This window comes from Acanthochromis polyacanthus, chromosome 6, assembly GCF_021347895.1.
Source record: "Acanthochromis polyacanthus isolate Apoly-LR-REF ecotype Palm Island chromosome 6, KAUST_Apoly_ChrSc, whole genome shotgun sequence".
NCBI classification, from domain to species: domain Eukaryota; kingdom Metazoa; phylum Chordata; class Actinopteri; family Pomacentridae; genus Acanthochromis; species Acanthochromis polyacanthus.
The window spans coordinates 8,485,858-8,736,101 of NC_067118.1; the positions used below are offsets into that span (position 1 = coordinate 8,485,858).

Sequence of the window (250,244 nt, forward strand, 5' to 3'; positions counted from 1 at the left end):
TGTGTTCATTCTAGCAGCCAGCAGTAGAATATTTGGTGTGTTTTGTAGAAAGTAAATAAACCTGGTGGACTGAGAGGCAGCTGCTTATTGCTCACAAGTTGCACACAGAGCATTAAAAGTATTGTTAGAAAATGCAGTAAAACAAACAGTAAAAATGCAGCAAAAATGACCCTGTAATAAAAAGTGAAAAAATGGAAATATCAAGTATTTGTAAAAGAATGTTTTTTTTAAGTATAATTTTATGGTCAGACACTGTAAAAGAACAAATTGCTATTGATATGGATATTAGGAAGAATTTTGGCCTTTTTTCCCAGTTAGCATGCACATTAACTCGTTTTTGCTTTGATTTTACTAGTTATCATATATAATTTAACAAAACTGGAAAAAAATGCAAAATACCAATGCATTGTTCATAAAATTACATCAATAAAGCTCGTTTTTCAGTGCAGTGCTCCTCTTCAGCTGGTCATTAAAGCCGCTCCATATCTAAATATGGACTCAACTCCACTTAATGAGTAGCATTGTTTCCATATTTCCTTCACTTTGTCATATGGGAGTCTCTTTTATGTGCATGTGTGAGCTCCTTTGATTTGGGAGGCGTGGATGAGTGAGCGAGGAGTGCGAAACCAGACACATATTTGCTTAATTACCTGCAAGTGGGTTTTAATGTGCTGTTTATGGGTCTAATCTGAGAGCACGGGTCCCGTGTCAGCCATGACTTCATGTGTACAGTATCAGCATGCGTGTTTAAATTTAGCTCCGTCATGTGTGTGTTTGTGTGCGGAACAAAAGCGAGTGGACCATCTGAGACGGCCTCCTCCGTCATTTTCGGTTAAACAATTTACCACTTTGGCTCCTTAACTGGCTAACAGAGGGAAGCGTTGTTATGAGGCTGTCAGCTGGATTCTGACTCCCTGATTTTTAACTACTTTCTGTGAAACTTTCTTTGTGGGTTTCTCTGCTCTTGCATGTCCCTCTTTGTGCATCACACAAGGCTCATCCTCCACATTTCCACATTCGTGAGGCATCACTCTGTTGCACCCTCTTTATCAGGGTTATTATCGTTTTTTGCCTGTTTAGCTGTCAAAATGTAAAGGTCAAAATGATCCATCTCATACAAGGAGGAGAAAAAATAGCTCTTTAGCAATGCAGCTGGGAACAAGTTTTGGAGAGGCTTAGAGTGCTTGTTGTGTATGTTGAACTGGAACCAATTTTTTGTTGAGTTGTCATATTATTTATGGGAATAAAGAATTTCTCGCTCTTTCTCACAATCACACTTTCGGCTCTTGACCATCAGCTTTCAAACTCTGCTTTGTTTGAAGGAAATCAGATCGGCATTCGTGTTGTCTTGTCCTGAGATCTCGTTGTTACGTAACACATGCAGAACCAGATAATGGAGAAATGGCCCAAAAGCAGCCTGCATTATATATCAGAGAGGTTAACCAAATAATCACTTTCTTAGTCATTATTAAGATTATAAGATAAAGAAAAGACAAATTTGACCAGTATCTCCTTAGAAGCTACAATTTAAATTACAGCATGAAATAAATAGACATCACTCGGGAAATGCAATCACATGAAAATATGCAACAGATTTTAATGCAACAAAATGATTGAGACTGAACACTGGCTTAGGGAGGATGCAACAAAACAGGACAGTGGACTGATACAGTCAGTTATGATTAGACAAAAATGAACTAAATGAGTAAAGCTGCTGATTTGCAAGGCAGTCAGACTGATAACACAGATGCAGCTTTCAGTTGCCAACTTGCTGCAGCTAAAAATCTTCATTGGACTGGAATAAATCCTGTTCAAGCTGCCTTTTGATAAATAAGATAAGATTTCACACTGACACCAAGACTTTGGGAATCAAAACAAGCTGAAATGTAGCTCAAATGCACCACAAGTCCACATCTGATGCCATGTTTCTAACACTTTACCACAGGATTTATTCCAGTTTCATTAATATAAATATCCTATAAAAGTCATTCTACAGGCAGCTTTAAACATTTCATAATCCTCTCAGAGGCACCGAACACGTCTTCAGAATGACGTTCAGATGCATTTATGTCCTCTCTTCATGGATTCAAAACAACAAAACTATTTTTTAAAGACACGACTTGATGGAATGATTTAGGAAACAAATGTGCATGGATGGAAATTAGCACTTGTGCTAAATCTGGCTTATTTACTACAAACTTGTGTAAACTTATGAGATCGTACGTTCATTAATATGCACTGTCTCATCCAAATAAATAAACTAATTCATTAATTATTCCAGATTACTTTAAATCAGGTGCTTAATGGAACAAAACCAACTTCTACTCATGACTTCTGTCCATTTTCTGACACTCATCCATGGTGGTGGCAGGACAAACAGGACATTTTAGACGTACTTCTCCACAGCAATGTTTTCCAGTTCCTCATAAGGATCCTAATTTAGCCAGTTGTTTTTCTAGTGTTTAATACTGCAGGTTCTTAACCTTCACCTCCAAGTCAGTCAGGTTCATTTGTATTATATGTAAAATTCGAGAGTCTTAACCTTAATGTCTGATGTCAGGTTAGCTAATGTAATAATAATAATACTACTAATAGTAATAATAATAATAAGTATAGAAAACTGCACCCAGAATCTGAATGTAAGCGGGGCTGTGTCCTGGCTCCCACTTTGTTTGGCATCTATTTTGCATATGTCTTCAAGACCGCATTTGCAAATATCCCCAATCATGCTGGAGTGTCTCTGCGGACTAGATATGGCAACTTTTTCTCACTACCCAGATACAAAGCCAAAACTAAAGTTGGAGAAAATATTGTTCACAAATTTCTGCATGCAGACGATGCAGCTCTGTGTGCAACATCATTTTTTCAGCTGCAACAACTGCTTAGCAGTTTCTCATGTGCATGTCTGGTCTTACAATCAGCTTGAAGAAGACCGTTATCCTGTCCCTAAGCACTGCTTAAAACTTTTCAATAAATGAAATGCCCCTCCAAAATGTGAATGCTTTCACATATCTTGGTTCTCGGTCCCTATACGACCAAAGTGAGAGCTGTGTCCGCACTAAGTCAGACACGTTTCCAGTGGGTGTTGGACTCCGCCAAGGCTGCCCCTTGTCTCCAATCCTGTTTGTGGTCTTCATGGACAGGATTTCGAGGCGCAGTCATGGTGGGGAGGGTTTCCGGTTTGGGGGCCTCAGGATTGCATCTCTGCTTTTTGCAGATGATGTGGTTTTGTTGGCGTCCTCAGACCGTGACCTCCAGCACACACTGGAGCGGTTTGCAGCCGAGTGTGAAGTGGCAGGGATGCGGATCAGTACCTCCAAGTCTGAGGCCATGGTTCTCTGCCGGAAACTGGTGGAGTGCTCCCTAGGGGGAGTTTCTTCCCCAAGCGAAGGAGTTTAAGTATATTGGGATCTTGTTCACGAGTGATGGGAAAATGGAGCGAGAGATGGACAGGCAGATTGGTGCGGCATCAGCAGTAATGCGGGCATTGTACCGAACCGTCGTGGTGAAGAGGGAGCTGAGCCGTAAAGCGAAGCTCTCAATTTACCAGTCCATCTACGTTCCAACCCTCACCTATGGTCATGAGCTTTGGTTAGTGACCGAAAGAACAAGATCGCGGATACAAGCGGCCGAAATGAGCTTCCTCCGTAGGGTGGCTGGACTTAGCCTTAGAAGATAAGGGTGAGGAGCTCAGACATCCGGAGGGAGCTCGGAGTAGAGCCGCTGCTCCTTCGGATCGAAAGGAGCAGGTTGAGGTGGTTTGGCCATCTGATTCGGATGCCTCCAGGGAGACTTCTTTTGGAGGTTTTCCAAGCACGTCCATCTGGGAGGAGACCCCGGGGTAGACCCAGAACTCACTAGAGGGATTATATATCTCGTCTGGCCTGGGAACGCCTCGGGATCCCCCAGGAAGAGCTGGAAAGCGTTGCTGGGGGGAGGGATGCCTGGAAGAACCTGCTTCGCCTGCTGCCTCCGCGACCCGGCCAAGTAGTTTGGTGCTTCAAACTACATGAGGGAGTCAAAAATGATGAAGCAACAAACCTAGAGAAACTGAAGAGACGGCGGAGATGCCTTTCTACTACTATCTACAAAACTTAGCTGATCTTCTTCCACATAGTCGGTAATGACTGAAGCTGGCCTGAACTGGATAATAACAATAATAATAACAATAATAATAATAATAATAATAATAACACCAGATAAATTTTTTTTAAAATGCCACATCCAAGTAAGGTAAGGAACAAATAAAAAATATTAATTATAAGACTAACAGTAAATAAATAAAATAAACTTGTAAATAAGTTGGGTAAAACAGAATAAAATGAACAATAAAATAATAAAAGAAAATAATAAATTTAACAATAAAAATAGATTATAAAAACAGACAATAATAATCATCATCATCATCATAATAATTGTTTATTTAGCACATTTCAAAAACAGAGTTAACATGGTAAAAGATTATTAAAATGAATCAATAAAACAACACCAGACAAACAAAACAAAAAAAATCCAAGTAAGGTAAGGAGCAAACAGTAAAAAATATTGAGGACAAATCCATAAACAGAGAGCTCAAAGAAATTATATTTCAAGTAACAGTAAATACATAAAATCATAACAATGATAATAAATAATGGGGTAAAATAGAATATAATGAACAATAAAACAAATCAAATAAAAAGAATATATTTGGTGCTAATAACAGACAATAATAGTAATATTAATAATAATAATAATAATAATAATAATCAGAATCAGAATCAGAATCAATTATGTGACACTGTAGCGTTTTAACCCAAATGCATTTAAACTTGATAATCTTCTTTCTTTACTAGAAGCACTCTGGCTCTAAGGATGTTGCTTTAAATCTGCTGTAGAAACTTGATGTTTTTGCTTCACTCACAGCTCAGAGGTCAACTCTTGTCACTCTTTAAACCCTACAGATCGGAGTGTCGTCTGCATAACAAAGGCAGTGATTTTTGTCACAATGCTCATGTTTATGTGTTTTGCTTTGTTTGTCTTCCGCTCGGTTACCTAAAAACGTATTCTGCCATGTGTGTGTTTACGCCAGAAGATAAGCCTTTAGTGAGGTAACTTCAACAAGCTGCACACACATGATGTCACTGACCGACTGGACGGACTCACACATCTGGCTCTGATTAATGCGTGCTGGGTTCAAACACACTCTGAAACAGAATTTTGTGACTTTAAGTGACTTGCTGAGGGTAAATAAAATCCATCACCTTCTTTCTTCTCGCTCTAAAACCTTCTCTTTATCTTTTCTCCTTCCTCCTCTACTTCCCCTCCATTCTGCTGCCTCCTCTCTCACACAAAAACTATGCGAGCTGGTTGCTACATTTTTTAGGAGGCCCTATAAGTGTCATCATCACCCAGCTCAAACAAATAGGACCTCATTTTAAAATACACTTCTGGCACTTCTGAAAGTTGGCTGAGGTCACTTCCCTTTATGCATGTGCAGTAAATATGAAGCCAGCGCTGCTTAGCTTAGCTTAGCTTAGCATAAAGACTGCAACTGACAATTCCAGACACTTTAAAGGTCTCATATTGTCATTTCAGCAAATTAACCCGTTGCGCTTCAGTTGCGCTTCAGTGTCCCGCCCGCGGTACACTTTGAGATCTGCATAAGCAATTTGCTAAATGTCTGAAACTGCAAACGCGATTATACAAACACTATACGCCAATGGAAAGCTTAGATTCTCATGAATCCGCCGGTATAAACCACTTTCAGATGTGATTACCACAGCGGGTAATATAAACACATTTGTCCGACAAACAACGAATATCCATCCATCCGTTCTCTATACACGGCTTCAACGTACACAGCGCAACTCACATTTCCGGGTTTATTATTACACACAGATGAAAATATTCCACAAAAAACGGCCATAATCCAACCTTGGACATCCAGACGAAACAAGCCAGTAAAATATTTTGTCCAAAACATGTCTTGAAGTCGGTATATACTCCATGAATAGGTCGTTTTCAAGGAAATGCACCCACAATGCGCGTCCAATATTCCCTGTATTTCTCGTCATATTTTTATTTACAAATAGAATATTAGCGATTTTTTGTACTGAAAATGGCTGGAATTGACTGCAGCTTAAAGGGTTAATGACAGTTTTACATGTTCCCAGAATATATCTTTCAAGTTTTCATCTCAAAATACCACAAAGATGGTTGACTTCACCACCGTAACTTCTGGTTTTAGTCCTGTTCTGAACTGGCTGTTTCAGTGTCCTTGCCCCCTTCAGGAAGAAGACTCTCTCTGCATTGGTTACTACTACACTGCAAATACTCAAAATCTAACCAAGTCTATTTATCTTATTTTTAGTCAAAATGTCTCATCCCACTTGATTTAAGATAAATTCACTTAACAAGGGACATTTCAGCAAGATAGAGGGACTTGTTTGAGGACAATGCATCTTAAATATCTTGTTAAGTCAAACAATCTTGAAATTATCTTGTTTTAACCCTCGTGTTATCCTGAAAATGTGGACAAATATATATATTTTTTTTCACAATGAAACTTCTGATGTCACATTTTCAACATTTTTGAGAAATCTTTCAATTTTTTTTTTTTGGTGCTAAAAAGAAATATTAAAAAAAAAACATTTCTTTAAGAAGATTTTGAAAAAATCTACCAAAATCCAGCAAATTATCCTGGATTTTGGTTGATTTTTTTCTGAATGTTCTTAAAGAAAATATTAGAAGTTTTATTGATATATGAGGAATAACTTTAGATATTTTTAGGATTTTTTGGTAGATTTTTATAAATTTTTTCAAAATATTTACAATTGTAACATTTTTTTATTTTTTAAATTTATATTTCTTGCCAAATTTGGGGATTTTTTTTTAAAAAGTAAAATTTTTAAGAGAATTTTTAAAGAAATTTTCTTCCTGAAGATTTTGCTTTTTTTTTTTTTTAAATTTGGGAAATTTTTTGCTAAATTTTTTTTCAGACAAACAACATTTTTTGGTGCCATAAATGAGGACAACAGGAGGGTTAAGCCACCTAAGCTTGACAATCCTGGTAAAATATAACTTAAAATAGGTTTTCCAAGCTAATTTTAAGATCTCAAGATTCTAAACATCATATCTTATTTCAAGAAACCTTACCAAGCCATTTTTCACTTGTTCTATTGGCAGATTTTTTTTTTTTTTTTAACTTATGTCAAGTTATAAGTTTCTTGAAATAAGTTTTTTCCCCTTGTTCTGACAGAGGCATTTTTTTTCCAGTGTAAGATTAATCATGGAGTTCTTCAACATTCTGTCTTAGAACCGATACTGTTCACATTATACATGCTTCCCTTAGGCAATATTATTAGGAAGCACTGTATTCAGCGCAAAATCGCGCGAGAGCTTGAGCCAAAACCGATGTTTTGGCGCGAGCTATCGCGCGATTTCGGAACGAGATTTGCGTTCTAGCGTCCTGAGATTTGGATACAGACCACAACAAAGAGCGATCGCCAGGTAATGTGGAGGTTTTCGTTCACTTCTCATCTCTAGTATGTTGTGGGACACTCATTGAGACTATCTGACCCGGTCAGTGTGGGGCAAAAAGCACGTTAGGGCGGACTTTGACGCGGGGGGGGCCAGCTGCCCCATACTTTTCGCTAGCCGAGCTGCTAGCTGAGCTGCTAGCTGAGCTGCTAAGCTGTCTGCCTGGCTAAATACTGGAGCTATGTCGAAAATTCATTTCTCCATCACTCACATGTATGAAATTACATATAGAAACAGACCCCAGGTTGAAAAAAAACCGAAGTTCCCCTTTAAGTACTTAGGAGTGAATGTAACCAGCTCATTCAAAACACTCAGAGCAGCAAACTTCGACAATTTATTAGAACACATAAAAAAAGAATTAGAAAGTTGGTCACGCCTTCCAATCTCATTAGCTGGCCGTGTCAATGCCCTCAAGATGACAGTGTTACCAAGATTCCTGTATCTATTTGTGGCAATTCCTGTTTGTCTCCCAAAATGTTTTTTTTGTTAAATTAGATAAGTGTATTTCAACTTTCATATGGAACCATTCAATACCCCGAATGAAGAAAACCTATCTTGAAAGGCCCAAACCTGAAGGACTGGGTCTCCCAAATTTTCTCTACTGTTATTAGGCATCAAATATTTCCAAATTGGCATACTGGATATCAACATTTTCTGATAATGATGGGCCCACTTGGGCAACAATGGAAGTTTCATCACATGCATCGATATCACCAATCTCTTTTGTGACGGCCCCACCCAACAGTAAGATTTTTTCCAATCCTGTTGTTTCAAGTTCCATCAAAATTTGGATACAATTTTGCAAGCATTTTAACCTCAATCAGATGAGCGGCCTCTTTCCTGTGTTCCATAACCATCCTTTCGCTCCTTCACAAACTGACTCGAATTTTGCTGGCTGGCGTAGACATGGATTGGTCTTTTTTGATGATCTATTTGATGAAAATTCCTTTCTATCCTTTGAATTTCTTGTAAAAGAACACAATATCCCAAAAATCAAATTTTTTCAGATACTTCCAAGTCCACAGTTTCGCTTCCAAACTTTTTCACTCTTACCCCAAGCCCCCGGACAAAGATTTTTCACATGATTTGCTAAACTTAAATCCATGGAATAGGGGTCTAATTTCTAGGAGTTATAAAATAATCCAGAGCATTGACCCTCCATTGCAAACTAAAACCCGAGAAGCTTGGGAACGGGACCTAGGTATCGTAATTACAGATAATGTTTGGGCTCAATGCATTACTAACATACATCTTTCTTCCATATGTGTTAGACATGGGTTACTACAATTCAAGGTCCTTAACAGAATTCACTACTCTAACGATAGATTAGCCAAAATATATCCATCTATTCAGCCCATCTGTCCCAGATGTGCTAACTTAGTGTCGCTAGGTCATATGTTTTGGTCCTGCCCCCACCTCACAAATTTCTGGTGCTCTGTATTTGATGGTCTATCAACTTTATGTTATACATCTCTCAAACCTAATCCATTTACTGCTATCTTTGGAGTCATATCCATGGTAACACATACTACAAATTCTCAAAAGAGAGCAATAGCATTCAGTAGCCTCATAGCGCAGGCTGATCTTAATGAACTGGAAATCCAACAAATGTCCACCCTTTAGAAGATGGATCCAGGAGGTACTGTCTTTACTCCAACTAGAAAAAATCAGACATACATTAAATGGGTCGGATGACAAATTTGTGAGAGTATGGTCCCCATTTATTCAGTATGTGAAGAAGTTAAATTTGTAATAGATTATGTCATCCAAACGACAAGGCTAGCTGACCTGTCTGACTGGTCCACTGACATTATACTTCGACACTGACAGCTTTAACAATGATTCTATTCACCCTCTCTCTTAAATTATCTCATGCTTTGTCTATGCCTTACTGGTTATCACTATCATTGTTCCAAGATCACTATGGCCTTTACAAGTCTGAAATTTTGTCAAATATCGATGGGTCTTTTTTTCTCTCTCTCTCTCTCTCTCTCTCTCTTCTTTTCCTCTCTTTCTCTCTTCCTCTGGTGTACCTTTGGTCCCACAGGAGGGTATATGGGGAGGGTTATGGGGAGGTATACAGGATTATGTTTTCTGGCATTTTGTATGTCGGTTTATGTTCATTTGTTTATATAACTGAAAACCTGTTTAAATAAAGTTATATAAAAAAATCTGGGGTCTTATGATCTAAGCTAAGGGTAATGTCAGTAACAATAGTGGCTCAACATGCTAATGCTAAGGATTGTGACGTAATCAAAAACTGAAGTGATCCACTGCATTTATAGCTTCTCAGATGCGGAGTGCGTGAAGATTCTTGCTAACACTCCTATTGTTGTGGTAACATTACCATCACTAAACAATCTACTGTGTTACAATTCCTAAAGGCTCAGGCACAGGAAATGAACATGCAACCAGATGCAGTAAAGAAGATTTTATTTACAGGAAGTATTAAACAAAACTACAAATCAAGACTGGAAAACTACAACCGGAAATACTCCATGCAAAAAACGAAACTGAGGACTAGTTGAGTTCTTGATGACTACTAGAGGCTAGGAGAACTGATTACTCTGTTTCAAAATGCTGACTCATGGTGGGTAACACCCAGGCAAGAAAGACTCACAAAACTGTAAGCTTATCTAAATACCAGATTACAGGTCTCTTAACACAAAGCGAAGCCAACGGGAAGCTCGACTACAAATTGAACTAGTCAAAGACAACCAGACTTACCAGAAGTACATGATTTCAAACACAGACACTGGAGTAACATGCAGTGAACCGTTTACTGGCTATATCACAATCTGCTGCCACTTCTCCACTGACACACCTAAAAAGGAAGAAAGGGGCATAGGAAGAAGGAGAGGGCACTATCTAGGTCTGGCAGCTGTCAACCTGACAGGATGTTCAGTTCCCCAGATGCTGGGAGTGCATGAAGACTCTTGTGGTCACTCTTGCAGCCAAAAGCAGAACATTTAGTGATCTGATTATTCTTAATGGGCTGTATTTTAGTCTCTATTTCACAGTATCACAATCCACCCAGGCCTTGGTTTCAAATGTAAGTTCCCACTATCTCTTAATGTCCCTCAGCTTTAGAATTTTAGCAGAGCTTGGATCTCGTGTCATACGATCAAAGCTAACTGACAATGTGAGCAACATTAGTCGTTCTATGCACTAACATGATAGATTTTACTATTGTTGTGGTGATTTGGACATCAAAAATACAATTAATCCGCTGGATCTGTAGTTCTTCAGATGCTGGGAGTGCATGAAGACGGTTGTGTTCACTATTGCAGCCAACAGCAGAACATTTGGTGAAGTTTTAGCAGTGCTCATATGCAGATTGGAAATGACAGTGAAGTGACTGCTGATTATTCTTAATGAGCTATGTTTCATACTACCACAACCCACCTACACCTTGTTGACTGGTTTCAAATGTAAGTTTCCACCATCACATCTTAATGTCCCTCAGCTTTACAGTTTCAACAGAGCTCAGATCAGGGGTCATATGTTCTAAATCAATGATAGTGTTAGCACAATGCACTAACACGATAGATTTTACTATTATTGTGGTGATTTGATCATCTAAAATACAATTAATCCACTGGATCTGTAGTTCTTCAGATGCTGGGAGTGCATGAAGATTCTTGTGTTCACTCTTGCAGTCAACAGCAGAACATTTGCTGTGTTTACCTTGTGGCTGAGAGATTTTACAGTTTGCAAAAGCAGCTTTAGAAAGTAAATACACCTGGTGGACTGTGAGGCAGCTGTTTAAAATGGTTGAACTCAAAGCCCCCGGTTTGTTAGCTGGAACATAGCAGCTCAGTAAGATTCTCATTGGCTCGTAAAGCTGCGAGGCTCTAGTTGAGACTCCAGGGGACTTTTCACAGTTCGTTAGGAAACACTAATGTAGTTACAGAGATATGCGGCCTGTGATCTCTCCTTATTCTCCTCCACTCTCCCTTTAACCTCCCCATCACTCCCCCCCCTCATCTCCCGACTGATGAACTGTAAGTAGAGGGCACAGCAGAGGCCGAACATTCCTGTTTCCTGAGCCAATGCTCAGCTGGAGAGCACACACATGCGCGCGCTCGCTTGCTTGCACACACACACACACACACACACACACACACACACACACACACACACACACACACACACACACACACACACACACACACACACACACACACAGAGTCAGAGCAGGGTTTGACAATCTGTCTGAACAATAACAGATAACAGGAAAGACTCACACACAGAGAAAGGATAGATGATGTCCACACACACACGCGCGCACACACACACCTCGAGTTGAAATAAAGATGTTAGTGATGGGAGCTGGTGACATCATACCTTTAAAATCCTGAAGGCGCGGTCATGACGTCACCTATGTTAAAAAGAGAGAGAGAGAGGAGAAGAGAGAGAGAGAAAGAGGGCAACACCCCCAGAGCCTCCGCAGCTTTACCCGTTTACCAATTAAGGCTCTCACGGTGAGTCCACGGAGAGAGAGAGGGACCGAGGTAGAAAAGCACAAAAGAGCGGAGGGACTATCTCTTTACTTTTCCTTTTGCGCCACCAGCACAACCGGTACACCCGTTATTTCCCCCCACCGGGACTGCGCGTGGGGAGGGAGGACCTCGGTGCAGCAGCACGCACACACACACACACACACCAACACACAACCCGCTGTGACCGCAGAAGCTGTTGCGCGCACTGAGCGAACGGACCGGAGAGACACAGGACGCACACTTCAGGATCACAGACTGCCTCGCACAGGTGAGTCTCCCGTGGGCTCGTGGGTGGGAGTGGGAGTGATGCCGCTCCGCGTGTGGATTCTCCCGGATGGTTTGTTTGAGGTTGCGGCTGCGCTCCGATGTGAAGTTTAGATGGAACCGGAGGGTCGCAGTGCGTAAAACCGCCCCAACTTTTTCTCATGTCTGTGAAACCTGGTTTTACGCGCCCTTTCTCATGGATGTGGAGCTCCTACAGTTTGTTTATGGGTTGTCGCGCACGAGCACAGTCCTCCTCGTGCACGGCAGCAGCATCTCCCCGGTGTTACAATTAGGGGCTCCACACCAAATAAGGTAATACACGGACACTGACTGAAGTTTTTTTTTTTTTTTTTTTTTTCACCGGAGGGGACGAGCGGTGGCCGCTTGCGCCCTCAGCCGCCCAGAGCGAGCCTCACACCGCAGGAGCAGGCGGGTCCCTCGGTCCATGTTCAGAACAGTGGTCGAAGAAGGATCCACATCCTTCAGTGACCCTGTCTGGTTGTTATACTCAGTTACAAGTAAAGCTCCTGCACTGAATAATAACTAATATAGAGATATCAGGGAAATGTAAATCTGTCATTTTTATTCTGCAAATGCTAAGATTTATATGACATGGAATTAATAAGACAAACTTTAATTCACCTATATGTCCCCAGAGGGCAACTTGTCTTGTGCAGTGGTACAGATTTTACAGCTTTGTACATCTACAGATAATAAAACAAAAGAACTACTCTAGTAGAACTCGGAGAATTGAGGTTCTCCAAGTTCTAAGAGAGTAGTTCTTTTGTTTTATTACTTCTGGTGAACTTTTCTTACTTTTAGGATGCCAGGTGAAGCCTTGAACAGCTCAACTGAGGGAGCAGGTTGCTGGTTTTGTCACGCCAAAAGGGTTCCAGGAGGATTTTTTGTGTGTGTGGAGTAATGGGTGGGCCTGCTTGGCACTTTACACCTGCATTTAAAGTTTAATTGATTTTTAAGATGTATTTTTATTGTAATTGTTTGTATTGCAGTATTTTAGCATGTATGTAGTGGAATCAGTTTCGTTCATAAAATCTCTCCTAAAGGAGCAACATGGCTGATCCCAATATAATGCCTCGTATTAGTCCAATATGAAACAAATAGTGGGTTTTTCATCACTAACGGTTTAAAAAAAAAAGTTTTAAGTTATAATTTTGCTTTTTTTTTATAACAGTAACCACAGTAACCAAATGTAAATTTTATTGACTGGTTTTGTATATTTGGACAAATTGGATCATGACTTTCAAATGACAGAACGCATTTTTTCTGATTTTTGGGATAGAAAGCATACTGTAATGCTTATATCGAATGCTACAAAGTGAGTCCTTGAAGAACCTTTCTAAGTGGTTGCTTGAAGCACCATTTTGAATTCAGTAAACCTTCCTGGACAATGACGACGAACCCCAAAAGGTTCCTCAATATTCTACTAGTGCTGAGATTAAGAGTAAGAACTACATATGTAAAACTCTCTATGAAATGTAGAAAATGTACAAAAACCTCTTTACATTTCTCACCTTTAAGAGCACTTTGTGTAAAACCGATAAATACTGAAGGTATCAAGTGTGCAGTCAGACACATTGAGAGTTCAGATTGAGGTGGGACTTTCACTTCCAGTCCTGGGTGAAGCTACCAGTGAATGTTGACTTTAAACTAGTAGAGTTTACGTTTGCATTCGCATGGTGAAAGGAAAGGAACCGTTCTGCCACGTTTTTATTTACAATTCATGAGCAAGTGCCTTCACAACTACTTTATTCAGAGCAACTGCTAATCATGATGACATACTGCTATTGTTTGATAGAATATTTGCTAGTATCATTTAAATTCATCAGATTTAAACTTCCATGAAAGGAAAATATGATTATGGGCAAAGTTGCTCCCTATCGGGCTCATAAACATCCTTTCACACCTTGATAATCTGATAACGGAGCCCTTTGCTCTACCTGTGACTTCTGTGCAGGTCTCCTGAGGCATGCTAGTCTGCAGCTGCCTATCTGTAGCTCCAGAACTCCCCTTCGTGCACCTCTGGGTTTTACTTCCTATCTATATTTAATGTGTATGTATATAAAATCATTCCTTTATCATATTTTTCATATTTATGTGTTTAAATGTACTTATGTGTTTTTGTTAGTGTTAATATTAAAATAATTTCCTGAGTACCACGACAAGTAGACAAAAGTGGCTGATTAAAAATAAAGCTATTTTCTGAAAATGATCAATAATTATTAATATCTACTAACATTTTACAGCAATAAACTAACAGCTAGATCGCAGAGCCCTAGAATATTCACCATTATTTTAGGGTCAAATAACTAATCAGAAACAAACTGATCAGAAAAATGAACCCTTGAACAAACCACAACATACAGTAAGACATAGTACTTAATATGAAAGAAACCATATTTCAATGAAATGTATACGAGATATATTGCTATCGTTCAAAATTTTGGAGTCATTTAGAAATGGCTTCCTTTTTGAAAGAAAAGCAGTTTTTGTTTTTTTTTTCAATGAAGATAACGTTAAATGAATCAGAATTCCAGTCTATACATTGTTAATGTGGTAAATGACTATTTTATCTGGAAATAGCTGATTTTTAATGGAATATCTACAGCTTTTGAACGGTAGTGTACTTTGATTTTACTTAGTTTGGCTCATGTCCCATCTGCTGACATAAAGCAAAGTCTGTGACCTATACTGCAGCCAGCTAATGGGGGGCAACAAAGGGAGACATTTTGGCTTTTATTTACACCACGGTTGAAAAGTTTGGGGTCACCCAGACAATTTCATGTTTTTCCGTGAAAACTCACACTTTTATTCATGTGCTAACATAACTGCACAAGGGTTTTCTAATCATCAGTGAGCCTTTCAACACCATTAGCTAACACAATGTAGCATTAGAACACAGGAGTGATGGTTGCTGGAAATGTTCCTCTGTACCCCTATGGAGATATTCCATTAAAAACAGCCAAAGATCCTTGATGCTGTTTCTCCCTACAGAGGCTTGGTGATTGACTCCCGATGACGCCAGACATTTTCTAAATCACTCTGACTACTGTTTTATTCCTCTCCACTCCCTTCATCCTTTCTACACCCTTCCTCACCATCTCCCATCCCTCTCATTCGCTGGATATAGTCAATGTCTTCTGCTTACACTGATATCAGTGAGCTTGAGGGTAGTGACGGCAAAGGATAGGCAGCTTTGAGATGTAGTTCCATCGGATTCTTGGTCTTTATAGGATTCCTGGATTTTTTTATTTATCATAGTGTGGTGAAAGTGTACAAGTGTTGGGAAAGCAACCTACAACCACACAGATGTAGTGTGTGAGGGTTTGCACAGTTCACAGTGACCTGTGGAATGGGACTGTTGATGCAATAAACGTCCATGTGACTGGACCAATCTGTGCATCAGGTAAATCTAATAAACAGGCTTTCGTTACTGCCATGGCTGCAGCAGGGTTTTCCCTTGTAAAACTGCGGTGAAGTAGTGATGATAATTCTACGGTGATTAGATCAAAAGACTGGAATGTGCCTCTTTGTTCTCAGAGTGAATGTAACCAGTCGTTTCCAGCATTTTCTGGCAGGAGATTTCACACTGAGGTCATAACATTCTTGTTCAGCCTTCAACTTATACCCAGTTGAATTCTGTTTATTTTCAGATTGTAGGCTTTGGCTGTTTACTCTGTCTCAGTCAGAAAGTTTCTATAACATGCATGCGAGTTTTAAAACCGTTTGTTTGCTGATTTTTAAAGATTGTACCAGTTCTTACATAAATTCCAAAGAGATCTTCGGCTGTGCATAAAGGACAGACTTGGCTCCAGGATCTATTTTAGACCTGTATTCTTTCTAACAGCCACCAGGGGGCGACTCCTCTCATTACAAAAATATATGCAATTGTATTAAAGTCTATGAGAAATTAACCTTACTTCTCACTTCATTACCTCAGTAAATGTTTTCCTAATGAGTCTATGGTCACAATCTGTAGATTTCAGTCTTCTTCAATACAGGTCTATGTTCATTTCGTAAATTGTAATCTCATTTTGAGTGAAATAGTTGATAAATGTTTTAGGGCAGGGCTACCTTGGGATCAGCAGGTTGCTACTGTAACACTCTGAGTGGTGTCCTTAAGCTCAGTTTCAAGTCTAAAGGGTTTCTTCTTCAGTTCTCTTCCCCCCCCCCCCTTTTTTTTACAAAACAGTTATTTTAATAAATGAATCACGACTTAAATACATTAATACGTGGCATTTAAAGATAGCTTAATAAATTAAAAGTGCATGACACAGGTGAATTCGCTAAGCTAGGCTAGTTAGCTTTATAATGAATAATTTTGCTCGGAAAGATTTAACCTTCGTCTTATTTATCTTATGTGGTAAGTTCAGATATCATCAAGCAAATTTGGTGAAGCTAATCATACTTGTTGTAACTAGCTGGTGTGCTTAACTGCAGTTGGTTTTCTACCACTGTTGTCTAGTTCTTGTGAATTTTTATAGCTTTGTGAGGTTTTTGTTTCTTACAAAATGTTTATGATCTGATTCTGGTCTGATTTTTGGCCAAATGTGTCATCCAAAAACATTGTTGATGCCACTGAAGCAGACTGTTTTTGCTCTTTTGCACGAGAGAGTCAATTTAGTGAATTTATCCTTCATTAAGTACCTTAAAACTTTCATATGAAATCCATTCAAGTCAGTCAAGACCTGATTTTCATGTAATTTTATGGGACTTTTACCTGGCATTGTTCTAGCTGGTCTGTTAGCTTGCAGTCTCATTAGCTGTGACTGCAGTTTGAAAGGCATCTAATTAAAGATCTAAGCTCAAATCCACTAAGTTAGAGGTATAATTTAAGATTTTGCTTGGTCCTTTTTATGCGGTACAACAAATTCAGTTACTCAGATGTCAGTTCTAATATTTTAAAAGTATGGCAAGGCATGTAAAAGTCAGATTCTGGTCTGAATGGCTCAGAGACAGTTTGGAGACTTCGATAACTTTTGACATCTTTTTGGTTCGACAAACACCTTGATGGTAAAAGATGTGTAGAGAACCTTCAGACGAGAAAAGGAAGTGGTTGGCAGAGTCTGAGACGTAAACATGCACATGAAACCTGTCCTTGTTTGACCTGTCTCTGCCTACTTTCACCCAGCAAGTGCCAACAACAAGTGCCACCACTGTCTGCAGGAACTGGAGGGGAAAACCATAACAGTAATCTGTGCACCTGACTTTTTGTCTGCACGCCGCTGGTTGTCATGTGGTTGTTGCCTGCAGCATTAAACTTCCTGTGCCGAGTTCTGCTGTGCTCGACTTGCGACTGCTGGGGTGTGGTGAGTGATGATGAGAAACTGTGGGCATCTCGGGCTGCTGCTGCTGTAATAATAGACATGTGGCTGGGAGGAGGCCTCTAAGCCGACGCTCATCTCACCGATGAATGTGTCTAAGTAATATACTTCTAATAATAAACGCTGGAGGCTCTCTGTGCCCTTAATATTAACACTTAGCAGTTTATCTGTGTAACATGATGATGACATGCACCAAAAGCTCCCTCCTCCCTCTATTTGCCCGTTAAAATATTTTCCTTTATCTCTCAGGCTCATTACTTGATTCTTATCTGAACTATTGGAGGAATACTGTTACCCTTAACTTTACACTCCACCCTCTGAGGTTCTTGTGCTTCAGCTGATCCAGGAAATGAAGCTTATACTGTTGTTGCGATTGCTGTAATCTTTGGCCAAAGGCCTGACGCAAACTGTGAAATAACAGTGCAGGATTTAGGTCCATTACCCAGCTCACCTGTGGATTTGGCTCACTGCTTTCAATGCTGGCACAGCTCAGGGTTCAGGATGTGTTTTGCTTTGCTCTTTCTCCTTCTACATCAGTGTCTTTTAATCCCAAATGTATGCGGTTGTAACATGAATTCCTGGCATGTGACATCATGCCTTTGCAGTGAAGACCTTAACCCTCTGAACCCTGAACAAGTTTCTGGGGGGTTTTAAGCTTGTTTTTTTTTTTCTTACTCCTTGTGGTCCCATTCTAACTGCAGTATAAAGTCCTGCACCTCTATGGAAACAGCACAACCACGACTAGAGGCAGAGAGAACTCTCAAATGTTTTGACACTGTCATAATGGCTTAAATCATAAAAAAAAGTTTGATTCCTTTGATTATTGTATGGACACTAAAAGTCAAAAGTTTGGAGACAGTTTCTCATTTATTTCAATAAGAAAGTGTCTCCAAACTTTTGACTAGTAGTGTACAAAAACTGGAAATAACCTAGAATTAACTTGTACAATTTTTCAGCTGTCCAGTTATTACCACCACTGGGGGAAAAAAAAAAAAAAAAAAAGATTCCACACACTATAGAAGTGTATTTTTTTTTAGCATTTTAGTTTGTCTTGTCTCCTTACTGTTTTGTGTAAACATTGCCAGCAGTTTATCTGAAACGTCCTTGAATTTTCATCAAGTAACTGTCGATCACAGCAGACTCACTGATGGCTTCTTGGTTGTAGAATCTGATCAGAGCACACGGTGATTTTTTTTTAAATTTTTTTTTTTTGCAAGTGTTTAAATGAGACGTGAAGACGAAAATTATTTTGAACAAATTTTACGATTTTAGCTAAAATTACATTAAACTGCCTGACTGAATGGCATGTCAGAGATGGTTCAATTGACCAGCCTAAATTTGAAAATCTGATATTTGTTTTTGCAGTTTCTGGCTCTGATAAATAGTGCAATTTTGGTGATTTGAAAGAAAAGACGGCACACCTTTCAAACCCACAGGTGGGTTTTGGTGTCCAAGAGCTTAGAATAAGTATTAAAACCTTGAAACTATACTTTTAACGCATCATTACTTTGTGTTGTAATTTGCAGCCACTTTTCGGTTCTTTAGCAAAGTCCTGCACCTCTATGGAAACGGCACAACCACGACTAGAGGCAGAGAGAACTCACAAATGTTTTGACACTGTCATAATGGCTTAAATCATAAAAAAAGTTTGATTCCTTTGATTATTGTATGGACACTAAAAGTTCCTGATATGTTTTGCATGTAAAATCTGCACAGTAAGCACTAACTTTAGCTGTTAAAAGTAGTGGAATCAAAAGTTCAGAATGTCTGTGTTCTAAATCTGAAGAAGTGTAAGAAAAGGTACCACCAATTTGTAGTGAAATACATTTAATGAAACCAAATGAAATCAGACTGGGGACACTGAGGTTATGTGATTTTTCTTAGCAGTTTTCCCCATTATTTCGCTTCCTAACGAAGTGAAATAATCCTACCGGTCAACCGTAAATGTTAAGATGTCAAATAAATCAAGTAAAAGCTGCAGTGTTCACAAAATGACAAAAAATGGAAACAAATGCAAAGAAGTGTAAACCATTAGATAAGACAAGTGCCAAGAGGACCAGAGAAGAGCATGAGTAAAAAAGTAGAAAATGTAGTGTCACAAATAATCACTAGAGGGAGCCAAAAGGCCAGCCGAAGAGCTCAGTTCAGCCTTCACATCCTGAGACATTTCAGTGTGTCTTGCTCAGCCTTTTGCTGTCTCCGCCCCGTGTTTTGTCTCTTGTTTATTTGGCAAATTCCTTTGAAACAATAGGCCACTTCTTTTGCAGGGAATATTTTACCAGCTTCCTCAGCCCTCACTTTACTTCCATGCCGGATCTGAATGAAGATCAGCAGGAGTTGAACCCACAAAATGATCCCTCAAATTATTTTCTACTTCATGTCTTCACTCTTTGCAGTAAACCTCGCCGCTGTCGTCATGAGTTTTATATTTTAATTAAGCCTGTAAATTGCTTCGACAAGCTTCTGTGTAATGGAAGCGAATTATGCATCGGCAGGGACCTGAGCTACAGCCGCTTGGAGCTATTTAACTCTATTGTGCCATTGTTTTAAAGGGTAAAAGCTCGCTGGTGCCACATTGTGTGTGTTGCATTAATAGGGCTCTTTTATTGGGGTATTATTAAGGCTTCAGGGCTGCAGGGTTGTTATGGCGCTGAGGAGCATTCTTCAGATTCTCCCTTGACCAGACGCACACAAACATGCACAAAAAACATGCACACGCAATTGCACAGCAACACACAAAGGCTGAGGATTCTTGATGGCTGCTGTCCACACTGTGGCTCCTGGCATCGAGCTCCTTATTTAGGCAAAAAAGCTGCAGTCACATCTCTCCTTGCATTTTTAAAAAAAAATGTATTTCTACTGTTGTTTTAATCATAGAAAGAAGAAGAAACAAAACTGGTCACCATAAAGGGACACATTTTCAGGTTTTTGACATTTTTTTTTTTTACACCAAAGTGCAGGACCCTACAGTTCCCATAATGCAATTAGTAGCATCTGCCATGGAACAAACTCGTATTTCACAACCCTGAAAGCTGGAAATGTCATGGCCAACTCGACCCTTAAATCAATTCAGTATCCTATGTCTGGAACTGGCTGAAGGCTACTTTATGTTACTGCAACATACTTTCCCAGGGGCTTCCTGTTTATATGAAAACAGAACACAACAGACAGGAAAAAAAAGCACAAGTTTGAATTCAAAATGCATTTATCAATTTATACCAGAGCATTTTATGGACTATAGCTGTCTGCAAATCTAATATCATCCAACATGCAATCAGTCTGAAACACATTCCTGATAGCATGAGTTTAAATTATGCATGGAGGACATGAGTGGAGAATAAACTTCGTTTTTTTTTTTTCCAACCTGGGGTCTGTTTTCATATGTCATTTCATACATGTGAGAAATGGAGAAGTGAATTTTCGACATGGCTCCAGTATTTAGCCAGGGAGGCAGCTTCGCAGCTCAGCTAGCGAAAAGTATGGGGCAACTGGCCCCCGCGTCAAAGTCCGCCCTAACGTGCTTTTTTCCCCACACTGACCGGCTTGGATAGTCTCGAGTGTCCCACAACATACTGAGATGAGAAGTGAATGAAAACCTTCACATTACTTGGTGATCGCTATTTGTTGTGGTCTGTATCCAAATCTCGAGACGCTAGAAAGCAAATCTCGTTCCGAAATCGCGCGATAGCTCGCGCCAAAACACTGGTGGGGGAAACAGCTGTTTGCCTCAGGTGAAGACAGACGAGTGGAGCGATTTTGTGTCGGATTAACGAAGTTTTTACGTCGAAGTGCATCAACTGGAGTTTCAGGGTCCATTTGTAAAACGTTTAGCCACAACTTTAGCGTTTCCTTCTCCGAGTACGGTAGTCTGTGAAAGCTGCGCGAAGTGTAGCGCACCATTCTGTTGCCACAACCGGAAATGTGCACTGACGACCCATTAGTTTTACCAGTTTTAGAAAAAACTAACTGTTCTATAATCCAAGCACGTTAGGGCGGACTTTAACGCGGGGGCCAGTTGCCCCATAGTTTTCGCTAGCTGAGCTGCGAAGCTGCCTGCCTGGCTAAATACTGGAGCTATGTCAAAAATTCATTTCTCCATCACTCACATGTATGAAATGACAAATGAAAACAGACCCCAGGTTTAAAAAAAAAAAATGAAGTTCCCCTTTAATCAAACTGAGATGTTTGAGAACTTGTTTAATGCTAATCTGTGTCAGGCATCTTTGCATTTTGGAAATAATTTTGGAATCGAGGTTAAAGACATCTTGCATTTCCCTCCTTGTGCCACTTTTACTGGGGGCATTATAGTTAACAGTAGTAATAATTTCTGAGTTATCTATTGTTTATATATGTATACAGTACATAAGAGATTACAGTTATATTGAAAAGAGGGAAATGACAGTAGAAAATGTTGGGAAATGAAAAATTGATGTTCATTTATGCTATACATATGTATGTTTCCACAGTTAGTCATATAACTATGTTTAATTTGGGTGAGCTAAATCAATATTCTTATATACATACAGTTGTCAACATGATTTCCATCATCAGATCAAAGTAATATCTGCATTGCATTTTGCTGTCATTGTTTAACTTTTTGGCAGCTTACCATGAAAGCACCGCATGACTGCACCATCCCCTGCTCTACTACATGTACTGCAAACCTTGCTGAGAATATTAGAAGCAGTACAGCTCCTCTGATAGACAAACTGTGACAACACCTTTTTAAAGTCACTCCAAGCATCTTTATCTGTTATGTTCAGTAAAAGAACATTTTAATTTAGCTGTATATTGGACAACATATACTGATGATATTGTATATCATTCAGTCTAAAAAATACTATCAAAATGTGTCTCTAATATGGTAAATGACTTGAGGATGACAGAAACCCTTCACTACACTTGTTATATTTTTAGAACCGGCCATTATATAACACTCATACATGTCATTAGTTGATTATACTTGGCGTATGATCTCCTCTGGCTGTTTGGTCAGTACAGTGAGGACAGTCAGAGGCTGGTGTCTAGACTCTAGACCCACTCTGTAACCTCTTTAAGGACAAGGCAGAACACAACACAATGACGTCCCGCATGTACACAAATGAAGGCAGACATCTGGGCTCAGAAAACACTCGCACAAGCAGGCATGCTGCCCGTGCTTGCACAGAAAAGGAAAGCTTAACAAAGCGGAATGCCGTCCAACAGAACACAAACAAACATAACTGTGAGCTCATGTGGAGTCACTGATGCTCATATCCCTCTGGATATCTAAAATATTTATTTCGCCTGGGACCCATGAGCATCAGATGAGCTCATATCCTCAGGAGTCCTGGCCGAGGGCCCCTCATCTGTGTACATCTGCTGCTGTAGCCTGTCACTTTGTTTGTAATGCTCAGAAAACAGCCTCTTTCCTCTTGTAGCCACATTATTTCTGTGACTAAAGATGGGATAACGAAGGATAAACCAGGACAGCGACGCCCTACATATTGGCCAATACTGAATTAAAACCAGACTTTTTTTTTTTTTTATCCCTCATCTCTGAAAAAGGGAAAGTTTCTAAGAATTAGGAAACAGGCAAATGCCAAACTGCAGTGACAGCAAGTGCTAGCTACTGAGATATCCTTAAGTAAAAGTAATTTGCCTACTTTCCCATTTTGAAAAAGATAGTTGTTAGATCAAAATGGAGAGGCAAAGAATCTACCAGCTAAAGTCTAATTAGCCTAGCTAGCAGAGGGTTTTATATGTAGCAATTGGCTCTGGGGATTTATTTCATGTGGTTAAGTGGTCAGATGTTTGGTTAGCTTGTGAAATAGCCTGAAGTAAAAGTATTTGCCTACTTTACCATTTAATTTTTTTTTTCTCGAAAAAGGCAGTAGCTAAATCTTAAATCAAAATGGAGAGGCAAAGAAACTATTTTTTTTTTTTTTATTGAAAGGAGGCAAAGAAACTACAAGCTAAAGTCTAATTAGCCTAGCTACCGGAGGGCTGACTCTCAGGGAATGAGTTCTAAAATATTTGGCTAGCTTGTGAGATGCCCTTAATTCAAGGTAATTTGCTCACTTTTACACAAAATATTTTGAAAAAGACAGTGGTTAATTGTCGAGGCAAAGATGCTACTAGCTAAATTCTAAGTAGTCAAGCAAGCAGAGTGCTGTATATGTAACGTCTGTCTGATTGTGGGGCAATGATTCTTTGTAGTGAAGCTAAAATGTTTTGGTTAGCTAGGAATACCTTGTGAGATAGCCTTAGCTAAAGGTAAACTGCTCATTCTTCCACCAAATATTTTTAAAAGGCAGTAGCTAAATCTGAAATGGTAATGTAGAGGCAAGGGGGTTACATGCTAAATGTAAAATAACCTGGTTAGCAGAGTGATGTATATGTAGTGTGTGACTCTTGAGGACTTATTTCACACAGTTAGCTAAATTATCTGACTGCCATTGAGGTGGCCTTTGCTCATGTACCTTCAAAAATGCGAATTAAAAAGAGATAATAATGGAGAGGCATAGAAGTAAATGCTAGCCAGCCTAACTAGCCAGAGCACTGTATATGTAGCGTCTCACTCTTGGGGACTGAGTTTCATGTGGCTAAGCTAAATGTTCTGGCTAGCTAGGAATAGCAGTTTAAATGGTCCTAACTAAAGGTAATTTGTCCAATTTCCCTTAAAAACATATTTAGAAAAGTACAGTATTCAAATCTTTTAAAAAATAATGTAGAAGCAAATGTGCTACTAGCTAAATTATAAGTAATCCAGCTGGCACAGTGCTGTACATGTAGCGCCTGACTCTTGGGGAATAATTTCATGTAGTAAGCTTGAATACATGACGAGACAGGGAAACCTAGTAAGATAACCTTGACTTAAGGTAATTTGCCCACTTTTCTGCAAAAACTAATTACAAAATATAACGGCTTAATCTTACATCATAATGTAGAGACAAATGAGCTGGGTGCTAAATGCTAGCTAGCAGAGTCCTGTATATGTCTAGTCTGACTGTAGGTAAATGACCTCATGTGGTTTAGATATCTGTCGGGTACTACAGGTAATTTGTTCACTTTCCCACAAAAAGATTTTTTTTAAAGATAGTAGCTAAGTCTAAAATAACAGAGAGGCTTTGAAGCTATGAGCTAAATGCTAACTAACCAAGCTAGCAGAGGTGATTGTAGCTAGTAAAAAGATATTTTACTCTGATTTTAAACACCATAAAATAGTATTGTTGAGGGTCAAAAGTTGCAAAAGAGTTAGTACCATGGTAAAAAAATACTTATTTTTGACATGAATGTTATTGACGGATTGTTTTTTTAGGTTAACATGTAAATGAGGACTAGTTAGTATCTTTTTTCACCAAAAATAGGGAAAATCATTTTAAAGAATGAAATGGTTCATCAAAATGTTCATTATGCTCAGAATCTGTTTTGTTTATGTGGAATTTCTGTTTGAAATGGCTGCAAAGTTGGATTTATCTAATCCAATGGTCAATATCTGTGCAGTTTCACTGATATGTTACTTGAAATGTGTTTTGCTGATTGTACTTAACGACTTCCATCTTGTCGGTGTATCTTGGGTTAACGTGAGGCATTTTTTTTGCCTCACATTGTGTGTCATGAACATGAAAAAGTGTATTGTCGGAGCTGCAGTTCGATCCAAAACGACACCCTTTTCTTTCTTAACCGCCTACTTTCTTGTACGAAACCTCTATCTGCAGGCTATAAGTCAGCCTCTCTCTCATGCTCTCTCTTTTATTTCTTTTTCTTTTCTCCAGAAAGTGAGAAACAGAGACGCGGAGAAAGAGAGGGAGCGGCCACGCAAAGTTGAGCAGACTCCACCCAGAAAAAAAAAGCAGCGAACCGAGAGACAGGCGAGACCATAAAAATGAGTGGTTCCCACCCCCGGCTCCACCAGAGCGCCGCGCCCGCTCCCAACGCTCTCTCCACGGACAAGGACGCAGAAATGCCCGCCACGGAGAAGGACCTGGCCGAGGACGCGCCGTGGAAGAAGATCCAGCAGAACACCTTCACCCGCTGGTGTAACGAGCACCTGAAATGCGTCAACAAGCGGATCGGCAACTTGCAGACGGACCTGAGCGACGGGCTGCGGCTCATCGGGCTCCTGGAGGTCCTGTCCCAGAAGAAAATGTTCAGAAAGTACAACCAGAGGCCCACCTTCCGCCAGATGCAGCTGGAGAATGTGTCCGTGGCTCTGGAGTTCCTGGACAAGGAGAACATCAAGCTGGTGTCCATAGGTGAGTGTGATGAATGAGTGCTAGTAGCTTCTCTACCTTCATGCTGGGTGTTCCTCCGTTTCATTTAAAGAGAATATGAGAACCTGTGCAGAGAAAGCTCATTTATAATGCAGCTTTTTCAACCTCCTGTAGTTGAGTGTTAAATAAGTCCAGGCGTTTCCCCTCCACTGACTTTTGTCTCCAGTTTGAAGTGTGTTGTTTTGGGAGGGGGGGTCCGATGCGATTCCCAGTCACCTGAGCTTTTCTGGGCCGGTCTGGAGTCAAAACTTTGGGGGCCTGGATGTAACTCTGGCCTAGTAGGACAGGAGACACACTGGGCTATTGTCTGTGCTCATGTCGTGCTGCAGAGTTGGGGAGGGTCTCTCATAGAAATACACTGGACTTCGTTCATGATTTAGAAATGGGGCTCTTTTTTACATGCAGTTGCTCTCAAAGCTACTAATCTTGCAGTTGTTTTAGCTTGAGAGTGAGTTAAAAGTAGTTTTCTGCAGAGAGTAGAGTGTTCTCTTGCATTTCAACATAGATAACCTGTCTGGGGAAAAATAAAACTTTATCTAAAATTGCCCAGAAAGGAAGAAGTCTGTGGTATATGAATCAGACATGAGTGTCATCCCTCGGGGAATGTCTGGCTCACTTAGCGGTTTCGTGCCTCCCGTTGCAGCCGCCAGGTGAGGTCACGGCACAGTTTGTTTGTGCAAATTCGAGTACCGCTGCTCTCCCCTTCATTTTTCCCAATCATGATGGCAGTTGATTGTGTGTTTAATTAAGCGGTGCACTGCTGGTATTCAGGCCACAGCACCAGCCTCCGCTCTGTTTGTTCCTCCAGCTGACTCACCCTCATCCCCAGCTGCCCTCTTTTGAGTCACTTAATCTGAAGATGAGAGAGGAGCTCGCTCTCCTCCTTATACTTCCTCCTTTCATTGCAGTAAATGGACACACCCAGGCTGCAACACTCACCACAAATTACCAAACTGCCATCTCTGCTCAGCATGGTCCCTCTTTCTTTGCACTCAAACTCTCTCTCGACTTTACTCACAGAACATGTCCAACCTTTTAAGTCTTTTCACCTAATTTATTTTTTCCTATTGTTGTATTCTATGCATCTGTCACTTATCTGTTTGCTAAAAAATAGGCACATATTGATATGCAACGGTGCTCATGTGTAACGCTGTCATCGAGAGTTACTCAAGACCAGCGAGTGATTTGCTCCATCCAAAAAGCGACCACAGCAGGAGAGCGTGGAGCTGGACAATGGCTGCAAAGTACACTTATTTGTCTATAATGGATTAGTCATTTATGCTGTAAAATATTCCGTAGCCCGTGGTGAAATACGTGTCCAAAAGCTCCTAAATTACAGTCAGTTTACAGTGATATAACAGACAAAAGCAAGAGAAAAAAGTCCTCTGATTTGAGTTGCTGAAGGGAGCAAATGTTTTTATAAACAACATAAGCAAAAATTAATGGAAAAGTTAGTGGAGAAATGCTCCTTTAACCCTCTGAACCCCAAACAGAAGGTTAAAGAGAAAACCCAAAAATGTCTTCTGTGCAGTTTGACAAAGTTTCAATGCCATAAATCATTTTAGAGAAAAAAATAAAGTTGATTTTCTATGATTATTTATTTCACAAGCATTGAAAAAGCTGGAGTTAACATGCAAAAAATTTAAAATACAAACATCTGGTATCAGTACAAGGAAAAAGTGGTAACTCTGCATATTATAGATATTTTACTACTTTTTAATTTGTGTCTATACATATCTCCTATCTGCTCTGTGTAAACACAGCCTGCAGTTCAGCTGAAAATCCTAGAATTTTTGAGTTACTATTGGCTTTACAGTTGCACTGAGGAGAACAAAACTTTGATTGTTTCGTTTACAAAATCTGGATCGTGGAAACCGTTTACTTTCACACTTTTTTTTTTTTTGTGAAGTCATTTTGATTAAATGTTGTGAAATTTTCCATCTGAACAGCACATCACAGATGAAAAGTTCAAGATCCACTGGAGAATTTATATCTCTGATAAATAGATTTTCTTTGAAAGTTCACATGAATCAAAATTAAATTAAAATGTGACGCTGTTTTCACATGTGTGCGATATGTATCTAGTGCCAGAGACTGGTTAGCTTAGCCTAGCATAAAAATGAAAGAAACGGGGATACTGTCAGCTAAGTCCAAAGATTAAAAAAAAAAAAAAGTCCACCCATCCATACCTCTGAAGTGTTCTAGTTACCACATTTGTTTAGTTCATACAAAAAAACAACTGCAGAATCACAGCACTCACTGATTTCCTGGAAGTTCTTACAAGCGCCACAACTTGTGGTTTTTACACTTCAGTTTCTGTACTATAAATAGCAAACCCAAGGGGTGCTGGTCGGTAGGTTTGTTTTTTTAGTTTTACCTTTGGGGAGAGCCTGGCTAGCTAATTCCCCCATTCTTTATGCTAAGCTAAGCTATCCAGTGTAGCTTATCATAAAGACTGCACAGATGTGAAAGTGGCATCAGTCTTCTCATGGTTTAAAGGTTAATTACTCCACCAGGGAAAACAACTGAGTTATGTGAAGATCAGCGTATGTTTGTCCGTCTGTCTGTCTGTTGGCAACATTACTCAAAATTGGACTAACAAATTTAGACTGCTGTTGGTAGAAAAGCTCTGTGAATCCAGCCACAGTGACGCTCTTCTCTCATTCCCACAGTCCCCACAGACTTCACTGTAATGAGGTTTCAGCCCAACAGGTAATCTCTCTTTCTGCAGTTTTGGCAAAAAAAACACCCACATGATCTGGCAGCAGCAGCAGACACATGACTACTGAATAATTCCAGAGGAGAACTCGAACGTGTTGGGAAGTTAAAGAGCATCAAGGCTGCCACCTAGCAGGCAGTGAGGTGACGCTGCTGTGTTTGAATGTTCTCTTTAAATCTGAGGACGCTCCTGTTTGTGCGTGTGCGGCTTTATTCCGCTGTCCTCATCACACCCATGTTTGCACAAGCCGGCTCATTTCACTTTGGATCATCCTGTTCGATGAAGCACCAACAGGCACATCAGCCGCTCAGCAGATTAAGACTTGTGTTAATTAAACATCGTGCTGTTTGCGCAGAGATCCGCTCTTCGTCATCATCTTCTCTTTGTCAGCAGCATCGTTGCCTCAGCCCAGCCCAGCTTTTAAAGCCCTACTTGACTGAGCCTGTGCACAGTTTGGCAAAACAGTACAACAGCAGAGAATGTGCCAAACTCTTCCAGTCATCTAAGAGGGCAGGATGTGAAATAAACATGCCGGTGTTGTAACTTCGTACCTGGCGGCTTCGCTGTCTCTGCAGGTTGAGACAGACGCCTGTGTGGCAGCAAGCAGCTATCTCCTCCTGGTACATCGTTGCATAACAACGAAATGTGCTCTCTATTACTGTTGACAGACAGGGATTGTAGATTATTGCAGAAGTTGTACAACGAGTATTTAGCAGGCTCATCTGAGTGGATCTAAAATGTATGTCACTTTTTGAAGAGGCAAATTTTATAATCTTTGCTTACAGTTGGAAAAAGTGGATTCCAAGGAACTAAACATGCAAACACTACAAAGGCGGATGGAAGTAAACGGTGTAGATGAAAGTCTAAGCTACGTGAATGAAAAGCAGGCTGTATAGTTTTGAAAATCAGTTTGTAGCATAGGATAAAGTGATTTTGATGAAATATTACAATTCTAAGCTTACATTTGATTCAGTTTTCTGACTTAACGGCACATTATGGATGAGCAGTTCAAGAGCCATAACTGAAAATCAGAGTTTTCACAGGTCACAAGCTAACTGATGATCAAATGGGTTGTTGGTGCATTTTGGCTTTGTAGGGCTGTAAAATGACTGTCGGTGCTGAGTCAGTTTAATAACATTGTCACCGCTCTACTCCTATGCTGCTGCTAAGACTGTGTTTAGCGTGTAACCGATTAACGTGCGCGTGCAATGAAACAAAAAGGAAACTCATCACGTTCACTAAAATGTTCATGTGTAGCGTGCGAAAAATGTTGTGCAACAGCAGCACAAGCAAAGAAGGCAAATAAAGTTCGTCAGCAGTACTAATACTAGGACTAATTCAAGTTGCTTTATTGGCATGAAAGTTAGTGAGTAATATTGCAAAAATATCAATGAAAATAGGACAATTACAAATACAGACTGTAAACAAAGAAAAAAAATGTCATTGGCACAGAGGAATCTGCTTGAAGTTTTTCAGTATTTTCACCAACGTTGGCTAGAGGTCCAGCTAAGGCTATAATATCTAAACCCTGGAACAAGAGCGCGTTTTATTAAAATGAAATTTTTAAGAGGAAAAAATAATCTCACATTGTAGCTTTAAGTAATGATTAATGGTCTTGTCAGGTGTGCTGCGACACTGACAATAAAACACTGAGTCACCTAAGCAAGAAATTGGTGGCTCATCTGTGAAGAATTGGACGACTGAGCGGTTCTTTGAATATAGTATAACCGGATGTGTTGCGACAGAGTGGGCGGGGCCAGATGAGCAGGTGGCAAGTGTCTGGGCAGGTGGGAGAGTCTCTGATTCACTGTGGCTGTCTCTACCTACACAGTCTCACCTTCGTACGGTAGATTATCACAGTGAGAGTCTGACTTAAAGAGACATTCTAATGTAAATCTGTCTACAGTCGGGTATATAAAGGCAACACTGTTTACCTAAAATATCTTAAAGAAATGAGTTTTTTATTTATCAGCCAGCATGTACATGGATACAGACAGATTTGCAATAAACCACTATATGATCATTAACTCTGGGATTCAGCATTAATTTACCATTTATTGATCAAATTTCCAGCTTAATCATATTATGATGATTTATTTATACTGTAGTTCAAGTGAATTTCTTGTGGAAATGAATGATTCCTTATCTGGGTGACAATGCATTTAACTATAAAAGCATAGATCTACCTACTATAGATACTTTGTGTGACATTTTTAATTTGTTTGCATACTCGCCTCCAGTCTGCTCTGTGTATTCACAGCCTGCAGTTCATCCCAGTGCAGCAGCTGCTACAATCAATATTCTGGATGAGCAATTGCAGATCTTTGTGTCAATATCTCCAATGCCTGAGTTGTTCCAAATCAACCAGAGTGCTTTCAGTTTCTTAAAATGAAAAAAGAAATGAAAACAAAATGAAATTTGTCTCATTATTCTTTTATATTGACTTTTACCATTGATGCAAGAGACAGAAATCGCCCTAGTTTTAAAGAGTTAACATAAACATGTCTTTGAAGCATATGAAGAAATGGTTCTAGTTACTATAAACATTACTATTGTTGTATTTCTATACACTGTGGAGACTGAATCAAGTGACTGAATGTAATGTGAAGAGGTTTCCCACTTAAATGCATGAAGAATCTGCTTGAACTCTGCAGCTCCCCTCACCTTGAAGTTCCTTTAACCCTTTAAGCTTCAGTGTACCGCCGGCGGTACACCTACTAATTTGCATAGGAATTTCAAGAATGTCCGACGGCCGCAAACGCGCTTATACAAACACTATACACCGATGGAAAGCTTAGATTCTCATGAATCTGCCGGTATAAACCACTTTCAGATGCGATTACCACAGCGGGTGAGAAAAACACATTTGTCCGACAAAAACAAATATTCATCCATCCGTTCTCTATACACGGCTTCAACGCACACAGCGCGACTCACATTTCCGGGTTCATTATTATACACAAAAAAAAAGATTCCACAAAAAACGGCCATAATCCAACCTTTTACATCCAGATGACACAAGCCAGGAAACTATTTTGTCCAAAACATGTCCTGAAGTCGGTATAAAATCCCTGAATCGGTCCTTTTCAAGGAAAAGCACCTCGCGATGCCCGTCCAATATTCCCCGTATTTTTCGTAATTTTTTTATTTAAAAATAGAATATTAGCGATTTTTTTTTTTTTTTTTTTTTTTTTTTTTTTTGTACTGAAAACGGCTGGAATTGACTGAAACTTAAAGGGTTAACTCAGCTTAAAGGGAAACTTCGGTTTTTTTCAACCTGGGGTCTGTTTTCATTTGTCATTTCATACATGTGAGTGATGGAGAAATGAATTTTCGACATAGCTCCGGTATTTAGCCAGGCAGGCAGCTCAGCTAGCAGCTCAGCTAGCGAAAAGTATGGGGCAACTTGTCCCCCCGCGTCAAAGTCTGCCCTAATGTGCTTTTTTTTCCCCCCACACTGACTGGCTCAGATAGTCTCAACGAGTGTCCCACAACATGCGAAAGATGAGAAGTGAGAAGGGGCACGTTAGGGCGGACTTTGACGCGGGGGGGCAAGTTGCCCCATACTTTACGCTAGCTGAGCTGCTTGCTAAGCTGCCTGCCTGGCTAAATACTGGAGCTATGTCGAAAATTTAATTTCTCCATCACTCACATGTATGAAATGACAAAGGAAAACAGACCCCAGGTTGGGAAAAAAAAAAAAAAAACGAAGTTCCCCTTTAAGAGTAGTTGTTTAGTTAGTGTAGCGATAGCCTAAACAGCGTTATCCTTTATGAATGTTTTATGTGGAGCGTTGCTGCAGCTGTCAAAATTCAAAACAATAATGGCGACACTAAAGTGAACATTGGGAGGGCATGTTGTCAATAGAAAGTGAATAATTAATACTCTCTCAGCTTGGATTCCAAGTAGAGAGACAGATGTCTGTCTTTCAGCTGCTTAGGTCAGATTGAAGTGCTTCTTCCTTTAAATACTCTATGGAAATGTGTCCTGACCTTCCGACTTACACACAAAAAAGCAAACTTGTCGAACTTGCTGCTGCCATTTTTGCATGTTGTTTTTCTCCGTCATCTCCAGTGTCCTCAGTGAAAACCAAGTGCCATCATGTTTTAACAACACTGGCATCAACTTAGTACCACTTTATTGGTTGTTTGAAATTCCCACTAAGTTCACCTTATCAACTTTGAAGTGATAAGAAGTCATTGTTGTCTTTAAAGCCCATTTCCTCGACTCCTAGGCAGCCAAAACATCGGTTAAAGTCAGTCTCATAATGTGCCCCATAGTGTGTCAGCAAATTAAGTGGACATCTCACATCTTTGAAATGTGTCTTTAATTTCCAAAAATCATTGGTTTGAGTCCTGTTCTGACAAGTCGGAAATACATCCTGAGTTATTGCTGTCTGTAGCTTCAGGAAATAGACACTGTCTGTGATTGATAGTGAAGCAAAAATAGCACAGCAGCTTATACAGACGTGAATTAATGTGTGAGACCGGTGCTTCCTCCTCCTAACTTTCTTTTTGAGTGACCAGTTTACATGGAAATACAGCAGTTATTTTTATCTTGTGTTTGGTGAGTTTGTCAGACTGTGTGGCGGTTTTTACAGTAGAAGTGATGTCTACGGTTAACGCGTAGTCTTAATGGGCTGCACAATTTCATATTTGTTCTGTTGTTTGACAAAAGAAACAGACAAAATATATGAATGAGATCAACTTTATTGGTAATTCAGATACAGTCTATGTGAGCACAGGGAGCAGGAGAGAAGCTGGCAGATGTACACTACTGTTCGGTCACTTAGAAATGTCCTTATTTTTGAAAGAAAAGCGGTTTTATTCAATGGAGATAACATTAAATCAGAAATACAGTCCAGACATTGTTAATGTGGTAACAATATAAATAATCTAATGCTACATTGTATTTGCTAATGGTGTTGAAAGGCTCACTGATGATTAGAAAACCCCTGTGCAGTTATGTTAGTACAGGAATAAAAGTGAGTTTTCCTGGAAAACATGAAATTGTCTGAGTGACTCCAAACTTTTGAATGGTAGTATAAATACTGTCTGAGTTTAGGTTACCCACTTTTGCTTTACTTTCAAGCTTATAACAAACCCAAAACACACAAAAAGTTGATTTTCACCATGTGGAACCAATAATGCGGGTTTAAGCAAAAAAGTCCATGATTGAGCAACTCCCAGACTTCTACAGCTGCAGTCGTCCTGTAATGAAAGAGCTCAGCAGAGGATCACTGGGTAATCCAACTAGCCTGTTTAGCTTCTAGCCTCCTTATGTTAGGGACGTCCTTGTGGCATCAAATTTAATCTTTAATGTTCAGAAACGAGATAAAAAATGAGAGAGTGACTGTGACGGACAGGAATGCCAGCCACAGGGTGAGATAACGGAGAGTTTAGCCACTCGGTTGGGTCAAAATGGTTCACTTCCTGCCAGCTCATTATCATTAGCGTAGCTTCCTGTCTGCACAGGCAAAAGGAAACTGGTCAAGTGGATACTGGGGATTAGCTCAGCCCCATTCAGTACAGTGGTATTCCAGCTATTGCATTACATCAGAGTTGGAAAAATGCCCCTTGCCTCTTGTTCAGACCGAACAAGCAGACATAAAGCGACATATTTTTGGGGTTATTTAACTAAATTGCATGTAAACAGCAATGACACCACATCCTGCATCTCGTAGCATTCTTTTTTCTATAAAATGTTCAAGAAAGCTGCAGTGGTTGTTGTTCAGTTACAAGATTTTACCTACAAACAGTCGGCAGGAACCATGTCTGGAGGGCTTTTCCAGACTTGAATCATATTTGCTAGGCCAAGAACTATCAATTACTTGGAAACCAGGATTGTGCTCTTATGCCTGATTGTAGCCCTTACATGTTTCCAGGAAGCTAAGAGTTGATTAAAGCAGCATGGTATGTATTAAACGTCCTCATTCATCATTTTGCCCCGTGCCCTCCTCTCACCTCCGGCATCTAAAGCCTTTTCCTTCTGCACCTATCCCCCTTCAAACCTCTCCTCAGTCAAATGCACATATCTCAGCCCATCCTCAGCGGGTGATGTTGTCAGTGTGGGCTTTAAAAATGTCCCACGCAGCACTTTTTTCACCCCTTTTTTTTTTTTTTTTTCTCTTTTCTTTCTTGGCCCTCCAAACCCCCCTTTTGCCTCCTTTCTCTTCCCCAGTCCTGTCCTCCCTCCTCCTTCCCTGTCTGTAACCAGAGCCCAGAGAATGGGAGGGCTTCCAAGATCCAGTTTGCTTCTGCCCTTTTAAGGCTAAAAAACCAGGAGGAACTTTTTTCTTTTTTTCCAACTGGAGGAAGGGAGGGAGGAAGGGAGGATGACTGGAAGGAGTAGAAAGGAAGAGGAGGAAGTGTAGTAGCTCCAGTGTGGCTTGTTGGAGGAGGGAGGGAAACAAGAGAGGGAGCTGCAGGTCAAAGATTTTCAGCTTTTGGATGCATTTGATTCCATGTCCTTTTGTTGATCTTTACTCTGTATTATATAACATAACACAAAGGCAGACTACCATATTGAAATGTGTGTTTTGTGTCCGATAAGGCCAATGTGGAATGTGTGACATTTCCTCTGTGTGCTTGAAGTTTTTTCACTGCAAAAATCTATCTTTTTAGACATGTTATTTGTGCGTGTGGACACCCTTTAACTATCACTACATCTGAGCAGTCTGCCAACCATAAATTTGTTCAGTGTGTGAGTCACATGCACCGAGGACAGAACTGGAGGAAAGCTCTGGTAGGCTATACTAAAGTAAATCCCTCACAATGGTTGCAATAAGTACAAAAATTACAGTTTAATCTAAGAATTATTTTATTGGAATTTCTTGAAAATGCCGAGATAGAAATGTGCAAACTTCAGCATATACCCTCTGAGCTCCAAAAACAGCTAACGGGTTTGAAAATTAGACCGTTTATCAAAGCCAGAGACTTTAAAAACAGACAGAATTGCCAGATTTCAACTTTCTGATGGTCCTCAACCATAACCCTAACCTGTTCTGTTGAGAAAATTAACCAAATCTAAGATTAAAATTATGATGCTTCATCAAACACACTTTGTTCTTCATGTCTTGTTTAACTCTTTGCCAAAAAAACTAGGGATGTGCGCGACTCGTCGTTTAATCGTTTAACCGGCTACTCATTTATCAAACGTTTAGTATTTTACTAGTCGGTTAAACGCTGCATTAAGCATCTTGCACCTTGTTCTTTGCGCCTCTGCATCGGCTTCTTTGTAAACAGGCTGAGCAGCCAGGGAGAGAATTGCTCCTCCTCCCCTCACCTCACACACGTAGCAGGGGGCGGTCGACCTCCGGATGACACGTTCATTTCTCCGAACCCACACCGCCTGGCCGTTCACCCCGCCCGACCGGGCGCCGCCATGCAGCTCTACACTCGGGCGTGCACCGCACGGTCGTCCCGTCTGGGCTACCTGGTTGATCCTGCCAGTAGCATATGCTTGTCTCAAAGATTAAGCCATGCAAGTCTAAGTACACACGGCCAGTACAGTGAAACAGCGAATGGCTCATTAAATCAGTTATGGTTCCTTTGATCGCTCTGTCAACGATACCCAACAGGCTTATCAAAATGTCTGATCCACTTGTGAAACTCTTCCTCATCTGTCAAGCAAACCCAGCCATCATCATCGTCATTTACAACGGGGCCGTGAACGCCACTGCAGCCTCCATCATTATTATCAGTGCATTTTCTCCCACGTCTGCTGCTATTTCCGTGTTTTTTTTTCCAACCCCCGCTATCCCCCTCATCATTAGTGGTGTTTTGATCCTGTTAAAGACCATTGTGACTGGTTTAAAGAACTACAAGCATGCCAGAGCTAATTTCGACTCCCTTCAGCAGATTAATAATGAGGTGAAGTCAGACCATTCTACACTGGGCTGCATCAGGGCTAGAGAGTGGTCTGACTATGCAAGAATAAATGTAAACTAGAGTGAAAATATCGCTCTAATTAGAGATAATCTGTCTCCTGGTGGTCCTGTAACTATTTCTATACTGTCATGTTATACAGAGGGGTCTGAACTTAGGTTGGAATTCTGTTCCTACGGCGCGAAATGACACAATTTTTGCTGTAAGTCAGAACTCGCATATGTACATAATTACCTATGTCACTCACCTATGCTAGCCCAGTGGTCTTCTGAAGCACTGCCATCAGAAGAGTCTACCTTACGCTTGGGAGCCACAATGAAGGGCAAGCAGTTTCCAAAAAAGCTGTACAAATGAAAGAAAGCGAATGTAGCACAATTCAATATGGCGTACAACTGGCGAATGTAAACAAAGCAGTCTTCCACGTATAGCGCCACGGAACGACGTATATGTCCGCTCTGCTCGCCAACTAGTTACTGCATAAAATTTGTTTTAGCGTCGCAAACGCCATACATCGGAGTGATGAAACAAAACTTTAATTAATTTATGTGAGATGGTGACATAACCACGAAACGCTGTAGGTTGAGGACGTCATAAACCAAGGACCTACTGTGTACATTACTGTTCAAAAGTTTGGGGTCACTTAGAAATATCCTTAATATTGAAAGACAAGCATTTTTTTCCATTGATGATAATAATAAATGAATCAGAAATCCAGTCCCTAGACATTGTGTTAAATGACTATTCTAGCTGGAAACACCTGATTTTTAATGGAACATCTCCATAGGGGTACAGAGGAACATTTCCAGCAACCATCACTCCTGTGTTCTAATGCTACATTGTGTTAGCTAATGGTGATGAAAGGCTCAGTGATGATTAGAAAACCCTTGTGCAGTTATGTTAGCACATGAATAAAAGTGAGTTTTCATGGAGAACATGGAATTGTCTTGGTGACCCCAAACTTTTGAACAGTAGTGTACATGACTGAATACTGTCGTCAGGGCAGAGGTAGATCTGATCCAGTCCGGCTCTGCTGCTCGTCTTTTAGCCTCATAAGATCTCAGGACTAATCGACTCCAGATGTTGCAGTACAACCTGAATATTGCACAGAGCCTTTCGCCTCTCTCCCTGCTCTCCCCCTTCCCTCCCCCCGTCGGGATGCTGGGATCGGGTCAGACTGTGGGTCAGGGGTTGCGATGATGTCATAGCGATGTCATGGGAGGGTTCGGCGGCGGGGGGTCAAGCCAAACGGATGAGTCATGGGAGTTTTGGGGGCAAAAACAGAAAAGAACATCCACCACAGACGTGCACTCGCCCCATACGGTAGCCTCCACACAAACACACACACAAACTCGCACCGCCGAGGGGGGTGAGGGGAGGGCTGTGAGTCAGCGGAGGGGAGGGGGGAGTCGGCGGCGGTCTGTGTCCGTATATGGGCTCCGTTAGGCTCGGATCGGTGTGGTCTTTCCGGGAATGTTGGCAGATTCCTTGCATGTTTAGTGGCTTTTGTGTGTGTGTCAGAGAGGCCTGAATCAAAGACTGTACACACTCACACATACACTAGTTTAGGGTCACACAGAAATGTCCTTATTTTGAAAGACAAGTAGTTTTTTCAAATTAACATTAAATGATTCTATTGTAGCTGGAAACAGCTGATTTTTAATGGAATATCTCCATAGGGGTATAGAGGAACATTTCCAGCAACCATCACTCCTGTGTTCTAATGCTACATTGTGTTAGCTAATGGTGTTGAAAGGCTCACTGATGATTAGAAAACCCTTATGCAGTTATGTTAGCACATGCATAAAAGTGTGAGTTTTCATGGAGAACATGGAATTGCCTGTGTGACCCCAAACTTTTGAACGGTAGCGTAGGTCAACTTGAACTCATTTAGAGCAACTTTGACTGATAGGGAGCAACTTTAACTCTTTTTTTTTTTTTTTTTTTTTTTTTTTTGAGCAACTTCAAATAATGTATAGTAACTTTAAGTCATTAAGAGCAACTTTAACTAATATCAACTTTAATTCATGTTCAAGAAAATTACAACTTGGGATGGCAGTTTTTCACTTTTTTGACTTTTTGTAGACAAGAGATCCCTTAAGTTTACTGAAAAACATTAAAAACGAGTGTTACATCTTCTGGTTTTGTTACCATTATGGTCTGTTTGAGTGTATTTGTGCTGTGTTGGCTGACAGGCCGCTATGTGACACACCCCGGCTGTAGCTGATCTGCATTCCTGCTGCAAGTACCGACCTGTGTGCCCCATTTAAAACCTTCCTATCGGTATGACGATTTATAACTGTTAGTTTTATCTCTGTCCTTGGGCAACATTTCTCTGTTCTCTCTCCTCTGCTGTCTCTTGGTACAAAACTACATCTTTCTTCTTCTTGTTTTCAACAATTCCTGCATGAACTGAGTTGCCACTTGGTTTCTATGACGACGACCCCAGCTTGAGTTATCGCCCTGTTTTTGTTGGAATTCAGACGGGACATATATCCAACACGTAGCTCTGCATGTAGGCCAATAACGCCTCTAATTTAAAGCCATCTGATATGTTTTTGCGTGCACTGGATTTGCTTTTTTTCTAACAGTATTTGTTTCCACTCTGGTTTGCTGCTCGGCTCCTCATCTTAATCCTCCTCCCCTTTTTTCTGGTTTGGACCCCCATTCATCTCGGCCCTGTCCTCGTACTCTTGGCCAAACAGCTCTCAGACCCTCCTCCAATAGGCCTTAAATATTCTTTTCAGTAGCCCCAGTCCCCCAACTGCAGCCCCAGCACTCTTATGTAAAAACATCTACTGGGGGAAAAAATAGGATAATTCCAAGCCTTATTGTTGCTGAGGTTGAGCTGCTGTTGCTGGAAATAATTCCAGTCTAGACAAAAGTAGCCAAAAAACTAAGTTGATGACGACGTAGAATCAAAATAAACCAAAGCTTTCCTGTCTGAATGATATATTATGTTATTTCTCTGCCTTCTGAAGCTCCGATTAGACTGTTGAAAAGTCTGACATGCATATCTGCCATAAAATGTCGCTTTCTAGACTCACTCAACCCACAGAGGCCTCATGATACACCCTTGATAGCCATCAGCACAGAGCCTCACATCCTGACGTGGACCAGACCTTCATCCCCATTTTGCCTTCTTAACTATGTTCTGATCACATCACTGGGAGGCACCGCTCCACCCTTTCCACAAGACTGGACGTGAGCAATCATCTTCCCGATCGACTGCCTCTTGTGCAACGTTTGTGCGCACGCCGTCATATTTAGGAGGGGTGGTGTGCTTCCTCATGCTCGGACTAGCTGCTGGTTGCATCACTTTCTCTTCTGCTTGCAGCGGTGCTCGTGGTTCAGACTTGAAAGCCTCAAATGTAGTTTAGAAGAAGCAAAACATGGGACAGCTTGTGCATTCTGTCACAGTGTGATTGGTGTGTCAGTGAGTGAGTTGAACTCTCTGAACCTTCAGAACCGGCAGATGGGTTTGAACGGCATATTGAAATTAGACCATTTACCAGATCCAGAAAGTGTAAAACCAAAGAAAATTGTGAGATCTTTAACTTTGTGACGACTCTTTTGGTACAATATTTTTATTAACTTTTTAGTTTTCAACAAAGAAACACACAAACATTACATTACAACATACAACCAAAAAACGAGTGAACTTTGGCCACAACAAAAATATCTTCACCTAGATACCTCATACATGTCACACCATTGCATTCTGTTTTCCAAAATATAATCTTGAATGTCACTAGCAATGTTATACATCTTAAATATGTACATGTACTGGTTACACTCAGTTCAATACCTCAGTAGCTGCCTGCAACAAGATCATACCAAGGGGACGTCTACTTGGAGCAAAAATGAGAACCTAAGGATTCATAAACAATCCAAAACGAATAAATAAAAACTAGATTGGTTAAATAAAAAATAAATAAATAAACCAACTAAAATAAATTTGAAATAAATAATAAAAATAAAAGTCAATTAGAGAAATTAAAAACAGGAAAAAAGTGGGAACTTCCAACTCCTCAGAGAATCATAACCCAGGACGGACATTTTGCCCCTCTTGGGGGTTGCAATCAATAGTTCCCTTTTAAGATGACCTTTGTAAGTCTTTTATTTTATTATTAAATTGTGACGACTTTTTAATTACTCGTCCATGATGTGGTGTTTGGTCAGGGAACCTAACCATTTGTACACTTTAAAATAGTAATATTTCCCCAAAAACTGACGAAAATATTCACCAAAAATCAACTGTTTGCTCTGACCAGATTCTGTGGAAAAAAAAAAAAGAATAAATAAAAATTGCTCCTCACAGTAACCAGAAAGCCTTTATTGATTCAGCTATAACCAACTGTCCTGTCACAAAAATTCATGGACTTTTTCAGCTGAACTGCAGGCAGCATAAAACATGTATAGTATGTAGATATACTCTTTCTTTGTACTATTGATATCAAAACAAACATTGAAAATAAAACTAGAATCAACATGGTTAATATTCTACCAAGTCCCCACAGGTGTTACCAATACTGAGAAAAATATTTTAGTACTTCCATTTTTAATTAATTGCCATGCTTATCTCCTTAACTCTGTTTTAACACTGCCTGCAGTTCAGCTGGAAAGTCTCTGAACTTTAGTCATGTGACATTTTTTTCTTTGCATAATCCAATTAGAGCAAAAAATATATTTTTAAACAAATTTTAGAATAATTTTAATGAAATGTCACAATTTTAAGCTAAGATTTGGCTATTTTTTCCAACAAAACCATGTGTTACAGATGAGTAGTTTAGGGAAGGTCCGAAATAGAAAAAACCCCAACATTTTTCGGTTTAAAGTTTCTTTAAGTGAGTTTGGGGTTAAGAGGATGAACAAAGCCAAATAAAGTCAATTGAATAAAACACAATAAAATTAGAGGAAATGTAGTAAGATCCAGATAGAGGAAAAGTAGTAACTAATGAAATAAAAGCTCAGGAAAATGTAAATCAAGTTTTAATTTTGATTTGAAAATGGCTATAATCTCTCAGGGCACTCCCAGATTTTGCCTTTTGTAAGAAATTAAAATTAGTTTACACAGGGAGAGTGTTTTATAAATAAGGGTTTCACAGATTTTTTTTTTTTTTAATTCTCATGTTGTGAATGGTTTGACCTTGAGGAGAAACGTACAGGTTGAAATGAAACCCAGGACCACTGAAGCCGTTTAACACGTCTGTCTGTGCTGTAATGTGGTCTAAAGCCAGATGTAAATCTGAGCAAAATGCCAAAAAAACTACCACAAAGTCAACAAACTGAGTTGTCTCTCCTCAGACCAGATCGTAGTGGATGATTTCTCAGTATGTGTCCCACTCCTTCTTTAAACAATAAACTGAGCCATACATTAGATCGCAGAGGCGCTCCTGAGGGAAATGTGGAATTTGTAGCACAGATCATTAAACATCTTCAGTTCTAACCAAAGATCAAACAAAAGCTGCAGAGCTTCCTCCACTCAACTCTTCTGCTCGCTTTAAATAAAGTAAATTAAAGGAGGGCTGTGTCTTAAAATCATCTCTGGAAATTGTTAAAATATATGTCAGATAAATCAGCCCCTAATGTTTTCACTAGTGGTGGGATGCGATTAAAAAAAAAATCTAATTAATTAGAGACTTTTTAATGAATTAATCGCAATTAATCACATTTTTGTCAAATAGCAATATTTGACACAGTAAGCAAAGTTTTTTTTTAAATTTCTAAATAAATTCAGGTTGCCGACTGAATGGATGAATATGTGAACTCGCACAACAAAAATGTTTGTTTCATTTATATTTATCTGCATTTTTCGTCTTTCTACTACATTCACAGATTACTGCAAACTCAAAGTGCAATTATAGCAGTTATGTTTAAGATTTTTTTCTAAACTCAAGCACTGTCAATATCTTGAAAAGTGGTCTGTGATGGGATGGCTACACTGTTTACCAGGACTGTCGTAGCTAACGTTAGCGCAGGTGCTAACAGCAAGCTGTGTTGCATTGAAGTGATCAGAAAATTGTTTGTTGCACAATTTACACACAACCACGCTTTTATCCAGGCTGCCATCGGGAAGATTTTTTTTTTTTTTTTTACAGAAAACTTTCCGCCAAACAAGCGCAATGTGGTCTCATCTTCCATCACTAGTCAACAAACTTTCTTGTGTGCTGACATCGGTCCTGTGTATCTTCTTCACGGCTGGAAAACAGACTTTAGGTTCGTTACTGCCACCTACTGGGCTGGAGTGTTGATCAATGTTATTGGTGTGCCAGAAAAGAAAGGTGCAAGTAAATGCGTTATTTTTGAAAGCATTATTTTTTCTGTGACTAATTAATCGAAATTAATGTTTTAAAGTCCCAGCCCTAGTTTCCACAGAACTAAAATAATGAGATTTTCTTCTGTTTGTCTTTTTAAGGTGGTGACCTTTTGATTTCCTACAAATTTTAACCTGAGTCTAAACCTGTCCCCCTGCAGACTCTAAAGCCATTGTGGATGGGAACCTGAAGCTGATTCTGGGTCTGATCTGGACCCTGATCCTGCACTACTCCATCTCCATGCCCATGTGGGACGAGGAGGAGGAGACGGACGACGGCAAGCAGAAGACGCCCAAGCAGAGGCTGCTGGGATGGATCCAGAACAAACTGCCCGAGCTTCCCATCACGAACTTCCACCGGGACTGGCAGAGCGGCCGGGCCCTGGGTGCCCTGGTCGACAGCTGTGCTCCAGGTGAGGGGAAGTTTCTGGGAGCGTCTTTATGGTCCTGGGTGGGGAACGTGTTTGGTGTCTTTCAGAAGGACTAGAATATGTGCTTGTGTGTGATGTGTGTTTTTCCCAGAGCCAGAGATTCAAATTAACACCAGGCAAGTACAAACACTTGGCTCTGCAGGATAAAGACTGCTTTTTGATCTCTCACCAGTAATTCTTGATTTAAGCTGTTGTTCCAAACGGCCACACTAGAAGTTCAAGCTAAACACTGCTCCTCTTAGAGAGAGGGAAAAAGTTACAGTGCCATTCAAAAGTTTCTGGTCGCCCAGACAATTCCATGTTCTCCATGAAAACTCACGCTTTTATCCATGTGCTAACATAACTGTACACGGGTTTTCTAATCATCAAGTAGCCTTTCAACACCATTAGCTAACACAATGTAGCATTAGAACACAGGAGTGATGGTTGCTGGAAATGTTCCTCTGTACCCCTATGGAGATATTCCATTAAAATCAGCCGTTTCCAGCTAGAATAGTCATTTACCACATTAACAATGTCTAGACTGGATTTCTGATTCATTTAATGTTATCTTCATTGGAAAAAAACTGTTTTTCTTTCAAAAATAAGGACATTTTTGTATGACTCCAAACTTCTGAACAGTAGTGTATACAGTTTAAAAATGGGGTTTCAGAAAATTCCTCCTAGGTAGACTTTGATGCTGTTTTCTTTTTTGCGCACATAAAAAAATTATTTATTGAGAACTCGAGAGCAGCTGAGTCTACATTTATCCATCAGAAAAGTGTGCAGGTTTTAAGTTCTGACAAACACAACACTAAACAGTAGCAAGACTAACTTGGTAAGGCTGCAACCTCATGTTAGTATTTGTTTTGTCTGTGAAGAGATGCAGCAGAACCACAATGGGAACATTTCAGACTGTGAGCATTACAACGGCAAAGTGTTAATACAAAATTAGCAACTGAAACTCTGTGCAAAGATCAGGAGGTCTGTGTTTGATCTACTCAGATAAATTTGAGGTTCTATTTCAGTGTAGAACGACGAGGATCAACACGCCAACTGATATTACTATCAATAAAACCCTGTTTTTGACTTTGCTAGCGCGTGTTGTAGCATTAAAGCTGTCTGCACACACCTACAACTGCCAGTAATGACTATTTTTCTATTGATTGTTCTATCAACTATTTCCAGTTTATTCGTTGATGAATTTGAACAATTAATTCTCCTCCAAAAAAACAAAATGGTCATTTTAAGTGAACTGTCAACAGTATGAGACGTAAACAAATGTTTATATTTAAGTTCTAATATGCAGTACTGCTGGATTAAACTGAATGAAAATAGGCCTATTTGTGTCAGTAGTGAAACTCCAAAAGAAGTTCAAGTTTCTTTTAAACCCCTTACCAAAACAACAAACTTAGGTCTTTACCTTAAACAAAATGTAACATGGACACGGTGGCTATTTTACGAGCACAGAGCAGCTAAATCGTCTTCAATAATAGGTGATAAACTATCAAAGGCTTGATTGGCTCAGCTTACACATCAATGGTACCATTTTTATTCCATGTTTTATGTGTTGTTTGCTAACCCTACTCTAATCACAGTAACAGGGTTGCTAATCCATGCTAATGCTAGCTTTTTCTCAGCAGTAGAAGCTAGATGTTTAGCTAGCTGTTACTGCTGACCAAGAGGACAAACTGACTGATGGAAAACGGGAAAAAGAATTAGTCTGATCCTGATAATATGAGGTAGAATGAGACATTCAATCAAGGCTGACAATGTTATGAAAAATAGTAGAGAGGACATAGCTTTGCTCTGCCCATTCAATAGGAAAACTCTTTGATGATGCTAATTCCAGCATTTCATGTAATTCACTGTTTTCTTCTTCTAGCAGCTAAAAAGGTTTTGCTAACAGGGTTGTTGTGGGACATATTCCATGCATAATAATTATTATTTAAAATATTATGTTGATTAAAAAAATGTTCCCACAATTACAAGAGAGATTAAGGAAAAATAATACCAAAAAAAGGCAGATTTGAATTTCATTATAACTGTTTTATTTGAGATTCTATTTGCTCATCAGGAGGATGGGACAAGAGAACATTTTTAGGGGGAACTCCAGATTTATTAGGTATTTTAAAAAATATTTTCAAACATTCTTTTCTCTTATTTTTTTAGATTTGGTCTCAGGACAAGTAAAATTACACAACAATTGCATGTTTTAATGTTTTGTTCATAGATTATTTGAAATTTGATGTAAAATGTCCTCCAGTTCTAGAATGACTGATACTGAAGAAAAATGTTTTGTTGTAATAAATTGCAATAAATAATTAACATGCACGGTTAAAAATGTCAATCCTGATGCATTTTAATTTGATATGCTGAAACTAATCATGACAGCTCTGTACACGGCAGATCTGGGGTCAGTTGAGTGTATAATTCTCACCCGAGTGAGTAAAAACTGATTCCAGGGGTGAGGAAAGGGACTACTGAGCCTTCCAATTATGGTCCGGTCAAATCAGGAAAGTTTGCAGATGGGAGGAGCCGGGTGGGAGACGAGGAGTCAACAGGGAGGAGGAGGAGGAGGGATGTAGGTGAAGGAATTGAGGAGGTTTCTGTTTACATGCTCAGGATGTTTGGCATACCTGTGGATCACCAGCAGCCTCGAGCTGCAGATAACAAAAGCTCTGCGTTTCCCTCCAGCCAACACATTTCCAACACTGTCCAAAAATAACACTTTATAAACAAGAAAATAAACGCTGACACAGACAAACTGCCAGGATACGCTTCGTACCGATTTCGCTCATCTTTCAGATAATTTCAAGGGCAGACATCCTGAGGAGCCACATGGACGACCCTATGCCTAATTATTGCTGCAGATTCACCTTGGAATAAAGATTAGACGTGTTTTTCATTCTCTCTTTATCTTCCAGGTGCCGTCAAGGCTGGAACACGTTGGTCATAATTAAGAAAACACAAGAAGCTCTCAGTTTCTTTGCAGAACGAGGTTCACGTCGACTTAAATGTCCATAAATCTAAAAAATACCATTTTACTGTATCAGGCTGAAAGCACTTTAAAAAGGAGAATCTCCTTTCTTCTGCTGCACAGTAATCCCTAAACGTTTTCAGGACGATCAACGCTTTGAACCCCAAGCAGCTTCTGTGCATCTTGTTTGCAACTGTGGGCTCCTTTTTCACTGCAATATAAAGTCCTGCACCTCTATGGAAAAAGCACAGCCATGATGAAATAGAGAGAACTCAGAAACGTCTTCTCTGCAGTTGACACACGCATAATACCATAAATCATAAAGGACTAAAATAAAAACAAGTAGATTTTTATCGATTATTCATTTGCCAGAAAAGGAAAACACCGGGTGCCCACAGGTTTTATTAATACTGGAAAACAATCCCACATACTACAGCAATTTTCCTCCAAACATTTTAAAGGTATTTCTGTACTTGTCTTATGTCTACTCTGTATTGACACAAAATGCAGTTGAGCTGGAAAGTCCCTGAATATTTGTCATTTCGCTGTTTGTCACAACTGAGTCACTAATGGCTTCTCAGTTTCACAGAGGAGAGCAGAATAAATTTAGTTTTTGCATATTTTTATTGGAGCAAATTGTTTGTTTTTAGCATTTTTTTTTAAAAAGAGGCTTATAGAAAAAAATAATTTTGATTAAATATTATGGTTATAAGTTTAAGTTTTTCCAGATGTGACCCAAAACCACTCATGATTAGTTCAAGGACTGTTGAAAATCCAATAATTTAATCCTGTTTTTAGTTTTTTATATCTAATAAATGATTTAATTTGGCAATTCTTATTTAAAAACCTTTCAAACCTCTTAGGATTATTTCTCTGTATATGTCTCTAATAACAAAAACACCTTTTATTACATTTTAAATTCACAGAATAAAGCTGTCTGCATAGTAATTACATTAAAATCTTGTTATTTTGTCATGATATAATGATGATGGTGAGTTACTGCCCTACTAATTCCTGCCATAAACCCAGCTAACCTCTTCTCTTTGGTGCAGGTTTGTGTCCTGACTGGGATCAGTGGGATCAGACCAAACCAGTGGACAACGCCCGCGAGGCCATGCAGCAAGCCGACGACTGGCTGGGTATCCCACAGGTAAAACAAATGTTACACTTGCATCACACCAGTAAGGAAAAAAGTACAAATCATACATTCTTTCTCAAATTAATTTGAATTTATAAGAAGAACTTCATCTTGTACTACATATAGCCTCCAGAACTGACAACTGAACCAGAACCTGCAATTTTTCTAACAACCAGCAGGGGGCGACTCCTCTAATTGCAGAAAGGAGTCAAAATGTATAGAAGTCTGATAAAATGACCCTACTTCTTAGTTGATTTTTTTTTTTTTTTTTACGTCGGTAAATGTTTTCCTAATGAGTTTATGGTCTTTATTGCTTGCCCCATTTATAGTTAAATAGACGTTAAAGTAGAGCATGACTGTCAAACATACACAAGTTCCTGCTTCTGATAAATAGATTTTCTTTGAAAGTTCACAACATTAATCAAAATTAAATTAAAATGTGATGCTGTTTTCACATGTGTGCAATAACATGTTGGATGCTGGTTAGCTTAGCCTAGCATAAAAACAAGAGAAATGGGGAAAAGTGCTAGCTAAGTCCAAAGCTTTAAATAAAATCCACCCATCCATACCTCAGGCAAGGGGTGGCTAAAGCAGGGGTGTCAAACATACGGCCTGTGGGTCAAAAACAGGCGACTAGGGGGTCCAATCCAGCCCATGGGACAACTTTTGCAAAAGTAGCTGCTTTATATTAATTTTGTCCACTGTACTGCAACAAAGTTTGTCTTTTTTTCCCATATATAAATTTAGTATATTTACAAGGCAGGGGGACAAGTGAACCTTCTTTTTTTGTAGTTCCCATTGTATGGTGTGGTGGTCACAGTTGCTACGCAGATGTGTAAATTAATGCAAATTTAGATTCATTTCTAGATCTTCGCAAGTTGTTTTTTGATCATAAAATAAAATATATCATTCAGTTTCAGGTACACGAGACTAAATGTTTTGTGTCTTTGCAGACACTCTAATCTGTGAGTTGTAATGTGTAAATGATAAACTGAGGCATAATACTGTTAAAACTGCACTTATTTTTCTTAAAAAATATCAAGTTGTTCATTAAATGTAACATTTTCATGTTGTACTTTTTGTACTGAAACAAAGGGAACCATTTAGAGTTGTTGTTATTTATGGCTTATTATGCTCTGATTTTACTGGTCTCTTGAGATCAAATTTGGCTGAATGTGGCCCCTGAACTAAAACGGGTCTGACACCAATGAAGTGGAGTACACCTCCACATAAGCCCACTCGGCCACTACTGCTTAATCTTTTCCCCCTCTGCAAATAATTCCTGCAGGTGGACATCCTTAGCTTTCGAAAAATATTATTCCAACATGTGGAAATAGTCTGCCTATTGATTACTACATATTTGATGCTCGAGGCAGGGTTTTCATTTGTATTCATGGAATTTGTTAGAAATGTAGAGAAATAAAGAAAACTTTTCCATTAACACCAGCTTTGACACTCGAGGCGGTTGTTTTCATTAATAATCCATCAGTCATTTGCTTCGAAAATGGTTGTTCAACTCAAAGCACCCCAAAATAGAACATTTGCAGTGTAAAATAAGCCCAGAAGATGTTTTATTTTTACATTTTTAAATGTATTTATTGATCATATAAGGAGAAATAGTCTTTTTTTTTTTTTTTTTTTTTGCATGTTGACATGTTGAAGCCTGGAGCACAACGGGTTAAAGGTTGAAGGACCCAACACTGGCAGCTGGCCGACCTTCTGATCAGTAGCCCAGAGCCTTAACCACTGCATTTTTTAGTTAAATAATGACCTGAATATCAAAATTGCTAGTTATATTGTGGGGCTGAGTCCTTGAGAGAATCCTAACTCCCACATTTTCTGCTCTTTAATGTTTATTCAGAATGAAAAGTTCAGCCTCTAATGGGGAAATTTTGATCTGAAATCACCAGATACAGTTTTGCTTTTACTGTGTGTTGTGTTGTGTGGCTCTGCTGCCTGTCTGACAGTGTTGTGTTGGCACGGTTGGTACAACATAGCGTGCTGGCAGTTGTTCTCTGTGGTCGCTGCTGTTTCCGCCTTTAGGGCTGCTTCTGCTAAGAAACAGCCTTTGTCCGTCCCCCTGCTGTCTCTGTGGGTTTGTAAAATCAAACTGCGGGCATGTCTGTATGAGTGGCTGCCAGACGGTTTGCACAACAGTCTGTCTCAGGTACTTTCTAAACTGAGGTGGAGGTTGGTGTGTGGTTTGGATCTCCAAATCACAACATGACTCAGTTGATTATTGTAGGTAATGGTCTCCACGGCAACTAATCAAGCCCTGCTCCAGGCTGCACAGCTGTAGTCTCTCTTCTCTGTTAGTGGCAAATATGCTAAATAGGGAAATAAAACTGTTTCAGAAAACATTTTTCTGCTTGTCTCCCAGGTGATAACCCCCGAAGAGATCGTTGACCCCAACGTGGACGAGCATTCAGTCATGACCTACCTGTCCCAGTTCCCCAAGGCCAAACTGAAGCCCGGCGCTCCTCTCCGACCCAAACTCAACCCCAAGAAGGCCCGAGCCTACGGACCAGGTACAAACACACCTCTGCAGCTACGCTTCAACATGTTTCCAGACCCAGAAACTGTAATTCATTTTCGTGCCCTGTTCTGACTCTGCTCCCTGAAGGTGTTGAGCCTGTCGGTAATGTTGTGATGAAGAAGGCTGTGTTCACTGTGGAGACCATCAGTGCAGGAATGGGAGAGGTTCTGGTTTACGTGGAGGATCCTGCTGGACACAGGGAGGAGGTTTGCCGACTTTTGAACTGTTTAGTTTTTCTGAGTTACTGTGTTGTAACGTTCATTGTTTTGTTAACTTTTTCCAAATTTCTTCCAGGCTAAAGTGACGGCCAACAACGACAAGAACCGCACCTACTCTGTCTTCTACGTCCCTAAAGTTACAGGCATGCACAAGGTAAGCTAAGGACCCGGTGAGTGCAAAAGATATGAAGGGGCCATGCAGAATTATGCTTCAAGTTTGTGATAAACACTTACATCTATCTGAATACAATTTTAAGATATTTGAGAATTCCCATTTTGGTAACTGGAGGTAGAAGTTACTTTGCAGATTATTTTCTAAAATATAAACCACTTGATACACTCTATAGCCAAAAAGAACTGATTTTCTAAAGTTGTATTTTCCTCGACTTTTCTTCTGAAAACATCTTTTTAAGTGTTTTAACGGTATTTCAACCTGTTTTCTGCTTAAATGTTTAGTTATTTAACCCCCTGAACGAAGGTAGCATTTTTGTTGAGCTTAATTCAAATTTAGTAGTTTCAGCTGATTATTTTTTAAAACATATTCAAATGTCACTGACTCATTGGTTCAAGGCTGTTTTCCTAATTGCATAAGTAAAAATGACATTTTTTAAAGCTCCCTAGCCTCATGACGAGGACAAGAAGACTTTTAAAATCCTTCTGATCCATAGAGCCCAAAGCGACCCAGTTTGGTTTGCAGCTGTGGAGCTACTAGTTTAATTTTAGGATGTTTTTTCAGGTGGAAATTCACTAAACCTGCTAAAGAGCTAAAAGAATCTGAATACTTGTTCCATCCCATCTGGATGTCATGGAGATCCAGAGTCAGGGAGTAAAAGGGGGAAAAAATGAATCTAAAAAAATATATTGCATTTTGTGAATGTCTTAAGAAATAGATTTATTCTTTGGTGTGATGTCATCTGTGATCCTTTAATTCCCAAATATTTTGGTTTTTAATTTCTAACTTTTAGCCCTCCATCTGATTCTTTATTTTTTTTTAAGCTGCCTAGTTTGATTTGTGTGCTAATCTAGCTAGTTATTAATTTAACATATTATCGTTTTTACCATTTATTTTAATTGACTGCTCGGCCTCGTCTCCTTATGTCTTGCTTCGTTGTCTGTGTTGCACATTTTAACGGTCAAAGCACTTTGTGATCGCTGTTCTTAAGGGTATTATATAATTTAAGTTATTTTTATTAATAGTAATGCTACAATACAAATCCAGTCTCTCAATTATATCTTACACTTAAATATTCTTTCACTGTGTTGTTCTTTCCATTATTTCCTGGTGTTTGACTATAGAAGGAGGAACATTTGTCATCTTAGACCTAATTTCAAGTTCAACTTAAAGCAGCTTAAAGTCTTTCTCTAGTTGTTGATTTAACTTCTAAAAATTCTTCTCTGCACATCAAAATTACACATTTAGGTGCTGTTTCCTAAAAAAGTAATCGCTTGTAATGTAACTCCACACCATTGCTTCTTTAATAATGTGCAGATTTATAAATTACCTGCTGCTCTCTCCACCTATATTGCCACCATTTACTGCAGCTCCAGCACACCAGCTCACCTACATCTCTGCTCAAACCCTGTAGAGCTACTCTGTGTTACACAATGGAGAGTTACAATATTAGGGAAATTTGGTCACGGATGTTCAAACTGATTCCAAAGAAGAGTAAAGTTACAGAAAGTCCCACCCTGCAAGATGACAGCATCAGTTCCTCAGAAGTGTTGCGTCTGAAACCCGAGAAGGCGAAATCTGTGTTTTTGAGGCGGTGATCTTTACATAGCTGCTCAAACGTGATTACTTGAATGACATGATGTGTCTTCGGACGTATAAAAACACTCTCCATGGACGTATTAATAAGGTGACAAAGTTGCTTTTCACCAAAAAAGGGCAAACATTAACTGACATCATGATGAAGTAGGAAAGGTCTTATTTTGAGAAGGTGTTTGTGGATAAATAATGAGATAGTAGAGTTATTTTTAATAAATGACTGCAGGGGGATGTCAAATACTTCTTAAGATCTTTTTACCACGAGGATGGAAACGTCTACTGCAGCACAAACCACTGCCTTAAAGGTCTTGCTTTTAGCTCAAGACATTATGTTTTGTAAACTAACACAATGCCTGCAACGAGAGAAGATATTTGCTAATTTGTGACTGTGAATGTAATACTGTTTAAGAACTTTCAAGAAGCTAAATTTGATGCATTTTGAAGATGTGCAGATGCCTTTTAGGGGTAACCAGAGGGCTCCAGCCGCCGTTTTTCACTCTGTCCTTTCTGTTTTCTAGGTGACGGTGCTGTTTGCAGGCCAGCACATCTCTAAGAGCCCCTTCGAGGTGGAGATTGGCATGGCTCAGGGAGACTCCAGCAAGGCTACGGCCCAGGGACCAGGCCTGGAGCCGTCTGGAAACATCGCCAACAAATCCACCTACTTCGACGTCTACACGGCAGGTAATGTGTCGTCGACGTGGGCGAGCTTTGATGTGTTTTGTCGGCCGGTTTTAATGATTTGTTTGTCTCAGGTGCCGGCGTTGGCGAGGTGGAGGTGGTGATCATGGACCCAAGCGGCAAGAAGAACACAGTGCCGTGCACCATCGAGGATAAAGGCAACAGCAGCCACCGGTGCACCTACAAACCCACGCAGGAGGGTCAGCACATCGTCTACGTCACCTTCGCTGGTGGTCAGATCAGCAAGAGTCCCTTCACGGTCAACGTGGGAGAAGGTAGGAGCTACAGAGTCAATCACCTACTACACCCTCACTGGAAAATTAAATTCATGAAAGTCCAAAATGGCCACATTGACAACAGCATATATAAATATTCGCTAAATCTGCCGTTTTATTTCCTCACTTGTGTCTAATTGTGAGCTGTCTTTTCCTGCTGCTGCTCTCCTCCCTTTCTTCTCTTCGATAGAGGCCTGGTGGTATCTGTCCTCTCTCTGAAGTTGCCTCTTCCTTCTGCTGTCATTTCCTGTTTCCTGGGATCTCTCTTGGGTACTCGCTTTGTGTTTGTGTTAACAACTGCATGTGTGAGTGGTTGAGGGTTGTGCAGACCTGAATCTGTAAATCAGAAGCTCCTAGAACGGAGGCTAATTGCTCTTTCAGTAGGTCAGGAGAGAGAAAAGTCAAATAACGCCGCCAACAGTCCACATCGCAACACTAAGCCAAACAAACAAAGCATGTCGAAAACAACTGACTCTTTATCATTGGTTTTCCCTTCACTTCTCTGTCATTTAGTTGCTTCCCTTTCATTTATGGATTAATACGAATAAGGAGGAAATGGAGTTAATACCAAAAGTTCTATTTAAAACCGCAAAAAGCAAAGAAACTGAACTGAGTGAATCCAGAAGAAACAAACAACAAACTTTGGTGAGAGACCACACAACATTAACTCCCTGAACTCCAAGCAGCACTTTCTGGGTGTTTTTCTTGCCCCTGTCACGTTATTACTGCTTAATTTAGGCTCTTTTTCACTGCATTATAAAGTCCTGCATATATACAAGAACAACACAAACATGACTAGAAGTAAAGAGAATTGATAAGGGTCTTTTGTAAAGTATGGCACGGTTTTAATGCTATAAATCATGAAAAAGAAAAGTGAACGTTGAATTCTTCGGTTAATTATTTTACAAATAAATAAATCAACATGTACAACATTTTTCCAAATGACCACAGCTGTTACCAATATTTAGAAAAATGAATCGGAGACTCCACAGCTATAGATAATTTATTAACTAATATTTTTAATGTTACGCCTTGAAGCAGGACGTCTTGTGTAAATCCCCTGTACATGCTGCAATCTACCTCAAACTTTACATGTTTGATCAGAGTCCAGTCCTGATGAGTTTCATAGACCACTATACGGTCACGGAGATAGCGCCACCTGGTGGATGGACAGAAAGTGCTGCATAAATAGCCTGTACATGCTCCAATCTGCCTGAAACTTGGCCTGAGTGCTCAGAATCCAGCCCTCATTAAAACCATGGGCCTAAATACACTTTGTCGCAGCATTGCCTGGTGGACATGCTTGGGGTCGCCGACCAGCAAGGACGCGAGGACCCGTTCAACGCTGCTTGCAGCTTTAATTTTAGTTTGTTTCTATACTTGTCTCCTATCTGCTCTGTGAATCACAGCCTGCAGTTCAACCGAGAAGTTCCTGAATTTTTGTCATGTGACTGTTGGTCGTAGCTGAGTCACTAATAGGTTTCCAGTAGCCCCGAATAAGCGCAGGATTAAATATTTTTACTCAATGGGGTTATTGCAAATAGCTTTTTGATTAGTAAATTTTGAAACAAGGCATATAGAATAAAGAGATTTTGATGATTTGAGCTTAGATTTGAGTAATTTTGCCAATGAATCAGCATAAATCTTTTTACAGATGAAAAATTAGGCCAGTGTTTCTGTTTTAAAAGTTTCTGGCTCTGATTAATGGTGTCATTTTGACAGATTATTAAATAAAACATGCCTTTTTAACATGTCAGCAGGTTAGGGTGTAAAGGGTTAATTATTAAACATAATTTGTTTACAGATTTTGATGAAAATTAAGGACATAAGCCTTAGCCACAGCATAGATTGAGCCCTGGCCTTGTGGCCATGCGCTGTACATATCAGACTGCTTTACTTTCCATGTGTGTTTTTGTGGAATTGCACGTCTTCACTAGTGACTAATTTCCCGTCTGCAGATGCACTTTGTTTGTGTGTGTTGTGTGTTTTTATGTGTGTGAGCTGCCTGTAAAGATCTAAACTCAAAATGACTCAAACATCCGCGGTTCTTAGTCTCCTTTTTAGGAGTTTTCAACACGTTCATGAGGAAATTCTCCGCTAAGAAAGTCACAAACGCACATTATCCTCCCATTTAGGTGGAAGAGTCCACCATTAGGCTTTGTTATCTGTTTGAACAGGAAACTGGACTCATTTCTTCTGGCTCACTGGTGGTCATAAGTTTTGACAAGAACTCTGTTTACTAGGAGCTGATCTTCATGTCATACTTTAGCTATAGCTGGTTGAATAATGATTAATGTATTTTAGAGATTACAATAACAGATTTGGAAGGATTGCAATCAGATTTGACCTCAGAGATATCATGGCATGCCATTTATTTATTAGGTATTGATGATCAGAAATCACGATAACATAGAATACGTCCATTTAATATAAATGTACAAATAAAACAAAGTGACCTTGTGCTGAGTGCAGGCGTGTGTTATTCATGTGTACGTTATGTACGGATTCCGAATCACATGACCTAAATATGTAGCAGGCGACGTTTTAGTGTTTTGCTCAGTCTCAAAACAAAGATAACTTGTAAATTATTAAATATCCTCTTTCTGATAGATTAATGTCATTAATAGAAAGGTTTCTTTATTTTTAATGCTTTTGTGGTTGTAGGAGTTCAGCAAAGACTTAGACTCAAATTTTAATTATCATTCTATCCACATGACATTCGAACAATGCAGTTTTAACAGGTCTCTGTTGATAGCGTGAGATTTAAAATATATATATATATATATATATATATATATATATATATATGTATGTGTGTGTGTGTGTATACTCTACCATTCAAAACTTTGGTGTCACTTAGAAATGTCCTTATTTTTGAAAGAAAAGCATTTTTTTCAGTGAAGATAAGATTAAATGAATTATAAATACATTCTAGACATTGATAATGTGGTAAATGACTATTCTAGCTGGAAACAGCTGATTTTTAATGGAATATCTCCATAGGGGTACAGAGGAACATTTGCAGCAACCATCACTCCTGTGTTCTAATGCTACATTGTGTTAGCTAGTGGTGTTGAAAGGCTAATTGATGATTAGAAAACCCTTGTGCAGTTATGTTAGCACATGAATAAAAGTGTGAGTTTTCACGGAAAAACATGAGATTGTCTGGGTGACCCCAGACTTTTGAACAGTAGTGTGTATATGTAAGGAAATAAAACTAATTTAGAATGAAGTTAAGCAGGAAACTAAGGTAGACATAAAGCTAGGTGCTAAGCTAAGGAGCAGCTGGGCCAAATATCAAAATAGATTTTAACATAACAAAATATAAAACCACTAGTTTCTGTTCCTGCAGGACGTTCAACTCTGAATGAGGAGATATGACGGATACTGATAGGGGTAATGGCTTCCTGTCTTTGCTATAAATTCACTCTGCTGGATCAGATATGCAGATGTGAGGCTCTGTAGGGGTACATGAGCAACGAGGAAGGAGAAAGTCGACGGTTAAATAAAAAAAAATTCCAGAAAGCTTCCCAGCGGCCCCCCGAGCGATCTGGATGTAATATTTGGATGGAAATTGTTTCGGTGTCACATCATTCACCCCGCACCTCATTCCTCTTCTCCCCACTGAAACCACCGCTCGGCTTGCATGTGGTCATAGCGTTGGAATCACAACGTTCGGTTTGCTGCTTCTCCCTCTCTGACTCTGTCGTTGTTTCTCCGTCCACAGCGTGCAACCCCAGCCTCTGCAGAGCGAAGGGTCGCGGTCTGCAGCCGAAGGGCCTGAGGGTGAAGGAGACCGCAGACTTCAAGGTTTACACCAAAGGAGCCGGCACCGGAGAGCTCAAAGTCTCCATCAAGGGCCCCAGTGAGTTCCTCTATGAACAACTGTTTGGATTTTAACGCCACTCGAGGCGAAGACTATGAACCCATTTAATGAATATGTTAGTCAAAGTCAAATTTATTTATAAGAGTTGAACCACAGCACTGTACAACTAGAATAGCAGGCCATAAAACACAATAAACCGCAGCGACCGGAGGACAAATCTAAACATAAGGCAGTAAAATAATAAGATTGAAAACATACAACACAATGAGAGATGGAGTCAGGATGTCGAGCTGCTTGAATCGAATGCCAGTGAGAGGTTTCAGTCTTCAGCAGCGACTCTAAACAGTTCATGAAAAAGTCAAGTTTTCAGAGACTAAGCAGCTACTGCGAAAGATCGATCCTCTGTTATTTTTATGTCAGGATCTCAGAACATCCAGCAGCATCTTCAGTAGGAGTTCTGTTGAATAAAGCGGCTCCAACCCATTTAAAACCTGAAAAACAAAAGCAGCATTTTAAATCATTACATTTTTAGACAATTTCTGTTCGACTGTCTTTGATTTTCCTGACATTTTACAGCATAAATTAGGGATATTTATGAAAATGTTTGTGAAGTTTTATTTTTTTAATTGCCCGTCAGGCTGCTTTCAGCACCTTTTTAGCGCATTGAACTTTAAAGCTGTTCAAACAGCAATATTTCAGACACTATTAAAGATAAAAGCTGAAAATGTTTAGTTATTTCTCATTATGTCACTGATTAAGAATCTGTAATGGTCAAATAATCTGTTTATGGGTGAGCTGAAATATAACAAAACATTTAAACACCATGGAAAGTCACAACTGTGAGGACATGTGAACAAAAAACTCATAATTCAGATATTTTTGGAACCATATGTAGCTGCTTGTCACAATAGTGCAAAACATATAGAATACTTCATGATATGTAATATTTTGTCACAAAAATGGGGGGAAAAAAGCTATTTTATTTGCACTTTCATAACTGATTTAACAGCTGTGACAAGTTGCAGCACAACAAAATATATTGCTAAATAGTCATTCCCAGTAGATTACAGTTTGGTTCTCCAAATATAACTTTTAAAAAATTTATATGGGCATACTTTTTATCTTTTGGACCCCACTTTGTATGCGTAGACATTGTTTTTGTGCTTTTTTGTTGTTGTTTTTTTTTAGGGGATTTAACATGTAAGTTTGTGTAATTTCTTTGTGAATTATTTTGGTGATGGCACAGTAGTGTATAGTCATGGTCAGGCTTTTCTTGTTAAACAATATCTCTGAAAGTTCAAATATCTGTAGCTTAAGTTTTTAAGTAAATAAAGTTTCAAGCAACTCAGAGATGGTCAGGCAGACATAAAAGTAATTACACCAGACAGATGTTCATCCAGACATATTCCAGCTGTTTCTGTCTGAAATCAGGACACCTCTCCATTTTTTTTTCTCATCCACACATGAAGCACTCATAAGAATTCTTAGATTTGTCACATAAATGCCTTTTTTATGTTCATTTGGCTTAAGGGTGTGCACTTGTTTTATGGCAGATACAATTCTGCTTCACAAAAAGGATATTGTTGTTTAGAGGTCGCTGCTGCAAGTAAAAAAAAAAAAAAAAAAAAAAAAGTAAAATCTGTCAATGTAGGTTTCAAAACAAGTAATCCTGATGTGTTTGCCTGCTTACAGAGGGTCTGGAGGAGCCATGCAAAAGGAAAGACCTTGGAGATGGTGTGTATGGATTCGAGTATTACCCCACCACACCTGGGACATACAGCATCACCATCACCTGGGGAGGACAGCACATCCCCCGCAGGTAACCACACGGACACACAGAAACAAATACGATCACTGAACTGCACCGATTCGTCATCGTCGCTGATCACCTTTTGTTCCGTTTAGTCCCATTGAGGTCAAGATCGGCGCTGAGGCCGGCCAGCAGAAGGTGAGGGCCTGGGGTCCGGGCCTGGAGGGAGGCGTCGTCGGCAAATCTGCTGACTTTGTGGTGGAGGCTGTTGGAGACAACGTCGGTACACTGGGTAAGAACACCAGAGTGACGCGAAAAAGTAAAAGAATCCTGAAAGTCTGTTGTTGGACGGTTTGTCCTCTGAATTCCAAGCAGTTCCTGGGCTTTTTATGGCAATTTAAAGAAACAGCACAACCATGAGTAGAAGTAGAGGGAGCGCACTAATGTATTTTGTGCTGTGGAACAAAACTATAAAAGTTAGAATGCCAAAAAAAAGTCAGAAATAAAAGCAATATATATTTTACAAAAATTAAGAAAACCTGGAATCGATATGTACAAAGTTTTTCCAAACGCCCACACATGTTGTTCAGTGGTAACAATAAAAATGGTGACTCTACATGCTATAGATATTTTACTTCCTCCATTCTTTGTTTTTGTACTTGGTCTGTGGAATCACAGCCTGCAGTTCAGCAGAGAAGTCCCAGAGTTTTTGTCATGTGGCTGTTCAATGCAGCTGAATCACTAATGTCTTCAGATGCACAAATGTGATCCGATTTTTCTTTTTTTTTAACATATAGAATCTAGTTACTGCAAATAATTTATTTTTGGCAAATTTTTAAATGAGACAGAACCACCAAAAATTGTGCAAGCGCAAAAATAATCTCTCAACTCATTACCAGCCATCAGAATAATACTTCACGTTATCTGATGCTGCCACACGTAAGGCAACAGACTTTGTAGTCGTCTTGTATTAGTAGTTAAAGCACTGTTGCTGCACTTAAATCACTTTCAGTAAAAAGGGAACCAGCCGGAGGGCAGAAATCTAGGACGGGCGTGAACATTTGCAGCTCCTTTTCTTGGCTGCCTGTAGAACCAGTCAGGTCTTTCTTTCTCTTGATTCCCAAAGGAACAAAACCAGCCATCCATTCAGAATTCCAGTTAGGAAAATCGGGATATCATGCTAAGAAAATAGGGATGCTGTTCCGAACACTGTGGGGTTGGAATGAATCAGCTTACACTGTGGAAAAGGACGCAAAGGGGATATATCTGTTTATTTTTTAATTTTTTTTATTTTAGTTGCTCGTACATGATGAGTTCAGGAACCATCTGAAAGTTGACGGATTTCTTTCTGTTTTGGAGTTTGTTGTTGTGGTAAATGGTGTAAGAAACATGTCTTTCAAACCTGCTCATGGAGTCACCTTCACTTACTCGCTGACAGCTCTTCTGAGATTGCCATGTGTGTTTTCCTTGTTCAGGTTTCTCTGTGGAAGGTCCATCGCAGGCCAAGATCGAATGTGACGACAAGGGCGATGGATCCTGTGACGTGCGCTACTGGCCCACCGAGTCCGGAGAGTATGCTGTCCATGTGCTCTGCAACAACGAGGACATCCAGCACTCACCCTTCATGGCTGAGATTGTCAACCCTCCAGGGAAAGACTTCTACCCCGACAAGGTCAGCACACACCCAGGGACACAAAAGTTTACAGCCACCTGTAAAGACCATGTATACCACGGCAGTGTCTAGAGACTCCAAGTCTTAATTTTCTATGAGGTGACGTGTCTGTCACAAAAAATCAATAATGCATTTAGATTCCCTTTACAGATTTGTCATTAGTCTGTCAGAAATACACAAGGCAATGCTAATATTTAGTTCTGTATGGCCTTTTTGTTTTCCATCCACAAGTTTCTGGTTATGCCTTTGACCACTTCTCTTGATAGAATTGGTGTAAGTTTGTTGTTTTTCTGACTCAGACTTGTTTCATCATCAGTCCACGTATTCTTGATGGGTTGAAGCCAGGACTGGGGAGACCAGTCTAAAACCTTCATTCTTGCCTAAATTAGTAATTTCTTTACCACGTCTGATGTGTGTTTGGGGTCTGTGTCTTGTCGAAACATCCAACTCCGACATAGTTCCACATAGCATAATACTGCCACCGCCGTGCCTGATTGTAGGTTTGGTGTTCTTGGAGGTAAATTGGACTTAAATGGCTCAATTTTTGTTTTGTCTGACCACAGAACTTTCCTCCAGAGGGCCTTTTCTTTGTACATATGAACAGCAAACTGTCTGTCTGAGTCTGAGTGGATCAAATGGGCCCTATTTAAATTGGCTCAGAAGAATCAGCAGCTATAGTCAATCATAATCACTCACAAAAAGTTAAGAGGGCACACCACAAAGAGAATTTAATTAACATAGTTTTCTGAACTGATAATTCAAGTATGTATATTTAGAACCCAGCAGATTTCGTCATGTTACCAGATGACCTATAAATGACCTATAAAAAATCAGTGCCACAAACAAAATGTACAACTTTTTTTTTTTGTTTGTTTGTTTTTCTGGGGGGGGGGTGAGTGACATAGATGCATGTGTGTTTTAGTGATTGTGTCATACATAAATTAAGAGTTACAGGAGTCCCTGTAAATTCCACACTGATATGATATACATGGTTATTAAACATGTATGAAAACTCCTGTTTATGATTTTGTGTGTGAAGCTGCAAAAAGTATTTGTTTCAATGTCCTTGAACGTGTTTCTTCCAGGTCAAGGCTTATGGTCCTGGCCTTCAGAGCAGTGGATTGGCTGTTGGAAAACCCACAGAGTTCACAGTTGATGCCAAGCAAGGAGGAAAAGCTCCTCTGAAGATTGTAGCTCAGGTACTGCAGGACTGACCAGAAATCTACTGCATGTGTGCATGGTGGATTTGTTCTGACTTTGATGTATTGTTCTTTCCTGTGCAGGATGGTGAAGGCACTCCTTTGGATGTCCAGGTTAAGGACAATGGCAACGGCACATACACCTGTACTTACACCCCACGTAAACCTGTGAAACACACCGTCATGGTCTCCTGGGGAGGAGTCAACATCCCCGACAGTCCTTTCAGGGTGATTACACACAAACACACACTCATGTAGGCGGCGTTTGCTTCTTCTCATCAGAGAAAAGTCTCTTCAATCGCTGTGTTTTTGACCACAGATGAATATCGGGGCAGGTTGTCACCCAAACAAGGTGAAGGTGTCTGGACCTGGAGTGGCAAAGACCGGCCTCAAGGCCTTTGAGCCGACGTACTTCACTGTCGACTGTGCAGAGGCTGGTCAAGGTACATAACGCATAATAAACCACACAATACAACACTTGGCAGCTTTAACAAGAGATCTGTAAAGTATTTTTAGCCTTTTAATTCAAAACCCACCGTCAGGTTTAAAAAAAAAACATGTATTTTTTTTTTAAAAATCGCCAAAATGTATCTTCAGTATCAAAGTAATCTAGTGACAGTCGTCTGTACATCTGTGCATTAGTAATATTTTGTATATTTCAAACCTCTGTTCGTTTTCAATTTTTGTATATTTGCAAGAATCTGTGCAACTTCAGCATTTTTTATTATGAACAAATATGTGCAATATTACTATATTACTATCAGTGTTTCTACTCAGAATAGTGTGTGATATTATTTCCATGTTCAGAGGAATTTGAACAATCTGAACTAGAACTTTTTATATATTTTTTGTTCATTTTTATATTTTTGCTGATATTGTTTAAATATTTTCACCATTCCTTTTGCTGCTGTAGCAGTTTATACGTCCCCACTGTTGAATTGATACAAACTTATTGCATCATATCCGTTGGTTTATGGCAAACAAGAAATTGAAATTGCTTGACTTAAAATACAGACTGGACTGAAATTCCAGGAGCACCAGGTTCACTAAAAAAGCACCACCTCCTGTGTGAACTGGGTTTGCAAAATGAGCAACTTTTGTAGCTGAATTGTAATTGTGCTATAATGGCCACTGTGTTCTGTCCTCAGGGGACATCAGCATTGGAATCAAGTGTGCCCCCGGGGTGGTTGGACCCGCAGAGGCCGACATCGACTTTGACATTATCAGGAACGACAACGACACCTTCACCGTCAAGTACACTCCTCCTGGAGCCGGCAGCTACACCATCATGGTGCTGTTTGCTGACCAGGTGAGTCCGAGTTGTTTACTGTTCGTATCATGAGCGAGGGCCAAATGTGACTGAGGCTGAGGTTTATTCAGTTTGTTAATGTGTGTTTCTGTGTTTGCTGTTTAGGCCATTCCAATGACACCCATCAGGATTAAAGTGGATCCTTCTCATGACGCCAGCAAAGTCAAGGCAGAGGGACCAGGACTGAGCCGCAGTGGTAAGATTCTTCTTCTTCTGTTTATTTTTCTTCTTCTTCTTTACCTTCTTTTTCTTCTTCTCTTTACCTTCTTTTTCTTCTTCTCTTTCTCTTGTTCTTCTTCTTCTCCAACTCCTCCTTCTCCTTTTCTTCGTTTTCTTCTCCTTTTTCATCTTCTCCTTCGTTGTCTTCATCTTCTTATTCTCCTTCTTTTCTCCTGCTTCTTCTCCTTGTTCTTCTCCTTCTGCTCCTTCTTGTCATTTCTTTTGCATCTCCTTTTTCATCTTCTCCTTCTTCTCCTTCTTCCTCTGCTCCTGCTTCATCTTCTTTCTTTTCTTCTCCTTTTTCATCTTCATCTTCTCCTCCTTCTTCGTCTTCTCCTCCTCCTCCTTTCTTCTTTTTCTCCGTCTTCTCCTCCTCCTTCTCCTTTTTCTTCATTTTGTTCTCCCTTTTCTTCTTCTTTCAGCAAATTTTTGGATAAAATGCTGGAAGTTGAGAAATAGAAATTAATGAAAATGTTAACTATCGTCTTCTCCTCCTCCTTTTTCTTCATCTTCTCCTACTTCTCCTTTTCTTCTTCTCCTTCTTTTTCTTTTTTCTTCTCCTTTATCTTCTTCTTTCAACAAAAGCTTTTATAAAATGCTGGAATTTGATAAATAGAAATTAATGAAAATCTTAACTTTTCATCCAGACAGACTCAAATGAACCCTTTTTAATCCTCTTTCTCTCTCAGGAGTAGAATTAAACAAACCCACTCACTTCACCGTGAGCACTAAAGGAGCCGGAAAGGCAAACCTGGACTGCAACTTCAGCGGCCCGACCAAAGCAGAGGCTGTCAAGGACTTTGAAATCATCAACAACCACGACAACACACACACTGTAAAATACACACCTGTGCAGCAGGTAATCAAACATCTGGACTCACATTTTCATATGAACCCTCTGAGTGTTACAGCGGCATCCCTATGTCTGTCTACTCTCATATTTAAGGACTAGTTGGACATTTTAAGAAAAGCGCTAATAGCAGTCTCTTTCTTTGTGTTGCTTATGTACGTGCAACCACTAATTCAGATGTAAAATCCCTGAATTTTTGTCACGTGAATGTTGGTCGCAGCTGCGTCATTAAGACCTGCACAGTTGCATTGAGGAACACAGAATTTTTTGGTTTTCACAGAATCTATGTATCGCAAATTCTTTGTTTTTGGCACCTTTTTACATGACTTAATTCATCTTCATTTATACAGTGGCAATTTGCAGATTGTCATCTCATAGCACTTTATATAGTAAAATAAAGGCTTTGTAAATTTTCAACCCAATAAATACAACGTTTTGTTAAAAATTAGACAAGTAGAAATTGGTGATATTTGTGTTTGTGTAAGGATTTTAAGCTCAAGTTTGTTTAAGTTTTCTAATGATATGGCACATCACTGATGAGTAGTTTAAGGACCATCGGGTAGTTTAAATATCTGATGTTTTTTAGAAGTATTTGCTGTAATACATTATGTATTTTTTGTGTTTTATTTTTTTTTTAAAAATTAATTAAATGCTTCTCTAACTTGGATGAACTTGCTTCAGTTGGACATACTTTTTGGTAGCCATGAATAAAAAAGTGATCTAGTTTATGACGTATGCAAACTGCATAATCTTTTGGAAAAGATTTTATTCACTTAGAAACAGGCCAGATTTACCATCTGACCTAAGCTGATTCTGATACAAGTCAAACAAGCTTTGCTGTGTCCATCCTGTCCTACATAATGATTTGTCTGCTGTCCTTCTGCACCAGGGTCCTCTTGGAGTTGCTGTAACCTACGGTGGTGATCAGATACCCAAGAGCCCCTTCAACATCGCTGTGGCACCCACACTGGACCTCAGCAAGGTCAACGTCACCGGCCTGGGAGACAGTAAGTAGCCACCAGTTTTGTTCCACAGCACTTTGTCTACCATCGTGCTGCATGAAGCGTCATGAAGTGAATGAGATTCAGAGTGTGAATATTAGCTGCTATAATAGTATTTTTGAAATACCGAGTCAAAACTAGGAGTTAGTGAGTCGTCATTTTATCATCATGTCTCATAATTCAAATGTCAGATTTTTGATTTAATAATTAAAAGAATAACACTATAGTACTGTTCAAAAGGTTAGGGTCACTTAGAAATGTCTATTTTTTTCAGTGAAAGTAACATTAAATGAATCAGAAACAGTCTTGACATTGTTAATGTGGTAAATGACTACTCTAGCTGATTTTTAATGGAATATCTCCACAGCCATCATAAACCACATGGCAGCCTTATAGTGGAATATGTGGACATTTTAAAACCAGATCGGGAGTGTCTGTGTGTTTTCAGATCGACATCAATGTGTTTACTCTGTGTCCACGTAGAAATGACTGTAGGCAAAGACCAGGAGGTGACCATCAAGTCGAAGGGTGCTGGAGGTCAAGGCAAGGTCGCCGCCAAGGTGACCGGACCATCAGGGAAGCCTGTGGCCAGCAAGGTATGATATGTACCTTCATAAGGAAAAAATGTTTAGATGCTTCATGTTAAAGCCACATTTATCTCTGAATTGTAATAAGTTTCTTTATTTATTCCTGCCACATTGTTCTTCATTGTGGACTCATTTTTCACTGCAGTATAAAGTCCTACACCTCTATGAAAACAACAAAACCATGACTAGAAGTCAAGCGAACTGAGAAATGTATTTTTTGCAGCATAGCAGAGTTATAATGCCCCGAATCATTAAAAAAAACAAATGAAATTAACTTTCTTTACATATTTATTCTGCAAAAACATAAAAACACAGCTGTTACCAACACTGGAGAAATGACGTCTCTACATACTGTAGATATTTTCCTACTTGCATTTTTATCTAGTTTTTATTCCTGTTCTTTATCTTCTCTGTGTAAACACTACCAGCGGTCCAGCTGAAAAGCTCCTGAACTTTTGAATCATCTAAGTTACTACAGTAACAGCTTCAGAGTTGCTTCAGGGAGTGCAGATTTTTTCTTTTGACTGAATGTAGTTAGTCTTCAATATTTAAAATGTGACATGTAGAACTTAACTAGAAAAGCATTCAAAGTGTAATACTCTGCCGAAGCTGCTCAGTCAAATGTATCATTTCCGACAGCTGAAATCTCTAACAAATCTGTGGATCCAGACTAAAAGCTCCATCACTGCCAAAATCTAATCAGTTGGTTTTTGTCATTTCTGACCTTCTCTGAAACGTTCCTCCAAATCTGTTCATCTGTTGTTGAACAGTGTTGCTAACAGACAAACGAACAGACAAACAACTGCAATCATCACATAACTCCGTCGAGGCTTCACATCCTTGACCGAGTAAAAAGCGAAATATCGTGATTTTAAGCTCGCATTTGGTTACATTTCCCTGTCCAATCGGCACATCACAGATGAGTAGTTCAAGGACTGTCAGAAAGTTGGAATTCTGATGTTTTTTTCAGGTTTTTGCAGTTTTATATTAAGCCATTTTGATATATATTTTTAGAGATAAAATATCTTTCAAACCTGCTGGTGGGTTTGAGGTTCATGAGGTTAAGTTGTAAATTTTGAGCAAAATCTCGCATCTCTTGACATATTCTGCTGGTAGTAAATGAGGTGTTTTTTAATTGGTAAAATCCTGTTCTGTTCCAGGTTGAACCAGGTCTAAGTCCAGAAACCAGCCAGGTGAAGTTCATTCCCCGGGAGGCCGGACCGTACCAGGTAGAGCTGACCTACGATGGAGTGCCGATCCCTGGATCTCCTTATACCCCCACTGCTTACCCTGCCACAGACCCCTCCAAGGTTGGCTGCAGTCACCGACGGTATTCTCACACATCTAAGGAAATAGAGATCACTTTGTTTGAACCATTATCTCGCCTGTCCTCTCAGGTGCGCTGCTCAGGCCCAGGTTTGGAGCGTGCCAAGGTCGGGGAGACGGGAGAGTTCATCGTGGACTGCAGCAACGCCGGCCCGGCCGAGCTCACCATCGAGATCATCTCCGACAGCGGCACCGAGGCCGAGGTTCACATCCAGGACAACGGGGACGGGACCTACACCATCACCTACATCCCCCTGTACCCCGGCTCCTACACCCTCACCATCCGTTACGGTGGCCAGGATGTGCCAAACTTCCCCGCTCGGCTCAATGTGGAGCCTGCAGTCGACGCCAGCGGAGTCCTTGTGTTTGGACCCGGAGTGGAGGGCACAGGTAAAATCACCTGCTACAGGACAGCGAGAGAGTTTAAATGTGTTTTTTAGGTCATGTATTTATTGTATAGTTCTATCATGTATATATTTAATTATTAGATTATATTTGTTTTTTCACTGTTCTGAGGCAAAAAAAAATGCATTTAATTTAGTATATCCTGCATAAATGCTCTAAATTCATTTAGGTTGTGGATTAAACTTGTTTGTATTCCATGTGATATTTTCAGAAATGTTTCACTTATTCCTTCAGTTGGCATGAATCAGCAATTATGGTCATTATAGCCTTGCATATTGTGATTACGAGTCCACTGGTTTCATTTGCTGCATTATATGCCAGATCAGAAGCGATACAGACTTTATAAATCAGACCAGATGTGACTGATCCACACACAGTTTTAATTGAGATAGAAGTGTTTGTAACAACCTACAACGTAATTATGTTTAGCTAGCAGTGTAGTAAGTTATTACATCATTGGCTTAATTACATTTAAAATGGCCAAAATTATTACATTATTGGCTGTTGCTATGTTAGTGGTTGCTGCAGCGTGTCTGATATCACTGAGGCATGTTGTGTCTCAGAAAAGCACAAATGGCTGTCTGTGTAGCTATCGTTGTTGCCTCAGTTTTTTTTTATTTATTTATTTTAGTGTATCAAATTTAGATTGGCAGCAAAAACACAACAATATTCACATGGCAAAACAATTTGTACAAAGTCTGGCTTTCATTACTTTCATTCAAATTTAATGAATTGGGCATAGATTTAAGAAGTTGACATTTTGAATTAAGAGCAAGAAAATTAGGTGAAATCTGGCAAGAAAACGGGCAAGAGTGTGCCAAGGAGAAGCTTCTGGAAACTGGCCAAATGGATAATGGGTTTAAACAGAGGCTTTAAGGGGACAAGAGCTAAAACAGACTGTCTAGAAACCTAAAAATTATAAATGTGTGCATGTACACTACTGTTCAGAAGTTTGGGGTCACATAGAAATATCCTTATTTTTGAAAGAAAAGCTTTTTTTCTCAATGAAGATAACATATAATTAATCAGAAATCCAATCCAGACTTTGTTTATGTGTAAATGACTATTCTAGCTGGAAATGGCAGATTTTTAATGGAATATCTCCATAGGGGTACAGAGGAACATTTCCGGCAACCATCACTCCTGTGTTCTAATGCTACATTGTGTTAGCTAATGGTGTTGAAAGGCTCGTTGATGATTAGAAAACCCTTGTACAATAATGTTAGCACATGAATAAAAGTGTGTTTTCATGGAAAACATGACATTGTCTTGGTGACCCCAAACTTTTGAAGGGAAGTGTGTGTGATACCACCCTACATAGTTTAGTTAATGAGAAGAAACAAATACAAAAGTAAAAAAAAAATCTGACAAGTCTGAATCACTGTTCAAGCTTGTAAGTTTATACCAACCTTTTTTTTTTTTTTCTCGTCCCGTTACTGTGTTTTTTAGGCGTTTTCCGCGAGGCAACCACCGACTTCACCGTGGACGCTCGTGCACTCACTCAGTCCGGAGGCGACCACATCAAAACACTCATCAGCAACCCGTCCGGCAGCCGCACGGATGCCCTGATCACCGACCTCGGAGATGGAACCTACAGCGTCGAGTACACTCCCTACGAGGAGGGTGAGTTCAAACATCGTGGTGTGCACAGTAGACTTGTTGTTTGTTTCTCCAGCTTGAGTTTGAAGTTACCGGCATCCATTCCAGGTCCACACAACGTGGAGGTTTGCTATGACGGCTCTCCAGTGCCAAAGAGTCCTTTCCGTGTTGGCGTCACCGAAGGTTGCGATCCAGCTCGCGTCCGTGTGCACGGTCCTGGTCTGAAAGGCGGCATCACCAACAAGCCCAACAAGTTCACAGTGGAGACCAGGTACATGAGACAAAACAGGAAGGTGGAAAATGCAAATTTCAAAGAAGCGTTTCTGGTTGTATTTTTAATGTCCATCTTCTTTCCTGTGCAGAGGAGCTGGTACTGGTGGTCTTGGTCTAGCAATGGAAGGTCCATCAGAGGCCAAGATGTCCTGCACTGACAACAAGGATGGCAGCTGCAGTGTGGAGTACATCCCATATGAGCCCGGCACATACAACCTCAACATCACCTACGGACGACAGCCCATCGCAGGTACACCTCAGAAAATGACGTTTCATTTCTTTTCCTGAGCAGACATCAATAATGTGTTACCTGAGAGGAGAAATTAAGTTTTCCATTAGATACGTTTAAAAGTCTTCCCTGTCTCACATTGCTGCACTGCTCGAGCACTTTAGAATATATCTTTAACTTACGTCGTGTTTTGTGCGAGCAGGCAGTCCATTCCAAGTGCCAGTGAGCGACACGGTGGACAGCACCAAGGTGAAGTGTCAGGGTCCAGGCCTGAGCAACAACGTCAGAGCCAACATTCCTCAGGCATTCACAGTGGACGCCTCCAAAGCCGGAGTGGCCCCACTGCAGGTCCGCGTACAGGGGCCCAAAGGTAATGTTTCAGCATTTCTATCAATTATTGATTAACATTTGCACAAAACAATCTTTGGGAATAGTTGAAGTAATCATTGTCTTTCTGTTTCTATGTGTCTAGGTGTGGTGGAGCCTGTAGAGGTGGTGGATAACGGTGACCAGACCCATACTGTCAACTATGTTCCCACCAGAGAGGGACCATATTCCATTAACGTGTTGTATGCTGATGAGGAGATCCCACGAAGGTAAAAAGCACAGACTTGAGTACAGTCAACATTTTTCAACATCTGTATATAAATTTGCTAAATATGTGGCTACAAATGCAAAATATCATAAGTACACATTTAGTCAAAATTAAGTTAGAACTACTTTTTGACATATGTTTCACTAAACCGAACGGATATATGTGCTTTGTCTGTGGAGCTACTCCATTGTACACTACACAGCTAAAGTTATAAACAGACTGCTAATTACACAGTTAAACCTATAGAAACGCAGCTAACTATATAGCTTATGTTATGAGAAGACCAGCTAAACTTGGAGAAAGACTGCTAACTACACGGCTAAAGCCACAGAAACACAGCTAACTACACTGTTAAACTAAATAAACACAGCTAATGATACAGCTAAAGTGATAAATGGAAAACAAACTACACAACTTTAGTTATTAAAAAAATAGCTAATGGCATAGCTAGAGTTTTACAAACATGGCTAACTACACAGCTAAAGTCATAGAAACACAGCTAACTACATTACTAAACTCAACACAGCTGACACCACAGCTTAAGTTATACACAGGCTGCTTACTGCACTGCCAAACTTAAAGAGATGCACCTAACTACATAGCTTATATATGAAAAGACGGCAAAACTGAGAGAAAGAGAAGTAACTACACAGCAAAAGTTACAGAAACACAGCTAACACTAAAATGATAAAAATATACCTAACTACGCAGGTTTAGTTAATAAAAACAGTTAAATACATAGCTAACATTTTACAAAGAAGACTGTCTACACAGCTAAAGTCATAGAAACACCATTAACTACACAGCTAACGTTTTTAAAACATTGCTAACTAAACAGCTAAACTTATACAAATGCAGCTAGTACAACTCATGTGAAGCGCTATATCATGGGAGTGCTAGCTGTGGCTATCATTAGCTAAAGCTAATTTCAGTTATTGATTAATTATTGTTATATGGAAATGAAAAATATCCATTTTACTCTTTTAAATTTTATGCGATTTCATTTATATGTGAATTAATTTATAGTGTTTTTAGTGTCAAAATAGAAAGGTAGTGAAGCTAGAAAATTGTCAAAACATGGAAACTCTTGTTTCTTATGGGTCATGCACTGCAGCATAGTTTGGTCATTAATAGTGCAGATGTTTATGCAATAGAAAAGTGAACTAATGCGTTATTTAGCGATTTTTAGCTGATCATCTGTTATTCTCTTTGTGGTCTGATCTGAACACCTCAAACCCTTTTTTTCTCATCAATGCTTCCCTGCTTCTGTAATTATTAAACTCTGCCTTTGTAGAGCAATATCACACTTTAGTTCTATGCGTATGTTCAACCGATCTTTTCCCTCTGTCAGCCCATACAAGGTGAAGGTCCTCCCCACCCACGATGCCAGCAAAGTGCGTGCAAGTGGACCCGGCCTCAACACCACCGGAGTGCCCGCCTCGCTGCCCGTCGAGTTCACCATTGATGCCAAAGACGCCGGCGAGGGACTGCTGGCAGTGCAGATCACTGTGAGTGCTCCAAATATAGTGCACATAATAATAATATAGATGATTTAATTGTATTCAGGCATTTGTAACGCCATTCATCTTCTTTGATAGGACCCAGATGGGAAGCCTAAGAAGGCCAACATCCGTGACAACCATGACGGAACCTACCTGGTCTCTTATGTGCCGGACATGACCGGCCGTTACACCATCCTCATTAAGTACGGCGGGGATGAGATTCCCTACTCACCCTACCGTATCAGGGCCCTGCCCACCGGAGATGCCAGCAAATGCACAGTCACAGGTATGTACAGGCCGGTTAGACACTGGACACACATTTGTTTTAATTGAAATAAATGTACACACAAGATGTCGTAATGCATTTAGTTTTTTACCTTGAAGAAGTAGCAGTACCGTGATCTTTATTATCTTTATTAATTAGTTTGACTCAAAATCTGTTGAGCTGTTAGTCAGTTTCTCTTCTCTCTGTATATTCTAGTAATAATTATTAATAGACAGGAAATGCTACTGTTATACAATGCATTGAGAGAAAAGTCAGATTTTTAGCAACATTTTATCTCCCCACACTTCAGAATGTTGTTGGTTCCTGCTGTGATTGCAAGCAAGGTTCAGTGGTTCAAACTTTTAATGGAAAACACAAATGAGGATCTTGTTACTCCACAAATTAACTATAATTACAAGTTTTATCCCATTTTCAACCATTTATACAGTTTTAAAGGAGTAGTTTGACATATTAGGAAAAGCACCTCCTGCGGCTTAGAGATGGTTAACTTGGCTTTAGCATGGAGACTGGTAGCAACTCATTAAATTTTCCTGGAGAAAAATCTTAATTAGCTTTTTTTTCTAAGGCTGAACAATTTTGGGTTTTAGGATTTTCTGGTGGAAAATCTGTGGCTCTACATACTATAGATATATAAGTGATTCTGATGAAATGATAATATTTATTAGATGTAGTCATTTTTATGTCGTAGCGGGAAATCTCACATGCTTAGTTCATAGACAATGAAAAGTTGGAAATGCCACAGTTTAGTTTTATTTACACTACCGTTCAAAAGTTTGGGGTCACCCAGACAATTTCTTGTTCCATGAAAACTCACACTTTTATCCATGTGCTAACATAACTGCACAAGGGTTTTCTAATCATCAATGAGCCTTTCAACACCATTAGCTAACACAATGTAGCATTAGAACACAGGAGTGATGGTTGCTGGAAATGTTCCTCTGTACCCCTATGGAGATATTCAATTAAAAATCAGCCGTTTCCAGCTAGAATAGTCATTTACCACATTAACAATGTCTAGACTGCATTTCTGATTTATTTACTGTTATCTACATTGGAGGGAAAAAAAGCTTTTCTTTCAAAAATAAAACATTTTTAAGTGACCCTAAACTTTTGAATGGTGGTGTAGATTCTGGCTTTGGTAAGTGCTGTATCTTCTGTATTTACAAAACAAAAACAAATGTCTTTCTGGTACCAGTGAGCAGATTTAGACGCCTTTAGGAAGAGCCAAAATAGCTGTTACCCTGTTTCCACTTGCATTCTTCATGCTAAACTAAGACACAAGTGTAGCATCCATCTTTTTACCCAACACTCAACTGCAACGTTCTTATCTTCTGAAGTGTCAAACTATTCCTTTAACACAAACAGATTTATTCCCTTGAATCGGTTCTGAAAAGTATCAGTTTAGCCACTCAGGATTAGATTTCTCAGGACACCTGCTGCTCATATCTCATTATTTTTCCATGCATTGGTATGTTGTGTTCCTCACGCTGTGCTCCTCAGTTACACTTCCCCCTCCCTGCTGCACACACACAACACACACACCACCCTCCTCCCTGCTTCACGATCCACCATCACCGTTTGTTTTTCATCCAAATGTTTGGAGTTATTGCCACCCACCACCCCCACCCCCACCTGACTGTCTTTTATTTGTCACTTTTTTTTGTTCCTCGCTCTCCATCCCCTCCTCCGCTTCTCACCGTTCCTATTATCAGTCTCAATCGGCGGTCACGGTTTAGGTAAGACTTCCTGAACAAGTTCGTAATGTAGAGGAACTGCTCTTCTTTCTTTCCTGTCCGCATGGAGGATAGTGGCACCAGCTTTTCAACAGGATGTCCCGTTCTTTCCCTCTCTTTTTCTTCCTCTGTATTCCCCTCTCTTCTACACCCCCCCCCCCCCCCCCCCCCCCCCAAAAAAAAATAAAAAATCTCTTTTTCCGTTTCCTCTCTTTAGTAACTCTTTCTCCCTCTCACGATTTTTTTACCGGACAGACTAATGGACTAACAGAATAGGTAGGATGGCATGGTGGAATGGCACTTTGGCTAATCTAGCTTTCAGTTGTACGTGGAAACTGTATGATAATAATGTGTAACTCATGGGTAACGATGTACAGTAGATGGAAATAACATTACTAGATCTCATTTAACGTTAACCTGGTCTCATTGGTTGTGGAATGTGCATGCTGAATGCTGTGTGTTTGCATCTCTGTAGGAAACAATCATAACGTGTCTATATCGTGTCTTTTCTTCAGGCGCCGGTGTCGGTCCGACTATCCAGATCGGCGAACAGACGGTCATCACAGTGGACGCCAAGGCTGCAGGAAAAGGCAAGGTGACCTGCAGCGTGTGCACACCTGAGGGGGCGGAGCTCGACGTGGACGTGGTGGAAAACGAAGACGGCACATTCGACATCTTCTACACGGCGCCCCAGCCTGGCGAGTATGTGATCTGCGTCCGTTTTGGAGGGGAGCACATCCCCAACAGTCCCTTCCAGGTCACGGTGAGTGGATTTTTATACACACAGGATCAAGGATATTTATTGTCATTGTATTTCTACAGCAAAATTTTGTTCACACTTCTCTGCCTGTTTGTCATAGCAGTGACTGAGGCTGCAACTTCTCAGTTTTTCTCTTTTATTCATTCATCTTGTCTTACTACATTATCAGCAAGCAGTAAAAAAAAAAGCTTGTGTACTCAGCGAACCCACCCTGCATGACGTCCTAATGATGCAAAAGTTGCAATAATGCCCCCAAAGATATGCAAAAATTACACAAAAAAGTGCAAAAATGGCACTGAAAGATGCAAAAATAAGTTGAAAAAGATAATGCTTAGATAAAAAAAATGACCCAAAAGTTGCAATATTGACACTAACATGAAAAAAATGACACTAAAAGATGCAAAAATGCAAAATTCCCCCTAAATTGCAAAAATGACACTAAGAGAAGTGTGATTATTTTAAGCTTAAATTTGATAAGCTTATCGACAAAGCCAAAAGTCGCACAAGATTAAGGGTTATTGGAAAGCTGAAAAGTGGACAGTCCTTCCTCAATGATGGAATTTGTTAATTTTTTAAAACTGTTAAAAATATATAATCCGAATATTCAGATCTCAAAATGCATTTTTAGTTTTCCATATCAAGTCAAACTTGGAGTGCTCTGGAAAGTATCTAAGGCCTTTAATAAACATTTTACTTTTGAAGCACTTTTTCAAAATTTCTCAACAGTAATATCATCTTTCATGGATAGAGTAACAGCAGATAGATCCCTATTATTTGCTCTTGATGTTGACTCAGAATGAGTTCACTACTGGATATTGACCAGCAATTCTGTCACGAACCAAAGATCTTTGATGCTGTTTCTCCCTACAGAGGCCTGGTGATTGGCTCCTGATGATGCCAGACATTTTCTAAATCACTCTGACTACTGTTTTATTCCTCTCCGATCCCTCCATCCTTTCTACCCCCTTCCTCACCACCTCCCATCCCTCTCAGGCGCTGGAAGGAGCTCCGTCCGATCAGCTCATGCAGCAGAGCCAAATGCCCCAGTACTACGCTCAACAGCCCTGGGTACCTAAAACCTCAGTCTGCAGCCTCTCTCATCCTCCTCCTCCTTCTCATTCTCCTTATTCCTCTTCTCTAAATCATCATACATGACCTCCCTCCATCAGCCTACGTCAGTGTCTGCTGTCTCTCGTTACAGGTGTTTCATGTTTTAGGGTTCTTGTCTCTTATTTCACTCCGTCCCATGTCAAAAAAGAAGATTCCTTAAACACATGGACGGTGCAACAGAGCTGCACAATGTCAAAAAGTACAAGTCATTCTGACAGTTTATTTACCCAGCAACACATTAAATATTTAGTATTTTCTATAAATCATTGTGCAGGTTTCTGTTCACTGTTCCATGTCAAACTTGCTTAAGAGACAAAAGCAGCCATTTTGAGAATCGCCAATGTGGGCATGCCAGCAGCTCCACATTTTTCAAAATGGTCTACCATACCTGCTTCCCCATCCTCCCTGTGGTGTCATCATCATCATCATCTTGTTCTCTCTCGCAGTTTGTCGGTGCCATCATCCTGACAATGATCACCATTGTCACCTCCATTGTCATTTCATCTCGTGGTTGTCTCACACTGTCGGTGTTTGGAAGCTTTTTACCTCTCTTGTCCTGCACTGTGTTGTTTGTGTCTTTGACGCGACGATGCTGAAACCACAACAGTCCGTCGTATAACCTCTGACCTCTGTCTCCCAGGCAACGGACAGACCAATAGGAATGAATGGTCTGGATGTGGCAGGACTGAGACCGTTCGACCTTGTCATCCGTTCACCATCCAGAAGGGAGAGATCACAGGTAACATTAACAAGTCTGCTTGATTTTAAAAAAAAAAAAAAAAAAAAAAAGAGCCCGATACTGATTTTAGAAGGAAGATATGTAATAAAAGCAGGATATTTACAGTTTAACAACAGTCTTTATTGTCTAAAGCAACAGTCAACTTCACTGGTAATGTAATACTTACATTTGCATAACAAAATGCCATTGTAATATCGTTTTTAATGTATGTAATAGTTGCAAACAGTAACTCATGGAACACTGAGTGACAACATATATAGTAGCTTTGCTGTAAAATTTCAAGCAAAATATTCTATGTATTTGGTGGAAAAACAAACTTTGAAATGTTAGGTTTTGTAAATGTAGTGGCTGGAATTGTTCGGTTTCGCAGACATATCAAACTACAAACAGTTCTTAGAGTTTGGAAGCAGAGTGGTCAAACCCAATTTCTGTAGTTTTTGAGAAAAATGGGTTCAAATTGTGTTTTCGAGAATGGTCTAACACCAACACTGGTTGAGTTGTGGGTTAGACCACTTTGCCACTAAAATATAGACCACAAAATATTACAGAAATTAATAAAACTTAGTTTGGATTTTTGTGGGTTAGACCACTCTGCTGCTAATTACCTTATATATCTAACTTTAGCATAGTTTAGACTCTTATTAATGTTGGTTTTGACGCGAACACATGAGCTGCCACTCAACTGAAAAGCTATGAAAGGAGCTACGTGGTTTTGCTAGCTAGCTAAAGTAGTGGCATGGCAGTTGCCAGAAAAAATGTGTAAAGGGGATGTTTTTTTTTTTTTTAACTTTATAGTTTTGAATGTCACAAACTAGGGGCCAACATAGACACACAACATATCTGCACAATTAATGGAAGAGATGCTCTGATACTGACCTGTCAATCTGCTACATTGCTGACTTTGCTGTCAAAATATAACATGCTAGCTACCTCGCTAACATAGCAAACGGATGCATAAGTGTCATGACTTTTGCCACAAAATCAATAAAATATGAGGGTTGTTTATCGCTCTCCAGTTCTGAATTTCACAAACTAGGTGATGAACGTAACCTGAAATAAAGAGTCAAACCAGAATAAATGGAAGAGCTGTTCTGATGCTAACCTTTCAGTCTGTTACATTACTGACTTCACTGACAGACTGTGGCATGCTAGCTGCCTCGCTAACAAAGCAAACTGATGTCATTTAAGCATATCTGACATACCAGTTATCAAAGGCAGTGTTATGTCCAAAGTATATTAACAAGGGAAAATTATGATGTTGCTGAATATTACATGTAGTGGAGTAGTAGCACACTCTACTAGACATACTGATAACACCACTTTTTACTTAACTTGCGGCTGTCGTTCTGCTTTACCTTCTTTTAAAATAAGCTAGCATATTGAACATCATTTATAATAAGATCAACATATCTGAGATAGGCCTAAATCTGTCAGGCTCTGTCATAAACCTCAACGCTTTGAACCCCACAATGGTTTTTGCAGTGCATGTATGTGATGGTGTTCTTTCTGTTCTCCGCTAAAGGTGAGGTCCGAATGCCGTCGGGCAAGGTGGCCAAGCCTGACATCACCGACAACAAGGACGGCACTGTTACTGTCAAGTATGCCCCCACCGAGGCCGGTCTGCATGAGATGGACATCAAATATGACGGCATCCACATCCCTGGTACAGCTTTGCTCTCAAGTGTCTGCTGACATACAGTACAGGCTCCAAACTCGCCTTTCCACTGGAAGCACTGGTGCTACCAACTCTTTTGGCTGGTCGCACCAGCAATGGATTTTATCGCCAAACCCCACCACCTCATTCTGTTTCAGGACTGCCACAGCTATTAATCCACCATGCATGCCGATGAACAGCTGTTTTTGCACAACCTAGTTATGTTGCATTGACTTTCAGTGATACAGAACTTCATATTTGTAGATATAGGGAGGGAGTAAAGATTTAAATCTGAAAATACTTTTATTTTGTCACTAGTCCTCTTGGGAGTCCTCTTGCTAAACACTAAACATCTGCTTATCTGTAAATACAACATTTTATTGATGTTCCCTACACGCCTCACATGCTGGCTACAGGTGGCTGCAGTGTAACACCTCTGACAGGTGTGCAACAAAAATTTGTTGGAAAATGATGAAAAGAGCATTCTACACAGATTTACTCAGTTAAAGCAGAGTGATTTTTTTTTTTATTTTTTATCAGCGGTGCTGTTTCCTTTGAGCAGTCCGCATGTTAAATGATTCAGTTGTCAAACAAAATTTATTTGAATTGGAAAACTTTACTTTTTGTGTCAAATATTGCTATTTGACAGAATGCGATTAATTATGATTAATTCTTTACACAGCCGCTAATTAATTAGATTAATATTCTTAATTGCATCCTACCACTAATTTTAACATAATCAGCTGTAGATCGTTTCATCATTGGATCACAGTTACAGTGAACTTGACTGTTTACACATCAGGCATGAAGAATCACTGTGGAAGAAATATTACTTCTTTCCAACCACGATAACTTGCAGTAGCTATCTGTGCAGATGGAAGGAAAAAGATCAGCCTAACAATCATCAGTCACCTGAAATTTCAACTCGCACGCTCTCAACAAAAGGCCACATTTGCATCCATTTTGGTCGTAGTTTTGAGCCCTGCAGGAGACGTTTATGGCTTTGTTGAAGGGCATCTTAAGTCACTCTTCCTTCATCCTCTTTTTCCACTGTTGTCCATTAACAGGAAGTCCCCTACAGTTCTACGTGGACTACATGAACAGCGGTAACGTCAGCGCCCACGGCCCTGGCCTCATCCACGGCACCGTCAACAAGCCCGCTGTCTTCACTGTCAACACCAAAGATGCTGGGGAGGGTATGTAGCAGTCATAACACACACAACTTCAAGGCCATTACCTGCTTTATCTCTTCATCGTGACTCACCTGCCACTGCTGTCCAAAGAGAAGTAAAGCAGGATAGGGTGTTAAAATTGTCCCCGTCCTTGTAGGTGGTTTGTCTCTGGCCATTGAGGGTCCATCCAAGGCCGACATCAGCTGTGTGGACAACCAGGACGGGACCTGCACTGTGTCCTACCTGCCAGTCCTGCCGGGAGACTACAGCATCCTGGTCAAATACAACGACAAGCACATCCCAGGCAGCCCCTTCTCAGCCAGGATCACAGGTTATTATCTGTCAAACACTCAGTCAATAAGTGGGAATTTGAAACTTTTACACTGGCCTGGATCTTTCTGGAGCTTGGTGTCCGTCCAGGTTTCTTCTTATGCAAAGTAAAGTTTGGCATCATAACTAAAATGTGGCATCCAAATCAAAACCTGAACTGGAAAAGGAAGCATTGGATGTGTAATATTTGTATTTGAAGAAGTTGTGTTAACGATTGGGGGGGGGGGAGAGTATTTAGCATTAATAACACTGCACTAAAAATGGGTTAAATAGTAATTTTAATGACAATCTTCTGATTTTCTTTTGTTTCTTAATGTCTCACTTTTTACAGTGAATTTTTTACTGTCGATCTGGTTTTAGTTTCAACTTTGTCACTGGAGCAAGGAGCCCATGATTTAAATCGCTAGCAGCGTTATGCACCACTGTTATGACCCTTGAAATGGTATTTTAACCACAAATTAAGGATTTTCTGTCTTCTGCCTCTTGTAAGGGAGTCAGGTTGCAGTGGAATCATGCTATTTCTGCTCCATAGCAACCATCTCTTCCTGTGGGATCCCCAGGTGTTCAAGAGCCTGATGAGATTTCTAATCTCTCTTCTGGGTGTGTCCCGGGGTTAAAAGTTGAACATGCATGGAAAAATATCCTGATCGGATGCTCAGCATTCTTTAACTGGCTTCTTTTAAAGGGAAGCAGCAGCAACTTTATTAAATTTTCTTTCTGATGCTCCGTCAAGACACAAAGGAAGCCAATTCTAGTAGCTTGTATTTGCGATTTGGGTCTCAGTTGGCCAAATATAGTCACAAGCAGTCAGTTTACATGCAAGGGAATGTTAAAGAAAGTTTCAGACTCGCAGTCGTCTCCCATCTCGTCTTCTCTGAGAGTGTTTATGTAGTAATGTGAACTAACTGGCCTGTCGCTGCCGTTTCCAGGTGACGACTCCATGAGGATGTCCCATCTGAAGGTGGGCTCAGCTGCTGATATCCCCCTGGACATCGGAGAGCTCGACCTCAGCCAGCTGACCGCCTCCCTCACCACGCCGTCAGGCCGCGAGGAGCCCTGCCTGCTGAAGATGCTGCGTAACGGACATGTCGGTGAGTTGTGTGAATGACACAGCAGAAAACGATGAGTCTTGTGGGCGCCCCTGCAGCTCAACAGGTTGACCCATAAACAAGTTATAGTCCCAATGAAGCGGTCATGAGTTTGAATCTGACCCATGGCCGTTGACTGCATGTCGTTCCCCCACTCTTCTCCCCACGTTTCCTGTCTCTCTCTCCACTGTACACTGTAATAAAGGCAACAAAGGCCAAAAAAGTAAATTTAAAAAAAAGGCATGAGTCTCGTGATAACCCTCTTGTTTTTGTGTCTGTCACAGGTATCTCATTTGTTCCTAAGGAGATTGGAGAGCATCTTGTGAACATCAAGAAGAACGGCCGCCACATTCCCAGCAGCCCCATCGCTGTTATGATCAAACAATCGGATGTCGGCGATGCCAGCCGTGTGTGTGTGAGCGGGCAAGGCCTGAGCGAGGCCAGAACCTTTGAACCCGCCGAGTTCTTCATCAACACTCGTGATGCAGGTGATGAAAGACTCCATATATACACTACTGTTCAGGAGTTTGGGCTCACTTAGAAATGTACTTATAATTGAAAGAAAAGCAATTTTCTCTAATGAAGATAACATTAAATGAATCAGAAATCCAGTCTAGACATTGTTAATGTGGTAAATGACTATTCTAGCTGGAAAAAGTTGATTTTTAATGGAATATCTCCATAGGGGTACAGAGGAACATTTCCAGCAACCATCACTCCTGTGTTCTAATGCTACATTGTGTTAGCTAATGGTGTTGAAAGGCTCATTGATAACACACTGTAGATATTTTACTCCTTATACTTTTAATTTCTTTAAATATTCGTCTCCTATCTGCTCTGTGTAAACACAGCCTACAATTTAGCTAAACAGTCCCAGAATTTTTTTTCACATGATTGTTTGTTGCAAACAAGTCAAAAGTAGCTCTTAAGTTGTACTGAGGAGCACAATTTTTTTTTTTTTTTTGGCTTTTCATAGTATTTGGTTAGTGGAGACAATTCACTTTGGGTGTTTCTTTTGTTTTTTTCTTTTACTTGAGACAGCTTGGTGAACTCTCACAATTTTCAGTCTTAGATTTAGTTCATTATCCAGACAAATTTGGGGAGAATAATCACAAAGTCGAGCTGAAAATCCAACTTTTTTTTTTTTTTTTTTTTTTTTACAATTTCTGGCTCTGACAAATTATGTAATTTTGTCCATTTGCAAAATAATACAGACAGCCTGCCTTTCAAACCTGCTAGACGGTTTTGTGGTTCAGAGGGTTAATCCTTGACACGTTAATATTTTCATATCTTTATTAATTACTCCCTCGTGTTTCCTCCATACAGGCTACGGCGGCCTGAGCCTGTCCATTGAGGGACCCAGTAAAGTCGACATCAACACTGAAGACCAGGAGGACGGAACCTGCAAAGTCACCTACTGCCCCACCGAACCAGGAAACTACATCATCAACATCAAGTTTGCTGACCAGCACGTGCCAGGTGCTTATCAAACCAGTCAGGGATTTGCAAAGTGAGGTGTTTTTTTAAAAGGTTGAACTGAATCGATTGTTGTTTGTGCACACAGGGAGTGCGTTCACGGTGAAGGTAACAGGAGAGGGCAGGATGAAGGAGAGCATCACCAGGAAGAGGAGAGCGGCGTCGGTCGCCAACGTCGGCAGCCAGTGTGACCTCAGCCTCAAGATCCCAGGTGAGCCAATCAGGAAATAATGACAATATAACCTGTCTTTGTGGGGTCACGGTAGAAGTCAAGCCCCACATTGTACCAGAGTCTCCACACATTAAGTCCTCAGTCCTCTTTGTACCATTGCTTAGTTCGTTGACCGATATCCTTTCTGCTTGTGTTGCCGGAACTTCAGATATTAGCATTTTACTGAGTCCCATTTAACATTCTTCAGTGCTAATATTTGTTACCTTTTGACGAACTGCCTGCTGATTCTTTTACTGTACAGTTGGCAAAAAAATGAAGCATATTTCCTAAAAATCTGTGTTTGTAAAAGCACTTCACTGTGTATAATCTTCTAAACCAGGGGTGTCAACTCATTTTAGTTTAGGTCCACAATTGGCCCAATTTGATCTCAAGTGGGCCAGACCAGTGAAATTACAGCTTATCAACCTGTAAATAACCACGACTCTACAGATTTCCTTTTGTTTTAATGCAAAGACAGTACGTTCTGAAAATGTTCACATTTAAGGAATTGTTTTTTTAACAAAATATTATTACCAAACTGAAATCTTTTCAGTTTCAGAGACAAAATGGCAAAGAAACAGACAAATGATGCAAGAGATAAAAAGGAAACACAAAATGACAAAAATGAGAAGCAAAATGACAAACATGAAACAAACAACAAAATCAGACACAAAAAGCAACAAAAACAAGACAAAATATTTTAAAAATTACATACAAAACGACAAGAACAATGAGCAATATAGTATTTTACTTTATGATCAAAATGACAAAAGACAAAACATTACAAAAATGAGACCCAAAACAACAAAAGAATAATGAGCAATGTAGTATTTTACTTTATGATCCAAAAAAGTTGTCTAGAAATTATTTTAAATCTGGGGTTTTGCAGTTAATGTCTTCTCTGTAATTTTTACACTTTACAAAGTCGGGCCGGATTGGAGCCTCTGGTGGCCGGTTTTGACCACAGGCTGCATGTTTGACACCCCTGCTCTAAAATGAAGAGAGTGTTGATGTGCATCTATATGCTCGTGTCTCCCCTCAGAGATCAGCATAGCCGACATGACGGCCCAGGTGACCAGCCCGTCCGGTCAGATCCACAAGGCGGAGATCATGGAGGGAGAGAACAACACCTACTGCATTCGCTTCGTCCCCACTGAGACGGGCGTGCACACAGTTTGCGTCAAATACAACGGCATGCACGTCCCCGGCAGCCCGTTCCAGTTCACCGTCGGCCCGCTGGGAGAAGGTGGAGCGCATAAGGTCCGTGCTGGAGGACCGGGTCTGGAGAGAGCAGAGGCTGGAGTACCAGGTAGGTGTGGTGGTGGGGTGTAACTGCGGTGCTGAAATGTGTTGTTTTTTTGTTTTTTTTAATTTACTCTGTGAGTCTGACTTGGTTTCGTCCTCTGTGTAGCCGAGTTCAGTATTTGGACGAGGGAGGCCGGAGCCGGAGGTCTCAGTATCGCCGTCGAGGGGCCGAGCAAGGCTGAAATCACCTTTGAGGACCGCAAGGACGGCTCCAGTGGAGTTTCCTACATCGTACAGGAGCCTGGTGAGATTTGATCTGTTGCCCTCAGAAAGGCCGGTCGAACAAAACACACACCATCACATTTAGGAACACTTTCTACCCCCAAGTCATCACTATCCTGAATGACACACTGAAAACACAACATGCACCCTAATGTGCAAAAATGAAATGGCTGCAGTGTAAGAACAGTGTCTGCGTGAGAGCATGTGTGCTGTTTATTACTTCTGTTAATACATTTGTGTATTGTATTTTCCACTTTTTTTTTTATACTTATATACTTTCGATATACATTACTGTTCTAAAGTTTGGAGTCACTCAGACAATTCCACGTTCTCCATGAAAACTCACACTTTTATTCATGTGCTAACATAACTGCACAAGCGTTTTCTGATCATCAATGAGCCTTTCAACACCGTTAGCTAACACAATGTAGCATTAGAACACAGGAGTGATGGTTGCTGGAAATGTTCCTCTGTACCTCTATGGAGATATTCCATTAAAAATCAGCTGTTTCCAGACAGAACAGTCATTTACCACATTAACTATGTCTGGACTGGATTTGTCATTCATTTATTGTTATCTTCATTGAAAAAAAAAGATTTTCTTTCAAAAATGAAGACATTTTTGAGTGAATCCAAACTTTTGAACGGTAGTGTTTGTGTTTATTTATTGCCTGTCAAATGTGTCGGAGGGTTATTGCTGGGTTTTGTTTTGCTTCTCTTGCTGTTGTATTTTGAGGAAAGGTAGTCTTCATGTGTGCTGCAGACTCCTGTCAGAGTTTTATCTTCTGGTGACTGTTTCAGTGACTTTCTGACTTGAGATCCGTCCGTCTGTAGGTGACTACGAGGTCTCGATCCGATTCAACGATGAGCACATCCCCGACAGCCCATTCATCGTCCCCGTGGCCTCGCCATCAGATGACGCCCGACGCCTCACTGTTGCCAGTCTTCAGGTGAGGCTCTGAGACACACACACATCCGTGTGCACACACACATCCGTGTGCGCACACACCAGGCCACAGTACACTGCCCTCGATGCAGCAGCAGCACCTTGTAGCTTAACTTTATGTGCTTTATCACATTAAAGGAGTCCAGGTGTCTCCTGTCATACCAGAAACCTCACTGAGAATGTCCAAGTTGAGCTTTTTCAATGTAGTAGACAAATATCATCAGCTTACGAGGACTTTCAGTGTTCACCTGTCGTCTTTAACAGTTTGAATACTTTATACTTTAAATTATAGTTTCTGTTACATAAAATAAAAAGCAGAGTGAGTTGTCATTTTAAAAGTTGAGTCTAGAGGTTCAGGCGTAGAACTGGCAGCTGCTGCTACACTGTTGGGCGGTGCAAAGGCTTCTGGGATACTAAAGGACTGTGTGTGTTTCTCGTGCCTCATTCTAAAGGCTGCCAACAGCCTCCCACCTCTCAAAGCATTACGGGGCGCTAAAGGGTTAAAGAGGTCTGACATGGGCTGTTTTTCCTCCTCCTGTCTCACTTCACTCTCAATCCAGCACATACAGAAGCCCATTTCTATCAGGAAGACAAGGATGAAATGTAAAGTCAGACTGTTCTCCTGGAAATGGGCTGACTTTTAATATGCATCTTCACCTGCATGCAGAACCAATCTCCCAATCACAGATAAATAAATCCACTTCCACATAAACTGCAGAACTTACACACTGTCCCATTCTCTCACAACTTGGTCACTTTTTCTTCCTGTCTGTTTAACTCCCACAAATACCAGCTTCTTCTTTCTGCCTTTCCACCGCACAGCCCTCCTCTTTAGCCTTGTTAGCGACCTCCAGGTAAGCTAATAAATATGGAACTGTGGTGATGCTGTTGGGTAGAGAGAAGTGCAGATTGTAGGGCTGCAGTGTTTGAGTGTGTGAGTATGTGTTGTCGAGCAGGAGTCCGGTTTGAAGGTGAATCAGCCGGCGTCGTTCGCCGTCAGCCTTAACGGGGCGAAGGGTGTGATTGATGCCAAGGTCCACAGTCCGTCTGGAGCGCTGGAAGAGTGCTGTGTCACCGAGATCGACCAAGGTAGGCCGAGAGGCAACGCCTTCAGACCTCTCACACTCACCTGAGGCCACATTTCTGAGGTTTCCAACGTTCCTCTCTGCTCTGTTTGTCCAGATAAGTACGCAGTCCGGTTTATCCCCAGAGAGAACGGACTCTATCTGATCGACGTGAAGTTCAACGGAAGCCACATCCCTGGCAGTCCTTTTAAGATCAGAGTTGGAGAGACGGGTCAGGCTGGCGACCCTGGGATGGTGTCCGCCTACGGACCAGGACTGGAGGGCGGAACCACAGGTAGCACGCTCCCCTCCACACAACAGAAACGAGTCGCTTTCCCTGTTCGTCGACACTTCAATTCGATCTGTTCTTCCCCTCCAGGAACTTCATGTGAATTTGTGGTGAACACGAGCAACGCCGGCCCCGGAGCTTTAGCCGTGACCATCGACGGGCCCTCCAAGGTGAAGATGGACTGCGTTGAGTGTCCTGAAGGCTACAGGGTCACGTACACCCCGATGGCCCCCGGAAACTATCTCATCTCCATCAAATACGGCGGTCCTTACCACATCGTTGGCAGCCCCTTCAAAGCCAAGATCACTGGTGAGGAAGAATCCCAGATTTTTACTCGCTGTGGGCTCATTTTTCACTGCAGTATGAAGTCCTTTATCTCTATGGAAACAGAACAACCACGGCTAAATGTAGAGAGAAGTGAAAAAAATCTCTTCTGTGCAGCTTAACACAGATATAACGCAACAAATTTAATACGGAATAAAAGAAAAACCAAAAGTTTTTTTTTTTTTTTTTTTACAAAAGCTCAATAAAAAATGTGAAAGAAAGATGTACGACAACACAGTAAAAACAAAAAAAAGCACCTGGATATTTTACTAAATACATTTTTAATTTGTTTTCATGCATGTCTCCTTTCTGCTCTCTGTAAACACGACCTGTGATTTAGCTGACAAATCTGTTAATCTGTTTTTATTTGACAGTTAATCACAGCTGAGTCACTGATAGTTTTATGGCTGCTATGAGGAGAAATTTTAGGGCTTTTTTGCAGAATCTTGTCAGTGCAAACACTTTATTTTGGGCAATTTGTTGAATGAGGCATGTAGAATAAAGTAATTTTGAAATATCATGAATTTTTTTTCTAGATGGAATCATGCAGGTGAGTAGAACGTAAAGATGTAGTAATAATAATAATAATAATACATTTTATTTGAAAGCACCTTTCTCAGCACTCAAGGACTCTGTACAAACAAACCTTTCCATACAGAGGAGCCATCAATGTTGACAGAAAAGCTGTTGGTTTTGGATAAAATGGATTTGGTGCTGATGAGGAGAACTTCAGTTTTATCACTGTTTAATATCTGACTATTCTTTCTGTTTTTATAGTCTAGCTTTGATAAACGGTGTCATTGTGCTGTTTATTCTTAAAGACAATGAGCCTTTCAAGCCCACTGAAAGGGTTTTGGGGATCAGAGGGTTAAAAGCTGAATAGAAAAGCCTCCTCTCTAACTCACACTCTGACCTCCATCTTCCAGGTTCCAAACTCGTGTCCAGCCACAGTATGCATGAAACCTCCACCGTCATGGTCGACCCAGTGACCCGAGCCATCAGCTGTTCCCAGCAGGGGGCTCCAGCCCAATCAGACGCCAGTAAGGTGGTGGCGAAGGGCCAGGGCCTGACCAAAGGATACATCGGCCAGAAGAACAGCTTCAGCGTCGACTGCAGCAAAGCAGGTGTGTAGAGTCTGCATCATAACTGTACATTCTTTGTCGGTTTTTTACCAAACAAACAAAGGTTAGGTGCTGTATATGGTCGTCCACATCTGGAATGAAGATGGGGCTGTAAATGCTCACATGGTCTAAGAACCTGACTAATTCCTGGGTAGGTTTTCTGTGGGTCAGACGAGGAAGAATCTGGGTGGCCAATAAAATCTCAAAGTGAGGGATAAACTCCGTAAACAGTGTTCATTTTTGACAGTTTGGTAAATATTTGTGCCATACTTCTGTCACTGAAATGAAAAATGCTCTTTAATGATGCATTTTTTACCTCACATTTTTTGCACGGTGTTGCTTTTATAATTATAAATAAGAAGAAACTTCTCTTTTTATTATCATTGATAATGAAGTGTGACAGACATTATCAGTTGGTCGCTCCCACTGGGTTACAGGTGAAACACTTTACTAGCTGAACATTTGCTCATTGACAGACACTACATTTACCGATGTTCCCTAAACGCCTCACAGTGCAGACTGCGGTAGGTGCTGCTCAGACAGGTGTGTGAGCTAAAATGACTTGAGTGAGATAAAGTGTTCTCATTTCAGATTAGTCCAAAATTAAAGTGACTGATGACAGTGCACATAATGGAGTCATGTCTTTTAAGAGTGGAGCATATTTTTACATTTTAAAGGCTACAGTCAGTCATTTTCATATCGTGGTTAGAAGTTAAAAATCCTGATTGTGATTAATGAATATTTAGTTTTGTAGCTGTGCTATGGTGCTAGTCTTTGTAACTGGCGTACAGGAGAGAAACTAAAACTAAAGTATCGATCTTATTACACTGCTATCGTTCAGTATCGATACCAATGCTGGTATCAGTATTATCCATATTTGGATTGATCCACCCACCTCTAATATTTCTGTTTTTCCGTCTTCCTCCGCAGGTCGTAACATGCTCATGGTGGGCGTCGACGGTCCCAAGGTTCCCTGTGAGGAGATCCTGGTGAAACATCTGGGCAACCGACTGTACAACGTCAGCTACCAGCTCAAAGAGAAGGGAGAGTACATCCTGGTGGTGAAGTGGGGAGACGACCACATCCCCGGCAGCCCCTACCACATCACTGTCTAAACTCACGGCTCCACAAACCTATACCACTGTTTGAAAACAACAGAAACCCCGTCTCGAATCTAACCTACCGATCGTTGTTTACAGCTCCGAGTCCCTCCCACGTTTCAAATCGTTTCATTGCTATTTAATCAGTTACAAAACAGACTCAATCGACTCAAAAGCAACAAGTTCACTGTAATTTTCTCGTTTCATTCTACTGCATATCACATCATTCAATAAACCTAGGGAGGAGAAAGATGCACCTTTTTTTTGTTACTGTAAGCTAGCAGTGCCTTTAGGCTATTTGACATTTTCAGCCATAAGTGGACATTTGTCAGAACTAGTGTAGGACGACTTAATGTAGCGTAGCAACGGTAGATTTAGTTTTTTTCAGCCCCCTGCTTTGTATGGAAGGTTACTGTTTACACTGGAGGAGCTACTCTTACACACATACAGTAAATAATGGATTTATATGAGCTTCTAGGAACAACTGCAGGGCTTGGAGCAAAGAGTGTATTTTTTTGTCGGTTTGTTGACACACTTTGGTGTAAGACCCTGAATTGTTGGCATAAAAAGTCAGTTTGTCTGTTACTTAAACGGGGGGTAGCATTTGTAGAAAACGCTCAGCAGCGCTCACCAGCTCTCCAGCATGTGGTGTTCAAGACGCTCCATAACTAACCCGGTTGTTTTTACTCGCTGCTAGTGTGATCCAGTTTTAGGCACTGCTGTTGTTAGTAGAGAAATCAAAAACCAGATCAGGTGGGAACACATGTGAACAGAGCATGTCACGGTAGCTTAATGGCGGTTTGTGCTCCTATTCTTCTTGTCGACACCGCTGCTGGGAAAACACCGCTTTCTGTGTGTTTTTTTTTCTTGTTGTTAATTTTAAAAAATAACGCGTGACACCAGCATGTGCTCTGCATTTCCATTCGGTCTTCACTCCAGATACAGCGAGGCTCTGATTCAGAGCGTGGGACTTTTTTCTATTAAATTAAAGGGTCTAAAAAGGGAAGTCTCTAAAGTTGTCCCGGACAGAAAAGGGGGCTGATGAGGATGTTCTTGTTGTGGTTTGTCCATTTAAACGAGATGACCAAAAAGAAAAACTAAAGTTGTTGCTTTGTTTTCTGCTCAGTGTTTCACCCCCCCGCCTCCCCTCCAGCTCGCTCTGTGCCTAATCTAGATTACAGAACAAAACAAATCTTGTCCGAAATAATAAAAAAGGCTTTAAAAGTGATTGTAAGACAGTATTTTGATACACAATAAAGTTGTCTAAGTATTTTTCTGTCAATTCAATGACTGTGTGTTATTTTTTTGTGTTTTCTCTAAAAGCAGTGAAACAAATAGCTCTAAAACTATTAAATCCAGCCGGTCAGTGACGGTGTTTCTGCTTCAGTGTTTAAGGTTTTTCTCCTCTGTAGCTTTTAAGAGTTCGCTGGTAGTAAAGTTGTGCATCAGAGGATTCCAGCGAGTGGAAAATGTGTACATTACTGGAGTCCAGAGCCAACGCCCTTCCTGGAGAAAAGCAGCTCCTTATTAGGTCTGATTCACGTTGTGCCTCCAGAGGCCGCTGCAGGAGAGGAAACCTGATGGAAAAAGTGACAACTGCTCAAATAATGAGGCCATTTGTTTAAGTTATGCCATTAATAGCAGCGTGATGCAGCCACAAGCCTCAGAATTAGAAGTGAACTACATGAAGCGTCAAATCAATTATTCATTTATAATAGCAGTCATGATCATTTCAGATTTCAGTGGGGGGAAAAAAAGGTTTGGTTTCTACACATTTATGCAAAATATTTGTAAGAAATTGGATAAATATATAAATCAAAACCATATGTATTTAAAATGCAGCTCTCTAACTTCGCAGAGGATAAAACAATTTTATTGAAAAATCTTACATATTTCCACTTAATACTTTCCTCTTGTTAGCACCAGCTGTTAGTATTTATCACACATCCTGTGTTAAAATGAACATCACATGACTTGCTGTGTTACAGTCCTATTTTCAATTAGCAGGAACATCACAACGTTTATCCTTCTGCAAAGAACTAAAATGTACAAAAAGTGCATTGCGGCAACTGTGCAACTATTTTGTTTGCAGAGACAGGTGTATATGAGGTTTTAAAAAAGACGTAATGGTATAAAATAAATCATTTGCAGGGAGAAAGCCACTTTAATTATGGTAAGAAATAACATTTGATTCACATGGAGACACTATTTAGTCATCTATTTACATTAATAGAAACCTATTTTATTTTTATATAAATGCAAAAAATATATGTAGGGTAAACTGAGGGAACACAGCACCTCAAGAGCAACATTTATATTTTACATATCAGTACAGTATGTACACAAGAGCATGCTTAAATGAGCAAATTTGCTGGTAAATATTATTAGAAATCTAAATTTAAAATCAAAAAAAGGTCCCTGAGTAAATCTTACATTGAGTCATTTTGATCCACACTTATTTATATGTATATATATATAAATAACTTCATGTTCACATCTATGTTGCTCTTATTTTAACAGCATCATACAGGTCAGATAATGCAAACAGAAATGTTTATTATTATTGTGATTTATTCCTATCTTACTCCCAGATAGTCAGCTTCTTGACACGATCATTTTTAAAAAAAATTTTTTACTGCTAGTCAGCCATTATGTTAGTGTATTACATGATGGTGAACATAATTTATCAGAAATCTCTGCTGGAGTATTAAAAATCAATAATATCCAGAGGCTCTTCCCTTAAAAGTACCTTGACACATTCACATATTACGAATAAAAAAAGATAACTTATTTATTGTTCAAATTAATAATTAACTCTCCATTGACTGTCAGGTAAACAAATTGTTCATAAATATATTTATTTATCTGAATAATACAATTATAAGAGAGGGTATGTGGATGTGAAAATATCTATTAAATGTAAATATATTATTTTGACAAAATTTTTAAATGTAATATTTTTTTTTACTTCAGAATAGGTTTTCTTTTTTTTTGTCTTTTCTTTCTTTCCTTTTTTTCTACATTTTGCTGAACCCATGACACAGAAAGAAAAAGGAAAAAGTCTCTTTCAAAGACGCTGCCTGTGTGAATACTGACAGCTGATTGCAACTGACTCAAGCAGTGCAGCGATAAGTGTTAAAAATTTGAAATCTGAGGCAAGACAAGATATTATATGTGAAATTGGTCAAGTTAGTTATAGGCTATGGAGACAAGGCAAGCAAGTTATTATTTTGTGGGTTCCGGCACACATAGGAGTGGATGGAAATGAGTTAGCAGACAAGTATGCAAAAAGAGGGGCTGCTAAAGATGTAGTTGACTTTCCCGTGAAGTATAGTAGATCTGAAGTTAAAACAATAGTTAAAGAACGAATGAAGAAGAAATGGCAGAGACAATGGGATACTTGCTCGAAAGGTCGCTTTTATTACTCAATTCAAAAAAGTGTAGAGGGAAATTTAGGAGAACACAGCTGTTTAGGCCGGAAAGAGGAGGATGTCTTGTCACGATTAAGACTCGGGCACACAGGGCTGAATAGCACTCTGAGACTTATTGGAAAAAATAATACAGGGGAATGTGAATGCTGTAGAGTGAAGGAGAATGTTGAGCATGTATTGATCTATTGCCCCAAGTTTCAGCAGCAGAGAAGAGTATTCAAGAGGAAAATCTGTGATAGTAAAATCAAATTCGAGGTCAGGGAAATACTGAGTAATTTATCTTTGAAACATGTTGCTAGAGCATTGCTTTTATTTATGGAAAGAACAGGTTTAAGAGGGAGGGTTTAAGGACTGCTGGGGGCCTTCCTGCCCCACACTCCATTCCAGAAGGTGGCGGTAATGCACCTAAAAGTTGCGTGCCAACTGCCATTAAACTAAAAGAAGAAGAAGAAGAATACTGACAGCTGAGCAAAGCTGGCTAGGCTAGGCTGGGCTAGGCTAGGCTAGGCTAGGCTAGGCTAGGCTGGGCTGGGCTACTCCTGTCCCAGCTAAGCTATTCCCGGCTAGGCTAGGCTAGGCTAGCTGGATGATCCGTAGGTGTGCCGAGTTACGTGGGTCGGACATCGGCAGGAGTTCCGCCCCCTCTGCTGCTCTCTCTGCTCAGCTCCCCGCTGCTTCTCAGCCCGCAGCTCCTGAAGTCTTCTAAGGTAAGAGAAACCTTCTCAGTTCAACGTTAGCTTTGAAAAAAGCAAAACAAGCTAATCTGCCATTTGTTGTCGTAAACCGTTAGTGTTTGCTGCATTCTGCTTGAGAAAAAAAAGCCGCGAAGTCCGTTTGAGTCATACTTTGGGCGACTGTTAAAAAATGCGTTAAGAATAAACGGTACGACTGTGTAACTTCGAATAATAGTCTTTAATGAAGAATTTTTTTCTTTAGATTTTGCCTTTACTATCAACCAGTGTTTTTAATGTTAAGTTTTCCTGCTGGACTGCAGGCTTGACAGGCAGAAAAATGTATGAGTCTCCTTCCTGTCCTCCCTCTCCATGCTGCTCCTATCTATCTATCTATCGATCGATCGATCGATCTATCTATCTAATCTGCAGATGTCTCTGAGTGAGAAAAGTGATGAGGAGATCAGCAGTTTGTTGACTGAATATGGAATCAAACATGGACCCATTGTTGGTATGAAAACTACACACTGACACAAAAACAGAACTTTTGCTTGAAACCTTTCTTTTTCTGCACATTTACATTCATTCATACACAACAGAAGTGAGTACACCCCCGTGCAATAACACTTAAATGTCAAATAATTCAAACTTGTACATCTCAGTACCTGTAAGGTGAGCAGTAGGATATTAACTGCTAGATAAAATGAAAAACTACTAGTTTAGATAATGGATGTATTTTTTAAAGCATGTCCCACGGTAGAACCTCAAAAAAGTTGGATTTATTTTTTCAGTAACCTTCATTTCTGATGACAGCTTCAATCCGCCTCAGTATGGAGGATACCTGGTTTCTCATTGTCATTCTTAAAAAACTATATTTTTCAGCTTCTTTTTGCCAGAGGAGTTGTGTTGCCCAACCTTTTTTCTCTTTAAAATGCCACATACCTGTTCTATCACATACTTGACACAGACTTGCCCAGGTCATGATTTTCTCTTCTCTTTTCTGTAGAAACTGTTGTGTGATTTTGTGCATTGGACGGTTATTTTACCAGAACATTCCTCCTCTGCAAAGCTTCCACAGACTTAAGTTTCAATCACCTTGTCAGCCAGTATTTGGATAAATCCACAGGCATTCATCTGTAACCATCATCACCTCCAACACCTTTTTCACTCATCACACCATCACCTCCATTCTCCACTGTCAGGACTGTGCATTCATTGTAGCAGTGCTGGCCAGATTCACAGCAAACATCTGAACCAAACTAATCTATCTCGGTCTCATCTGATCAGATAATGTGTTCCCAACATTCATGAGACTTCATTCATGTTTTCTTTTTTTATCTTAGTTTATTCAGAAGAGCAAGTGAGGGGTTTTTTTCTTGAATGCCATCCTAGAGGTTGATGTCATGAAATGTCCCTCACGCTGTCTGAGCTGTCACAGAAACTCTGATTGCTATTTATAATCTCCTACCTCCTCATTGCTGCTACAACTGTGCTTCCCCTGAGAATTTGTTCGATCTTTCTATATCATTTTGCGTTTTTGTGAAGCACCACAATGAGATATTTTCAGTACCTCTGACAACTCTCGTTCATCTGAAGCCATGATGCAAAGATCGTTCCAAAACTGAGAAAGTTCTGCTGTTTTATAGCAGTTACACTAATTATAAATCACAGGTTTAGTTAGAGTTTCTACCTTGAGGCATGAGTTCAGTATAATATTTCTACAAAAAAAACAAACAAACAATAGTTGTTGTTTGTTAGTAAGAGAAAATGCTGTACTTGTTAAAACCCTCACTTGCTCTTCAAAATAAAACTGTGAGATTAAAAAAAAAAAAAAGAATCAAAGTCTCATGAATGTTGGGAACACATTAATCTGATCAGATGAGACCGAGATAGATTAGTTTGGTTCAGATGTTTGCTGTGAATCTGGCCAGCACTGCTACAATGAATGCACAGTCCTGACAGTGGAGAACAGAGGTGATGGTGTGATGAGTGAAAAAGGTGTTGGAGGTGATGATGGTTACAGATGAATGCCTGTGGATTTATCCAAATACTGGCTGACATGGTGACTGAAAGTCAGTTATAGATGGCACAGTGCTCTCTGCTTGAGCCATGATGCAGACATAGGTCCAAAATGGAGAAAGTTCTGCTGTTCCTGCAGTTAGACTAATTGGAAATCACAGGTTTCAGCTTTCAGGAATAACGGGTTGAGTTTCTACCTTGGGGGCATGTGTTCAACATAGTCTTTCTGAAAAAAAAAATAGTCATTGATTGCTAGTTAGAGAAAATACTCTACTTGTTAATGTAGAAATAATAAAATTACTGCGAAGTGATGTATAGAAAAACAACAGAAGTTAGTCAATTCTTTCACACAGTCACTAAATGTAGAATTATTCAGAATAGAAACTTTAATGTCTCTTTTGTAACAAGCTGTAAATATTCTCATATTTAACCCTACATTTTAACACCTTAATGAGAAGAAAACTCAACCTTCGATTTGTCAGCTTGAGCATTTCACACGTCAAAACTCTTCCTACATTTTTGTGTTTTTGTAAACTCAGGCTCCACTCGGAAGCTGTACGAGAAGAAGCTTGAGAAGGCGATGAAGGAGGCCCCAGCAAAGCCATCTTCTGATAAGACGTACTACAGAGAGGAAGGTACGATGTTCACAGTCTGCTTCACCTGTATTTACAATTAATCTGTTAGTTTCTCACTTAGAATCAAAGGTGATGTGTTCAAATATCCAGTTTTGTCCAATAAACAATTCTCCAATTTCATTTAGCAGACGCTTTTGTCCAAAGCGACGTACAACACAAGCAAGAATTCAGACATAAGGAAAAACCTGTAGTAAGACGCAAAAAGTGTGACTGGTCAAAGGTGTTGCCATCAAGTTGCAGAAGAAGTGCCACCCCCCCCCCCCCCCCCTTTTTTCCCCAACTTTGTCAGCGCTAAATAAGTGCTGGGTTTTGGACCACCTGACTTATTCTACCCCTAAGGTGGAGTCAGATTAAGTGCCTCGGTGTTCTCTGAACAATTGAGTCTTCAGTTGTCTCTTAAGAGTAGAAAGGGACTCAGCAGAACGCACAGAGTTTGGTAGTTTATTCCACCATTTGGGAACAACAGAGGAGAAGAGTCTGACTAGAGATTTGGAGCCGTGCTGGGCTGGAAGCACCAGGCGTCTCTCACATGCAGAGTGAAGTGGGCGTGAAGGGGAGTAGACCTGATAAGGGAATCCAGGTAGGCTGGGGCCATTCTTGTAAATGTTTTGTAAGCCAGGAGGAGAGTTTTGAATTTGATTCTGGCTGCAACTGGAAGCCAGTGAAGGGAGATGAACAGGGGAGTGACATGAGCTCTTTTGGGCTGGTTGAAGACCAGACGTGCTGCTGCATTCTGGATCATCTGTAGAGGTTTGACTGTACATGCAGGGAGACCTGCCAGAAGAGAACAATCCAAAAACATAATGAATACAGTAGTTTTGTTCAACAGTTATATGTATGGATTAAAATAATGCTAACAAAATAGAGAATATTTGGCTTTGTAGCTTGAATTTTGACTTTACTAAAATCAAGAGCTGTAACTGTATGTTAGCACTGTTCTGTACGGGATGAGACTTCCTCGGTTTGGTACACAACTAGATCTAATCACTGACATCATGAGAGTGTTTTCTATTTATTTCCGGTCCCAAAACAGAACATCCAGAGTATGATCTCCACCCAGAATGTTTGGCAGCGCACCAGTTGTTGTCTGTCAGCCTTTAAAGCTGCAGACACTCTGAGTTTCATGATGTTGTGTTAACTCACGCTACACGTCGTGATCCGAGGCTTCTCTGTTTCCACCATTCAGTTCACTCGACCAGCCACCCCTATAGAGCTGAAACTGAACGTAAACACCCAGTTAGCCACCGTTAGCTTTGTCCACTGACAGTTCAATAAAGTTTATTCAAACGAGAGAGCTCAGTGTTAAAAGACAGAGAGGCAGCCTTACTTTATGCAGATCTGAAGCTGAAACTGTAGCGCTGACTTTAATGCTTCATCTCTGTTCATTATGAAGGTGGTGCACTTGTTTTAATGGATTTGTTTTTATTACTTCGCCAAGGAGCATGGTGGAGTTAAGCGACGATCGGCGTTGGTTTGTCCGTCTGTCTGTCTGCCTGTTAGCAACATTACTCAAAAACAGACTATCGGATTTGGATGACATTTTCAGGGAAGGTCAGAAATGACACAAGGACCAAGTGATTAGATTCTGGCAGTGATGCAGCTTATAGTCTGGATCCATGGATTTATTTAAGATTTCTGTGTCATTGTGAGATAGCGGCACGGCATAACTGTAATAACTATGGCAACAAGTGAACACTACCTGCTGACGATCACATGATTGTGATTTTACTAAAAATCCACCGCTGTGGACTTATCAGGACTTATCTGTTGGAAATGATACCAGGAATAATTGATTAAATTGTGGAGGTGTTTCTGTGTCCCATCAATTCCTGTCACCCGCTACATATTTAGGCCACGTGATTCAGTATCCGTGCATAACGTACACATGCACAACACACGCCTGGGCTCAGTGTAAGGTCATTTAGTTTGTGGGTGCATCTATATTAAATGGGACACATTCTGCGTTGCCATGATTTGTAATTATCAGTAACTAATAAATAAATGCTGCATTTCTGATCATGCCATATGGGGGAATGAACAACCTTGGAGGAGCACTGCACTCTCTGAGTGCTTTTCTAGTTGGTTTTAATTTATACATGACAGTAAACAAGTCGGACTGTTTTCTAGATGGCATTATGCAGCGTTAGTGTCTAAATTGAAGGGAAATATGGACACTTAGACTCATTGGAATGTATAACGTATTGATTGATGCATCGCTTCTTCTTCTTCCTTTTTTGTTTTTGTTTTGCTGTATTGATAACCTGCCCAACTGGGACTCTTAAGACCAAGTTTCAAAGCAACCAAAATAGTTCAGGCCAACTGCAAACACTTGATTCTTCCTTAAAAGAGCAAAAGAGTTTCTCAGTCACAAACAAAAGACAATTTAGAATGTCATAATATGATAGAATAGTTGATTAAGCAAAGCATCACATGTAAAAAAAAAAAAAAAAAAAGATGCGCTGCGTCAGAGATCAGTAAACTAAGGCAGCAACAAATGATTGTTTTCATGTTCAACTATTGTGATCTAATCTAAATCAGTTATTTTTCTCAATTTAATTAGTTGTTTGGTTCTTAAAATATTACAAAACTTTGAAGGGAGTGTTTCCAAAAGACAAAGATGGCGTCTTCAAAACTCTTGTTCTGTCCACGAGTCAAAGATATTTAGTTTATTGTCTGAGAGGAGAAAAAGAAATTTTAAATCTGAGAATTTAAATTAGATTACTGATACAGCACGTCTAAAACAACCCGAGTTGATAAAAATGTCAACAACACAGGATTAAACGAGGAACACAAGAGAATTTTTTCTCATTAAAAATTACTCAGCCTGGTTAATGGGTTATTAAAATAATCTGTAATTAGTTTAATTAGTGGTCTGTAACTGAGGTGGTGCCGCCTGTTGAAATGAGTGAGGAGCAGTATCAAATGCAGCCATCTGCCTCTTTGTTGTAGCACCATCCAGGTTAAAATGTAGAAACAAACAGAGAAGCTGATCTTAACATTGTGTAAATCTGTTAGAATCAGAATCAGCTTTAAGGGCCGAGGATGTTCACAACATGCAAGGAATTTGGTTTTGACTGTTGGTGTCACTCTAGGAATAAGGAAAAGAGAATAATAAAATAAAAATAAATGTATACAGATCTTTACACATCTGGAGGAGAATATTTCTGTATACACACACAGTAGTGCAAAATGACAGACTTTCTAATGACTGTGGAACACCAACCTTCAACACTGGGAGTTTTCCTGCCGTCTCGGTGTCACTTTCACCGCCTGTTATCAAAAGCCTTATCTCAACCCAGCCCAGGTTGAAAACTACAGGCCAGTCTCACTTCTACCATTCCTGTTGAAAATGCTGGAGCGCTCAGTATTTAACCAGGTCTCTGAACATCTGCGGAACAACAACACACTTGACCCTTTTCAGTCAGGCTTCAGGTGCGATCACTCCACTGAGACTGCACTCCTATCAGTCACAGAATCTCTGCGGCTGGCAAGAGCTGCTGGTCAGTCCTCTGTCCTACTGCTGCTGGACTTGTCTGCTGCCTTTGACACCGTGAACCATCAAATCCTCCTCTCCACACTCTCTGAGCTCGGCATCTCAGGTTCTGTCCTGTTGTGGTTCAAGTCCTACCTCACAGGCAGATCCTTCAGAGTATCATGGCGAGGGGAGGTGTCAAGGTCACACGACCTATCAACAGGGGTCCCTCAAGGGTCAGTACTTGGTCCCTTACTCTTTTCTCTGTACACCACCTCACTTGGTGCAGTGATCCGCTCCCATGGCTTCTCCTACCACTGTTATGCTGACGACACTCAGCTTTTCCTCTCTTTTCCACCTGACAACAACAGTTTCAGCTCGGATATCAGCATGTCTGGCTGATATCTCCACATGGATGAAGGAACAGCACCTTCAGCTGAATCTGTCTAAGACTGAACTCATGGTCTTTCCAGCTTGTCCATCTGTTCAGCCTAAGATCAGTGTCCAACTTCACTCGAGCCTACTTGTGCCCACAAACTCAGCCAGAAACCTGGGTGTCATGATTGATGACCAGCTGGCCTTTAAGGTTCACGTGGCCTCAGTTTCTCGATCTTGTCGTTATGCCCTTTACAACATCAGGAAGATCAGACCCTTCCTGACCCAACAGGCCACACAACTTCTGGTTCAGGCTCTTGTGATGTCACGCATTGACTACTGCAACTCTCTTCTGGCAGGTCTCCCTGCATGTACAGTCAAACCTCTACAGATGATCCAGAATGCAGCAGCACGTCTGGTCTTCAACCAGCCCAAAAGAGCTCATGTCACTCCCCTGTTTATCTCCCTTCACTGGCTTCCAGTTGCAGCCAGAATCAAATTCAAAACTCTCCTCCTGGCTTACAAAACATTTACAAGAATGGCCCCAGCCTACCTGGATTCCCTTATCAGGTCTACTCCCCTTCACGCCCACTTCGCATGTGAGAGACGCCTGGTGCTTCCAGCCCAGCACGGCTCGATATCTCTAGCCAGACTCTTTTCCTCTGTTGTTCCCAAATGGTGGAACAAACTACCAAACTCTGTGCGTTCTGCTGAGTCCCTTTCTACTCTTAAGAGACAATTGAAGATTCAATTGTTCAGAGAACACCTAGGCACTTAATCTGACTCCACCTTAGGGGTAGAATAAGTCAGGTGGTCCAAAACCCAGCACTTATTTAGCGCTGACAAAGTTTAAAAGAAAGTGGGGGGTGGCAATTCTTCTGCAACTTGATGGCAACACCTTTGACCAATCGCACTTTTTGCACTTACTACAGGTTTTTCCTTATGTCTGAATTCTTGCTTGTGTTGTACGTCGCTTTGGACAAAAGCGTCTGCTAAATGAAATTGTAGAATTGTATATTCTTAAACATGAATCTGCATCAGAGTTTACAGATGGATTTTGAACAACAGGGAGGTTTAAAGCCTCCTAATGTGTGTGTTTGTTGTTTTTCACAGAGGAGGAAATTACCTACGTCACATACCACAGTCCGGTGAGTCCTGATTGTCTGCTTATCCCTCTGTCTGTTCCAGTCAAACTCCTCCCGTCTTTTAATGAATCTCACCGACACACCTTCTTTTATCGTGACAGGCTCAAGAGGAGGTTTACACCAACGTGTGAGTAGAGTTTCAACACATAAAGAAACAGCAGAAGGCATTTCAGAGACACTGATGATTGACAATTATAATTACCTGAAGATAAACCTGTTAAATACCAAAACCACAGCCTACAAATACTGCAGCTGCATTCCAAATCTGACTCAAATAAAAGTACTGAAGTAAATGGAGCGTTAATAAATGAACACATCTGCCGTTTTTCAGTTTAAATTGACTCAATTTGTTGTAAAAATTGCTTCTAGTAGTTTTAAACAAGACAGAAGTGAAGACAGGAGATTTAAATCAAGCCTAAAGTTGAGCCAGTTGTAGGTATTTTGGTGAAAAATCTGCATTACACTATCAACCTGCTGGTTTATGGTTGTTTTATCATCAAGAGAAAACTAAATAAATAAGAATTAAACCTAAAGCATCAGTTGTAAAGCCTTTGAACTGCGTTTACAAGAACTACAGGGTGACGATGTGAAGCTTTTAGGCCAGTCATAATTATAAATAATCAGATAAGTCGCTAACCAATACTTAGAGCTGATACAAATTTACTGTACAATTCAAAATCTTGTCAAATTTCAACACAACTTTTTAAATATGCTTTTGTTTATGTTTTATAAATGTTTAATTAAAAGATAACTTTCCTGTATTTGTTCCATCAGTATTGATAGACCAGAAATTTTATACATAATCAGTCCAATTTGTTTATTTTTAAATTAATGTTGTCAAGAATCAGTTAGAAAAATATCAATGCCACAAGTCAGAACAGTGTGGATTATTGAGCCTGATGCAATTGAACTTGGTGATTATTATCTGGTGACTCCAAACTTTTGAACGGTACTATATATTTTTATTTCACTTTCTGTAAAATAACTTTTAATTACACATAAATGTTGTTCATTAAATAGTAAAAATGCAGCACAGTACAACTTTCAGTCTGAAAATTGAAAATTTTAGCATTAAATCATTAAAATACTAAAGTAAAGTATAAATAACCACATATAACAAAGTGAGCGTGGACAGCGGTATTGGTTAATCTAAATGACAGCAATTTAAATGTTAAATATTCTTTTACTCAGCCTGAAACGACGAGGCAACGCTCTGCCAGGTGAAGAAGATGAAGATGAAGATGAAGAAGAAGACGAGGAATCCGACCAAGATACTGAGTGAGTATTTCCATATGATTTAGTGGCATATTTGAGTTAATAATTTCATTCCCTGACCTACACTACCGTCCAAAAGTTTCTGGTCACCCAGACAATTCCATGTTTTCCATGAAAACTCACACATTTATCCATGTGCTAACATAACTGCACAAAGGTTTTCTAATCATCAATGAGCCTTTCAACACCATTAGCTAACACAATGTAGCATTAGAACACAGGAGTGATGGTTGCTGGAAATGTTCCTCTGTACCCCTACGGAGATATTCCATTAAAAATCAAACGTTTCCAGCTGGAATAGTCATTTACCGCATTAATAATATCTGGACTTTGTTTTCTGGATTATATTAATTGAAAAAAAACTGCTGTTCTTTCAAAAATATGGACATTCCAAAGTGACCCCATACTTTTTCATGGTCGTGTAAATCTCCTCCTTCCTGCTGTGTTTCAGGCCTCCTGTTCAGGTGACCTACAGAGCAGCCAATCGCAGCGCAATACGATCCGGCGGTCGGCCCGAAGCAGCGGCCAGAAAGACGTCAGGAGGAGGTCTGTGGAAGGTGATTCGGATGCTGCTGCTGCTAGCGGTGTTAGCAGCCGTTTGCTACTACGCCTACTGCCACCTGATGAACAATGAAGGAAACCCTTTTAAGCTTCAATGATCTGATTCTGTATCCGTTCAGGACAGACCTCCGCTATCGTTGTTTACAGTTTTCTTCATATCAACGACCAACTGTTCATCCAAACGACTTCAGACTGCGTTTGGTCATGAAAACGCTAAAATTCAAACTCAAATCATTCCATTTAGCGAACACCGCTGAGAGACAGTCTTCCCTCTGCAGCTGTTTATCTCACGGTTGTTTGTTAGTCGATTCAACTGACAACAAATTCATGAATTTTTCTCAAGATTATTTTTTTATTACACATACAAATTACCCAAAATGAATATCAAAAACTCACCTAAGTAGTCATTGAGTATTTTAACCTCATTACCGCGTCGCTGCTGTTGTTAATATCATTAACAGACTCAATCAGAAAAACACTGGACCTCGAATATTAAAGGACACACGGATTAATTTAATCAATGAATCAGTATTTTGACTTAAAGTGGTTTTGACCTGGATTCACTTCACCGCTGCAAAATTTGGGTATCAAAATGGACATTTAAAAAAACTAGCTACTTCCTGCCAAAGTCAGTGTTAAAAAATCAAATAAAAATAATCTTACAGGAGTATTTCCATTTCAGTGACGGTTTAAACTACAGCTACTCTACTCAGATGGGATGCAAAAGTATTGCACAAATATCGAACAAACCATCAAATATAAATCCTGATTAAAGAGTCTTCCCCCACGTGATTTTTTTTGGCAACCAGGATTCTTCCTCGCCTGTTTTTGCATCAGTGTCGGGTAAACTAAATACCTGAAACAGTAGCTCTAGTCACTAAAGTAGACAGAAAATATAAAACAGCAGGTAGATGGTGTAACTTTGCATTACCATAAGAGCAGCAGTGAAGAATTTACTGTACATGGAGACACATTTAAAGTGATAACACTAAAACAACACATTCTCCATGTTTATAAACCAAACAGCCTGTTTCTAAAGGTAAACAGGATGGTGCTGTCTGTCTCATAAAGCTCTGGGATGCTTTCTGCAGCAGGCATATTCCAGTTTACTTTGCTTACAGAGCGCCACATTGCTGACCTCTGTGTGAAATACTTCTAAAAGTTTCTTGTCGTTTTGCTTTTATTGCGTGTTGCAAAGTTTGAAGAAGGTCGGATGAACAGTTATTGAACAAACCGAACACACAAGCAGAGATTCCTTCGTGTGTTAATGAGATGTCATGGTTTTTTTCTTTTCCATTCCACTACTTCTCCGTTAATGTCTTAGTGGGGTTTTTCCTCATTCCAGTACGGAGTTCCACTACTGTGGAGCCTAGAAACACTCTGGTAGAACAGTAATATGACAATAAAGTTTTAAATGCTGCCAATATTCTATGTTTCTTATACAGCGTCACCAAATCCTATCAAATGACCAAAACGAGAGAAGTTGTAGTCTGCCTTTCCACGCCTTATACATATTATTATTATTGTTATGTGCCAAAGAAAAGATAAAAACAAAAACAGTGAGCTCCAGGGCTGCACTGGATAAACACACCGGTTTATTTGGGACCATGCCGCCATATACTGTATAAAAGATGGACGTAGCCACAGTAACGTCTCTTTTTCTTGTGTAGATTTTTTTTTTAAAGCCTTGAGTCAACATTTAAGGGCTCGAGAACACTATGCAAGGCGCTACAGTAGCGGTTTGTGCTAAGTGGAATAGTGTGCACGTTTTGATGCGTATCGTATGTATTTCGATACATGAGAGAAACCGCAGTTTCCGCCACAACAGTACAATAGCTGAGGTATCAGAACACAGTTAGTCTTAAAAGTTAAAGATGCACTTTGCTTCACATTCAAAAAGGTTTCCCCCTGACCTTCAAAGCTGCTGTTGCCCTCAACACGTTCTCAAGGAAGCCTTGCCCTAAAACATGACCTGCTTTATCACCTATTTTTATCATAATTTACAAAATTAGATCATTTTGTGTATAAAAAGTCTCAAAACTAGCAACTGGCACCATAAATTTGTCAGGAAAATTTTTTACTGTGGCAGTAAATCAAGTGAGAATTTGGGTAATTTTCTGATATAATTCGGTTTCATTTTGCTACCTGAGGAGTCGCCCCCTGGTGGCTGGTTGAAAGTGTGCAGGTTTAAAGTACTAGTGAGTTGTTCTCACTTTTCAGACCTCAAAGCTACGTCTGTTTCTTATTATACGGTCTACAGCTGCTGCCCCAAATACCTGTGCTTTAGTATAAATGCACTGCTTCCTCTAATTATTGCTAAAAAACAAAAAAAAATACAGTGGCCAGTTGTTTTAGGAAATTGCTGAGCAGTTTTTTTTAGAAAGTTTGAACATATTTAGAGTTAAAAAGTAGTCGGAGTTTGGGTTCTTTCATGGGATTTGTTGATAGAGATCAAGAACTTTCTTCAGGAATAATAAAATGTTGTTTAATCTTTGAGCGGTGCTGCTTTCTACTTTAATTTCTTTGCTTTCTTCTTTAAAATGTTGCACTATGTTTTCATGCCAAGCATTTTTATTGTGTATTTGATTTTTTTATACAGCTGTACTCTTCACAGATTTGTTCTTGTTTGTGAGATGTTTACATGATAATGTCATGTAGTACAAAGGACGCCCGACTGCTGTTTATGTTTTCTAATAATATAATCAGGAGTTTGCAATAAAATTACAACAAAACATGACACTGGACATGAGAGAATTAATTGTAGAAATGTTCTTAACAGCAGAATAAGAGACAAACATACAACACACATCAACAATACATTTATTTTAACCAGAAACCAGCTCAATTCCACCAATATAACATGAACTGGAAGTATTAAAAGTATTATATTTACAAAAAGTACATTTAAATTGATGGAAAAAAATGTGCAAATTGTGTGCTTGATTCGTTACTGCAAAGATGACGAGTCAGTTCACTGCAGTAGAGTTGGATTGCATCTGTTTAAGGAAAGATAAGGCAGTTGTGAAGTGTTTACAAGGAGGTTTTTGGTTGTTAGTCGTTGGCAGAGTTGTAGTCGATAGTTGCTGATGCTGAGGTTTTGCTTGGAAGTCCTTTTCTTGGTTCACAAAGGCCTCGGTGTGATCCACTAGATCGATTCAGGGTTAAAACGTTTTGGTCCAGATGTTGAATCTTTGGCCGAACACGATATAGATATAGACACGATATGGACAAAGAGCTCATGTGAAGTCACAAAATGGTTGCTGTCACACCACAACCTTCCAGTTTTCAAAGTTTCAATCCAGAGATTGGTCTAATTGCCACCAGTCACGTTGAGGTTGTCCGGCAGAGGCAATATCACAGGCTCTGATATCGACATCACCGTTGACGGTGACTGCCTGTGAAGAAAAACGACAACAGGAGTTTAGAACAGTGAGAAAAGAGGGTTAGTATTGTATTTGTTCTGTGGAGGAATACCTGAGATGTTGGCCTTCGAATCCGAGTGCCGTGATGAAGATGTTGATGAGGACTGTGAAGAAAACGAAGACGGTCGCGACGTTGTTCATCCAGTTCAGCTTCGCGTGTTTCCTCACGTCGTTTAGATCGTACTTTACTGCAGGCACAGAATTATGAAATGACAAAAACTCAATTAGACACATTAGAAACACTGATGCACAGGAGAACCAGAAAGACTTAGAGAGTAGCAACTTTAAAGACACAGAGACTTTGAGAGAAACATCTTGTGTCCACAAATGAACCAAAACGTGTGAAAAAATGATATGTTGGGGCCACGAATTAATAAAAAAGTTGTGCTCAAGCACAGTTGAAGGATGCAAAAGGTTCCATACATTCGTGGTTGGTAGTACACAAGCTACTTATTATCCTTACAGCATCCTTGAGGGCTATACACCCTCCAGAACCTCTATATTTCCTCGTAAACAGTCACTTGCCAATGAAGACGAGCAGCAGCCCCACGATGACCTGAAGTGTGATGGACACAGACAGCAGGACGAGGAGAGGGATGTAGAACCGATACTGAGGCCCAACGTAGATGACAGTCTTCAGCTGGGACGAGTTGGCCATCAGTAGGGCGACGTCCAGCATGCTCTGAGCTGCACTCTTCTTGGTGGCATAGTGGTTGATGTTGATGGAACGATAGGTTTTACCTGTCTGGGTCTGCAAGGGCATAAAAGTAGAGGTAAGCACTGGTAAGGTAAGATAAGACAAGATAGAGAGAGATAAAGACAAGGTTAAATAAGATAAAGATATAAGATAGGGATAAGAGAGATGAGGTAAAGTAAGATAGAGATAATGTAGATAGGGAAAAGCTAAGATAGAGGTACGGTAAGACAACATCGAGATAAGAGATGCAATAGAGGTAAGACAAGATGGAGATAGAGAGAAGGTATAATAAGAGATATAGACATGGTAAGGTAAGATGGAAATAAGATATGATAGAGATAAGGTAAGGTGAGACAAGATAGAGATAAATCCAGAATAGAATTTAAAATCCTTCTTCTGACATATAAAGCTCTTAATAACCAATCTCCATCATATCTTAAAGATCTGATAGTACCTTATTATCCTAGTAGAACTCTTCGCTCTCAAACTGCAGGCTTACTTGTTGTTCCTAGAATTTCTAAAAGTAGAATGGGAGGCAGAGCCTTCAGTTATCAGGCGCCTCTCCTGTGGAACCTGCTCCCAGTTTGGGTTCGGGAGGCAGACACCCTCTCTATTTTTAAGACCAGGCTTAAAGCGTTCCTTTTTGACAAATCTTATAGTTGGGGCTGACTGGGTGACCCACAGAGGTTCGGCTTGTGTCTTCATTGTACAGCTGACTCCTTCTTGGACGTCCCTTCGTTCTGCCTCTAGTCATGCTGCTATAGGCCTATAGGCTGCTGGGGGACTTTTCTTGACGCACTGAGCCCTTCTCTATCTACCTTTACATTTAATATGTATACCGTTATTGCAGTACATTCACTCTGTTTCCCCCTGTGCTATTTCTCCGAGTGTCCCTGGTCCCAGAGCTGGATGCTTCAGATCTGCGGTCGATGTTCCACCAGCTGGTCCAGTCTCCACCATGTCCACTGTGGATGCTGCTACTGACCTTCCACCAGCCCTCTGCTTCCAATTCCCTTTTTCCACGAGTCAACTCTGCATCGCCTTCAATATACTGTTATGCTAACTTACATACTGTTTGAATTTTACTGCTAGCTATATAAGGAGTATGTTTAATGTCAGAGCCGTACATCATAAGAGTAAACTATGAGTCAGTTTTCAATGTTAGCTTATACTTTGTCTGTGTCACATATCCTGTCATGCATGTATTCAAATGTGTGTTGTGTTTTCCTTGCTTTCTCACCCCTCCCTCTTCTCCCATCCCTCCCCCTTGCCCTCTTCTGTCCTTCTCAACCCGCCCGGCCAGCAGGCAGATGGGTCCCCCCTATATAGAGCCGGGTTCTGCTCGAGGTTTCTTCCCTGTTAAAAGGGTGTTTTTCCTTGCCACTGTCGCCTTTGGGCTTGCTCTGGGGGTCAGGCATATGGGTTCTGTAAAGCGTCTTGAGACGATTTGACTGTAATTGACGCTATATAAATAAAATTGAATTGAATTGAATTGAATAGATGAGGTTAGATACGACATGGTAAGGTAAGATAGAGATAAGGCAAGGTAAGACAAAATAGAGTTAAGGTAAGATAGAGATGAGATAAGATAGAGTTAAGATATGATAAGGTAGAGACAGAGATAAGGCAAGATGAGATAGAGATAAGATGATATAGAATTATAGATGAGATGGAGAGAAGGTAAGATACAGATAAGAGAGAGATAGAGATAAGATAAGACAAGATTGAGTTAAGACAATGTAGAGATGGAGATAAGGTAGGACAAGATAGAAATATGGTAAGACAATAGAGATAAGGTAAGGTAAGACAACACAGAGATAAGATGAGATAGATCCAGAGATGTGTTACGGCAAAATAGAGGTAAGGTTTGATAAGATAGAGCTAAGACAAGGTAGAGATAGGGATAAGATGAGATAGAGATAAGATAAGCATTGATTAATCCCAAAGGAAGCTCTTGTTCCAGATATTGCTTAGATGAAACAAATGACAATATAAAAAGTCTAAAAGTAGACAGCAATAAGACATAATAACTGAAACAAGCTAAAATAAGGCTAGAATAGACAAGTAAACAGTAACGCTGGCAATTATGCTGAAGTTGCAATTAATATTAAACTTGATCATGAAATATTGTCTATAGTGTCTATGTATTTGTGTGGATATATTTGTGCTCTTTTCTTTTTAGGCCTTTTTTGTTGAGGACTGAAAGTTTTATCCTCTCAACTTTTTCCACGTTTTATCTTTAAGTATGTGTGTGTTTGTAAGTGTTGTTTGATTCTATTTAATTATTTTTTTTGTGTATACTGCCACATGTTCTGTCAGGGATTGGTTTGTTTTATGGTTTGATATCCTGGAAAACACAACAAACGTAATTTGTTAAAGTAACAACCAATAACCGTGTTTACAAAAAAAAGTACACAAACTACTGAGAAGACATAATGTTCATGTTATTGTTTAGATATGAGTGTTAGAAAGGAAGAATTTAAACATGTAAAAAGTGCTGCTGGCAGTAAAAATAAATTGGGACTGTTGTTTAACACTCTTTTGTTCCCTGTCACATGTCTCTGCACATGAGTCCATGCGTTGTTATGGTGTTCTCCAAACACAGATATGAGTTTCATAATTTTTCTTCAGGTGTGGCTCTGAGAGCAAAGACGGGAGTGTCAGAGCGATGATTCACCAGAGAGGCAACAAGACACAACACGCTGCAGGAATGTTTCTTTTTCCACATGAATTAATGCATTCATGTGTAGAAAAAGAGGCTGAAACTGGTTGTGTGTTTGAAGTAAAACCTGAGGATGTACGAACTGTTCCTGTTGGTAGAACAATCAACCTCAGACTGAGAGAAAATTACTCTGAACACAAAAACTCACCGGCATGTTTAAAATGCATTTTATCTTTGTAAAAATTTTTAAAAAACAGCCAAAATGACACCATTAATGACAGTCACAAACAGAAAGAATTGTTTGTGTGATGGGCAGTTGTGTTAAAAATTTACCACGTCTGAGCTTAAAATCTTGATATTTTATCAAAATCTCACCCATTTAAAAATTCCCCCAAAACAAATCATTTGGTCTAACCAGATTCTGTAAAAAACCAAATATTTTGTGCTCCTCTGCACAACTAAAAAGCTGTGAGTTTCTCTGATGCGGTCAACAGTCACATGACAAAAATTCATGGAATATTGCAGCCTATGTTTTTTGAAAAGTATGAGAACAACTTGAAAATGTAAGAATTACAACATTTTTAGCATGTGGAGCTGCAGTTTCATTTTTTTCTGTTGGTAGCTCTTGTGGGAACATGGAAAATTTTATATATATTGATTTCAGACTTTTTTAAACTAGTGTAAAATAAATAATCAAAGAAATCCAACTTTATTTTTTTATCTTTTTTTTAAATAATTGATGGTGGTGTGACTTTGTTTTGCTGCACAGATTTATTTCAGAGTTCTCTTATTTCTAGTCATGGTTGTTCTGTTTTCATAGAGTTGCAGAACTTTATATTTAGTGAAATATGAGTCCACAGTGAGTAAAAATGTGACAAAACGCTTGGAGTTCAGAAGGTTGAAAGACATCAGTGGTATTTTGTCAGGCTTCTCTCCGTTCTGTCGCTGAGGTAGATGAGACATCACACCTGGGTGTACACACGTGGACAAAATTGTTGGTACCCGTCAGTTAAAGAAGGAAAAACCCACAATTCTCACTGAAATCACTTGAAACTCACAAAAGTAACAATAAATAAAAATTTATTGAAAATTAAATAATCAAAATCAGCCATCACTTTTGAATTGTTGATTAACATAATTATTTAAAAAAAACAAACTAATGAAATAGGCCTGGACAAAAATGATGGTACCCATAACTTAATATTTTGTTGCACAACCTTTTGAGGCAATCACTGCAATTAAACGATTTCTGTATTTGTCAATGAGCGTTCTGCAGCTGTCAACAGGTATTTTGGCCCACTCCTCATGAGCAAACAGCTCCAGTTGTCTCAGGTTTGATGGGTGTCTTCTCCAAATGGCATGTTTCAGCTCCTTCCACATATGTTCAATGGGATTCAGATCTGGGCTCATAGAAGGCCACTTTAGAATAGTCCAACGCTTTTCTCTCAGCCATTCTTGGGTGTTTTTGGCTGTGTGTTTTGGATCGTTGTCCTGTTGGAAGACCCGTGACCTGCGACTGAGACCAAGCTTTCTGACACTAGGCAGCACATTTCTCTCCAGAATGCCTTGATAGTCTTCAGATTTCATCGTACCTTGCACACTTTCAAGACACCCTGTGCCAGATGCAGCAAAGCAGCCCCAAAACATTACTGAGCCTCCTCCATGTTTCACCGTAGGGACAGTGTTCTTTTCTTCGTATGCTTGGTTTTTGAGTCTATGAACATAGAGTTGATGTGCCTTACCAAAAAGCTCCAGTTTGGTCTCATCTGTCCAAAGGACATTCTCCCAGAAGCTTTGTGGCTTGTCAACATGCATTTTTGCAAATTCCAGTCTGGCTTTTTTATGAGTTTTTTTCAGCAGTGGTGTCCTCCTTGGTCGTCTCCCATGAAGTCCACTTTGGCTCAAACAACGACGAATGGTGCGATCTGACACTGATGTACCTTGGCCTTGGAGTTCACCTTTAATTTCTTTGGAGGTTGCTCTGGGCTCTTTGGATACAATTCCAACGATCCGTCTCTTCAATTTGTCATCAATTTTCCTCTTGCGGCCACGTCCAGGGAGGTTGGCTACTGTCCCGTGGGTCTTGAACTTCTGAATAATATGAGCCACTGTTGTCACAGGAACTTCAAGCTGTTTAGAGATGGTCTTATAGCCTTTACCTTTAAGATGTTTGTCTATAATTTTTTTTCGGATGTCCTGGGACAATTCTCTCCTTCGCTTTCTGTTGTCCATGTTCAGTGTGGTACACACCTTTTCACCAAACAGCAGGGTGACTACTTGTCTCCCTTTAAATAGGCAGACTGACTGATTATGAGTTTGGAAACACCTGTGATGTCAATTAAATGACACACCTGAGTTAATCATGTCACTCTGGTCAAATAGTTTTCAATCTTTTATAGAGGTACCATCATTTTTGTCCAGGCCTGTTTCATTAGTTTGTTTTTTTAAATAATTATGTTAATCAACAATTCAAAAGTGATGGCTGTTTTTGATTATTTAATTTTCAATAAATTTTTATTTATTGTTACTTTTGTGAGTTTCAAGTGATTTCAGTGAGAATTGTGGGTTTTTCCTTCTTTAACTGAGGGGTACCAACAATTTTGTCCACGTGTGTAACTCTGAGTCACAAAGCTTTCATTCATGTTGAAAGAAACGCAAACCTCACACTGGGTTGTGTCGCCACTGATACTCCAGTAAAGAGACTGGGAGCAGTGGTGTCCAAACACAAAAGGTTTCTTCTTTTCGTCTCACACTTAACTTTCAAGGAGCTTTTTCACAAGAGAGACTTTTTGACTTAAAAACCACATGAAGGACAAACCCATCATAATGATCATTTTGATTTGATTTGTTTTATTCATTTGTAAAATAAAAAAAAAAAGTTTTACGTAAATACAAACATTCTCCAAACTAGAATGAAAGGGAGCAGAAAGAAGACAGGTCTTATTATGTCTGCCCCTTTATCCCCAGAAAGTGATCAGTCACAAAATCAATCACAGAAAGTGAACTTCAAAACAGCAACAATAATCAGTGAGATCCTGGAGGACTTTGTTAATGATATCAGTGTTTAGTTTATTTTGATTTATTTATTTATTTATTTATTTATTTTACAGACAAAAGAAGAGTAAAAAAAAAAAACTACTTGCACTGCCATTCAAAAGTTTGGGGTCACTTACAAATGTCTTTATTTTTGAAAGAAAAGCATTTTTTTCAATGAAGATAGGGTTAGGAATAGGAATAAGAATCAGAAAGTCTACATATTGTCAGTATGGCAAAAGACTAATGTTTTCTTTTTTAAAATTCTCCTTTTATTTAAATTGAAAAGGCAAATTATTACAATTCCAAATATGTCTTATTTACAGCACCAAGGACTGTGTTGTCTTTCCAATATTTTCATTTTTTACATCACTCTTTTTTTTAATGCAGAACAATAGAACGGAGGAGTCAGCCATTTGTAATTATCTTAGCAACAGTTAAGAGATAAAATTTAAAAAGTAGACAAAGAGAGCTGGTTGTATGTAGTTACGGTCAGATTTAAGAGAAATCACGCCGTATGGGTTTTACGTCCTCAGTCCATTTAGTCCTGATCTTATAGAACTTCTCTTTTTGCAGCTTTTCTATAATATAAACCTCCTGTACAATATCAATCCATTCATCACTGGTGGGTGGTCACACTTTTAAACATTTTTTTTAATGTTTTTTTTAAACTTTTGCCAATAATATACCAAATACTTTCATGTCAATAACATTACAGTTGTCAAACAATATGTCGCCCAAATACATGACTTTACCTTATTCATTTCAATGAAAGTTGTTTGGAGCCAATAAAAAACTTTATTTCATGAGGTACCTGGATGATCCGCACACCTTTCTGACTTTGGGATGTTGGAGTTCAATCATTAAACTCCTCTGTCGAGCCAGTGAAGCTTTTGTGACCGTTGTTCTTTAGCTAACACTCAAACAGCTTCTTTAGATTCTCTGAATGTTATTGGACTTATTGGATCAAGCTGTGGTTTAGAAGAGTCTTCAGCGTTATGTAACACTCAGACAAAAACCTTTTCACCGTTCTACAGCTGCTACGGGATCCGCACTACTTGGTCAACCCTCGAACTCCAAGCAGTGTCTGAGGTCACGTTTCTACTCACTGTGGGCTCATTTTTTACTGCAATATTAAGTCCTGTATGTCTATGGAAACAGAATAGCTATGACTAGAAGTAGAGAGAGCTTAGAAATGTTTTTTATGTAGTATGACGGAGTTACAATACTAAAAATGATAGAAACACAACAGTTGAGTTTGTTTATTTTACAAAAAAAAAATGCAGTCAACAAGTGACCACAGTTTGTTTTTTTTTGTTTGTTTTTTTTTCTTTACCAATACTGGGGGTAAAACGGCTACTACAGATACTACACTGTGTATATACTATAGATATTTTGCTACCTTTATTTCAAAATTGATTTAATTCTTGTCTCCTCTCTGCTGTCTTTAAACACTACCTGCAGGTCAGCCAAGAAGTCTCAGAATTTTTCTCAAAATGAATTTTTTTTTGTTTGTTTGTTTTACAGAATCTATTCAGTCCAAGTGGTTTATTTCTGACAATTTTTTATATAAGTCATATAGAGTACATTGATTTGGAGGAAATATCTCAATTTTGGGTTTAGATTTAGTGAAAGTTCTTAATGGAAGAGCGTGACAAATACCATAGGAAAGTTGAAAATCTGATGTCTTTTTCTGGTTTGAGAGTTTCTGGCTCTGATAAATGATGTTAATTTGGAATTTTTTAAAAAAGGCACCACTTCTTTGAAATCTGCTGGCCGGTTTTTGGGTTCAGATGGTAAATTATGTAATGATAAGACTGGGCATTGGCTATTATACGCTCTTTAACTGCCCTTCTACACGGTGTTCCTAAAGTCTGGACACAGAAGAAATCTCATTAACTGTAATTTTTTTGGCTCCACAGATTAAATCTGGTTTTGTCAAAGAAGAAGAGTTGATCTGGTTCTTCTCAGTGGACATGAAGGATGGACATATGGAAAGATAGCAGATGGATTTAATGCACGTCATCCTAGGAGGATTCCACTTGGCTTTTCTATGGAGGTGGTTAAAGAGTTTAAAGAACCAGACAGTGTCATGGACAAACCCCATTCTGGACGACTAAATGTATCAGCTGAAACTAAAGAACTGCTCATGGTTAAAGTTCCTGCTAGCCCCAAAAAAATCACTTCCCTAACCCTAACCCTATCTTAGAAGTACCAGGTCAACTCTTTCTTCTTTAGACAAAGCCCGATTTAATTTAAGGAGGCAATAATTGATCGTTAATGAGATTTCCTCTGTGTCCAGACTTTAGGGACGCCCTCTAGTTTTGTTTGTACAGTATGGCTAATAACTGTGATAAACCCAGGTCAATAAAATGAATACAAATGACATCCATCCATCATCACTGATGGTAACCTGCTGTGTCTTCTAGACCTTTCAGAGGTTAGCATCTGATGGGCATATTTACATTTCTACAGGTTTTGTCCTGTTTGTGCCAGTGTCACCAACTACACACACAGTTTTGACTGTTTTCCTTCTATTAGACTGAACAAGAAAAGCCTCTCAGAGCTCTTTAATACTTTAATACTTGGATGAGCAATCGTATTCATCTTGTAACGTAAAAAGTTCTATTATTCCTCTGATATTTATTAACTGTACACATTTTGCTATTTAATGTCAATAAAATCATTTTAGATACATGTTTAAAGTTATCAGTTTTACACCAATGATGCAGTTGTATCATAACTTTATGAAGCTATATTTGAATCTTTAGATCCAAATGTTCTTCAGTTTGTTCAGTCTTAAGTTGCCATTAAACTACATGATTTAGCCGGTTTAGGCCTTAACCCTGAGCTGTGTGGGTTGAGATGTGTTAGAATCTGCTGCTTACCTCGGGGTCACCCAGTTTATTCAGAGCTACATTCTCTCCGTTCATTAGCTCCATTTTCCTCTGTTTATTCTCTCAGGAAACTGTCCTGCTGCAGTGCCGTGGATTCTCTGAGCTCACGGCGGCTGAAACAGGGAGAGTTGAGGGTGGAAACAGGACCAACAAGTCCGGCAGCTCCTCCAGTTACAGGGACCCTCCCACTCCTCCCTTGTTACACCATTCATAAAGCATGAGGCCCTTACGCTGCTGCATCTCCAGACAACATGTGCTGCTGATCACAGCATCAGGAAGAGAAGTGAAAGTCTTTGTTGTCATTGCATTTGGGATAAAAAGAGATTTGGAGTGCATTTCCTGCTTAATGCGTTACAGTTAAAGAAAAGACACATATATTACAATGTTAATAACTGTGGAAAAAAAACATGAAGCACAACATAAAACAAGTGAACATGATATAAAACAGGTGCTTTAAAGTGAAAGAATCAACAGCGGTAACTATTGCTCAAGTCTCAGCGGTTATTTACGTGTATTTAAGATAAAAAAAACTGCGATATCAGTATAGTGAGAGTGCTATTGTGTGAATGCATTTAATGGCTTCTTAAACACTTGTCTTTTGTAAGAAATCACACAGGAAACAGATTTAAAAGGTAACTGTGAGCTGAGGATTTCATTTTTAAACATTACAATAATCCAACATTCTAACATACTGTTTTAGACATTGTCAGTCAGTTTTTCCAAACTAAAAATATTAAATGTGTGTTTGTGTTACAGGTACATGAAAAGCACCTTACAAAGGAGTAAAAGAAGAAGTAAAACTTAACAAAAGAGGAGTTAGAACACAATTTTAACATTTCAATATTGTCTAATATTAGTCATTGTTTTTCTTTCTGCTAAGAGAGAGATCTACAAGACATTAATGCTGTTTCCACCTTTTTTAAAAAATACCTTACAGAACATATTATTTTAATTTAGTCGTGTTACTATTCTCAAACTTCTGACAAGATGTCAGTCAGTGCATTTATCTCTCAGTATATTTACTCTGTCATATAAGTGTGTATTATTTGGTTTTACTAAATATCCCTCTACCACAGCTAGCAACCATTATATAATTGATATTATTTTATTATTTTATTATCATCTCAATGCATATCTTTATAAAACAAAATTCCACAAGCACAAACATTAATTTATTTAATTATTATTATTATTATTATTATTATTATTATTTTACAAATTAAACCAAACAAATCAATCATATGAAAAAATTAGTACATTCCATGGAGACTGTTATATTTATGGAACAAAAATATAAACACATCATGTAATATTTCATTCAGTTCAGTCTATTCTTTCTAACATAGGGGAGTAAGTGTCATGCATGTCCTGAAACAGCCACCGTTTTGGAAATTAAAATGTTCACATTTACAGCAGGGAAATCACAAGGCAGTAATGAGTCACACAGCTTTACAGAGTTAATGAAGTTGTTGATTCTTCCTATGAAATGTTGTCCAACTCTTCCTGAAGTTGGTGGATATCTTTGAGGAAGGGATCACGTTGTTGGACACGTTTACTCAAAGCTAGTCATTTGTGCCATTGTGTCATTTGAATAAAGCTGCATTTTAAATTATCTAAGGATAATGTCTGTGTCGGTGATAACTTTTTCTGACCATTGTTCTTTAAGCCACACCTGTCTAGGATGTGGATTAACTCAGCGATTGAGAATTTGTCACCAGCTCAACAGCATACTGTGCACAATTGCCTAAATTTACACGAACATTCAAAAGTTTGAGTTGAAATTGTCTGGGGTTACCCAGACAATTTCATGTTTTCCATGAAAACTCACACTTTTATCCATGTGCTAACATAACTGCACAAGGGTTTTCTAATCATCAATTAGCCTTCCAACAGCATAAGATAACACAACGTAGCATTAGAACACAGGAGTGATGGTTACTAGAAATGTTCCTCTGTACTCCTATGGAGATATTCCATTAAAAATCAGCTGTTTCCAGGTAGAATAGTCATTTACTCTGACTGGGAACGTGTCCATGAACATATAAATAATATATCTGAGGGAAATATTCCTAATAAATGTGAAGTCATGTATTTGGGTGACATATTGTTTGACAACTGTAATGTTAATGGCAAGAAATTACTTGATATAATACTGGCAAAAGTTAAAAAAAAAACATGATGCCAAAATGGATAAAAGTGGGACCAACTGACACTGAGACATGGATTGATATTGTACATGAGGTTTACATTATGGAGAAGTTGATATATTCCCTGAAAGTGCAAAAAGAGAAGTTTTGAAAGATCTAGACTAAATGGACTGAGGATGTAAAACCCATACAGTGTGATTTTATTTGAATCTACCTGTAACTAGATACAATCAGCAGTCTTTGTCTGCTTTTTAAATATTTTCTCTCAAATGTTGTTAAGATGATTACAAATGGCTGACTCCTTCATTCTATTGTTCTTCTGCAATAAAAACAAGAGTGATGTTAAAAAAAACAACTAAATATTGGGAAGACAACGGTCCGTGTACTTTTCTGAATCCGTTGGAATTGGAATAATTTGCTTTTTCAATTTTAATAAAATGAGAGTGTTAAAAAAGAAAAGAATAGTCATTTACTGCATTAACAATATCTAGAGTGTATTTCTGATTCATTTATTGATATCTTCATTGAAAAACAAATGCTTTCCTTTCAAAAACAGGGCTTTTCTTTCAGACTTTTGAATGGTATTGTATATCTTTTTTAAACAAGAAAAATAGAAATTAGATTTGTATTTTTATTCTCTAAATAGAAAAAGAAGACTAATTTGATGCGGCGTTTCTATTTTTGTTAAGTGCATTTCAACAATTAAAATGTTTGATCCTCGTTCAATAAGATTGCTATTACCGGAAGTTCTAAACTACTTCCGGGTCGGGCTTCTTTCTCTGCTACACAACATGGCGGTCTCCTTCAGCCTCAGGTCCTCGGTGCTCCGCAGGGCGCTTAGCGGAGCTTTCTACCTCCACAGCCAGACACCGGGAGCTCCTGCCGCTGCTACCGGGCTCCGGTGTGTGTCTAACGCGGCTCCAGAACAGAGAAAAGCGGCGATAATAGAGTCCACGGAGGAGTACAGGTTCGTGGAGCGGCTCATCCCGCCGTCACGGATCCCCGCTCCGCCTAAACACGTCGGCGTCACCCCGTCCGGCTGGAGCCCTCCGGCGGACTCCCCGCCGCCTCTGCCCTACATGATCCGCCGCTCCCGTATGCACAACGTCCCCGTTTACACCGACGTGACCAACGGCAGCCGCAAGTTGACGCTGGTCCGGAAAGTGGAAGGAGACATCTGGGCTCTGGAGAAGGACGTGAAGCAGCACCTGAAGGAGGTGACCGGTGAGGAGCTGCCCACGCAGGTCAACGAGGTCACCATGACCCTGAAGGTCAAAGGGCACTTCGAGAAGGAGCTGAAGGACTGGCTGGTCAGTAAAGGCTTCTGATGAGGAGCTGAAACATCTGGAGACTTTATCCTGCAGGATTCAGACTCATGGACAGACAGACAGACAGACTCCTGCTGCTGGAATGAAATCAGAGACTTTCATGTGATTGTGATCAACAGTTTATTTACTTGTATGTAATAAAAGTTGCACTCATAAGATATAAATGCAGCATAGAAATGTCCATCTTTTCTGACTTGGAGGACGTTCAAACTCTAATTTGTATTGTTTTGGTTAGAAAATAAGTTTATTTACTTTGCAACAAAAGTTTTTCAGCTGTTCAGCTGGTGACAAATTCTCACCCACTGAATTAATCGTCATCATGGTCAGGAGTGGCTTCAGTGATCAGATAGTGGAACCAGAACCAGTGGTGGTTCTACACAGGGGCCAGTGCCGCTGAGTATACAATCCAGATCTTAATGTATTTGAGGACCAGTTTTCCAGACAGCAGCACCGCCGTATCCTGTTGCTGTAGTTGTAGGATTTTGAATGGCAGGAAACCAAACCACTTTTGTCATGTGACTGATTTCAAATGTTCCTGAAGTTCCACATTTCAACACCGACCCTGATGCATTTGATGCATTTTTGTAAACAAACCAACCAAAAACCTTTGTTAGATACGAATATATAGTAAAATTAAAGATTGTAGTGTTTAAATATTGTTTTCATTTTTTATGTGCCCCTGTGATTAAACGCTGGCCCCACCTTCTCCTCCCCAGTAAAATTAGCGTAGAACCACCGCTGACCAGAACACTTCTGTGATCATGAAGTCCACTTTAAAATGCAGCTTTAAACAAATGACACAATGCCACAGATGAAAAGAGAAAGATGAGAATTCAGATTCAGAAAACTATATTTGTCCCCACAAGGCAATTTAAAAGGCACATAGAGCAGACGTGCAAGAATAACTTAAGAAATGAAGTAGAAAACAAAAAAAGACCGCTGAGATAAAACATAGGGCTAAATATATACACAAATTTAGGACAAGTAATATAAGACTAAAAATTAGAATGAAAAAAACAGTATCATACTAGTGCAAATATGGATGAACATTGTATACAAGATGCAGATTGGCTGTGAGGTAAAATGTTCAACAGCTCCACCGTCTGTCGTCTAAGAAATAATTTCAGACAAAACACTCCGACTGACCATCTGCCACGTGGTGCTCAGGATGTCTTACGACTTCACCGAGGCCTTCAGGAAGTGTTTAACCACAATCCACAAGCAGCATCAACAACCTCATCAGCTTGTTACCGACTTGTGATTTCTGCTTTATGACCCCACCGTCTCCTTCCATTGTTATATCCAGTCTAGTTTGTATTTGGTTGTTTCATGATGTCCGTTCTGTTGCAGCGATGCACCTTTTTAGAACACCAAATAATCATTCTCCTTTGATAAAAAGAATAGATTAAAATAAACATGATGTATTTATATTTTGGTTCAGTAAATATGCCAGCCATTTCCATTGGATGTTTTTTTCCCCCACATAACTGTTCAGTCCTATTTTATCTTCAAACATTAAAATACAGGTTTGTGATTATAGAATTTTGACATATAAAGATATGAATTCAGAGATACAAGCTAAACATTTTTTACACTGCCCGTCCAAATAATAAAAAAGTCGCACACCCTAATATTTCATTGGACCGTCTTTAGCTCTGAGAACGACACACATTCACTTTAACATCGTTTCAATAAGCTTCTGCAAAGTCACAGCATTTATTTCTGTCTAGAGTTGGATACATTTTCTACCAAGATCTTCTATTGATGCTGGGAGAGTCGGACAAAGTCTTCTCCAGAACATTCCAAAGATCCTCAGTGGTTCTGAGGTCTGGACTCTGTGGAGGCCGATCCATCTCATGCTCCCTGATCCACTCATTCTCAGTGTGAGCCTCATTAATCCTGGCATCATCATCTTGGAACATGTCATCAGGAAAGAAAAACTCCACTGATGTAAAGACCTGGTCATTCAGTATCTTCAGGTATCAGCTGACCTCATTCTTTGGGAACATAACGTCGCTGAACCTGACCAACCCTAATCATAACTCTAACCCCCACAGGCTGGTAGACACTATCCATGACGAGTTCATCACTTCATCTGCCTCTCTTCTTACCCTGATGCCCCCATCACTTTAGAACAGGGTAAATCTGGACCCATCAGACCACATGACCTTCTTCCATTGCTCCAGAGTCCAATCTTTATGCTCCATAGCAAACTGAAGCCTTTTTTCTATAATTAGCCTCACTGATCAGTGGTTTTCTCAGAGATACAGCTGTTTAGTCCCAATTCTATGAGTTCCCTTCACATTGTTCATGTAGAAATGTTCTCAGTATTTAACATAGCCGTGAGTTCTACTGTTGATTTCCTACAATCAGAGTTTTTTCTGACCACATTTGTTCCTCCAAGATGATGGTTCTCCACTATCCTTTAGGTTTTAACAATGCGTTGGATGGTTCTTAACCTGATTTCAGTAGTTTCAGAAATCTCTGTAGTTATTGTCTTTGATGCAGGCCAATAATTTGACCCTTCTGAAACAGATTGACTTCTTTTCCATGACCACAGGATATGTCTTCTGACATGACCATTTCAGAAACAAGAAGCTCCTCACTGCATCAGCGAGAGTTAAAGAAGTTCCTGCCAACTGAAACATTCATCACTGCAGTAATTATCCAGTGGAAGGCTTACTCATTTAGTTAAATCCAAGGACAGGCAGTGTATTGTGGCCATTAGAGGGGCACCAAGTTTAAGTAAAGGGAAAATGCAAGGTCAATATACGGAGATCTGTACACTCAAATACTCATTAGTAAAAAGAATGTTATAATACAAGTATTACTCGCTGTATTTCAATGTTCAATACTAAAGCATAACCTACTGCCTGTTGCGTTTTATTTCCGGCTCATTGCAGATTTGTTTTATCTTTTATCCATGAAAATTACTGTAAAACAGTTCTCATCGTTCACAGGTGAAGCCAGAAACAACTGGCTCCTTACAGTCTATACTAAAAAGATAAGTCACAAAATAAGCAGAAACAATTGAAGTTGACAACCATGTTAGAAAGTTTGAAACATTAATTTATTCAGTATTAAAATATACAACATTCAAGTGTTAAGGGTGCTGCAAGTTAAGGCAGTAAATTCTGACTGTACAGTTACAGAAACTCATGTTAGTATAATGTTGTGATGGTGCACAAACCTGCCCAACACTTCAGTCATATTCAAGATAAACATACTAATGGGGTAGGGCTTCGTGATATTAGTTTTCTGCGATATAAAAATACAGGTTGTTCCATGAGCTGCTCAGTTACTGCAGTTCAGACAGATTCAAGACCAACAATTTCAGTAAATTGCAAAATAAGGCATCTAAGGTTTGTTTTCTACACATTTTAAAACCTCAAAATTTGTTTATTTAATTGTGGAAACCAAAATCCTCATCATGATCACCATTTAATGAACTGTGCAACCCTAAAACCGACCGTTTTCTCCAACTAAATTCCTTTTCAGTTTACCCTTCTGTTCCCAAACTTATCTGGCCGTTCACATGGAGCCTGCAACACACCCTTGTAGCTTTATGGAAAGCAACAGAGAAAGTCGTAGCATGATTTGCAAGTTAGTTCATTTACCACGTCTCAATGCAGCTCTAGACAAGTCAGTGTTTGACTCCATTAAACAGCCTTAATTCTCTGAAAGATGTGAGATTCTGCCGTAATACCCGAGCAACGGCTGATAGAACGCTTTTTGACCACAGTTCTGTTTTAACACCACAGCTCAAACTCTAGTCTGTACAAACAGTCCTCAGCTTTACCACCTCCTCACATTCAGGAAGAATTGTTTCCCCATTCATGTGGTGGGAAAGAGCAAGAAGAGGAAGAGTGAGGAGTATTTGAGAAGAGATGACAAGCCAGGAGCAGGTTGGTGACTACAAGAACTGAGCCTTTAACACCAGTACAGGAGAAGAGACATGCATCACAGCAGCAGAGGACACCTGGCTCAGTTTTAGTGTCAGTGATGTCATCAGGATTGAAGTTCGGCGAGAAATTCTCCAATTCGTTTGGTAATTACCTCTATTTGATCGTCTGGAAAAGAGACAAAATAAATTTACCAACTTGCAACAAGAAGTGTGAGCCTGAATGTGAAACCTAAAAGCCACTTACGTAACGTGCGCTTCTCTCCGTGTCTCCAGTATTGAGACTGCGTCTGTAGCTGCTTGACTTCCTCACTCACAGATTCAGAAGCGCTGGTTACTTCTTTAAGCATTTCCAATTCCTAAGAAACAAACATGCAAGAGAATGAATGTCAGCATGACGTGGCACTCAGTTTAACAACTCGGCCGGTTCTCCTGAGGGAAAGCTGCAGCTCACCACCTCTCGGGCTGGATACTGGACTACCTAACTGACAGACCAGTTTGAGGAACTGGAATACGAGTCTGACATGCTGGTCTACAGCACAGGGACCTGCAGGGAACATCTGTAGACTTCATGTACAACTCATTTCTGTGTACAGCACTTTGACGGAAAGTGCTTTATAAATAAAGTTACCATTATTATTAACTCAGCCAGCCGTCATCTGCAGCAGTTCATCAGCATCTGAGAGGAGAGGATAGCAGAGAACTGGCCCAGAACATTGTGGACTGGTGCCTGCAGAACTGCCTGAATCAACTCAGGGAAGCCCAAACAACTGGCAGTGAACTTCCACATGTGCAGTCACACTCCCAACATTGGTAAACATCCAGGGCATGGACATGGAGAGTGGACTCATAAGTACCTGGGTGCTCAGTTGAATAAACGCAACTGGTCAGACAACACTACAGCGCTTTACAGGAAGGGTCAGAGCAGACCATCTGCTCAGGAGATGGAGGTCTTTCAGGAGGCGCTCCTGAAGACTTTACGACTCTGGTGGCATCAGCCATCTTTTATGGAACAGTCTGCTGGGGCAGCAGCATCTCAGCTGCTGACAAAAGGAAACTCGATCAAGAAAAGGCCAGCTCTGTCCTGGGTCCCAGTGCAGGTGGTGGGAGCCAACATCCCTGCTAGACAGCCACTCCCACCCCATGCATGACAGAGGGCTCTGGACAGCTCCTTCAGTGACAGACTGCATCACCCCAGGTGTGTGTAGGAGTTTTACTGCAGCTCCTTCCTTCCTGCTGGTATCAGACTAATCAACACTGCTCCAACAGAGACACGCAATGACAGCTAGCTTGCTGTCAGGTGCAACTAAAAAAGTACAATCCATTCATTAATTCATGTAAATATTCTTAAATTTGTTTTTATTATCCTTGTTATTTGCCAACTCTTTACATGTTTATATTTGAGAATTTTAAAAAAGTTATTTTATTCTATTTGTATGTAGTGTACCATTTTCTATTTATCTAAAGCTGGGAGTCACCAATTGTAATTTTGTTGTGTGGAAACAACGAAAAGATTCTTGATTCTTTTCCACATACTGTATATATTGTGTGTATACTTCACCTCCAATAGTTGTGTTTTGTTAAACTGTACTGATAATTGTTTCTATTTTGCTGCAACATCTATAAATCAGTGAGAACAGGCTGCATAGTTTCAATGAAACTCACTTTACCATCAGAATATCCTTCAAAAATTAGTCTTGCATCCCAAAACGGTTTCTGAAATGGTACAGCTACTGTTGCATCAGAGGGATGTACTACAAAAGGAGTCCTACCTGCTCCTAAAAGAACACTCTTGGTAGTCAGAGAATTTCCAACATCATGTTTAAATGAGTGAATTTCAAGACCTCTAACATGCAGCTGTCATGCTAGAAATAAGCAACTGAGGGTTAAAATTTATATTAATTTACCAGAATTAAGAGTTTTTCCTTTAATCATTTGCAAAAACAGCACTTATCCATATTTTTATATTCTTCATATGTTCCTTTTGACTGAATAGGCGGCACATCATTTTGTGCTGAAGACAAATGATTCGTTTTAAACAAATGCTTTTAAATTAAATAATTCTTTAATGCGAGCACAGCGAGTCTGCTGAAAACCTGCTTAACAGGAAAGTCTGTTAGCATTGCTGTGATACACGCCAAGTCTGACTGGGTTTTAGGTTTTATAAAGCTAGCCAGTGGTGTTTTTTTTTTTGTTTTTTTTTAAAAAAGTCTCAGCTATGTTGAACTCATGCTTCACATTACATGCTAAATATTACAGGTTTAGCATGTCTGAACAAAGCAGTGAAGAGCATGATTAATACAAATGTCACTTTTACAGCTCAACAAAGCATGCATTCCCAGTCTGAAAGAGGTTTTACTGAGTACCGTGTTGCAGGCCAGAAGTAGCTGATGTACTCTGTGGAAGATGTCAGTGTCTTTGCTGAAGTGGGGGATGTCTTTGCTGCAATACATTCTCAGGTCTGTCTCATAAACGTGGCTGAAGGTGGACATCAGCTGCTGGAGGTCACACGCCGCCACACGCAGCGTGTTCACAGAGAAAACCGCAGGACTGTCCTCATCGAGCAGGAAGTCACACTGAGGAGAGCAAGAGAAATACTTCAGTTCATTAACAATATTTTAAAAACTATAAATCACCACCCCAGGGCTGCAGTGGCTTGGTGGTTAGCACTTTCGCCTTGCAGCTAGATGATCCCCGTTTGCATCCCGGCCTTCCCAGGATCTTTCTGCAAGGAGTTTACATGTTCTCTCTGTGCATGTGTGGGTTTTCTCCAGGTTCATCCCACAGTCCGAAAACATGCTGAGGTTAATCGGTGATTCTAAACTGTCCGTAGGTGTGAATGTGAGTGTCTCTACTGTATATGTAGCCCTGTGACAGACTGGTGACCTGTCCAGGATGGCCCCTGCTTTCACCCCAAGTCAGCTGGGATAGACTCCAGCCACTCCAAGAGGATTAAGCAGCATATAGATAATGATATAACCACTCAGTTTCTTTTTATTATTGCAGGAGTAACAGCAACTGTGTGCAATGGCCAAATGCACTTGACAGTTTTTACAGATGTTTACTCATTGTAAACTGCGTTTGTGACAGATAAGCAGTTTTTAAATTTTGTTGTATCAATGCAGTGACAATAAAGACAATTCAATTCTAATACTTTACCTCTGACTGTAGCTTCTCCAGCGCTGACTGAGTCAACTGTAGAAGGGCATCAATATCAGCAGGCTCTTCTCCGCTTGCCTCATTAGCCGACTTGGTCTCCTTCTGCAAAGTCCTGTGAGTGATTGGAAAGCAGTATGAGGAGACAAGGGTTGCTGGCAGCCAACAGGAAACAAAAGATTCAATTAAGATCCATTAAACTTGTTTGCATTGGTCTTTCATATGCAGCATCCCAGCATGCTGCAGGGAAGGAGGAGATACAATGCATGCAAGAGGATAATCACACAGCATACGTGTTGGTGCGGGAAGGCCAGGGGTAAAATTTGGGTTTGAGGGCTTGTGTGAGGTTGGGCAGATTCTCAGCAGCGAAGACCTCGTTCAGGAGCGCATCTGCATCGGTTCTGTTCTCAGCAGACTTCTGGCAACCCGGAACGAGAGTTAGAAGCTGCTCCAGGAAACGAAGCTGCCGGTCAGCACTCGCATTACCCTGGAGAAAATAGACACACGGCAGGGAAATGTGGCAAGTGTGATAATGCGTACAACTGGGCAGCACAGAGCGGGACATGAAGAGACTGAGCAAGCTGACCAAGAGGGCCAGCTCTGTCCTGGGCTGCCCACTGGACTCTGTGATGGATGTGGGTGAGAGGAGGATGTTGACCAAGCTCTCATCCATCATGGACAACAGCTCCCACCCACTGCACCGGACTGTAGTGGAGCTGAGCAGCTCCTTTAGCACGAGACTCAGACACCCTCAGTGCAAGAAGGAACACTACCGCAGGTCCTTCATCCCCACTGCCATCAGACTGTATAACACTACTGTGTAGTTATGTGCAATATTTATTATCTTGTTCTTGCACTTTCGTGACTTTTGCACTCCTCTGTTTTTTTGTTTCTAAGAGCCCTGTAATGTTAAATTTCTCCTTTGTGAGATTAATAAAGTCTATCTTATCTTAACTACAGCTGTAAATATATTTACATTTAGATTAGTTTTGAAGCAACAACTCACCCTGATCAGGTCCAGGTCACCTGACTTGCATAGCATCAGCTCCTGTCCAAGCGCAGCCATTTCTGTTTGTCCAAAAAAAAAAAAAAGCACAGCAGTGTTAGTATGACAGAAAATAAAACTCAGTGCAAACCAAAGGTGTCAAACTTATGGTCCACAGGCCAAAACCGGTCCACCAGAGGGTCCAATCAGGCCCAAGAGACGACATTGCAAAGAGTAAAAATTGCAGAAAACTTGTCCACAGTACAGCCACAACTTTCATGCATTTTTTATTGATAATTCTCATTTATAAAAGGGATAATTTAACTTTCTTCCTCAATAGTTCCCACTCTAGTATATATGCTGCAGTGGTCAAGATTACTACACAGATGTGGAAATGAATGCAAATTCAAAAGAATTTCCAGATCAAAAAGTAAAATATTACATTGCTCAGTTCCAGACATCTTTTACTTTGTCCCTTTATAGATGCACTGATCGTAAGCTGTGATCTCCATGTGTAAATGATAAACAGGCATAATATCGATGAAATCGCACTTATTAAGAAATTTAAAAATCTAAAGTGTGTGAATATCCAGCGTCCACTCATTCATGCCAGTACAATCAACTATGAAAGTGTTGTGTTTGTTCAATCTGAGGTCCTGACAGATCCAGGACACACATTCTGACTTTAGAGGCAGTTTGAGCAGTGATATGCTGATGTGGGCAGATGGTTGTCTCGACTGTTTTTTCCTTTGATATGCAGCTGGAGCTAAGCTATAAAAAGTGCCAAAAAACCAAAAACAAAGTATAGCAAAAATAAGAAAAAGTATTATATATTTAAACAGATTATACAGAGTGAGAGAAAGTAATTGTTTAACTGAAATCTGGGGTTATAGTGACAGAAAAATATAGCTGCTACTCTCTTCAGCAGAAGAGAGGCTGGGTTTATTTGTAGTTCATTAAACGTGAACATTTTCAGATTTTTTTTTAACAAAACAAAGAAAATTTGGAGTTTAGAGTTTATTATGCTAGGATTTTACTGGGTCAGCCCATGTGAGATCATATTGAATGTGGCCACCCGAGTTAAAAGGAGTTTGACACCCCTGGTACAAACTAACCTGCACAATTTGTGTCAGCCTGTTGGCCTTAAGAGAGCAAGGTTACCTTTATTCAGAACTTCTGGGTCTGTGGATCTCCCCGACATCGCCTTGGAATCAGTAAAGTTTGGGTTGATGCTGCAGAGCCAATAAAAGTAGAAGGGGTTCAGTTTAGAGTTTACATACCAATTACTTTTGACTAATTAGCTGAGGGGCAGTATACTCTACCTGGTGCAGATCCACGCCAGTATGTCTGTGCGGAGCTGTGATGGAGCACAGAGCAGCTGTAACATGCTGTCTGTGTCATTTAGGTACAAACCGTCCACCAAAGGACACGACGCAGCCTCAACCAACACAACACACAGACAGGACACCCAATTACATGACTAGTTTAAACAGTACTTAGCTTTTCTATGCATTTATATCAATTCAGTCACTATGAAAGAGCTGCAGCCACTTTTTGGCTGGCGAAAAACTGCTTTTTTTGAGTTGAACTGGTCCCGTATAATGATGTCAACCTGGATTAGCTGCAATATGGGAAACAGAGACGCAGTCCAAGAATCATTACAACAGAGACTGTGACCGTTTGGCCAGGATAAAAGCAGCTGTACATGTAAATAAACAACTCAGCACAGAAACTGAGGTTTTTTTCTTAAAGAAAGCTAACGTCAACTTACATGAACACATCACAGAGAAGCGTTAGAAATGCTAAATATTTCAATGTTGGCGAGCAAACAGAAGTACGAGCAGCAAGAACTTAAAAACACACAATGTTAGATACTATGACAAACATGACTATTTCTTGAACTTGTTTTACCTTCAGCGAAGCGTAAACCTCATGTACAAGCTGATTCTCTGTCAAAGCGCCCGCCATTTTCCAAACAAATCGCTCTCTTCTTCTTCGCGTCTTATATTGTTTGGCAAACAAGGAAGTGACGCATTTCCGCCACCAACTGGACAGGAGTTAATTTTAATTACATTAAACTTAATCAATTAAAGAGGATTTTTTGTTGTTGTTTTAATCTAGACTAGGCCGGATCCTAAAATTTATCCTCTCTGTCTAAGGCTATTTTTCTCTTTTCTACTTTTTTATTTGGATTTTTAATTTGATGATCTGTATTGTCCTTTAGAAGGTACTTTTACAATAAAGGTTCGAGATAGTTTTGTAGGTCACAGCTCAGCCTGCTCATCAGGTAGATCGGCTGCAGTTGTGAGGTGGAGCTCAGCTGATGGCTGTTGGTGATCAGCCTAGCTGGGAGATTGTGTACAATAGAATGGTTTTATTGTCATCATACATGGCATGACGAAAATATAGATAGCTTCTGCTGGATGGTGCACGACAATCAACATTAAATAATAAAATCAAATGTACCTACATAATAAAACAATATTAAAAATGACAGCAACTGCAGAGGAGGCCAGATATATATAATATGGGAGGTAAATGAGATGGGATAAGAGCCAGTAAATATAATAAATATAGTATAAAGAGGTTTTTGACTCTCATTGCAGTTGGGGAGGCTTAGAAGGTTTGGTAATATCAGCTGGTTTTTATTTGGAATTTTGGGCTTGAATGTCTGTGAAAATCAAGTTTTTCTTTCCGTTTTTTTTTTTTTTTTTTTGCTTTTTCTCTCCCCAAACAACTCCTTATAAAACTAGTGAATGTGTTTTGGGTTATAAGTTTTATTTTTCTATTTTTCTGATATATTCAGTGGGCGTTAGTTGGGCCAAATCTCACCTCAATCAATTTATTTTTAACCCCATTTAGAGTGTGCACTTTTTGTTAGTTTCCCCATTTACGACCTTAGATATCTTCTGCTGCGTTCTGGGGGGAGAAACGAAACAATCACAAACAATTTCAAACCTACATTGACGTATTTGCCAAGGGGCCTTTTATTTACTAGATGTTCAGCCTTACAGTACGGCATGGAGGTTTTACTGGGAATCATTCAAATCAAGTCATTATTATCCATCGAAAAGCTTTACAGAATATGCAAATGTTAAAACTCTGGAGAAAAAATGTGTTACATAGATATATAGATTGTGAGTGTAATTGTATGCCTATAACAGAGGAGTAAACACTGACAATAAAACATAAAATAATAACAAAAAATAATTAGGAAAGGAGTGTGTAACAGCTATGTACAGCTATAGATAAATGTAAAAGAGCATATTTATAGTGAAATAAAGTTTAGTGTAAAGTACAAAAGACTCTGTATGCTCTTTAAAAATAATGAAATTCTGTCACTTGTATATTCTGTTGTTTTATTCTATATTATATTTTCTATATTTTTTTTGTTTTATTGTATCTTATCTTATTTTACCTTCATGTTTTACTCTAATATTCTGCTGTCTTATTGCTTACCCCTTTATTAAATATCCATGCTGCTGTAGCAATTTAATTTTCCTCTAAGGATTAATAAAATCATCATCTAAGTCTAAAAATGCAACATCAGCCTACCTTCTTTTATTTTTTTCAATCCAATAAAATGATTTCAAAGCTATTTAAAGATTACCAAAGACCACCATTATCAAAAACGTTTTTGCTTAACTGGCCCAATATAATTTCTTACTTAATAAATATTGAGTGTGTTCGTTGTTTGAGATAGAAGACAAAGTACTTCTCTCAAATAAAGCTGTTTATTTTCTAATATCAGTGTCTCAAAAGAATCTTGTACAAGAACCTTTTCTGTTTGGAACAGCCTACCAGAAAAGGATAATGTCTCATATGAATAGAACAGTTTACAGAGTATGGTAAAATGTGATTGGTTGCAGAACATAAACATTTAATTAAAATATTGAAAGTGAGGATAAAGCGGTGTATAGAGAATGGATGGATGGATGGATTGACTAAGAATGGGGATATACCATGATTCAGACTTAGTTCTCCCATTAGTTGGTGCACAGATATGTCCATATCTCCTGGCATGCAATTTTTTCAATCTCCAAGAGTTGCACCCTGGAAAAAGAAGCGTCCTAGCACCCTCTACCTGTTGGTCTATTCCTTTGTTAGCTGTGATGTGATGCAGCTACTGGTGGGATCTCAGAGGGAGAATTACTTATAGTTTCCACCCTTAAACAACCTTGAGTTAACAGTTTCAGTGCAATTAGTTCTTACCTTTTAAGGAAATTGGAATATACAGTGAAGCAAAGTCAAATATCTCTTATCTTTTTTGTGTATATATATGAAAATTTTCTAGCTTGAAATGGCCGGGTTGTGAACCATATGTGTTCAGTCCTCCAGAGCTAGGGGTTAATGCTTGAAACCATCTCTCTCCCTTTCCTCTCCCCCTCTCAAGCACAACTCATGCATTAATTTCACAATAAATGGTGATAAGATAAGATAAGATAAGATAAGATAAGATAAGATAAGATAAGATAAGATAAGATAAGATAAGCTTTATTGATCCCACAGTTGGGAAAGTTCACCAATGCAGCAGCTTCAAAAGAAAAAATGCAAAGGCAGTATAAGAATAAATAATAAAACACAGTTCAGAAATTGCAGAGAACATTATATACAGATGATTAAAAAAATACTATGTAGAAGACTATATACAAGAGGATGAGGTATCAGGTATTGCACATACCTGGGGGAGGGGGGAAGCACAGCAATAAACAGTACACAGTGAAGTTTATTAATATCAATACTCTAATACTCATGTGGTAACAATTTCAGTGTTAATCTAGCAGTGCCTTTAATAAAATTCTAACAAATCACCATCAATATCGAATTGTACAATAAGTATATTTCTTTCCGCCTCTCTACTGCTCCACTCTCATCCGCAAGATGGCGGCAGCGCACCAGCCGGCAATTAAAAAACAGAAGAAGAAGAAGCTGAAGCGGAAGAGGTGGAAAAAAGATGAAAAAACAGTACGTCTTTTCCGGGGTGCGACTCGTTCGGTGGCTATCTCAAAATACATTCCTACTGCAATATTAAGCTATTTTGTCTCATATTTCAAAAGGAGGCCGAAAGAGGCCAGTAGTTTCTGCTCGGAACGGAGCTTTAATGTAAGTCTGCTGTCCGTCCTCCGTCAGGAACATGAAGAAGAAAAGCTCAGAGAAAAAGCGCCATGTGGTCGCCTGGGTCAACAAAGCTGAGTGGGACCAGGTTCTGGAATATCTCTACTCCAAAGACTCCTCTCTGCAGAGATTCGCTCTGCACAGGATCTCAGCGTGGAAGGGCCGGTACGCTAACAGCACCCCCGTGGCGGTGGACTGCACGGCGGACCTGGTGAGGTGTCAGGTGCTGGACCGGACCGGACAGCTGGGCGGGGATGACCTGGTTCTGCTGTACGGGGCGGCCCTGGTGAGGTTCGTCAATCTGATCACTGAGCGACAGCAGGGCAGAGTGGCCCGTCCACTGAGGCGGCTGGCTGGGAACCTGAACATCCCAGAGTGGGTCGTGGATCTGAGACACGACTTCACTCACCGCAAGCTCCCCACCTTGAAGTGGTGCCGAAAGGGGTGTAAGGTGGTTCTGGAGTGGCTCCAGCAGGAGTACTGGTCCAGGCAGCTGGGTGGAGGCGCTGGTGATGACTGGGAATCGCAGTCAGACTTGGAGGACGAAGAGGCTGAACTAAAACTACAAGAGGATGAGCTTATCGCAAGGCAGAAAGAAATGGAAGCCTACAAGAATGCCCGCTCTCTTCTGATATCTTATGAAAAGGAGCAGTACCAGGCTTTTGATGGGAATCCTGAAGACCAGGAGAAGAGCTTGTGGCCAGCGCCTTTTGAAGACATGAGCTGGTTACTGGGTGAGATCAAACAGTTTGCTTTGGAGTCGTGTGATTTGCTGGTTGATGTGTTGCTGGAAGATGGATTTCTGGTTCCTACTTTTGAGCAGCTGGAGACTTTAGGTTGTAATTCCTCTCATGACACCAGTCCCTCTGAGCCCAGACTTCCTCAGACATTCCTGCGTTTTTGGCTGCCGCTGCTGAAGGTGCTCAACTCTCCATCCTTTATTCACGTCCTCCTAGAGAAGCTCTTTGTTGAACTGAAGCTGCTTGTCAAAGAGCCAAACAATCACAGGGCTTTCTACATTTCTGCTTGGACTTCAGAAGTCATGCTCTGTAACAGCAACAAATTTGAGTACCACTTTGAAACGAAGGGACAGAGAAAGGCCCGAATGAAGGACAGGATTTTTGTGAACCGCATCCAGCTGAGGTGGCAGCAGCTGCTCTCTGCATGCCTGGATGCTCCCTGTATCAGCACGCCTCACTTGCTCCAGCTCATCCTGGATGACATGGAGCATCCTCTGCCTCTGGAAACTCAACAGAGGCTGCTCCAGCTCTGCTCCATCTACACACAGACAACACAATCGGAACTGAACGCTTCTCAGGTGCACAAACAGCAGCCAATATACACACTGGAGAGTTTGCACGAGAAGCTGCAGCATTCGCGTCGGCACAGCCAGCCCCGGCGTTCTGAGGCGGACCTGGAGAGGAGCGAGTCCTCCCAGGAGAACAGATGTGCAGATGTTCAGGCTGAGAAAGCAAAGCTGCTCAGAGGTTCTCCGTGGCAGGTTTGCACTGATAAAATTCTGTGGAGGAACTTTCCTCTTGGAAAAGTCCCTGGACAGTCAGATGACCCCTCCTGCCTCATGGTGGAACATTATTCAACCATGACAGTCTTTGACCAGCCGGTGGAGCTGGAGAGCAACGCAGCACGAAGTGTCCCGGGAGTCTCTGCACCAGCCAGGACGGCTGAAGGGCTTCTCTGGAACCACAGTGACATCAACAAGCTGAAATCTGGACTGCAGCTCTTTTGAATCTCAGTGTTTTAATGCTGCACAGTGTGTTCAGCTCTGTGTTGTTCTGACACACACACACAAGATGTTCAAAATTATGTAAGCTTCAATATTAAAAAGAGTTTCGTTTGCAAATAAAAAATGTGAAGACTTTTATAAATTAGCGTAAGACAGCAACTGGCTATTCGTTTCATTGTCAATATTCTATAAAGTGTCTGAAAACGGTGGAAAGTGCCAATCATAATTTCTCACAGACCAAAGTGACATGTTCAGCTGTTTTATTTTGCCTTAGAGTCTAAAACTCAAATATATCTGCCCATATTTGACATACCAGTGCATCACATCCTCTCATTTAAGATGCTGGAATCAACAGATTTCAGAAAAAAGTTGGTTAAAGTTAATCAAATAGTCAGATCAGCTCTAGATTGACACAAAATTAATTTTTCTGGGTCATTGACCGGTATTGATGGCAAATGTTGCCTGGAGTCAGATTCTTAAATGTTAGGATTTGCTGCTTTTCTCTGTTAAATCAACTGAAGATTATTTGTCTTTAAAGATTTATTCTGATAATTAAATGTCAGAAAGTAGCAGGAAATCTGCCCAGTAGAATTTGTCAAAGCCCAAGATTAACAATTTTTCCACAGGATCTGACATTTTATAAACAAAACAATTCATCCATTGATATTAATTTACTTTGAAGCCCTCATGTAAAGCAGTTGTAAATGCTTTAATGTTTTCAGAAAAAAAGGTGGAACTAGTGCAGCACCTAATACGTTCTGTACTTCACCTTATACCACACGATGAAGTTAAACAGGATATGGTTTTATAGTTCTGGTGGTGTGTTCAGAGCACAGTGAGTGTTATGTTGTTGGTTTTTCTGATCTGTTTTGGAAATCTGGATGCCTTCCAGTTGGAAACACCAGTAAAGATGTATTTTTTTGTGAGCACAAAGGTGGTTTTGTGGGGACAAAAATATTGTTTTGTGCACTTCTGTTAAATAAAGCTTTTTTCTATCCAAAAGGTTATAATGGTGTAAGATTTATGGTGCAAAGTGTCAGCATACTGGTTTAGAATGGACGTCCACAATGCAGAAAGGCTAATCGCAGCAGTGATTGTTCTTTTGCTGCGTGCTTTGCCAATTTCACCAGGAAAATACTGTAAAAATAGTGATCTGTAAATGTAAAATAGAATTTAATGTTCTAAAAATTTGTTTTTTCAGATTTATGTGTACACTACCATTCAAAAGTTTGGGGTCACGCATACATTTTCATGTTTTCCATGGAAACTCATACTTTTATTCACATGCTAACATAATTACACAAGGGTTTTGTAATCATCAGCTAGCCTTTCAACACCATTAGCTAACACAAGGTCGCCTTAGAACACAGGAGTGATGGTTGCTGGAAATATTCCTCTGCATCGCTATGTAGATATTAAATTAAAAATCAGCCGTTTTCAGGTAGAATAGTCATTAAGCACACAAACAATATCTAGACTGAATTTCTGATTCATTTGATGTAATCTTTTTTGGGAAAAAAATGATTTTCTTTTAAAAATAAGAACATTTCTAAATGACATGAAACTTTTGAACTGTAGTGTGGAAATATACCTGAATCTAATACCTGAATTTCCACAAATTAAAGATTATGTACAATATTAGCTGTACTTTATGCATATTTTCACAGCAAGTGAAGTAGCATTTAATGGCAGAATTTAATTATTAAAAAGTAGAACAGCAATATTCTGCCAATAAAAAATAGGATGAGGTTGGACAGAAGGATAATGTGTTCACAACTAGCTCAGAATGGGTCACTGTTCCCTCCATCATTCGCTGGAAAAAGTTGGCAGCTGTCCTGATGGAAATGACATCCGTGGAGAGGCAGAAAATGTGAAAAATGCTCTGGTAGAAAAATATCACAGCGAAAACCCTCATTAGAAAATAGAGCCACGTTTTGTTTTTTTGAAGCAACAGAATCTGTAACTGGATTTTTCATCTTTTCTGAACTCATAGGATTTAACAGTGTCGGTGTAGTTGTGCTTAAATGGCCTGTGGGTGCAGCAGTGAGAATCTACTGTATGCCGTTTGCCACAAATCTCACCAGAAGAAGACGAAGAAGAAGAAGAAACGTCTTCGCAGGTCGACATCGGTGTCTTGAGCCGCCCCGTCTTTCTTCGTTTAAATTTTAATCTGTAAACGGCTCAGAAAGCAGTGGAAGGACGCAACTACAGTTTTTGATTTTTCTGTGCTTGTTTTTCTAACGGGACGGTAAGTTGACGGTTAAAGAAATTGCGTTAAAAAGTGCTGCGTCACACTGAGTAATAATGCGTTTAGCTGGGTTAGCAGCAGCTAACGAAAAGCGAGCGAGAAAAGTAGTTATCAATTCAAAATTTTAGCTACGCGGGGTCAGTCTGCGTGTGGATGCTGACTTTTTATTTTAACCTACCAAAAAAACTGATAGGGAGGTTAAATTCCAGTTAGCGATATCCCTCTATTGCTAGCTGGATGCTAAATGCTGCGAGGACAAAGGCCGCAAAGGCGGGCAACGTCTCAAAAACCGCTTGTTTTTGTTTATCGTCACCGATTCACCGCCAACTATTGCTACGGCGAATAATTTTATTACACGGTAATGTTAATGTGAAATAGAGCAAGTTGCAACGCGTTGTAAAGGAAGCTTATGCTAGCAAGCCTAGCTTTAGCAACAAGTGACTTACGTTGGTCATACGTTTAGCCAACACACATCTGTTGTTGAAGAAAATGGAGGACGCCAGCAGCTAGTCGTGGGTAGTAGGTTACACAATGTAAAGGGCTTGCGTGGAAGCACACAGAAAATTCACACGTAGCTTATTGAAAACACTTTCTCTTACCACCTGCATCCCAGAATGACAGGTGAACTTTAAAATGTTGATTACAGTCATGTAGTTCATTAGCATGTCAAAAAATTGAGCAGCAATGATTAAACGGCTAGTTGTCAAGTATGAATAAAATTGACACCTATTTGGATAATTGAATAATTAGTTTGAATAGTTACAAGGTAGAAATTCTCATATAATGTAAATATTTTGTCATCCTTTACTTGTATTTGACAGCAAACTGAATATCTTAAGGAAGAAGCAAATACTTGGAAGTTCAAAAATAATTCTGTGTACAACCTTTCTCTTTCCCTTTAAGACTGAGAAGTGCTTATTACAGTTCACAAAGTCCACACAGAGCAGTAGGTTTATAGCTTTGTTTGGTTTGTGCAATGCTTACTAAAATGAAAATATGTGACACGTTCTGTTGTTAAATGAAATTACTGAAGGGTGATGACCACGTAATGGTGTATGTTCTGTCTCCACAGGTGAAGAATTACTAGGTGTCAGGACAGCATCCTTGCAGTCCAACCTTCACACCATAATGATCACCAGAAGAAGAGGCCGCGCTGCCAATAACACAAAGTCTGTGGAGGTTGATGTGACAGATGCTGTCGAAACTGGTGATCTCCTGAGTCCATCCGAGGCGTTCCCAACTGATATCGACGTTGCTGGAATAGAGCTAGATGACCTGTTTGGAATTGAAGACTTAAAATGGACACTAGAAAGAGATACTTCGTCCTCCCTGTTCGATATGGAGTTGGTTGATCTGGATGTGCACTCTGCCAAAGACCAAGACTCCGAGCTTGAAGCTTCTGCAGCCTCATCTCCAGAGAGAACGTCGTCCGACTCCAAATTGAAGAACGGACAGAACCACTCGAGCCACGTGAGCAACAAAAATGCCATCGCCGCCAGATTGAATCGTCTAAAGAAGAAAGAATATGTCACCGGCCTGGAGAAGAAGGTTGGCGTCCTGTCAACGGAGAACGGCGTGCTCAAGCAGGAAAACTCTCAGCTGACCAAGAGAGTGGAAGAGTTGGAAGATGAGACCAGGTACCTGAGAGCTGTGCTGGCCAATGAGACCATGTTAGCCCAGCTCTTGTCCAGGCTGAGCGGTGTGAATGGGATGAAATTATCTTCCTCGCTTTTCCAGGGGCCCGACCCAAACGAGCACGACTATGCCTTGCCCAGGAAGCGCGTGAAAGTGGAGGAGAAAGAGACATCTGGTGGAGTGTGTCTGCATGTGGACAAGAACCACGTCTCAGTGGAGTTCTGCACTAAGTGTGCAGAGAGTGCGAGCACGTCACTCAAAATGTAGGGTCAAGTACTTCTCTCTGTTTTCACATATTGAGACTGAGCTTGACATGACGCGGTGTACTGAACATCTTGAGGTGGATGAACACCGTTGAATTAGTTAAGATTACCTAAGAACTGCAGAATGTGCATGTGGTTTTGTGTGATGATGGATGTAAATGCACGTTACTGCTAAACCTTGTTGACAGTTTCTTCTAGGTAATGGTTGATCCACCATGTGGGATGAGTGGCTTTCTGAACACCTTTACCTGCTTGACTCCATGGTAAGGATCAGTCAAGAAAAGACTCTTTTTGTTGTTGTATCTCACAGGCTTCACAGCGTTCAGCAGCGACCGTAGTACTTGTAATTTTTATGTACGTTCTGCTCCCAGATTTGGAGCCTTTTGTTTTGTTCATGGATTGTTATAGGAAAGAATTAGACTTTAGTTAAAATGTAAAATCAAAGAATGTTAAGCTGAAGGTGAAGGTCCACAAAGAGCGATCATGAATCAGCTGTCAAATTGGGAACTGAGTCATCCATGGGAAAAGATAAGTCTTTATGTATTCTGTTCTTGTACGAATTGAGCTCTTTGTGAACTTGCACCATTGTGTAAAAGAATACTTTCATTTAGCGCCACCTATTTTTCTTTATGCTAAAGTGGATTCTGCTGGTGGAAGGGGAAGAGGCTGGACAAGCTGCTGCCAACGTGGCCTGGTATTTTTGTAAAGGTAGTATCGGTAACAAATGGTATATGTGATTATATTCTACCAATACTCCACCACACGTGTAGCTGTAGGTCCTGTCAGTGAGCTCATGCAGCATTTTAGAGGGCTGACTACAGCGGCTCCATTACTCAGTACACTTAAAGCGATTTTATGTAAGTAAAGATCAACTGTAACAAAATGTAAATGTGTATATAATTTTGAATACGTATTGTTTGAGGTTAATGGCCTTAAGAATTGATGGACAAATAAATCATATTTTCATTAAGTTTGAGTTACAGATATCTGCCGAGTCTTGTTCTGTACTGTTGATATTAATGCATCTCTTTTTCTCTCTCTAAACAGCAAGCTCTCTGCCGATAAAGGTCTAACTTTTCCTGAACATTTGGGTCAAGTCTGGTAAAGGTTGTCAGAACAAATGACCAAGATCTTCTTTGATGGAAGTACAAAGCACACAGTGTGAGGGCCCACAGGGATTAATCGTCCTGCCCATGTTTTAGCCCACTTACTTCAATTCGTACATGTTTATCCTAAAGCACGTCAAGCTTTTTAACCCTTTTTATAACCTTTACATATATGTGTCTAAAATTAGAGAGGGTTGTCAGTCCACTTGAGCTGTGCTGTGCCAAACAAAGCCCTGGGGGTGTATTTCCACTCCCGCACAACAAGCGGTATCAGTGTCACTGAAAGCCATGCTTCTTTTTCACTGTCTTTCAGATGTTAGTTATATTTTACGGTTTCTATGTTAGTGAGTTTATTTAGCCATAGTCAGTGTGTTATTTACAGTAGATGTGGGTATAAAGCAGGGGTAGCAGATGGATGGATTTAAATCTGCACCACTGACAGACAGGAGTACCAGCAGGGAAGCTAAGTGTTATTGACAGGGTCAGCAGCAGAGCATATTTTAGCAACTTTAAAGAAGCTCCACCTAAAACTGCACTGATGTCCGTACATGTCAGCCATATTTATATTTTTCTCTGCTATCTTACTGTCAGGCAGTCCTTTACAGTAGCACTCCACGTTTTCAAGCAGTGGGAGTATTTTAAATATAGTGTATGTTTTTGTAAAGATATTTTTGGGCTTTTTAGCGTTCATTGCAGTGGGGGAGAGACAGGAAACATGGGGAGGAAAGTCAGGGAAGGATATGCAGTAAATGGCCACGGGTCGCACTCGAATGATGGTTGCTGCGTCAAAGCTCTGTTTATGGGTCATCTGCTCAGCCAGCTGAGCTACAGGGGCACCCAAATATAGTGTATGTTTTAATTAATAGGTATTCTTCAATAGCTAAAATACTTTGTCCCTACCCACTCCCACAGTATAGTTCACTGCTAAGCTTCTGTGTTTGCATTTCTCTGCTGCTTCAAGCTGACATGCCAACAGTCTCCTGCAGTTAATGCACTGATTATGGATGAATATTTCATACAAGTCTACAGAAAACTGAACTGTCCCTTTACATTACTGATAAAGCTGCCGTACAGAAATGGCTTTCCACTGGCAAACAGGTGCAATGTCTGTTTTTCCTCATAAATGCAGTGTTTGCAAATAATTCAGTGGTGGTGCAGCGTGAAGGTAAAACTGGTGTAATCGACCAGATCTTCACCACATTTTTTGCACAGTTGTCTCCTTGGATCCTTTTCAAACTGCAGAGCTAAAGTACAAAGAGTCACGGCCACAGTGAGCTGCAGGCAGCTGACTTACAGGACAGTTTGTGACCGGCAACCAATTACAGTGAAGAACTTTACCTTGCTGTGTGCTGCAGTGGGAAAACACTGGCAGCATGACTGGACTGTTTGTGGCGTTGTTTGGCACAGCTAACGAGCCCACGGTGGAGGAAAAAAAACAGTACTCTTAATATGTAGCAGTTGAGAACACACTTGTTTTTAGTGTTTATGAACCGATTTGGATGTAAAAGATTCATTCTTTATTTTTGAAAGTACACAGTTTTGCTTCCCTGTAGATAGTTGGATGATAAAATCAGAATTATGTGTGTTGAACATGAAGCTGCAGCCCTTAAGGTTAGCATGAGAACTGGAAACAAGCGGATGCTCTAAAGACAGAAGTGTAAAAATGATTTGCTGAGCGCGATGACATACTGGAGTCTTATCACCATGTTGTTGCCGGGCAAAAATATCACCTGTAATACCTTGAAATGACTGGAACCAAGTGACATTTAATGTGTTAGTGGTTGTAAAAACTACTGACTGTAGCTTCATATTTGTCCTGCATGTATAAAAATGTCGGTCTTTTTGTCAGACTCTGCAATTAAGTGTTTTTATTGAAATTGTTTAAGGTGGCAAATGACTTTTCTGTCACCTTAATAGATCTTGTGGTTAAGAGCAGGGCTCCAGACTGACTGTTTAACTGGTAGCACCATGGTTCCATCTTGTCTCAGGCAAAACATGTCACTTGCTGAACACTTTCTTATCATTAGACAGTAGAATTTACCAATGTTCCCTAAATGCCCCACCTTGCAGTCTGCTGTAGCTGACAGGTGTGTGACCAAAAATAGTTTTGGAAAGAGTTAAATTGTGGCTTTGTAAAGTCAGATTTGTCCCAGATGAAACAGATGTTTTTTTTTTTTCCATGTCAGTCTTCTCTGAGTGTAAAAAACCGGCGCATTTCATGAGAGGACCACATTTTTAAGTGTAAATACCTGAGTAAATGGAGGTTATAAAAGTACTACTTTCGCCTCACTGTGGTTGACAGTAGTTGGCTGTTAGCTTAATGATCATCATGCACCACCACATTGATTTTTTTTTTTTTAGCTTGCACTCTCACAGTAAGGTTGCAGTCTGGAGCCCTGTAACATACCAGCTGTATTTTTAGAAGGAACTAACTGGTGGAGTGATGAATGTAGCTTCCTGCAGTGATTTTTTTTTTTTTTTTTTAAGCGATTTCATCCATGAAAACAATACGAGATGAAATTCTGTCAGGTGGCTGATTCATGACTTTGAGACTCGCTTTCACGCCTTTTCAAAGCAATCTGTGCTTTTGTCACAAACACTTGTAAGTTTTGAGTTGATTTGTTTTAGAACAAAGAGTTTTTTATTATTTAGAGAAAATCTATTTGCTGAAGTATGTGGGCTAAAACTAGTTCAAAACTCCAGTGTGATCCTTAGAGACAACAGAATTAAAACATTCAGAAGTTGTTCCACTTCAAACCTCCCGTTTAACGTTTAGCTAAGACCAAATCATATCATCATCCATTCAGTGTCCATGCTTGACGGTGTGAAGTTCATTAGAGACAATAAACTGCTGAGGAGCAACAGTAGGAAACAAGGAAATCAATGCTGTCTGTCAGAAAAGCTGCATCAGTATAAATGACCGTTTAAAAGTTTGGGGTCACTTATAAAAACCTATTTTTGAAAGAAAAACTGTTTTTACTGACATTAGATGAATGATAAATCCAGTCTAGACATAGTTAATGTGGTAAATGACTATTCTAGCTGGAAACAGCTGATTTTTAATGGAATATCTCCATAGGGATACAGAGGAACATTTCCAGCAACCATCACTCCTGTGTTCTAATGCTACATTGTGTTAGCTAATGGTGATGAAAGGCTCATTGATGATTAGAAAACCCTTGTGCAGTTATGTTAGCACATGAATAAAAGTGTGAGTTTTCATGGAAAACATGGAATTGTCTGGGTGACCCCAAACCTTTGAATGGTAGCGTACATCCTTAACTAGATTGATATTTTTATGTTCTTTGGTAGTCAAGTTGGTAGAAAATGGTGTTCTGAGTAACACGGGCTCTGAAACAAACGGTATTCCTTTAGGTTCCTAAGACTAGAACCGCTGGTATGTGGAGGAGCAAACTGAAACTTTGGAACCTGACTTGTGGTTTAGACCTTCTGAGGTTTGTTACTTAGCTTGGTTTTGTTCCCTCAGGTGTTTCAGAAGACACCAGGTAGCTCAGTTTTTAAGTTCATAGCAAGAAGAGTGATTTATCTAAAAAACAACACTTAAGACTTGATCATAAATTATAAAGTACCAAACTGACAAACACTCCCTATTTCTGCCGCAGTGTTTAGAAGGCTTCTATAAGTTCGTGGCTTGTTTTAATTTTAGCAGCATCTTTGGCACTCTTTAAATACTAAAGTTCAGTGTGTATTTTGATCTGCAGGCCACATTTGTAACAAGAAAAGTGCTCGGAGAGCACAGCACTCTGCCAAGGCTGCTCGTTCCCCCATATGACACTGTCAGAAACACTGCATCTCTTTATTAGTCATCAGAAACCACGGCAACATGGAATATGGTCATTTAATACAGATGCAGCCATAAGTAAAATGACCTTGTGCTGAGCACAGGTGTGTTTTATGCATGTGTACACATTGAATTTCTCTTTGGGAATAAGTAATCTTATGTAGGGATAGCAAATTTCATGACCTAATTTAATCAATTGTTCCTTGTATCATTTCTGACATAAATCCACAGTGGTGGATTTGTAGTAGGATCACAGTCGTGATCATCAGCAGGCAGCTGATACAGTGTTCACTTGTCTTCGCTACACTGCCGCTAACTTGCAATGACACAGAAATCTAACAAATCTGTGGGTCAGCACTATAAACTGCATCACGGCCAAAATCTAATCGCACAATCCTTGTCATTTCTGACTTTCCCTGAAAATTTAATTGAAATCTGTTTTTCTGTGATGTTGCTGATAGACGGACAAACCAACGCTGATCATCACGTTACGGGGCCGTGTTCCTTGGCAGAGTAATGCTGTAATTAGAGAATTAACAAGCATTTTATCCGTCTCATAATCCATCAGTTATTTTCTTGACTAATTGTTGAATTGTTTGGTCTTGTAAGGCTTCTGTAAATGTCAGAAAATGCTGTCAATGACTTTAATATACTTGGTTAACTGCCTTAGAGAAGGAAAGAAACCACAAAATATTAACATTTATGATGCTGGTTAAGAGAATTTAAACCTTTTCTCTTGAAGTGACGTGAACCAGTTTATCGACAGTCAAAAATAATTGAACATCTGACAGCTGGTGGGTTATTCATTGCAGCTCTACCTTAAATGGAGAGCTACACAATTTTAGAATTTTAGAGAAACAGTGGACTGTCCTGGTTTTAAAAGTCCACACATTTCTGCAACTAGCAGCTGTTCAGGAGTCAGAAAAACAGTTCACTGGTGTAGAAATGGTTTTCCAGCTGGAGAGTTCTGTCATTTTCTAGTTTCAAACTTCTGGGACAGCTTTATACAAAAATATTAACGCTTAGAAAGATATTAAAGTGACAAACTGCTGATGGTTAGTTCGCTGCAAATAAATGTGAATCAAAGCTGCAAGTTCCTGATCCGCTGCTGCTAAAATTACTGGTTTAAATATGATTGATTCAGTTTGAGGGTCTTGGTTTTGTCCACCTGCAGGGTCTCTTGGTTAACAGACTCACATTCTCTCTTCTAATGACCAGTTAAAATGTCTGTAGTGGTGAAAGTAAAGTCTGCACCGTTAATATCAGTCTCCGTTAAACACTGATTAATGTGAGCGTTTAAACTCCTGGATAAAGTTGATACAGATTCCTCACAAATCTCACCTGCTGGGATTCAGATACGAGTCTGCAGCCACCAACACTCCTGCAGTGACTGAAAGGAGAAGAAATGATGGCGCTTGATTCATCAAAGTACATTTAAGAATGAAAATACTGCTCTGGAAACCCAACGTGTGGTACAGATGGTTTCATAAATGCAAGAGGACGAATAAATGCTGAAATACAGGTGAGGCTAGTGACACCAAAGCATCAAATGAACCACACAACATGCTGCACGTCCACAGATTATATCATTTACATAAAGATATGATGAACAGCAGCTACATGTTTGTAAAGCATGGAGAGGCTGCAGAGGAAGATTTCTTTTTCTGTTAAGCACGTTGTTATATTGCCATGTTCATAAACTACATTACAAAAGTTTGGATAAAAGTTGAAGTGTCTGTTCAGAATGCTTTCCTTAAAAAGTAATATGAATTCTATGGATTTTAGGATATATTTACTGCATGATCACACTTTGCTTTCATTGATAAGCACCATTTACCTTTACGTGTTCATCGAAGTTACCAGACAACTGCTGAATAAATATTAACAAAGGAAAAGAAGGGCTTAGTTTTAAAGTTGAGCTGATTTACAAGAGTCACAACTTCAGTGCAGAAATAAAGAAAACTAATCACATTTTGCATAACTCTCTTAAGCTTTTTGGCTTTTGAGAGTTTGCAGACAAAAATCTCAATAAATATGTGCCGCATCCAAAACTAGAAAGAAACAGCTGAGTAAAGAAACAAAAATCGAGATACAAATACCTGATATATACAGTAGAAATGTATTCTGATGAGGAACTCTTTATATAATAATCATAATTAATCATGAAACCATGGTAATTTTTTATACAAACTTGATCTTGCTTCCAAACATTTGGCCTGTAGTTTATGTATGAGGAAAATGCCAATATATTTTGAAGAGGTCTGTTGCAGTTTGCAAGAAAATTTATGTCCCCCCTGCCACACACACACACACACAAATAAAATAAAAAGTTCTAAATAGGTAAAGTGTTGTAATGCAAATTTTGCAGCTATATATAATTCTATTCAGCTTTATTTTCATATACTGCCCATCCAAAAAAAACTTGCACACTCTAATATTTCATTGAACCGCCTTTAGCTCTGAGAACGACACACACATCGCTTCGATAAGCTTCTGCAATGTCACAGCATATATTTCTGTCCAGAGATGCATTTATTTTCTACCAAGATCTTATATTAATGATGACAGTCGGACCGCTGCACAAAGTCTTCTCCAGAACATCGCAAAGATTCTCAGTGGGGCTGAGGTCTGGACTCTGTGGAGGCCGATCCATCTCATACTCCCTGATCCACTCATTCCCACTGTGAGCCTCATTAATCCTGGCATCATCATCATCTTGGAACATGTCCATGCCATCAGGGAAGAAAAACTCCACTGATGTAAAGACCTGGTCATTCAGTATCTTCAGGTATCAGCTGACCTCGTTCTTTGGGAACATAATGTTGCTGAACCTGACCAACCCCAGATCATAACTCTAACCCCCACAGGCTGGTAGACACTAGCCATGACGAGTTCATCACTTCATCTACCTCTCTTCTTACCCTGATGCCCCCATCACTTTGGAACAGGGTAAATCTGGACCCATCAGACCACATGACCTTCTTTCATTGCTCCAGACTCCAATCTTTATGCTACCTAGCAAACTGAAGCCTTTTTGTCTGATTAGCCTCACTGATGCATGATTTTCTTAGAGCAACAGCTGTTTAGTCCAAATCCTTTGAGTTCCCTTCACATTGTTTATGTGGAAATACTCTTACTTTCACTATTAAACATAGCCGTGAGTTCTACTGTTGATTTTCTTACAATCATCTAAGAATTTATTCCTCTAAGATGATGGTTCTCCACTATCCTTCAGGTTTTAACAATGTGTAGGACGGTTCATAATCTAATTTTAGTAGTTTGATCTCCTTAGTTGATTTCGTTGCTTGATGCAGACCAATAATTTGACCCTTTTGAAACAGATTAGCATATTTTCCGGTTGTTTAAGAAATGAGAAGCTCCTCACTGCATCAGCTATGGTTAAATAAGTTGTTACACTTGGAACGTATTCATCACTGCAGTAATTGTCCAATGGAAGTCTCTTACCTATTTGCTTACTTACATCCAGGTGGTGACTTTTTTGTTTTTTACAAGCAGTTTATATTATACATACATGTGTGTCTATCAGGGTGAATGCATAATTCAGGCTGAATAGAACGACATATAGGTGCCAAGTTCACATTAGGGCATCTTCCATAGAATGTCCTACATCGATTGCATATTCATATAATGCAGGGGGAAAAAACCATCATTTTGTACAATGCAATTCTCCAAAATGCTTTTCAAAATTACCGACAACAGAAAGGGCACTCTTAAATGGAATTACACCTGCTATGTTTGCTGTGAAAAATGGGGAAAATGAACACATTTGGTCCGGCAGCTTCACTACTACAGCCGCCATCTTCATAAATGAACAAACCGATGATTACACAAGCACCAGGCGTTCTTCAGGCTGTTAAAAGTGGACTTGAAATCGTTATTCTGAGATGAGGTTACACATTTCAGCAGAGTCTTGCATCAGTGCGAACAAACAACACGGGACCACACAGACTTTGTCAAAGTTATTATTGTAGAATACTTTGATGTATTTTTTCTTTCATACAGACAAAAGGTGTTGGACTTAATTCCCATTAAATTCTCTTAGATTCTCATACAGATTTAGTCTACAGTATACAGGTGTGTTCTTTCTCATATATAGATATTTATTCGCTTAAATAACAGGCAGGTAACTCTTTAATATATTCAATAGTCTTTATGGGTTTTTTTCTTTTTTTGGTCTTTTTATCGTTTCAGCACAGTTAAGGCTGCATTTTCTGTCTTCAGAACAGCACTGCGTTGTGCAAGAAGGGGGACCATTTCCACAAACAATATTTACAACAGTATGTATAATGAATAATGTAAAACCTTAATTCCTTCCCGTTCGTCACATGGCAGTAAATACTTGCGGCAGATCTAAGAGAGCAGCCTAAACAGTGCGTGGACGCGCTGCACTTCTGCGGCCTCTAGCTCTGCGTCGCCCTCCGGTTCTTCCGTCCTCCGTTGGGTCCCCACTTTGTCCAGTCCTTAGATCATAATGAGGTACATTTTGTATCTCCTGTTCTGTATTTACAGAGTGGTGTCTCTGGTCTTAAGAGACTAGAAGTATCTCCACACCTCTGCACACTTCAGGGGCTGTTCAATGGACAGAAAACACAGCCCTCAGAATATGCTCAGGAGAATGTGCAACTGTCTTTTTTTCCATCAGTGGGAGCACCGGTGGAGAAAATCATAAGAATAATAATCATAATAATAATAATCATAATATACAAGCGCTTCCATTTTGTTGTTCCTCTCTTTACAAAAAGCAAAAAGGAGTTAAAAGAAAGAAAAAATATAAATAAATAAATTTAAAAAAGAAAAGAAGAAAAAGAGGTGTAACAGGAACATAGTACCTGTAAAATCAAAGATGCACATGTGCACATTTGGGCGATCTGTACAGTAGTGGTGCAGTTGTACAATTTTATAATTCTGATAAATAATATGTTCTTTTTCACATTGTGTTTTGCCTTCTGTGAAACTGTCTCACAACATCATGATGTGCTGGACGGATGGACAGAGATGGCTGGAACTGGACAGTCAAATTTACACCAACTGTAGATTATCCCCCACCCCTCTTTGTCGTTTGGTGTCTGTTTTTTTTGTTTTGTTTTTTTCAAGTTGTTTTTTTTTTCTTTTCTTTTAATACCGCCGAAAGCACTGATGTAGCCGTGCTCAGAGGTGCTGAAATAGAAACAGGTTACAGGATGTGTTTTGTGTGTGTTTGTGTGTGTGAGAAAGCAGATGTGGAGAGATCATAGCACACAGAAGTGACAGTAGCCTAAATGATTTACCAACACATAAAGAGTGACATTAATGATACCAAATGCATGCTTCAAAACAGACAGACCAATACAGTGTCGCCATCCGGGTCGAGGGTGGCGACGATGATGATGAGCATTCAAGAAGACAGAGTTCTGTACAGGTAGGGGGGGTGTTTTCCCAGAGAGCCCTGCGCGCATCCTGAAACAGAACTAGCAGGACAGACGTGTTCTCTCGCTGTGTTTCTACTCTCACGGCCGGGTTCAGGTGTTTGGCAGTCTGGTTGCATATTATCTGCCCCTTGCCTTCCTCTGGCTGGTGGGAGTCGACCGAGGGCAGGGTAAAGGGGGGCGGTGGGGAGCAGGAAGGGGGACGACGGGGAGGGAGGCGGCGGAGGAGTTTGCATTGCTTTGCGGCGTCGCGCTCCGAGGCAACATGAAGTCAGCGGTTCACCCACACCTAGTGCATCATGGGATACAGGAGGGCACTCTCACACCCGCTCTGGAATGTGATGTCTGGAATGTATGTTCCATGGAATGTTGAGATGGAGGTGACGGTGGACCCGGTGTCACATGGGAGGCCTTCTGATTTAATTTTCTTTTGTTGTTGGGTGTGTTCATGCAGCGTGTCACTGGCCTTTGCATTGTACAACATAATGTGTCACTCCAACGATTTGGGAAATGGGCTCACTGGCTTCCTTGATACCAGTTCGATATTGACTGTAAGGAACTAAATCTGTCTGACGGCAACTCTAAAGCCCAACAGTTGGTCATTTCTCATTTGTTTCATCCACAAAGGTCAGCCCAGAAATCACATAATCTTCCGCAAAACCACCTCTCTTTGGTTAAACCATCTGATTTGCAGTCTCACATAGCCAGACTATTCTTTACTGCTGATACAGCGCTGTGTAGAATGATCTGACTGCACAATATTATCATTCTACTATAGTGGGGGAAACCAATCACAATCATCTTGTGATTTAAAGATGAAACAGCTCGTCTGGCTTGGCCCAAAAGAAACACCTGCAGCACCTCTAAAGCTCATTAACAGGTTAGCCCACGTTTGTTTCTTCCACGAAGGTCAGCCCAAAAATCTTATGGCACAAAACTTTACAACCTTACTAAACCTACGAAACCATAATTTGTTGTTTCCTCTCTTTGGATAAACCCTTTTGAAGTCTTGCATATCCAGACCGTTCCCTTCTGCTGATAGAGTGCTGTGTAGAATGGTCTAACTGCATCTCATTATCATTCTGTTATAGCTGGAAAAAAAAAAACATTCTCGCTTGTTTGCATTTCCTTAAACTAATCTCAATCGCCTAGTGATTAAAAGACAGAAAACTGTGGGGAGCAGCTGGATTGGCTTAGCCCTAAAGAAACAAAATCCTTCTCGCAGCACATCTGAAGCTCACTAACAGGTTATTTCTCATTTGTTTAATCCAAGAAGGTCGGCAGGGAAATCACATAATCGTCTATAAAACCACGTCTCTTTGGTTTAACCCTCTGATTGACTGATTGCCAGACCATTCGCTACTACTAGCACAGCGCTGTGTAGAATGGTCTGACTGCATCACATTATCCATCAACATTCTCACATAACTGCCTCTCTTTGGTTTAACCCTGAGGTCTCTCCAATTAAAGTCCCCATGGCCAGCACATTTTCTTCTCCTGACTCAGCGCTGTGTAGAATGGTCTGAATGCACAACATGATCATTTTACTTGTTCATAATTCTTGTGATTCAAAGATGGAGAACAGCTTTCGTAGCTTGGCCCAAAGGAAAGCAAATAATTCGAGCAGCACCACTAAAGCTCTCTAATGGATTATTTCTCATTAGCTTTATTCACAGCATCAGCCCAGAAATTCTACGGCACATAATCTTCTACACAACCAAAATTCATTGTTTTTTGTCGTTGGTTTTGGTCTTTCCATTTGTCTCACATAGCAAGACCCTTCTCTACTGCTGACACAGCACCATGTTGAATGGTCTAACTGCACATCATTATCAGTTGGCTGAACTCGGCTTCTCTGTATTTCTCTGTATTTACGATTATCTTGTGACTGAAATTTTCAGTGTGGACGTTGTTGTGGTTGTTTCCTGTAGTGAAGTGGACTTTGGAAATGGTGAATTGTAGATAGCGCAACAGAAACATCTGGTGAGTAAGACTACTCCAATTTTAAACAACTGTAAAAGCATTAAGTTGATCTGTTTCTTTGTCAGCTTATAATTTTGCGCCTCAAGTTTGAAGAAGCTAAATGCACCAAGATTGTTTTTTTTGTGTTGAAAAATGAATAAAACGTGAAAAAATGCAATTCCTTTATGCTTGAACTCTGGTTATATCGCAGCAGACATATTCAAACAGCCCAGTCTGTGCTGAAAAAGAAGTCAAATACATGCTTGTATTTTCTTCAGCAGAAGGCAACTTGACTTTTCTTTTTAGTTCTTGAAGATGCTTTACCTCAAACCCAAGAGGCCTCTTCAGTTCTGCCTTTTGGATGAGAGGTGAAACACCTTCAAGAGTCCTGTTGCTTTTCAGTGAAGCTCTTCGGGCTACCATGACCCAGACGACTGAGAATCTGCACAGGCAAATGATTGTATTTCTCAGTCTGCAATTTACACACCTCAGAATGCAATTTAATACTTAGCTCATGATCATACTATCTAAAGTATGATTGATTTTTTTCAGCACCTCCCAGCAACAATTTCAGATGACAAAATGCTGAAACTCCACAAAAAAAGACTAAACAGCCTCCTGCAGCACAATCCACTGTCACAACAATCCTGCGTTTAGTTTGTGGGTGTGTAATGTCTCCCAGCAGCCAAGAGAAACTAATTTCTGTTACTTAGTGAGCTTTAAATGTGCTGAGATGTGCATTGGACCCAGTCTAGATGTTTCCTCTTGTATCCAGGCTTTGTCACATTCAAGCCTCACATTCTGCACAGATGTAAACGTTGATCTTCTCATCCAACACTCAGCAGGAAAGCAAATATAAGTATTTTCTTAAGTGTCAGACTGCTTCGTTTTGATATCCCAATCAAGAAATTGTACATCATGATGATGGGGAATGTATGAGGACGTGAGACATGAGCATTCATGGTTCACACCTGATAGATGTGAGTGGACTAAAGCTAAAACTAAACACTGACACTAGACGCGAGCCTGATTGGTGGAGATTTTTTATGTTGTTTTTTAAAAAAATTGTAAGTGACGTACAACTGGATTCAATATCCAAATGATCAAATGAAACAATCTCTTTGTCTGTGGAGAGGGTGCCGGTCACATGACGGAGTACCACCCAATGGCACGTGAGCAGGAGCGGCTTTCGGAGTGAGTGCATGTTAGTCTTAAAGGGCCATCGCCTGTGCATTGCGTGTTTTGATGGCGTTTTAAAGGGTTAATGCTTCACAAGCGTTCAGCTGGGTTTTTTTCCAAAAAGAAAAAAAAAAGCTGAAACACACACACACACACACACACAAACACATGTGTACAGACACCCGACAACGACGACAAAAGACCAAGAAGGGACAAGACAACGTGAGCAAAGGAGGAACAGCAAGAGAGAAGATGGGGGGAAACAGAGAATGAAGGGACAGAGGAGGAGGTCACCGTTGGGTTCACCATAAATATTACCCACACATACTCATGAGTTCGTTGACATGGCAGGAGGCTGTAAATTAGGTTTTGTGCTGTATGGAACTAAAGAATGCATACATCCAAATTAGCATGAGATCCCACATCTCATAGCTGATAACAGATAACAGGTCATGATGGATAGGGAGGCATTCAGGGACTGGGCGGGTGATGAAAAGTTCAGTGTTGTTTCTTCCCAAACATTCAAATTACCTATGTGTGTAAATAATATATATATATATATATATATATATATATATATTTATGTGTCCCCCCTCCCCCATCCTTTAGTTGTTTTTTGCAGCCATTCTATTACTATTAGGTTTAAATGAACAGCATCTTTGTTTGTGATTTCTGTTTTTGTTACATTTTTGTCAGTTTTTTCTTCAGAAGAGACAAGACAACACACACACACACTGAAAGAGAGAGAGAGGGGTGACAGAAAACAATTAAGAAAAAAATCTCTATAAAATTTCAGAGAGAAAGAAGAAATAAATCGAGCGATGTAAAAAAGAAAGAAATGAATGAGCACCATTATGTCGAAAAATAAAATCAGAAATGGAAATGACTGAAGTCTAGTTTAAAGCTTTACCAAAGCGTTTTTTTCTCTTTTTTTCTTTGACTTATATCGCGAGCAAAGCAGTGACTTTAAAGTGGCCAGATAAATGTTGAGTGGGTCAGTGAGTGACGACAGCACTAATGATGAACACCAATAGAAACAGAGTGAGTCAGCCCCCATAGCCACGTGGCCCTGTTCTGCTGAAGCGTTGAGGGGATGTTTTCCCGGTTTTCCGATGCGTCTGTCACCCCCCCAATCCAATACCTCCCCCATCCCGAACGCCACTCAGGGGCAAAAACGCAGTGTGTGGTGAGGGTATGTGAGGTTGAGGTTGAGGGTGGCGGCGGTGCTGGGCGAGGCCGGGTGGTGTTCCTCAGGGAAGGCGACAGACCGCTGGGTCGGGTGGAGGGGAAGGTGGTGGGGAGTCAGGGGTGAGAGGAGTTGGGGGTCAGGGGAGGGTTGGGGGAGTCAGACTGAGAGGGCTGGAGCAAAGGGCAAAGGGAGGGAAAGTCGCAATGTTCTCAGGGAGCTGAGAAGAAGTCTCCAGCCATTGTCCACTCCCTCCAGGTGCCTCCCTCGTCCTTCGCGTCCTCGTGTGAGCTCGTCATCGGGGGAGATCGAATGAAAATGTTCATGTGAGTGTCCTCAGCCCTCTCTCGCTCTCACCCTTTACCTCCCCCTCCCCCAAGATTCCCTTCCTCCCCCACAAACCCATAAAGAGCTCAGTTATAAGGAGGTCTCCACACAGTAGAGATGGGCCAGGTGAGGGGCGGAGGGTTTCACCGGCCGGTCCCTGCCGTGATGGTTATGGTGGTGGTGCTGTTGGTGGCGGTGGTGGTGATGGTGGGGGCTCCGGTTGTTGCTTTTGTTGCCGTGGGTGACCATTGAGTCGATGCTGCTGCTGCTGCTGCTGCTGTTGTTGTTGTTGTTTCGGTTGCACGGGGTCACCGGGAGGCTGTACTGGCGGTAGGGGCGGGTGGGACGGGTGCGGGCCGGGGGCTGGGCAGGAGGGGGTGGCGGCTTGCGGAGGGCCGGGTGCAGGTGCTGGTATCTGCTGAGCTCTGATTCGTCGTCCACGTCTGTGTCGTCGATCAGCGGGATGTTGTGGATGAGGTCGTTGATGAGGAACTCCGGGTGGGCCATGAAGTTGTGGATGGAGTTGCGGGATTCCGGTTTCTCCCGGCCCTCATACAGTGAACTACGGAATGCTTTCACCACTCGCATCTAAACAAAAGAAAGGAAAGACGAAGGGACCACAAAAAAGAGAGAGGAGAAAGTCAGACATAGGAAAGGGAAAAGCAGAGACAAGGGAAACCCGGAGACAGACAGACTTGTGTCCTCCAGCAGACAAACAGACTGACAGGCAGACACTCAGGGCCAGGTGGTTACTATCACAGTTTAGTCAAAGTCTCTTATAATTGTTTTTTCAGTTTGTTTCTGATTAAAATGATCTGATTCTAGAAAAAAAATCTTCCAGGCTACCCTAAATTAAAAGTACAACAATCTTTTGGAGAACAAGCACCTTACAGAAATATTTGCAAAATGTTCTTTTTGCCAAGACAGATGCAGGCTAATACCCACAGTCTACATTTGGTGAGTCAGACTACTTTAACAGCAGGAAAGCTGATGCAGTTTTTTTGTCTATGGGTTTAATATAAAACTAGAGCCAGCAGACAGTTAGCTGTGATCAGTATCTAGACTAAAAGCACAGTTTTGCCATCCAAATTTGTCCAACACCATTGTCTATGAAATATCTATTTTCCACCAATGCATTCAGGTGTTTGTAGGTGGAGACATGCTAGCTTTGTCCTTCCTGCTTTTAGCCTTTATGCTAAAACAAGCTAACCAGCAAACATCTAATGATCCCTGATATGAAAACAAACAACAGTATATCTTCAAATGGCTGAAATACTACTTTAAGGTGCAAATAAAAAAATCTAAATGAATACCACTCTAGGGGTAAACTGATGACCAAATGGCCTCATAGTAAGCAAGTTTGATTTCTTCACATTTACAGTCTCTCTTCACTGTTACTGTCAAATAAATGCCCCCAAAATTAATCTTAGACAAACATGTCTGCATGCTAACTGCAAGACTGCAGTCAGCAGACAGTTAGCCTAGCTTAGCAAAAAGACAGGAAGCAAGTGCTCAGTCTGAAAGTAACAACCAGCACTCAAACCTCTAAATCAATGCTTGAAAAAGTATCTTCTCATGACTATATGCTAAAAATGAGTCGACAGCTAATCACCACCAAAGATTATTTACTGTTTTTACTGATTTTACTTATCTATTAAGCTTACTGTTCAAGATAACAGCCAGCAGACAGTTAGCATAGCTTAGCACAAAAATCAGAAGCAGGAGCTCCGAATGAATGGAATAACCTACACTCGAACTTTGACATTAACGCGTCGTATCTCATTTCTGTTTTTTGTACAGAAATCTGACAAGTTGAGGTTTTGCAGATGTTTACATGTTGGACTGTTTATTCCTAAAGTTAAAAGGTTGCATTGTTGAATTGTGGAATTAATTTAACCCTTCTAGAAATGCTTATTTTCAAGTATACCCCAATCCTATGATGTATTTGATGGTGGACTTTGTGCTTTCAGTGTTTATGCTCTTGGCTGGAAAGCAAATCTCAAAATTCTGAAATATATACACGACTGTTCAAAAGTCTGGGGTCACTTAGAAATGTCCTTATGTTTGAAAGAAAAATATTTTTTTAATGAAAAGAGCATAAAATGAATCAGAAATACAGTCTAGAAATTGTTAATGTGCTAAATGACTATTCTAGCTGGAAACTGCTGATTTTTAATGGAATATCTACATGGGGTACAGAGAGAAAACCCTTTTGCAATTATGTTAGCACATGAATAAAAGTGTGAGTTTTCATGGAAAAAATGAAATTGCCTGGGTGACCCCAAACTTTTAAACGGTAGTGTATATTGAAAAAATGTCCTCTTCATTATAAGGATAATAAAAGCATAAATTGAGCAAATAGTTTTTACTACTTTGTTGTGTAAGGTCGAAATTTGGTTATAATAGGGCAAGGCAACTTGGATTAATGGATATACAAATAATAAAATTTTGTGCAAACAGGACATTTTTGCATGAGTAAAATTAAGCAAAGCTGAGATGCTGTTTTTTTTTTAATTTTCAAGATAAATCATGTGTCCTCAGTGTTATTCTTTCAGGAGGAAAACTGCAGTTTTTCTCACTTATTTTGCTCAGACCTTGTATACAGATGGCATTTCGCAGACTTTGTAATTACATTACTGTAACTTTGGCAACACCAACACCTTGACTAATTCGGTGTCAACTCAGCATCCACCTGATCCTGTGGGTCTCCAACAGACAAAAGTGGGAGGGGAAAAAACAGTGTTTCAAAATGAGTTGGCTGATGACATGTTTTTTGTTGTTTTTTTCTGTCAGTTCTCACACCTCAATCAGACCTCACAAGACGAGAGCATTCAGTAGCCAAAATCACATCACAAAGACCACAGAAGCTGCAAACGCTTTACATCACACATACGTGGCATGTTTGTGTGTGTATGTATGTGTGTGTGTTTGGTGGTGACAGGTGGGAAACACTCACACCTTTGCACACTGGATCACATGCATGCACACACAGATGAGGGTGGTTGTTAGGCACAAATGGAGAAGAAGCAGGAATGGTGAGTGTGTTAGTTTAATGTACGAGAAAATAAGAAAAATTTGCAAGAACCTATAGCGGTGACCACACACGCACACACATAGAAAACACACAAACATGCAAGCAGCAGCAGCAGTGTAACTGTGGGAACCAGCAGCTGAGTCGTCTCCACATCGTGCTGCTTGGAGCTGGACGCCTGCATGCATCGCACAGCTGTCAGTCATGGGTGCTGTTTGTTAAAGAGAGCCGGTTCATACACTCAAAAACACTTCGACAGCCAGACAGTGAGTCAGTCAGCATCTCTGTGTGCATACAAACACACACACGCACGCACGCACACACACACACACACACATGCACGTGTGTAAAGTGTACTGCGGCCATGCAGCAGTGAGAGACAGCAGAGTGATTGAAATGATGCTAATGCTGATGATGAAGTTGCTGCGAGATATACATAAAAAAATCTTGCAAAACTGAAAAGTGACATCACAGAGAATCAGCAGGTTAGAACAGAGTGTGATTGGTTAGATTACTAGAAACAGAAGGTGATTGGTTCAAAGGCCAGAGCGTAGCTCGGGCGTCAGCCCTGTCACACATAGAGAGGCAGCCAGGTCATGCTGAATCAGATCTTTGTCACTTACGCTCTCTTTCTGCCTCTCACACAAACACACAAACACACATCAGAGTGAGTTCTATGAGTGTACTTCAAGGTGCATTATGCAGTGTATGGTGTATGCGTGCATAAACACATTCCTTTGCCATGGCAGCTGGTCCATGCACCCTTCCCCCAAAGCCCAAACAGAGGAAAAGAAGCAGCATGAGCTCAAAAGAAACAGAGGCAGTTCAATGCAGATATACTGACAGGCAGAGGCAGGCAGAGCCCTACATAGAGACAGTTTGGCCAAATGACATCAACAGAGAAGAAGCTTCACTGCAACACCAACTGGAGCCCAAACTGTGATTATGAGAGGTGGATGATCAGGTAGTTGAATGGAGATAGATAAGTGCTGCAGTTGGCCAAACTAGGAGGAGTCTCTATATATGACTCTGACTCGTATGATAGACTGAGAGACAGACAGACGTACAGACACACAGACAGACGGTCAAGCAGTAGGTTCAGTGCTTATCTGTTTTTCCAAAGAGCCTGTCAGACAGTAGAAAAACACCTCATGCAGACTGAGAAGGTTTCAGAATGTTACTTTCTCACTTCGTCAGCGCTTGGTTTGTTTTCATTTTGTCTCCATGGGAAGAGTAAACTTTCGAGTATACAAACGCCCACAGTGTGACCAGAGAGGCCTGGAGGTCAGGGCACTGCTGTGTTACTGATTTCTCTCTCACCCACTTCCTTTCTCTCTCCCTCTCTCCCTGTTGGCTCTTTCAGCAGTGCTTAATGGAAAAACAATGATGGTTAAAGGAGGAAATAGGCGCTGGAAGGTAGAGAGGCTGCTGTGTGCAAAACAACTGCTGATGAGGAGAGACTGCAACGTAAATACAGGGAGAAGCTGTGAGGTAGATGACTGGTTAATGACTCCTGATTCCCCCACAGTGCGACTGAACTCTGAGGAGCTCCCACCCCTTCATGTGATGACTGAGCCGCAACACCTTCATCAATTCAGTGCATGTACTCTTCACGTCTCCTACTCATGTCTTTTAGGGAGGACAAACCGAGGGAGGAGGTCGAAATCCTCTTTTTGAATGTGAAATGACTTCAGCAAAGAATTGAGGAGCTGAGGAGGGTTTGGATCCTACTTCCCTTCATCTTTCCTGATCACAGTTAACTTCACCTCTTTACTGTAACTGACAGTAGATTAAACTAGCTCAGTCTGAAATGAAAACAAACTGGATCCATAGATCCGTTCTGAAGATCCAGAGGGATCACTAAGGTCCAGCACAGCTCAGGTGGATGAAAGTATGAAACAGACTTTTATCACTTTGATATCTCCCCTAAACATTTTTGTGATTTTCTTCAGAAATCCCTTCTTCCCCAGCGATGACAGATTTGGCAGTAAAAGTTGGGGATGTGATGGTGTCGACGTCAGAACTTACGCACATCATACTGCAATGGGGCGTGGTGCCAAGTCTTTGCAAAGAACTCTGGGTAGTGGAGTAAAGTCATGACCCTGAAGCTAACTGTGAAAAAGCAGCAGTGCAGAGGGAGATTTCAGTTTGTCTTGACAACAACACAGGCAGTCGTTGTGGTTTGTGTTTGCTGCTTACGGCTCCCATTTCAGTCCATTTCATCAGATTTATCACAGCAGTACTGGAAGTAGTGAAAGCTTAAGGCTGGTGATGTTCTGTATTTGTGGTATTGACACCAAATCCAGTGAAAAGACCAGAACCAACAGTTCCCAATTCTCTCAGACTTTACTATTCTAACTCACCTCTCAGTAGTCAGAGCCAAACTCAGTCCTCCCAGTTCAAGTAAATTTTTAATAAACGTCATAAAGAAATCTAATAATTTAACTTCTCTCCATTGGACACTCCTGGTATCGATGCAGAAAAAGTGTTTTCTTGACACACTGCTCTTTAAAAAAAAAACAGCCAGGACACCTTCAACTACAAACATGATAATTTTTACTCTATTGTGATTTTTTTAACCCTGAAAGTTTACATATTTCAAAAATTATTTTAAGGCTGTATTTTCACCAACAATGTGAAATATATGGCAGTGTAGAAATGCTAATTTAGAAGCTAACTTTGATAACTTTTTCAGCTCATTTACTTACTCATTTACTATTTCCATTTACTCATTTACTTAGACTAATGTCCAGAGTCCATCTGATGAATCAGTCAGTCAATATTATGCACCAATATTGTTCTATCCCGGGTATACTGGTATCTATTTCGGCATATGAAATTTTTTTTCCTACAAGATGCAGAAAAATATGCTTTATATAATTTAGAAATGATGTCATCACATAGTTTGTGCCACACAGTCCAATATTTAGCACTTTCCACAGCACATGTAGCAGAGCCCATATTGCAGCTCAGCAGATGGTGATGCTGAGTCAAGAGGTGTCATGTGTGATGTGTGTCGTTAGGTTAATAAACATGACTATGTAATATTTTAGCTAACCTAAACTCACTGGATATATATATATATATATATATATATATATATATATATATATATATATATATATGTCCTCTGAGTTGGCCTAATACCATTTTTTAAAATTTTGTAGGGGGTGCTATGGAGCCATTTTGCCACACACCTCCACATGCCCTAAAAAATATGAAATTTTTCGCCAGTTCTGAAATTTTTCGCCACTTCTGATGTGTGTGGAAATTTTCATGACTTTTCGAGCATGTTCAGGCCCTCAAAAATGCATTTGTTTTGGGGTCCGAGCACCACGATGCCGAGGACAGTCGGTGCAATATATCTATCTATCTATCTATCTATCTATATATATATATATATATATATATATATATATATATATATATATATACATACACATACATATACATATATATATATATATATATACATATATAAAGAAACATTGTCATCAGCCCCAAAAATCCACTCCTGGTTGGGCTTCATTTGCAGTTAAGGATGCTAGTGCTAGTGAGTTATTTACAAGATATGCAAAAGTGATTCCTAAGGGTTTTTGTTCATGTCAACAACTCAGTTGTGTGTTTTTAGATAGTGTCACTGTTCGTTCACAGCTTTGGATCAACTGCAATATCTCAACAACTACTGGAGGGCTTTCCAGATGGTCCACAGTTTTTTTCCTGTAGCACCACCAGCTGTTCAGTTTTCGAGAAAATATTTCAAGAAATATCTACAAGACAGAGTATGGTTTCCATTCATGTTTCTTGGTTTTGTGATGAATATCTGTTTATGTCTTCTATAGCATTACTTTTAATGACTTTGGAGACCATTCCATTAGCAGGTCACAATGTTTTTTTCAGAAAAATAACAGTCTATCAGTCTCGGCTGTATTTCTGTTCAGCGTTTGCATACAGAAAACAGCATTTTTTTTGCTAGGATGTAATTATTGTTAGTTCTGGTCTTTTATTGGACTGATTGAACAGAGAAGAACTCTAGAATAGCACTTAATGCAACCATTAAGTAAGGTCAAGTTCAGTATTTTTTTCTGTGGCTGGAAATGTTGGACTACCTGAATTGTACTTTATTCTACCTATTTGGGAACAAAAGTACATTTTACTTTTCTGCAGGCTGCCTTTGTACAACATGAAGTGATTCAGAGAAGCAAACCTGGGTCACATCAAACTCAAATTAGTGCTTGCTCCTTCACATTCTCTCCTTGTTCCATTTGTTTGTCCAAATCCATTTGGTTTTCTCATCAGGGCCGCACCACAAAAAAGGATGACTGCAGAATGAAAGTATGTGTCATACTACTGCTAAGGAACAGATTTGGACATAACAAGCCCTTCGCGTTAAGGTAAAAGAACTGAAAAAGCAAGCAATGACCTGGCAGTGGAGGGACCTGAACCCTAGCTCCATACTTTGACTAAACATCCCTCCTTCCACTCCTTTTACATATTACTTGTCTTTTCCATCAGGCAACCAAATGTCGTAGCGTTTTTATATATTGTAATATTGTAAAGTGACGGAGCGAAGGATGTGTTTCCAAAGTAGTTTGAACACAGCCCAGTTTACTCCTAGAGCAGGATGATCACGACAAATGTGAGATGTCCGCGGCGCCGACTGAGGCCTCTCTGTATCTACACCTACGGGTGATGGAGCAATGTGGGGAGGGAGTCAGCGTGGAATGGAAGGAGGGGGAGGGAGCAAGAAAAGGTAAGGAAAAGCAACTGAGAAGACGGATGGAGACAATCAAATGAAGAGACAGAACAACTGCACGTATGCATGCACACACTCAGACACAAGTGCACACATTCGCACACCGACCGAGACTAAAAAAACCCGCACACGAGTCAAACAAACTACGGCTCTCGAATATGTCATAAAAAGCACACAACATGTGAGCACGCTTTCAAACAGACGCACGCAGAACTGACATACAAAGAAATCAAGAGAAAACATGGGGTGGTTTGCTACTCTACTAGGAGATGGGAGGATGACAAAAGGGATGAGGTAAAGGACAAAATAAGGTCCAAAAATTAATAATAAAAAAAAAAAAAAGAAGAGGTAAACCTACTAAAGAAATCTTAACAGCTACAAAAGAGCCTTTATTTAGATGTGGTAAAATCTCTATACCTCTACAAAAGAACAACTCTACTTATGAAGAACAATTAGAACACATTTCCAGAATATTTCTGCAAACAGGGAACCTGTAATATCTCTTAAATACAGAAGAAAGAGGAGAAAGAACTGCAATGGAGAGAGAGAAAGAGAGAGAGGAGAGAGGGGGAAGGAAAAAACAGGTTGGACAAGAAGTGAAATCTTTTGGAGACATCAGGGGGCCAAACTTGTGACGTCGGAGCTGGAAATACTGTTATAGAAATAACCAGTTGACAACAATTGCAGCACCGAAGAGAGAGGAGCAGAAGAAGGAAAGCAAAAGTGATAGAGGAAGAGTTGTTTTTTTTTCTTTAAACTTGGAAACAGCAGTGTATTATGGGGCTTTTATACTCGAAGGTTTACAGTTTAGAGATTTGCAGAAGCCATATGAAAGCCACTTGGTAATGAGTATGAATTCTATGGCAGTGAAATATATTAATACTTGAGCATTTTCTTCAGTATAATAGTAGTCACATGTTTAGTTTTTACAGCATCACTATAATCTCTTGATTGTTTGAGAAAACAAATGACACTTTACATTAGAGAAGTTTACAGCCGACCACAGTAACCACGCTTGACCTCATTCACAGACAGATAATAACACATGGTGCAGGAGGAGCCGCCATTTGCTCTCTGAGCTGTAAGATGCATCCTGGCCTTGTTGCAGGAATATAAAATTATCAGCATTTTTTTTAAAATTTCTGTCAGTGCACCTCAGACAAAGAGAGAACAGTCAGCCACCTCCCGCACTGACCAACATTCAACAACGAAACAGACTCTGGCCTGGGACCGGGACTGGGGTCTTTTGTCTTATTTTTGGGACCAGACCGGATCAGACCAGAACTACACAGCCGGTCAGGACTGGGTGCTGTTTTTAAAGGGAGAGTAAGAGAAAAGAATAGAGGAGACATTGCACACACACGAGCAGCGAGCGAGCCGGAGGGGACACAACCATAGAGTCAAAATACTGCAGTCCACGTGCCGTGCAGCAGTGTGTGTCTATGAATGAGTGTATCTGAGAAAGGTGGCTGAACACGTATGTTGTGTGTGTGTGTGTGTGTGTGTGTGTGTGTGTGTGTGTATACAGGTATTTGGTGTGTGTGTATGTATACGTGTGTACATGCGTTCGGCGGACTCACTCCCGGGGGCTGGGCTGGTATTGGCTGTTGCGGTGGAGAGAGCTACGTGAGAGGGGGTAGAGATAGTGTTTACGTCGTGGAGCTGACTGAGCACGGAGGAGCGCCGTCTCACCGCTCCCTGAAACGAACCGCTTCGCTTGAACGTGCTCACTACCTCCATCTGCAGGACAGAGACAAAACAGCAGCACTCAGTGAGGGCAGGGAGGTCTGGTCTGAGTGTGTGTGTGCGTGTATGAGTGTGTGTAGGCATGAGCGTGGTTTGTATGTGTTTAGTCCTTTTAAAACATTCCGCTGTCATAGAAGAAACGAAAGAAGCTGAATTTCAGTGTCCTCAGATTGCAAATGTGCATCACAACTGCTTAACGAGTATTACTGACAAAGTGTGCAAGAGATTCTGGACATGTGTGTGCATGAGTGTGTGTCCCTTTTTAAAATCTGCATTTTTGAAGTGTTTTGATTGCAAAGGTGTATCTAAATTCCTTAGGTAGACACTGACGGGTGTCACATTTGCAGTTATAATGTTCAAAAGGCTTTGAAAGAAAAGTTTGTTCTTGAGTTTTTTTCCCTCAACATGATCAAAAACACTGGGCCCCTGTTGGTGGTTTAACTTGATGGGCCACTCTTGGTAGGGTAGACATGTAAGCGTGTTAGTATGTGTGTGTGTATTTGCGTGTTAGTTTGTGTGTTTGGTCTATTTAAAACATTCTTCTGTCACAGATGAAATAAAAGAAACAGCATTTCAGTGTCCTTTCATTGCAAACGTGTAACAGAATTGCTTAATGAGAATCACTGACAAAGTGCACATGAGTCTGTTAGTGTGTGTGTGTGTGTGTTTTTGAGTGTCTGTGTGTGTCTGTGCGGGCATGAATGTGTGTGTGTGTGGGCGTGAGTGTGTATCTTTGTGTTTGGTCCCCTTAAACCATTCTTCTGTCACAGATAAAATAAAAGAAACAGCATTTCATTGTCCATTGATTGCAAATGTGCATCACGACTGCTTAATAAGTATCACTGACAAAGTGTGCATGAGATTGTGTATGTGCATGCGTGCGTGCATGGGTGCGAACATGTGTGTCGTAGTGTAGGCGAGTGTGTGTTTTGTCCTGTCAAAGAAAAAAAATGAAATAATCAGTAAATCCGTGTCCAGTGGTCGCAAATGTACATCAGAACTGTTTAATGAGTACCACTAGCAAAGTGTGCATGAGATTGTGTGTGTGTGTGTGTGTGTGTGTGTGTGTGTGTGTGTGTGTGTGTGTGTGTGTGTGTGTGTGTGTGTACGTACGTACGTGTTTATCTATACCGGTGGGGACTTGAACCTGACCATGTGCTATATAGGTGGGAACTCGTGCTATATAGGTGGGGACTCATGTCACGGTGGGGACCAAAAATGAGTTCCCCACGGGGGGAAACAGTGTTTTCTTGGCCATGTTGTTGTTACTGAAAAGTAAAAGTGCAAAAAAGTTTCTTTAGGGTTATTCATTGTTTTGGTCTGGGTTAAGGTTAGGGTTAGGGTTAGGGGTTAGATATGAATGGGAGTCAATGGTAAGTCCCCACGGGAATAGCAGAACCAGACGTGTGTGTGTGTGTGTGTGTGTGTGTGTGTATATCTATTAGCGTGTGTGTATATTTTGTTCCTTTTTGGTCCCTTTAAAACCCCTTTTCTCCTGTGACAGAAAAAAAAACAATATTTCAATGTCCTGTGATTGCAAATGTGTATCATGACTGCCTAATGAATATTACTGACAAAGCGTACATGAGACTGTGCAATTGTGTTTGCTTGAGCGTGCATGTAAGCGTGCATGTGAGTGTGTATGAGTGTATTTGTTCTTTTGAAACATTCTCCTGACAGAGAAGAAATGAAAGAGACAGTATTTTATTGTCCTGTGATTGCAAATGTGCATCGCAGCTGCTTAATGAGTATTACTGAAAAAGTGTGCATGAGATTTTGTGTGTGTATGTGCGTGTGTACGTGCCTGCATGTGTATTTGCTGTCTGCACACTCAGACCAAAACCCTCTTAATGAAAAACTGACCACTTTATGCAAAGACAGGCACTTAAACAGAGAGTCTGGCCTGGCTCTCTAACACTCCTTAGGAGGCTGTTAGCAGACTGTTGCTCATGTTGATGCTGTTTTGCTGCCTTAATGTCCGTCCTCTCACACAGCGAGAAGCAGTCAATTCAAGTAATCAAGCAAGTCAACAGCCTGTCTACTTAGCATTAAGCGAGTAAACACTCTCACACACAAGTGCAACAAACACACACAGCATTTATTTCCTCTCGTGGTGTTTATGAGCCTCTAAAATACCACTTCCAAGTTAGAAAAAGCCATTTCGTGAGCAGAACCCAAAAAGTTAGCTGTGTTGGAGAGAGAGAAGAAACTTGAATCATTATGTTTGGCACAATTGAGAAAAGCAGCATGGACAAGATGACAGAGACTGACTTTTGAAGAACAACTCACATACAGTGTTTAAATTTATGTAAAGGATGAGTAATGCACTAAAGGAGCTCTTTCTTGACTTCCAAAAGTTTCATCAGTTTGAATGTAAACGCCATGACACAAACAGTTTATTTAGGCAGCGCTAGAACACATTTCACCGATTATAACTCCTTTGATAAGTTTTTCAGGAAGCAGTGTATTCAGATTCATGTGCTTTTTGAGATATATAATCTTGTTCCGCAAATTCACCTTAAACAAAGTGCTTGTAGGTCATGACTAAGTGAAGCTTCTGGTTGCTGGGTTTCTGTGTGTGTCCCTGTGAGAGAGTTTTGGTTACGGTTGGGTTCGGAGGTCCAGTGTACCTGGGTCTGGATACGGTTGAGGCCTCTGAACCAGAGGATCTGTCCCCGGCGTAGTTCTCTCTCGGCGCAGTCGATCTCCTCCTCATCCTCCGCCAGCTCCTCACCTTCCTCCTCGCCGGGCTCCAGGCCCAGACCCGCTTCCTTCAGACATGGCAGCCGCTCTGTTGGCACCGTGGCGATGACCTGGAAGTTTGTCACAACGTCATTTTGACCAGATGAAGCTAGCACAGCGTTACACTGAGCAGCTGGGTACTTCTCCAGCCATCATTCTCACATTCATATTTCGGTAAAACTGGATTATTTCACCTGTCAGATTCAGAACACAATGTTATCTAAGCCTGTGTGAAAATGTTTCCTTAGCCTCGCCTCAGGGGAAGCCGAGCCTGCCAGCCTACACTTGCTCAGCGTGGTTTGACTCAGCAGGCTGAAGAGCTGCTTACCTGCCCCCAGAGCAGCTCTCCAACTCCCACGAACAGACACCAGAGCCACTGCTCCACGTTGAGAGGGGCACAGCTGAAGGGCTTCCCTCCCCACTGCACAATCACGATCTGCGGCAGAAACACAGGCAGGAACGTCACTACTGTCACACATACAAAAACGCAGCATCGAGGGAGAAAGCAGCGCTGCAGTGTCTGATTCTGCTGCTCACTGTACTGTCCAAAAAACTGTCACAAAACTCAATATTCTCAGCGTCAGGTAAGAAATTCAAGTCGGCATGATCACTGCTGTGTCAATAGAAATAAAACCAGAATGTGTGGCAACATATGCAGATGTTTTGTGTTTGAGTATTTAATAATTCATGAGGTTTAGCTTCACATTCTCACCTGTCATCAGTTCGTGGTAACTCATCTGCGTGTCTACTCGGAACATTTTAGGAGAACATCACGTCCTCTGGCCGAGTGAAATTTTAGTTAGAGCTTGCATCCCAAATTATTTAAAGGAACTGACATTTTGGTAAATATGCTATCTACATTTTTGTTGAGAGCTACGCAAGGAAATCAACAGAGATTTCAGACCCATTAAATATAAAGTTGGAACCAGGGGACAGTCAGCTTAGCTTAGCGTAAAGACTGGAAACAGGGGGAAACAGCTAGCCTGCAGCTGTCCAAAGATAACTAAATCTGCCTCCTACCACCTCTAAAGCTCATGAATTAACACGCTAGCTCAAGGCTAGTGTAAAGATGGCAAGTTGTTTTTTTCAGGGAGTAATTTGCTGTTTCTCTTTGGCAACACTGATTTAACTCTCTGAACTGAAAAACTTTGCAGCTGATTTGGAAGGCTTGTTATATTTTTGCACAATTAATCCGAGCTAGAAACTGTAAAAACAGAGAGAACTGTAGGATTATCAACTTTACAACAGTCCTGGAACTACTCCTCTGTAACATGTAACAATAGATTTTATCAAAACTATTTTATTGTATATGTTTCATTGAAAAAAAGGGCTAAAAAATAGCAGTTAGCTTTAACCATATATTGTTAACCACACCTGACGTACGTCAGCAGGGTTACTGCATTCACTTTGGTATCTGGCTGGGTAAGTATGTATCTGTGTGGGTGGCGGTGTGTGTGTGTGTGTGTGTGTGTGTGTGTGTGTGTGTGTGTGTGTGTGTGTGTGTGTGTGTCCGGTCAGATATCTCTGCAAGTGCTGAACTCAGGATAATCAAACTTGGCACTGAAGATCAGTCTAAGGTCCCCTGCTCAGTTGTGGAGTTACAGGTCAGCAGATCAAGTAGGAAGGGATATACGTAGGATGATCAAAATTGATACAGAGTATCATGCATGGGTGTGGTTCTGCCATCTACTAGGGGCTCATCTAGTTAAATGTGCCATGAAATCATTAGTGCTTTAGCTTTGACAAACAGTCAAAAATTCATTGACTTTTGGGCTAAACTGCAGACGGTATAATTTGAGAAAAAAAATCAATAACAAGTTTTCAATGACAGGATTCTGTAAAAAAAACAAACAAAACATTAATTCTGCACTTCTCTGCACAACTGAAGAGCTATTAGTTACTCAGCTGCGACCAACAGCAATGACAAAAAAATTCATTGAGTGTTCGGTTGAACTGCAGGTTGTGTTTCTGCAGACATGTATGGAAACACATTTTAATACAAGGAGGGAAATACCTATAGTATGTAGAGCCACCATTTCTTTCCAGTATTAGCAATGCCTGTGGCAACTTAGAAAAATGTTCTACATGTTGATTCCAGGATTTTACAAGAGAAATGAATTTTGTTTGTTGCTTCTTTTTTTAAAAAAGATTTATAGCATTATAAGTTGGTTGTTCCACACAAAAGACAGTTTTGAATTATTTTCCGACTAGTCATGTTTGTGCTGTTTCCATAGAAGGGCAGGGCTTTATGCTGCAGTGAAAAATGTGCCCACAGTGAATAAAAAAGTGATGGAACACAACTGTTTGGGCTTCAGAAGATTGAAGAAAAGAAAAGGCTCTTATAGATTGACAACAAAAATAACAAGAAAAGCACTCAGAGAATGCAGTACTCCGCCAAAGCTGCTCAGTTGTATCATTTCCGACAGTTGAAATCTTTAATTAAAATGCACCTTGCGGTGAGGACAGGCGTGTGTTATGCATGTGTTCGTTATGCATGGGTACTGAATTGTGTGACCTAAATATATAACGGGCGGTGGGAATTAATGGGACTCGGAAACACCCCCACAAATTAATCAATTGCTCCTTCTATCATTTCCGATGGATAAGTTCTGATAAGTCCACAGCGGTTCCTTTGTAGTAGGATCACAATCATGTGATCGTCACCAGGCAGCTGATGTATAAGCTGTATCACTGCCAAAATTTAATCACTTGGTCCTTGTGTCATTTTTGACCATCCCTGAAATTTTTCTCCAAATTCATTAGTCCGTTTTTGAGTAATGTTGCTAACAGGCAAACAGACAGACAAGCATACACCAATCATTGCAGAACTCTGCTGCATTCCTTGATGGAGTAATTATAGTCCTACAGTTTTACTACGACGTGATAATGCTGCTTTGCAACAGGTTCTGTTTTGAAAAACGCCATTTGGTGGAACACAGCTTCGCAACAAATGACCTCAAAAGTACATAAACTAAAACAAGCAAAGACTTAAAGGTAGATCTTGATTGCACTTCAGCAAAATTAGCAATTTTTAAATCAGATTATGCAGACAAATGTGTATGTAGCAACCTGTGGTTTTTGGGCCCTTTAAAATAACTGTGTAGGCATTAGACACAGTCATTCAACCCCTGCTTATGTCACTGTGTGAAAAAGACGCATAAAGTGAATTTACTGAAGTGATTCTATTAGTAATGATTCTAAAATAGCAAATCTCTGATCTGCTTTAAACTCGGCCCTCTGTAACATCATACTCCTCCAGCTCTGCAGGCCTCAGTGGATGTACTGACAGCATTTTAAATAGCAACATGATCATTACACCAGGAACAAGGCTTATCAGTGGCACTATCATCTTGACACCGACCTGCAGAGTCATAAATCTCGCTGGGAGTACAATACAGTGTATCGCATACAGTAATGTTATCTCTGTGCAGGGCGAAGGGATCCATCTTCCTTCCTTATCTCTGCCTCCATCAGCTGCCTCCAGTCTTCAGCTCTCTCTCAACCCTTCTTCTGCAAATCTGTCTGAACTGTCTGTCACACTCCAAATCTACTGCTGTGACACTGTTTGCTTGTCGGTGTTTTTGTGTACTTGCAATTCCCTGCTCGGTGCATTTCTTCTGTTTTCACGGCGAGTCAATTCGACAAACAGCGCTCCTGTAGTTGGCAAAAGTTGGATTTGTAAATTTTCTGCATGTCATTCCCCACTCTCTTTCCTCATGTGTCCTGTCTCCACTGAAAATGCTCAAAAAGTAGTCAGTATAAAGGGAAAACATGACTTACTGTCTAATAATTACCAAAAAAGATGTCCTAATTTGAGAGCAGTATCTCATAATTCTGAGAAAAGGTTAAGGTGATTATCCATCACTTGTATTGGAGAAGTCAGAGGCATTATGCTGCTGTCTGTTTGTTCCACATAACTTTCTATGTAACAAATTCAAGCTTCAGTATAAATATGTGTAGTGGTTGAAAAAAAATGTGTAAGTGCAGATTTTTACTCTTTATTTGTTCAAATTGTGGAAAATGAAATACACAGAGTGCTAGCGAGTTCTGAAATATATTATGTCATATTTACAAAATTTGAATCTTGTAAATATCAAATGTTTTATCACAATTATGAGACAGTGAGGCACAATTACAAGGTAGCAAGGTAGCTACCTTGTAATTGCTAAAGCATGCTGTACCAAATTCCCTCAGCATCTTGGTTCAACTCCAATCAATGAAATACTCTGCTACATTTCATGTGCCTCTCTTCTTCCTTGTATACCCCCCAAAAATAGGGTAAAACCTCAAGAACTCGCAGTATTATCTACTGTTCAAAAGAAAGCGTTAAAGGATACACTTACCTGCACGGCGAAGGTTCCCAGAACGATGGAGCAGAAGATGGGGTTGGAAAATATGCCATCAAAGACATTTCTCTCTCCGTGGATCTTGCGAGCGTTGATCTCGTTGAAAAGCTGCATGAGCACAAAGGTGTTGAAGATTATTGTGTAGTGCTCGGAGGGAGGGGAGTGGAGCGGAGCGTTGCGACCACTGTCGATATTAAACATGCGCTCGCCTAAAGAAAGGAGGAAGAAGAGGTGATAAGGCACGAGAAAAATGGTTAAAGAAATTATTTGCTGTGTTTTTCTTTGAGAAATATGTTTGATCAGCTGCAGTTAAAATTAGAGTTAAAAATCTGAAAACTTTTTTTCTATCATATTTTTGTTCTGAATTTATGTGCTAACATTTTGGCTGTTCCTCATGTGCACTCACTACATCACAGCCAGTTCAAAATGTTTAGAATAACCCATTCAGTTGTGATGGTTATGATTAGGGTCTGCACATAGACATAAATACAAATGTGTGTGTGTGTGTGTGTGTGTGTGTGTGTGTGTGCATTTGCATACCTAGCTAAACGTGGCCACTGCTTTGTTACACAAAGACCAACAGTGGCCTGCCAAGCCAACACGGGACATTTTCCTGGTCTACCCTTGGTCATGCTTTCAATCGTGTGTGCATGTTTGTGTGCGTGTGTGCACCTATGAACAGCAGGGTGAAGATGATGACCAGCTGGTACACTCCATGGCCCAGGATGTTCTTCATCATGGTCAGCGAGATGAGAGGGTTGTTCCGGCCGTAGGGTTTCCGTAGCAACAGGGCCTCGGTGGGGGGCTCAGTGGCCAGCGCCAGAGAGGCAAACGTATCCATGATCAGATTTACCCACAGCATCTGCACCGCCTTCAGAGGAGAGTCCTGCAGAGAGATTTGCAGCCACAGCTAAGCATCATGAATCTCGCTCAGACGAGTCTGGCCTCGCTGACCTCAACACCAGTGAAGGTGAAAAGGCTGTTTTCCAGCAATGTGCAACATCAATCAGTTACAACAAATGTGTTCATTTATCAGTCAGGTTATGTAAATAGCAGAACACAAGTTTCTCTATTTTGTGTAGTTTGTGTTGAGCAGATGATGATCAGTGAGTAAAAACAAGTGTGCATGATAGCTGCTCTTTGTGACTTTGGATTATTCAGTGGGAAGTAGTGTAAATGCCATGGACACCCGTTTTTTTTTAGTTCCAAAGTATAAATTTTCAAGAGCCCTCAGATTTCTGATTCAAATGAAATGTCAGAGAGTAAATATTATTCACTAAAAGGTAAATAGGCACTTCAGTGTTCAGGTTTTGTTTCATCATGGTTTGCTTTTTGAAAGTTCTAGATCTGCTTTATGCAGAATGACACAGCATTGATTCTTCACTTAAGGGCAAAAACATGTTCTGCATGTTCAAAAAGCAGAAATACAATTGCAATATTATCAATTGTCAAGGGTAAAGTCATTATCTGGGTTTGAAAAGGATGTGTGTTCTTCAATGTTATGTTCATCACTTAGACCTTCTGACAGAAGACATTTTGACTTGCCATAACAGGAAAGTTCCGGGCACTCCGGCTTCCTCCCACAGTCCAAAAATATGCTGAGGTTAATTGAGTACTCTAAATTGCCCATAGGTGTGAATGCGAGTGTGATTGTTCGTCTGTGTATGTGGCCCTGCGATGGACTGGCAACCTGTCCAGGGTGTCCCCTGCCTTTGCCCGAGTCAGCTGGGATAGGCTCCAGCACCCCCCCGCAACCCTAGTGAGGATAAAGCGGTGTATAGAGGATGGATGGATGGATAACAGGAAAGTGAGCACAAAAACAACCTCAGTGTAACACAGTTGCCTGAATAAACCACTTCCTGCTATGACAAGTCAAACTGTCTGCTGTGAAAAAAAGGCTTGTGTTTTTGTCATGAACTAGATGTTTCCTCAGTTGAATAAAGACAATGTTACATGTTTTGATCAAAAAATCTAATCAGGGATCGAGATTTGCTCTCAGGTTTAAATTACCTTGAAACCAAAACTTGGTATAAGCAAATTAACGAATAAAAAAAATACTGAAAACAATTATTTGATTAGCAAAATAGTTTGCAATTTAATGAATAGTTGACAACTAATCAATTAATCATTGCAGCTGTACTTCATCTGTTTTGTAATTCATATTTGGAACCATGACACCATTTAGGATTCTGTACAGGATAGGTTAGATATAAATATGTATCTTCTTTGAACTGCCCTTCAACAGAAAGAGATTGCAAAAAAATATTCTTTATCATAATGCATAAACTCATGCAGTTCATGCATTATGCAAGTTGCATGTCAACTAAATGTAAATGTTTGCAAGTGTCAGGAAATCTCTGCTTATATAAGCTTCGTGTAAAAATGCACAAAAAGCATTTTAGCATTTGCTTTGTCTTAGCGGATATGAGGTGAGTGATGTTTGCAGAAGTGACACGTGTATGTGGCTGCTGTGTGTGTATAAATGTGTGTCAGCATGTATTTGTATTAATAAATGTGTCTACCTGAGTGATGCAGGCCCCAGTGAAGGCCACAATGACAGCCACTACGTTGACCGTGAGTTGGAACTGGAGGAACTTGGAGATGCTATCGTAGACATTTCGTCCCCACATCACCGCCTTGACGATGCTGCTGAAGTTGTCATCGGTCAGGATGATGTCAGATGCCTCTTTAGCCACGTCTGTGCCTGCAATACCCTGACAGAGATTGAGACAGAGTGAGGAGGAGACAGAGACTCATGACATGATTCATGCGTGCATTCAAGCATTCAAATCACTCTGGAGCGGTACTGTCTCAATATCGTGTTGTCCTGCCTCCAAGTACCATCACTTGCCATAAGTAAGAGCTTCAGTCAAAATTAAATGCAAGCTGTTCCCAATTGTTTGATTGCTAATAAATTAAATTATTTGAATAGTTTAAAAATACATTAATTGCACATTTATTTTGAAATGTCCTTGAACACATCTTAACTCCTTGACACCTGAATTTATTTACAATTATATAAACAATAAATTCTTTGTGTTTTTGCTTTTCAGCCGATGCTAAATTAAGTGAAGATTGTTCATTTGTCTGTAGCACATAGAATAGATATAATATACAATAATAACAACAGATATACAATAGTTTAGGTCCTACTCTGACCAGTTATACAAAAAAACAATGCTTGCAAAAGGTTCCGAGGTACCGAATATGTGCAAACCAGCATTGGGGGAATGCATACGCTATCTCGGGCTGCAGTCTGAATGAAAGCGGTATGATGCCAATTCTCGACGATCAGTGTTAAGGGCTTAACTTTCTGAACCCCAAAACAAGCTGGCTAGTTTGAAAGGCATGTTACCTTTGAAAAAATCAGCTAAATGGCACTTCTATCAGAAACGGTGGTTCTTGAAATAATCATATGTGACAATGCAATAATGACCAAAATCTAAGCTTAAAAATGTTATTTCGTCAAAAATCATTTCAGTCTACATGACGTATTTCAAAATTTGTAAAATAATCGTTTGCTTTAACAGGATTCTGTAAAAAACTAAAACTTAATGCTACTCAGTGCAACTGATAAACCATTACTGACATAGCTGTGACTAACAGTCATGTGACAAAAGAGACAAGTATGGAAACAAAAAAGAATACAAGTAGTTAAATATCTACAGCATGGAAAGTCAGTGTTTTTAACAAACATGACTTAATAATAAGCTTAAAATCACAATATTTCATCAAACTCTTTAAAATCTCTAAAATAAAATAGTTTTCTCTGAACAGATTCTGCACAAAACAAAAAACTTGGTGCTCCTCCGCACAACTGTGGCTTTTTTGTATGAACTGGGCTGAACAGTAGGCATTGTTTTCACACAGCAGACAGGGGACAATGATGGATACAACTTAGACGCAAATTATCTATTGTAATTGGAGTCATTATTTTTTTACAGTATTGTGGTCGATGCTGTACATGCTGCTTCCAAATGTTCTCTTTTTTTGTGAAATAAACAAAGAAATATAACTTTTGCTTTGTCTTCTTTTTCATGATTTATGGCATGCTAACCCTGTCATACGGCACATAAGACACCTCTGAGTTCTTTCTCCTTCCAGCCATGGATATGGTATTTCCATAGAGGTGCAGGACTTTGTTTTGCAGTGAAAAATTAACCCACAGTGAGTAAAAATGTGACAACAGCAAAACGTCCATACAGTGCTTTGGGTACAGAAGGTTAAATCATTAATATATTTACTACATTTGTCGAAAACATTGCAAGATAAGATAGTGATTATATTATGAGACTAGAAAAGCACTCACAGAGTGCAGACCTCCACCAAGGATAGAGAGGAAAACAGGAAACCCATGCAGTAAAGGATCATGAGCTGGAATCAAACCTGCGTCTCTGACACAGGTATGTTTACGAATCACCTTCTTAACCAGTTGAGCTATCTGGACACCTTGCTCCAATTTGTTGGACGACATACTAACCTATGATGTTTTGTCATATTTTGGACCACATACTAAAACACACTAAAAAATTCAAAGTGATCCAGAATCCAGGATCCTTTCCGGATTGCCACCAAAATTAAATCAGCTCTTCCTCTTACCATAGTCTACATCCCGTCAAAATTTCGTCTGAATCTGGCCAGGCGTTTTTGAGTTATCTTGCTAACAGACAGACAGACAGACACACAAACGCCGGGTGTCACATAACCTCCTTGGCGGAGGTAATTACTATAACGAATATAACTCTAGGAGGGTTTTAGCGCCACATAAACATTAATAGTGAATAATATGCGAGGTTACCATGGCAAAGCCCACATCAGCCTTTTTCAAAGCGGGTCCATCATTAGTTCCATCTCCTGTTACTGCGACAACCTGCCTCTGTTCTATAACACTGCTGTCGATGATGCCTGAACACAGACAGGAAGGAAAAACAGGCTTTAAGTGAGTGTGTGAATGAATGAATGTGTGTGAATATGTGCATTTTGGTTTATAACCTTGAGACTCACCTTTAACCAGTGTATGTTTGTCGGTTGGCGAGGATCGAGCCAGCACACGCAGTTTGGGCCAGATTTTGTCGATACGTTCCTGTTCAATCTGTCAGATGGACAAAAAAATGAGGGGAAAAGCGTGTGATGAAGAGCACAAAAAGAGAATCTATTAAGTTGTGTCTCTATTCACTAGATGTCACCGTTGATCCAGAGTGTTAAGCGCTACACAAAGGTGTAATGGAGGAAAAGGGATCAAAGATGCACTGTGAAATTGGCTCTCCGACAATGCTCTCTTTCATTCAGTTTAACCACAGAATGATAATTTAGAGTGTAAATCTGAACTCACACTGCATCAAAAAGCAAAGCGACAGCAGGTATCCATTCCAAGCATTCTGCTAAATTCAAATGACAAAGCTTTGTGGATTGGATCAAACCATAGCTTGCACGAATGGTGCATTTAACTACATGTACTAAATACAGTGGATACTGTCATATCATTGTGCTGATGTATGATGGGGACATTCTGATGCTGGAAAGAAATCTGGGAGGATTTCACTCTGGAACAGTCCTGTAAATATGTCACTTAACAGATCTGTAACTGGAACATGTTGTGTGGACTTCCCCAGATCTTCTTGACCAACAGAAGATAGGAGACTGTGGCTATATAAAGTATTCACCATCTTTGGAAGTTTTCTCCTTTTGTTACTTTATGAACATTGAATCGTGGTCAATTTAATTTGGCTTTTTTGACAGGAATGTACAAAAAAGATTCTTTCATGTCAAAATGGAGATCAATTTCTATAAAATAATGTCCATTAATTTAAAATACAAAATGAAAAATATGCAATATCACCATTTCAAGCCCGTTTAGTAAACTGAGCCTGTGTGGATAGTTTTCAATCAACCACATCTGGATATTGCAATTTTACCTAATTCTTCTTTGTAAAACTGCTCAAGCTCAGTCAGGTCATACAGGGATCATAAGTGAATTTTAAATTTCAGATACAAATTCCCATTTAGATTGAGGTCCAGGTTCCAACTCTGCTACTCCAGAACATTCACCTTGTTGCCTCTTTAAAGGGACTTATGCAATCACTTATTTTACATAATATGATTTAATGTAAATTGTTGATTTAATGACTTAATCTTGAAAAGCTAAAAAGGACAAAAACTCCCAAAGCGGGTGAATGCTTTTTATAGGCACTGTGTCTCAGTTATCTAGTATGCTGCTCCTGCTGAGGATATTTTGTTAGCATTTGAAGAGTTCATTTGCGAAAACAGATAACTCCGTTTTGATAAATTTTCAGAAAACTTTTTTAAATTTTTTTTTACTTGAGATAATATCAATCAAACTGAAGTTGAGTGGATTTGACTCAGTAGAAATATACATGACAAAATAGAGAAAAAAAATTAATTATTAGTGTTATTACCTCCGCCAAGGAGGTTATGTGACACCTGGCGTTTGTGTGTGTGCGTGCGTGCGTGTGTGTGTGTGTGTGTGTGTGTGTGTGTGTGTGTGTGTGTGTGTGTGTGTGTGTCTGTCTGTCTGTCTGTCTGTCTGTCTGTCTGTCTGTCTGTCTGTCTGTCTGTCTGTCTGTCTGTCTGTTAGCAAGATAACTCAAAAACGCCTGGCCAGATTCAGATGAAATTTTGAGGGGATGCAGACTATGGTAAGAGGAAGAGCTGATTTAATTTTGGTGGCAATCCGGAAAGGATCCTGGATTCTGGATCACTTTGAATTTTTTAGTATGTTTTAGTATGTGGTCCAAAATATGACAAAAAAACATCATAGATTAGTATGTCGTCCAACAAATTGGAGCAAGGTGTCTAGATAGCTCAACTGGTTAAGAAGGTGATTCGTAAACAGAACTGTGTCAGAGACGCAGGTTTGATTCCAGCTCATGATCCTTTACTGCATGGGTTTCCTGTTTTCCTCTCTATCCTTGGCGGAGGTCTGCATTCAGTGCTTTTCTAGTTATTATTATTATTATCTCAAGTAAACAATAAAAAAAAGAGTTTTCTGAAAACGGAATTACCTGTTTTTGCAAATGAACTCTTTATCTATTTTTCGCTGTAATAGAAAACATCCTGTGAATACACAAGGAATCCTTTGTAAACTGTTACGTAAGTTGACGCTACACTTCACCAACACAAGACCCTAGCTTACCTCTCCTTTCTCGTTCCTGATTCGTCGGTTAAAATCTTTGCCTTCAAGACAGATAAAGTCGTCTCCGGGGTGGATGATGCCACATTTAGCAGCGATGGCCCTTGCTGTGTTAATGTTATCACCAGTCACCATTCGCACCGTGATGCCTGCGCGCTGACACTTACGGATGGCCTCAGGCACCTTAGAGGGACGAGCACATTTATTCACACATAAGCACAATGCCAATTACATTTATAGGTTTTCGGTTAAATGATGTATTATGGACTGCATGAACTCAAACTGCCAGCGAAGACTCAAATACACTCCACAGTGTCCTACCTCGGGCCGCACAGGATCCTCAATTCCAACCACAGTGATACAGGTCAGCTCTGTCACTATTTCTGCCTCGTTCTCCCAGTCTGGTTCCGGATTGGACGGCAGGTCGCGGTATGCAATGCAGATGGTCCTCAATCCCTCACAGGCCATGGGCTCAATCACCTAATAATCAATCATTATTACAACTACAATCAGGAAACATCAAACTATTAAATAAAACCATTTACAGCACATTTTTAATGCATAAATACAGTTTGAAGTTTATGTAGGCTGAGTTGACTGTGATGCAGCTGCAGGGAAAAGACCTCCAGCCCAATGCAGACAGCAGAGGAAAGACAATATGATACAGAAAGGAGGTGACATGAAGCTGCCACAATGCAAACTGAACAACTGAGCCGGAATAAAGTTGTGCAAGGAGCAGAGTTATTTTTCTCACGGCACAAGCTGTGTTCATCATGAACCAAATTTAGGTCAGTCAGCCTGTCAGTCAATGAAACAATGCTCAGCCGGCGTCACCTGATGAAATGCATGTGGAACAAATAGGCGTGTTTTGTTCCTAAATATTTTAGTGACAACAAGGCTGATGTAGCCTTTTTATGTTTAACAGATATGAGATATATATAAGTCTGCCAATGCTGACACCACAGTTTTCCCTCAGATTCTGTTCATTAATGCTTATGGTGTTTAGTGTGATTGCAAGCAAGGCTGCTTATCTATAATATGCTAGAAATATTTTTGCTGATTTATATGTGAGGCAAAGTAAAAGCAAACTCAGTCTGCAAAGCAGTTGAGTTTAGGGTAGTTTAGCAAAATATTATCCTAAATTAACGATGTCACAAAAGCTTGAAGACATTCACAAGTCCAGTTGGTTTCCACTGAACGTCTTATAATTACCATGACTTGAAAATCTACACAGATGTTGTTACAAAAGACAGCCAACATGGCTGAACTGATCTGTACAACAGCTATTTGACATCACTACGGGTGAATGTCAGTTTCAGGATGTAATAATTTCATTTACAGCATTGACTTATCAGAATGATTTCAAATGACCTGCCAGCTTTTCAAAGTTTGCCTTATATTCATCTTTGAAACACATAATATATTAGTCTCAAACAACAACTATTTTAAAGAAGATGCAAAAATAAGATAATAAAATAAGGCAAAACAAGGTCAAACAACATAAACACAACATTTATAGACTGAAACAGATGAGGTAACAACTCCCACCCCAGCGTTTCTGTGCCCTTACTAAAGGGAAAGAGAGAGGAAGGCTGCCATGCACCAGAAGTCCTTGTCTCAGGGAAGGTTATAATGACATTACACGATTATACCACTAGGGTTATTCATCAAAATGACTTTTCAGAGTGATATACTGAAGATATTAAGAAGTTTCACCTGTTTAACCATCTCATCTCGATCACGTGGGCGGAAACTGCGTGGTTCTCCATTGGAATCCAGGATGTAGGAACACCTAAAGAGAGATGAAGGACAGAGCATCAGAGAGAGTAAAGATGATCTTTTTGACTCTTATATTCAGATTTTCAACCCCCTCTCGGGTATTTCTGCTTCTATTTATTCACAAATGTCACCCCAGACCACCTCCCCATCACTTACTTCTTCAACATGATCTCAGAGGCTCCTTTGCTGTAGAGGCGGAAGGAACCGTCGGGCAGTTTGATCACCGTACTCATGGATTTACGCACTGAGTTGAATGTATACACCTGGAAAATAAAACAAAACAGACGTGAGGTGGAGGTAGACTTGCATATCCCTGACTCAAAACCTCACATTGAGTGGACTGAATGTTTAGACCTGTATTTGTAGAGTTTTCGTAAAACAATGGAAATCAGCTGTTCTCATCATTTCATCATTTGAAAAGCAGTTGTAGCTTATGCCCATAATTCACAGCTATGAGTAAGTGGTGAATTTTGTCACGATTGTGATCTGCAAGAGCCGGGCCGCTTTTTTGTCTTGTCATTGTAGCAGTGCATATGTTGTTGTAGTTAGTAAGGAAAAGGGCATGTTAAGGTCCTGTAATATTCTGTGTGGCTTCAACAGAGACTTTGGGAGCAAATGTTATCCGTCATTGTGAAGTGGGAGCTGAGTCGAAAGGCAAAGTTTTCCATTTACTAATCGATCTATGTTACAACCCTCATCTGTGGTTATGAGCTGTAGATAGTAATGAAAAAATGAGATTGCAGATACAAGTGGCCAAAACGAGTTTCGTCCGCAGGGTGGCTGGACTCTACCCCGAATTTCCCTCGGGGTAGAGTTCCCATGGTGGTTCAGGTATCTGATTAGGATGCCTCTTGGGTGCCTTTGGAGGTTTAGAAGAACATTCAACTGGAAGGAAACCCAGAACTCACAGGAGGGTTTAACATATCTGACCTGGGAACTCCTTGGAATACCCAGGAGGAACTGAAAAACAATGCTGGGGGGATGGATGTCTTGAAAACTCTGCTTACCCTGCTGCCACCAAAACCCAACCCCAGATGAACGGAAGAAAATAGCTGGATTTTTCTCAAAGAACATATTTTGAGTTTTGTTAATAGTATGACCATGAATTATATGGTTTAGACTTGAATATCTCATCAGCCACTATCCAGATTTCCCTGATCTCAGGTGATGGCGTAATTTTGTTTGCCTTAACAACTACAAGACAGATTTCTACAGTTCTACAATTTCATTCAGCAGATGCTTTTATCCAAGGCGACATACATCTGAGAGTAGATACAACACAAGAAAGGGTCTAGTAAGGAGATAAACAACCTGGATAAGTGCTTTAAAACGAGTTCAAGTGTGAATTTCTATTGAATTTGGTGCATCTAGATATCCAAAGCGGCCAGAGGATGAATCCTAAAGACCAAAGTGTTCCATTGATTTTTCCTTTGCATCAAAAGCAGATTAGAGTTTTCATTTATCCAGTGAAATATCTCAAATCCCAAGATTTCTAGGTTGATTGATAGCCATCTCTACTAAGGAGAATCTACTATGAATGTTGATTAGTTTCGCTGTAATGTTGGTGTATATCACCCTAAAATCTGTAATTTTAATCAGTTTTCTTTCTTTTATTTCACAGATTTTCCTATTATTTTTGAACACACAAAAAAATCAATATATTTACCAAAATAGACTGTGAATTTACATGCTAAATGTAAAATACTATCTAAAACCAGCGATTGTGAATAAACATAAAAAGCAATTATTTAAAAACGAAAATTGAAATCGTATGACAGGAAATAATACATATAAAATAATAAGTTAATTTTATTTTTAAAAAACTATTAAAAAGCCAACTCAACCCAAAAGACTAAAAGCTTAGAGGCTAGAAACTGTATTTGAACAACAATTTTTTTTTTATAAGACAGTTAATTTCTGTTGTTTGAGAGTATGTTTTAGTGCTACTGCTGACACAATGTAGCAGTTATTTTAACTGCTTTTCTTCAGGGTTTATCTGTATAATGACAGAGACCCTGTGAATGTTCGTTTCTTAGCGTTGGCAAGAAAGTTATGCTGGTGCTATCCATGGTGCCTCGTAATAAACTCCTAACATCTCATTGCTAATGATACTTATGTATCATACAACACAACTCAGAGTTAGACCTGCTGCATCATCAAAAGTATAACAGAATGCAACTCTGACCTACTGTTCAAGGTGCTGTAAGTGTGCCAAGCTCTCATTTGAGCTTCAATAGTGGTATCAAATGTGCCTGTATAGTAGAGTAAAGCACCAAAATATATAGTGTTGTCAGAGTCATGAGGCAACCAATACGACACGACTGATTGTTTGTTAATTACTGACTGTAGCTTCTGAAGGTGGGTGTAGTTCATGATTCCTTACCTTGTACAGTCTCTCCTCAGGGATCTGGTCTCTGACAGGAGCGTAGTCTTGCTGTAGGTCTAATACAAATCCCAGCAGGCCACACTCTGTCTTGTTGCCCACCTGCTTAGCCAGACCTCCCTCCACATCAGGAGGCTGATGGAGAGTGAGTATGATGCAAGTTGGGATGGTAGAGAGGGAAAAATAAACAAAAATCAAAAGAATGGGATTGAAACAAAGCCACAGGAGATGAAGAAATTATTCATTTAAACACTGACAATCGAGAATTGTTAAAGTGTCTGCAAAATTCATAAAACCTGAGGATGGCATCTCAGGTTGTGAATGACTCACTAAGATCTTGGAGGTGTAGGCGCTGTTGATGGCAATAGCGTTGACTAACAGATCCAGTGTCCGGGGGTTGATCTGTCCAGGGTCTGGGATCACACGGTGGTGCACATCACCTGGATGAAACACTCTAAGGTTAATACTTATCAATAATAATCTCAGTACACTGAGCCTAAATGCTTTTTCCATGCACTCCTGTTGCTTTGTAAAAAAAAATCTGATAACATGAGTCGCCCATTACACTGACAAAATCACTACATCTCGACAAATTTTTGCAATATTTACCCTTATTGCTGTAGACTTGATCGTGAAAACAGAGAGAGAGACAAAAGGCTCCTCTGCTATCAAAGTGAAGTGTATTTCTATTGGTTTCAATGATGAGTTTTTGGGCCATAACATCTCTTGGCTAAGGAAAAGGTTTTGGAGAGTTATGCAGCGCACTACTTGCAGCATTTCAAAGAGAGATTTTTTCATCATTCAGACTGCTATTGAGCCTGTGAAAACACTTCTATAATGTGTTCTGCAGCTCTGGAGGAGCTTTATTAAGCCCGAGAAAATAACCCTGGTGATGACATCAGGTGGCGACAAAGTAACTGTCACAAACTGGAGCATTTCGTTTGAAAGACATGAGCACTTACCAGGGACAGAACATTTAATCAAGACACTATTGAGTTGTGTTATGGGAAAAGGATCCATCACATTCAGAGCCAGGAGCTCATAGTAAGGACTAAAAGTCAGAATGTCTCAGCCTCTGCTTAATCAATGTTGACCATTCTTTTGAAAATGTGTCTCCCACATTGTGCAAGTGCAGTTGTAAATTGCTGAGGCACTCCTTTTAAATTTATAAAAGGAATCCCAAAATCTGAATGTAGAAAAAGCAGCAGATGGCTGTGTTTGATCCAGTGTGGATGAACAGAAGCTGTACACATCTAGCAAAGACATCAGGGTCACCCCATCTCAAATCCTCAGATTTTTACAACAATTTCCTCCATCTCTGATTTGCTTGAATAAAATAAAAATGCTTATCTACTTTCAACACATTTTTTCACACAAGAAATTTGAGGTTGTTTGAGTTACTATCTCAGGAAATGTTAAGACAAAAATCAGAAATTTTCGCAGTTACTATCATGTTATTGATTCAGAATCTACAACACTGGACAAGTAAATCAAACTATGTTTGACTATGAATGAGTTGAAATATATATATATATCTATATATATATATATATATATATATATATATATATATATATATATATAACTCATTCATATATATATACAGCCATAGAAAGTGTCATCTTTAAACTCACACTACCAATAAAATTGATAATGCAAAAGCACCCAGTGATATTGTCTGAGCCATATGTCACAATAATACAAAACAATATAATTTTTCTATGCATTGATGTAGATTTAATGGTAATCTGAGGTACTTATGTGAACAAGACTTTAGTGGTAAATGTATTCTCATGATCATTGTGGAAACAGTTTCATAGGATCTAAGTGTATTCTCTTGCTTTGTGTTCCATTGGGAACAAATTTAATGTATATTTATCGTAACTGTTGAAGTGTTCATGTTTAAGCATCTCTTCTAACAAGTATGTGAATTCAATAAGTACAACAGATAAAAGTTCACCCTGATTCTCCAGCCAAAGTAACCTACAATAAAATTAATACAATGTCCATATTAAAAAATTTTGAGAACCACTTTGATACTGCAGAATTCTGATACACTTGGATTAGGCTGTCTTGAACTAGACATGTCCTACCTGTTTCACAATTTATGAAAGCTTCATTGTTTTGTGATCAAGTATTTCATATTAAAAAGTATTCTATATGTGTTACTTTTTAGTATTACAGCATGTGACTACATAGCAAATATCATTAGTTGACTTCTGCATTATCAATTGTTTTTGTTTATTTTTCAACTTACCCATAATCAGAGACTAGTTGATCTATGTGCCTAATATTGCAAATTCAAACAATGACACAGTAAGAAATAACAGTGACATTTCAGATTTTCATCTTTATTAGTTCCTGAGATGCTGTTATTCAAACTTAGCCTCGAATTTCAATGTGCAAACAAAATGTGCTATCTCAGAAGATCTAAAATTTCACAGATACCATTTAAAATATTCATGGTGTATGATAAAAAAACATTTCATGCAAATCAGAGATGGTTGAGCAGAAGCCCTTGGTAATTTGAGATGAAATGACAAGCAATAACTAATAACATCTACAACAACTAACACTATTTATAAAGATAAAACCAGCATATAAAACTGTGCATCATCTGCAAAACAACGGTTGCCAACATTGTAATGCTACTGACTGACAGCATGTACAAAAGAAGAATGGTTCGTTAAGCATCTGAGATAGATGAGTCCCTCCTTACCTGTAACTATAGTGCTGCAATTTTTTGAGTGGTGAAATTTTAGCAGAATTTTACTTCTATCCATTGTTTAGGTGTCACAGCATCCATTTTGGGACTGGTGGTGGAAAGAAATCAAAGGCTCTGGAAGTCCCCCAGTAAACTGAATTGGGCTTGCCTAAATCAGTTCTTTTGACAAAGAACACTTGACTTGATATTGACTTGAGGTTTATAGGAAAACTGCTAAGACTCTTAAGATGCTAAAAAATAAATCGAACACCTTGCTGGGTAGATGTTAAATTTATTCTCTGATGCAATACAGAGAAAGATAAAATCTGTCTAGTGTCTCTCTCAAAGAGAGAAACAAAATGACAGCTGAGGCACAGTAAGACAGTGAACCCAAAAGTATTTTCAGTTGGTTTGATATACACAGTTAAACTCTTTGTGAGTTTTAGATATCAATTAAGTCCAACTTTCCACAGACAAAACTCTTATTAGAAATGAGAAGCATCCCTCCAGAAGGGGCTTTCTTCACCACAACAGAACCTCTAAGGCCGCATTCTTTACTAAGAAGCCTCCTCAGACTAACTCCATGAGTCATAATGGCCTCTATTTCTGGCCATAGTCATGTAACAGACACACATGTGATTAGCTGAGAAAGTGTTAGCTGTAACCTAAGAACACATAAGCAATTTGTTTCTCTGAAAATGAGAAAAAAAACATCTACAAAACTAACTATAAATAGATCATTAGCATATAAAAAAGGTTAATCTGAGAGATAAGTGAGCTTGATGCACCTCACGACTCTTCCAATGCAGTGAGAATCCCTTCATGTTTTCATTATAGTCAATCGCAAGCAGCAAAGTGTTGGCGAAAGAGATTTTTCACGTTTCACTCACCTATGTAAGTCTGCACTACCGTCATGCGGTTGGTGGTGAGGGTGCCAGTCTTGTCGGAGCAGATGGCCGTGGCATTGCCCATGGTCTCGCAAGCATCCAGATGCCGCACAAGGTTGTTGTCTTTCATCATTTTCTACATATGAGATAGTGATGGAGAGCAGAGGGATGGTGGGGGGTGTGATAAATGATGGATTGCAGAAGAGTGGAAGGTCAGAGAAAATGTATTGTGAAGAGGTAAGGAGAGAGGGAGAATAAATTCAGGGACAGGTATGACGCTTATTTTCATTTAAACCTAGCATGAGGTACATTTACATATAAAAGGATGTCTGTTACATTGAAGCCAAATGAGTCACAATGGTTATTAGTCCTATCAGTGTCAGGTAAGTCTCTCCGTACTTCACAGTGTGTCGGATTTTTAAATCAAAGCCTGTGACGGCATTCACATGCTGGCATGTATTTTACGTCAACAAGCAGTGACTGGTTTGCCAGAGCTGAACAGCAACTGGCAGTTTGATGAGGCCAGAAAGACCGAGGAAGCATCCAAGAAAATTTTCTGATGTTCCAAAGAGAAAATTAAACTTGTTGTTCCAAGTAAGGATTACAGGCTAAAAAACAAATTTCTACACTGCACGTTTAACGCTCTGAACTCCAAACCATGTCGGCAGGTTTGAAAAGGCACGTTACTGCCAAATTCCACCATTTATGAGAGCCAGAAACTGAAAAAACAAAGATTTGTCCAACAGTCCTTGAACTACTCATCTGTGATGTGCCGTTCCAACCAAAAACTTAACCAAATCTAAGCCCAAAATCGTGATATTTCATCAAAATTGCTTGATTCTATGTGTCTTGCTGAAAGATTTGCCAAAAATAAATAGTTTTTAATAACCACACTGTAAAAAACAGAAATTCCACACTTAGCTGCAACCAACAGTAATGTGACAACCCAGATAGCAAACTATGGGTGAATCAATGTTGAACCTATGTTGAGACCTAACGTAGAAATTATACAGAAAGCGCAAGGTTGATACAATGTTGAGTCAACGTTTGCTTACATAGATTACATAGATTACATGTTTGCAAACATAGATTCAACATTAATTAAACATTGACCTGTCAAACATTTTAATTAAACCAAAATACAATGTTGATTCAACGGCATCTTTTAAACACAAATTTCAATGTTGACAAAATGTTGTTGAATCAACGTTGATCCAACCATCAATCTTCAACCGTAATCACAATTCAACCTTCTTAACCCTAATTCAACATTGATTTAACATCTTTTGCTATTTGGGTAAAGTGTGATTTATGGTTGAAAAGCAAACGTTGACTCAACATTTTATCAACTTTGTGCTTTCTGTATAATTTCTACGTTAGGTCTCAACATAGATTCAACATTGATTCACCCATAGTTTGCTATCTGGGAATGGAGTAGTAACACCATCAACAGTATGTAAAGCCATCACTGGTTACACCCGTTAGTGCTTGGAAAAAATGTTTGGACATGTTGATTTCAGGTTTTTTCAATTCAAAACAATTAGTAAAAAAGGCATAACATTTGTTTATTTTTCTAGTTTTTATGATTTATGGCAATATAACTGCATCACACTGCACAAAAAACATGTTTGAGTTTCTTCTAATTCAAGCCAAAGTTGTGTGGTTCCCACATCAGTGCAGGACTTCATATTGGAAAGAAAAATTAGTCCAGAGTGAGCACAAATGTAACAGGAACAAAAAAAAACATCCAGAAACTCATTGGGGCTCAGACAGTTATGATATTTTTGCAGGAAACTTTGCAGTGTTCATAACTTCCCCAAAGATCAACCGGATAACGTGTTGCAGCAGCCAAATGGTATACAGTACATATATGAAGAAAAATCTATTTTGATACATAACACAAAGATATAATGTAACGTTTTTAATTAACTGCTATTTTCATTGAATATTTTTAGGGTTTGAAAATGAGTTTGGACACCAAAATCTTTGTTGAAACTAGATGCACACTCTGATTAGGAACCTGAATCACATTAATTTGTAAAGTAAAAATCAGCCATTTCCAGCTACAATAGCCTTTTACCACATTAACAATGTCTGGACTGTATTTCTGGTTAATGTAATATTATTTTTATTGAGAAAATAGCTTTTCTTTCAAAAACAAGGACATTTCTAAGTGATCCCAAACATTTGAACGGTAGTGTATTTAGTTTCAATGTTTAATTGTGCCTATGATCGATAAGTGGAGTTCCACAGGGCTCAGTCCTAAATCCTCTACTGTTTTCATTCACTCATTTTATCCAAAAATAATATCAACTCTTCTAATTATGCTGACAACACCCAGATTTACTTTGCTTTGTCACCAAGCAACCAAACTCCCCTCAACTAACTCTACAAGGACGCTGAACAAATAAATGATTGAATGTGACATTTTTAAAGCTACATGTCAACACAGCTCAAATTATCTCTGAGAACTTGGACTCAAACTTACAAACTTTGATTCTACTACCTTACACAGCAAGAATCAGAGGATTTCAGTAGTTAATCCATGCTTTTCATTTCTAGTAGGTTTTATTGCTATAATGGTTTTTATCTCAAGTTTCCCACCAAAAAATTCCACTGCTTGTGGAGTTATGGTTAAGATAAAGAAAAGTGAACACTTCACAGCAGTTCTCAAGTCTTAGTCTGACTTCCACTGCATCAAAGACAGGAGTTGAAAGAAATCTCATGCTGCTCCCAGTGGACCAAACTTCCAGAAGATGTTAGGTTTGCTTTCACTTTGACAACCAGGTTAAAACTTTTATGTTCAACGCTGCCTCAGACTGAACATTAAGTACTTATCATGAACCATCTTGCCCTTCTGTCCATATTTATATCATGTTCTTATTTTTAGATTCCATGTTAATGTTCTTCATGTTTTAATTCTCCAAAGCACTTTCTGTGAGTTTTTTCCTGCTTTCACTTTTTTCCGCACTGTGCGCTCCTTTCTTTTTTAACCACCATTTCTTTGATTATTCCTTTCACAAAAATTGACAAAAATCTGGAACCAACATGTAGATTTTGCACAAAACACACTCGAAAATAAGGTAACTGTAAACTATACATATTTAACCATTTACATTTTCAATTTTTTCAATCAAAATCAAGCGCATTATGTTTAATTTAATAAGTAGAGACACATGATGAAATTGCAGGTCTTAAAACACATGGAAAAAAGCCTGTATTTATGTACATTTTATTTGAATCTAGCAAATGCATTGTATGAAATTTAACATCAGGTGTCTCATAATAATGGTAGTCAAAATAAAACAAAAAATAACTTCAAGTTCTAAACTTACATTTAGTTTTATGGCTAACAAATGTTGTAGGCTATTCGCATTATATATTACTACAAATTACATTACCTCCTTGTCTCAGATTTTTGGTCAATTTCTAGTGTCTTTTTGCAAGATTAGGAGTCAAATAAATGTGAAGGTTCAAAGAAAAGTTCAACTTCATGTAAAATACTCTCATTTGATTTCTTGTTTCTACACAATTAATACTCAGCTTCTGCAAAGAGACTCAAAATGTTAAACTATTCCTTTTGTGTTTTATAAACCTGAAAAAACATGCAAGAACCGTATTGACGGAGGGTTTTAAAGAGCTAGCTACTGTCTGCACATCCATGTGATTATTTTGTTGTTAAAAGTCAATATATGCAGCTTCTATGGTGGTTTTTGCACACAGTGCGATACTAGTTGAAGAGCCGACAGCTCCTACATGTCTTATTGTTTATTAAAGAGATCTGGTGGGTTTACCTTGACAGAATAAGCCAGAGAGATGGTGACAGCGAGCGGTAAACCCTCGGGGACGGCCACCACCAGCACAGTGACTCCAATGATGAAGAACTTGACGAAGTACTGGATGTAAACCGGAGTGCACTCTGTCATCCATGTGCGACCTACAACACAAACCAGAAGCTCAGAAGCTCTAAAATTTCAACAGATATCATTTAAAATATTTATAGTTTGTGATAAAGAAAAAAACTTTCAAGCAAATCAGAGATGGTTGAGCAGAAGGCCCCTGATGATTTGAGATGAAATGACAAGCAATAACTAATAACATCTACTGTACAACAACTGACACTATTTATAAAGATAAAACCAGCATATAAAACTGTGCATCATCTGTGAAACAACGGTTGCCAACACTGTAATGCTACTGATTGAGAGCATGTTAAAAAAAACATAGAAGGATGGTTCTTTGAGGTTTTGTTAAGCGTCTGAGATAGACGAGTCCCTCCTTACCTGTAACAATGATGCTGCACTTTTTTGAGTGGTGAAATTTTAGAATTAAAATTAGAACTTTTTTTGAATTGGGAATTGTGGTGGGAAAAAAAATGAAAGCCTCAGGAAGTCCCTCAGTAAACTGAACTAGTCTGGCCTAAGTCAGTTCTTTTCACAAAGAACACACTTGAAGTAGCAGGTTTGTGGGAAAACTGCTATGGCTCTTAACATGCTACAAAATAAATCATGTTTTAAAGCCAAACAAACGTACTGCTTGAAAGTCATCATCAGCAGAGTGGTAAATATTTAATGTAAGACAGGAATGAGTAAAACAGAGACGTGACGAGAAGCTGTACAAACCTTCAACGACAAATGTGTTGATGACAAAGTACAGCACCAGAATGATGACGGTGATGGCCGACATCACCAAACCTGTGAGAAAACAGAGACAATTCATCAGAGTCTTTCAGTAAAACCCATTCTGAATTGTATTACAACACATAAAAAACCACATCATCACTCATTCCACTGCTTTACCTGCACAATCTCATTCCGTCACAGTTTATAGTACTCGAGAACAACACCTTCATCTGTTTTTGAGTGCTAAAAAATGGACTCTTCACACCTGATGTGCCAAGCTTCACACGACATCCCATAATTTATTCCTCGTATTCAAGAGGAGCTCAGATTCAGAAAGATGTGCGTCACTGCAACAATTAATTCTGAGTGTAGGAGCTTCCTGCTAACAGAGCAGGAAACGGGGGAGACTGTTGTGTACCTGCTTTGCCGATCTGAACGGCCAGTTTGGTGAGCTTGCCCTGCAGGACGCTCTTCTCTTTCTTCGGAACATTGGTCTTCTTCTTCTCTCGGTCCTCCACTTCGCCTCCCTCTGCACTCTTCAGGGGTTGCATCTCCATGGCAACACCCCCATCCGTTTTCTTGGCTGAAAAACACAGAAACAAATTTTAAAAAACAACAACAAAAAAAAATATTTACACCCTCCCTGGCGCTGCACCTGAGCCCCATTGTTCTAACAGTTTATTCTGGATCAGAACAATCTAGATTTTGAAATCCCATGTTTTACTGCCCAGGATCAGGTAATCTATTTTATGTTTGTGTTGGGTTTTCCAGCAAACTTGATAAAGATTAAAAAATCCAGATCATTTGGGTCACTTTAGGTGTTTTTCTATTCTATTCTGAATTTCTTTTAAACACACAGCAGGTAAATAAAACAAACATATATAATATTCATTCAGCATTCATGAAGACATATCTTAAATCAAGAAGAAAGAAGAGTTTTTATTGCTGATCATGTCAATATAGTTAATATACAGTAATAAATGACCCCTACAATTATTTGTATTAAATATACCTTCATTTTTCCAAGTGCCCACGGGTGATAGCAGCACTAGAATAAAACCATGGCTCTACATACTATAAATATTTTACTACTTACATTTTACATGTCTTTCCATACCATCTCCTATCTGCTCTGTGTAAACACTGCTTGGAGTTCAGCCCAAAAGTCCCTGAATTTATGTCATGCGATTGTCAGTCGCAGTTTAAGATAATAATAGCTTAATGTTTGCATCAATAAGCGTAAATTTTTTTGGTATTTTACAGAATCTGTTCATAGCGAATAATTCTTTTTATATATTTTTTTAAAATGACATATGTTTAATAAAGGGATTTTGTTTAAATATCATGATTTAAAGCCTAAATTTGGTTAATTTTACCAATGGAACAGCATGTCAGAGATGACTAGTTTAAAGACCATCAGAATATGAAGAATCCAACCATTTTTTTCTGTTTACAGTTTTTGGATCTGATAATTAGTGTAATTTTGGTGTGTTTTTTAAATGATAGGCTACATTTTAAATCTGCTCGATGTTTTTGGGGTACGGAGGGTTAATAGGAAGGATAACGTTTAATTTATCTACTTTATCACTGTAACAGTGACACAAATAAAGTGCAATATTTATACAAATGTACATAACTAATGATGCAAATGTTTTACTTGAACAATTTTAAAGTTCTGCTACATTTCGTTTTTCGCATCTCAGGCATCTCAGTTCTACTAAAAAGTTTAATTCAGATCGACTGGACTACGCCATGCAATATGATATTTCTTTTGAACAACCCACTTTTTAAGATTTGCCCAAATTTTTGCCTCAATTGCGGTAATTTTGGCTCTCTTTTTTGTATCTCTCTGTGGTCATTTTTTGTGGTTGTGTTGCATTAGTCAGTGCTGCTTTCAGATCAAGGTTGTATTTTTCGTCTCTTTGTGGTTCAGCTCTTTTGTCTCTGTGGTAACTTTTTGTCTCTTAGATATTTTGTGTTTTTGTGGTTGTTTTATGTCTATGTGGACATTTTGTGTCTTTTTAAGGACATTTTGCATCTGTTTACAGCCATTTTGTGTGTCTTTGTGGTTGTTTTGCCTCCATTTGAGGTTGTCTTGTGTCCCTTAATGATGTTTTTGCAACCCTCTGTGGTCTTCCTTTGTGGTTGTGTTGAATCAGTTGGTGCTGATTGAGGTTGCTTTTTTAATTTTTTAGTGATTAATCGCTGTCTTCATTTTCTGATTCTGTTTATAGTCCTTTTGTGTCTCTTAGTGATCATTTTATGTTCATTTCTAGTCATTTTTGGTCTCTTTGTGCTCATTTTGTGTCTCTCTGTGGTCGCCTTCTCTCAATTTGTGTCTGACGAGATTCCTGAAACCCTGTAGATGGAGAAAGCACATCGTACAAACCAAACCAAGAAATGTTTTACCTTTGTTCTGATTGTTCTCCACTGCTCCATCGGGTTGTTTTCCTGAGAGAAAGGTAGCATGAGTTAGATTAGAGGTAGAATTCACGAATTTATGAAAAGAAGTCCTATAAAAGTTAATATTTTCAATTTGGGAAGAGCCACACACTTCCAGAAACAGGAAAATCACACAAAAACGATACTAAAGGGAAGAGTTATAAAGGTGCACACATGTTTATACACTGGATCAGGAGACTGAGAGACATTTTTCAATGCATAAGTCTAATCAGAGGTCACTTTCACTGCACTGTGGGGTCCATTAATGGGCGAGGAAAAGAAGTAAGGGGTCGGCAACATTATGCTCACATACCATTGGTGACTGTGCTGTAACTGGCATCTGCAGGGATGAGTAACTGAGTACTGTCCTCTGTTTGGGAGGGAATGTGTGAAGGGAGGAAGGTTTTGGAGGGGGCACATGAGGAGATTTGGCAAAAAAAGAGGGAGGAAAACAAAAGAAGAATAATTGCACGCACGGCTTCTTGTAACAGAATATTGTTTTTTTATGTTGCTGAGATGAAGGAAAAAAAGCCTCCAAATGAGAAGACAGATAAAAGAGAAAGCAAACCAACATTGCACGAGGAAAAACTAACAAGTTATGGCATTTTGTAGAAGTCTCATGAATAATGTATCAGCTCCAGTAAATGACTGTCTGAACGATCCAACCCGCGGAGGCTCTGAGTGCAAAACACAAGGACGACAAGCGGCATTTCTTTCCCAAAACGAGCTAATCTGTTCCCAGAATGGTGTTTTTGTTGTCCTTTTTTGACAACAATCCCACTTGCGTTCCCATGCAGAAGAAGTGAGATGAAAGCTCGGGTAATGACGTTAACCTTAAGTGCTTCGGAAAGTGTGAGCAGCTCCTTGTTGTCTGCAGCTCTGCTCTGACTGCAGCGCGCCTCCGAAACAAATTTAAAGCGCAGACTAATGCTTGGTGCGTCGACCAACCGACACTCTTCCCTGAATCTCTCCGGCCTGCCTCGCTCTCCCCTCTGCTCTTTCAATAATTGATTCAATCTGCAGCCTCCATCTCTCTCTCTCAGATTAAGGGAAGGGAAAAGGGGTGGAGAGAGCGGCGAGGAAAGAGGACACAAACAGTGGCGTAAACAAGAGCCCAGGTGACGGAATTAGAGGGGAAAGAGGGCCATGAGAACATGAGGGAATAGAGCAGGACGGAGAGGATGTGGGCTGAATTATCTATAAGGTTAAACTGGTGTGTTTCCTGCTGAAGCTCTTATCAGAAATCAGTTTGACTGCACACACACGGACACACACACACACACACGCTGCAGTGTGTGAGCAGAGACGGATTATGAAACAAGGGGCCCCTGGGCACAGACATGTAACAGCCACCACCACCACCCTGCCCCGCACGAAAATTTAAAAAAAGACCCCCAGAGTGATGCCAAACAACGGCAGCGCCATCGCTCAGAGTTCCCAGATTGTGCTTTATGTTTTTGTGTGTCTTGGTGTGGTTGTTTTGTCTCGATTTCTGGTCGTTTCGTCTCTCTTTTTGCATCTCTCTGTGGTCTTTCTTTGCAGTTGTGTTGCATCAGTTGGTGCTGTTTTGAGATCGAGTTTGTTCTTCATCTCTTTGTGGTGCATCTCTGTGGTCATTTTGTGTCTTTTTGTGGACATTTTGCGTTTATTTGTAGTCTTTTTGTTTTTCTTTGTGGCCGTTTTTTGTCTGTGGACATTTTGTTTCAATTGTCATTATTATTTGTCTCTTTGTGGCCTTCTTCTGTCTATTTGTTGTCATTTGTGTATCTTGTGGTTGTTTTTTGACTCTTTGCGGACATCTTACATTCTTTTACAGTCATTTTGTGTCTTTGTGATCGTTTTGTCTCAATTTGTGCTCATTTTGACTCTTTTTGCAATTCTCTGTGGTGATTCTTTGCGGTTGTGTTGCATCAGTTGGTGCTTTTGTGCGACCATTGTTATTTTTCATCTATTTGTGGTGCATCTCTGTAGTCATTTCATCTCTTTGTGGTATTTTTATATTTCTTTGTAGACATTTTGTGTCTTTTTGTGGTTGTTGTATGTCTCTGGGTGGACATTTTGTGTCTTTTGGTGGTCATTTTGAGTCTCTCTGTTAACTTTATGGCCCTTTTTGCATCCCTCTGGAGACATTTTGCATACGATTATGGTTCATCATTTTGTGTCTCTTTGTGGTCTTTGTGTCTATTTGGAGTCTTTTTGTGTTTATTTGTGGTCATTTTTGTCTCTGTTGACATTTGGTGTCTTTTGTGTTCTTCTCATCTTTTTATATTCATGTTGCATCTTTCTGTGATCATTTTGTTTCCATTTTTAGTCATTTTTTGGTCTCTTTTTAGCCTTTTTCTGTCTATTTGTTGTCATTTTGCGTCTCTTGTGGTGATTTTCTGTCTCTTTGTACACATTTTGAATCCTTTATAGTCATTTTGTGTTTCTATATCAACATTTTGTGTCTGTGATCATTTTGTCCCAATTTATGACCATTTTGCCTCTCTTTTTGCAACTCTGTGGACCTTCTTTGCAGTTGCGTTGCATCAGTTAGTGCTGTTTTGAGATCGAGGTTGTTTTTCCATCTGTCTGTGTTCATCTCTGCGGTCATTTTCTGTCTCTTTGCTGTTGTTTTGTCTCAATTTGTGGTCATCGTGTCTCTCTTAATGGTAATTTTGCGGTTGTGTTCATCAGTTGGTGCTGTTATGAGACCGAGGTTGTTCTTCATCTCTTTGTCGTGCATCTCTGTAGTCACTCTGTGCCTCTCTATGGACACTTTGTGTATATTTGTATTCTTTTAGTGTTTCTTTGTTGTCGTCTCTTGCCTCTGTGGGTATTTTGTGTCTTTTTATGATTGTTTTGTGTCTCTTTGTGGTCATTCTGTTTCCATTTGTAGGTATTTTTTGGTCCCTTTGTGGCCCTTTTCTGTTTATTTGTTGTCATTTTGTGTCTATTGTGGTCATTTTTTGCCTCTTTGCAGACATTTTGCATCCTTTTATAGTCATTATGTGTTTCTTTGTAGTCATTTAGTGTCTCTGTGATCATTTTGCCTCTCTTTCTGCAACTCTGTGTGCATTCTCTGCGGTTGTGTTGCATCAGTTGGTGCTGTTCTGAGACTGATTTTGTTTTTCATCTTTTTGTGTTGCATATCACTGTGGTCATTTTATGTGTTGTTGTGTCTTTCTGCTTGTTTTGTGTCTCTTTGTGGTCATTTTGTGTCTCACTGTGGTCATTTTGCCTCTCTGTGTGTCTATCTATAGCCATTTTGTTTCTCTATGTCGTCGTATTGTGTCAAGGTTGTCTTGTGTGTCTGTTGTTATTTTGTGTCATTCTGTGTCTTGATGGGTTTTGTTGTGTATGTTTGTGGTCACTTTGTCTCTATTTGTGGTAGCTTTGTGTCTTTATGCCTTTGTTTTGTGTCTCTTTGTAGAAATTTTGTGTTAACATAAATTTTGTGTCACTTTATGGTCACAAAGTGGTGTTTATAGTCATTTTAAGTCTCTTAGTTTCTTGTCTTTGTGGTTGCGGTTGTGACTGTGGTTGTGTCATCACTCTGTGGAGATTTTGTGTCTGTAGAAATTATGTGTCTTCTTGTGATCTTTTTGTGTGCTTTTATAGTTGTTTTGTGTTTTTGTGGAATTGTGTCTGTGGTCATTTCATGTTTCTTTGTGAACTTTTTGTGTCCGTTGCTGTTTTGTGCCTTATGTTTCCTTGTGGTCGTTATGTATCTCTCTGTGGTACTTTTTGATCATTTGTGTCTCTGTGATCAGTTTATAATTCTTGATGACATTTTTGTGTCTCCTTGTGGTACTATTGTTTCTCTTTACCCAGAGGGCCCGTTCAGTAATCCATCCAGGTGTGTACATACTTACCAACTGAGTTCAGGGCAGTTTGAAGGATTCATACATGGGAAAGGTAAAAATATATGAGAGAGAGTTTTCTTAAGCATCTGCTAATGTCCTCTACTGGTTTGCATAAATCAAGAGCAAACCTTTATACATAGGTATCACTGAGTATCAGCTTAGTTTATTTTCCTTTGCAAGCAGATCCAACAACTGAGAAGATGAAATGAATCTTTCTCTCATTGCAGTTTGTAGAAATTCAGTGTTTCCACCGGCTCTCTTACCTTTCTTCTCTTTGCCGTCTTCCTCCACCTCTCCGGCTCCCAGCAGGGTGAAGATGATGCCTGTCTGTGAGTTGACACCTACAGCTGTCACCAGCATCCGACCAGATCCCTCCATCACATGGGTACCTGAGCATCCAAACACAGTAAACCAGATTAGCAGATGTAAAGTGGCTCGCTTAAATGGTCAAAAAAATGGTTGATCCTGCAAATATTTGTAATGGTCTTTCAAACACGACACACAATAGATGGTCTGAGCTGCCCTCGCCAGTTGGTTGTAGATTTGGATTGTGAAACTTAGAGACTTGAGTTAGACTGGAGTCACAAAAATGAGGACTTGCTACTCCACTTGGACTTGTTTTGCTCTGAGAATTGACTTATTTGAGACCTGAAGGCAAAAAGCTGAGGAGACTTGACTTGGTGACCCATAAATATTGAAAAATGCAATATTGTGAGTAGTTTTTTCCTTCTGGAGTTCTGCCAAACGTTCATTAATAATAAATAACATAGCGTCTTGGTCGTCCGATGCACACTTTAAATTGCAGCTGCTGGAACCAGAATAACATGGAGAAAGCTCTGGATTCAGTCTTGGATCTGACCACCTCACCGATTTAGGTTAGCATATTCAGTCCCAGAAATTATTCACATTCAACTCCAGAGAAAAATGCAAAGATTCCAAATGCTCCACTTTGTCCACCAGGCACTTTCTAACTTCTGCAACTTACCAGAACCTTTTCACAGAGAACTGGTGGCTGTGATGGACGTGGAGACACTGACCAAAACAATCTCATCTCTGTAGTCACTTTATGTCTCTCTGTGGCTGTTTTCAGTCATTTTGTGTCTCTTTGTGGTATTTTTTTTGTCTTAGTGGTCATTTTGTCACACTATTGTGGGTTTTTGTGTCTCTTAGTGGTCATTTTGTGTCCATTTGTAGTAATTTTATGTCTTTGTGGTAATATTGTGTCTGTTTATAGTCATGCCGTGTCTCTTTGTGGTCTTTTTGCCTTACTTTGTGGGTGTTTTGAGTCTCTTTGTAATCATTTTGTGTCTCTTTGTGGTCATATTGTGTCTATTTATCGTCATTTTGTGTCTCTCTGTGGTCGTATTTTGTCTCTTTGCAAGCAAAGTATATTATGTACCCAGTATAAAATACAGAAATGTGGATAATGTATACTATCGTTCAAAAGTTTGGGGTCACCTGGACAAATTCATGTTTTCCACTTCACACTTTTATTCATGTGCTAACATAAATGGACAAAGGTTTTTTTTAATCATCAATTAGCCTTTCCACACCATTAGCTAACACAATGTAGCATTAGAACACAGGAGTGATGGTTGCTGGAAATGTTCCTCTGTACCCCATGTAGATATTCCAATAAAAATCAGCCGTTTCCAGCTAGAATAGTCATTTACCACATTAACAATGTCGAGACTGTATTTCTGATTGATTCAATGTTTTCTTCATTGGAAAGAAATGTTTTCTTTCAAAAATAAGGACCACAAACTTTTGAACAGTAGTGTATTTTGTCTCAAAGGGTAATTGTGCCTGTGAGCAATATGTGGAGTTCCACAGGGCTCAATACTAAATCCTCTACTGTTTTCATTCAGTTGTGTTATCCAGAAATAATAAAACCAACTCTTCTAACTATGCTGACAACACCCAGATTTACTTCACTTTGTATGGTAGTGTATTTACCAAGTTAACACTGATTTGAACCAACACCTCTCTGTTCCAACAAGAAGGGAACATTTTCAACTTCACAAAAGTAGTACTGTACTTATTACACTGCAAATGTAAGGTATTTAATTGCATTCTCAGGTTTTTCTGCTTAGACAATCTCTACACAACAGTCTATTGGTCTATATATGATGACATTTTAGCCAAAATGTTATTGTACACGGGTGCAGAGAATACTACGCAGATTGTAAAGCCCCCTGAGGTCTATACAAATAAAGTTGATTTTGACCTGACTACACATGAATGCCAGGGTGGGGGAGAACAAAAAAATTTTTTAAATTGTGAAAACAAACCTGAGAGCAGCATGGGGTCCTTCTCCACAGATTTGCGTACATGGTCAGACTCTCCTGTGAGGGAGCTCTCATCTATCTTCAGATCGTTGCCTTGGATCAGGATCCCATCAGCTGGCAACAGATCACCTGAACACAGATGTGCACGGATCAGGGTTAACACCTGTTTATACCACTACATATCACAGAATCAAGGTATGGAAGGAAAGCTCATCGTGGTGGGAAACAGGCTAAGAAGATTGATGTTGCTCTCATGTATGTGTGTGTGCTATACTATTGGCAAGCTATTAGCTTAGCTTAGCATGAAGCAATGGGAACCAGAAAACATCTTGCAACGGCATTATGACTTTCTAGTCCATTAGTATTTGGGAGTTGTTGCTAAAATAGGGGTCAGACCTCACCTGTCTTTGAACTTTACCATTATTTAAACAGGTGAAGAGGAAGTTTAACATATCCAAGCTTTCTTTGTGTCCATCTGCTTATGAACACCTAAAACTCAAAATATCCATTTCTCAAACTAACAACAAATCTTTCTTTATATACCAATTCAGACATTTATATGCTTCTAGACTTTCTGTAGAGACATTTTAAAGTGATTAATCTTTCAAGAACATGGTTTCTACAGATTCTTAACCAGTAGGAGTCACAGAAAGCAATATTTCTTTCCTGTGATATTCCTCTAGCAGCTCCGATAACTTCTTTAGAGTTGACTTTATCCAAACTCCTCCAAACTCAGTCTCTTTTTGGTCCAGAAAATTTCTCTGCTGTAATTGTGAAAGTACATTGACGATGTTATCTGCTTCGAACTCTGAGTGCATTTAAATAAAAACAGGCATTTTCACGTGTCATATGACTTCTTTTCTGCACAAAATGGACCAATCCTGTGCCGCCTGCTTCATTTAAAGGTTTATGTTAATTTCGAGCTACAAGGAATACAAACATTTAAGACGATACAAACCGCTGCAACTGCAGATGATGCAATACAAGAAGGTCTGTCAGTAAACTATTAACTGCATGGTAGTATATTTATTTGATATCAGTGTGGCTGATTTTGCATACTAGAGCTGTTAAACTTCATACATTTAAACATGATACTACAGAAGTGCATTTAAGTCTCTGTCCAATAATGAAGTATATCGCTTCAGTTTTAAGCATAAAGACAAAAAAAGCCACTTTGTCTACAGATTAAGAAAAAAACTATTAATATATTGTTCATTAGGAACACTGAGAGGTGTTGGTAGACTGATATTGTTTAGAGACAGTCAGTCTAGACTGAATATGCAATAAAGGTAATTTAATTCTTCTCAGTCAAAAAAAGGGCCTTTCAGATATACACAACTGTCATTTCATATTTCCGTGTTGTCACTCATTCCGGAACAAATAACAAATCTGTGTATCGGGTTTCTTATTACAGATATATTCACAATGTCTGCAGCTGAATTATGACTAGTTTCAACTTTAATTCCCCTCTGTTCAACTAATGTATCATTTTTCCTTATAGATATATCAAATTAAGTTTGAACAAGTCTAAATCTCCCAAGTGAAAATGTAATCACAGTTATCTTAAATTTGAATTTTGACTCCAAACAGACGTCTGTAGCTGCATGAGTAGTTCTACTCGGACATAATGTGCCACTGGAACTGTAACCGTACATGACCAGCTGTTTGAGTGCTGTGCCAGAGCAGCCGGAGGCCAAAGTTCTAATCAAGTTCAACTACAAATCTCTGATTAACAAAGCGTCTCATGAATTCTGTCGATTTTGTGACATTATTGCAATGATTTTATCCGCCATAGCAGCTGCCATTGCTTTTATTAGACCTGTTCGAACAATCTGAACAGGCCGTAATGACATTCGAGGTATCTACATTTACTATTTTGACAGTTATTTTTACTGAATTACAGATTTCTAGTGTAAATATCATGGATACAATTCTGACCAGTCACAGTACAATAATGACTAGTCAAAATGATGTTGCCAATACCTGTAATTTTAATTCCAGACAATAAAACTTAATTATTAGATGCTTAAACAGCTTGTTTCCAGTCTTTAGGCTAAGTTACATAATTCTGTGCTAATTCTAGCTTAATATTCAGAATACAGACATGACAGTACTATCAAACTTCCCATCCAGACTCTCGCTGGACGCATTTTTACTCTGTCAAGGAATGATTTATGTGACAATCGTCGTACGTTTGTCCGTCTGTTAGTCTGTCTGTGCACAACATTACATTACATTACATTATGGGTTGGACCAGTGGATTTGGATGAAATTTTCAGGGAAGGTCAAAAATGATACAAGGACCAAGTGATTAGATTTTGGCAGTGATGCGGCTTATAGTCCAGATCGACAGAATTGTTAAAGATTTCTGTATCATTGCAAGATAGCGGCACGGCGTCACTGTAACTTTGACAACAAGTGAACATTACATCACCTGTCTGTTGATAATCACATGATTGTGATCCTACTACAAATCCATCGCTGTGGATTTATCGGGACTTATCTGTCGGAAATCATACAATGACTCAGCAGCCGTGGTGAAGTACTCCGCTCCCTGGGTGCTTTTCCTGTTTGTCAACGCAAACAGTTAATTTATTTGTCTCTTCACTTCTTGAGTCAACACTCAATAATGTGCAATAACACATTTTATTTTTGTTAAGCTTGTATTTTTTCTACTAATGTTAATATTTTTAGGACATAGTCTTCTACTCATGTCTATCTATATGATTTCTGTACTCTTTTTACTTCTAAGTCTTTAAATAGGAGCAGCTGTAACGTAAGCAATTTTCCCTCAGGGATCAATAAAACATTTCTAACTCTCAGGGATAAATGGGGAAAAAAAGCTATTTCCCAAAAGTATTCCCTTAAAAACATGTAATAAGTTTGATGTATTGCAGTTTTGTTAAATGGTTTTGATGCAGAGCCGGAAAAAAACTAGACCGGAATCGTGATTTGATAATTTTGTCCCACACATGTAGGCGGACACCAGTCAAATGAAGACTCTCATTCACTTTGATTCGATATTAAAGTTTCTATAGGAGGCATTTGTTGAAATACTTATGCAACATATGACTCATGTGAGAAGAACTGTGGCATTTATATTTAGATCTTCTCCAGGGTGTACAAATGATTACAAAATGCAGAAAAAAACATATATTGATTAATGAATAGTGACAGTATAGAGTGAAAGTTGCTGGTTTTTTATTCAGTGGGAGTCTTTTTTATTCAGTGGGAGTCGGTGAAAGTTTCTTTACCGTATTTGACCTGAGCCAGGTCGCCCACCACCATGTCAGCCACAGGTATCTGGATGACGTTTCCTTTCCGCACGACGGTGAACTTCTGTTCCTGCTCGATCCGACTCTGCAGACCGCGGAACTGCTTCTCTTTGGACCAGTCATTAAACGCCGTCACGAGGACGACGCACACAACAGAGAGCAAGATAGCTGCACCCTCGATCCAGCCGGCGTCGGCCTCGCCTTCATCTTCTGCGCCCCCTGACACATTCCCGCAAGCTGAAGAGAAGTGAAGGGGTAGATGTTTGGTTAGAGACTTTGTTAATGACACATTCAAGTACCAGCTGGTTTCCATAAATGATGAAATGTAAGAAGGTTCCGCATGGTGGAAATATATTTCCACTGAGTTTTGTGGTTGGAGGTGTAAGCTAAATCTTGTTATGGTACAGTATAGTCCAAAAGTTTGGGGTCACCCAGACATTTCCATGTTTTCCATGAAAACGCAAAATGTCTCTATAATCTTACCAAATGTTCTGTTATTGGCTGCAAGCATGAACACAACAGTCTTCATGTACAACCAGCATCTGAGGAACTATAAATTTCAGTGGATTTCAGTGATTATTGATGACAATGTCACCACAAAAACAGGGAAGCCTTAGTGCTAGCATGCTGTGCAGGCAATGCGGCTAATGTTGCCATTAGCTTTGATGGTATGGCTTCAGATCAGAACTCTACGGAGACTATAAAGCTGAGGTACATTCAGCGGTGAAACTTTAATTTGAAATTAATAAACAAGGACCAGGTGGGTTCCTGTGTTTTCATGTCATCAAATGCTTAAGTGCAACTTAAAATTACTCAGTGTTTATATCTGTTAGCTTCTCTCCTGCTCTTTGTACTCACATAACTTGCATTTTAACACAGCAGAATTCCCAACAAATAGATTCTAATTTACGTATTTTTCTGTTTCTGTTGCTACACAACAGAACTGATGAGAACAGTGATTGAAATGCAGCCCATTAAAGCTACATATAACCCACCTCAGAATCATTTACAAGCTGTGCTCTGCACCACTGATATAAAAACCACAACATGGGTTAAAAACAAGAGCTGTGTGATGAAATTTGCAATACTTCAATGTAAAATGAATGCTTGGAGGGAAAGTTAGAAGTGATAAAAAGTCCTGGTCTCTAACATTGTACGGCTATCTGTTTTGGTCTGTCAATCACAGACACAAAGAGAGTTTTCTTCCTGAACAGACACTGAATCAGCCAGTTTAGAACAGAACTTAAACCGGGGATTATACAGTCATGATGAAATTAATCATCTTCATTATGTTTCAAGCTGAAAACCTGTAAGACACACAAAGAGTATATTCGCAAAAACAGATAACTCCGTTTTGATAATCTTTCAGAAAACTTTTTTTAATTGTTTACTTGAGATAATATCAATCAAACTGAAGTTGAGTGAATTTGATTCAGTAAAAACTACATGACAAAATAGAGAAAAAATAAATTATTAGTGTTATTATTATCTCAAGTAAACAATAAAAAAAAGAGTTTTCTGAAAATTTATAAAACAGGGTTACTTGTTTTTGCAAATGAACTCTTCATATTCTGGTCACATGTGAGACTTTCATTAATTTCCTAAAAAAATAGGCTAAATATGGGATATGGGATTTAGTGGGACATATATAAATAAAAGGCTGATTCGCTACCAGTAATTTAAGATGGTAGACATCAGAACTTCCTGATTCCTTTTGCTGTGTCACAGTGATGCATTTAGCTGTAAGAACAAAGAAACTATATGGTGTAGGCTTGCTTTGAACAAGAGTTAGTGCTTATTGTCATATCATTTTCTGCCATTCTCAGATTTACAAAATGTTTGCATGAATAAAATTGAATGAAATATTCATGACACAATATAGTTTCCATGTGCTGCACTTAACTAGATTGCACTGTGAGGTTATAGACTGAGCCCATATTTTCATCCACTGTTCGCTTGGTCGACTTCCACTCTATCATGTACGCTCACCGTGGTAAACAGACCCAGAAAGCTAATGGTAACATCGGTATAACCTTTTCACTTGCTTTCACTTCAGCTTTTGTCTCTTGTATTTGTGTGCTTCTATTTTTTCTTCCTTTATCCATGAAACCAAGGAAGTTGATTAGATAATTACATAGAAGTTCTTTCTGATTTGTGCAAACAACAAGAAAATGAACAGTGTGGTATTTAGCCTAATTAGGATAATCAACAATAAACTCTGCCTTCTAAGATTAGTCTCCCACATGAGGGTTTTTTTGATGACTATAACTGAAGCAGCATCAGTAAAACTTCTTTCTTGGCGCTAAAAAAACACGCTTCAAAGTGAGATGATGGCAAACTTGGCCTTCTTTTCTGTGCACTTTCTGCACTTAACTTACCAAACAGAATATATTTGAAGTGAGGCTCTACCGCGTTAAAAAGAAGTAAACTTGGCTCTGTTCAGTACACTATATGTGATTTTGCTGCTATTCTTGGTCTCCTTGGAACTCATCAAATTTCTGAAATACTGTCTTCTTGAACCAGTTTGTTAACTTGAACTTTTCCTTACTTGTGCAATTATCATGCTGCATTTCAGCATTTTACATGATCTCAATGTGTGCAAATCAAGCTAAGTAAACTAGCAATAAACAAACAGTACATTTTTGTTGCTTTGGCCTTAAGGCTCATGCGATTTGTCACATATAATCGCAAACAATTTAAAAACTAGTGCACCCAATGTGCACCCATTAGTACTTCAGAACATCAAAATCCAGGTGTGTTCCAGTTTACCAACTATCATATCCTGCAGTATTACAGAAGCAGTTTCACTATTTCCCAATACATAGCACCAGAACCAGGATGTCTTGCCAGATCTCACTTAGCAGTTTGCAAAGCAACACGTTTTTCCCACCATTTTGACCCACAATACTTTGCATGAAGGAAAATACATCAACTTCAAGCTACCTTTAGCGCACAGCAGATGACAGCTCATTTCACACCATAGACAGTGACAGATACATGGGTCATTCCAGAACTGGAGGAATTTTTACATCCCACCCATCACATTTCAAATAATCCATGTACAAAATACTAAAACATGCAGTTGTTGTGTATATTTACTTGTCCTGAGACCCAATCTAAGAAAGATTAGGAGAAAAGAATGTTTGAATATATTTTTTAAAATATCAAGTAAGCCTGCAGTTCCTCCAAAGATGCCATATTTCTCTTGTCCCCATTCAACCCTATTAATGCATATTATCAGGATCAGTCTAATTCTTTTTACTGTTTTCCATCAGTTTGTCCTCTTGCTCAGCAGTAACAGCTAGCTAAATATCTAGCTTCTACTGCTGAGAAAAAGCTAACATTAGCATAGATTACCAACCCTGTTACTGTGATTAGAGTAGAGTTAGCAAACAACAAATAAAACATGGAATAAAAATGGTACCATTGATATGTAAGCTGAGCCAATCAAGCCTTTGATAGTTTATTACCTATTATTGATGAATATGTAGCAGAAAATTGTAAAAGAGAAGGTTAATTTTTCAAAAATTTTGAAGCCCAAATGTTCTCCAATTCTGGAATGACTCATATGAGGAAGACGGTAAAAGCTAAAGGTGCAAATTTTTAACCTGACTGTGTACCTTCTGCACATACCAGTACTTTGTGAGGGCAGCTGCAGTACATTGTGAAAGTAAAAAGGTTAAATATGTGTTTTGCAATGGAGGATAACATTCATCCTCTTAGGAAGCGATTTCATAAAACAGTGAATAGCCGATCAAAATTGCTAACAATATGATGGACCAACTATCCGAGTATCCTGTCCTACATGTATGATGGGTGCCAACATGCACCCTAAAGCTAGTCATCTCTGCAGGTCATGCTAGAGGTACTTGTAGTGGAACAATCTATCTTGATTTGTTTTTTGCAAAAAGTGACAGTGTATGATGCCGTGAACAGTTTTAAAGAGACTCAATCATCTCTTTCATTTGCAACTCATGTAGTTGGACCAGCTCATTACCATCATGGATAATGCTAGCTAATGTTAGCAAACTTTACATACTGGGTGTAGCTGACTGGTGACTACACAAGTCTTATTTAGTCACACGGATGTTATACTGTGTACACAACATTGCCAAATATTCAAATTTATTACCAGTGAAACATTTTTTTAATTAAATACATTTGGTTTTTGCTACTACTGCTTTACTTGTCTGGTCTTACTTGGTCTGGAAAGTTCACTTGCAGAGGCTAATGCTCGCAAATTTACATTGCTTTTAAACCTCTGAACCCCACTGTGTTTAAATATCATGTTGTCACTCTCAAAAAATCTCTTAAAAATATAGTACACCATTGCTTCCAGTGAAAAACTCGATAAAATAGAAAGGACTGTCAACTTTCCAACGGTACTCAAACTACTTTCCTGTGACAAGCCATTCCATCTGCAAACTTATGTTCATATTCTACATATCTCATTTACAAATTCTCCAAAAATAAACCATTTCTGATTCTGTATTTTTTTTAAAACATTAAATAATTGTGAGTTCTTAGATGTAACCATTGAGGTGCAAGACTTGATCCAAAATAGAGAAAAACTGTGATAGGAGCAAAAAACCAGAGGAATTTAGAGGATTCCGTATACTATATTTTACTGATTTGATTTTTTTATGTTCTACTTGACCAAATTATCTTAAGTCAAGGTCCACTTACTTTTTTTTGTAGTGCCAGCAAACGATACCAAGCTGGGAACTGAACCGCCAAATCAGGCCATAATGCTGAGCAGGCTTGCTTTTGCTGTCCCGTTTCTTTGTTCTTTTTCTTGTCCTACATTTTGTCATTTCATCTCATACTACAAGATCAACAACTTCTAATTTCTCTCTGTCTCATTCCTGCTGTACTCCTAAATAAGGACAGGATGATAATGTCTACTGATAATGATTAATCTGGATCTGGAGGTCTCATTTTCTGTTTTCCACATCCAGTTTTGCCTCTACAACCCCTAAAACACACTTTCCATCCCCCACCACCCTCCGCCCACGTTCTCACATTCGGTTTCCTTTCCGGGAGGCTGGTAGAAGGAGAGACCGAGGGAGATGATGGCTGCGGCCTCCAAGATGATGAGCGTGACATCCTGCAAGGCCTCCCACACCAGCTCCAGGAAGGTCTTGGGCTTCTTCGGGGGGATGAAGTTTTGGCCGTACGTTTGGCCTCGACGCTCCAGGTCCACCGGGTCGCCACTGAGGCCTGGGAGACGGAGGGGGAAGGTGGAAGACGAAGGAGAAGAAAGGTTAGCAAATGTCTCTCTGTAAAAATGAATAAAATAAAGGTGAAATTCACATGCCATGATTGAAACAACACACATCTGTGCAGCCAGTGACAGATTCACAGGGTGAGTCATTTTGGTGCCGTTTTAAATAACAGTCTGTAGGTTTGCTTAATTTCAGCGGGACATCTGTGAATCAGCCATCATTTAAATGCTTCCAGGTACACTTTTAATTCATGAGAGTGCAGACAAAATTCAATGCAGCTCATAACAGCAGACACTCACACTGCAGCACAAAGACTTTCTGTCCAGTAAACCCACTGAACCCCAAAATTCATCCTGTCTTTAAAAGACTGCCAATGTAGCACCACTTATCTGAGCCGCAAATTTTAAATCTCAATAAAATGAACAGTCCTTGAACTACTCATCTCTGACGTGCCATTCAGTTATAAAATGTGACCAAATCTGAGCTTAAAATCGTTATATTTAATCAAAATATTTTTTTACGTCTCATTTAAAAATTTGCAAAAATTTAAATGTTAGGTCTGACCAAATTTTGTGAAAAACTAAAAATTCTATGTTCCTCCGTGCCACAGAAAAGACAAATGTGACTCAGCAGCATCCAACAGTCAAGCGACAAAAATTCAGGGTTGTTTTTAGCTGAACTGGGTTAAACTGCAGGTTGTGTAAGTACGGAAACAAATCAAAAATGCAATAGTCAAGCTCCAAACAAAAATAAACAGTTTTCATCCACGGACAATTCTAAAACATAAGGGTCATTCCAGAATTGGAGGACATTTCATGTCTCACCCATCAAATTTCAAATAATCCATGTGCATAATATTAAAACATGCAGTTGTTGTGTAAATTTTCTTGTCCTGTGACCAAATCTAAAAAAAATTAAAGAATGTTTGAAAATATTTTTAAAATACCAAGTAAGTCTGGAGTTCCCAATAAAATGCCATTTTTCTCTTGTCTCATTAACATAACCTTTTTAGCTGGTAGAAGAAGAAGAAAATAGTGAATCACAAGAAACAGTGGAAATAACATCATCAGTTTTCCAAAAGAATGGGTAGAGCAAAGCTCTGTCCTCTCTTCTATTTTTCATATTTTCATAGCATTGCCAGCTTTGATTGAATGTCTCATTCTACCTCATATTATCAGGATCAAACTAAGTCATTTTACTTTTATCTTTACTGTTTTCCATCAGTCAGTTTGTCCTCTTGGTCAGCAGTAACAGCTAGCTAAATATCTAGCTTCTACTGCTGAGAAAAAACATTAGCATGGATTAGCAACCCTGTTACTGTGGTTAGAGTAGGGTTAGCAAACAACACATAAAACATGGAATAAAAATGGCACCACTGATGTGTAAGCTGAGCCAATCAAACCTTTGACAGTTTTTTACCTATTATTGATAAATATGGAGCAGAAAATTTTAAAAGAGAAAGTTAATCCTTCAAAAATTTTGAAGCCCAAATGTCCTCCAAGTCTGGAATGACCCATAAATACTGTGCTGCTCTGCTTGCCTCAGAAGCTATAGTGACTCCACTGCTAACAACAGCAATGTGACAAAATTTCAGGGATTTTTTTGGCTGAACTACAGGTAGTGTAAGTACAGCAGCATATTAGAAAGGCAAAAGGCAAGCTTAAAATCATGACATTCGATCAAAATCCCTTCATTTGACACGTCTTAGTAAAAAAAAAATCCGTTTTCACTGACCAGATTCTGTGAAAAACATTATTATTTTTTCTTCTTTGTAACTCAGAAGCCATTAACGACTCTGCTGCAACCAACAGCAACATGGCAAAAACTCAGGGACTTCTCAGATGAACTGCAGGCAGTGTTTTCACAGAACTTGCTTTCAAATGTAGTAGAATATAGTAGAATATTTATAGCAAAGTCACCATATTTTCAGAACTGGTAACACTTGTGGGTAAAATGTTGCAAATGTTGATTCGTGGTTTTAAAAATATTTATAAAATAGTCAAAGAAATCCATCTTTATTTTTTTTTCTTTCCGATGATTATGGCATTATAAATGACAGATTTTACCAGTTTCTCTCTACTTCTAGTCATGGTTGTGCTGTTTCCATCGAGATGCAAGATTTTATACTGCAGTGAAAAATGGGTCCACACATTTTTCAAGTTAAAATACCAAATATTCCAGATTAATTTTAAGACTCATGTTGAGTTCTGGGGATGTTTGGCAGGAGTGTGTTGCAATTAACTGTCTATATATTGACAGAAATTATTAGCTTGTTTTGTCTGTTTTGACAGTTGATACCAGAAAGAAATTCACTTTAAAATGATAAAAATTTCAAGAAAACTAGCAAATCTTCTCAATTGAGAGGCTAGAACCAATGACTTTACAGAAAAAACTTGCCAAATATGTAGATGACTGATCATCACTGGAGTCATTTATCAAACAAATATTGTAAAATGTGCTCATTCTGGTTCTCAAAGTGAAGATTGTGGCTTTTATGCATTCATATATCCAGATAAATACAAGAGTCCTGTAGTAAACTCTATATAATATTCATTTTTTTGTTGAAATTACGCTAAAAAATAAGTGTTAAGGTGGATTAACACACCAAAACCTGCAGTGAAAAATGAGACCACAGTGAGGAAAAACGTGACAGGAGCAAAAAAAAAAAAAAAAAAAACTCTATCCAATTCCTGATTTTCCTTTTAGTCCTTCCAACTCTTTCTTTCTGAGCTCCATCCTCACTGCAACATCTCCATCCTCACCCTCCTCTCCCCCTTCAACCTCACCCCTAAGTGATTCAGTTTCCATGGAGACCAGGATATCAGGTCCAGGGCTTCCTGTCTGTAACAGGTTTCTGCCCAGCAACAGGTGATGTCATTTCTTCAGTGTGGTAGAGGCTTGGAGATTTTTTTTTTTTTTAAATGTGTTTTTATGATTGGCTGCTTGGAGAGAGGGGAACGAGAATGGGTACGCCGTGGTTGGCCGAGATCGGTGACTCTCTTCCGTCGCGTCCTGCATGTTTGGAGACGTCCTGGTCCAATGTGCTCGCAGCAGGGACTCGCATGTAGAAGCAATACAGCAGGGTTCAGGCCGAGGCGAGGCGGAGACAAAACAGGTGACCTTATGCTGAGTAATCGTAGCGAGCTGTATCCTCTTTTTATTAGTCCCTCCCTCTCTCATCCATCCTTCCTTCCTCTTCATCCTCTTCCACAGCCTCTCTCATCCTCCTCCTCCTCCTCCTCTTTTTCTCTCTCAATCTCCCCTTGATGTGTCCTTGACAATGCGGCAAGCTGTTCTAGCTTTCCCGCCTCACCCCTCATCCACCCACACCCCCACCACACTTTCCTCTCACTCCCTCTTTCTCCTTCTCCTTCTCCTCCTCCTCTTTTCTGTCTCCTCACTGTGGATATAATGGTCTCATACTGCAGTGAATGCAGGGTATCCATATCTGTTTGTGTGTGATTGGTTTAACCCCCCCACCCTGCTCTGTGGATCACATTACAGATGATGTGCAGCATCATAATGTATACACGGTGTGTTTACCTTGGTGCAGCACTGTACATGCCCATATTCCCCCCGTCTGATCTGACTATTCGCACTCCAGTTCAGTCTTTTTATTTTACTGTAATCACACAAAGCAGAGGTAGCAGCTTTTGTCGTCGTGTCAAACACCTCAGAATCCAGAGCAGAAAATATATCTGAAGCAGACAGTTTTTTTTTATTATTATTTTGAGTGATTTGGGGGTTTTTTTCCAAGAGGTGGGGCGTCTTTCTTCATCCCTGTTTGCACTTTGGCTGGTTTTGTCACGTCGCTTGACACCATATGTGATTTGTGAAAGTCAGCACAGTGCAAAAAAAGAAAAGGCGGTCCAAGGAGTGCGTAGAGAGAGCGCCGTTTGTGTGTTGTGTTTACCAACTGCTCTTTGTAGGGACATCTGCAGATACATGACTCTGTGTGTGTGTGTGTGTGTGTGTGTGTGTGTGTGTGTGTGTGTGTGTGTGTGTGTGTGTGTGTGTGTGTGTGTGTTTGGTTTGTTGGGACCTGCTGCACTGATTCCTGACCAGCTCATAGTATCAAATTAGCAACACTCAACACAGACTTACTGTAACTCAACACCCACCGGCCCTCTCACTTTTTCAGCATCACACACACACCTCGTAGTCTTTGCTCACACACTCGCTCACACACACTCGCCCTCCTTCCATTCACCTCCTCTCCGTTTCCTCTCGTCACATCTCCATCTCCTCACAGCTCTCAGTCATCTTTCTCCCCGCTCGCCGACTTTCCAGGCCAACTTCTCTCTGCTGTTGTGTTGCTAGGCTACAAACTAGTTGAAGGAGTGGGCGTAGTGAGGTACCACACCCCTGCTGGAGCGTACAAGTGTGCGCATGAACACACCAAAGACACGGCGACCGAAATCTGACCCGCACCAGCCGCTAGCAGTCTTTGATTGTCATTATTAGATTAACCTCCTGACCCTCTGCGTTTGATCTTTTAAAAAAATGCAAAACTACACCATTTACTACAGCAAGCAACTGGAAAACAGAAAGAATATTGAGATTTTCAGGTTTCGGAGCAGTCCTTGAACTCTGTGTTTCATTTAGAAATTCACCAAAAATCTACCATTTACACTAAACAAATTCTGCAAAAACCAAAAAATTTTGTGCTTATCATCGTAACATGTTGTGCTGTGTCCACAGAGGTGCAGGACTTTATATTGCAGTAAAAAAAAAAAAGAGCCCACAGTGAATAAAACTATGGCAAGAGCACCAAAAACATTCAGAAAGTGCTTAGGATAGAGAGGGTTAACTTGTTCTTTGAGAGAGAGACTGTCAGGTATCAACAAAACTTACAGCATTGCTGCAGGAACAACTAGTTGAATAATCTTCTTCTTTTCCTTCCGGCTTTTCCCTTCAAGGGTCGCCACAGCGAATCAATTGCCTCCATCTAACCCTGTCTGCTGCATCCTCTTCTCTCACACCAACTACCTTCATGTCCTCTTTAACCACATCCATAAACCTCCTCTTTGGTCTTCCTCTAGGCCTCCTGCCTGGCAGTGGGAAACTCAGCATCCTTCTACCAATATATTCACTCTCTCTCCTCTGGACATGTCCGAACCATCTCAGTCTGGCCTCTCTGACTTTATCTCCAAAGCCTCTAATATGTGCTGTCCCTCTGATGTACTCATTCCTGATCCTATCCATCCTGGTCACGCCCAAAGAGAACCTCAGCATCTTCAGTTCTGCTACCTCCAGCTCTGCCTCCTGTCTTTTCCCCAGGGACACTCCAGACCAAACAACATGGCTGGTCTCACCACAGTTTTGTAAACCTTTCCTTTCATTTTAGCTGAAACTCTTCTATCACACATCACACCTGACACTTTTCTCCAGCCGTTCCAGCCTGCCTATACACGCTTCTTCACCTCTTTTCCACACTCTCCATTACTCTGGACGGTTGACCCTAAGTTGAATAATCAAATAATCAAATGACAATATCAGTGAAACCATTTGTTCAGTTATAATACCAAATATTCCGGATAAATTTCAAGGCTTGGGGATCTTTGAGAGGCATGTCTTGCAATTAATGGTCTATACATTGTCAGAAATCAGTGCTACTAGCTTGTTTTATGTGTTTTTAATAGTTGATACCCTGAAGAAATTCACTTTAAAATAATTATAAAAATTTGAGAAAACCTGCAAATCTTCATACTATAGAAGCTGGAACTAGTGACTTTACCAAAAAAATTGCCAAATATGTAGATAATTGATCATCGTTGGAATCATTTTTCAAGCAAATATTATAAAATGTGCTCTTTCTGGTTCTCAAAGTGAAGATTTGTGACTTTAATATACGTATATATGCAGTCAAATCCAAGAGTCCTGCAGTAAACGCTATATAATATTTTGTTTTTGTTTAAATTGCACCAGAAAATGAGCATACGGGTGAATTAACACAGAAAAACCTGCACATAAAGGGAGGAAAACCTGCAAATCTTCACACTGCAGGAGCTGGAACCAATGATTTTACCTTAAAAAAATTGAAAAAATATTATACCAAAATTAATACCTGGATAGTGCCGTAGCAAACGAATATTCGGATATTCGGGATATTCGGGTCCAGCCCTATACAACTCATGTATCTATTTCTAAATGCAAGAAAATTTTCTAAAGTAGTCATTAAATAAAGTAAAATAAATATTAATTTTTACAACTTTTTATATAATTTTATCCAAACAACTAAATTACTTTATAACAACTATACAAAGTTAAATTTTCAGTTCATTTGCCAATGTGTCCACCTTTTTTCTCAATGACGCTCATCAGCCTCCCATCCACCATGTCGGTCAACTTCCTGATGTGGTCTGGACTGATGTTCGATGCTGCAGCCACCACCACTTCCCAAAGACTGTCCTTGGATATGTACTGTTTACCCTCTCTGCAAATTTCTTGATTCAGCAGAGACCAGTAGTTCTCAATTGGGTTGACGTCATGGGATGATGGTGGCCAAACCATCAATCTGCTGTCTTTGAAACTTTTTTAGCCAGCCATGATGTGGTAAACTTCGAGGCATGGGATTTTGCGTTGTCCTGCATCAGAATGACAGCCTTTTTGAAAGAAGCAGGCTTCTTGTTGAACCATCGTTTGAACAGGGTGCTGCTGAGTAGCTCGCAGTATGTCTCAGAGTTGATTTTTACCCCTTCTGAAACTCGAAAGGGACCCACAACTTCATCTTTAATAAGTCTTGCCCAAACCATGACACCACCGCCACCTTGCTGCCGCTGTAAACGTTGTGGGGTTTCCTGTCTATTGGCCATCCATCCTCTTGCCCAGCCATCAGGGCCATCCAAGGTGACTCATCTCGTCTGTCCATAAAACGTGCCTGAAGTTGGTCTTTAGAGGTTGTTTTGCCCATTCCAACCATTTTTCTTTGTGGTTTTTGTTGAGTGGAGGCTGTTTGGGTGATTTCTTGACTGTTCCGTACTCTCTGAGGGTGCGGCATCTGGTACTTCTAGGAACTCCAGGTAAGTCACAGCTTTTGAAGATGGTAGAACTTGATGCCAGCGGTCGTCTGGCTGCTTCTCGCTTAATTCTTCTCAGATCCTTTGATGAGAACATTCTTCTTTTCTTTTCAACTCGCTTTTTTCTGCCATCTTGGCTGTTTTTGATATACTTTTTGATGGTCCTAGTATCTCTTCCCAATTTCTTGGCAATTTTATTAGGAGTAAGTTTTTCTGACAGCAACTGAACTATTTGGCTCTTTTCTGTAGCCGTTAAGTCCTTTTTTGGTCCCATTTTGATGAAAGCTAAAATTTGCTTAATAATTTGGCACATGCACTTTTGACATGTGGTGATTTTCTTGCTTTAAATGTAATATAATTTGAAATTATGTCTGACAATACAAAGTTAGCGTAGGAGAAGACTATTTAAAAGTAGGAAGGCCCGGACTTATTTCTAAGACTATGTTTTGGATCAAAAACCTACTTGCCTAATAATTTATCACAGGGTGTATGTGCAGTCAATTCCAAGAGTCCTACAGTAAAGGCTATATAATATTCAGTTTTTGTTGAAATTGCGCTATAAAATGAGCATATGGGTGAATTAACGTTGCAAAAACTGTACATAAAGGAAGGATTTACTGCAGGACTGGTGGCATATTAGACTGCATTTGACTATATTATACATAGTTTAAATATTGGCCAAATTAAATGATGAGCATTTTACCTTTTTTTGACTCTTCAGACACATAATGGACTTTGGGGGTCATTCAGAATGCGCCTACAGCAGCAGACTGCCGGACAACACTGCAGGTGTCCTGTCAGAGATTCTAGTTAATCCTCACACAGTTTTACTCTGTTCATCCATTTATTGATTTACTCTATCAGCTTGCCATCCATTCATCCCCTATAATCCCGTCATCCATTCATCAATCAGTCCATCCACCCATTTCTCTCTGCACATCCAGCTCAACCAAAAAAACAACGCCTTTCTACCACCAGGATTACATTCCCCGAGTTTTTACCATTTAATGGAAGTGCTCTCGTTTCACTCTGCATTCATTGGTCTGAGATTTTGCACTGCAGTCAAGGTAAACTCAGCATTTTTAATAATGCATGCGTGAAGCAAAGGGGTCAGTTTCGGCGTGTTATCTGGAATAATTGGTGACCACATGTAATCTGTTTCGTTTTTTTGTTTGAGTCAAATGACACAAAAATGATTTGGACGTGGTTTGCACCACTCATGCGGAGGTATTTATGCGCCACTCCGGCCAAGAGTACAATCTCACCCGTCCTTCTGGGGCTTCATTCAGCTAATCTCAGCGTACCGATTCATCTCCTTGCAACCCATCTCCATTCTCCCACTTCACAAATCCATCCATCCATCCAGGCAGGCAGGCAGGCAATCTATTCACCCATTCATGCGCCTAATCATCCACCCAACCGTCCCTCCATCAGTCTATTCATACATCTGCGCTCTCACCCATTCATTTATCAAACCCACCTACATTATTCATCCATCCATCCTTCCATTTTTTCAGCCATTCAGTGGCTGCTGCTCACCGTCAGTGATGCTGGACTGTAGTCTCTGGCAGAGGCCGTCTGTGCCTCCATAGCTGTCCTGGACCTTCTGTATGGCGTCAGCTCCTCGGAGCTCCATCAGCTCCCTGAGCTCCGTAACCGTGACCCCAAAGTCTCCGCCTGCATGGCTGCCATCTGCCCTTCCTCCTCCACCCCCGCCTCGAGTCCCTTTAGGATAAAACTCCACAGCGCTGTTTGCCATTTCACCCATCGTGGCTGTCGTTGACATATCAGTAAATGTTTTCCTCTGTTTTGGTCCTCCTCTCTCTCCGTAGTCTGCTCAGGTCCCCTTTCGTCTGCTTGTTGGAGGGTTGTTCATGTGCTCCACAGTCTCGGTTTTCTGTCTAAATATTTTTATTTATAAAAAAATGCGCCAATACGCCCAAACCCCTCTTTAAATATATATAAGGGCAATGAGAGGGCGTTGGTTGTGAATTGTTTTTCTTCTACCTATCTCGGCCTTTGCCTCCCACCGCTCCTTTAAATCTCTATAACAGAGGGAGGCAGAGGAGGAGGAGGAGGGTGAGGGGGATGAAGGACGGCGAGCAGGGGCACTTCAGAAGCGTGACGTCTGAATGAATCCAGCTTTCTTTTCCTTCGTGTCCTCTGCAACTCCGCTCTTTCCTCGTTTCTGTCCCCCTCCCTCCGGGGTCACAGCCAGTCCATGGACGGACGGACGGACGGGCAGACGGACCTGCAGACGGCGATGGGAGAATGACGGACGGATGGAGAGAGGGGCGAGCGAGGCAAAGGCAGCTGATAAATCAGAGACAGGAAGCGGATCCAGTTCAGAGGTAGCTATTGCTGCACCACCAGCACCTAAAGGAGAGAGAGACAGAAGCATTATCACTCTGTTCTATTGATCCCACTCACTACCATTACATCAGATCATTTCTGAGGGGCAGACCGGGCTCACTGAGGACGGATTCAGTTCTGAACATCCAACATAAATGCATCAGTCTTGATCTAAACACATACATAAGACAAAAAGGTGTAACAATAATACCTACATTTGACTACAAATGCAAATCAAAGCCCTAAAGCATACTTTAAATGACATGAAATGACATTGAAATCTGTGTTTGTTGACTTATTTGGCTACTTGGGGACTGTACAACAAGGTGAAAACACCACACACATATGATACATGATAGTTTCAGCAATAATACGGTGATGGCTATAATCTGAGCAAAACAGCGACTGATTTATAGATCCAGCTGAAAACTGAAGTCCAATATTCACTCCACCAAAATAAAATATAGAGAAATACTTGCTAAATGCTACGCTCACCAGCTTTTTAATTGAAAACTGCTGATGAAAGCAGAACCAAAACAGTAAAACCACCAGGGTATACAACCAAACGATGAAATAAAAGATGCTGAAGGTCTGAGGAACTGCAGCACTTGGGTAACAATTTCACTCACTGTTAATGTAAAGACGCTAATTTAAGCAGCTTTAAAGGGTACACATTATGCTTACTTCTATCTCTATGTATTTATTCTGGGACACTAGAGCAGCTTTGCATGAGTCACAGTTCAGAAAATCCTGATTTATCCCATACTGCCTGTTCTGCAGCCCCTCAGCTTGAGCCTCTGCATTAAAAAGGGCAATATTAGCTCCGGGCTGTTTAAGGCCCCCCTCCCTAAAAGCCCGCTTCGTTCTGATTGGGCAACTTATGGAAGTTTGTGTTTGTAAGCACCACCTCCTCCAAACTGTAAACCTACTAAATAACACAATTTGCCAGTCTTTTTAAAAATGTCAACCTCCCAGATCCATCAGATGAGGCAGTGTAACAAAAAATATATTAGCTGAGTCGATTGCCAGTTGCTTTTAGTTTGTTTCAACAATTTGCCTCAATAAGTATTCAACTCAGTAAATAATTAACCTGTAAAGTGCAATAAAACTCGTGTGTCGTGATTAAATGAAAGCTAAGCCAACATTAGTGATTGGTCTGGTTCCTGAAAAGAAACGTCAAGAACTAGACCAAAAACATCATGTGCTGTTTTGCTCCCTTGTCATTTAGTATGACTGGTTTCTCACATGGCTGCTAATAATTAAATCATAATTCCACCAATATAGAAAATACTCAAAACAGCAACACTATTCTCACAAAAGACGACACAGTACACTATAAACCTGCAAACTTTTTGCATAAAATTTGGTCTTTGCGAAAAGAAGTGGTGAAAACTGTCACAAATCTGGCAACGCTTGCATAGTAACACTAGAGTCTGGGTATTGCAGCTTCTCCTGCTAGCTTGGACAATGAATATGGATAGATTTCTCATCAAACAAAAGCACAAACCAGAGTTTTAATCATTGAAAATTAAGATTTGCTCCGAAAATCAAGATCATGATGCCAAAGACCAGACTAGCAGGCAGACAACAAGTATTCTGAGTTTAGAAACAAAAGTAAGAAAAGGCGTGTGGAGGGAATTTCTAGAAAAAGGGAAATACAAGTTAATATTTGTCATTCGCACATCCAAGATTTTGTAGCCATGGGGCTCCAGTTTCAAGCAAAGCTCTATTTCAAAATTCACAAAATTCAATATACACCTGGTAGAGAACTACAAACATAACATGAATAGCTCAGTGGGTAGAGTGGCCATCTCGCAACCAGAGGGTTGCGGTTCGATGCCCCGGCCCGTCGTGCTCATGTCGAGGTGTCCCTGAGGAAGACACCTAACCCCTAATTGTTCCTGATGGGGCGTGGTTAGCGCCTTGCATGGCAGCTCCCACCATCAGTGTGAATGTGTGTGCTCCAGGGGCGCTGTACCGCGGCTGACCCTGTGCTCTGACCCCCCCAGATGGGGGGATATGCGAAAATCAGAATTTTCCCCCGTGGGATTAATAAGGGATATTAAAAAAAAAGAAGAAGATATAGGCTGTTTATGCTCATCCCGCTATTTAGGTAAGTCTGGTATTAATTAGGATTGCACTGGCTGCATGTTGTTTGCTGTAGGAGGACAAATATGTGGGCAGATATGCCAAATGCATGGGGAGGATTTAGGTGTTTTGTGGTAAAAGTGGTCTCCCCGATGACTTTGTCCTGCCAGTTTGGCTCTCATGGACACAATAGTGAAGATCATTGATGTAGAGGCTGCAGTCCAAAGGCGTCTTTAATCTGACGCCATTGGACTCTTCTCCAAAACGTGCTGAACAACTGTTCAGTGTGAGGAGTGGGGACTCCACCAACCTGCTTCCAACTGATGAAAAAAAAACACTGGAAACCTAATATTCAGAGCAGTTGGGAGCTTTTCGCACAGAGGGGTTAATTTTGGATTCATTTACTGCATTGCTTGAAACTTTGGTCATGTTTAATATGAACAACCGATATTGTAAAGTTGTATATATGACAGAAAATAACGAAAGCATGTCAGATCTTTTAAATTTAAACTTCTCAGACATGTAAACCAATGTCTGAGGTTAAGATTTCCATTGTTGTATCAACAAGTTCCAGAAACCCGACTTTGTCTTCGATGTACTCATAATTTCACACATGGACTAGCTACAATTTTTATTTTTTATTTCTTTTTAACTAATTATTTCTCATCCGATATTGAGCTGAAGCTTCACTTTTTTGTTCTCTTTATCAAAAAACACCACAAAAAGAACAAAATCTACATTCTGGTGCTCTGTCTCCTGATACTTCCTCATTCTGTCCATGTCTCTTGGTATCAAGCCAACTGGTTCTTATACAAGATTAAAAAACATACCACAAAGCTTTCAGAATTCTTAAAGGTTCTGAAGTTTCCTTGACCGACTGAGGTCTGTGGGTTTTATCAACCACTGCTCAAACAGAAGTAAACAGTGCTTCTGTAGAGGATTATTTTCAGACTAACACACATTTGTGTTCTTATCAGAATCTGGAAATTGCTTTTCAATAGAAAAATGTAATAAGAAGAGGTTGATCATAATCTTAGTCTCTTGTTAAATTAGCTCCTTTAATTACCAGAACACTGAGTAAAGGGTTGGAGATGTTGTCCATGATGGAGAGAAGTTTTAGTCAAGGTCCTCCACTACACAACAGTACATGTAAATTGTCCAGATCTGCCTCTGAGGCTGTGCCATGTTTCTGAGCAAATTTATCAGATCTTTTGGTAACATCCAGCCTCAGGCTTTCGCCCCAGCAAACCACATCATAGAGATAGGCACTGACCATCAGAGACCAACAAAACATCTACCATATGGTGCCACATGCATTGAAAGTACAAGATCTCTGCTGGGAAATAGAGAGCAGAGTTCCTGGTACTCATCTCCACCATCTCTACTTCGTGTTTGTGTAGATTCTCAGTCATCCAGGTCAGATCCAAACCAAGTGGACTTCTCTGTTTGGTTCTTGGAGATGGTTTACCTCCCATCCCAAAAGCTTCTTCATTTCTGAATGCAGGAACCTTCTCGGATGACTCGTCTCTGACTGAATGTGCTTTTCTGGTGAGCCAGTAAACTGAGTACAGGATTGGAGATCTTGTTGGTGATGGCGAAGAAGTTTTGACAACATCCTTCTCTTCATCTCAGCATGTAGTTTGTCCAGATCTGCTTGCTGGACTGAACTGGCCTTCAGAGTAAGTTCAGCAAATCGCTTGGTGTCACCCATCCTCAGGCTTTTAACCCAGCAAGTACTGAAGGTCTGGAGCCTCTGCAGGAGAAAGAGCTGCAGAGTTCCTGGTCCGGTCTAATTTCCTGTCCTTGTGAATGCCCAGGTATTTGTACTCATCTCCACCATCTCTCCTCATCCAGGTAAAAATCAAAATTAGTAGAAAGCAACTGCACTTCTCTGTTTGGTTCTTGGAGACGATTCACCTCTACATCCAAGAGATTTCCCCAGTTCAAAATAGAAGAAACCTCTTTAGTTTGGACATGTTGTCCATCATGACCAGTTGACTTAGGACAGAGAGACATGGACAGGATAAACGCAGACCACCAGAATCCATCAATCAATCAATCAATCAATCAATCAATCAATCAATCAATCAATCAATCAATCAATCAATCAATCAATCAATCTTTATTTGTATAGCACTTTTCATCCGATGAATTTGCACCACAAAGTGTTTCACAACATTAAAACATTGAAAAATATTGAAATAAAAACAAGAAAATCTTTCCCTCCCACCCTGGGTATGTACATATATATCTACACACACGGGACGTGGACCCCCCCAGACCCCGACAGACAGGGGGACCCCCACACCGAGGTGGGAAACCCCCCATCCAACCGGGGAGAAGGGACCCGTGGACAACACCCCCAGCCAGTGAGGAGGACCCCCTGAAGAAAGGCTGGAGTTAAAAAACTTTAACATCTAAAATAAAAGGGCTGTACATTAAGATGAATAAAATGAACAGTTAAAGTAATAAAAGTACATAAGATAATGGATAAGTACTGATAAGAACATAAGAAGGAATTAAAAAGTTAATTAAAAGCCTGATTAAAAAGGTGCGTTTTTAACCTTCCTTTAAAAACATCGACAGTCTCTGCAGTCCTGAGGTTCTCCGGCAGGCTGTTCCAGAGAGCTAAAGAAGCTTTTGGTCTATTCATGGTGCTTATTCACTCATCGGACAATAAAGAGATAGTCCAGCTCAATATCAGGTCGAAGATGGTGGCTGAGAGGTAGGAAACAAAACCAAAAAGAGAAGTCCATTTGCTTTATCCTGTAGCTCTTGAGCATCTGTCCTTTGAGCAAAAACCGTCCCCAACCTATGGCACTCTGACACATCCCAAACCACCATCCAATGCATCCAACAACCTGAAAACTTCTGTAGGTGGCAGGTCTTCATGAGGTTTTTGGTGTACAGGGTACAGAGAATAAAGGGACAGGACAGTTTCTATTTGGTGAAGAAGACCTGTAAAGTAGTCTAAGATCCAGAACACCAAAAGAGCCTCAACTAATGTCGACCAAGGTTGGTCAGTGTTGCAAATCCAAGAACATGACTCTGACAGAACTCCTGCATCCTGTTGTGAACCAGAGGGACTCCAATGACCAATGTCCAACACCAGTTCTTCAAAGCCTAGCACCAATCAGAGCTACTGGACTGTAATCACTGGCGGCACCAGGATGAGTCTTTTCCAGTATAGGAACTACAGGAACCTTCTCCAAACATTGAGAACATTTAAAGTTACCTTTTGTGGTTTTTTGTAGTTTCTGGCATATATACAACATGAAATCCCAGTTATTCATATTAAACATGATCAATACTAAAAATAATGCAGTAAATAAATGCAAAGGTAATTGCTGTGAATATAAGGTTATAGGACAACTATGAACCCCTGTAACACCTAAATAAGACATACAAGCCTTTACTTGGTAGTTGGATACGGTCATTATTGGCTTAGGCGCTATTAAGACAAACAAAAATACCACCAGCCTGTTCTTTCAGGTTGCACAAATACATAAAGTGCATTTTGACACACTTCATCGGTCTCTGGACACAGCCACGTGCCTTGTAGGTGTGATTAATTCACGTTCAATTTGTTCAGCCTAATGAGACGCTTGTGAGAGCCAATAGAGGGGGGAAATTTCCTGAAGTGAGCTGCTCTTGTTGAATCTAGTAAAAAACAATTTCCTAATCACTGAATTAACATTTCAACCCATCTCTGGAACTGATTTAATTAAAATAAATCTGACACCGATAGTGCTCGAGCAGAACTTGCTTCTCCTTCAGCCACACCAGCGAGAAGCTTCATCCCACGTGAGCAATTAGCGCCGGCTGTAACTAAATATTCTCAGCATCACACATGACACAACATATTCTGATTTCCCTATCAGGGTATTTTACATAAGGATGAGCAGAGAGAGAGAGAGAGAAAAGAAAAAACAGAACTGAAGCTCATCATTAATTCCTTTTCTCCTCCCTCCTCTCCACTCTTCACTCTCCCTCAGCTCTCTCTTCCATCTTCTGCCTCCCTGTTTCCTCTCTGCCCTGCCATGCTTCTATCCTGACTGAGAGTGTTAGTTTAGAACTGAGTCACCCTGCTCTGCCTTTGAAGCTTCCTTTTGCTCTCCATCTTTTCTTATTTGCCTCTACCTTTTTATCTGTATCTTTCTATATGGGTTTACCATCTGTTTTTTTCTATTTATTTTTATTTTAGCGAGCCCTGTCTTGTGGTGTCTCATTGCTCGTTATTATTTTACCTTCCTTTCCCCCATCCTCTCCTCTCACTTTGTCGTTCTCCCTGTCTGTCTGCTTCCTGCTACTGCAATCATTTATTTACTCAGCCAGTCGCACATTTTCTTCCCAGCCCGATCTCTTACTCACTGATTCTGTCTGATTTTATAACGTTCACCCGAGAAAAAATAAGAAAAAAACCCCTCTACTGTTCAGCCTCGCGACTGCTGCAACTAACTCTGCGTCTCTGTTTGTCTCCGAGCTTTGATGTGTACAGTGCACATGTGCATGTGAGTGTGCACATGTGAGCCTGCATTACATAAATTGGGGGGGGGCACTTTGTTACTCAATTTGTTGCACACTCCTAACTCTTTCATACACACACGCATAAAACCTTTAGCCACAGGATGCAGGAAGCATCACGGATGGACAGTAAACATACAAAGACACCAACACTCATGCCCAGAGACATCAATTACATGCTCTCTGTCATGACACACACAAATGTGTCATACACCACGGGTCTTTCAAAATAAGAGCGAGAGAGGGATGAGCGAGAGAGCTTCACTGAAAACGTGTTTGAACATGAAAAGTCAGACAAAAGGTCACCACAATCCTCAGCAGCCAGCCATTTATACTCAACATAAGCGCCCTGCTCATCCACACGCTATCCCTCGGAGGGCTGGAGTAGTTTGATTGTTTTTTTTTTTTTATTTTGAAGAGAAAGTGGCCACTCTTTTCCCTCAGGTCCTTTCTCTTTATCGCAGAAGGTTGAAGGGACGACACAGGAGAGGAGGTCCTCACGGGATTCGATTCTAGACCAGCGATGGCTACGTACGATACGACAGGATGCTGTACGATTTTCATTCCTATAGCGGAGAATGGCGCAAACATTTAAGAAATATCAATAGAAAAATCTAATAATAAACAAAAAATATACGTAAGTCCTAGTTTAGATTGTCCAAATTCCTCTGGATGTGGAAGTAGCAGTATTGCGCATACCAGTGGTACTGCACAAGTAGAAAAACAGATTTGTTCATAAGTAGAAAAATACTGATATTGCACAGTTCCTTGTATATGCAGAAAAAATATAGAATTGAAATATCAGTAGAAAAATGAACAGAAAATATATATAAGTTCTAATGTAGACTGTACAAATTCCTTTGATGTGGAAATAACAATCTTGCAAATAGCAACAAGTTGAAATACTTCTAGAGAAGTACTAATACTGCACAGACTTGTCCATAAATAGAAAAATACTGGTGTTGCAGACTCTTGTAAATGACACAAAAATATATAGAAGTGAAATTTCAGGGCAAAAAATATGCACAAGTACTAGTTGAGATGGATGAGGGAATAACAATATTGCACATGTCAGTGGTACTACAAGAGTAGAAATATTGATAAAGAAGTATTTATATTGCATAGACTTCCCCATAAGTAGAAAATTACTGATATTGCACAAATTCTTGTATATGCAGAAAATTGAGGTTTTTAAATGTGCAAAATATTCATAATTCACAGTTTTAAATGTCTCAATATTGCACAAAATATTATATAAAAATTCTGATACTGCACAGATTCTTGTTCGAGAAAAAAATGCCATTGCACAGTTTTTAAATGTGCAAAATATTCATAATTCACAGTTTTGAATATTCCAAATTCCTCTGGATGTAGAACTGATATTATTATTTCCATGAGTAGAAATGCAAATAGAGAATACTGCACAGATTCTTGAATACGTAGAAAAAATGATATGAGTTTTTGAATGTAGAAAATAAACTATGTTGATACCAAAAAGAAGTATGACAGTTTTTTATGACACTTAGAGGAGTATTAAAATTGCACATATTTGTCCGTAAGTAGAAAAATTCTGATATTATTGCACAGATTCTTGATAAACCAGAAAAAGTGCTATTGCAGTTTTTAAATGTGCAAAAATATTCATAATTCAGGGTTTTGAATGTCTGAATATCGCAATACTGCAAAAAATATTGTATGAAAATATAAACATTGCACATTTTTTTCTTTTAATAGAAAAAATGCTATTGCACAGAGTTTTTAAATGTGCAAAATATTTATAATTCAGTTTTGAATGGCTCAATATTCCACAAAAAACTGTATAAAAATACTCTTTTTGTAACTGATACAATTCAAAAATCAGTAGAACAAAAAGTATACATAAGTACTGGTTCAGATATTTCTCTGGATGTGGAACTAATATTATTACTGCAGATTATTTCATGAGTAGAAAAGCAAATAGAGAATACTGCACAGATTCTTGCATATGTAGAAAAACTGATGTAAGTTTTTGAATATATAAAATAAAATAAGTTGACAGTGCACCAAAAAGAAGTATGGCAGCTTTTCGTGATACTTAGAGGAGTACTAATATTGCAGTAAAATACTGATGTTGCACAGAGGTTTTAAATGTGCAAAACAGTCCTATTTCCCGGCTCTGAGTGTGCAGATATTGCACCAAAAAGCAGGTCTACAGGGAGCAGTGCAGGTTGTAGACTTTGCTTGGTGGCTCTGAATTGACTCCAGGACATGTGACTGAATAAGTTAGTGAGATCTGGTCCACCTTCTGTCAGTGCTCTGTCCCTGCAGTCCACCTGTGCACCTGCAGTCCCCCTCCAAGGGTCACCTCTGGCGGGGCCCTTGTATCTGGGCTGCTGCCTGCCGCTGCTGGCTCGCTGCCACTCACACACTTCTGTAAAGCCCAGCGGGAATAACACACTTAGAATTCGACACAATCAGTGGCCATTAAAGGTGGGCCGAGATATCTGCATCACCGTGGAGCCCATTACAGCAACCGGATGATGACGACAAGCAGAGGACGATGATGATGATGATGCTGAAAGTTTAAATAAGGGAGCTGAGCTGGGTTTGGAAGGAAAAAGCTCCAGTGATCGATGTGCATCCATCACATTTCACACTCACAGTGTCCCTCCCACGCAGTCCACCTCCACCCAAAGACACACACACACACACACACACACACACACACACACACACACACACACACACACACACACACACACACACACACACACGCCAAACAGCAGCTCTCCTGTGCAGGAATTGCCCCACGCAACAGTGTGTTTCCCACAAAACGACCTTCAGACGTGCCTCAGCTTCATTCCTCGCTCAGCCTCGGCGCCCACAGCAACAAGAGGAGGTCATGATTAAAGCAGAGCCTCCACACTGGAGCGCAAAGTGGGGCCAACGGTGCGCCACTCGCCTCCCCTCATGTCCCTCCGCAAGGTTACCGGGCCGCTCTGCCCCAAACTCACACCGACTTGTGAAGGTCCCTCCGGCCATGGATCATTACCGGATCAACCCGACACCCCCGGCGCTGCAGGTGCGATGCACCGTAACCGAGACAAACAACGTCGCTGTCACCCGGCGGCCCCGGAGCCCCCCACAGCCGGGAGGAAGAAGGGGGCAGAGCCGGGAGGCAGGCGGGAGGATAGCGCGTGGTGCTCGGTGAAAATGTTGAACTGCAGCCCCTCATCACCGGATGGATGGAGAGGCTGGGTATCATTAGCTCCACACGCGCGCACACAAGCACATCCACGCACACACAACGCGCGCACACACACTTCCTCCTAATGTCATAGCGCGCTGTTTGCCAGGTTATTATGGTATGTCCTACTGTATGGGCTCCCGCTATAGCGGTGTCGGGCCTGCGGTGCCACGTTAGGCCGAGCCGCAGCTCCGACTCCCTGCAGCCCCCCCACCCCCGACATGCTCCCGATGAATCACGGCAGAACAGCCCCCCGTTACAAACGGCGCTCGGGCGCACCAGGGTAAATAAGAGTCACGCACGCGGGGCGCGCACGGACTCACCGACTCACCGTGCAGGCCGAGCTCAAGGACATCAGCATCAGCGCGCGGGCGGGGAGGCAGAATCCCCGTTAATCTGCGTGTGCGTGGAGCGGAGAATGTCCCAGACCGGATGAGAGGATACAGGGGGGTTGGGGAGGGGAAGAGAACCGGGGGCTGCGGCAGCTCCGGTCGCCTGGAGTCCGAAGGAGTGAAGGGATGAAAAGACGACGACGGTGCTGATGAATATTCCGCTCCGCTCCGGTCACCTGACGGTTGGTCGGCGGAGTTCTGCGGCGGTGGAGGAGAGAGAGCGAGAGAGAGAGAGAGAGGAGAGAGGGGAGAGAGAGAGGGTGAGTGACAGAGAGAGAGAGGGAGGGAGGAGAGAGAGGATGCGCCGGTTTAAACACCTCCGTGCTGAGTGAGGGAGGGAGGGAGGAGAGGGGGAGGACCGGGCTGGCTGCTGCTCCCGGCCGTGAGAGGTCGGACCGGACTCGGTGAACAGTTCAGGGCAGCGGGACGAGCGGAGCGGCGGCGGCGGCGGAGGAGGAGAAGCACCGGAGCTCCTGCGACATCTTTGGAGGAGGGGTCGAGCCGCTGCCTGAGCTCGCGCGCACAGGAGCTCGGTCGCAGCATCCGCCAGAGGAGGAGGAGGAGGAGGGGGGGCCGCTCCGTACGTCACCCCCCACCTACCGGGCTGCGTGATGACGACACCACACACACACCGCAGCGTGCGCTCTCTGTGGAGAATTGATCAGCTGGAGTCTGGAGCTGAGATTAGAAAAATACTGCAAACACATTTATATAGTTTTATTTATTTATTTATTTGTAGCCTTTTTTGGCTTGTTCTAACACAGGGGTCATTTGCAAGAAAATTTATTTATTTATTTATTTATTGAATATTATTATTTTAACAGCTGCTCTTTTTTCATTTTATTTGGCTTGTTGAAACACTGGGGCCCATTAAAAAATACTGAATTGAATTTTAAATTTTAATTAATTTATTTATTTTATTTTATGTTATTTTTGTATGGCAGACTGGGATCTGGAACTGTCTTTGAAAACATCGGTATTGATCCCAAACTTTTCTTGTTTATTGATGTATTCTTGTTTTCATTTGTTTGTTTGTTTTCGTTGCTGTTTTTGTTGTGGGTTTTTAAATCTTTTTTTCACTATTTCTTACATGTGGCATATTTTTCAGTCACTGTAGGATGTTGAGGCACATGTTGCTTAAATAAACAAAATAAAAGCAAGTTTATCCTTTTTATTAAATTTTTAAATTCAGATTTTTTTAAAAACTTTTTTCACAGTGCATATTTTTTGTGTAGGGCAGCCCTTAGGGAGCTGGAGTACTAGTGCTGATGTATTCATATGTATTCTTGTTGGCTACTTTATTTACTTATTTGTGGCCTTTTTGGGTTTGCTGAAACACTGCGACCACTTGAAAGAAAAAAGTTTTTTAGTAACTGTTTTTGCATTTTCTTCATTTTATTTTTTTAACAGCTGCAAGGGAGAATTTTATAAACTAGAATCTTCAGCTGTCCTTTGAAAACACTTGCATTTGATCTCAAACCTACCTTACTAACTATCCTGATGTATTTTTGTTGTTTTTTAAAAAATATATATCGTTGTTTCATAATTTATTACGTGCAGTAGTTTTTTGTTTTTGGTTTGTTGTTCTGTTTGTTTGTTTTATGTTGTGGGTTTTTTTTGCCAGAGGTGCTGTTAGTGTTGTGAACTTCGACCAAAATGTATTTCTATAATTTCTAATTTTGTTCAACTGTAATTTTGTATCAATTTCTCAAAAAAAAAAGACTTTTTTTACGGTGTATGTTTTCATGTAGGGTAGCCTTTTATCAATGAAAACTATCATATTGATCTCAAATGTAACTTACCTGATTATTCTGCTTGGTTTTCCTACATATAGCAGTAGAGCTGTTAGGATGTCGAGACATTGGAACATTAACCTACACTGTCAAAAAAAAGAAGATCATCCTGCTTTTTATGCAACATGTTTCATAAAATATTACACATACGTCATGTCAATTTGTACTCAAAGATGATACCTTTCATCACTTTTCTCTTAGATTTCAACTCACCCATAATCAGAAATTATTTAATCTATGTGTCCAATATTGTAGATTCTGAATTAATAACATGTAATGTAATAAAAGTGAAAATTTAAATTTTTATCTTTAATAATTCCCAAGATGTTGTTATTCAAACATCCCTATGTTAAAGTGATGAAGTGTAAGTCAGTAAGTAAGTAAGTAAATTTTATTTATATAGCACCTTTCACAGACAGAGAGCCACAAAGTGCTTCACAGCATGAATAAAAAAACAATTAAATGCACATAAATAGTCAACACTAAAAATAAGATCATAATAGCCCCAGAAATTAAGCGAATGCTTGAGCAAACAAGAAGGTTTTAAGTTGTATTTTAAAAGCGTCAACAGATGCAACTGAGCAGAGAGAGAGCGGGAGATCATTCCGAAGCCTGGGAGCAACAGCCTGGTATGATCGGGCTCCTCTGGTCTTAAACCGAGTACATGGCACCTTTAACAGATTCTGATCCACAGACCTTAAAGCCCTCGCAGGGGAGTAAGGCTGGAGCAGGTCACAAATATAAGAAGGACCTTGACCATGTAAGGCCCGAAAGGTTAATACCAAAATCTTAAAGTTAACTCTGTAAGAAACTGGCAGCCAGTGAAGCTCCTTTAAAATAGGAGATATGCGAGTCCGCCTGCTTGTGCAGGTCAAAATTTTCGCTGCAGAGTTTTGCACAAGTTGCAGCCTCGAAAGCTCCCACTTGTTCAGACATGAAAACAAGCTGTTACAGTAGTCTAAACGTTATGAAACAAAAGCATGAATGATGAGCTCTAAATCGTTACATGAGACCATGTTCCTGAGTTTAGAGATTTTTCTTAGTTGAAAGAAACAGTTTCTTGTCAGCTGCTTACAGTGCTGCACTAGAGACATGTCTTGATCAAGGAAAACATCCAAATTTCTAAGACTCGATTTAGCAGACTGCCCTAAGTCACCAAGGTACTGTTTGATCCCTGGAATTGAGACATCAGGGGCGACGAGTGTTTCAGTTTTTTCTGCGTTGAGCTGAAGAGAATTTTCACTAAGCCATTGTTTTATTTCTGCCAAATAATGGAAAAAGGAATCGAGCTTCTTTATCTCAGCCGGTTTAAAAGAACAATAGAGCTGGATGTCATCGGCATACAAGTGGTAAGAAACATCCCTAAACCTTTGGATGATCTTACCCAGGGGGATCAAGTACAGTAAAAATAAAATAGGGCCCAGGACGGAGTCTTGAGGCACCCCACACAATAGATTCACAGACTCTGATTTTATCTGGTTTGTTGACACACAAAAGCTACGTCCAGACAAATATGAGGTAAACCACTGGAGAACTGACCCCGACAGTCCCACATGATTCCTCAGTCTACTTAACAGCACCTGATGGTCAACAGTGTCAAAAACTGAGGACAGATCCAGGAGAACTAGCACGGTGCATTTACCCGAATCGGCAGACATCATTATGTCACTGGACACTTTCAGTAGGGCTGGTTCAGTAGGAGTGGTGTTTATGGAAGCCAGATTGAAATTTGTCAAAGAAGTTATGTTGATCGAGGTAAGAAGACAGCTGATTGCAAACCACCTTCTCAAGGATCTTCGACAAGAATGGCAACTTAGAGATGGGCCTATAACTATTTTGGTCTGCTGGGTCTAAACCTGCTTTTTTTAGTAATGGCTCCACAATGGCACGCTTGAAGGTATTTGGAAACACACCTGATGATAAAGAGAGGTTTATCATTTCGGTAACCCAGGGACCGACTGCGTCCAGTACCTCTAAGAACAGTCTACAGGGGATGACATCAGAGGAGCAGGATGAAAATTTCATCTTGGTTACCAGTGCCAAAACATCAGCAAGAGTTACAGACTCAAAGGTGAACCACATGCTGGAGGCAGGCTCGATAGCAACCGAAGCACCACACTGAGGGGGTGGCATATTATCCTTGAACTTCTTGATTTTATCGGTGAAAAAATTCAAGAAGGCATGGCTATCGGTTTCGGTGAAAACAGGAGTTACAGAAGCAGCAGGGCAAACAAAAGAATTGATTGTGTCAAACAGCACTTTAGGGTTTTCCTTATTCACTGCCACCAGTTGACGGATGTAGTCGGACCTGGCACTCTCAACCATTTCATTGTACGATGACATAAGATCCCTGAGATGGAGCCTGTGTACCTCAAGGTTAGTAGATTTCCACAGGCGTTCAGTCTTTCGACACAGTCTCTTAAAACTTAAAATATGCTCATTAATCCAAGGACATGCTTTTTTCTGTGTAGTCAGGTTAGCTTTAACAGGGGCCACTTGATTCAAAATCACTGCACAAATGGTCATCAAAACACTGGATTAGACCGTCTACACCAGAGCAATTTGTTAAAAGAAGAGGATCAAACAAAACAGAGAACCTTTCTGCATTATTAGCAGTGATAATGCGCCTCTGGGACCTTATTTCTAAAGGTTTGGGCTCAGGACTGAAATGCAAATCACATGAAACAAGACAATGATCACTCGTGTGGACATCATTCACAGACACATTTGAAATGTCCAGGCCAAGTGTAAAAACTACATCTAAGTGTGTCAACGTGAATTTTTAATTTAATTTAAACATTTATAAATCTCAAACCATATTTGACTTATTAAGTGAACATTTCACAAACATCTACCAATCTATAGTTTAGGATAAAATAAATCAGAGAGAGTCGAGCAGAAATTAGTCTAAAATGTGATGATCTGAGATGGAATGACTAATTTTTAACTTTGAGGCTAAAAGTGGTGGAAAGTAGCGGTCCTTTTCATGTTTTCCACATACTTGTATGCAGACAGTAAATGTCTATGTTTATCTACATGTAGTTGGTTTGTTGTACCTCCAAAGTCTGTTCTAATAATGAGTTATAAAGGTGAGGATGATGAAGAATCTCTTCACACAGCATCTTCTTTAAACCGGCATTTTGTTTTAATCTGTTCTCTTGGTGCATGAGCACAGCAGAGTCACAAACTTTTATTCAAGCACTGTGCATTTCTTTTTGATGCTTCTTCCAACTTTTGCTGAGTTTCAGAGGGAAACATGACACTTTTAGAGACTGGTTCCTCTTTACATTCATTATTTTGCAGAAACACTCTGACCAGATTGTGTTGCTAAACATTAAAGGTGTTCAGTTCTGTCACTTTGTCGTGTTTCAGAAGCCTATTAGCTGTTTGCAAAGCCACATTTCTGCACCAGTTAATCTTCTAAGGCCTTTAAAATTGATCTTGTGACCTTGTGGAGGGCCGCAACACCTAGATTGGGAACCACTGGATGATCCATCCATCTATCCATTCTCTATATATCGCTTTATCCTCACGAGGGTCTCAGGGGGTGCTGGAGCCTATCCCAGCTGACTCGGGCGAAGGCAGGGGACACCCTGGACAGGTCGCCAGTCTGTGGCAGGGCTACATACACAGACGAACAATCACACTCACATTCACACCTACGGACAATTTAGAGTAATCAATTAACCTCAGCATATTTTTGGACTGTGGGAGGAAGCCGGAGTGCCCGGAGGAAACCCACGCATGAACAGGGAGAACATGCAAACTCCATGCAGAAAGATCCCAGGCCCAGGACCACTGGACTAAACCAACTCTATATAAAATAATTAACACCAACTTTACCTCAATCTGCTGCTTGCACACTTGCAGCAACACATCATTATTGCTATATAATCCTTCAGTATAATAACATAATTTCTGCATGTTTATTTTCTCCCTTACACATATTTAACTGATATGTTTGATTGTAAAGAATCCGACTTCCTCCATCTCATGTGTCCAGATGCCTGATTTAAATTAGAACACTGTTTTATTACCCACCTGCTGCATCATTTAGCATCTAAATTAGAATTTCAGTAGCAAAGTATCCACAACTACTGCTTTTCTCATCTTCAGTCCCTCAGCACAGTCACAAAACTTTCAACATTTACCTTTATTTACTGTATAAAAGCCTGTTAGGCAAATTACAGAGCACTTAATGCACAATCTGTTTGCGCCAAACAAAGTATAAAGATGTGTTTTAGTAGCAGTTGGAATGAACTCTGCAGTGGCCTGGCCCTGTTAGATTAACATTCTTTAAATGTAAAATGTTTTTTGTTGTTGTTGCAGAATGAGAGCATTTCCTGAGTGTTTTATATACTGTATGTGTTGCACAGTTTCTCAAAATTAGATGATATTATTGATCATAAATGCAGCTAGCCTTTGTTTGTGCATCATTCAAGCTGCAGATCTACTGTTAGGTTGGACGTTGTTGTAGCCAGAAAACAAATTCACTGAGGCAAGAGTAGAGGTCTTTAGATATTAGAAGCTTTATCAAATAAGAAAGTAAGAAAGAAAATAGGTAGAGTTGAGGCCAGAGGACGTGGAGGAAGAGTAACCTCCTGTTGCTGTAGTTGGAAAAGTTCTCATCAGAATCAATATACAAAATAATGAATAAAGCACAAAATGGGAAAAATAAGACAAAAAACACAAGCGAGACAAAAAGGAAATACAAAAGGATAAAAACAAGAAACAAAAAGACAAAAACATGAGACAAACAACAAAACTCAGACAAAAAAATAACAAAAACAACAAAAACAAGTCAAAATATTTTTTAAAAATACGACACAAACTTATAAAAGTGAGAAATAAAATGACAAAAATGAGACAGAAAACATGGAAAAAAACAAAAAGGAGGCAAAAAAATTAGACAAAAACATTACAAAGCAACCAAAAAAATGGACAACTGACAAAAATGAGACAAAAAATGACACAAACGAAACAAAAAATGACAAATGTGAGAAAGAAAACAACCAAAGCATGAGACAAATTTTAAAAAATCAGACAAAAAAACAAACAAACAACAAAAACAGGAGAAGATTTTCCAAAAATGAGACACAAAGTAACACAACAACAATGAATATAGTATTTTACTTTATTATCAAAACAACTTGCTTAGAAATTATTCTAAATTTACACATTTACAAATGGCAGTTGATGTCTTCTCTGTAATTTCTAAAGTCCCCTCTGGTGGGCTGTTTTTTGTCCTAAATTATAGATTTGTATAAAGATATTTGTGACATGTTCGTTTAATATTTTGTGTTTGAGATTTTTTTAAAATGTTTTTGAATTAAATTAAAAATTGCCCAACGATCCACTGTCAATAAGTTTTTCTACACATTGAAATTCAAGGTTGTTTGAACAACAACATTTCAGGAATTATCAAAAATAAAAAAATGAAATGTTTACTGTTATTTCTCATCATGTCATTAATTCAGAATCTACAATATTGGACAAGTAGATTAAATAGTTTCTGATTATGGGTGAGTTGAAATTGAACAGAAAAGTGATAAAAAGTCTCATCTTTGGGCACAAATTGACCTATGTGTACTATCCCCGACATATTCCTGGACAGTTGTTAGTACATCACTAAATCTTTGTGGCATGCAGATTCATTGATCATATTTTAGTATTTTATCTTTTATTGCTCCTGTGGTTTTGGAAATTTTTGTACTTGCTATTTTGATTCAGTGTTTATTTTTTCTCTTCTGTTTGTTTGTTTTTTTTTACTCGACTCCAACAATTCCTATGGGAAAAGCACACAAAAGGCAAATAAAAAATCTTGAATCAGATTTTTTTTTTAAATAACTGACATTGCATGATTCAACTAGTGATATTTTCTAATCCACATGTAGCTGCAAATCACAAAACAGCATGTAGAATACTTATTTACTTCTGAATATAATTGTGACATGCATCTACAAACAAAATCCTGTTTTTTAAAACTTTTTCTGACAAAGTATTTAATTTTACAAGGTATTCCATATATATTTTTTAAAATTATTACTGTGATATGCAGCTAAATGTGGATCAGAAAATGTCACTACTTGACTTTATTGGTTAATTTGGGCTCAAAATTTAAACTTTACATTTTGTAATTTCCAGAGATCATCAGAGATTCTTTGATTTACAGAATTGCAGATTCAAAATCAATGACATGTTGAGAAATAACAACGAAAGCCTCAGAATTTTATGGTTCCTGAGATATTCAATATGCAAAAAGAAAAGAAAGTTGAAGACGTGTTGGAGGGCAATTTTAGAAATAATTTATCTCAGGAAGTATTTGATATATACTACCGTTCAAAAGTTTGGGGTCACCCAGACAATTTCATGTTTTCCATGAAAACTCACACTTTTATTCATGTGCTAACATAACTGTACAAGGGTTTTCTAATCATCAATGAGCCTTTCATCACCATTAGCTAACACAATGTAGCATTAGAACACAGGAGTGATGGTTGCTGGAAATGTTCCTCTGTACCCCTATGGAAATATTCCATTAAAAATCAGCCTTTTCCAGCTAAAATAGTCATTTACCACATTAACAATGTCTAGACTGGATTTCTGATTCATTTAATGTTATCTTCATTGAAAAAAAAGATTTTCTTTCAAAAAAATAAGGACATTTCCACATGCCTCCAAACTTTCGAACATATCAAGCTAAAATTTCCCAGATAATATTTTAAAAATCCATAATTTAGGATTAAAAAAAAGTCTGAATCAAATCACAGATGATCAAGCAGAAGGAACTTGATGGTCTGACATGGTTTGTGGTTCAGATGAGTGTTTGTTGTGCTTTTATTCCTAACTGTGAACACACTTGCGATCCATCATGTATCCAGCTAATCAGAGCACCTCCACTAGCTGTCCTAACCGTTTCCTGTCTTAACCATTTGCTGTCTATCTCTGGAAAAGGCAAAACCCTTGGCAGCTTGGAGCAGCAGAAGTTCAGCGATGTAGAGGTCAACAGAAGAAGCGAAGAGTCGACTTGATGAGTGAACTCCAAGATGTGAAGTGCAAAAACGTTGCGAAACAGAAGCCCTGGAGGTTCTGATCAGAACACTGGGGAGTTCTGGGTCAGGCTTGTGGTTCTGGGAGTTATGGGTTAACCCAGTTTGGAGTCGAGGACGCTTCCTCTCATGCTCCCAGTGACTAAACAAAGCCGAGGCCCAAGGCGCTGTCCATGGTGCTGAAAGCTAGCACACCCTAGTGCTGAACAACATGTAGCATACATTCACACACTCACACTCACTCTCTCTCTCTCTCTCACTCACACACACACACACACACACACACTCACACACACACACACACACACTAAACCCAACCGGCTACTGTCAAAGCTTGTTATGCAGCGAGCCAGTGTGAGGAGAACGAGGAGAAATGTATTTATAGATGAATCAGATGAACTTATTAATAGATATCCTCCACACTGCGGGGAGATGGACCACAGACTCATGCAGACACACTCACATCCTGATGAAAAGCTTCGCTGCCGATTTTATCTCTTCTTCCTCTTATCTTTGACCGTTCCACACATCTCCCAGAGGCAAATGCATTCAAAAAAAATCAGATATGCTTTCATTGTAGACGAGCACTAATCTGTTTTAATATTTCCACAAATATACACTAAAAATGTCCTGCTTTCAAACACCTCGCCAGGAGAAGAAAATTAACAGATCATATGCTGTAAGTATTGTGCTGCATGAAGCCACATTTTTATACTGAGTTCACACAAACTGCTTTCACACGCTGACTTAAAAATCATCAAGTCTAATTAGCACTGATTAGTGACATCCTAAATATTTTAAATCAGTCACATATTCCTAAATTAGCTGTAGCCACTTTATCCTGTAGTCACAGGCAGCTTAAGGAACACGTTTTACATTTTCAAACAATTTGCTGTCATTTTTCAGACTTTCCTAGTTTTAACTACAGAAAATAACTTAAAAAAAGTAATAATTATTTACATCTTTTCACTAAAAAACAAGTTCCATACTAAAAATCTGCGTTTTTACAAATGGAAACCTGTCCTTATGCAAAGTTTGACCATAAAATTGTCTTCTTCTTCTTGAAAAAACGTATTTAAATCAGCAAAAATATCATTATTTTTACAGAGTTTTGGCATTCTTGAAAAAAAATCACATGTATTAAGGTTTGAGAACAGTATTTTTAAAGCAATATTTCACAGATTTTCCCTGTTTTGGTAAATTGCAGATAATATTTCAGAAAATCACTAAAAAGTCAGTGTTGACTGAAAAAAATGGACAAAATTGCATAATGTCCACGGCAATAATTGGAATTTTTCCAAATGGGAATTTCTTCATGTTTGACCATAAAATTACACTTTTTGTCTTTTGTTGTTTTAAACTTTATTTTAATTGGCAAAAATATCATTATTTTACTGATTTTATCACGATTTAAAAGAAAAATAACATGTACTAATGACTGAAAATAGAACTTTAAACTGTTATTTCACAAACTTTACTTGTTTTCGTTAATTGTACATGTGTCTTAAAATCACAAAAAAAGTCAATGTTGACTGGAAAAAAGGCTAAAACTGTGCATAATGTCCATGTCAATAACCAGAATTTTACAAATGGGAATTTGCTCATGTTTGACCATAAAATTATACTTTTTGCTTTATTTTATTAACAAAAATAGCATTATTTTAGTTTTTTATTTAAAAAAAATCACATCTACTAAGGGTTGAAAACAGTAACTGTTTAAAGTGTCATTTCACAAATTTTCCCTGTTTTGGTAAATTGCAGAAAATATCTTGTAAAATCACAAAAATGTCAGTGTTGACTGAAAAAAATGGATAAAACCACATAATGTTCATGTCAATAATCTGTATTTTTACAAATGGGAATACATTCTTATACAATGTTTGACAGTAAAATAAATTTTTTAAAATTTCATTTTAATTAGCAATAATATTTTCCAGATTTGATCATGATTTAAAATAAAAAATCTGATGTATTGAGGATTGAAAATAGAAATATTAACTGTTATTTTTCTTTTATTTTCTAGTAAATTGCAGATCAAAGTAGTGAACTAACCAACTGAACTTCACACAAACATTTCTATTCTTGGAGTCACACTGCTGCACCCGTTTTCCTCTGGAGTCAAGAAGTTTTCAGTTTAAAATTTCCAGGAAAGAGGTGAATCACAGAGTGTAGAAATTCTCTGTGAAGAAGCCAGTCAGACTGAAGCTTCTCTCCGACTACCAACACCTGAAATTACATCAAGACTGGACACAGTGAAGCACCAGTAACTGCAGTATTCAGGCTGGAGGGCTGGTGTTCTGACCCAGTGCTGCTTTACCAGACTGAAACACAGGCTGTCAGCTCTTTATACAAGTTTAATGTTGAACGACAACCGTTTCTTTTTGTCAGCTTGCTGCAGTGATATACACAACCAGTTAAAAGGTTTGGACACACCTTCTCATTTAATGACTTTTCTTTATTTTCACGACTATTTGCATTGTAGATTCTCACTAAAGGCATCAGAACTATGAATGAACATATGAAGAGTTTAGTTGCAAAAACAGATAACTCCGTTTTGATAAATTTTCAGAAAACTTTTTCTTTTTTTGTTTACTTGACATAATATCAATCAAACTGAAGTGAGTGGATTTGACTCAGTAGAAAAATGCATGACAAAATAGAGAAAAAATAAATTATGATTGCAATTATTATTATCTCAATTAAACAATAAAAAAATTAGTTTTCTGAAAATTTATAAAATGGAGTTATCTGTTTTTTGAAAATGAACTCTTCATATATGGAATTATGTATTAAACAAAAGAGAGAAATAAGTCAAAATATTTTAGATTCTTCAAAACTGCTACCCTTTGCTTTGATTACTGCTTTGTACACTCTTGGCATTCTCTGGATGAGCTTCATAAGGTACAACCTGAAATGGTTTTCCAACAGTCTTCAAGGAGTTCCCAGAGATGCTGAGCACTTGTTGGTCCTTTTGCCTTCATTCTGAGGTTCATCTCATCCCAAACCATCTGGACTGGGTTTAGGTCAGGTGACTGTGGAGGCCAGTTCATCTGATGCAGCACTCCATCATCTCCTTCTTGGTCAAACAGTCCTTCCACAACCTGGAGGTGTGTTTGGGGTCGAAAAATAAACGATGGTCCAACTAAATGCAAACCGGATGGGATGGCATGTTGCTACAGGATGCTGTGGTAGCCATGCTGGTTCAATTTGGAATAAATCCCCAACAGTGTCACCAGCAAAGCACCCCCACACCATCACACCTCCTCCTCCATGCTTCATGGTGGGAACCATGCATGTAGAGAACATCCATTCACCTTTTCTGGTCTCACAAAGACACGACAGGTGGAACCAAAGATCTCAAATTTGGACTCATCGAACCAAAGCACAGATTTCCTGAGCTCTGATTTTTGTCACTATTCAAAAGAAAAATCATATGTACCAAGGACTGAAAACAACATTTTTAAAAGTGTTATTTCATAATTTTTTTGTCATAAATACATTAAAAAGACCCAAAAATCTACCAGTGTAAACTCAGTATGCACACTTCTACCTGAGGCCTGCACTAAGAAGTGAGATTAATGAGTTAGCAAGTTATATTGAGATAAAGTTCTCTATTAACCTGCCTGATCACCATGGCAACCGATGCGGCACAGCTAACATGCTCCACAAAAGGTTCTGTTCAGAGTTTGGGATTTTAATTAGCTGCAAGAAGCGCCACCATTTCACCAATTCTTCCACATTCTCTAAGCGATACGAGTTCTCAGCTGACAGATATCTGCTAAATTGTGAAACTGTACATTAGTAATGCAGCAAATTGGAGCCGTGCAATTACAGTAGCACAAACTGGATGAGTCATGCTGCCCTGAGAACCATTTAGTTGGTCATGAGGAAAATCCATAAACCTGTTGATATGATTGGTCCTGATTTGCTGCCACACATGCCATCTTTTCCATTTGCAAAGAAGAGTCAAATGATGCATCATTATTGGAGCATGCTCAAATCCGGCTACCCAAGAAAGCCGATAACCACGGTTGTGATATTCATTACATCTGATTGAGAGCAGCTTAGACAGCATGTTTATTTCTAAGAAAACTAGCATGCAAACTACTAGGGCTGGTCCAAACAGCAATTTCTGGGCTCCGGATTCTCGGGCCCAAATACATTCAACAAAAATATAAACGCAACACTTATGTTTTGCTCCCATTTTGTATGAGATGAAGTCAAAGATCTAAAACTTGTTCCACATACACAATATCACCATTTCTCTCAAATATTGTTCACAAATCTGTCTAAATCTGTGATAGTGAGCACTTCTCCTTTGCTGAGATAATCCATCCCACCTCACAGGCGTGCCATATCAAGATGCTGATTAGACACCATGATTAGTGCACAGGTGTGCCTTAGACTGCCCACAATAAAAGGCCACTCTGAAAGGTGCAGTTTTATCACACAGCACAATGCCACAGATGTGGCAAGATTTGAGGGAGCGTGCAATTGGCATGCTGACAGCAGGAATGTCAACCAGAGCTGTTGCTCGTGTATTGAATGTTCATTTCTCTACCATAAGCTGTCTCCAAATGCGTTTCAGAGAATTTGGCAGTACATCCAACCAGCCTCACAACCGCAGACCACGTGTAACCACACCAGCCCAGGACCTCCACATCCAGCATGTTCACCTCCAAGATGGTCTGAGACCAGCCACTCGGACAGCTGCTGAAACAATCGGTTTGCATAACCAAAGAATTTCTGCACAAACTGTCAGAAAGCGTCTCAGGGAAGCTCATCTGCATGCTCGTCGTCCTCATCGGGATCTCCACCTGACTCCAGTTCGTTGTCGTAATCGACTTGAGAGGGCAAATGGTTACATTGGATGGCGTCTGGAGAGGTGTTCTCTTCACGGATGAATTCGTTTACACTGTTCAGGGATGGCAGACAGCGTGTGTGGCGTCGTGTGAGTGAGCGGTTTTCTGATGTCAATGTTGTGGATGGAGTGGCCCATGGTGGTGGTGGGGTTATGGTATGGGCAGGCATCTGTTATGGACCAAGAACACAGGTGCATTTTATTGATGGCATTTTGAATGCACAGAGATACCGTGACGAGATCCTGAGGCCCATTGTTGTGCCATACATCCAAGAACATCACCTCATGTTGCAGCAGGATAATGCACGGCCCCATGTTGCAAGGATCTGTACACAATTCTTGGAAGCTGAAAACGTCCCAGTTCTTGCATGGACAGCATACTCACCGGACATGTCACCCATTGAGCATGTTTGGGATGCTCTGGATCAGAGTATACGACAGCGTGTACCAGTTCCCGCCAATATCCAGCAACTTCGCACAGCCATTGAAGAGAAGTGGACCCGACCCCCCCCCCCCCCCATCGCATTAAAAATGGGAGCAAAAACAAAAGTTTTTGTTGAGTGTAATTAATGAGGAATATCCGGCTTGTCGGCCCAGGGAGGGGCAGGTTGGGGGGAATGAAACTAATTTTTGAGAACTTTGATCTTGTTTCTCAGAGTGCTCATCGTTGGGGTGGGGTAAGAGGGGTGGAGGGATCCGAGTTTTCGAATCTCAAAATTAATATGTGGATACTCCCACAACGACCGAATATTCTGATATTTGGGTCCAGCTGTAGAAACTACAAGCCCTAAAATATATTTACTCAGATGTGTCTTCCAATCAGTGATGGGCTTCAAAATCCTCTGCCAGAGTAAGAGGCTATTTCGTAAGGTCACACATGACATTTTTGTCGCTGTGGTTTTTTTTGTTTGCTCTTGGGCTCATTTACAAAAATGCATCCATCAAAATAGAAAAAAACATTGAATTAAATGTGATGACAGACCCCCACAGTCTAGAAGAACCAGATTAACATTTTAGAGCTTTTAGAGTTAAGAGTTTTTGGCACAGAGGGTACTTCAATAAAGCACTCGACCTCACCAGAAAACATCACAGGAGAAAGATTGTTCTTCCATCATTTTTCAAGATAGTTTCCTTTAACTTCAGTTCAGTTATATTTGATCTAAATATCTCCAATTCGCTAGCCTAGCCGCGCTAGACCCAGCTCTTAAGACACAAGGGTCTAGGAACACTCGACAGGGAGGGAGGCGGGCTAAAAGGTTGTCTTTCAAATCACTCTGCAGCAATTGGGTAGGTATACAACCAATCAACGCAACGAATAGGCTGACGTAGTTCCTAGAGCGCCGGCGGATTGTGGCTAAGTCCCATTAGCTTCCCAACCAGCGGAGCCAACTGGTATATTAAGGATTTGCCATATCCCGTCGGCATAAGTCCAAATACGTCTTTCTTCTCAATGAAACACTTAAGTGCCGTCCTTTGTTTATCTTTGAAGTTGAATTTTAGCTTCAAATCTTTAAGGGCTGTGGCCAAAGTCCAGTCGAAAGATAACTGTTTATTGTGCGCCGGTTGTTTCTGTCAGAATCGTCGCGCCTCTGTCGTCACTTAGTTACGCCCGCCATCTGACTCTACACTTCATGGTGATTCGTCCGGCCAGTTTTAGGAGCATCCAACCTTGAGCCTTATGGAGGGTAACTAAGACCCACCCTGGCAGAGAATTAAATTCATTGCCGTGGGTTGTCTAGCGCGGCTAGGCTACCAATTCGCAACATATGTCATTGAAAACCCAACAGTCAGAAGTTCCTTTGGATTCCGTTTAACCGAGCACTTGGCTAGAGTGGAAAGTAACCAAAAAAATAATTTTTTTGTCCACATTTAGCTAAATTTAACCACAAGCAGCAGCAGTGAGATCATCATCACCCTGAAAATGGTGACCAAGAATGTTTGGGAAGCAGATAGAAGTCAGATGGTGCAGGATGGGTGAATAAGGTTCATGGAGGAAGAGTTCAAAGCCGTATTTAGCTGCTTCAGCCAGCAGCCAAATTTTCTTTGATTTGTTTCCGTGATTGCTTCAAACATTTGCATTTTTGTGGGCAGTGAGGAAAGGTTTGATAGTACACAGTTATCTCCTAAAATGGGAGGTAGACTGCTGTTTCTGGATGACTTTTTAAAGCATTCTTGTCTCAAAGATGGCCATAGACACAGTGATGTCACTAATTGGTTTGTGGGCAACAGTTTCAAAGCCTCGAGCTTAGCTTGGTAGATTGTCTGTCTTCAGTGATTTCATAGGGGACAGATGGTTTTAGTGGTTGAGATTCAAGTGTCTCACTGACATGCCAACTCCCAGTTTCCTTCCTTACACTGTGGCATTGTTTCATTTTAATTAAGCTGCATTTTAAGGAGAACTTTAACAGACATTGGTCATTAATGTCTGTCATGGACTCGTCCCACCCCCATGTCTGATTTTCTTAAAAATAAAGGTTCACAGCGATCTCAGGATCAGAGCCTCCTTTAGAGGGGACTGTGAGGTCCCACACAGAGAAACAGCCTTTGGACAAAACGCTCTTTCTGTGAAGGCCAGTAACATCTGGAAAAGTCGTCATTCTAGATAAGGGAGAAACTCACCAAAAACGGTGGCTGAAGGTGAACCGGTCTTGTGGTCAACCCTTAACTTCTGAATGTACTTTTTGTAATATGCTTCTATTGTGACGAGTTTTCCTATGTTTCACTGTGATGGTTTTTCTGTTAGGGACTGTGGATGTAAATTAGCATTGTTGCTATAATCCGGTCTGTTTACGTCCATTGCTCTCTAAATAGATGCTCATTAATGTGCTCTGTCCCTATCAAAGAAAGAAAGAAAGAAAGAAATTAAAGTTAAATTTGACTACATCTGTATAAACCAAATGACCAAGAATTAGTCACCAGTTGAGCTAAATTTAAACACAAACAGCAGCCGTGAGATTTTTACGATGACGCATTTATGTTTTTGGTCGGCATACTGGGAGATTTGAACCAATCTTCGGGGTTTTTACTGCTCCCAACGTCAACTCTAACAGCTGATGTCTGCATTAAAGCTCCTGGTGCATCTCGGAAGACCTCAATTGCCCCGTGACTGACGGTTTGATGGCTTCGTCTGCCTGCTGGTCCATCCATCTTTTCATCATCTCGCTGTTTACACGGACAATGAATCATGCAGATTGCCCTTCTCGCTCCACCCCTCCATGCTAAGAGCGTGCACACAAACACACACACACACTTCTCCTTTTAAATCTATTGTCTATGCATTAGGCATTTAGAGTGTTTAGGAGCGCTCAGTTGATGTCTAATAGGTCTGAGGCTGCAGAGCTTTTATCAGTTCAAGGACACTCAGCTCCAAGACTGCAGGCCTGATGTAACATTAACATCCCAAACTGTCATTTTGATGTAAACACACGTGCACATGGAGATGCACGCAGCTGGTTGTGTGTGTGTGTGTGTGTGTGTGTGTGTGTGTGTGTGTGTGTGTGTGTGTGTGTGTGTGTGTGTGTGTGTGTGTGTGTGTGTGTGTGCAGAAGTGACCTTCTGACTTCCCCTCAAGCCCCGAGTAAAGGCTGAAATGATGTGTAAGCAGATCAGAAGCATACAGAGGAGACGAGAGGCGATCAGAAGCAGGCTGGAGAGTGTTGAAGTGCGATAGGAAAGATAAGCTCCCCTCCTTCCGTTTGACATTTTTCCCTTCAGTTCCCCTCTCCTTGCCCCATCCATGTTACTCTCCTTTTCCCGACTACTCCGACTCCTTTCCCATCTGATGGTTAATTCATGGAGCCTGGCTGAACACGCACCCTCTCCATTATTAATATAACATTAGGGAGACAGAGGGAGGAGGAGGGAGGAGACTCAAAGATGTGGGACGAGGACAGACAACGATAAAAGAAAAAGGGAAGTCAAGGAATTAGGATGAGATGGACGGCGAAAAAAAAGCGCAGGGATCGAGATGGAGAGAGAGAGGATGTCAGGGAATGGAGCAAACGAAGAGAAAAGCGGCCAGATTTTTCTCCCCGAGCAGACCCACGAGGGACGAGGAAAAACATACACCAAAAAAATACTTAAAAAAACTGGACGAGTGACAGACGAGAAGGGAGAGAATGTGTCAGGAAGAGGAATACTGTGCGACACGTGATGTTATTAGGATGCACACAATGTCTCTGGTCCCACGAAGGGAGGCGGCAGCAGCAGCAGGAGGAGGGAAGAGGAAAGACAGAAACAGAGACTCAGATGTGTCAGGATTCATCATGTGACTATGAATCCTGGACACACTCATACTTATACACACATATATATGCACTACTGCTCGAAAGTTTTGCAACACCCCAATTTTTCCAGTTTTTCATTGGAAATGATGCCTCTTAATGTCTCATTGTACTCTGAAATGAAAGCATAGAACAAATAAACAAAGGAAGCTAAAAAAAAATATTTAGAAAGCAAAATGTATTCTAAACTTTTGACTCATCAAAGTAGCCACCTTTGGCAGATATAACAGCTGAACACTCGTGGTATTCTTTCCACAATAAAATCAAATATTGTTCAGCAAGTTCTTCCCCACTCTGCAGTAGAAGTTCCCATAAATGTGAGGTTCTTGTAGGTTGTTTTGCTTTTACTCTTCTCTCCAGTTCATCCCAAATCGGCTCCATGGGGTTTAAGTCTGGAGACTGTGCTGCCACTCTATGTTTTAAAGCTTACCATGTTGTTCTTTTTCCTGAGGTAGTTCTGGCAGAGCTTGGACTGATGTTCTGGGTCATTAGCTTGCTGGAGGATGAACCCCTGACCAACTAGGAACATACCAGAGGGTGCTGCAGAATGCTGTGGTAGTTGTTTATGTTCAGGGTTCCTCTCACGCTGTACAAGAACCAACCCTGGATCCATCAAAGCAGCCCCAGACCATCACACTTCCTCCTCCACGTCTGACAGATGTTTCACACTGAGGAACCATCCTTTCGCCTATTGGACGGCTACAAAAATCCTGCTGATGAACCAAAGATTTCAGATTTTGATTTATCAGTCCATAATACCTTCTTCCAGTCTTTAGTAGTCCCATTGGTGGTGTTTCATAGTCCAGGCAAGCCTCTTTTTCTTATTCTGATGTCTTAGCAATGGAGTTCTTGCTGCGACTCTAAGTCTTCTCTCACAGTTGAAACTCAGACTTCTTACTACCACTTTCCGTCATGTCCAGTGGCACGTGAGGTGATTGCTTTGTGAGAGAGCCTAGAGTTTCAAGAGAATTATGATTTATATTAGAGGTTTTCTACTTTTGTTATAGATATCCTTTGGAGATAAGATCCAGAAATAACTGTTGACTTTATTGAGCGTCTGAAATTAATGACCGTAAGAAGGAAGAATCGGAAAGACAGCAGACGCCAATCTCTGTTCCACCTGCAACCGACACACCTGTTTTACCTGCGGCACAGGTGCCGGTAGAAGAGATGGATAGAGATGAAATGTCTGCACTAATCCGCTCGATTATAAGAGAGGAGCTGAAAGAGCACACGAAAGAGCTGCTGCCACAACTGGACTCTATTAAGCTCAACATTAAACAGTGTGTTGAAAAAGTGACTGGTTTGGAGACAGCGCTGTCAGGACAATCGGACCAATAAATAAACTGGAAGACGAGTGCGGTGAGCTTCGGAAGGTGTGCAGCGTGCTTCAGCAAGAAAATAAAGAGCTGAAAGAGAAACGGACAGATTAGAGGGTTACAGTCGAAGATTTAATATGAGTTTTTGGACTTAACGCAGGAGTGGAAGGGAATAATGTAACGGAATACATGTCTGAGCTCCTGAAGGAAGTTTTTTAAAGGACAGAAGACGCTCTCATGTCAACCAGACGTAGAAATGGCCCACAGGATTGTGAGTAAAAGCCCCGGTTCAAGGCCGATGATTGTTAGACTGCAGCGTTTTATGGCTAAGGAGGCTATATTGAAAATAGCAAAAGAAGAGAGAGTCTTAGAATATAAAGGAATGAGACTGAAAATATACCCCGATTTAACGACAGAAACCGCCAAGAAGAGAGCGCAGTATAACAACATCAGGGGCAAGTTTTCCAGGCTGGTATACAAAATGGTCTGATCCATCCTTCCACTCTAATTCTCACTTTTAATGGAGAGAAGAAGATTTTTCGGACATTTACTGAGGCTGAGACATTCTACGACGCAAGGATTAAACCATTTCTGTAAATGGATGAATTTACTGAACTGAACTTTGGGAAGTAACGGTGATGGAGACAAACGAAGTTTACTGCATGAAAAGGTACTAAAATTTGATCTAGGATTTGGATTAGATTATTCTCATGATTTTGGACTTGGACGATTTAAGGAGTTGAGATTAAGGATGTATGATCTGCTGGCCCATGTGGTAAGGAAGTGAAATAAATTAACTGTCGTTTTGTAGGTTACCCAGATTATGATTGCAAGCCTAATATTTTGACGAAGACACTGGGATTATTTCAGTAAATCCAAGTTATCGGTATAATTTAAGAAGACAGAAATGTAGGCTATGTAAGGAATATGAGTCCATAAATGTTTGAACTTTTTGATTTAGGATTACTGAATAGGTTTGTTTTTTATGTGACTGAATACTTAATTGAAATTAAAATGGAAAGGAAATTATTCCATCTTTGTGTTTCTGAGAAAATATAAGTTTTGTTATAGAGGATTGAGAGACCCTTTCTAACGCACAGTCTGTCTGGCCTGTCCTCTTATTATAAGCCAAATTTACTAAAAATAAGTATATAATGGAGTTTGGCACAGTCTCACTGGACAGAGAAGGACTCAGTGTTTGTGACAGTACTAAGTGTTCTTAAATTTATGTTAATATGTGTTTGATGTAAGGGCATGTGTATGTTATGTTGCTCCCAAATTGAGTTTGTCAAATGAGATGGTATGAAATGTGCTTTTTGGTTTGATGTTACATAAATTACCTAAAAAGGCCTAAAAATGGCTCACATAAATATTTGTAGTATCAGAAACAAATTACATGAAGTGGAAGACATTTTATTGTCAAATAATTTTTCATGTATTAGCTGTGTCTGAAACACATTTAGATTATAGTTTTGAAGATGCATCCTTGTTGATTGATGGTATAATATTATAGGAAGGATAGGAATGCTCATGGAGGTGGGATTTGTATTTATGTACAAAACCATCTGCCTGTCAAAATAAGGGTTGATCTAATGCAGTTCTGATATTGAAGTTCTGTGGTTGCAAGTTCAACTGAAACATCTTAAACCTTTACTTATAGGATGTGGCTACAGACCCCCCAGGGCTAATTGCACATATTTGGATGAAATGAGTGAATTGCTGGACTTTGCCTGCAGTACGAACAATGAACTATATTCATGGCTGATATGAATGTTGATTGGAAATCTCTGTCTTGTCCAGTGAGAAGGACATTAGCAGATATATGCGCAGTTTCAGGATTATCTAAAGTAATAGATCGGCCAACTAGAATCAGCTTAAATAGGAAGGGTGAGAAAGTTGGAACATGTATTGATCATCTGTATTTGAACGTGCCAGAAGTCTGCTCTAAAGCTTTATCTGTACCTGTAGGATGCAGTGACCATAGTCTAATTACAATTGTTAGAAAACAAAAGTACCTAAGGGAGGATCTAAAATAATTAAGAAGAGATCTTTTAAAAATTTTGATCAAGGAAAGTATGTAAGAGACATCTGATGTTTTATTGTTAGACGATCCTGAGATCGCCCTCCGGGGTTTGGATGAAACTTTAACAAATGTTATTTATCGTCATGCATCTGTGAGAAAGTTTACAGTTAGAACTATTACTGCCGCATGGCTGGACAAAGAACTGAAAGGACATATTATGGAAAGAGAGCAAGCAAAACAGATTGGCAAGTCTACTGTAAATTAAGAAATTTTGTTACAAAACTAAATAGGAGAAAGAAAAAACAGTACTATGACAACATTATTCATGAAACTAAACACGACAGTAAAAGATTATGGAGTATTTTAAATCATTTGGTAAAAGGCAAAATTAAATCCACACCATCTTATTTAGAAACTGAAGGTGGCTTTCTTACTACATCTAAAGATACTGCAAATCATTTAAATAATTACTTTATTAACAAAATTGATAAGCTCAAGAGTACTGTTCAGAACAATAACACTGATCTAGCTCTGAGATTCATAAATCAGGTTATGAGAGTAAAGAATGTGTTTTAATTTTAAGAATGTTACTGTATCTAGAGAAGAGTTGATGTTAATGACTGGTAAGAATAAGCCACCAGGGGTTGATTTTCTTGATGGAAGGCTGCTTAAACCTATTGTTGCTATTGTTGCTCCAGTGATCACTCAGATAGTTAATTTATGTTTTACCAAAAATAAGTGGCCACAGTCATGGAAAGTTACAAAAATTGTAGCAATACCAAAAAATAAAAAAGTTGCAGTTTTCTGAATCTAATTGCCAACCAATAAGTTTATTGCCAATTTTGAGTAAAGTAATGGAGAGGATTGTGCATGAACAAATTCAGTTTCACAGTTACACTTTTCAAGTAATAACTTATTTATTGACTTCCAGCATGCTTATAGAGAAAAATACTCCACGGCAACAGCCCTAACTCAAATGGTTGATGATTGGTATAATAATTTTTAACAAAAGAAGCTGATTGGAGCCATTTTTTAGACTTTTCGGCAGCTTTTGATATTCTTGATTGTGAGTTATTATTGGAAAAATTAAAATGCTATGGATTTTCCTTCTTCAGCTCTATTAACAATCAAAAGTTACTAGGCCAAGAGACAGCGAATGGTTTGCTTTAATGGAAGTGAATCAGACATTAAATCTGTGAACATGGAGTGCCTCAAGGAAGTTGCCTTGGGCCTCTTTAATATTCTATTTTCACAAATGATTTTCCCTTAGTACTAAATAAAGCCCATATGGTTATGTATGCCGATGATACCACAATTTATTTAGCAGAACCGACAATTAAGGACTTAAATACAAATTTAGGAGAGGAAATGAAGTCAGTCTTTGAGTGGATTAATAGCAATAAACTTATTTTAAATGTGTCGAAGACCAACAGTATGGTTATTGGAACAAAACATACATTGTGCTTTAATCCAAAGCTTGACTTAACCATTAATCATGAACCCATCAAACAAGTGAGAGAAGTTAAACTGTTGGGAGTTATTATTGATCATATATTATCTTGGGACAAACAAATACAGAGAATTGTAACTAAAATTGGAAATATTTTGTCAATGATTAGAAGATGTGCCAAATATTTGACAACACAAACCCCTATACAAGTAATTCAAGTCTTAGTTCTGTCACACATGAATTATAGTACAATTGTTTGGTCTAATGCTTCTTTAAGTAGTATCAGAAAACTGCAACTGGTACAGAATAAAGCAGCACATGTTGCTCTGTCCTGTGGAATTAAGGCGAATGTTGCTAAAATGCACAATAGTCTCCACTGGTTAGATGTGAGAAATAGATTGTTGTACTTGCTGATAGTGTTCATTAGGAATATAATCACAACAAAAACGTCAAATGTGTCGTATAATAAATTGTCTTTTAGTAAAGAAACACATAATTACTCAACAAGACATGCTGTGGGAAATTGTTTCACCTTATCTAAATCTAAGTCATATTCTCAATGTACAGTAATATACAGAGCAATGAAAGAATGGAATTCGCTCCCTAGTTATGTAACTCAACAGAGGAATATTGAAAACTTTAAAATAAAACTAAAAGAGCATTACGTAGCACAAAATTTCAGTTATTAGTTTAGTGGGTTGAATGCGAATAAAAATTTGTAAAATACAATAATTAAATTAAATCTTAAACTTAAATGTAGTGACTGTAATGTCACTACAGCAAGATAGTTTTAATTATACCATATATATTGTGAATATTACCAATAGCAAGGATGTAAGGTTTGGTGTTTTACAGTTTGTGTGATTTATGTTATGGTTGGTTTCAGAGATAGATTATTCTTTAATTATTACTGTTAGGTCATGGTATCTTTGAAGAAGAAAAAATTATTTTATGATAATTCAAGGTGGGAGTATTATGTGTTGTATGCTTTTTGGTTAGTATAAGTCTTGTATATGTATGTTATTTGCAGTGGCGGCCCGTGACCAAAATTACCGAGGAAGCCAGTGTGAACAACAAATTAGATTCGGTGTTTTAACTGTTATTTTCATGTAAACAAATCAGCCTACTGTTACAGTACCTTTATTCTACCGACTTCTCATTCATTTTAGTGAAAAAAAAGAGGTTAAGTGCTTCAGGGGTTGTTCAGGGAGCCGGTAGACCGGTCAAATAGGAGACATGGCCAGCAGAAAAGCCGGTTAAGCTTGGCACTTCCCGTTAGCCACTCGTTTCTGGCATAGTTAGCATCACAAAAAGAGCGAGCTTTTCCATTAGCTCTACACTTAGTTAGATTGAGCTTTGGAGTTGGCCTACCGTCCCTTTTGACTTGTAGTTGAACTTCTAAAGGAAGTTTTGTGAAGTCATTTTTTACAAGAAACTCAACGTCCCTGTCACCATCCATTCTCTGGCTAGCTTGATGGCTATACTTGCTGTGTGGGCTTGCTGGTGCCTGGCGGGACAGCTGCATTAGTGTGGGTATTGTTCATCACAGTTTGTGATTGGTTGGAAGCCAGATTTGATCTGGCCTCCCTTATGTTTTTTTTAAATGATGCATCGACCATTAAGCGATGAGCCTTGCTTCAATCTGATTGGCTAATATGGGCTGTTTTTTTCTCTAAGGGAGGCAAGGCGAAGCTGGCCTCTGAACAGACAGACAGCGCAGAGGGCATGACAGACGTAGTGTAATGCACAAAAAGAGCTTGACAAGAGGGGCGCTGTTTTGCTCCTCACAAAGCAGAAATGCCGGATGTAGTGTTTTGACAACAAGGAATGACAAAAATATAAAACATAAAATACATAGTGGTGAAGATTATTTATATTTTTCTTTCTTGCATATTTTTTGGGGAAGCCAGGCTTCTCTTGGCCTCCGTGAAAAACCGCCACTGGTTATTTGTATTGTATACGTGTATTTTTGTATGTATTGTTTATCCATCCTCTATACACGCTTTATCCTCACTAGGGTCGCGGGGGGTGCTGGAGCCTATCCCAGCTGACTCGGGGGAAGGCAGGGACACCCTGGACAGGTCACCAGTCTGTCTCAGGGCTACATATACAGACACACAATCACACTCACATTCACACCTATGGGCAATTTAGAGTAACCAATTAACCTCAGCATATTTTTGGACTGTGGGAGGAAGCCGAAGTACCCGGAGAAAACCCACGCATGCACAGGGAGAACATGTAAACTCCATGCAGAAAGATCCCAGGCTCAGGCCGGGATTTGAACCGGGGATCTTCTTGCTGCAAGGCGAAAGTGCTAACCACTTACCCCACTGTGCAGCCCATGTATTGTTTATGTATTTTGTAATTTGATTTATATGTATTTTGTGTACATGTTGCTTTTTGGTGTTGTCACAAATGAAATTATGAAGACCCCAGGAAGAATAGCTGCTGCTTTGCAAAAGCTAATAGGGGATCTTAATAAAACAAACAAACCACTATGAAGCTGTGCTTGAAGCTGTTGTCCTGTGAGCCGCCTATCGCGAAGCTGTTGACTCTCAGAAACTTGTATTCTGATTCTGTTGTGTCTTTGGGTCTCGTTTCCCCCCTACGCTTTGGAGCCATAATGAACAGCAAAAAGTTAGTGAATGTAGCACAATCCAAGGTGGCGTACAACCGACGAATGCAAACAAAGCCATCTTACCGTGCAGCGTAACGACTTATTCGCCCGCTCGCCAACTAGTTCCACGTAACCAGTTCCA

The 250,244-nt window shown here is 39.8% G+C and overlaps 8 protein-coding genes across 11 annotated transcripts; 5 read left to right on the forward strand and 3 right to left on the reverse strand.

Moving 5' to 3' along the window:
* The first annotated feature begins 11,953 nt into the window (after positions 1-11,953).
* flna (filamin A, alpha (actin binding protein 280)) lies at positions 11,954-89,364 on the forward strand. The gene is given in 50 exon segments (XM_051949547.1): positions 11,954-12,291; positions 25,387-25,866; positions 42,964-43,215; positions 47,245-47,342; positions 49,711-49,858; positions 49,954-50,072; positions 50,161-50,238; positions 52,371-52,533; positions 52,605-52,805; positions 56,533-56,670; positions 58,324-58,450; positions 58,537-58,673; positions 59,857-60,053; positions 61,139-61,252; positions 61,337-61,480; positions 61,572-61,695; positions 62,401-62,561; positions 62,667-62,757; positions 63,470-63,639; positions 64,520-64,637; positions 65,115-65,227; positions 66,379-66,528; positions 66,616-66,934; positions 68,399-68,572; positions 68,657-68,819; positions 68,911-69,071; positions 69,253-69,420; positions 69,523-69,646; positions 70,997-71,153; positions 71,244-71,433; positions 73,146-73,169; positions 73,682-73,929; positions 74,920-74,994; positions 75,677-75,740; positions 75,743-75,775; positions 77,298-77,438; positions 78,497-78,625; positions 78,759-78,932; positions 79,861-80,022; positions 80,304-80,507; positions 81,346-81,498; positions 81,584-81,706; positions 82,749-83,015; positions 83,118-83,255; positions 84,068-84,183; positions 85,136-85,268; positions 85,362-85,538; positions 85,623-85,841; positions 86,783-86,980; positions 87,908-89,364. Coding segments are annotated over 49 exon segments (7,632 nt in total). The 5' UTR covers positions 11,954-12,291; positions 25,387-25,496; the 3' UTR covers positions 88,093-89,364.
* Positions 89,365-91,968: 2,604 nt separating this feature from the next.
* On the forward strand, positions 91,969-104,398 carry emd (emerin). Its single transcript, XM_022219964.2, has 7 exons — positions 91,969-92,215; positions 92,612-92,690; positions 94,738-94,833; positions 99,794-99,828; positions 99,927-99,952; positions 101,017-101,103; positions 101,552-104,398. Exons 2-7 carry the CDS (start codon positions 92,612-92,614, stop codon positions 101,757-101,759), a joined length of 531 nt encoding a protein of 176 aa, XP_022075656.2. The 5' UTR covers positions 91,969-92,215; the 3' UTR covers positions 101,760-104,398.
* Positions 104,399-104,458: 60 nt separating this feature from the next.
* On the reverse strand, positions 104,459-114,472 carry si:dkey-93l1.9 (uncharacterized protein LOC562339 homolog). The gene is made up of 4 exons (XM_022219966.2): positions 114,364-114,472; positions 105,609-105,834; positions 105,136-105,271; positions 104,459-105,056 (listed from the first exon to the last, which is right to left on the reverse strand). Exons 1-4 carry the CDS (start codon positions 114,415-114,417, stop codon positions 104,972-104,974), a joined length of 501 nt encoding a protein of 166 aa, XP_022075658.1. The 5' UTR covers positions 114,418-114,472; the 3' UTR covers positions 104,459-104,971.
* Positions 114,473-117,266: 2,794 nt separating this feature from the next.
* Positions 117,267-118,011, forward strand: mrpl49 (mitochondrial ribosomal protein L49). Its single transcript, XM_022219963.2, has one exon. It carries the CDS (start codon positions 117,311-117,313, stop codon positions 117,845-117,847), a length of 537 nt encoding a protein of 178 aa, XP_022075655.2. The 5' UTR covers positions 117,267-117,310; the 3' UTR covers positions 117,848-118,011.
* Positions 118,012-120,895: 2,884 nt separating this feature from the next.
* On the reverse strand, positions 120,896-127,904 carry haus7 (HAUS augmin-like complex, subunit 7). Its single transcript, XM_022218166.2, has 9 exons — positions 127,801-127,904; positions 127,212-127,327; positions 127,051-127,121; positions 125,911-125,972; positions 125,198-125,391; positions 124,908-125,019; positions 124,115-124,324; positions 121,996-122,107; positions 120,896-121,917 (listed from the first exon to the last, which is right to left on the reverse strand). Exons 1-9 carry the CDS (start codon positions 127,855-127,857, stop codon positions 121,856-121,858), a joined length of 996 nt encoding a protein of 331 aa, XP_022073858.2. The 5' UTR covers positions 127,858-127,904; the 3' UTR covers positions 120,896-121,855.
* A 2,957-nt stretch (positions 127,905-130,861) lies between these two features.
* Positions 130,862-133,750, forward strand: las1l (LAS1 like ribosome biogenesis factor). The gene has a single exon (XM_022218164.2). The coding sequence runs from the start codon at positions 131,024-131,026 to the stop codon at positions 132,749-132,751; it is 1,728 nt and encodes a 575-aa protein (XP_022073856.1). The 5' UTR covers positions 130,862-131,023; the 3' UTR covers positions 132,752-133,750.
* A 1,058-nt stretch (positions 133,751-134,808) lies between these two features.
* crebzf (CREB/ATF bZIP transcription factor) lies at positions 134,809-137,870 on the forward strand. 2 transcript variants are annotated; one of them, XM_022218159.2, is made up of 3 exons: positions 134,809-134,996; positions 136,069-137,157; positions 137,533-137,870. In XM_022218159.2, the coding sequence occupies exon 2, from the start codon at positions 136,125-136,127 to the stop codon at positions 136,896-136,898; it is 774 nt and encodes a 257-aa protein (XP_022073851.1). In that variant the 5' UTR covers positions 134,809-134,996; positions 136,069-136,124; the 3' UTR covers positions 136,899-137,157; positions 137,533-137,870. The 2 variants fall into 2 exon arrangements, with proteins under 2 accessions (XP_022073851.1, XP_022073852.1); XM_022218160.2 differs by lacking the exon at positions 137,533-137,870 and having other exon boundaries at positions 134,811-134,996; positions 136,069-136,633; positions 136,734-136,883.
* Positions 137,871-145,769: 7,899 nt separating this feature from the next.
* Positions 145,770-225,248, reverse strand: atp2b3b (ATPase plasma membrane Ca2+ transporting 3b). 3 transcript variants are annotated; one of them, XM_051950224.1, is made up of 26 exons: positions 224,644-225,248; positions 213,662-214,498; positions 204,901-205,098; positions 199,858-200,115; positions 196,607-196,732; positions 194,579-194,704; positions 190,438-190,479; positions 188,447-188,611; positions 188,029-188,100; positions 187,201-187,343; positions 183,410-183,542; positions 180,146-180,255; positions 179,816-179,950; positions 177,589-177,695; positions 177,370-177,445; positions 175,975-176,133; positions 175,657-175,836; positions 173,508-173,595; positions 173,302-173,408; positions 171,026-171,217; positions 169,176-169,389; positions 168,501-168,712; positions 164,486-164,593; positions 164,046-164,228; positions 161,323-161,409; positions 145,770-152,470 (listed from the first exon to the last, which is right to left on the reverse strand). In XM_051950224.1, exons 2-26 carry the CDS (start codon positions 213,906-213,908, stop codon positions 151,973-151,975), a joined length of 3,966 nt encoding a protein of 1,321 aa, XP_051806184.1. In that variant the 5' UTR covers positions 213,909-214,498; positions 224,644-225,248; the 3' UTR covers positions 145,770-151,972. The 3 variants fall into 3 exon arrangements, with proteins under 3 accessions (XP_051806184.1, XP_022073853.2, XP_022073854.2); XM_022218162.2 differs by having other exon boundaries at positions 152,321-152,470; positions 161,250-161,409; positions 224,644-225,245; XM_022218161.2 differs by lacking the exon at positions 161,323-161,409 and having other exon boundaries at positions 224,644-225,247.
* Between the last annotated feature and the right edge of the window lie 24,996 nt (positions 225,249-250,244).

Excerpts from the sequence above, each read along its gene's own strand:
- emd (XM_022219964.2), top strand. The coding sequence starts at position 92,612 with ATGTCTCTGAGTGAGAAAAGTGATGAGGAGATCAGCAGTTTGTTGACT. Across the intron at positions 92,691-94,737 it reads CAAACATGGACCCATTGTTG|GCTCCACTCGGAAGCTGTAC; the intron begins GTATGAAAACTA and ends TTGTAAACTCAG. Across the intron at positions 94,834-99,793 it reads GACGTACTACAGAGAGGAAG|AGGAGGAAATTACCTACGTC; the intron begins GTACGATGTTCA and ends TGTTTTTCACAG.
- si:dkey-93l1.9 (XM_022219966.2), bottom strand. The coding sequence starts at position 114,417 with ATGGAGCTAATGAACGGAGAGAATGTAGCTCTGAATAAACTGGGTGAC. Across the intron at positions 105,272-105,608 it reads GCTGCTGCTCGTCTTCATTG|TAAAGTACGATCTAAACGAC; the intron begins GCAAGTGACTGT and ends CTGTGCCTGCAG. Across the intron at positions 105,057-105,135 it reads TTCGAAGGCCAACATCTCAG|GCAGTCACCGTCAACGGTGA; the intron begins GTATTCCTCCAC and ends TTTTCTTCACAG.
- mrpl49 (XM_022219963.2), top strand. The coding sequence starts at position 117,311 with ATGGCGGTCTCCTTCAGCCTCAGGTCCTCGGTGCTCCGCAGGGCGCTT.
- haus7 (XM_022218166.2), bottom strand. The coding sequence starts at position 127,857 with ATGGCGGGCGCTTTGACAGAGAATCAGCTTGTACATGAGGTTTACGCT. Across the intron at positions 125,973-127,050 it reads CCCAGAAGTTCTGAATAAAG|AAATGGCTGCGCTTGGACAG; the intron begins GTAACCTTGCTC and ends TTGGACAAACAG. Across the intron at positions 125,392-125,910 it reads GTGACCTGGACCTGATCAGG|GGTAATGCGAGTGCTGACCG; the intron begins GTGAGTTGTTGC and ends TATTTTCTCCAG.
- las1l (XM_022218164.2), top strand. The coding sequence starts at position 131,024 with ATGAAGAAGAAAAGCTCAGAGAAAAAGCGCCATGTGGTCGCCTGGGTC.
- crebzf (XM_022218159.2), top strand. The coding sequence starts at position 136,125 with ATGATCACCAGAAGAAGAGGCCGCGCTGCCAATAACACAAAGTCTGTG.
- atp2b3b (XM_051950224.1), bottom strand. The coding sequence starts at position 213,908 with ATGTCAACGACAGCCACGATGGGTGAAATGGCAAACAGCGCTGTGGAG. Across the intron at positions 177,446-177,588 it reads TCTGAGATCATGTTGAAGAA|GTGTTCCTACATCCTGGATT; the intron begins GTAAGTGATGGG and ends ATCTCTCTTTAG. Across the intron at positions 175,837-175,974 it reads AGGATCCTGTGCGGCCCGAG|GTGCCTGAGGCCATCCGTAA; the intron begins GTAGGACACTGT and ends CGTCCCTCTAAG.